The 232,530-nt window shown below is 42.9% G+C and overlaps 1 protein-coding gene across 5 annotated transcripts; it reads left to right on the top strand.

Moving 5' to 3' along the window:
• Positions 1–129,727: 129,727 nt before the first annotated feature.
• On the top strand, positions 129,728–231,619 carry CNKSR3 (CNKSR family member 3). 5 transcript variants are annotated; one of them, XM_048844185.2, is made up of 15 exons: positions 129,728–129,956; positions 131,759–132,002; positions 181,968–182,131; positions 195,162–195,364; positions 196,733–196,820; positions 204,034–204,075; positions 206,169–206,288; positions 208,011–208,070; positions 214,633–214,686; positions 215,031–215,099; positions 215,893–216,039; positions 224,801–224,925; positions 227,374–227,582; positions 228,050–228,139; positions 230,037–231,619. In XM_048844185.2, the coding sequence occupies exons 2-15, from the start codon at positions 131,984–131,986 to the stop codon at positions 230,333–230,335; spliced, it is 1,689 nt and encodes a 562-aa protein (XP_048700142.1). In that variant the 5' UTR covers positions 129,728–129,956; positions 131,759–131,983; the 3' UTR covers positions 230,336–231,619. The 5 variants fall into 5 exon arrangements, with proteins under 5 accessions (XP_048700142.1, XP_048700141.1, XP_048700144.1 ...); XM_048844184.2 differs by lacking the exon at positions 131,759–132,002; XM_048844183.2 differs by lacking the exons at positions 129,728–129,956; positions 131,759–132,002 and adding an exon at positions 169,336–169,399.
• The last annotated feature ends 911 nt before the right edge of the window (positions 231,620–232,530 follow it).

Raw genomic sequence — 232,530 nt, 5'->3', positions numbered from 1 at the left:
GAAAAAGTCCAGTGCCTTTCCACAATGTTTTCACCACCACCACCACTTTTTGGCTTTCGCGATTAGAGGCTACTACTGCGAGTCATTTAGAGCCTCTGTTATACCACATCAAATTAGATTTATGTGTATTAGTGAATGATACAAGAGGGCATTTCATTCTGTACTTAAGGACTGAAATGTGGTCAGTGGGGAAGGAGGGAGAAAAATGTTTTATAAAACTGCAGAGGAGAATTGTTAAAGATCAAGATGAACTTTGAGGCAGAAGCTGAGCTAAAATGATTGTAAAGTGAAATTGAGTTGCTAGTGCAACAATTATGTCATGAATGCATTTAAAAAGAGATAGTATCCTTTTCAGACAGCCCTTCCTTGAAACAATGCTAGTAGTCGCTAAAAAGAAACATGAAAAAATCATTGAAGGATGAACAAAGTTGCAGTGTAGAGTGTCTGGGTACAGCATTTTAGTAGAACAGGACCCTTTTCCAATACAAAATAATAAAGTAAACCTTTTTAAAAAAAAAAAAAAGCCCTGGCTAGGTCTGAGTCACTGTTCCCTCTAAGCTGTGCACATATGTGTGTACACAGATCCTAAACCCCATGCACACGGTGAAATTATAACCCTAAAAGTTTTACACTGTTAATGAATGATATTAAAATGTCAATTTTTTATTTAATATACAACTTGGTAACTGAGGAGGCTGAGGTCACTTGTAGGTCTTATTGAGCTACTTTTTAAAACTGATTAGTATTTTAATTTGAGCTAGCAGCAGAAGGAAGATGACTAATCCTAGTACTTTAACTTCAAGTTTCTTCCTTGCATCAAGTAGATAAAGCTTTACATATGTGGAAGGATTGCAGAAAAAGAATACTGACTAGAATTCTAGTCAATTTCCTCTCCCTTCCTTCCATGTGTAAAGCACTACTACTTGATGACCCTACAGAAACCTATTATAAAGAGGGCGACACTCACTAAGGCGAAACAAAAAGAAAAGAAAAACTAGTAAGAACAGAAAAAATATTTAGCATTTACCAACAGACATCACTTTTTGTGTTCAAAATACTCTAAAAGCTAAATTAAAATATAAAAAGGAGACATGAAAGTGCAGAGAAGGCAGCCAGTGAGCATGCAGAGAGATGAGGGATGGGGGAAATAGACTCCCAAAGGGTATTCAGGAGTGAATAGTTTGTGTAGGGTTAACAGAGGAGATGGAAGGAGACAGGCAGCTAAAAAAAATGTTAAGAGCCAAAGTGGAGATATAATTGTATAATGTTTGTAAAGTAAGTAAAATCTAACATTAAGTAAAATACCTACAGTAGCAAGTTTTACATATATGAAAAAATGTTTTCAAATGTCAAACAAACAATAACTTGGGATGTACAGTTTGTTTTTAAATACATACACAAGACTGATAACATACTACATTTACAATAATCCTCACATGGACATTATTCCCTGCACTCACATTACTACATAATACTAAGTTTCTGTACCGAAAAGAGTTCAGTTGATACTAGCTTAGTTATATCAGTTAACTCCAGCTTCACAAAATACTATACTTCTTTCTGGTTCTGCTTTTGCTAGCCAAAGCATAACTCAAGAAATTTTCATGGCCACTGAAAATAAGCATGCCAAGCCCATGGGTTTCTGCTTTATCATATAGGAGCCCCAGCTTCAGTATCCACTGAAGCCCAGAGGCTTATTCCCTGAACCACATGGGGTAAGGTGAGGCCTATTTAAATCAAAGGGATTTCTGAGAGCTCAACACCATTAAGGAAAAAGTCCTTAGATTTGTCAATTGCTGTAATTCAGAGTGCCATTATACTCCAGAAAAGTGACTGCAAAAATAGTAGCCCTTTCCACAGCATATTTGCTTCAAGTATCAGAGGGGTAGCCATGTTAGTCTGGATCTGTAAAAGCAGCAAAGAGTCCTGTGGCACCTTATAGACTAACAGATGTATTGGAGCATGAGCTTTCGTGGGTGAATACCCACTTCGTCAGATGCATGTAGTGGAAATTTCCGGAGGCAGGTATAAATATGCAAGCAAGAATCAGGCTAGGGATAACAAGGTTAGTTCAATCAGGGAGGATGAGGCCCTCTTCTAGCAGTTGAGGTGTGAACACTAAGGTAGGAGAAACTGCTTTTGTAGTTGGCTAGCCATTCACAGTCTTTGTTTAATCCTGAGCTGATGGTGTCAACTTTGCAAATGAACTGAAGCTCAGCAGTTTCTCTTTGAAGTCTGGTCCTGAAGTTTTTTTGCTGCAGGATGGCTACTTTTAAATCTGCTATTGTGTATCCAGGGAGATTGAAGTGTTCTCCTACAGGTTTTTGTATATTGCCATTCCTAATATCTGATTTGTGTCCATTTATCCTTTTACGTAGGGACTGTCCAGTTTGGCTGAGGTACATAGCAGAGGCACATAATTGCGTATATTACATTGGTGGACATGCAGATGAATGAACCGGTGATGGTGTGGCTGATCTGGTTAGGTCCTGTGATGGTGTCGCTGGTGTAGATATGTGGGCAGAGTTGGCATCGAGGTTTGTTGCATGGGTTGCTTCCTGAGTTAGAGTTACTATGGTGCAGTGTGTCATTGCTGGTGAGAATATGCTTCAGGTTGGTGGGTTGTCTGTGGGCTAGGACTGGCCTGCCTCCCAAGGCCTATGAAAGCAAGGGATCGTTGTCCAGGATGGGTTGTAGATCACTGATGATGCGTTGGAGAGGTTTTAGCTGTGGACTGTATGTGATGGCCAGTGGAGTTCTGTTGGTTTCTTTCTTGCGCTTGTCTCGCGGCAGTAGGCTTCTTGGTAAACGTCGGCTCTGTTTCCTTATTTCCTCATGCAGGTATCCTAGTTTTGAGAATGCTTGGTGAAGATCTAGTAAGTGTTGGTCTCTGTCTGAGGGGTTGGAGCAAATGCGGTTGTACCTCAGCGCTTGGCTGTAGACAATGGATCGTGTGGTGTGTCCGGGATGGTAGCTGGAGGCATGAAGGTAGGCATAGCGGTCAGTGGATTTTTGGTATAGGATGGTGTTAACGTGACCGTCACTTACTTGCACCATGGTGTCTAGGAAGTGGACCTCCCGGGTAGATTGGTCCAGGCTGAGGTTGATGGTGGGGTGGAAGCTGTTGAAATCATGGTGGAATTCTTCCAGGGTTTCCTTCCCATGGGTCCAGATGATGAAGATGTCATCAATGTAGCGTAGGTAGAAAAGGGGCGTGAGTGGACGAGAGCTGAGGAAGCGTTGTTCCAGGTCAGCCATAAAAATGTTGGCATATTGTGGGGCCATGTGGGTGCTCATAGCAGTGCCACTGGTCTGGAGGTATATATGGTCACCAAATTTGAAATAATTGTGCATGAGGATAAAGTTACAGAGCTCAGCAACCAGTTGTGCTGTGGCATCATCAGGGATACTGTTCCTGACAACTTGTATTCCATCTGTGTGTGAGATGTTTGTGTAGAGAGCCTCTAGGTCCATGGTGGCTAGGATGGTGTTTTCTGGAAGATCACCAATGCATTGTAGTTTTCTCAGGAAATCAGTGGTGTCACAGAGATAGCTGGGAGTGCTGGTGGCGTAGGGTCTGAGTAGAGAGTCCACATATCCGGACAGTCCTTTAGTGAGAGTGCCAATGCCCGAGATGATGGGGCGTCCAGGATTTCCGGGTTTGTGGATCTTGGGTAGTAGATAGAATAGCCCTGGTCGGGGCTGTAAGGGTATGTTGATTTGTTCCTGTGTTATTGTAGGGAGTGTCCTGAGTAGATGGTGCAGTTTCTTAGTGTATTCCTCAGTGGGATCTGAGGAAAGTGGCCTGTAGAATTTGGTATTGGAAAGTTGTCTGACAGCCTCCTTTTGGTAGTCAGATCTGTTCATGATGACAACAGCACCTCCTTTATCAGCCTCTTTGATTATAATGTCAGGGTTGTTTCTGAGGCTGTGGATGGCATTGCGTTCTGCACGACTTGAAGATTTAACTGCAGGTCCAGACCATGGGCAACAGGTGAAACCCCCCTCCCCCTCACTTCGGGGAGGCTAACCCTCCAACCCTGCCTGTTCCACCCCAAGCCCTACCCCCTGCTACCAGAGGAGCCCCGAGACCAACCCACCCCTTGCGACCAGAGGAGCCCTGGCCTACCAGCCCCAGCCATGTCGACTGGCCCCCTGCCATCGCTGGGCCAGGCCATTGGCCCGACCCTCACCCTTGCCAGCTTGAGCACTACTGTTGGCTGCCAACAGGCCTGAGCTCCAGGTTGCTGGCTGAAGCTGAGCCCCCACTGGTTTCTGGGTAAAGGGGGAGGGAGGGCAGGGCTCCCGCGGGAACATGAGTGGGCCATGGCCTAGGTCAGGGGAGGCTTAGCCTGCCCTGGCCGTTAATACCCACTGCCCATTGTCCAGACTCTGTTCTGAGGCACACCCACTTAAACTTTGCTCGCATCTTTGGATTGCCCTCAGACCTGTACAACAGTTCAGCATAGAGAATCTTTATTACGGATTATATGAGCCAGACGGAACTCTGTTTGACTTTCATATTCCAATTTAAGGCTGCAGGGCTGACAGAAAAAAAAGTTATTTTAATCGTAAACCAAGTAAGTGTCAGATAAAACTAGTAGCTTCTAAACCAGGGCTGGGTGTGGCAGCTGAGCCAAGTAATCCACCATCTGTGCAATCTCCCTGATACAACCATTAAATTGTTGCATGCAGATTCACTGTTGAATAAGGGTAGTGATTTATTGACTTTCCTGTGATACCACAATAGTCTAGGACTCTTGGCGTGGCATAAATACATTAAACATGCTTTACTGTAGCTGTACGCTGCACAGTTGTAATTTGTAAAGTCAAAATAGCTGACAAATTAAAACTTGGACAGTAACAACCCCCAAATCCCAGTGATGATTAAATCTGGTGATATTCTGAACAAAAAGAACCCTCAACCATGCTTGTAGCTGTTTCCATCACTTCATACTGACTCAGACATTTTAGGCTTCAGAGTGACAATCGTAGAATATTATATACATTCTTAAGACAAACATGAAATCTTGCAATGCCATTTTTACAGATCCAGAGTGAAACCACACTTCTAAGAGCCTCATTATAGAAACATACTGAAGTATTTCTAAAGGCAGGTTCACTTGAAGTAAAATATATATAAGGATTTTCTATAGTGTCCAACAGTGGACTAAGTGCCAATTCTTCTCTTCTGGTCATGTGCTGGCATCCGATGACAGAATTTGATCTCTTCTCCAAACGTAGTTCTCACATATGAAGGCAACTTACTATGCTGTTCAGGACAGTACCATTGCTTCTGTTTTGTTCTCTCTTTTCCTATGAAAATCTGATAGTTTTAACAAGAGATCAATTTGAATTGCTATTGAGACTTTACATTGGATTAGTTATATCAGTCATAGCTAATAAAATTATTAGTTTATTTCATTAATAAGTATACCAATTTGGAAAACATTCTAAAACTAATATTGAAGTAATTCTAAACATATTACTGTTATAGGATACTAGTTTGTTTTTTAAACAAAGGTAGGCTGGAATTCTGAGCTTTTGCCCACAAAATTGGTGGAATACCACACGACAAAAGCAGCATAGTTTTGCAATTGCATTGAATCTGGCCTTGAAGTAACCACAAAACTCCCACATAGCTGCCTTTGCAGAATCCTTATGAGCAGTTCCAGCACAGGTGAGTGCACATTGGCTAAAAGGGGAGCAGAGGAACAGGCAAAAACCCACTTCAAGACACATGGACCATGCCCCCGACCCTACTGGATGACGTTCTCTCTAATACATTTAGACAGACAATTTTAATTTGCGATCTACAAAGATACTTAGGTGCCTAAAGCCCAGACTTAGGCACCTAAGTCCCAGTTTTGGCTCCACTACAATCCACAAAACTGCAGCCAAACCCTGTAGGTGCCTAAACTCACTCAGCACCTAAACTTCACAGTAGAAGTTCCCTCGGTGCCTAAGTTTCTACCTCGGAGTATATGCTCTGCTGCCTCTCTCTCTCCCCCCTGAGCGAATCATGAACAGGGCAAAGATAGGCATTTGACCACCTCTCTCACATGCAGGGGCCAATCCAATAGGCGGCCTCTAAACATGCCTACTGGATCAGGTGGTCCCATTCAAAATCTGGCCAGCAGAGAAGGAGATGTTGGTGATGCTACCTTATAACTTTTAGCCCAGTGGTTAGAGCACTTGCCTGGCATAGAGAGACCCAGGTTCAATTCCCCCATCTCTGCAGAGGATAAGAAAGGATTCAACTGGGGATGTCCCACCTCTTAGGAGAGTTCTCTAACCGCTGGGCTATGGGATATTCTGATGCAGGGGCTCTCTGTCTCTCTCCTGTTGAAGCTGTTCTACTGTGGGTAAAGAGTGCTTGGAGCAGAGGAACTGGATCCAGGATCTCCTAGGTGGGTGCCCTGACCACTTGGCTACAGACTCATTCCCACTCTCTCTCTCTAACCTAATGACCATTTAATGATTTATCCACATTGGAACACTCATCGGGCAAGAGAGAGGGAGAGAAATAGGACTGTAGTCCAGTGGCTAAGGGCAGCTTTTTCTTGGCTTTTTGCAGACATCCCAATTCTTCTCTGGAGGAAATTGGGTAATATTTACATATGCCTTTCTGTAAGAAAGCTTCCCTTAACGTACCAGGAGGCACAGAAATGTGGTGTTTGCCCTTCTAGAGAGGGAAGGGATAAATAAGACTATCTTTCTTTTGTACTTGTGACCACAGTCATCCATGCTAGACTAATGGGCATTAGTATCTTGAGAGCCGCTAGCAAAGTTAGTCTTCACGTCCCACCCTCTCAAACCTCATCCAATCTTAACATCTTGATGTTGCAGCAATGTGTGATGCTGTCATCCCACAGGCTTCCTGTCATGACATGGCTGAAGTCACACTGTGATGACTTTGATCCCCCCCAAATACATTCAAAACTTGAAACATCCTTAACTTAGAGGCCAAATTCTGCCCTCAGATGCGTACACATGGGATTCCCATGAATTCAAAGGGAATTGCATGTTTATGTCACAGGGAATTAGAAAGTGTTTTCAGCACCACTTCATTTCAACTTGCTCCCAGAAGGTTTAGAAAACATGATGCTGGCAACTGTTCTGGCAGTCTAACCATACCCACACTAAAGTTCCCAACGTTGCTTCCATTAGTTCAGTGTTTCTAAAACTGTCTTAGTTTAGACAGAGCCCCAGTCTCAAAGTTTTTTATCTCTGTACTGCTTTTAAGCTTTAGTAGCCAGGTAAGTAAACACTGTTTGTTACTGTTTCATATGCCACATTTGCTTCTACTCCTCTCTATCAAGAAAGCTCTCTAAACTGCAGGTCAGAAGGCAGGTTTGCTATAGCAATCATCTGTTTGGTTGCAACAAGATAGAGGCATTATGAAAGCTCTAACTGAAAGTACCCTCATGATCTCAGCATGCAAATAAAATAAAGATGGGAGAACCTGCATCCAGACAGATTCTAAGTAATTCTAGATATATTTGTCAATATTCATAGGATTCTGGGTGGTAGCGTGTGGAAACATTTTTTCTGTAGAAGTGCTCAAACTGCAATAAGAACTAAATGTAACTATATTAATATATGTATAGTGAAGAAACACTTATGAAAGTAAAAGAGGGATTAATCACTCAATTCCATTTATTAAAATAAACCTTTTTTAAGTGGGTTCAAGTGTTAAAAACATTTCAGTGAGGGGGGACTTTTATGGAGAATTGGTGGAGAATTCAGTGGTACTTTCTGCTATAACTCCCACATTTTAAAGAAACACCTATTCAGGACTGTGTTTATTATAAAACAGCAGGCAAACAAACAGTAGTAAAGCCTTAAATAAGAATGCTGGAGATACCTTGGACTGAAAATGCAGCTTATTACTTTATTTTTTTTGTTGTTGTTGGTTTTTTAAACAGACTGGTTGGCAGCCAGGCATGCCAGTTCTTTACAATTGATGATTTGGCTCTCCTGGTCTTCCGCTTACCTCCACCTCTTCTCTCTTGCCTGCCAGGACAAAGCTCCAACTCTCTTGTATATCTCAGATGTTTAGCATGGAATAACAAACTTGATATCAGAGGCTGCAAAAACAGGAGTCCATTTGCCAATCCTATCAGACAAACAGATATGACACTACTGACTTCAGAGTCATTCAAGCCTCAAAAGGTGAACGGAAAAGATGAAAGCCTCATTTGATCCATTGTTCTCTTCATTGTCTCAGATAAATAAGAAGGGTAGTAGATGAAATCCTTTCCCATTGTTTTATTCAAGTATTTTTTATTCCTTTAAAGTAAACAAATGAGCCCTAGGAGAACATACATCCATTGTAGGTTTTTTAAACAAATATACAACGATGAAATCAATGCCAGATGGGGCTCTAGATAACCCTTTGTATCAAAGCTCAGAGCACAACATCCCACACTAAACTGAGTAAAATGAATTAAGTATATGTATCCCATGGATTAGTCTTACCTCCGGTGAACATAAAAATGAACAAAATCTCTTGCAGCATCATTGGTCCAGCACCAGGTTTAATGTAGCTCCACCATGAGAGCTATCTTTACAAAAGTGCAGAAGACAAAGAATAAGGGAATGGCTGAGGTTTGTTTTGTTCAACAAATACAGTTTAAAACTCACCTATCACAGTTGGCATGATACAAAAGTCAGAGTGCTCATTAACTGCAGAACATTCCCTTCACAATGTTTGTATTTACAAATTAACTGTTTATCGATGCTCTGTATTTTGGTAAATGCAAACAGAATGCAGCTGTTACACCTGCCATCCCCTTTATTTTGTTAGAATATATGCTGCACACCAGTTGCTGCCAAGAGCTAAAATCACTCCAGGATTTTGTCGGCCCCCCCAAGCCAATTCTAGCTAAGCCAGGATTCTGTCCAAATTTCATTAGAATTAGCCAGGTAGCTTTTCCCATTTCCTATCTCCCAAAAGTCATCAGGTTACCCTATCCTTGCCCCTTGCTGATCCCAGGTCCACATACAATGCAATCTGATGTCTTCCTACCATTCACTTCCTCCGTGAAGTGGGTCATGTCCCACACTAGATTACAAGGTATGGTTCGGGTGCCCCATTGTATACTTTATGGTAGAGAGAGAAATTCTCTGAAATAGGAGGGGGAATAAACATTTGCACAGGCATGCTCAGGCCTCCACAGCAACTGGGAACAGACAGAAGGGCCTAGTGGTCGCAGTACTTGATAAAGCAACAACACCATGGCTCAGAGGCAGCTGGACATCAGGGCATTTAAGATAATGACAGAGAGAAGGTACAATATATAAGAAAGATTAGATAATGTATATAAGAAAGATATATATATATATATGAAAAATTAGACTGTTACTATAGAAAATGTTAAGAAGTGACTCTGTTACTGTGTAACATTCAGCAGTTAGATATGGTTTGGGATTTATAAGTACAGAAACTGCTTAATTCTGCTTAATATCTGCTTAATTCTATGGGAAACAATATATAATTTCTTTCAGAGTGGTAGCTGTGTTAGTCTGTATCAGCAAAACGAACGAGGAGTACTTATGGCACCTTAGAGACTAACAAATTTATTTGAGCATAAGCTAAAACCTACTTCATTGGAAGATTATATATATATATATATATATATATATATATATATATATATATATATATATATATATATATATACACACACATACACATACACACACACACACAGAAAAACATGAAAAAATGGGTGTTGCCATACCCACTATAATGAGACTAATCAATTAAGGTGAGCTATTATCAGCAGGAGAAAAAAAACCTTTTGTAGTGATAATCAGGATGGCCCATTTCCAACAGTTGACAAGAAGGTATGAGTAACTGTAGGGGGAAAAATTAGCATGGGGAAATAGTTTTACTTTGTGTAATGACCCATCCACTCCCAGTCTTTATTTAAGCCTAATTCAATGGTGTCCAGTTTGCAAATTAATTCCAATTCAGCAGTTTCTCGCTGGAGTCTGTTTTTGAAGGTTTTTTGTTGAAGTATTGCCACTTTTAGGTCTGTAATTGAGTGACCAGAGAGATTGACGTGTTCTCCAACTGGTTTTTGAATGTTATAATTCTTGACGTCTGATTTGTGTCCATTTATTCTTTTATGTAGAGACTGTCCAGTTTGGCCAATGTACATGGCAGAGGGGCATTGCTGGCACATGATGGCATATATCACATTGGTAGATGTGCAGGTGAACGAGCCCCTGATAATGTGGTTGATGTGATTAGGCCCTATGATGGTGACCCCTGAATAGATATGTGGTCACAGTTGGCAACGGACTTTGTTGCAAGGATAGGTTCCTGGGTTAGTGATTCTGTTGTGTGGTTGCTGGTGAGGCATCAAAAGGCAGAATCCTCCTGCATTTTGGAGAACGTCAGAAAACCAGAAGGGGGAAATGGGGAACACAGAGCCCCTGGGATCTGATCAGCAGCTCATCAGCTTCAACCAGGTCAAGTTATCTGTAGATCAAAGAATCTGTTGATGACAGCCATTAACATCTTCATGCATAACAATATCCCCTCAGCTTTACCCATCATCCCAATAGAGTTTACAATGTTTTGACAATCTGAAATTGTCATAATCCTTGTATGAGTGTCCCCTCATGAAACACCAAAGGTTAATGAGGGTGAAGGGGTAAAGCACTTACTGAAGATCAATGACCATAAAAATATTACAAGGTATTTTTATTTGTAGACTATTGTAGATACTTGATAAAATGAATGAGATCTGATTTTGAAAAAGAACAGCAGCATCTTCCTGCTGCAGTCTTAGCACACACTTTATAATGTCTACTTTAACTTTGTTTGCTGGTGGTACCTCAATTTTTTTTTAAAGGAATACTAGAATAAGGAACAGTCTACCATAGCCGGGGTTGTTTCAGAGTACTAACATTTCTTTTAAGATCTGTAACCAAATCAAAAAAATTAGAGTGACGTTTTGAAACATGCACTGTCCATTGAGTTCCTGGTGAATTTCCCCTAGTTTACAACCCAAGTACTCTTGAGTCACAGTCATGGATAGTAGCAGGAAGTCTTGCCTGCAGGAAGCAGGGGTCTTGCCTACACTAATGTCACTTTATCAAAAAGTTCTCCCCCGCCTGTCAACCTAAAAACAACTTCCTAGGTTACAAAAGGTCTGGCAGGTGGCAAGCATGGAGAACCAAACACACAGAGCCTAGTTTCCATTTACTGAGTGATTCCATGAGTAGCACTACTCAGTCACAACTGAAAAACTAGTTTAGCTCCAGCCTGGTCCTCCCGACACACAGTTTTTGTACCAATTTAACTTTCAGTTAGGGGTTTGTTTGTTTTTAAACCCAAAATAGAGAGCATCTCATACTGTTGGCACAGTTATATTGCTATCCAGATACATTATACTGGGATAGCTTATTCCTCTTCATTTTGGGGAGTAAGCTATGTCAACATAAGTAGCTTTATACCAGTGTAACTGCAGGCACATCATGGAGTTGTACCCAGTGGTGAGCTGGAACCGGTTGTTAAATTTTGAAGCAGTTTTAGAACCGGTTGTTAACCCGCTTCCCTGCAGGGGGCGCTGAGGCTTTGATGGGCTCCGGCCGGGAAGTGATGTAATTCCTCCTCCGGCCACCGGGGGCGCTGCGCTGCGGGAGCCATGTGGGCTGCAGCCTGGCCCTGGGCACGAGCCCTGTTGCTGCTGCTGCTGCTGCTGCTCCCCTGGCCCTGGGGCTCCCGCTGCTGCCTGGTGGGTCCCCGGCTGCTCTGCTGGGCCTGGGCTGCGTCCTGCTGCTCGGGCTGCTCCGAGCCGCTCTCCCCGTGAGCACCCACCACCCTGCCCGCAGCCAGCCCCTGCCTCCAGCCCCCCCCCCCCCGCACCCTCTGCCCGCAGCCAGCCCCTGCCTCCAGCCACCCCCGCACCCCCTGCCCGCAGCCAGCCCCCCCGCGTCCCCGCCCGCAGCCAGCCTCCGTCTCCAGCCACCCCCGCACTGCCTTCAGCCACCCCCGCCTGCAGCAGCCCCTGCTGCACCCCTTGCCCTGCCCGCAGCCAGCCCCTTCCTTCAGCACCCCTTGCCTGCAGCCAGCCCCCGTCTCCAGCCACCCCCTGCCCTGCCTCCAGCCACCCCCACACCCCCTGCCTGCAGCCAGCCCCTGCCCTGCCTCCAGACACCCCTGCACCCCCTGCCCGCAGCAGCCCCTGCCGCACCCCCTGCCTGCAGCAAGCCCGTCTCCAGCCACCCCTGCACTCCCTGCCTGCAGCCAGCCCCTGCTGCACGCACCCCCTGCCCTGTCTCCAGCCAGCCCTGCACCCCCTGCCTGCAGCCAGCCCCTGCCTCACCTCCTGCCCTGTATCCAGCCAACCCCTGCCACATGCACCCCCTGCCCTGCCCGCAGCCAGCCCATCTCCAGCCAGCCCTGCACCCCCTCTGCCCTGCCTGTAGCCAGCCCCTACCTCCAGTTAGCCCCTGCTGTACCCCCTGCCTGCAGCCAGCCCCTGCCCCCAGCCCCCGCACACCCCCTGCCCTGCCCGCAGCCAGCCCCTGCCACATGCAACCCCTGCCCTGCTTGCAGCCAGCCCCTGCCGCACGATTCCCTGCCCTGTCTCCAGCCCGCCCTGTACCCCCTGCCTGCAGCCAGCCCCTGCCGCACCCCCTGCCCTGTATCTAGCCAACCCCTGCCGCACGCACCCCCTGCCCTGCCCGCAGCCTTCCCCTGTCTCCAGCCAGCCCCACACCCCCTTGCCTCCAGACAACCCCGCACCCTCCTGTCTCCAGCCGGCTCTGCAACCCCTGCCCTGCCTGCAACCAGCCCTGCACCCCCTGCCTCCAGCTAGCCCTGCCCCACGCCCCTGTCTGCAGCTGGCCCCACGTCCACTGGTGCCCTGCAGTTCCCAGGGCAGTAACCCTGCACACCTACTTCAATGGGGGGAAGGGCAGGGAGCAGCTGGGACCCACACATGTGCACACCCTAGGGTGACCAGACAGCAAGTGTGAAAAATCAGGACAGGGGTTGGGAGGTAATAGAAGCCTATATAAGAAAAAGAACCCAAAATCAGGACTGTCCTCTACTTTATGCATCCAATGAAGTGAACTGTAGCTCACGAAAGCTTATGCTCAAATAAATTGGTTAGTCTCTAAGTGCCACAAGTACTCCTTTGCTTTTTGCGAATACAGACTAACACAGCTGCTACTCTGAAACCTATAAAATTTGGACATCTGGTCACCCTAGCACACCCCCAGGGAGTGGCGGAGACCCACACATGTGAAATGGAGCTCATTTCTAGTTCAGGCCCATCTTTTTAAAAAGAACTTTAGGCAGGGTTAACATACATCCATATTTTCCCGGACAGGTCAGGCTTTTTGGTTCTTAAATCACCGTCTGGGAAAATACGGACGTATGGTAACCCTGTTGGTACAAAAAATACATACTGGGGCACATCCCTTAAATCAGAACTTTTTATAGGGAACCGGTTGTTAAGATTTTGGCAGCTCATCACTCGTTGTACCCCTTTGACCACACTAGTTTTAAACTGATATAATTAAAATGGTATAAGAACGGTGTTTGGACAAGCTCCTTGGATTGCACACAGAGTGTAAATCTGGGCAGAACTGGCCTCTATGCTCCTTTGAGTTTTAATTAAGACTATGTTAGAAAATAGTTGCAATAACATATTGGCTGCCTATAGAGGAAATAGTAATAACTAAATATATTGCTTGGAATAAGACAACATAATGTCTCTATTATTAAATGCTGGCATCCACTTTATTGCATAATCCTAAACCCTCTATTTGTTTACCTTTGATGTAGGAATTTATGATATACCTAACCCTGCTAAGTAAATCGATTCTGCTAGTGAAGTATGCCTGTTTATGTTTGCTGTACCATTATGTACAGCACCTCCATTTCCAAAATGCTGTTGAGGCCCTTAAATGTAAGTTTCATTTTTTAAATGTGAAAAGGTTTTTACAAACCAGAAACAGTTTTACATTCACTGAAGACTTCTTTTTGGAAACTAGATATTGCAGCTTTATACTGTTGGTCCCGTATGTATTATCAATCCAATACATATATTTACTTTGTAAGGCACACAGGTACTATGTTGATATAATAGAAGGTAAATGAAGGGCAAAAAGTAAACATGTAATATAAATGGTAAATAAGCAAACTAGATTTATACAAATTTTCCAGCTCAAATAGTCCAAGTTACTCCTAAAACACACGTTATTTATTTTAACTTGGTTTTGTTCTTTACACATTTTATAATCTGTTATACAAAAGATTAAATGCAAGTGTTGAGAACTTTATTGCCGCTGTTTCCCTGAGTATTAAGAGATACTGAGGTATAGTTATTTATTATACAAGTTTTCCGGAGCAACTGTTTTATTAACACCTTAATTTCTTCTCACCCACATGAGAAACTGAAGTTGATAAATAAGTTAGAGTTGCTACATATTTAAAATCACTTTAGTAGTATGTTCTACAGGTCAGTGGATCATTTTAGCAAATGGAAGGCTGCTTTTTTGGCTAAAATGACTCCCATCCCATCCTCCTCCTCCTCTATGCAGAAATGTGGATTAGTGCATTGCTCCCAAAGCAGTGTATCATCCCCACACAAATGAGCACAACATCATATACTAGGAGAAATAGACTACAAAACCCTAGACAACATAATATGCACCTATACCACTAAGAAATTGAAACATCTCTTACCCACAAATCCACAGCCAGAACTGCTCTAAGTAGTCTTAGGAACTCCAAGTAAATGTGTTAGCCTGAGTGATTAGAAACAACCTGCAAGCCATGAATATTAACTTTCTGAAGGAGAGATTGATGATGGATTCAAACAGATAATCCTGTTGCCTTTGAGGCAGTCCTGTTTCACTGAACACAGTAGGAATCAAACAGGAAGCAATTTATCTCCACAGTTCCAAGCCTCTTTCCAGCCTTGGCTCTTGGCTTTCTCAGGGACACCTTACCAGTGATTCCCTTGCCGTGTCTTTGGTATTCCTGCTGCCTTCTCTGGCTCACAGATCCAAAGCTTCACTTAACAATACCCAGCTCCTGCGTTTGCATGCATTCCCCAAAGAAAATGCCATGATTCAGCTCCTACACCAGCACTGCATGCTGGTCTGTGATTTGAGTAATAGCTTCTGTTGTTTCAGCTAATACTAAACAAAGGAATATTTAACTGTTCCCTCATTTATTCTGAATGAAAGGTGGTTAACATGCCCCAAAGCTTCAATGAGGTTTGACTAGCCACCCAACCTCCAGACTAACACACGAGGAACAAGTAGAGGGACACAGCAATGGCTCCTGTGGCACAGATATAAAATGCTAGAGATCAGTATCTTGAAGGAATTACTCTAAGGAATATAGTCCTGACAACCACTGGAATGGTTGAGTCCTAGGTCTTCCTTCCTAGCATTATGCATGCCTTCATCAGCACAATGAATGATTTAGAGCAGCCTATGAGTAAATATGAAGTTACTCCCCCTTCCCCCATATAATGTGAGGTATATCTTTTATTGGATCAACTTCTGTTGGTGAGAGAGCTCTTCTTCATCTCTGTGTAAGCTCAAAAGCTTGTCTCTCTCACCAACAGAATTTGATCCAATAAAGATATTACCTCACCCACCTTATCTTGCCAATATCCTGGGACCAACACAGCTACAACAAGACTGCATATAAGGAGAAAAACAGTAGCTAAGGATATATATGAGTGGTTAGGCTGTTTATCATGGGAAGGACAACAGTGACATCTAGTGAATAATTCTATATTGAACAGAAGAGAGTTCTTGTGTCATTTGAATTTATAAAACCTTTCAGAGTAACAGCCGTGTTAGTCTGTATTCGCAAAAAGAAAAGGAGTACTTGTGGCACCTTAGAGACTAACCAATTTATTTGAGCATAAGCTTTCGTGAGCTACAGCTCACTTCATCAGATGCATACTGTGGAAAGTATAGAAGATCTTTTTATACACACAAAGCATGAAAAAATGGGTGTTTACCACTACAAAAGGTTCTCTCCCCCCACCCCACTCTCCTGCTGGTAATACCTTATCTAAAGTGATCACTCTCCTTACAATGTGTATGATAATCAAGGTGGGCCATTTCCAGCACAAATCCAGGGTTTAACAAGAACGTCGGGTGCGGGGGGGAGCAGGAGGTAGGAAAAAACAAGGGGAAATAGGTTACCTTGCATAATGACTTAGGCTTGAACAGAGACTGGGAGTGGCTAAGTTAATTGTATCCAATTTGCAAATGAATTCCAATTCAACAGTCTCTCGCTGGAGACTGATTTTGAAGTTTTTTTGTTGTAATATCGCAACTTTCATGTCTGTAATCGCGTGACCAGAGAGATTAAAGTGTTCTCCGACTGGTTTATGAATGTTATAATTCTTGACATCTGATTTGTGTCCATTTATTCTTTTACGTAGAGACTGTCCAGTTTGACCAATGTACATGACAGAGGGGCATTGCTGGCACATGATGGCATATATCACATTGGTGGATGTGCAGGTGAACGAGCCTCTGATAGTGTGGTTGATGTTATTAGGCCCTGTGATGGTGTCCCCTGAATAGATATGTGGGCACAGTTGGCAACGGGCTTTGTTGCAAGGATAGGTTCCTGGGTTAGTGGTTCTGTTGTGTGGTACGTGGTTGCCGCTATTCCTACCTACATGCCTCCAGCTTTCACCCTGACCACACCACACGATCCATCGTCTACAGCCAAGCTCTGCGATATAACCGCATTTGCTCCAACCCCTCAGCCAGAGACAAACACCTACAAGATCTCTATCAAGCATTCTTAGAACTACAATACCCACCTGCGGAAGTGAAGAAACAGATTGATAGAGCCAGAAGAGTTCCCAGAAGAACACCTGTTGTTCTGTTATTTTCTTTGTTAGGCCTGTCCTGTAGTAGGTGACTTCTGGGAACTCTTCTGGCTCTATCAATCTGTTTCTTCACTTCCGCAGGTGGGTATTGTAGTTCTAAGAATGCTTGATAGAGATCTTGTAGGTGTTTGTCTCTGGCTGAGGGGTTGGAGCAAATGCGGTTATATCGCAGAGCTTGGCTGTAGACGATGGATCGTGTGGTGTGGTCAGGGTGAAAGCTGGAGGCATGTAGGTAGGAATAGCGGCAACCACGTACCACACAACAGAACCACTAACCCAGGAACCTATCCTTGCAACAAAGCCCGTTGCCAACTGTGCCCACATATCTATTCAGGGGACACCATCACAGGGCCTAATAACATCAACCACACTATCAGAGGCTCGTTCACCTGCACATCCACCAATGTGATATATGCCATCATGTGCCAGCAATGCCCCTCTGCCATGTACATTGGTCAAACTGGACAGTCTCTACGTAAAAGAATAAATGGACACAAATCAGATGTCAAGAATTATAACATTCATAAACCAGTCGGAGAACACTTTAATCTCTCTGGTCACGCGATTACAGACATGAAAGTTGCGATATTACAACAAAAAAACTTCAAATCCAGACTCCAGCGAGAGACTGCTGAATTGGAATTCATTTGCAAATTGGATACAATTAACTTAGGCTTGAATAGAGATTGGGAGTGGCTATGCAAGATAACCTATTTCCCCTTGTTTTTTCCTACCCCCTCCCCCAGACATTCTTGTTAAACCCTGGATTTGTGCTGGAAATGGCCCACCTTGATTATCATGCACATTGTAAGGAGAGTGATCACTTTAGATAAGGTATTACCAGCAGGAGAGTGGGGTAGGGGGAGAGAAAACCTTTTGTAGTGGTAAACACCCATTTTTTCATGCTTTGTGTGTATAAAAAGATCTTCTATACTTTCCACAGTATGCATCCGATGAAGTGAGCTATAGCTCATGAAAGCTTATGCTCAAATAAATTGGTTAGTCTCTAAGGTGCCACAAGTACTCCTTTTCTTTTTATAAAACCTTTGAATACCACTTATGTCAGTTTACTGACTAGGACAGAACAGAAGGAAAGGCTGTTTAGTTGTTACCAGAATTTAGGTCTCCTTTCTTGAGAGACAGAATCCAGTAATGACAGAATTCAAGATTCTAACCCCCAACTTACAATTAGCTATGTACTGATGTAGACTTTAGACATATTGCAGACCAAATGTTGCCTTCTGGTAGCTGCATGAGGCTCTCACTTATTTTACTGGGAGTTGCAGATGCCTAGACAGAATTTCATCATAAGCCTACTAGTGTTTCAATTATGGAAGTTTTCTTTATACAAAACATAAAAATAGAGAAGTAATGTAAGCTTAATTTCTCCTTTTACTTTCATTTAAATTGCAGACATTGTTAACACCAGAAATAATTAATGTTTAATGACAGTACATGGGCAAGCTACAAGACCCACAAGAAAAATAATGGATATTCTTAGAAAGTATTGAAACAGTATTCATGTAAAATGGACACATGGGATCAGATCTTGTTCCTATTCAGAGGCAGCCACAAAGGGGCCATGAAAATTCTATGTAGGTCCCCTCCTGGAGGTTCTTCACATTTTTTCCACTGGAGGGGAGGGTTGCACCACTATTTTTGTACACAGGGAAAGCCAGAGATGCAGCCTACAGACCCTGTGAGATCCAGACAGATCTTAGGGGCTGCGGAGATCTGCCAGGACCACCTGCAAAAAGGTGCTGTGCCTCTACATGGGCTTTGGGCCTTCCCACAGGTCTTCCCTCCCCCTGGCAGCAGGGCAGGGAGCCGGACGAAGCCGCTTCTGCCCGAGAGAGCCTGGCTGGGAGGCAGCGATGGCCTGCTCCCTTCTGGGTCTCAGCTGCCAGGGACAGGGGCCGAGCATGCCGAGGAGGGGCTCCAGCTCTCTTGGTCCCTGTCCCCAGGAGCAGGGCCCAGGCAGGGGGTGGCCCGCTGCCACTGCAGCTGCTGGGGACAGGAGCCAAGAGAACTGGAAACATGGCAGGGAGCAGAGGAGGCTCCGGGCTTGTAAGGCCTCTGTCCCCGGAAGCTGAACCCAGGCAGGGAGTGGGCCGCCACTGCCTCCCAGCCACGCTCTCTCAGGCAGAAGCGGATCCATCCCGCTCCCACCCGGCTGCCAGGGAAAGCAGCGTACATGCCAGATGGGAGGCTCAGGAGGAGAAGGACAGAGCCCCCTTCCTCCTCTCCCCCCTCCCCCGGCCACAGGTAATGTGGGGCAGGGAGAGCATGGCGGCACAGGGTGTGGGGGGTGTCACCGGGCAGAGGAGACACATGGGGCAGTCACATGTCCTCCCCTTTAGATTGTGCCCCCCCCCCAGAAGGGGAGGCCTGAGTTGTCTAATAAGAAACATCCCCTACCCCAGAGAACTTACAGTAGGGCTCCGATCTCAACTGAGGCCTCTGGGGGTTACTACAGTCATAATAATGAAACTGACTTAGTGGTGAATCTTGAGGCTTCACTTTACATCACTGAACCTTTTGAGGTGTGCTCATCTCTACTCTGTGCTCAACCTAATGCCACATGGCTGAGTTTCTACATGGATAGAGTACACAATAACCAAGCATAAGATCTGTCAGTTCTAGCTACAGCATTTGCTGGTAAGGCCTGCTTGGGGGGGGAATCTTTCATCTGACAGTTTGCTGGCACCAGCTTTAATTAAAGGACCCCAGACACTAATCATTACTACTGAAGCTATCTCAAAGTAAATGATATACTGAATACAGCCAAAGAGAATGGAACTCACATAACACATACTGAATATTGAAAAAAAAATAAAATAAAAAAATCAAGCCTGAGTTAAAAAGCTAGAAGACTACGTATATTAATGTAAGAAACAGGATAATAAACAATAATATGAAAAAACAATGAGCAAATACTGTAAAAGAATAGTGTAACACACAGATGTTTCACAGTAGCAAGTTTCCTTAGTAGTAAAAAAGACAAAAAAGGTAGCCAAATCTGACATGTGTAGCATGAGACCTATACATGAGTTAATTAGTAAGAGGCCAGTTTCAGAAACTTGTGAAGTTGATCTAAGCTCTTAGGGCAAGTGTACTCTGAATAACTCACCTCAGAACTCTTACTTTCTTTTGTTTCAGAGTCACATCATTCAGGAAACTGAAATAAACCTTTTTCTTTGAAAAAAATCAGTCATACTATGATTTTCAGAGTGAAGCTTGCTGTTTACATTTGTTTTTCAAAAGGCAAGTAGCTCAGTAGGATTAAGGCTTTTCCTTGTGTATTTAAGTTATTTTACAATCATTATGGTAGTTTTTCCAGGTCTAGTGTCAAATTACTGTATTAGGATTTTTGCTAAACTTTTGGTATAGAGAAGCATCTGAAGAAAAATTACTGAATGTATTGAGGGTTTATACCACATTCATCGCCATCATATCTGGGGGCCTGATTCTACAAATACTAACACATTTGCTTGGCTTTACTCCAGTCAGTCATGTCAATGAGGCTTCATGTAAGCACAAACAGCCATCTACCTTTGTAGATCCAACTGCAGGATCAGGCCCTAGGTGGCTACAGTGATACTGATATTTCATTATTCCCCACCACTTAGCCTCAAACTTGGTTATACAGAAGGCCTATTGAACATGGATCAGGTACACAAGAAAAACAGTCAATTTTTGCCACTTAAGGACAAAGCTAAACTACATATTTTTTTTGTTGCTGAACATAAAACAAATGAATTCTGTTCATCCAGCAAGGAAGATACAAGTCAAATAGAGACTGTTGTGTACTTTATTGCAAATTAAATGCAGTGCTCAAACGCCTGGCAAGTTGCCAATGCAGCCCTTGTGCTGCAAAGTTTATCCACCAAAAGAGATGAGACTGGCATCCTAATCACCTGTGTGTGTGTGTGTGTAAACATCACATGTTAGATACTCCTCATACTATAAAATCTTAAGGAGAAAAGAGAATGCAACTATAGAGTGCTCATTACACAACTGGTTGCTTGCTCCTGTTCCTTTCAGCCTTACACTATAAAAAGTGGAGGTCTGGGTACTCTTATCTTAGGGAACAATATTTTCCTCTTGGAACCAGGTGAAACTAGCTGCATTTGATTGTAATGCTGGATTCCATTTTAGGTCATATGAGTGCTACTGTTCTACCCTCACACAGCCCTTTCTGGTGGTGGTAGGCTGACCAGACAGCAAGTGTGAAAAATCGGGACTGGGGGTGGGGGCTAATAGGAGCCTATTTAAGAAAAAGACCCAAAAATCAGGACTGTCCCTATAAAATCGGGACATCTGGTTACCCTAGGTGGTGGGAATGCAACACCATTAGCTGGTGGAAAAGTGGAGAGGATTCATTGGCTGAATCAAAATAGCAGAGCAACCATGTGACTATAAAGTTAGTTCCCAGCATCTGTGGAGCATAGTCCAAAGAAGAACAACTTAATCTCAAATGGGCTATTAAACTGTAAAACTGGGCCTTAAGGCGATATGAGAAGGTAAAGCTTTGACCAGAATTGTAGTTACTTTATTGGGATTTAAATTAAAGTATCCTATTTTTGATACCTGCACTGGATTCCCTTTCTTTTCGCTTTCTCCCATTCTATTCTCTCATTCTGTGATGTAAGATCCCTCTTTGATCATTCTAGTTATTTAGTTTTGGGGTTTTTTTTAAAGTTACTGAGCCATAATTCTCCCTTATACAGCCATATTATTACTGAGCCATAATTCTCCCTTATACAGCTCTCTATAAAAGAATGAGATTTAGCAAATAACTTTAAAAAATAAGCTCACAGCTTCCTAGAGCAATTCTTTACTTGCACCTTTGCTGATGTATGCCCACTTTTTCACCATTTTCTGTCCCACAGGTGAGAAATCTTTTATATCCCCTGATGAATATAATAAGGTCCAACCAGATGGTGAAGGTAGGGGAAGTGGTGGGGTGAATCATAACTCTCCTTCCTCTGCTAAAGCAGAGGGGGAACTCCCGCTCCTCCTATCTTGTTTTGTGATAATTCCTTCTCTTTTCAAGTCTACTTTCATTACTGGGCCCAGTTTCTCCAGAAAGAAGTATAGCTGCCCTCTCTTACTCCCAACAGGGCTCTCTCTCCCCACCTCTCCTGTTGTCCTGTGCCTGATTGTCTCCTTTCCAGTCCCAAACCCAGCTCTGGAGCCAGGGGAAGTAATGCCATTAGATACTTTTGCAGCAGTACTGCCCAGTGTGGAGAAAAGAAGCACCAGCACCTATAGTCAGTCCCTCATGCAGCAGCTCACACCAGACACCCATTTGATTTTTCACTGATCCAAATCTGATGGCTTTGGTAGAACACAGACATAAAAACGGTTAGAACCACTGGCATAGGAGACGGTATGAGGGGGATATATGGTTTATGGTCTCAATGTAGAAGTTCTGCAGTGTGTAGATGTAAGGCTATGTTGGTAATTTGGGCAAGGAAACAGAGGCAGAGCTAAGTTTGTTTCAGGTAACTTAATTCTGTATTTCCCTGTGGTAATTTGAAATGGTTGGGTTTGTTAAAGTATAACTTTAACCTGCAGTTTCCTTCTCTCAAGTTTTTAGTGACTTTTGTTCTTATTAGGATTTTTTTCTGGTGTTATAGATGCAAAGGCACAATCTTATTTCAGCATGAAAAAATTGCCTTGAAATTTCATTAGCATGTTTTTATGTTTAGTAACACAATATACATTTTTGGTCTAAAATCCAATTACATTTTCATCTACAGCCTACCCCCAAATTCTACCATTTGAAGCCCTATACTTTTAGTCTGTTCCTGGGCATATTTTATGTACCTGTAGAGGAGTCACTCACCAGCCAGCATGTCCACTTGTGGCTGGTCATAGCATGCAGGCTTTCTTCCAGGGGCACTCTCTGATAATAGCCACTCTGGCCCTGCTGCTGGTCCACTTGTCTCTGTGATTCAACCCTCCAGCCAGGTCACACACAGCTTCACCCCTTGCAGGGTACTAATATCCAACACAATACTAGTCATTCATACAGTCTTCCACCCCTTTTGAGCTATTCCTTAATCCCCCTCTTCTTTCAGAGGGGCAAGTTCCTGGGTTTCTCCCCAGCAGGACTCAACCCCCATCCCTAAACAAAACCTAAGCTACTACTGCCCAGCCTGGGCTTGTGATTTTAGTCCATCTGGGTTCTCCCCGATTCTCTGCTCCTCTTCTTGAACACTGACACACAAGGCTATCTTCTTGGAACCTTGTCCCTTTTCAGATCCCACCATAGGGCTAGCTCCTTTTCCAGCAAGAGGGAACCCTACACCCTATCTCTCCTGGGTATCCATCCTCCTAGGTCTCTTCGCTTAGTCTGAATCCTCAACTCCAGTCTATTCCCAAGGCTACCTGCCTGTGGAGCAGACATCTCTGAAGCCCACTTGCAATGTTTCCTTCAGCCATACTACCTTTTCCTATCAGGGTCACTCCCAAAGCATTAACTCCCTCTTCAAGCTTCTTTCCCCATCCTAACTGAGCTCTCAGCCTTTTGTGCAAACTCTCTCTAAGTTAGGTCCAATCATTATCCAAGGCCCCCTGATCCCCAGCCAATTAGGATCCAGCCAAGAGGGTAGCTGATCCTCACAGGCAAGGCTAAGCCTGATTTCCCTTAAAGGGCCAACCGGCTTGTGGCAAAACCCTACCTATTAGGGTAGAAAATCGAAAGTATTTAGCTGTGCCTTTAGATATGTTAAGTTTTGTCACCTGTGGGTTATGGAAACCTGGAGTTCATGAAGCTTTGAGGGGAAGAATGTATTGACTTCAAAATTAATGCCAAATCTTACAAAAATCATCAAACACCATGTTTCTCATTGAAGAAAACCACTATTGAAGTCTACATTTCTATGCAAAACGGTCTTTGACCTGATAGCATGAACCCAGAACCTCAGGGCAGCATAGCATAGCCACAGACTTTATTTGATCTTGGGCAAGCCACTTAACCCCTCTGGGCTTCCATATGCCTATCTGTGAAATGGCGATAATACTTCTCTACTTCATGTTGTGGGGCTTAATTAATTAAAATTCCTAAAGCTCTTTGAAAATCATGGAAGGTACTATTAGTTTGAATTCAGAGTCATAAAGTATAAGGCCAGAAGAGACCACCAGATCATGTAGTCTGACCTCCAGTATTTCACAGGCCACCAACACCACTCAGCACCCGCACACTAATCACAACAACCGAAATTAGACCAAAGTATTACAGACCACAGGCGACTAGACTATTACATGCCATAGGGAGAGAAGGAGGGACTGAGGTGCATCAATGCCCAAGGCCCCTGCAATGGCAGGAAACTAAGTGAGATATACCCAGATAATCCTAGCAAGTGACCCTGCACCCACATGCTGCAGAGGAAGGCAATTCTCTTCCCCCAGGTAACTTCCAATCTGACCTGTGGGAAAATTCCTTTCCGATCCCACATACTGTGATCAGTTAGACCCTGATCATGTGAGCAAGAATCAGCCTGCCAGCTACCTGAGAGAGAATGCTTGGTGACACCTCAGAGCACCGGCCTGCCCCACCCAGTATCCCATCTTCAGCTATAGCCATCTCTGATGGTTTAGAGGAAGGACACCAAAACAACAACATGGAAAAAAAACAACAACCTACCAACCAAACAACAGAATACATAGGGTTGGTGGAAAACCCTTCCTGACCTGTGCAGGTGACTGGCTGAAGCCCTGAAGCATGAGCTTTTAGGAACATAAGACATAAACTGGAAGTGAGCCCCAGCACTGCTGAGCCCTGGTCCCTACCATCACAAGCAACCCCATCATACAATCATACTCATAGATTTATCCAGCTCTCTTAAAACTGCTTGCATTGTTTGCTCCCACTACTCCTACTGGGAGGCTGTTCCAGAACCTCACTCCTCCGAAGACTGGAAAGCATCTTCTAATTTCTACCCCACACTCCAAGGTCTCTCTCGTCCTTTGTTGCTCCAGCAGAAGAGGTGGCGAGCTGGGGGGGGGGCAGCAGGGACTGCAGGTAGAAGGGGTGGGGAGGGGCCCACACTTTGGCCCAGGGACCCCACAAAACCCTAATCTTCCCCTGTATATTAGATATACTGCACTTCCCTTATCAAAAAATCAGTTATTTTCTTAAAGAAGGAAACCAGGTTAGTTAGTCTGGCATGATCTACCTTTAGTAAACCCATGTTGCATTACATTCCCTTTACCGTTTATCTCCATGAATTTAATTATTCTTTTCTTCACAGTTTGTTCTAAAGCCTTTCATACTACTGAGGTCAGATAACAGGTCTATAATTGTCTGGATCACTTTTTTTTCCTTTCTTAAATATAGGTACAGTGTTAGCTATTCTCCAGTCATACAGTACTACTTCTGGATAGAATTATTAAGAATCCTTGCTACTGGACTAGCAATCTCATTTGCCAGTTCTTTCAGTAGTCTGGGATAGAAATTATCCAGGCCCCCTGATTTGAGCACATTACGCTCTTTAAATTTCTCTTCCACCTCAGGTTTCAGAGGAACAGCCGTGTTAGTCTGTATTCGCAAAAAGAAAAGGAGTACTTGTGGCACCTTAGAGACTTCCACCTCAGATATGGTAATTTCCATTTCTAGTCCCTCATTTCCAACAGCCATCTTACCTTCATGCCCATGTTCCATATTATCATCTGTACTAAAATCTGAGGCAAAGTATTCATTGAGTTTTTGTGCCATGCCCAGATTATCTTTAGTCTCCTTCCCATCCATACTGCATAGGGGCCCAACCTCATCTTTCCTTATTCACTTTTTATTTAATAAAAACCCTCTTATTATTTTAATTGCTTTCAGAAGAGCTAATTCAGCTTGACTTTTAGCAATTCTCACTTTATTACTACATTTTCTAAACTCCATGATTTCTTTGCTGATCAACCCCCTTTTTCCACAACCTATAGGATCTTTACTTACTTCTAAGAACCTTTTTGTGGTGGTTATTCATCCAGCTGGGTCTGGAGCCTTTGCCTACAAATTTCAGAGGAACAGCCGTGTTAGTCTGTATTCGCAAAAAGAAAAGGAGTACTTGTGGCACCTTAGAGACTAACCAATTTATTTGAGCATGAGCTTTCGTGAGCTACAGCTCACTTCATCAGATGTATACCGTGGAAACTGCAGCAGACTTTATATATACACAGAGAATATGAAACAATACCTCCTCCCACCCCACTGTCCTGCTGGTAATAGCTTATCTAAAGTGATCATCAGGTGGGCCATTTCCAGCACAAATCCAGGTTTTCTCACCCTCCACCCCCCCACACACAAATTCACTCTCCTGCTGGTGCTAGCAAATTGGATACTATTAATTTAGGCTTAAATAGAGACTGGGAGTGGCTAAGTCATTATGCAAGGTAGCCTGTTTCCTCTTGTTTTTTCCTACCCCCCCCTCCCAGATGTTCTGGTTTAACTTGGATTTAAACTTGGAGAGTGGTCAGTTTAGATGAGCTATTACCAGCAGGAGAGTGAGTTTGTGTGTGTATGGGGGTGGGGAGGATGTGAGAAAACCTGGATTGGTGCAGGAAATAGCCCGACTTGATTATGTAAAGAGTTGTCACTTTGGATGGGCTAGCACCAGCAGGAGAGTGAATTTGTGTGGGGGGGTGGAGGGTGAGAAAACCTGGATTTGTGCTGGAAATGGCCCACCTGATGATCACTTTAGATAAGCTATTACCAGCAGGACAGTGGGGTGGGAGGAGGTATTGTTTCATATTCTCTGTGTATATATAAAGTCTGCTGCAGTTTCCACGGTATACATCTGATGAAGTGAGCTGTAGCTCACGAAAGCTCATGCTCAAATAAATTGGTTAGTCTCTAAGGTGCCACAAGTACTCCTTTTCTTTTTGCCTACAAATTGTTTCTCTTGCTTGGGATGCAAATTTTGGATAGTTTGTGTATAGATGATTTGAAGAAATTCCAAGCATTCTCCATATTTAGGTCCTTGAGCTCTTCAGTCCAGCTGACTTTTTTTAACTAAGTCCCTTAATTTCCCAAAGTCTGCCCTTTTGAAATAAAAAAACATAACTGATGATCTGGTTTTGATTATCCTTCCATTTAATTTAATCTGAAGCAATTCACGATCACTTGATCCAATGATTGTATGATCAGCTCTTCTACAACGTGCTCAGTACTTAACAAAACCAACCCTAAAATTGCATCACGTCTTGTTGGTTCAGGGGCACTTTGATGAAAAAAACTGTCTATCACACCCAGGAACAATTGTGATCTACCAGTATTAGTACCGTTTATTCTCTAGTCTATATCTGGGGTATTAAAGTCTCTCACTATGACAGAAATAGTATTTAGTTCTCTAATAATATTAAGGAGAGTATTTATTAATATTTCTCCAAAAATTCTTTAGCATAGGAACACACATGAAAAATTTCTGTTAGATTAATTTTGTTTAAACAAAACCAAATGACTCGGTTAAAACTGAGTTTTAAAAAAAACCAAGCCACAAGTTAATCAAGCTAACAAGTTGTCACAAGTTAATGACAACTTGATGACTGCAGAGGAAAAAGCACCATTTATTTTTGGTGTTAATGAAATTCTTATTAAATATGACCACAGTTATAATCTTAGTCTGCCTGTGTACAAAACCCTCATTAAATGTGAATTTTATGGCACACATTTCCAAAAACCTACTTCCTTTTTATTGAAGATTTTATAAACAATATCCTCTTTAACCATGAAATGTTATCAGTGTCTTACCCTTTACAATTACTTAGCTTTTCTGTACAGGGGAATTCAGCCTTCATACACCAGCTGATGAAAGCCTAGCAGGAGAAAATAAAGCTAGAGCAGGGGCACCAGAACATCGGGGGTGAAGGGCAGGCTCCCTGGCCCTGCCCTGGCTTCTGGCTTGGCTGGGGGAAGGGCCTCAGGGGGAAGGAGTGGGAAGCCCTGGCTCCTCCACTTTTGGGAAGGCTTCACCACCCCTGAGCTAGAGTAAAAACTTTTTTTTTTCCATGGGACTCTCCAACTGAAAGCACAACTTTTGTTCTAGGACACAAAACTGGAAATAATATGCATATTTTTAACAGTGAGGATAGTTAAGCATTGGAGCAGCTTACTGAGGGATGCAACAAATTCAACATCACATGGAGGCTTTAACACTATATATCTTTCTGAAAGATAGGCTCTTGTTCAACTACAAGTGTGGCTAGAAGTAGAAGTCATTGGGTGATGTTTGATGGCCTGTGTTATGCAGGAAGTCAGACTTCATGATTATAATAGTCCCTTTTGGCCTTAAAAATCTATGCATATATTTCAAAACTGCTTAGAGGGTTCAAGGCTCTTGCAGTACGTCTCTCACAATAATGTGTACCACCGATGGCTATATACAAACATTAGAAATTTGGATGGTTAGGCAGCATTTTGGCATTCAGCACCATGTGACATGATGAACAATTGCCACCATTTGTAATAATAACTAGTGGCCAGATTTTCAAAATTATTTAGGCACTTAAAGATGCCTAGTGGGATTTTGAAAAGCACGTAAGCAGGTTAGCCACCTAGCACATACAAACACGTACACACACACATCTATCTGCTTGTATTACAAATTCACATCTATATTTTTGAACTGTGCTTAGATTCATGTATTTCAAGGCCAGAAGGGACTACTGTGAGGCCATAGGACTTCCCTGAATTAATTCCTGTTTGAACTAGAGCATATCTTTTAGAAAAACAACCAATCTTGATTTTAAAATTGCCAGTGATGGAGAATCAACCAGAGCCTTTGGTAAAATGTTTCAATGGTTAATTACCTTACTTCCTGTCTGAATTTGTCTAGCTTCAGCTTCCAGCCATGAAGAGAGATTAAGAATGATATATTTAAAAACTCTGTATCTTAGTTCTTCAGAGAGAAATATGGAGCACAGACCTTGATCCTGCACCACTGAAGTCAGTAGCAACGTTCCCCTGGATTTAAATAATTGCAGCACTGAACTCCTAGTGAGACATTAAAGTGCTTTGAACAATGCTTTTGGACACTTCTGCAGTATCTCTGTAAACATACCAAATAAATGTTACAATAGGTCATCATGTCAGTCACTGATATGAAGGCAAAACTGATATTTTTCACTGACCCACCTTGTCTTTTATGAGTTTATACATTGAGCCTGAAAGGTTTCCCAGAGGAAATCCTGTTATGTCCTTATTTCCATCTCAATTTTTCCTCATTAGAAAATACATCTTTTACGTCCAAATACCTCCCTGTACCATGTAAACGTGGGTGTAGATCTCTATCTTTCATGAAGTAACTGTTTTAAAAGATAGGCATAACTCCTGCTGATTTCAATCTTTAGCATAATTATTGTGGTCAGCAGGAGAGCATTAAACTTCACTGTTCATAATTTGATTTTCCACTTAATAACATAAGTACATAAGAACTGCCATACTGAGTCAGACCAATCTAATCCAGTACCTTGTCTCCAACAATGGCCAGTAGCAGAGCTTCAAGGGGAGTTTTGGACAGAACCACTCCTTTCTTCCCCTCCCAGTTTCTGGCAGTTAGAGGTTTAGGGTCTCTCTGAGCATGGGATTATATCCCTGACCATCTTGGTTAATGGTCATTGATAGACGTATCCTTTAGGAAATTATCTATTCTTTTTTTAATCCAGTTACACTTTTGGCCACCAAATATCCCATGGCAATGAGTTCTACAGGTTAAATTGTGAATTGTGTGAAAAAAGTATTTCCTCTTGTTTGTATTAAACCAGCTGCCTATAAGTTTTATCAAGTGACCCCTGGCTTTTGTATTGTGGGAAGGGGTAAATAACACTTCTCTATTCCTTTATCTATTTGGATTGTAAATCTGAATTTCCTAAAATGCTCACCCAAATACCCTGAGAGAATACAGAAATAAAACTTCCTCCAGCTGCACACCCCTAATTGTCATCTAACATCCCACACTGAAACGCATACTTGATGGGGACCCCGTCCTGAAAGAAATCTTTCCTGAACCCCCTCTTCTGGCTTTAAAACAATCCTCCAGCCTCTCCAAGTTCACCGTCAGAAGCAAGCTGCCTACAGACCAGGACATACCATCTCAAAGTGTCACCCCGGTGGCTGACAGCTGGAGCCCTGCTGCCTGGGTATGACAGCTGGAGCCACACCATCCAGGGCTCACAGCTGGAACCCCACCAGGCTGATACTCAGAGCCCCACTGCCCAGGGCTGACAGCTGGAATCGGGCATCAGGGCTCTGGCGGCGGGGCTCCAGCTGTCAGTGCCATACAATACCACAGACGGACAGTTAAATTGGTACAAACACTCATGATGAGGACGTGCACCACCAACAGAAGGAACTAGTGTGGACATAAAAAAACAGTTTAATTATGTCAGTGGCTGTACATTGATGTAACTTAAGTCGACTTAATTGTGTAATGTAGACTTGCCCTGAGTAAGTTTTCCAGACCTGAAGAAGAGCTCTGTGTGGCTTGAAAGCTTCTCTCTCTCACCAACAAAAGTTGATCCAATAAAAGATATTACTTCACCTACCTTGTCTCTCTAAGTATTGTCTTGGCATTCAGCCCCAATACAATAAAACATCAGAAAGGCATACACCTCAACAGGATAAGAAAATTTTAAAAAAAAACCCTCCTGTGTGCATCCAAGTCAGGGAAGCAGAAGGTGGACCAGAATTGCAGGTGCTGAATGCTGGTGTCAGGAAAAGGCTGAAACATGCTTGTGTGTTCAAGAGAAATAGGGTGGTTGCTAACAGGAGTATTCTCCCTTTGTTGGTGGGTCCATGCTGTCTTCACCTCTCAGGTTTTGTATTGTTCTGGCCTCTTTAACTCCTTCAATATCCTCCTCCCTATCTATCCTAGGCATCAGGAGAGAGAAATGCCTCTTCCTCAAAGAGCTTCAGTGCCCAGATTGCAGCTCTGTACTGTGTTTTTAACGTACTGGTCAGCATGTTACAGGTCCCACTCGGTGCCTGATCCACACAAGATATGAATCTCTTACAGACCCAGTTACAAAGCTTTAGGTCAAACGATAACATCTCATTGGGGTTTTAGCACTGGAGTTCCCCATTTCAAACACAGTGTGTCAGACAAGATGGCAGCAGTCACATAAGAGAGGACTCGTCCAGGATTCGAGCTGCTGTTGCCTCACACATCCCAATTCTTAGAGGGCTACTCCCCCTTATTTGAGGACATGGGGAACTGCTTTGTGAAATCAGTGGAAAACTTCCTTACCATCTAACTATGCCTCAGGTAGACTGCTATCTTGATGGAGAAGCTAAGCACCATCCACGGACATAGAAATGTTAAGATATTTACAGGGGGTTACTTAATAACAATTATATTTGATACCAATTATTTGAGTTGGTTTGGAAAATTTTGACAGACTAAATTTTTGAAAGCAAATGAAGATGTGTGTAGAATTTTTTTCCTTGTTTTTCTGACCAGCACTATATATAATCCACTGCTTCCATTGACTGGTCACATTCTATCTAATTAACTCTTACATTGGACCTCCAGGGTTTCTACACCACTGAAGTCAACACTGGTGACTGAGCCCTTCTACCACTCCTAACTCTGGGTGAAATCCACCTTAATGCAGAGGGCCAACATAATGCCCTCCACATCACTTACGAATCTCTATAGACCTACAGGCAAAGCAGCCACACAGAAAGGATGCTTTCCCCCTGTGGAGGGATCCACACCACCAGCACAGAATAGGCCAGTATGAAAGAGTCTGTTGGACCTTAACTACATGGATCCAGTCACCCAATTGCTCCACAGAGGGGACAGCTTTGACCTGCCCATAAACTGAAAAGTGAATTCATCCCAAATTTCCTCCCTAAGGAGTTTCCTAGATGGACTCCAACTACTCAGGCCTTCTGAGGGAAGGGATAAATCTCACCCTCTATGCCTATATAAAAAGTCTGTTGAATAACACTCACTTATCTGATAGAAAAGGGGAAGAACAGGACTCAATCTTGATATGCTGGAAAATCTATAACAGATGTAGAGATTGGGTGTGCACTAGTTTCTTTCATCTCCCCACCCCCCATCCCAGCCCCTACCTTCAAAACTGGATATGCTTTATTCTGCCACAGTGTTGCTGTGTTATATCAAAGATATAAAAAGGTCCTCTGACATCACATGGCTAATCATGGCTTCCTGGTGAATAGGACCTGGCCTTTACGCCCTACCCTGAATGTTCTATTGACTTGCTGATAGGAAGTCCTGTTGCCATAACATAGGAATGAATGATTCAGCAGTCACAGGAAAGGGATCCACAGGTGCCAATCCATCCATTTCTATACAGCCCGAGCTGCCTTCACATTAGGGTGGGATCCAGCTTTGTTCTGTATTTAAATCTTTCCCTTTTTTCAAATGTCATACATTTTCCACGCAGTCAGTATTTACAATAACCCAATCCAACTGCACAATGGGAAGTCTAAAAGAATTAACTGCCTCTCAGCTGTGATAGCCACTAAATACACAAAGACAAAGTGCTGTATTTGGAATGTCAAGATAATTTATAAAATTAGTCTTAGAAAGTTTGTGGGCTTCAGTTACTGTCATTTTGGCCTGCTGCAGAACTATCACAGCCTCTAGGATGATCTAAACACGGTTCTACATAAGCACAAAACAAAATCCTTAATTTATTTTATTTAGATAAGTTTTTTTAAAAAGAAGCTTTCTTTAGATTTATCAGAAGGGACACCTATCCAAGGCTCTCTGTGGTCCTGCTGTAAATTATGGAAACAAAGTTAAAAAGCCAGCAGAACACAGGAATATAATTTTGTCAACGAGATTCCATTCCATTTGCTAACAAATGGTTTCTGAATGAGTGCAGCACACTGTAAAATGCTTAACATGGCTATGCAAATATTTTTGCTATATTTGGGCAATACACAATTAGCACGGGGTTTTTTTTTTTCACCCTTATCTGAATTAAGCAGAAAGAAACGGAATGCTCTGCTCCTGACTTGAGAACCCATTCAAAATTAAAGTGTATGCTATACAATTAGCTGCTAAATGATAGTATATGGCAGGCTGAGCACCTGTCCATTTTAGAATATAAGCTCTGTAAACTAGCAACTGGTTTAAAAATAACTATTGGTAGAAAAGTGTGATTGCTGCAAAACCCAGACTTGGCCTAAGTGTGTTATAAAATAAATAGTTTATGACCGAGGAACATATGAATTGCCATACTGGATCAGACCAGTTGTCTGCCTAGTGTTTGCCAGTGGCCAGTATCTCCCTGCACCTATCACACATAAAACTACATTCACTAATGTATTCAGTTTTTAAAAAACCCCACACATTGAAAAGTTCCTAAAATTGGGTTCAAAGTAGCCTATTTTTGCTAATTAAATCAATGAATAGCTCCTTTCCATGTCTGTTCACAGAAAGGATTGCCCTCTTGATGAAGAAGCTCCATCTTTCTATTAACTTTTTTTGGGCTGCTTTCCCATTTTTTGAAGAGCTTGAATAATCTCTTGTATCTGGTAATTTAACCATACTGTCTTTTTTCTTGACTTCTAACTTCCTTTGCTGTTCAGGGGCATATATGCTTTCTGTGACTCTGTTATGTTATACTTAAATAGACTCCACGCTGAATCAAATGATTTTAACTTATTCACTTTTTAATTTAGGGTCCTTTGACTAACTTCCTTATCTTTTTATAAAAGGGGAGGTAGGATTGAGGATACTGCAGAGGTGATAGAACCCTACATAAAGATGCAGAATAATTTCCACTGGCTTATACGAGCAAGGGGATGTGGCAGATTGAAGTCTCTGAGGTACAAGGAACTAGAGTCTGGCAGAGACCGAGGAGCTCATGCAGGGGAAAATCTAGGAACAGCCATACTTGGGGAGAAAGCATAGGATGATTATATTTTGTTATTTATAATAACAATGAAAGCAAATCACAAGTTCTGGGACCAGATTCTGACCACAAATAGCAACAGAGAATTCCCTGGTGGAAGGCTACTCTTTGCTGTGTAAAGCTGGTAGAGGTGGCTCTTAGGCCAGCTACCCCAGTGTAGGGAGTAAGCCAAGGTAGGAAGAGAGCATTTCGACATGCGGTGTGGCAGTGCAAAGCTCTGCTCCACCATCCACCTCTTCACTGATAAAAGTTACAGCAACCCGTGGGCTGCTCTAACTCATGTTGGGCTGGGGCTGAATCAGAGTGCCATTACCCCTTCCTTGCCCCCTGTGCTGAGCAGAGTGCAGCCACAGGAAAGAATTTGACTCGTCTATCCAAAGAAGTCTGAATTTCCAACAGTATGACCTCCAGGAAAGATATGACCAGCTTCAGAAAGCATCATTTAGTTTGGGCTTTCTGTCATGATCTCCACAGGGACTGTGCCTGGGGTCATTCATATAGTCTCACATCCCATCATAGACCTGCTTCTCCCCTGCCCTGTGCTTTGGATAGTCATTTACACCTAATGCAAAATGGATGTAAATGTTAGCAGATTAGAATAGAAATGATTTTGCACTCACTCTGGACTGGTGTAAATGATTACTCAAGGTGCGAGGCAGTGAACAATCAGACCCTGTGGCTCTGAGGCTGCTTTTTTGTACGTTTACACTTCTTTTGGGAAGCTCTTTCCATTTTTCTCTTGCTGGACACTTTATCTGCTTTTGACATGGTCTTGAACATATCTTCTATGTTTAGACTTTAGTTAGGGGGTCAGTCTTTGCATTTGTTAAAGTCAACCAGTCTTTAGTGAATTCAGTTTTTTCATTGAACAAGAATTAAAAATTCATACCCCGGAGTGGCGTAGTTAAGCCGACCTAAGTCCCCATGGAGTTAGCACTAGGTTGACCGAAAATTTTTTCCATTGACGTAGCTACCACCTCTCCAGGACATGGATTACCTACTCGGATGGGAGAACCTCTCCTGTTAGCATAGGTAGTGTCTATACTGAAGTGCTACAGCAGTGCAACTGCAGCGTTCCAAGTGTAGACAAGTCATGAGAGACTGTTACAGAAGTCTTGTTTCTTGTAGTTCAGACTCCTTGATAGCATTTTTGGCTCACAGGAATACCCCATCACAGGGGTGCCAAAACAGTCCAATGCAGGGACTGGTGGGACAAAGGACCAAAACTCCTGCTAGCAATGAGAAGAGATGTGTTGCAGCCAGCAAGATGGAGATGCCTCCAAGAGGAGTTGTCCAACAATCAGAGAAAGCAGCCAGCAGAGTGTGATAGGTCACCCAAGCATCTACTGGTCCTGGAGACAGGCACTCCTGTGAGAATCCCACCATTAGAGAGACACCAGAAGGACTAAAGGAGTCATGAGGGGTGTAGTGGCACCCAGTGCATATGAAATGACCTCACGGGAGGGACAAGTGATCTGAAGGAACCGGAGACATTTATGAGCCAGCAGCCAAAACCCACAGAGAAAGCCTACAGAGATCATCACAGAATGGAGAGAGGGAGAACCATCCAGAGGCCAACCCGACGGGGGGGAGGAGACTCCACAGAGAGATAGTTTGTTAGACTCAGAGAGGTAACAGGGAGACAGAGATAAGTCATGCCCAGTGTGGTAGACTGTTGAAGATACCAAAGTATCTCAAAACCTACATAGCCAGCTGAGCCCATGGTCAAGATAAGATTTCAACTTGGATATAGGCTAGCAACCTCTAGCTGAAGGGGCACAAGGTGGGCATCAACTATTTGTTCTTAATGTTTATATTAAAATATTTGTATCCTGATCAGTGGAACTGGAGCCAAAAGGCCTGTGTTCACTGAAGGAAAACCAGTGGAACATGGACATGGTGGGAAATAAGGTTGGAAGCAACTCAGCCACATGGACAGAGCACTGTGCAGGATTTAATGAAGTTCTACTTGTTCAACTTAACCTGCATTCAGCATCATTCTTTGTGAGTGAAACAAGAAGGAATTGTTTAGAATGTTTAGAACATATTTGATCTATTCAATATACAATAAATCCAACACAGGTTCTTAAATAAACTAGTGGTTGAAGCAGGGGTCATGCCTAGGGGTTAGAACAACAACCAGGGCCCAGGGTCAGAGCTGGAGTCAGAGGCCAGATACCAGAACCAAGTCACAGCCAGAGCCAGGAGTTGGAGCACAGGTCAGAACTGGAGATCAGAGATCAGAGCCAAGGGTTAGAGCCAGAGTCAGAAATCAGAACTGAGGGTCAGAGCCAAGATACCTGGAGTGAGGGAAGGTAGAAGAGGTCTGGGGGCAAGGTAGGTGCTATCACAGTCATGGGTAAGTGCTTTGAGCAGCCACTGAAGTGCTGCTGTTGCTGTTGGGTTTAAAAGTCAGGCGTTCCAATCAGTCAGGCAGCCTGCTGCAGGCCAGCTGTGCTCATTAGGTTGTCTGCAGAGTGGCTCTACTGCAAGCCCTGATTCCTGACACTGTGACTAGGATACATTGCACACGCAGCTGCCTATGCATCTCACAGTGTCTCATCTCTGCTGTTTCACTAGCACAGGAGACACAAATCTCTGAGTCTTTCTGGTCCAGCTATCTCCGAGGTGGATGGTCCCACAGCTAGGGTGTGTTCTTGAGACTTCGGGACCCTATGTACAGAACTGTAGGTGCCATAAAGCCCACACTTATCTGCTGCTGTTGAATAAAGCTTTTGATCCTAGGCTATCATATTTTCCTTTGAACATACAGGTCAGAGAGAGAATGCCTTGCTTTTTAGACTCCCGCAAGGCTCTCTTTTACAGAAACACAGAATGCCCACTTCATACCCTTGATCACAGTCTTCCTGGAAGAGACTTTTTTCTTTTCTTTTCTTTTCTTTTCTTTTCTTTAAAGGTCTTCTGATCTAAACTTGTCCTACTGGGGAATGGCAGGGGTTTGTTTTGAGAGGGTAACTGATCACTACTTAAATCTATATCTCCTTTTTTCACGATGTAGCTATAGAGAGTTGCTCTGAGACTTCCAGCCCATCCCCCATTCTTTCCCATGTTACCCCCCAAAAGCTACTCATTGCAATAAGCCTCACTACATCTGAAGGGTGGATGCCATTCTACATCCCTTATATCCACGTTAACAAAGCACATCTGCCACAATGGGCGCACCTACACTAGGAAACTTTTTGTACCTGTTTCCCAGAAATGATGGGACTGCCCCGCATCTGAGCAGACTTGGCAGATTTTCATAGCATTGTAGTAAAAAGAGATAGAAGCAGAATTAGACAGCATGATAGAAGAAGTGCTGGCAGCGGGTCTGCACAACAACTCCAGTCATTGTCAGTTGTCCTATAGCTATACTTGAACTAGAGCAGGTCTTCAGTCTTTTCTGTATCTCAATCACTTTTTCCAGATTAGGACCCTCCTTCCATCTAGCCAGGATCTTGTCTGGATTCCCTCTGACTCCTTGACACCTGTCTGTGACCCTAAAGTTGAGAGTGCATATACGAAAGCATTGGTGGGGGAATTTCAGAAGCCCCTCACTGTACACACAGCCTCATTATGCTTGACTGTAGCTAGTGAGAGGAACAACCTGGATTATCAGGGGGATATACATATGCTTCTGGCAGTGAAGGTGGCAAACAATTACCAGGAAGGAAAGCATGAAAAAGATTTACAGCGTGAATGATGTGATATAGAGAAGTGTTTCCTCTTTGAGGGAATCTCAAGTGTCCTATAACCGTGTCCGAGTGGAATTGATGGGACTGCTCAGAAGGTTCAAATCCCATAACTAAATTGGAAACCTGTTCAAAAGACAGAGATGGTGCAGACATTACAGACATGGCTGCAAGAAGGATTCTGGGCCTAGGCAGAAAACAGTTTAAAATCCTTGTATCTCTAAATCTGCCATACTTTTCCAACCCCCATTTTCCCCTCCCCAGTCCAACTTCCCTCCAATTGAAAGCAATCTGAAACAGTTCTAAGGGGAGCTCTCTGTGTGAACGGAAAGTTTAACAGAATTCTCTGATTTTCATAGACAATTGAGGTGGATTCTATTAAGAGCTTAGATCATTATGGGTAATAATCAGGGGGTTCCGAGAAGTTGCCCTAGTGCTGACTAAGAAGCTTTTCTCTGCTGGTTTCCATTGCAGCAAGGGTCACTTAGAATGTAATATAGTGAGCTGAAATCAAAAGGGAAGCAGCTCGGAGTGGAGTGACTCCTCCAGCAGAGCATGGAATGGCCTCTCAACAGTGAAGCCAGGAAGTGTGCCAGCTTCTTTCCCACAGCTTTGTCAATGAACTTCAGTCATGGTCTGCAACATCCCTCCTGTTCCCAGCCCTTTTCTGTGGATAAGTGGTCCACCATGCTGAGTAGGTGGATGGGTATCTAGTGCCTTATATAACAAGACTAATGTACATGGTACCACACAGTACCAGAAAATCAAAGATAGAAAAGGTTTTCTTTATTTTATTGTTTTTTATTTCTGACAGGGATTTTCATGAACAGTGAAAGCTGTAGGCACCAAAGAAAATAAGCCAACTGAAACACAGCTTCTTGTCTCTGTAGAAGGCTGTGGCATAATTAATGTCACCGTTGTACAATCTCAGAAAGTCTGAAACTGTAGCTCTCTGTGGTTACATGTTTGGGCACAAGGAACTAGCAAGAAGTAACTATTTTAAACTTAAAGGAACCTAAGAAAACAGGGACATTTTCCTGGGAGACAAGTCAACAGCAGAATTGCCCCTGTAAATGGCCCTTGTTCCAAGTGGCCCTGAGATCACCATATTTATCCTATTATTATGACTTATCTGGATTTGAACAGGAGTCTCCATACATGAAAGAGGAATGCATTAATCCTCTATATTAACTAGCTTCTGGTTTTGCAATCTTTAATCCAGTCATTTTTGATGTCCTGTATTGGTGAAGGAGTGGTGGAGAAATGTTTTGGAGTGGATGGTCAGGAGATTGATGTCCTGAAAAAAAAACCCTTTATATTCCTTACCAGAACTCTGAAATACCTGACCAAAAATGCAGCCCCAGTGAAATAATAACAATAATCATAATAAGTAATTAAAATTACTAGCTAGTGAGTGGCCTTTTCTGAAATTGGATCCCCATTGTGCTAGGTATTGTAAACATACAATAGAGACAGTCTCTGCCCTGAACAGTTTACAGTCTAAGAAGATGAGACAGACAATCGGTGAGATGGGGAAAAAGAGGCACAGAGTTGAAGTGACTTGCTCAAGGTCACACAGGAGGTCAGTAACCAAGCCAGGAAATCTATCTGGGGCCTTATTCAGGCCCTTAGAAGTATATATAAGTAGGCACCTGATCTCACAAAGGCAGTTTCCCAAAGGACTTCTAGATAAATAAAGCATTATAAAGGAATATATTTATATGTGCCTTATTCTAATGAAGGCCGACAGTTTTGAGAGACTGGACTTGCTTTATTTATGAAGGTGAAAGGTGATTATGAAACATGCTTACCACATAAAATTTGGTGGAATTAGTCTAGTCAATGATCTCTACAGCTGTCAAGGTTCCTCCCCCACTCTGAACTCTAGGGTACAGATGTGGGGACCTGCATGAAAAAACCTCCTAAGCTTATCTTTACCAGCTTAGGTCAAAACTTCCCCAAGGTACAAAATATTCCACCCGTTGTCCTTGGACTGGCCGCTACCACCACCAAACTAATACTGGTTACTGGGGAAGAGCTGTTTGGACCCGTCCTTCCCCCCAAAATACTTCCCAAAACCTTGCACCCCACTTCCTGGACAAGGTTTGGTAAAAAGCCTCACCAATTTGCCTAGGTGACTACAGACCCAGACCCTTGGATCTTAAGAACAATGAACAATCCTCCCAACACTTGCACCCCCCTTTTCCTGGGAAATGTTGGATAAAAAGCCTCACCAATTTGCATAGGTGACCACAGACCCAAACCCTTGGATCTGAGAACAATGAAAAAGCATTCAGTTTTTACAAGAAGACTTTTAATAAAAAATAGAAGTAAATAGAAATAAAGAAATCCACCCTGTAAAATCAGGATGGTAGATATCTTACAGGGTAATTAGATTCAAAAACATAGAGAACCCCTCTAGGCAAAACCTTAAGTTACAAAAAAGATACACAGACAGAAATAGTTATTCTATTCAGCACAATTCTTTTCTCAGCCATTTAAAGAAATCATAATCTAACACATACCTAGCTAGATTACTTACTAAAAGTTCTAAGACTCCATTCCTGGTCTATCCCCGGTAAAGACCAGCATATAGACAGACACAGACCCTTTGTTTCTCTCCCTCCTCCCAGCTTTTGAAAGTATCTTGTCTCCTCATTGGTCATTTTGGTCAGGTGCCAACGAGGTTACCTTTAGCTTCTTAACCCTTTACAGGTGAGAGGAGCTTTCCCCTGGCCAGGAGGGATTTCAAAGGGGTTTACCCTTCCCTTTATATTTATGACAACAGCATTCAGAATGAGATCACAACATATAATATGTAGAAATAGAGTAGATGTGGAAAACTAAAATTGCTGGGTCCTGATTTGGTTCCGCTGGCACTGTGGGCCCTTTATACTGGTTCTTCCAGTGCAAAGGAGCCATAAAGCTGGCTGAACCAGTCACCTGGGAATTCCCCTGCAGGGGGGTATTCCCCGGGTAGTGTCGAGCTGGCGTAGCTAGGCCTATGTCACCATCCTGGCAGCTTCTGGAATTGGGGTTGTTGGAGGCATGACTGGGAAAGAAGGGGCATGGCCACAGCAACTGTGTTCTTCAGCTATTCTTAGCTGTCACAACAGCCCCATGGGTACCACTGCAGTTTATATCAGGGATTCCCTCACCAGCATCCAAATTCTGGGGACTGCAAAGGAGGCACTCAATCACATTCCTCCTGAGCTGTTGCAAACAGCTTGGAAAAGGTGGGCTGATGTTTCCATTTGCATAGAGGCCACTGAGCTATTTGATTAAAGTTTATACAATGGTGAATATTTTTGCATATATATATATTTTTTTTTGACTAGGGGATATTTTTATCTTATCAATATAAAAAAGCCATAGGCTCCTATTAATATTTAATTAACGGGAGGAGGTCTCGGGTCCAAAGCCCTCCCCTTCCACATACCTGCAACAACACAGTGAAGCTTTATTTTAGCAGTTTCTGCAAACCAAACAGTTGAGTCTTTGTTTATTTGTTTTTCAGTTAGGCTTGGAATAGTTGCTAACTGGGGAAGCTAATTTACAGTAGTTCTGTGAGCTCCTTTGCTCATCCTCCCCCAAGCTGAGGACTTTACAATCTTGAAGTAGCTTTCTTGAGTATTTTCTCAATAATTACTTGTTAAATCAGTGCAGATACATGGATTATGGAGTTTAATAAAGTGTCTCTGGGATATTTTTGTCTATGAGCAGTTTTGACAAGAACGATATTTGAGTTTGAGGGAAGGCAAGTATTTGAGGTCTTCATAAAGAGGTATTTTTATACCAAGGATGTAATTTATTAGTAATGGCCGAATCTCAAAAAGTTTAGGTAGCAAAGCATCCCAAAGGTTTAATGCTTATCCATGGTTTCTCCCATCTGAACCTCTTGTATCTCAATTTTGGCCTTTATGTTTTTGAAAAACAGGCCTTCTCCTAAGATTCCTGGGGCTTCCTCAGTCTGACTATATTAGGAGAGCAACTTATCTGATGATATTACAACACTTCTGTTTCCAGGGCTAAAGTCCTGATCGTGCTACACTAAAGTCAATAGCAGAGCTCTTACTGTCTTTAGTGGGGCAGGATCAGGCTCTTGTAAGGCAGAGGGACATAAAATTAAAAGTAATTGGGTGGCGCGGATGGAAAGTTAGCAGAACTTTTTTGAACCTCATTAAAGAAGGTTTGAGAGGGCGATGGGCTTTTTCCTTTTGCCAAATTAGTTTCTCCTTCCCTAGTTTTAACTGGGTATAGCACTAAAATACACTAGTGTTTTATTAGGTGGAGTAGAAGAGGAATTGTTGTAATGTCCTTCCTCCTGGTATCATGCCAACTCTATGACAAGTTGGAAGGAACAACATGAAAATATACAGGAATCTTTCTCTGACCTTGCTTCAGTATGCTCAGGATTATAGACTGTGAATTTAATGGCTATGACTCAAGATTCCAGATGTTGACACTTTCATGGTAAGAGGACCCCTCATGACTTTTGAAAATACCCCTGCATCACAGCAGCCTGAATTACAGCCAGCATCTGAGGAGTTTTGTGGGCACAATGCCTACAATGGTGTCATTCCCATGATTAAATTAAAACTTAGTGTTACTGAAGGCAATTTCTCAGAGGGACCTCTGCATCGGAAAAGGGGATGGTAGTATGAAATGGGCTTCCAGTGAATAGATTAAATTTTTAAAATGACATTATTAGTCTATTATATTAAAGAAATAGTATTCTAGAATATGACAACATATTATTATGTGAGCTCCAAAAGAACTTTGTAATGGTTCAAGCTGGGAAGCATGGAATTTTCTGCAGCATTGTTTTCTTGCCTTTTTTTACGATTAATTTCCTATTCAGTGACAGGTTTCAGAGTAACAGAGTACATCTGATGAAGTGAGCTGTAGCTCACGAAAGCTCATGCTCAAATAAATTGGTTAGTCTCTAAGGTGCCACAAGTACTCCTTTTCTTTTTTCCTATTCAGTGTCACCTACAGGTATGTACTTTGCCATTCTTGTCTGTTATTATATTTGTTTCTTTGTTAAATGCCAATTTTGTACTCGTACTATATCATACGACAACCATCATTGACTCACATGTCCAGTTTTGAAATAATAGCAGAATCTTCACCATAATCTCCCTTCATAAAAAAACCCAAACATAAAGAGCTAAGTGTGTCTTCCAGACAATGGTTTCTGTATTATGTAAATACATCAAAGGTCATAAAATGTACAGTGGTAACTTTAGCTTCTGCATTTCAGCCTCTACTAACCACATCTGACCCAATGTACACATGAAAATGGTGAATCATCGTCATTGGCTTTGACAGTGAGGAAAGCACTAATGTTTTGATCATCTCTGTACAAAGCGAGATCTGTTCCCAGTTAGTTGTTGTTTTTTTACATTTCTCTTTGTTTTGTCAGTGCTGCAAACATTCGTAGTTTTCTGTTGAGCGCTTTGTTTATAAGGTTGAAGTACTCTTTAATTACATGTGATTGGACGGTTTTACCCTTCTGCTTTTAAAACAGAGCTTACATGCTGTATGTAGTCAAAAACTCTTCCCTTCCTGGTGCTTGACTTAAGCAGTAAAGAAATTAACAATAGAAAAACATAGGGTCTGATTCTAATGTACATTAAAGTCACTTTACACCACTCTGGCATATAAATGTATACTGAGTTTAAATGTAATTTTTGCTCCCTTTAACGCCCCTTTAAATTGATACACTAAGGTCCCTTTAAAACTGTGTAAATTGTCCTTAGTGTGAATTAGAATCAGGCCATAAAATTCAGCACCTGCGACTTCTCCTCAGGTATGGCTGCTACTAGGGTTCTGACCTCAACACTAATCAGTCTACATCCTCTCTCCTGCACTCTGCTTGTACGTGATGAAGCACCTGCCTCAGTGAATCAGCAGAATCCACTTAAACCTTTCCCAGCAGAATAAACATCTGCTAACAGAGTGCTGTGGTTCTGGTAAACACAGCCAGCCTGTTCTATTACCAATGTCCATACTCTCTAAAAATGTCAAAGAAACATACAATGTGACTTTTTTAAAAAGCATGTGGATTAAACAGGTGGAGGAGGAGAAAGGTAAGCAGTGTGAAAAGCTAACAAATTTCCAAATTATAAAATGATTTTAGAACATTTCCAAACTCTTCTAGTTTTCCCTTAAAATGTTATGAACTTTAAAAGAAAAACATTGTTTTCAGAACTTCTGAATGAAATAAAGTAATAATAAAATCTGACATTTTATACTCCCAAACTCTAAAATAATTTTAAAAAATAAAAATTCTGGGGCTCCTGGAGTGGCCCAGTTCTGCAGCTCTTATTCACCTGACTTAAACAGGATTACTTATCTAAGGACTATTCATGGGAGTAAGGGTTACAGAAGCACACACCTAAAGAGGTTCCTGCTCTTACTTAAGTTCTGATTTTTAGGCTGGAGGTTCTTGTCTGATCTAAACCAAGCCTCTCTGTGTTTATCAGACCTCATTTATTTGCCTCTTCTCTTTAGGGCCTGATCCTACCCCACTGCTGTCAGTGGGAACAGGATAAGTCCCATGCAGCCAGTTTCTCAAAAGTGGCCATTAATTTGAGGTACATCAATTTTTGGGTGCCCAACCTGAGATACCTAAAACATGATTTTTTAGGGGTGCTGAGCACCTACAACTCCAACTGATGATAATGGGAACTGTGGGGCATCTCTGAAAATCCAGACAAAGATGTTTCATATTGAGTACCCAGAAGCAGAGGAACTCAAAATCAGTAGCTACATTTGTAAGTGTTGGCTGTAGCATCTTTCTTTAGGGGATATGTGTTCTCTTCTGTGTTCAGGTGTAGATTCCCAGTTTTGTTTAGAGGAATGTTTTTCTTCTATCACATTTAACCCAACTCTTATAAGAGTCAGTGGCAAAACTCTATTTATTTCAGTGGGAATAGGATTGGGCTCCAAATAGTCTGTTGATTTCTTACCATATGGATCATTCACACATTACAATATGTTACTTTGCTTTTTCTGCATATTTATTTTCCCAAGGGAAGACACAATGTGCTCTAATTAAGAATTTTAAAGTTTAGTTTTTTTCTAAAAACAACAACAAAAAACACCAAAACTTGAGCCGGTTTAGTGACGGGATAGGTTGCTATTTGTGCTGCTGAGAGCCTAAAAGTACAGAATGTAAGTTTATTAGCCTAATTGCATGTGTAACGCACACACCTCCTAGGTCTGGTGCTCTATCCCATTTAGTGGCACTGAGACCACTAAGGCCTGGTCTACACTAGAGGGCGGGATCGACCTAAGATACGCAACTTCAGCTATGAGAATAGCGTAGCTGAAGTTGACATATCTTAGATCGACTTAGAATCACTTACTTCATGTCCTCGTGGCGCGGGATCGACGGCCGCTGCTCCCACGTCGACTCCGCTTCTGCCTCTCACTGTGGTGGAGTTCTGGAATCGACGGCAGAGCGATCAGGGATAGATTTATCACGTCTACATTAGACACGCTAAATCGATCCCTGATAGATGGATCACTACCCACCGATCCAGCGGGTAGTGTAGATGTACCCTTAGATTAATGATTCTACTATGGCCTTAGCTAAAGGCCATGTGGCTTTTGGCTCATGCATTTAGCTCCAGAGGTTCCAGGTTCAATCCCACCCGCCGACGACCAGGGTCTGTCAGTGTTACACATGCTATGTCCGTTTAACGGGTTCTAAAATAAGGACCACTAGCATGCACTATTAGGAAGGACAAAATAAGGGAAACACTTTTGGAATTATTTTAAAATCTACTTTTTCTCCCCTTTACTATTAAAAGACTATATTGGGGTATGAGATTGCTGCCTCAGTGGGGCTAAAGAGGTGGGGGGAGTTAGCTCAAATGGACACACTTTCTTTTAGTATTGGTAAAACACCCAATAGTCCTCCAAGATATGTTACACATGTACTGTAACTTGGGCTGGTCTATGCTGGGAACTTGCATCAGCAGAGCTGTGTCTCGGGTTGTGGATTTTTCATACCCCTGAGAGAGACATAGCTATGCTGACAGAACCACCAGGAATTCTTCTGTTGACATAGCTACCGCCTCTTGGGCAGGTGGATTAATTACAGTGACCCCTCCTGTCGCTGTAGAGTTTACAAAGAAGTGCTACAGTGGCACAGCTGCAGCTGTGCCGCTGTTGCATTTTAAGTGTAGACATACACAAAGGGGTGCTAACTGTGATGTTTCAGTGCTAACTACTACACCTTTATGGAGATGGAAAAGGAACACAGCTAAGGGTAGGATGCTGCCCTAAACCACCCTTCTGCAGCAACAGTTCTATGGGGTGAGATGGTAACTTTCCAGTCTGCCCTGGTCCAGGGGAAGCGAGGCAAGTGGAAGGCTCAAGCTCCGCCTCGCTTCCCCTGGCCCAGCCCTCCATGGCATCATCTGGGGTCTGGTTAGCAGGGGTCGTGTTAGGGGGTAAAGGCGATGGCTCAGGGACTTGGGGGGGGGAACGGTGGGGCAGCATAAGGGAGGGAGGATTCTCCCTGGGGCAGGCTCTCTCCCATGCCTGGTGGTATCTCTGCCACACCCTCCTCCATAGGCCCCGCTAGACTGTCAGCAGCGAGGGCGGGGCTCTCCCGCTCGTCTGGGCATTGTAGGGGAGGTGCCCCTTGGGCCTGAGCGGGAGTAGCGGTGGTCCGAAGAGGAGGGGGGGGCGGGTTCGGGTACCGGGCGGCAAGGGGCATCGGCAATGATGGGGCCAATGTCCTGCCGGGTCTTGGGGATCCCAGGTGCCCCTCCTTGTCGGGCTAAGGGGCAGTCCCTCTAGACATGCCCCGACGCCCGGCAGAGGTAGCACCGGGCTTCCCCCATGGAAAAGTACACCCAGTAACAGGCCCCCTGGTGGGGGACTAGGAAGGACCCTTCGAGCACCACTCCATCACACGCCGCCGATGGCAGTAAAAGTTGCACTTGCTGGCGGAAGGAAAAAATGTGACGGAGGGTGGGGTCCTTGCAGCCCAATGGGAGAGGGCTGATAACAGAAACAGGTTTCCCCATGGTGGAAAGGGTGGGTAGCAGGGCAGCACTGAGGAGAAAAGGAGGGACAGAGGTCAGGACCAGGTGGACGCCCAGGTCCTCTAGCGGCTCTAGGGAGACAAACACTCCCCCCCCCCCCCCCACCAGGCCCCTCTCCACTGCTTCCTGGGCGGCAGCCTCCGATGCTAAGAAGAAAACGACCTTCCTGTACATTTTGGAGGCTGCCACAATTGCCGAGGGCCCCACCACCCTCGCCAACGCCCGCACGTAGGTCTCCACGTGGGGTGAGGCGGGCACCAGGAGGCATCGGACACCGTGCTTCCTTGTCATGGTGGGAAAGGGGCCCTGGCCGCTATTGATAGTGGTGGAGGTGGTGGGCAGGAGAGATGATGAGGCGGCAGGCGGGGAGGCTGCCACTGCCCGGGCATACGTCCTGGGGGCTGAGGGAGGGATATCCGCAGAGCTGGTGGAGGGGGCAGCAGGGGAGGACACCGTGGTCGGTGGCGGGGCTGCAGCAGTGGGGGTGGCCCCTGCCATGGAGGGCCCAGTGGTTTTAGTGGGGCCCTTCCCCTTCTTCTTGCCCAGGCCTTTCCCGCCGGCTGGGGGGGCTTCCCTAGAGTCTGGGGAGGCGATGGGCATGGCAGCGGCGGAGGTCACCCCGGTGCCCTCCATTGCCAATGCCCCAGTGGGGGCGGTGGCAGGTGATTAACAGGAGTTGGGGTCAGGTAGAAAGGGACAAGCTGTGGGGTGGACAATTCGGAGGGGGGGGGCACATGAACCACCGTAAGCTTGTCCAGAGAGTCCTGTTTGGTTGGCTGGTGCTTCTGGCCCACGCGGTGGAATCAGGGTGAGCAGCTAAGTCCAGAGGTAGATGTTAAACAGCCAGCAATGACAATGGAGTGGAGGGGGTGAAGATGGTAGTGTGGGGGTTGGAAGGACACAGATGGATCGGGGGGCAGCTCCGTGCCACACCCCCGTCTCCCTACAAACACAGTCAAGACACAGTCAAGGCCTCCCCCCCACACGATAGCACAGTTCGAAAGTTACTCAGTCTTAGGCCCCCTCCACGGCAATTTGTAAATTTCCTGGGCGGTGTTCCTCCAGTAGACAGCTGTTTCTCTTTTTCTCTGTTCCGGGCTTTCTCCACAGTTGCAACATTCCAGAAATGCCAGAGCAAGTGATAAGAGTCCCTCTCGACCGGAGACGGGTCCGCAGACAAACAGCAAGTGGCTGGGTCTAGGGGCTGGGTCCTTCCACCCCCCCGTCCGGGGAAGTGGGCCGCCAGGCCCCCCCTCTCTTGGGGGGGGTTTCAGCAGGAGTAGCAGTGGTGGGCGGGGGGGGTTAACAGCCGGCCAGTGGGCGGCCAGCACTCTAGCAACAGCAGAGAAAATAAAAACAAAAAGAACAAAAAGAAAAGAAAGGGGGGAAGCATCTGGCCAGGTCGGGGGGAGGGGGGGGGGGGAAGCTGAAAGCAGGGGCAAAAAGCAAGGAAAGCCCAGGCCAGAGGGTAGCAGCAGGAGAGCAGGCTAAGTAGGTCCCTTTTCCCTCGGTAAGGTAACAGGGAAGGCTCCAGAACAATCAGGAACCTTCTGGAGACAATTAAGACAGGCTGATTAGAACACCTGCGGCCAATCAAGAAGCTGCTAGAATCAACTAAGGCAGGCTAATCAGGGTACCTGGGTTTTAAAAAGGAGCTCACTTCAGTTTGTGGTGTGCGTGTGAGGAGTTGGGAGCAAGAGGCACTAGGAACTGAGAGTGAGAACGCGGATTGTTGGAGGATTGAGGTGTACAAGCATTATCAGACACCAGGAGGAAGGTCCTATAGTGAGGATAAAGAAGGTGTTGGGAGGAGGCCACAGGGAAGTAGCTGTCACACAGCTGTTGCAGGAAGCACTCTAGACATCTGCATTCCACAGGGCCCTGGGCTGGAACTTGGAGTAGAGGGCGGGCCTGGGTTCCCCCCAAATCCTTCCAACTCCTGGTCAGGCACAGGAGGAGTCGATCTGGACTGTGAATTCAGAAAAAGAGCCAAGCTGAGGGCTGCCATGAAGCTCCAAGGTGAACAAATCCGCCAATAAGTGCAAGACCCACCAAGGTAGAGCAGGAACTTTGTCACATACTGATGTGCTTTTTAGATGCAGAAATGCATGAACTCTCTGTCTTGGAATTGTTGAAAAGACTCATCTGTGTGCTAAGGGGAAACCCGCAAGGTTCAGACATGGCTATCATGGAAACTAAACTGCATCCATGTTTTGGGAGGACTATTGCTTTGGCGGTGGGAAAGTTTAATATACAGGGAAAGCAGCACATTTCCCCTTATTTGTTATTTATTTATCTATACACACCCAAGACGATAAGCACGCCAACCTTTTAACAGAAACTGTATCTTTGTCTAAAGAGAAACTTTCTCCCTAATTCCTAAAATGTGGTAAAGGCTGATCCAGCCCTTTGTCTTGTATGTAAATAACCACTCCATGGTTCCCACACAGGAAACTCAATTATGTGTGCGCATGGTCTTATACTTCAGTGCAGTTACCAATAAATATCACCACGGATTTCTTCTCCATTTGCTCCTACATATATTCCCATAAAGTAAAAGAAACTTTCTAATGTAACATCATATTTTTTTATTTAAAATGTACAAAGTTTCCCAGAGAAACTACATTCCTCTCACAACATAGAATATCAGGGTTGGAAAGGACTTCAGGAGGTCATCTAGTCCAACCCCCTGCTCAAAGCAGGACCAATCCCCAATTTTTGCCCCAGATCTCTAAATGGCCCCCCTCAAGGATTGAACTCGCAACCCTAGGTTTAGCAGGCCAACGTGCAAACCCCTGAGCTATCCCTCCCCCTTTAATACTGACACCATTTGAGTGGCAGGGTAGATCAGTGTCCAACCAAATTCATTTTTGATCTGTATTAAGCTATCCAACAGGTGTGCCAATTGGTGCCTATTGTGATATGGACACCTGTCTTCTGTGGTCTGAACTGAGACCCACCATCTCATTTCACCTGAGGCATTAGGCAATCATTACCTGGTAACAAATTTTGGTCTCTAACGACTAAGGTGAGATTGGAAACAGTGATATAGTGGAGGATAAATGACACCTGATTTTTATCTTTCCTCTGGACAGCCACCAAAGCTCTAGGGCAACTTTGGTTTAACATTGTATACAAAGGGTAGTGCTCCTGACACTGCAGCATCTCTCTGATACTGTGTTGAAGTGTCAGTGTTGAGTATGATTATGGACATGTCAGGGGAGGGACACAACTAAACCAATGGAAAGTAGCTCAAACTGAAACCCAGACTTTTCTAGCTCCTAATCTTTTGAGCTAATCACTAAATCCTGTGGGGCTCTGTGAGCCTTAGGGAGGAGGGTTGTGCAAATGTTGCTATTTCAAAATGTTGCATGAAAATTCTGAGGACAACACATGTCTTCTTCTCAAAACTCCACTGAAGCAAAATTCAATGTTCTTATATTTATGTCTGTGTTAAGGTGACTGGCAGGGCTATGTTATGTGTCTGTCTGCACAGTACTGGGGGAATTGCCCCCCTCCTGAGGAAACCCTTGGGGGAGAGACTGGATGGAAGAGTTAGGGAGAAGGAGAGAGGTGTGCCTTTTGGAGATTTCCTCATGCTGTTCCATTAGGGATGGGGACAGGGTTCTACCTGGTGGAATGAAGGGGAATTTTAACCTGCAGATCCACCTTGAACCACTGGAGGCCACATGGAGTCTTTGGTGTCCACTATTCCCATCCCCTTGATGTCTTAGCAGTGTGATGCTACACAGCTTAGGTGTTCCCCATCCACAGCTGCCCCAGGACACCCATCTCAAGAGGAACTCCCCACTCTGCAAATAAGTTCATACAGCCTTTTAGTGGTGTTCCATATACCCAGTGTGTCCCTCTGGAATGCGTCAGTTCCAATGAAACATGCGGCCTTATTGAGCTATACTTGATGCTGTTAACAAAAGCTTAACTTGGCTAATAAAGAAACAAGCATTGCTTTCTCTCAAATATCAAAATTCCTTGGGGAACATCAGGAAGAATAATAAGAGGGTTTATTTCTTACATAAATAAAGTTTTGTTCCTGCAGTTGTGAAAAGATCCTGATCCATCTCTTTGATCATTGAATATCATTGTGATAAGTCGTGAGCCAAGTAATGAAGCAATGAAATGGATCAGAGTGTCTACCACTGTAATTCCATGTTCAGGTTATCCATTATTTTTTCAGCAGTGTAGCACACATTTCTGCATTAGGAATCAACTATTTTTTAAAGAGGATCTTCAGAATTACTTTGTTAATGATTGCAACTAGAGGTTTATACAGTCAAAGAAGAAAAATTAAGCACGTGATTTACGAATGAAGCTTAATTTCTTTAACTGGCAATTTTTTTTGCCATGTACTTAACAAAAAGACACTTTGATTTTGAGGCCAGATTCTTAGCATTCAGCCTGCCAGTTTCCAGTTGGCCATTATTATCCTGAGCAAAGAGCAGAATCAGCAATTTGGTAGAATAAGATTTAATAATACAGTCTCTCAAATTAAATGTAAAAGCATAGTCCTGACCCTTTGTGGTCATTTAAAGTCACATGGCACTTTTCATAAAAATAAAGGTGTTAGTCCTAGGGTTCTGGACAAATTCTAATTTGGGTATCTGCATTTGGCCTGCCTAAAATCTTTCTTTTAGTGTCAATTGATAAGGTTCTCTTCAGTTTCTGCACTTCACTGAAGTAACACCCTTCACTTTGCTTTGTGTAATATTGCCATAAGGCATTAAACAAATAACAGGTGTAGCTCAGAGTTGGCTATATTTAAGTGGAGGATGAAGCAATTCATATAAGATGTTACGATCATTTATTATACACGAAATTTCTTATATATCAAAATTTTAAGCAATGCAATATAAATAACTTACAGTTAAAATAAAGGGATAATAGATCTGGGTCTAAGTTAACTATATTTGACAGGTGTGGCTAGAGATGAGACTGACTATAGGTGTGGATCTATGAACATAAAAAGGTAGAGAGTTCCTAGGGTGGAACTGGAAAGTGTAGTATGAAACAACTTTCCTTCTAGATGTGCCTTCAAAAGTGACCTGCAAAACTAATACAAAACTTAAGACCAGATATATATATAGTGTATGTTGCTTCTAACTAGATGCATTCAGCAGAGAAAATCAGTTTAAATTCCCTTTTTAAAAGTTCCTTTTCCATGTCTATGAAATCCACCTCTGGCATATTCTGGTTTGCTAAATCCTCCCAGAATGTATCTTTATGTGACAGCACTTATGCCAAAAATGCCATACACTCTATGGTAGCATTGATGTCCTAGAAAGATAAATTTGGGGATGTGTCGCAATCTAGGACATGCCAGAGGATTTCACAAGTGAGGATAAAGAACTTTGTACAATGTAGCTCTGCTGAATATCCCTGACAGCTTGGATTGAGGCAGCATTTAGCACACATTTCTGAGTTCACTCCATTTTTCATTCCAGCTTTGTAGCCTTCTTGTAATATAGAGATCCTAAGTGTGAACCGGCTAGAACCTGGTAATCTTATCCAGCAGCCTCAAGAAGGCAGACTGAGGGGGAAAACTGGCTTGCATCTCCTCTAAACAGCATTGTGAGCTGAAAAGAAGGAAGAAAGATGCTCTGTCTGGCTTCAGGCAGAACTGGAATAAAAGGCAAAAAATGTGCCGCATGACTTCTTGTATTTTCTGAGATCTTCATGAATTTCCCCTCATCCTGACCCCCTCCCCCCCCGTTACCTATTGTATAAAAAATGGGTATGTATTTCATTATGAGGGGCAGTGGAAAATCTGTAGACATTTTGGGCTAAAAAACCAAAACAGATGAAGTCAGTGGGTGGTCTGTGTTCATTGTGACATCTCACCCAATGACTGAACGCTGAATTTTTTGAAATCGCTCACTTTTTAATATAGAAACTGGGGCAGGGGGAGGAGAGGAAAGAAACGAATGTTATGTACCAAGACAATGTGTTCTCATTCACCCTGATAAAACAGAAGAATGTAAAAAGGTCTTTTGGGAAGGGAAACACATAGATGCGTATTGTCAAGAGTCAGACTGTTTATATTTTTGTGTCACAACCCACTCGCAATACTTCAGTGTCAGATCTCTTCATCTTGTTGCTAATGCCCTCTTGCCTTGTTTTATTAAAAGATGCTTTAAATCAAATGCTTGTCGTCCATTAAAGAAATGCCGATCAGTCATAGGTCTTATCCCAATGGAAATTTCATCTCTGTTTCCTACATTCAGCCGACTTCCCTTGGCTTTCATTGTTTAAGGAAATGTCTTGATTGCTGTACTCTTGCCAAACCTATGAGGCACAGTGGCCCTTTTCACTGGAGGGGGTCAATATGTGTGTGACTACTATGCTGTTAGACAAACGTGTTAATGTTGCTTTTCAGATGTGTGGAAATCTCTATATCAATCAGTTTCCTTCACTTAAAAAGAAACCCCAAACCAGCAAAGCACTCCTTGACAGCTCTGTTGATGTCTTCATTCAGGGCTGCCTTGGCTTCAATAGTTAGTAAATAAAGCACTTGGGCCAAATATGGGCCCTCTGCTGCTCTGGGACTCCCTTGTACAGTAACTGCACGTTCGTTGAGAAGGTATTTAGGAATTCTCTCTATTCTTTTGTGTGGATACGCTTCCTGCAATTTTCTCTACCGAGATTTTAAGAAACGTCCCTATCTCCAATTTTATTTGATTTTTCAGCACCTGGGACAGGTAGCGCATCAGGGCCAGTTCTGTTATGCAAACTCGCTAGTGTATATGTATAACTGTGGTGCAGGCGTTTTCCATTTTCATATACCTATTGCACTATGTCATGGATGTCAATTAGGAACTGTCTACGAGCAGGGACGGGCTTTGCTACATGTTTGCACAGCACAACAAAGCCCCAGTCCTTGATTAGGGCATCTAGATGCTACTCTCATATAAGTAGTTTTCATTTTCTGTCCTAAATCAATGTTTAGTGTTACTACGTACTGCCATCTAAACATTGATGTTACTATCTCTCTTCACTGTTAAATCTGCGAGCTGTGCACAAATCATACATAGTGTAGAGTTCTTCATATACTGTAATCTAGGTTCCTGTTTCCTCCACAGTGGCAGACAGAAATCTTTGTGTGTTTGTCCTCTTTCCTCTGTTATTTTTCTTTTGTTTTATTGAAGGAAGGCTGAAGTAAAGTAGTGACTTTTACCCTCCATTCCAAAGAAAGTAAGGTTTGTGGCAACTCTAGCCTCCTGCAGAAATGAATTCCTCTGTTGGGCTGGCTGTCAAGAATGCTCTATTTCCAGCTGCTAAACAGCTGTTGCATTCCATCCCTCCCCAGAGCGGGCTGCATTTCAGGTGAAATAATTCATCTTCCTGTCACATGTGCACACACATACATGTGTGTGAAATGCTTTGGGATCCATCTAGATGAAAGGTAACAACTAACAGGAAAGGCATGTTTATTATTAACATTGCAACGATAATCCTTCCCATGTTTAAATAAAATAGCTGGAAAAAAAAGTACCAGCTACTTAATCTAAAGAGGAAAAAAACCTACTTTTAATAAACAGCCACATTTACCTCTTACAAAGTTTTCAAAGCTCAGATGTGTTTATAGTTATTGCATGTTACCTATAGTGCACACTATATGACAGTAAGGTGATTTAATACAATTATCTAATTCAATATGTATATCACACTTTCTTAGAACTATAATAAATTAAGGTAGACTAACCTTGTTTGTATATAGAGAGAGGAAAAATTTTTATCATCTGACCTATAATATTTTGGATTAGATTCTCAGCTGGTGTAAACTGGTGATTCATACCAACTGGGGATCTGACCCTTGGTATTTGTATTATTGAGTACAACTTTCTTTTTAAATATTTTGGGCCTGATGCTCGTTTATACTAAGTTTCCCTTTATGTTGCTCTGGCAGCATAAATTAAATTTAACTCACTTTAAGACGCTTTATGTTGCCAGAGTGGTGTAAAGGGGCCTCAGTATAAATGAGGTTCAGGCCCATTATTCTGATAGTCGGGTATGCCTGTATAGAGCAGATGTCAAATAGGACGTAGAGACACTTTTTGCAGCACTGTACAGATTTCTTGTTATCTGTAGTTTATATTAAACACAAGCAGAGCTCAAATTCCAATTACATATTAACTCCAGGGCTGAAATCCAGGCCCCATGTAAGTCAATGGCAAAACTCTGACTATCAGTGGAGCCAGGATTTCAGCCCAGGGTTTTTTCCCAGTAGTTTATGTAATATAACATACGTAATTTTAAGAGGGAAGGACTTTCCCTTGCATTGTTTTGGGCCCCTTTATTGCATTTGGCAGCAGCTCAAACAGCTTTGTGACATCCATCCTATTCAGAATTTTGGATCCTTCAGCAGAGAACTTCCCAAAGAATACAGCTGGAAGTTGTTTCTGCTGTTACAGTGGATTAATAATGACACGGCTACTTTTCTGGATGTGGGGATTTATTTATTTATTTACATATTGCTTTATCCTTTGTCCAGTAAACCTGAGTTCTCCTTGACTGAACTAGCCCTTACAAGCAGCAATATTACTGAAGCTGAGGCTGGCTATGTTTTATGGAGACAAGATAATGTCCAGCATGCACAATTCCCATTGACTTCAGTGGGAATTTTGCATACCAAACCTCTACAGGTTCAGGGCCCAAGTCAGCAGAAGCCATTGGTGTTAATGCTTCTAGCAATGCAGCTGCATACACTGCAGAATAGCAGGAGAGAGAGGCTGTGCATCAGCTGATACTGCTGATGGGGTGATGGATTAATGGAATGAGAAGAATTTGTTTTGTTCTGAAAACTGGAGGATTAACTGCTGCCCCTGTTGACTCTGGTGGTGGGAGGAGAAGGAGATGATAGGGAATTTACCACAACACCCCTTGCTGTACTGGTCTTTTGCTTCACCTACATCCATCGCTGCTGTCAGCATCTTTCTCTGCCAGTTGCTGTGATCTTTACCCTTCTTTTTGCAATGAAAGGAATATTTTTGTGGGGCTTTGCTGGTAGCAGAAAAGGAGCACTTATATTTCCATGCTTGTCCCACTCTGTCCTTGGTTGCTTTTGCTTTTTAACTCTCTTTGGTGGTGGTTTTTGTTAGTCACATTCACAGACCCCCAGTTTTTTACACTGTGTTGCTCTGAACTTCCTTCGAAACCAAAAAAGAATTAGAGATGGGTCTGAACTGCAAAGCTGGGTTCCAGCCTGAACTTCCCTTGCACTAAGGCGTATATGGATTTGAGGTTTTGGTTCAGGCCTGTCTCTAGGGGAAAAAATAGTAAAGCAAATCATGTGTTAATTTCATTTCCTTCCAAGGAAACAAAAGCAGGCTGCTCTGTGAAGGTGAGGCTTTTGGATGCAATGCAGCAAATATTGATTGCAGTACTTCGTGTCTCAAAGGTTCAGCTTTCTTGTTTCTGACACAATTCAGCAAGGTACCTATGGAGGAGCCTAACATTGAGCCTGGGCGTAATCCCATTGTAGTTAATGGGGCTGCATACTGGATTATAAAATAAGGCGAATACTTGAGTACCTTGCTGAACTAGAGCCTCTGCCTCACCAACTTCCAATGCCAGTTAGTCGAATACATATTACTCGAAAAAACAAATGTATAATATCCAGACAGCTTTAATCCCAACACAGACCCAAATCCAGCAATTGGATCTACACAGGCAGAGCCCCACTGATTGATCCCTCTGCCACATGAGGCACAGGGATCAATCAATGCCTATCTGAGTGCAGGGCTGGGGCCTTTACTTATAGTTGACAACCAGGATATACATTATATAAACCATAAAGCGCTATAGAATCTGAGCAAATAGTGGGCAGAGGCATGATCGAGTACTCTGAGCACATGCAGGACTGGGAGCCACTAACTCATTGGGTCTAATCATCCAACCAGTTGCATGTGCAACTCCCACTGAAGTCAATAATTCTCTGTGATCTAGAACAGGTCACTGAACCTCTCTCCCCCAGTTTCTGGACTGCAAAATGGGGTTTTGTACCTATCACACAGGGGTTTGGTGAAGCATTGTTAATGTCTGTGAAGTGCTTTCACAATTAAGAGTGCTATACAAGGGCTAATTATAGTTATCATTCTAGCAAGCAATAATAGAATTGTAGAATAGGGTATAGTGCAGTAAGAAGTATCCTTTTGCACCAATTTCTGTTGTTCATCCTGCAATATGCGTTTTCCTTGGACTAGAACAAACCTGAACTGTAAAAACCAAGGGCAAGAGTTTTAAACATGGGTGCCTGAAATTAGGCACTCGAATCGCTATTTAGATACCCCAGATAAGTGGCCTGGTTTTCAAAGATGCTGGTGCTACAAGAACTCAATGCCTCTGAAAAAATTGGGCCACTTATTTAAGTGCCTATTGCAGGCACTCCAATTTGAACTTTTTTTTACCCTCAAATTCTGGGACACCCATGTAAGATCATTACTTTTGTTTAAAACTGTAATCAAACAAACCAAAAGGAAAGCTGTTTTATATGTACAAGTCTTTTGTTTTAAAGTAAGTGTAAAGATTGACAAACGGGATGTTTAAATGAAGTAGATCATTCTCCCTGCCCTATGGCAGGCCAGCCCATTAATAAGGTGTAGGTGAGTTCAGCCAACCATATACATTGTGTACAGTGAGTGAGAAACAGTTGAAGATGAAATATTCCCTTTCACCTGTTTCATTCATGATATGCTGTCTTGCTTCTCCTCACATAGTAATCTAAAGTGCTCTCAGTCACCACAGGGAGTGGAAGGGAGACTGTGTGCAACCCGGAGCAAAACTTGTAAGAAATGCTCAGAAGAATTTGCTGAGTGAGACTATTTTTATTATTCTGTTTTGAAAAATGTATTTCAAGTTACTTGGTGTTGCTGGGTGAGGGAGAAGCTGGGGAGGACTTGATCGGGGCCAGCTTTTAGATTTTCTTGTTTTGCGGTGAGAGAAATCCTCTTTAAAAAAAAAAAAAGTCAGAGAAATGGAAGGGCGGGGTGATCGATTTGAGAAAACCACCAAATTAATCAGTTTTATCCTTCTGTTTGATCCTTCACATTGTTCTTAGACTATAGGAAATCATTTCTCCTCTTCCCCATCCTGAAGAATTCTAGTTACGTGAGTTCATTGGAGTGGCACCTGGTCGCAACTGTAATTGTTGACGTTGGAGCAGTGAAGTGCCGCTGCCAAGAGGTTGAAGAGGGGCTTCTGCAAAAATTTTATCCTCATAGCCTGAGGTAAATCCTGTGAACTGGGCACGGTTAGACATGCTCAGACTTGTAAAGAGAAATGGATTCCCAATGTCTTTTTTCGTCTTCTCATTTTCAGTAAAAATGTTTTCTCACAACCACAGCCAAAGAAGGAGGCAAGACCACTTTGCAAACAAATGTTACTAAGCTGCATCTGTTGAAATGTTTATATTGTCTTCCTGAAAACTACACTCATTAGACTGAAAGTAGTGTGCGTTGTTCAGCTTGGACAGTTAGAAGTGGGTGTGGGCATAAAGTCCATGTCGGGAGTCTGGGGTTTCTTTCCCCAGGAAATTTTCGAAAAAATACCTTGCATTTAGTGTAACAGCTGTGTGCATGAGGCAAAGTATTTGTCCTTCCGAAGTATTTTTATGAGCCCTGAAGATAAACCATCCCTGGCAGGGATAACTACACTGTATTCAGAAAGGAGTGAGCCCCATTAGAGGCAGGGAAAACACCCAAACATCCCTACTACTGGGTGGTGACTCAATGAGCCACCACAAGCCTTCTGCAGCACATCACTGTGTACTGTAATTGTTTCCATTTTAATTCCTGATTTGATAATCTGCATGTTCTTTAATTCAACTGCAAGGGAAGTGCAAATGGATTTTGATTAACCTGACTGTGCTGTAGTAAATTCCTGTGATAACAGGACTCTACTGTTCTCCTGCTTACTCTGTCCAAGACAAGATTTATAGTCCTGGGGAAGGTCACCCTCTTTATAGTGCCCAGCTCACATACAGAAGGACTTGGATATGTGTGGCTCATTGAGATACTTCTATGATGCACACAGAGTTCAGGTTATGAGCCTCATTAAGACTTTTTATCTTTCTGTTCACCAATATGATGAAAAGAATCCATTTTAAAAAGAACAAATGATGCAGTTCCCTCTAGGGAGAATGGATGTGGCTGATGTACGAAGACCCTGGAGTTACATCTAGAATCTTTAGTAAATCCTGATGTATGTATTTTTCTGAGTAGCAGCTTAGCTCTCATTGGAAAAGAGAACATGAAGAGAGGTTTTCTGGCTTTTGATCAGTAATTTGAGTTGTTTGGTAGATAAAAGCTATCCAACAGAAGTCTTTCCAAGGATTTGCTGTGGGATCTCAGATTCCTTGCTCTATCTCAGTTCAAGCTGTTTTATAAAGTATCACTGTAAAAAATGATGGTTTAAATGAGTTCAGAGTGAAACAGAAGGTTGATTTAACCCTTTTGTGTGTCTCTTCCAACATCAAATGTTTGTTTTCTTCTCCTCACAATGATAAAAGAACAAATAAAAAATCTTTTAAAAACATAGACTGCCTCTTATTATGCATGCGTATGGTGCCTAGCATAATGGGGTCCTGAGTTTAGCGGGGCCTCAAGGGGCTGATGTAATACAAATCATTATTAAGAAATAAATGGGTGTTAATTACCAAAACCAAAATCACACTTCTCTTCCTAGATGACAGCTGCTGGAGCTGGCAGTGTACCCACTCTGCCAATGTGTGTCCACCTTGGCACACATGACAGAGCCTGCACTAGTTCAGGCTACCCCAGTTCTTACCTGTATAAAATTTTGAGTAAGTTACAAAGACTGTTGCTTCCCCAGCAATTAATGGAAATGCTCTTGTGCATGAGCCAAAGGTGCTTTTCAACTGATTGATGTAACTTCTCTAGTGTATGAGCCCTTATTGTGCTTTACATATTGGATCATTTTACTCCTGTTCCAGGGACTAGGCCGTACCCCAGCTAGCTATCATGCCCCAGCTGTGCTGGTGGATGTACCAGCTATGCCTTAAGTTTCTATTGATCTCAGTGGAAAGTTGGGAACATAGGAGGTGCTGCCCTGGACTAGCAAGGGTTAATTTACTTTTAGATTGTCTGCTTTCCTGTCAGTTTGAGGGCTTTGAGATTTTTTTGGCATAGCCTGTGAAATATCTGCTGCATGAACTCCAAAAACTAGCCTGAGGCTTATTTTAAAGTCCTGATATGGACACTTTTAAAACATGTTTAACACTTTTGCTTCCCAGTAGGGCCATATCCAACACTGATGACCTCTTGAAGAATTCAAACAGTGTACAATCAGTGCTGCTACTATTCTGTGTTGCTACCTCTCATGTCTTTCCCTATCTCAGACAGTTCCTCATGCGCTTCATCACAAATAATAATAATAATAGAGCTGGGGGCGGAGGGCCAGAAATTCAAAAGTCCTTTGTTCCAAGTCAGTGAAGGACTTTTGAAAACCCCACCCTAAATGTAACAAGGGCCAAACAGACTTGTACAAAAAGCACTCCGTTTAAAGAAATATAAAGCTTTGTGGGATCTATCAACTACCACATCATATTGGCCTGAATATTTTTGGAGACAGAGTGTGTTTTTTTTTTAACAAGGATTTGGAATGTGCAGAAATGTAAGACCCTGGGCCTCTGATGATAATGTGTTGCATCCATCTATTTTAGTTGCTGTTGATAGCAGCTTCACTGGAACAAGAAGCCCGCAAGTCTGAATGGGGCATGTCTTGAAACAGAAAAACAAAAAAACTGGATTGTGCTACCCTGCCAATGCTAACCCCTTCTAAGGAACTACTGCCAATGTAATCGGTGCCCTTGGCTATTGTTTTGTATACAAACCCTTCCAGGTAGCTGTGATCTGTATAGATCCTGACCATGCAAACAATTTTCTGACCCACACGTTTGCCAGCAAGAGTTCTTGTGCTCTGTTTGTACACATTGCCCTTGTGTTACAGAGTTCAGAGTGAGGGTTTTGTGCATGGGGAAGATTCTTTATACTGATAACTTGAAAAGAAAGTTGCCTATAGAAAATTTGTCATACTGAAGCCAAAGGCATTGTGCACGTGCTCAAGTTAAGCATGTGCTCTCAGGGGCTTTGTTACATTGGGGCATGCAAATAGATTCCCCTCCTCCCAACCACCACTCCATTTTTAGGTGTGTGTTAAGCCCACTTGAAATGGAGGCCTTGTTTTAAAAAACCCAAATAAATCCTATGTTCTGATGTAGCATGTCCTTCACTGGAATTTCTGTTCTTCTGCTCTAAGAGTAAGGAAAGTAATCCATCTTGGGTATTGTTGTTGTTAGAAGAATAGGGATCTCTGATACAGCTGAACTGGCAGAAGCTAAAGTGAAACAACAACACAATTGTAGAACACCCAGATACTACAGGAAAAGGGGCTCAAGTAATACACTTAATTTATCAAAATATGGACAGTTGTCATTTTTGAGTTGGCAAAAGAATATTAAATATAATAGTTGTCTGTACCTAAAGCATTATAATGAACTTTAAAAAACAAAACAAAACCCTGTGCAGTTGAGTTAGCTTTTGCCATCACTAGTACTATTTAAGACTACTGGCCTTAGGTTGTTCTCCACCTTTGGAACCAACAACATGTTTAAATATTGACCTTCTTGAAAGAAAGTCTTGTTCAAACTCTATTCTGAATCTAAGGATGGTGGCTAGCTCTAGTCAGCAATGCTACTGCAAGAATCTGGCTCAGATTCAGGTATGCAGGAACTTAAGGCTTCATTTATCCAAAAGCTTGAATTGTCTTCCCATACATCTGAGTAGTCTTAGCTGGCAATCAGTCAGAAAAACAGAATTCTTTACCAGCAGAATGCAAGAGGTGAAGATGTGGGTTACAGGCGTGGAGGATGTAAGATGTCATGGAAGGCCGAAGAGGAGAGGAAATTATGCTTTTTCCAAGATAAAGGAATACAAACAGCTGCATCAGTTCAACAGCCCTGAAAATAATGGCATAGTTTTGAACCTCTGCAGTCCCTGAAAATTCTGAAGTCACACACCTGGAAGTTTTTCTTGTTTCACTGATAGCCTGAGCTTTTGGGGAGTCATTTGTTCTTACTAACTCTTTTGTATGCCAGCACCACTATTGACAAACACTCAGATCCGCAAAGATATTTAGCTGCCTAACTCCCATTGATTTCAGAGAAAGCTAGGTGCCCATATACCATTTGTGGATCTGGGCTCAAATCCTTAAATTCCAGATCAAACTCTTATTGACTTTGATGGGCTAATGTCTAGGAAAGAGTTCAGTAAAAACCTTTGGATGTAGATGTAGATATTGATTCTTAAGATCTGCCAGAAGCAAAGGCACTCTGATGTATAAAGATTCTGAAATTGAAAGGCACTATGCTCTAATATGTGGTTCTTAACCTGGGGATTATGATCCACAAAGGTGTTATGAACATGTGTCAAGAGGCATCGGCACGGGAACTACGGGTCCCGGGCATGCTACAGCACCCCTGGGCTCCTGGCTGCCGGCCCTGGGCACTCAGCTTTGGGGCGGGGGGGGGGGGGGGGAGTTGATAGGGGTAAGGGGGCTGGCTTTCAACATCCCCACAATTAAAAATGTTCCAGTGCCACTGTCAAGAGGTTGCTACCATCCTGGTCCTCTCATATTGCTAAATGAGAGATGGGGCCCTGCAGTAGTCATGGTGTGGAGGAAGACTGTGGTATGGAAAAGGCTGAGAATCACTGGTCTAATGGATTTATGGGACTGAGAGACCAGCATTAGACTTCTAATCCTGGCCCAGCCACTGCCTTGCTGTGTGGCCTTGGACTAAACAATTTACAGATTTTGGAAGGGAAAAGAGGGAACTGACACAGAACTGTTCCAAGGATTAACTGATGTTTATACAGTGCTTTGAAGAGACTTTGAAAATGTTTTGTGCTTTGAAAATGATGCAAGTACAAAGTATTATTAATGCCAGTCCAGTCTCTGCTCCAGCATAAAGTGTTCCTCCGCTGAATCTGCTGCTTTACAAAACAATTCACATATGCATAAAGGAGACACGATACCCAATACAAGTTCTAACCAGTTACAGAAGTCTTGTTATCAACATCTCTGCACCTTGGGAATGCAATAGTGAGAAAAGGAATCTTAACTTTATAAAAGAGAAAGTAGGAGATAGCTGGTCAGACCAGCTCTTTGTCAATATGACACTTATTAACAGTACAGTTCAGATTATATTTATTTCATTGGTGAATTCATTTTTGTATGTGACGGAAAACACTTTGTCTATTTTAATATATACGTTTTCTGGCACTAATTCGTATCTCCCAGACTATCTTCTGTAGCTGGCCCTGACCTCCCTGGAACTGGTGTTTCAGTACCACACGAAGCAATATTGGAGGAGCAGCTGAAAGGAACTGCTAATAGATTGTGTGAGAGGGAGATTATTGGGGGTTGAGAGGAGGTTCGTTTTACACGAACATATAGCAGCTAACTGTTTAATATTGTAATGACATTTAAAATTTATCACTGCTTGTACCTTTGTTTTTTGGTATGACCCCGGTAATGACTTTGTACAGTACATCCTGGTTATAGGTCAGCCATCATTCTGCTAGTGAACATGTTCAAAGTTCCATTGATCTGCCACCTTAGGGTAATAGCCTGTAAAGAGCAGCAATTGGCTGAAGATGAAGGACAAGAGAGAACGGTCCGAGAGTGAGTGAAGTAGTGTCAGTCATTTATATTAAACAAAACTGGTACAAAAGAAGGAAGGCTGGAAAGATACAGAAATAGGAACGCACAGTTACAAACTCTGTACCCACACAGAAAAATCAGTCTATAATAAAGAACAACCTTGAAGCACACTTACAGAATCACGCAAGATGTTTGTGAACAGTTGTGTATCCTGGAGATTATTACTACAGGGTTGATCCACTGCATGTCTAGAAGTGGTCCATGTGCAAAAACTGTTAAATGGTTCTGTGCTTACCCTATTTCCTTTATTAGCACATGGACACAGGTACACCAGGGGTTCGGAATCACTGGCAGTCAGCGTGGGCCAATCCCCTCCAACTCTGTGAGTGGGGCTTAGCAACTAAATGATGATCTACATTTTGGATTACTTTGTGTGGCTGTCTTCCCTCTGTTAAGCTGCCTAGGGTGGCTAATGACTGTGATTGCTGTGGCTCGTCTACACATACAGCACTGCTCCTACTGAAGATGCTACCTATGCCGACAGGAGAGCTTCTCCCATCAGCGCAGGTACTCCACCTCCCCAAGAGGCGGGAGCTATGTTGATGGAGAAGCCCTCCCATTGACACAGTGTGGTCTCCACCAGCAGTTTGGTTGGTATAATTGCATCATGCAGGGGTATGGATTTTCCACATCCCTGGGCAATGTAGTTATACTGACACAAGTTCGTAATGTAGACCAAGGCCCAGCCTCAGGGCAGACTGTCAAAAAGCAGGGCACAAACCCCAAACTGGTTGTGTGTTCTATATTTAGATTTTACCAACCAAGCAATAAGTGAATTCCTCAAGTGCTATAACTGCCTTAAAGTGGAGTCACAGACAGTCCCCTGGGGTATCCTGGTCTATCTTGTCACCCAGGCAAGCTTGCCTTTGTGATCGATGGTCCCTTACACCAAAAATCACAGAAATATTTGGTTTACTCCCAGTCCCAAAGGATAAGTCACTTACCTTAGTCAAGAGCACCCTCAGTTCTCTCACCAAGACAACACTTGTAGCCGATTCTGTAATAAACTTACTAAAGATTTATTAACTAGCAAAAAGGAATCAGAGAGTTATTTACAAGGTAAACATACACACACAAATGTGTTATGGTCTTAGCTTCCAAAAGGCAATAGAAGCTGCTGCAATATGCAAGCTTTCTCTGTCCTTTAGAGCTAACCCAGGCCACGCAGCTCGGGGATCCCCTGCTTATACTTAGAAATATTACCCTCTCCAAATTCCACGCAGCATAGTGATAAAGTTCTTTCAGGTCAGTGATTTTTATTCCTTTCTTCCTAGAGCTCAAGCTCATGGGATGAGTTCATGTGCAGGTGGTCTCTTCTTGGAGGGGTGCGGGGGGGGGGGGGGGGAGGGAGGAATGCAGTTAACAAAGTCTTTGTTCTTTCATGTTTCACAATGGCTTATTTCAATGGGCCTTGTTGGTGGGCAGGACCAGCTTTTTACATTAATCAATGCTTCTTTTCTGTTTGGTGAATTGCACTGTTAGGGGTTTACAATGCAAACACTCAATATAACTTTATACCATGGGATACAGATGTTATAAGTGAGATCAATACATGCAGCATCCTACAAGGATTTCATTAAGTCTAAACACTAAACACATTCTTATAAATTTAATGTCTAATTTAACAATACTAACATACAGGTGAGCCAGACTGGTTTTCAGTTATGCATTTGTCAGTGTTCAGTGAGGCCTAGGAGCCTTGGCATCAGCTGGCACCTGGTCTGCCAGCATCATACCCTCATTTGGACATTTCTAAGAATGCTTCTTATAGGATTGCTCTGGATATCAGGGCCAGATTAATCTTTTGTGGGCCCCGGCACCTGGACCATGGCCCCGCCCCCTGCTCTGCCTGCACTCCACCCTGAGGCCCCACCTCTGCTCAGCCTCTTCCCCCGGAGGTCCTGCCTGCCACTTGCATGGGGGAGGATGGGGTGGAGAGGAGCGAGCGGCGGGCAGGAATTTGTGGGGGGAAAAGGCCAAGCAGGGGTGGGGCCTTAGTGCAGAGTGTGGGCAAAGTGGTGGGGGGAGTGCGGGTGGAAGGGAGGTGGGACCATGGTCTGGGCACCAGGGCCCCTTCTGAGTGTGGGCACGGTGCCACGGCGCCATTGTAAACTCGGTACTTCTGGATATCCAAACACCCTACTGGCATGACTGTGGGTGACTGAAGCCCTTTGTAACTTTCCGGAATCTTCAGTTGCTTGCGACTCCTAAAATGCAGTTCTGCCTTTAATCAGCAGGTGGAGTGAGCTAGCAATGCCAAAGAATGCAGGAACCTGCAGAAGGGAAATGTGTAGCTCCTGCACTTTTGATGGCAGTTTCCTACTCTTGTGCTTTTCAGAATATCAGTGTCTTCCGATCTGAGTGCCAAAAGTTAGGCACCTAGCTAAGTAGCCTGAGCACCACACACATCCCATTGACATCAGTGAGAGTTGTGTGGTGTGCAGCATCTCTGAAAATCAGGCCATGTTTACACAGGGGCCTAACTTCAGGCACCTAAGTTTGAAGACATTGGCCTACCTGCCTAGAAAATAGTATCACTTCGTAACTGGCACTTGGCTGGTTTGAACTGAAATCCCTAGTGCTGAAGACCCTTTGGAATGCAGCTGTTTTCACTGCAGCATTCGTGCATAAGCCATTCGCAGGGACTAGACAGTTCTCTCTTAAATGTATCTCTTTATCCAGTTTGTCTTGTCTGAGGTACTTCTGTTGTGTCTTTCTCCTCAGTATCTAGGTCCCAAGATGCTGAAATTTGTTCCTGAAATTGCTAGAAACAGCTTAGATTACCGATGTGTCCTCTATGTTGGAGGTATGGACTCTTTCTCAGAAGCCTCATAGTTCTTAAGTACCCATGAAACTAAGTGGGCTCAGCTTTTGGCATCTGGATTTTGACCGCTTGTACTTGTATTTATGAGTTTCATTCAATCCTCGTATCTGTGAGTGTTGTAGGATCCCAACTCATAGTTTCTGAAGTTATAAGAACATAAGAATGGTCCTACTGGGTCAGACCAAAGGTCCATCTAGCTCAGTATCCTGTCTTCTGACAGTGGGCAGTGCCAGGTGCCCCAGAGGGAATGAACAGAACAGGTAATCATCAAGTGAGCCATCCCCTGTCACTCATTCCCAGCTTCTGGCAAACAGAGGCTAGGGACACCATTCCTACCCATCCTGGCTAATAGCCATTGATGGACCTATCCTCCATGAATTTATCTAGTTCTTTTTTGAACCCTGTTATAGCCTTGGTCTTCACAACATCCTATGGCAAGGAGTTCCACAGGTTGACTGTACGTTGTGTGACTTCCTTTTATTTGTTTTAAACCTGCTGCCTATTAATTTCATTTGGTGACCCCTAGGTCTTGTGTTATGAGACGTAGTAAACGTCACTTCCTTACCTACTTTCTTTACACCAGTCATGATTTTATAGACCTCAATCATATCTCCCCTTAGCCATCTCTTTTCCAAGCTGAAAAGTCCCAGTCTTATTAATCTCTCCTCATACGGGAGCCGTTCCATTCCCCTAATAATTTTTGTTGCCCTTTTCTGAACCTTTTCAAATTCCAATATGTCTTTTTTGAGATGAGGCAACCACATCTCCACACAGTATTCAAGCAGTAGGCATACCATGGATTTATATAGAGGCAACATGATATTTCTGTCCTATTATCTATCCCTTTCTTAATTATTCCCAGCATTCTGTTCACTTTTTTGACTGCCACTGCACATTGAGTGGATGTTTTCAGAGAACTATCCACAATGACTCCAAGATCTTTCTTGAGTGGTAACAGCTAATTTAGACCCTATCGTTTAATATGTAAAGTTGGGATTATGCTTGCCAGTGTGAATTACTTTGCATTTATCAACATTAAATTTCATCTGCCATTTTGTTGCCCAGTCACCGAGTTTTGAGAGATCCTTTTGTAGCTCTTCGCAGTCTGCCTGGGTTTTAACTATCTTTAGTAATTTTGTATGATCTGCAAATTTTGCCAACTCACTGTTTACCCCTTTTTCCAGATCATTTATGAATATGTTGAATAGGGCTGGTCCCAGAACAGACCCCTGGGGGTCACCACTGTTTACCTCTCTCCATTCTGAAAACTGACCTCCCATACCCTTTGTTTCCTATCTTTTAACCAGTTACCAGTCCATGCGACTTGTCTTTTGGTGTCTCACTCCTGTCCCCAAAGCACCAGGTAAATAATCATGTTACTTGAGGTCTGTTCCAGGATAAGAGACTGTAACTGAGCAGAGCACTTCCTGCAAGTATTTACTACTGGATTTTTCCAAGTTTCTTTGAGCTGTAGTTGGAGGGTCTTTTTGCTTGTGCTGCTGTTCAAAAGGCTCTGATGAAAACAAAAAGTCCTCTGTGATAAGCCCAGCCAGTGAGCATTCACCTGGTGGTAGTCCCTTTTTGGTACCCATGCAGTCTTTACATGCTGTCATAGCTATTCCATCTCTACGTAAGGATTAACCACTAAAAGGAAAATGTAAATACCCCGAGCCCATTTTAACACATGCCAGCTTCGTTCTAGGTGTATCATTTAAAGACTGGAAGTAATTTGCGGGATAGTGAAGGTGAGTCTCTAGATGAACTAGAGTTGTGATAAAGTCTGAAAGCTAGAGCTGCTGGTGAGCATTCATTCTCCCTTTCACACAATGATTGGTTCTGCTTCTGCCCTTGCTGACCTGTCAAGCATCTTGGGACCTGGAACCAGTTACATTAGGCTCCCCAGCAAACTGTAAGGATTCAAGTCAGCAGGCCCTGGTGTGCAACCACAACTGGTGCTGGACTTGGATAATCTTCTGCAACAGATGCAGCACTGGTAGTTTAGTCAGGCATCAGCCCTAACCGCTAACATGCTTGCACATTAGATGTAATGGGTGTCACTACATTAGCAATATGCTATATAACTATTCTGCGCTGCTATGTAACCAGTAATATCAGTTGCTCTAATTTCTGCGTTTGATGATTCCACAAGAATTTAAACCAAGCTGGGGCTGCTTGGGTTTGGTTTAGCATGCGAGCACTTTGCAGAGGTATTTGCCTTCTTGTTACCTTTCTTTTTAGTAGTGGCTAAGTGGCTCGAAAGTCTCTAGACTGACAAGCCATTTGTAGTGTAAATAGGCTTATAGGTGAAAGAGTCCTCCTCATCTTAGAAACAACGGCAAAGCCTTTTGGTCTGAGCAGGCAAAGCTCTTAGGAGGAGTTTTAGGGTCTAATGCTGTGAGGTGCTGAGGACCTTCAACTCCTATTGACTTCAAGAACAGTGGAAGTGCCGAGCACCTGTCCGGTTAGGACAATTAATAAAGAAGAAAAAATTATTTTATTAGTATCAAGAAAACAAATGCTGCAACAAATGCTTGCCTACCTTATATTCCACTAAAGAGCTAATATTATCTGAATAGCACAGAATACAGTTGCTGACTGGGCCATGATGCTTCAAACAAACTGCTACTTTCCTCTGACTGTCCTCTTCCCCCTGAGCTAAAACTGAACACTGCAACAGGAGTGCTCTTTTTGTTTTTTAATGAGTGGACTATATCTTAATAGACTGTTTCATAGATCCCTCCTTTCATATTTGTGATGTGTACCATCCACCCTCCCATACCCAATCATGTAACCTCCTTATGGCAGCTACAGCAATTGCTTACCTGGTAGAGTAACATTAGAAAAGTATTTGATATTTAACGGTCTTTTTTCACATGACTTATCAGATAGAAATTAGGAGAGCCAGCACCATGTTACCAGCTTTCAGACCATCACCAAGTGCTCCATGGACCATCAGTGGTCTACAGACTACAGCATGAGAACCAGGGTTAGCATAGGGTCAGTGTACAAAGAGGTGATTTGGACTCTTGTTGTGTCTCACCAGAAATGGTATCAGGTACAACTGTTCTAATGGTACTTTCAGCCAAATGCACCAGGAAGCTGGCTTAGTCCATTGCAGCAGAGAGTCCATCCAAAGGATGTCTGGAATTCTGCAATGGGGTCATCACCTCTCTTCCTCGGGGGCTCCAACAACTAGCCAGTGACACCACAGAAATAGGTGATGGTGACTGGGAAAGGCCAGGGTTAGAACAACTCCTCATCAGACTTCACTGGTGGGTCTTTTACAGAACCCAGATAGTACCGCAAGAGCGCCTTTAAACTCCCTCACCTGCCATTTCTCTTGTAACTTTCCACCCTGAGGTGCATTGAGCTAGGCTCACAAAGGAAGGTGCAATCTGGACCTCCCTGTGCTAGTTAGAATGAACCTCGCCCTATGGAAGTAGTTCATAACCCAATTTTCTGACTTGACTCCGACTGCTGGAGAATTGGTGAGGTAAATGTCCTAGGGCTTACCTGCTCCCTTTTCATTCAGCACTATCACTGCAATTGGCTTCAGCAATTGGCTTCTGCCTTATTTATGCCTAATTTATAGCTTGTTAACCTCAAATTTGTTGATATATAGCAACTAGGTTTATGACTTGTTAACATTTCATTTGTAGTTTGTTTTCACCTAGGCTACAGCATGTTAACAGTCTTATAATTTGCAATCTTATAATTTGCAATCTTATAATTAGATGAATGTTTACACCTACTTTATTTTCAGTTTACAAAATCTGACAGGGAGACATTTTATGATTTAGCACAGGTCCTGATGAAACAGAACAGGAGCTTCATTCAAGTTCAGGAGTGCATGTATTTCTGGGTTTTGTTTGGCTGAGCTTCTGAATAACCTGCAGTGTTAGTGTACTGGAGAAGCAAACCATATATTTTAAGAAGTGGAGAAAGTGAATAATTCCATATTAAGGGTCAAATTGTCCAGTCAAGAAAAGCCCACTTGGGGGAGTGGGGTAAGTTGTTGTTTGTATTGTGAGGCTCCAGTTGCAATCAGACTCTCATTGTTCAGGTTGCTGTAGAAATACAAAGTAACAGTCCCTGCCCCGAAGAACTTATGTACTAAGTTAAGACCAAACACAATTAGCAAACACAAATATTTGCAGAAGAAGGGAGCTGGAGGATGAGGGTAAACAGTGACTGGAAAAATATGGTTACATTTGCTAGTTATGTGACAATTAGGAAGAGTATATATAAGAAATGTGTTTGGCAGATAAAGAGTTTAACTCTACCTACGTATAGGGAAATTGGCTCCATGGGATCATCAGGCTGTTCAGCCAAAACAGGCACCATTTGCACTAAGGCAAAGTTTTATGGGTTAAGTGGAATTGCCAAGTCACATGATGTTACCTGGAGTCTCATGATATTTGTTTATTCTTAAATAAACAGGTCCTGGAGTCAGGTGGTTATGTGAAACTTTCAGCTCTCATTTAAAAAGAAAAATTAGTTTCTAACCTTCATGGTAGTGGAGATAAGCTTGAAAATGTGATACCTAGTAGCTCAGAAGCAAGAACACAAAATGTGATCGTTTAAACACTTCTGGGATTTTTGGAGCCATTTTTTTTTTTAATTTTTGGAGGGGTCTGTCTCCTTATAGGGGTTGGCAATAATGCTTAAAAATGCTTTCCACTGAATGCATCCGATGAAGTGAGCTGTAGCTCACGAAAGCTCATGCTCAAATAAATTGGTTAGTCTCTAAGGTGCCACAAGTCCTCCTGTTCTTTTTGCGGATACAGACTCACACGGCTGCTACGCTGAAACCTTTGAAATATCAGTATGTGGCTGGGATTACATGCGGAAGGTGAGGGGAAAAGACAGGTAGAATCTTGAGAAGAGAGGAGTGCCACTAAAAGCAACTTAAAAAAAAGCTCTCAAACTAATTGTAACAAGTTTAGAACAGAGGACCCCAAAATCTGCAGTGGCCGTTTCATGCCACCCCAGCAGTGTAAAGGGGCACTCACAGAATTCTGGAGGCACAAAGGTGGCTTTCTCCTCCTTCATTCCTGTGCCCAGCACATAAATGGGGAAACAGAGAAATAGGGCCTAGGAGTGTAATCTTGAGAGGTGTTGAGCATCCATACATTTCTTTTACCTCAATAGGAACGGCACATGCTCAACACCTCTTGGGGCGTAGGTCAGAAGAAATAGATTTTCAGGATAAGTTTAAGGAGGAAGCTCTATCCTGATGGCCCAGTCATCCCCTGCCAGTAACAATGACTCTTCTCCTGAAGCTACCCAGGAAAACACGTGTACACACACTTCCTGTCAGGATAACAAATCATGTCTGAAACAAATGTACATGTGAAAACATCAGAAATGCCTTCTTTGTGCCCCAGGAAACAGCGAGTTGCCCCTGTGGGATAACTGGAACTGTGGCCAGAACCTTACTGATATAAATTGGTTGAGCTTCACTGGTTCGTTGTCTCTCTGCTTTCTCTTTAAAAGGGCAAATCCAAACACTAAACCATATCATAGAATCATAGAATCATAGAATATCAGGGTTGGAAGGGACCTCAGGAGGTCATCTAGTCCAACCCCCTGCTCAAAGCAGGACCAATCCCCAATTAAATCATCCCAGCCAGGGCTTTGTCAAGCCTGACCTTAAAAACTTCTAAGGAAGGAGATTCTACCACCTCCCTAGGCAACGCATTCCAATGTTTCACCACCCTCCTAGTGAAAAAGTTTTTCCTAATATCCAACCTAAACCTCCCCCACTGCAACTTGAGACCATTACTCCTTGTCCTGTCCTCTTCTACCACTGAGAATAGTCTAGAACCATCCTCTCTGGAACCACCTCTCAGGTAGTTGAAAGCAGCTATCAAATCCCCCCTCATTCTTCTCTTCTGCAGACTAAACAGTCCCAATTCCCTCAGCCTCTCCTCATAAGTCATGTGTTCCAGACCCCTAATCATTTTTGTTGCCCTTCGCTGGACTCTCTCCAATTTATCCACATCCTTCTTGTAGTGTGGGGCCCAAAACTGTACACAGTACTCCAGATGAGGCCTCACCAATGTCGAATAGAGGGGGACGATCACGTCCCTCGATCTGCTCGCTATGCCCCTACTTATACATCCCAAAATGCCATTGGCCTTCTTGGCAACAAGGGCACACTGCTGACTCATATCCAGCTTCTCGTCCACTGTCACCCCTAGCTCCTTTTCCGCAGAACTGCTGCCTAGCCATTCGGTCCCTAGTCTGTAGCTGTGCATTGGGTTCTTCCGTCCTAAGTGCAGGACCCTGCACTTATCCTTATTGAACCTCATCAGATTTCTTTTGGCCCAATCCTCCAATTTGTCTAGGTCCCTCTGTATCCTATCCCTGCCCTCCAGCGTATCTACCACTCCTCCCAGTTTAGTATCATCTGCAAATTTGCTGAGAGTGCAATCCACACCATCCTCCAGATCATTTATGAAGATATTGAACAAAACCGGCCCCAGAACCGACCCCTGGGGCACTCCACTTGATACCGGCTGCCAACTCGACATGGAGCCATTGATCACTACCCGTTGAGCCCGACAATCTAGCCAACTTTCTACCCACCTTATAGTGCATTCATCCAGCCCATACTTCTTTAACTTGCTGACAAGAATACTGTGGGAGACCGTGTCAAAAGCTTTGCTAAAGTCAAGAAACAATACATCCACTGCTTTCCCTTCATCCACAGAACCAGTAATCTCATCACAGAAGGCGATTAGATTAGTCAGGCATGACCTTCCCTTGGTGAATCCATGCTGACTGTTCCTGATCACTTTCCTCTCATGTAAGTGCTTCAGGATTGATTCTTTGAGGACCTGCTCCATGATTTTTCTGGGGACTGAGGTGAGGCTGACTGGCCTGTAGTTCCCAGGATCCTCCTTCTTCCCTTTTTTAAAGATTGGCACTACATTAGCCTTTTTTCAGTCATCTGGGACTTCCCCCGTTCGCCACGAGTTTTCAAAGATAATGGCCAATGGCTCTGCAATCACAGCTGCCAATTCCTTTAGCACTCTCGGATGCAACTCATCTGGCCCCATGGACTTGTGCACGTCCAGCTTTTCTAAATAGTCTAAATATTTAAAAGTACGATAGAGATGAACCAAACCGGGGGCTTGATTGCCATTTTTGCGTCTGATCCTGTTGGTGAACAAAATGTATGTTGATGCTTTGTTGTGCCTCTTGCATCTCCCTGTACTTCTCCACTGAGAAGGTGATTAGAGACAATGGTGGTCCGTGCTGATCTTCCTGCTCCTGAATCCTATGTTGGATGGGCACTCCCCTCTAGTTGTCTTGTCCCCTGATGGAAGAAAGAAGCATTTCCTTTTTCTTCTGCTCCCTAACCTTTAGGAAAAGGTAACATCTTTTTCTACTCACTTGCTCCCCTGCCTGATGGGGTGGGAAAGGAACTTCTCTCTTCTTTCCCCTATGATAGAGGAGATGATGATGGAGACTGAGGGGGGGTGGGCTGGCTGGGGGAAGGGACTTATTCTCTTTCTCCTTCCTTCTCTGTGTGTGTGGAGGGAGCATATCTTGTCTAGTGTGAAAAGTGCCATGACAGCAGACACAACTTTGGGCCTGATTCACTGTTCACACCACTGTGAACTCTGCTGGGCCCAATTTTCCACTGCCTTACACTTTGCGTAATCACTTAGATCTGTGAAAGGTGGGTGTAAGGGAAAAATGCTTCCAATGGGGTGAGTGAGTGGAAAAGTCTGATTTGGCAGCATTTTTCACTACTTTGTATAGCTGTGACAACACAAGGTGCGGGGCAGCAGAGAATCAGGCCCACTGACTAATATGGACTTATTTATGGGTGGAAGTGAGAAGAGAATTAGGTCCTTTGTTTTTAAGGTTCTCCCTGCAAGAGGTAAGTGTTTGTGATGGCCTAGACCTAAATTCTTGGTATTTGGGTCCCAGGGTTTTGTGTTGGGCCCAGCTCTAGTAAGCATGGGAACAGGAAAGAAATATCTGCACTTTGACTGAAAGATAGGAAGCTGTCCGCAACCACAGCAGAAATAAAAGCAATTACAGTACAAAATATGCAGTCATTAAAGGAAAACATTCCACTGCCTGCATGGTGTCTCCTCCACATGAAGAAACGAAGTTTGACAACTGACGTAGGTATTCCTAATCCTGCTTTGATGACTCCAACTTCCACACAGTAAGGGCTGACAGGTCACAGGGTGTGATTAAAATAAACAGATCCAAGTTGAAGAAGCGGGTGCGGGGGTTGAATTATGTTTTTGATAGACTTACATGAAACCTGTGAACTTGAAGTTTTGGGATAGAGGTCTGAAAAAACAGATATTAGGAACAGTCTTGAGTTTTATAAAAGGAAACCGAGAAAGTCATAATTTCTGGCCTCCTTCATTTGTTATGATACACTAGCATGCTGGCTAAAGGAAATAATGAGATATGTAATGACTAAAAGGAGTTCACTTAGATCACTGACAGAGAGACCAATACTGCATGCACTTAAAATAGTAACTGGTGATATTAAATTCGGGTTCCCAAGTTTAGTTTCAAATTGATAAGATGATTATTTGCATGTTGCTAAAGGAATAGTGAATTGTGAAAGGCTGTTTTCCTCTCCTCTCTTCGTGTGTTTTTCTATGGGAAAGGAGGTCTGGTTCCACATGTTTTTGGTGAGAGAAATGCTTTGCCTGTGTTACAAGTCCCACCTTCAGTTATTAAAAAGTAAGAAATATTATATTGATTTTACTTTTAGTAGATATACATGATAGATGCAATGGATTAAAACATGTTATGCCTATGGCCTATCAGCTAAACAATGTACTTTTGTACAGACCGTAACACCTTTAAAAGGTTTCTTTCCCTTTGTCAAGAAATACAGCTGTCCAACCCTTATAAAGCTTGAATCATTTCTCATACAAAGTCTCAACAAAGCTTTACAAATATGTTGGTGATCTGAATACTTGACATGGGCTGATATTGGGGAGGAAATGCAAGACTTTAAAACCTTGATCTTCTGGATGAAACTTGTCTGTTTTTTTTCCAGTGGACATTTCAGTTGAAAGTACCTTCAAGTTCTGTTTCTTTCAGATGAAGGCTGGGCCAGAATAGCAACGATCATTTCAATTACTTTTTATTTCATTTTTTTCTGTTCTTTCTTTTTCCATAGGAAAGAACCTCTTTAAATCTGTGTTTGGATTTACGGTAAGCAAATAGTTTTATATTTTTTTTCTTATGACTGTAAAAGGAAACCAAATATAATTTTAGCTCTTTAGGAATTCCTTATTTTATGTCTGAAAGTTGCCAGACAACTGAATAAGTCAACAGGTGTTTTCTTGGTGACTTACAATGCAATGAATGATGGTTCTGAGAAGTTTTATAAAGGAACATTATTTTTCTAACACAAATAAACTAAAATTCATTCCCAGCCTGAGGCTGTCTCTATATTAGCCTCTTTTTTTTTTTTTTTTTTAATTTCCCACCATGACCATAGCTAGTGTAGCTCTCTTGCTGATGACAACATTGGAAACACTAGTATAGACAAAACTCTTGATGGCTACTAGTACTTTAACCACTGTATTATCTAATCCCGCTCAGAAGTCTGCCCAACACAAAGACTAAACCACCGTTAGCTGCCAGCAGTTTGTCAACATGAGTATATCTTCACTTGAAAGATTTGTTGTGTTTTGACACACATTTAATAACACTGTAATGTAGATGGGACACAAGCGTTTGTTCCAGGATTTTGTTTGTTCTAAGGATGTTTTGTTTTGAGGCTGTAACATATGTCCTGCTGTCCATACCAGATTTTACAGTCCAGTTAGTTAACACCTCTTAATTGACACATGTTAAAACAACTGAAGAAGAGCTCTCTGTAAATTTGAAAGCTTGTCTCTCTCACCAACAGTATTTGGTCCAATAAAATATTTTATCTCACCCACCTTGTCTCTCTAATGTTAAAACATGACAGTTCACTTTTAGCCTTCTCCTCCCCTACCCCCCTGCAACATCCCCACTAGAGGTCTCCTCCTTCCTACCAGTGGTTGAGCTGCACTACGGTTACCAGTGGTGGAAAACTTCAGAAGAAGACTACTATGGATAATGCCTGGGAAGGCTGAAGTACTGGAGTCCCCGCTGAGCTGTAAATTTGGGATGACGTTCTCTTTAGCCCATCTAGATTAGCTTGATCTACACTACCACTTTGTGTCAATACAACAACATCGCTCAGTGGTGTGGAAAATCTGGGCTTTTCCCATTGACATAGCTACTGCCTCTCAGGGAAGTGGAGTATCTATGCTGAGGAGAGAAGCTCTCCTGTTGGAGTAGGTAGCATTTTCACTAAGCCCTACAGCGGTGACGTTGAACTGGGGCAGCTGCTGCACTGTAACTGTAGACAAATGATGGCAAGCTGACCTGTTGCAGAAAACGTTTTTTGACTGGTCTACATTAGCACTTTCCAGTGTTTTCCCCAGGAATTGAAATCTATGGGGGTGTTCAAATTTTTGGGGGTGAGGGGGTCATGGCCGATGAGGGGTGAGACCGTGAGGGTGAAGGTGGGATGTATGGCACTATAGTAAAAACTGAAAAATGTTTCATGACCATTTTATTAGATTTAACTCATATTTTAAAATCATCACACAAATTAAAGTTGGCTACTCAAGCCTTCTATAAAGCACTACATCTACATCCTTCTTGGTTTGTTGTTATAATTTTGCACAACTCTGTTAATGAACTTCTTGAATGCAATGCATTCATCTTTGGTGGCTTCTTGTGTGTCTGGTACTTCCATTCCTTCAGTTGATATGCTCATTAGTTCATTCACATGATCAGGCAGAAAGTGACTTCTTTCAGAACACAAAATTCTATTCAATGGTGGAAAAGAGTGCTCAGTTGTAGCTGTTGTGACTGGGAGAAGCAAGAGATGAATTCCTACTTCTTTCAGCCCAGGAAACAGAGCACAAAGATCAGGTCGAGCCACTAGTGATGATAAAAGAGAAGTTGAACTCAAATCTTCATTCATTCATCGTATGATATTCCACTCTGTGTCCAAATTCTCTATTCTGTCCTGAGCACATGGCAGCCCCATTGCTGGTAGTGCCTCACTCCACTCAACTGTTGGTGTTTTACAGGATAGGCTTCTGTAAAAGCTATGTGGAGGTTGAGTAGAATCTAGAAGTCACTGTTGTAGATTTTTAAGAATCAAGTCTGTGTACTTTTTCAGTTGTCTTAACAAACACTTCTTGATCCAAATGTAGCTTCTGTTGCTGGACAAAGATCTACTACTGTTGTAGCCTGGATGTCATTGTTTAATGACCCAAGTGGTTTCAACAGTAGACTTACAAAAGAGAGAATGGCAATAGTCTTCTCTGAACTTAGTAGCAAAAGTAATCCACCAGCCTCACTACTTAGATCCATCCCATCTCGGTAGATGCTTTCCAAAGCCAATAATAATGGATGGAGTAATTTTAAGACAACAGCCAAGGATCGCTCATGAGAAAGCCAGAGGGTTTTCCCAGGTTGGACTAATTTGAACTTCAGTCCCAGTGTATATTCTATATTTTTCAAGATATTCAGTCTTTTTGGACTCTTGCTGAAAAAAGAATATAATGAAGACATTAAATTTATAGCTTTTTTAATGTCTTTTGAAGAGTCTGCAGCTTCTACTAGCACTCATTGGAGTAGCTGGCCTCTGCAGTGTGTATAGGAAGATTAGGGTTACACTTTTTTCTGAGCAAAGCTTGTCTTCCAGAGAAGTTTGCAGCTCCATCAAATGCACAAGCAGCCATCTGTTTGGGGTCAAATTGACAAGCATTTAACTCTTCTAAGATGTAGATTGTCACAGATGCAGCCGATGTGTCTTCTATAACTTGAACACCTAGAAATGAATCTACTGGCCTACCACGGACATCAAGATAACGCATGCAATGACTTAATACTTGATGCCCATTTGAGTCGGTCCATTCATCAGCCATGTATGCAAATTTTTTGAATGTGGTGAGAGGGTTCTTCACTTTTTCAGCTGTTGAGTCTTTCACTATTGTACCACATGCTTCTAACCAGTCAGTTGAGTTTCTTGCAGAAAGATAGTGAGCATTGGCTGGTCTTGTTCGGAACTAGTGTTCAACTTCAGGATGAACAAGTGACAATCCACTTAACATTAGCCTCCAGTTCTTAGTGTGTGATATCTCTTGCTTAAATAGAAAGTATGATGCCACAGCCATGTTTGTTCTCATGAACTGTGTTGTGTCTCCAGCATTCTTAACAGCCTCATTAACACTCACTGGTGTTGTCCTTCGTCAGTGGAGACTCAGAGTTCAGAGGTGCTTTCACATGAGTTCACCTACCAGGTGGGGGTCAAGAAGGCACCTTGCTCGTTCCTCCTGCAGCTCACTGTTCACTCTGGCCACTGTTTTTCATTGTGCCACCATTCACTCCATCACTCTGTTGCCAATGGCTTTGCGCCATCACCTTCTGCTGCCACTGTGACCTCTGTGAGTTGCTCTCTTAAGGTTCCACCCAGCTCTCAGTGATTTCAGCTGCGCTCTCAGTGGGTGAACCTCACTGCTAGTGCTGTCTGAGCCGTCTCTTCCACAGAAACACTGTCCCCCAGCAGGTCTAAGCACTTAGATCTGATTCTCAGTGATTTCAGCTGTAGTGGTCACTTAACACAACAAAAGACTATCTGTGGAGCCTAATCAGCTCTGTCTTTAAACAGTGGAGAGGGGCAGGTCAAATCGTACTTGTGACTCAGGGAGACCATCAAGCAAAACACCTGTCCCTACCCTCTCTCTTGATGTCCTCAATCAGCACAGGCTAAGTACAGTTCTACTGCCCTTTACTCATACAATAAGCATAACAACATTTCATCCCCTCTACCCCACATTCAAGTGATTGTAACCCAACCCCAGCCAAAATCTATCACTTGAGCAACACGGCTCTGTTTGCTGGATACCTAGGTAGATGAGGTGTGAATGTAAATACAACCTGGTCCTGAAGCCTTTCCCCCCAGCCGCCAGCTCATCACTAGCTGTCAGGGAAATCTCATTTAGACTTTGCTTACAAATCATAATTTTAAATTATTAGGTTGGCCAGCATCACCGAAATGAATGCACTGACATTGTCATAAAAAACAACAGCTGTATAAGGAAGCTCGTCTATGTTTATACTTTTCAAATCTATTATACTTTTTCAGATACATGTATTTTATCATACACTTTATATGCTTTTAAAGTGTGTATTAATGTTTCAGTTTCAATTCAAATGTTCAAACAATCACGAAATTGGCAACACTGCATGTAACTAGTTCACAAAACTGGGGGGTAGGGGGTGTTGGGGGAAATTCAGGGGGGGGTGAAGGGAAATCCCTGGCACTTCCTAAATTTTTACTGAAATTAATGTGAGATCAGTTGCTGAAAACAACTTTCCATAAAGGGTTTTCTGTAGTATATGGATACCTGTTTGCATTTAACAGCTCTACTTCAGACATAGGGAGAGATTAATGTATATGGAATGGATCAGCTGGTGCCCTGCATGCTGAACTGCCCCCCCCCTCCCCCGGCTACAACTTTTTCAGTTGCCCCTATTTCCAGCTTATAGGTTTTGTATTCACATCTTAGGGAAAGATGAAACAATTACGACTGCAAAAGTGCAATATGGGCTATGGGGAGCATTAATCCAATGCCAGGAGATACCAGAGGGACCATCCAGACAGCAGTGCCCTGGAAAATCCCCAAGGCAGATGCACTTCCTGTTTCAGTAAAGTATGGAGGACTTATGCTGTATCTGTAGGACTTAACCCCTTTGTTACACTCACTGCTGTCTGGCAGATGCCAGACCCACAGCTCTCAGGAGTATTTTAGACACTTGCGGGAGATATTACTTTTTGTGGGAGCAAGACATTGAAGGGAAAATGTGTCATGTTGTCTGCCTAACACTTATTATTAACGTCTAACATGGCAGCAGCAAACATATCGGAAGTAGGTCGGGCATATCAAATACTCAGTATATCCCCAGGTCTTCCAACATGTCTGTTATTATGTGCCTGCCTTGAGCAAGCTAGGATTAAAGAGAGGGTGGAGTTGGTGCACACACAAAAAAATTGTTTACCCTATGTCTGTGTTCACACACACAAAAAATAGCAAATTGATACATTTCCAAAAAAGACAGGTGTGCAAATTCTTCCTTCTGAGAGGAGGTGTGATGCTGTTTAAACTGCTGCTTTTAAGCAGGGTTCATTTAATCACTTTTCAGAATGTAAATATTATGTTTTTAATGAAAGCAGCTGCAGGACATCTGAGAACAAGAGTGTTATCATCAGATCAGAATCTCGCAGCCCAGGCTGCAGTAACCCCATAAATCAGACAACATTCACCACTTGATGCATTTATTTTTGAATGTATATTTAACTGCACAGTTTACAAAAACAAACCAAAAAATATGAGCCTGCACATTTGTGACCATTGTACCTCTGCTTTTTGTCAATGTAATAGAGATGTGAACACACGATGAATAATGCAGTTCTAGCTGCCAAATTTATTGGGCAAAGCCTGATTTATTAGTCTTACTCCATGTTCATTCTATATGGGCAGATACTGGGGAGTCTGTGGGAAAAGGGAAGGCAACAGGGAGTGGGGTGCTGACTGTGATCAGTATATAAAATAAATTAACCGTTCATGGATGGTGAAATGTGGGAAGAAACAACTTCAGCTTCTGTTTCCAGAAAGAGTATGTTCATAGCAAATGCTACAGGCAGTATTGTATTTATAAATGGACAAATAAAAGACACAGTGAATTATGTAGGGCAGACTGATAAATTGTATATCTACAGGTATGCACTTAATTGCACTCATTTTTGATGGTATAATTTTAAAATGTTAACATAAAACAAATGATTGCATAAAGATATTAGAGAAGTTAATGTGAAGAAGCATTTCATAGCTCTTATCACAGTGATTTCTTTACAAATTGCAATTTAATTCTATCACACTGCACATGGCAATTTAAAAAACTGGCATCCAATGTACTTGTTGGCACTGGGCTATTACTCTGATGGGCACGTTTTAAATATGTGATGTGAATAATGAAATTATCTAGCAAAAGGTGTCCCAGTTAAACATTGTGAAAACCTACAGGTTAAATACATTACATAAAATCAGTTCCTAACCCCATGTCCCAATTAAGCAAATGTCCCTATTAGCCAGACCCTGAGTAAATGGAATCAACTGTAGTATTTTTTTAATGCTTTTACCTACAGTAGTACTGCCAAATATGTAAATCCATGAAGATACAATATAATCTCAATATAGTATCTGAGAGGATGTGAAAGCTTTTAAAAATAGACAGCCACAATTGAGATGTCTTCATCAGCCTGATAGTGACCAAATAGAGAAGAAAAGGGTAAGAGAACAAGTAAAGAATGCTTGATCTAAGCCTTTGGATCAGAAGCTGATTGTCTGTGGAGGTCAGGGAAGGATCCACCGGCACAAATGCAAAACAAGGCATAACTGACATTAGGGAGAGGTGGGGAGGGTTTATTTTCTTTTAAAATAGAAGGTAGAGGCAAAGGCAAGTTATTGTGTAAGAACCACCAGTGTTCTGATTCAGTATGGCATTTCCTATGCTCATACTTAGTGTTCCATACCCACGTAGGAGAGAATAGTACCCAGGTTGTTAATGGTATTAGTTAAAAAACAAATCTAGACGAAATTAAATTTGTTTTTCTCTACCGCTAGAAAAGTTGAGTGGAGTTAACTCCTGGCAGTCTATTCTGATGTCAGAGTGTCATCGCTGTTATGCTCTACTGTGATGTCTGAAATCAATAATGAAAAGAAATAATGAAGTTTCATATATCCTTTCGATATTAATATTAACAAATAGATTTTAGATTGTAAGCTCTGTATATTACTGTCTTATAAAAGGCAGATGTGAACTGGTTTGGATTTTAAAGTCTCAGGATTATGTTAGAACTTTCGAATCTAGTAAGAATTTTTTGTTTTAAACTTCCATGAATCAGCGGCTATTCAAAAATTTTTCTACATGACAAGGTACGAATATGTGCAATCACAACTAGTGATGGGCAAATATTTGTCTGTATGGTTTGAATGCGTATTTAAAAATCTCAATCTGCTTTGATCTAGAGAGAAATCCAGCAAGGAATTGGGAAGAGGCTTTCTCACCAGACTTTTGGTAAGAGAATCAGTCCAGCTGGGTCAGCAGTCTCTCAAGAATAGCGTCTCAAAGTATTCCAGTAGTTCACCACTGGGCCCAGTGAGAACCAGGAAGTGAGAAAAAGGGGTGTGTTGGGAGGGGAGAACAAGGAAGGCTATTCTATCTGCTCCCTTAAATTTACTTTCCACCTTTGTCATGATGATTCACAAATCTACCCTGACCTCTCCCATGTCTTTCATGTCACCTAGGCTTTCCTTGGTGTCATCTTCACATTTTTTCTAGTTTTCTTCCTCCACCACTCCTTGCAGGATCTTGCCAAATCATGCAGCTTCATACTATCTCCGAAATCTGTTCTCACAGCTAATCTCCTGATTCAGGCTATGACTGTTTCTTGCCTCAACTCCTGCAACTTCTTCCTTTCTACATATGACCAGACAGACTTGAATAGTAGGTCTTAAAGTCTGCACTTATACAAGGACTTGCAGTATCCTGCTATTTGGAGAGACCTTCATTTATTTCAGAGGAACAAGAGTGATGAAATTGACAGAGTACATCCTTTGCAACCTTCTGAGAGTTCACTGAACCTGAATGGCTCTGTGCTCTTTCCAAACGGGTGGGAGGTGAGGGGGGGAGGGAGTAAAGGAGACTAAGGTGATGTCAACCCTTTTCACAGTACAGGCTGAGTTTTGGGTGCCTCCACCTTGCTGCACAACCATATAGCACCAGGTCTGTCTCTGAGCTATAGTGAATGGGGGATATAAATGATATCATATCATCTGTGAGAACTGTGCACAAGTGACAGAGCTCAGCATTACTACTCTTGACACTGCACCTTCACAAGCACATGTCTTGAGTCTGACTATACTGCAGGATCCCTGCAGTTATTGCTGACCTCCCAGAAAAGGAAAGCAAAAGCTGGTCAATCAATGTCCTCCTCATTAAGTTCCCAGTAGAGGATTTTTGTTGCGGGAGAGTTTTCCATTCTGACCTTCCTTCTGTTTCTGCTAATGTAACAACTATCAAGGCCTTCAAATAGGGATTAGGGGTAATTCCTATTAAAGGATTTATTATTTATATTACAGTAGTTCCTAAAGACCCCAAACAAGATCACACTTTGTTGTGCTAAGCACTGTACATATATATAATAAAACAGTCCCGGCCCCCAAAGAACTTACAATCTAAACAGATGGGAAGCAGAAGGACCAGAGAGTTAGAGTCTCGCCAAAGGTCACAGAGTAGGTTGTTAGAAGAGCTTGGAATACAATCCAGGTCTCCCGAGTGCCACTCCAGGGCCCTATCTACTCATTACCTGAAGGCATGGCTTGTGGCCTGGGCTGGGATCATCCCCTCAAGCCTCCCAAAAAGTGAGAAATTACATGTAGAACAGGCTTACAAAAGTGCCTTCCTTTAGGCATCCTCCTTACTGCCCTTAAAAAAAGCACCAGATTTTAACAAAAATAAAATTAGATAATTTTCAAAGGAACAAGCCCTGGAGCTAGTAGTCAGTCTCAGCATCCAAGCTACATGCTGGGGATCTCTGGAGGAGCCAAGGAAATGGAATTTGATTCCTGAGCCACAAAGAGGAAGCCTCAGGGCTGCAGTACATTCTGCTGTTATAGGCCTAACTGCCTGTATTTGCCCCGCAGCAGAGAATGGTAGTTGTCGGTCTACTCATTCCAAGTTTCCCATCTCCAATAAACTTGTAGCTGGAGTGCAGGAAGTACCAAGAAGAGCTCTGTGGGGCACGGGATTTGTGGACCCTTGCATGGGGTTCCCAAACCTTGCCTAGTGCCCTGTTTGGTAGAGGTATCTCTTTGGTTCTAATGGATAAGGCCCACTGCAGCCACAAAACAAGGGAACAAGGTTTGGCTCGAAGATAATAAAAGACTTTCATGTATGGGACTTGGCTCAGACTACAGTAGTATTATGAGAGGAATGCATGAACTTGTCATCATGGAGAGCCATGTTGCTACATATGTTCTAGAAGCATAATAAAGTTGGCAAACTGTTTCCTTAGTTCATTAGTAGTCAAGGCTCTCCTACACCAGTTCCTCCCATGGTGGGCTATATACTCCAGTCAGTGCTGCAGAGTTGGAAGAGAAGAGTAAGTCACAAACAATTATTGTATTTTTAAGTTCAGTTATTCAAGTCCTCTTCTCGGAGCTTGGACTGACCAATCAGTACAGGATAATAAAAAGGCAATCTTATACATCAGAAATTTAGGGACCCAACTGACTGCTCTCCTGTTGGACTTGTTTATCATAGTACTTTCATAGACAGCCACTCCCCTCCTTGACTCATTCATTAAGTCAAGTTGTTACTCGAATCATAATTGAAAAGGGCAAGGACCAGATGAGATGACTTGTTTGCCTAATCCTCTCTCACCCCTCCTTGTAGCCTGTAAACATCTGGAGCCATTTTTGGCATAAGTTTGGGTCAGCTGATGTTTTGTCTGTCCACTGATTAGACAGGTTCTGTTAAGGAGCACAACTCTGTTGCTATAACGATACAGTACTATGCACTTCCTTAGAGCCTTGTCTGTGAGAATCAGCATTCCACAGAACCTCTGTAACGTAGGTCGCTGGTGGTGGTCCATTTTACAGAGGAGGAAACTGGCACATAAATCAAGTGAGTTACCCCAGGTCATGTGACAGTGCCAGGTATAGCTCACAACTCTCCTGACTCCCTGTGCTATAAATATGTCAAATGTGAAGGCTTCTCAGTTTGCTTTGCTAACAAAACAGTCGGGTACTCGGATGAGGAAGGTCAACGGCAATTTAATTCATGGTAAATGAATTAATGGTCAAATGTCTGTGGCTGTGCGGTGGACACTGTATGGAAAAATCCCTAAGAAGTCACAGCATGTAGTAGCGGATGAAGTGCCATTTGTCAGCAGAGGCACTGAGACATGAAATTTTTGTTTATGCTTAGTGGGCATATTCCTAGCAAGTCAGTGCATGTTTGGCAAATTACTGTACTTATTTCTGCATCGTGGTCCCGCTTGAGGTAGATCCTCAGTTTCCTTAAAAAAGTTTTGAAGATTTCTCTCCCCACCATTTTTCAAAGTTTAGACACTCATCTACTTAGAATATCAGCTCTTCGGGGGCAAGGACTGCTTTTTGTTCTCTGTGTGTACAACACTAAGCACAAATGGGGTCCTGGTCTATGACTGGGGCTCCTAGGTACGACTGCAATACATATAATTAACAAATTAACAATTTAACAATTAAAAATTGGCTGTCACCCAAATTTCCCATGTGACAGCCACTATACATTCCCTTCCCTCCTGCAAAAGGACCAGGGGAGGATGAAACTACTGAGAGTAAGATTCTGGAGGAATTAGGCCATAGTGGTTTAAACTTGCAATGTATTTCTTCTGAAGATTCAGAAGTTAGTTGTCTGAACCTGGACTCTTCTAGTGTCATGAAGCAATTTGCTGTTGATTCAGATCAGTTCCACAGCCTATTAGTAGGGACATTGAATACGAATATATTCCTTGAGGATATGACACAGAATTAAAATATGATTTAATTAGATGTAGTGGGTCTGCATTTCTTTTTCTGCACAAGCTTCTCTACCTAGGGTTGCCACCTGTCCAGGTTTTGGCTTTTGTGTCTGGGTGCCATTTAGGGTTGCCAGGTGCCCAGTTTTTGGCCGGAAAGTCCAGTTGAAAAGGGGACCAGGCAGCGTCTGTTCAGATGTACTGACTGGGACACCAAAAATCTGGTTACTGCGGGGCGGGGGAGGCACTGGGTCATTAACCCATGCCAGCCCCTGCTCAGTCAGGGCTACCTCCAACCTGCAGGCAGGCTCCTTGTCAGGCTGCAGCAGCTCCCAGCCTAGCCCAGGAGCAGAGGGAGCCCAGCTGGTGGGGGGAGGGAGGTGGAGACAATCCAGCAAGCAATGGGGAAAGAGGTGGAGAGGAGCGAGTAATGGGGCGGAGTCTTGTGGGGGAAGAGGTGGAACAGGGATGGGGCTTTGGGTAAGAGGCCGAGCAGGGGGCGTGGCCTTGGGATCTGGTTACCAGTCATTAGAAAGGTGGAAACCCTAGCTCTATCAGCCAATGTTTGTGAATAAATGTCTGTTAGAGGTGGACCCTAAAACAATGGTTTGACTTCCATTTTGGAAATGTGTTTTTTTTTCCTTTTGAGTTAATGAATGAGAAATGCTATCACAGTGGAAATTGTTATTGATTCTTCTTGGCAAGTGACTGACTTCTGAATGAATTCAGGGTGCTTACCTGTTTGATCTGTTCCATTTTAAAAATGTTTGAATTATAATGCTGTTAATTCACATTCTGGTACTGAGATATTGTGGGAACCATCTTATTTATGTGCCATCTCTTACTAGAGAGACAAGGTGGGTGAGGTAATATCTGGACCAACTTCTGTTGGTGAAAGAGACAAGCTTTTGAGCTCTTCTTCAGGTCTGAGAAAGGTACTCAGAATGTCACAGCTAAATAACAAAAGTTAACAAAAGTTGCAAGAGACCATTCAAGGTGAAGTGGGTAGTTAATACCTCTTCAGTCACAGGATAAAGGAGGGGTAGTGGTTTATAGATTGTTGCAATGAGTCATAAATCCAGTGTCTTTACTGAGTTCATGATTTTTGCTGTCTAGGAAAGTTATGAAATTAAGCCCCCAGGCTTATCTTTTGAAGGAGCTGTGCAGGTTTCCTTTGAGGATGAAGACTAAGAGGTCAGATATGGAGTGATTGTTTTGTGAAAAGTGTTTGCCTATGGATGTTAGGGTGTTTTTATCTTTTATTATTTTTCTGTGTGAGTTCATCTGAGAGCCTGTTGAGTGTCTGTTTTCACCCACATAGTGGTTATTGGGGGATTTCATGCACTGGATGACGTACCCCACTTGTTCTGATAGGCATGTGTAGGAGCCCTGGATCTTGAAATGTGTATTGTTGTCAAGTGTACCTCATATCTCAATGCTTGTAGCCAATCCTATAATACTAACAGAAGGTTTATTAGCTATGAAAAAGAAATAATCGAGTTATTTACAAGGTTAAAGCAGGTAAACATACACACAAACGAGATACAATCTTAGGTTCCAAAAGGTGATAGTAGCTGCTATAATAAACCGAAAGCCAAGCAGCTTGGGGATCCCTTGCTTATGCCTAGAAATATTGCCCTCTCCGAATTCTAAGCAGAATAGTGATGGGACCAGGGCTTGGCAACTATCCTCTTCATGGGTGTGGGGGAAACAATCAACAAAGTCTTTTGTTCAGGGAAGTTCCACAATGGCTTGTCTGGTGTCTACAGGCCTTCTTTTGTTGGGGAGAAAATGACACCCCTTGAAGTAAATTAGAATTTCACCCTTGGTAATACTTCTCCAGTGGCTGTGGGGTTTGACAGTTTTAGCAAACACTTTTATAATTACAAAGCAAACACTTAAATATAACTGTATAACATGGGACACAGATATTATAAATAGGATTAATTCATGCAGCATCCTACAAGCATGTCATAAAGTTTAAACACATTCTTATAACTCTAATATTTACTTTAACAATACTAACACACAAGTATGCCAGACTGGTTTCCAGCTATGCATTTGTCAGTGTTCAGTGAGGGCTAGGCACCTTGGCATGAGCTGGCATCTCGTCTGTCAGCAGCACAGATACCCTATATGGGTTCCAGTATGGGATAGTAGGGGACAATTAGAGGTGTGTGGTCAGAGGGTTGTTTTTTTCCTGTATTGAAGAAGGTTCTCTAGGGTATTTGGGTGGGCTGTTCCATGATGCGATCTATTTCTCTGGTGGAGTGTCCTTGTTTCATGAAGGTGGTTTTAAGTATGTTAAGGCATAGGTGCCGACTCAGGTGGTGCTGTGGAGCTGGAGCACCCATGGGGAAAAAGTGGTGGGTGCTGAGCAATCACCAGCAGCCCCCCATCAGCTCCCCTCCACCACCTGCAGTGCCTCCCGCAGACCAGCACCTCCCCCTCCCTCCCAGTGCCTCCCACTTGTCCCAGTCAGCTGTTTCATGGTGTTCAGGAGGCTCTGGGGGGAAGGGGAGGAGTGAGGATGTGGCGTGCTTGGGGGAGAGGGCAGAACTGGGCAGGAAGAGGCAGGGTGGGGTGGGGCTTTGGGGAAGGGATGGAGTGGGGGTGGGGTCCAGGGCAGAGCAGGGGGTCGAGCACTCCCCTGGCACTTTGGAAAGTCGGCACCTGTGTGTTAAGGTGTGTATCCCAGACTTTCTTCTTGGAGCATATTTTGTGGTATCTGAGTGCCTGGTTGTAGATAACAGATTTCTTGATGTATTTGGGTGGTTACTGGATCTGCAAAGGTAAGAGTGGTGATCCGTTTCTTGTGTACGGTTGTCTGTAGGATTCCATTGTTGAACCTGATCATGGTGTCCAGGAAGTTGAGGCTAGTGTGGGAATGTTCTAGATAGAGTTTGATGGATGGATGATAGTGGTTGAAGTTGTGGTGGAAGTGTATGAGGCAGTTTAGGTCATCTGTCCATAGACTCATAGAAATAGAAATGGAAGGGACCTCAGGAAATCAAGGCAGGATCAATGGCAAGAGGATGAAAACATCATTGATGTACCTCAGGTATATCATTTTTTGGTGGTGCATTTGTCTAAAAATTCTTCAAGAAATCAGTTCTCTGTAAAGATGTTATGACCCTGGCAAACCAGGTGCCAGCTTATGCCAAGGTCTCCATGCCTCATACTGACAAATGCACAGCTGGAATCAGTCTGGTTCACCTGAGTGTTACCATTGTTAAAATAGGTATTAGAATTATAAAAAGTGGTCAGTGTTTAGACTTTATTAAACGCTTGTGTCAAGGTTCCTTCCCCACTCTGAACTCTAGGGTACAGATGTGGGGACCTGCATGAAAAACCCCTAAGCTTATTTTTACCAGCTTAGGTTAAAACTTCCCCAAGGTACAAACTATTTTACCTTTTGCCCCTGGACTTTATTGCTGCCACCACCAAGTATCTAACAGATATATAACAGGGAAAGAGCCCTCTTGGAAACATCTTTCCCCCCCAAACCCTACATCCCCTTTCCTGGGGAAGGCTTGATAAAAATCCTCACCAACTTGCATAGGTGAACACAGACCCAAACCCTTATAAGCCTCTGTGACTGTGTCAATCACCAGATAGGAAAGAGACATTATCAGTGGAATTACCTGATTTGCACCTGATGAAGGATGTGTACCATTGGTGCTGAGCAACCAATATCCACAGTAATAGAGCCCAGTGAAGGATCAGGGCTGTAATTTATTTTCTGTTGACAGAGAAATGTAGGCCCATCAGGGCAGGGACTTTCTCTTACTATGTGTGTGTATAGTGCCCAGCACAAGGGGGCTAGAGCTTGGCTGGGCCTCTTGATGTTACCCTAATACAAATAATAATATAATAGGCTTTATTTTTAAAAATTCTGTAACAGGGATATAATTCTCTTTTTTTTTTCCATAAGGATTGGTTCCAGGTATCGTGCTTCCTAGAATTATAGTATTCATAGAACCATAGAATTTAAGGCCAGAAGGAATCATCTTGTCTGACCTCTGAAACTCACAGGACATTAAATTTTACCCAGTTACCCCTGTATTGAACCAAATAGTTTGTGTTTGGCTAAGGCATATCTTCTACAAAGGCATCCAGTCTGGATTTGAAGACATCAAGAGATGGAGAATCCACCACTTTCCTCAGTAGTTTGTTCCAGTGGTTGATCATCCTCGCTGTTAAAAATATGTGCCTTCTTTTCTATTCGAATTTGTCTGGCTTCAGCTTCCAGCCATCGTTTTTTGTTATGTCTTTCTCTGCTATATTAAAGAGCCCTTAAGTGTCTGGTATTTTCTCTCCATGAAGGTACTCATATACCATAATTGCATCACTTCTCAATCTTCTTTGCACTGGGAGCTTATGTTCAGTTGCTTGTCCACGATGACCGGTACTTTCCAGGATAGCCATTCTGTAGGTAGGGCCTGCGTTCCTTGTACCAAGATGAATGATTTTGCATTTGGCTGCATTAAAACACATTTTGTTTGAATGGGCCCAGCTTACCAAATGGTCCCGATCACTCTGTATGACTGCCCTGTCTTCATTATTATCTATCACTCCACCAATCTTTATATCATCTCTAGTTTCATGACTTTCATATTTACTTCCAGATCACTGATAAAAATATTGACTAATGCTGGGGTTGGTACCAATATCTACAGAACCCCTGTAGGAACACTCCCATGGGATTATGATTCCCAATTTTTGAGATCTGTCAGGTAGCCAGTTCTTAATCCACTTAATGTGCTCTATTAGTGTTGTGCAGAGCTAATTTTTTAATCAGAATGTCTTGCAGTATGATGATAATAAGGCCAATTTCTACTGACCAGGGCAGGCAGGACAAGGCTCAGTCTGGTGAGATACTGAGTGCCCTCAACTCTGCCTGACTTCAGAAGGAGTCACAGGATCTCACAGGAGTGTTCAGCACCTTTCAGGATTGAGCCCTGCTTTGTAGCAGGGCTGTTGCCTGCAGAAAATAGAGTGGCAGGTCTCAACACTGAGTACAGCTATCAAACGGGGGGTTCTGCTAATGGGTTAAATCTAATGTCAGTGTCTGGATAGCAGTTGGCAGATAACTAGTTGGCTAATAACTGTCCTGTGTGTGGAGGAGGCACCGAAAGATTAGAATTTCTCTTTATTCATTTTTACCAAGTTTTGCAGCCACTTGCATGTAAGCCCTAGAAACAGCTGTCCTTAAAGTTTGTGTTTTGGCTGCTTTTGGAGTGTCTGATATAAGCCCTCTCTGACTTGGGAACACAGAGTTTAATTGTCCTTATTCAGCATGACTGACACAGTATTGTCAACAAACAAGCTTCCACTGAACAGTACATTACAGAAGGAAAATGTAAACGTTATATAAATGATGTGCAAATGGTCTGGTTATATTATTAATAGCCTTTATTGTTGTGGGCCAAGAAATGCTTAGGTCTGTGAAGTGTTTAGGTAATGTGATGCATAAAACCAATCCTTAGAGCTGGTTTCAGCTTTAAAAAACACCACCTTGTACATCCATGATGGCATTTTATGAAGCATAGGTGATTTGGTTAGAGCAGTGGAAAACCTTGGATGAAAGGTGCCCTACAAATACAAAGCATTATAGTTCAGCAATTACTGAACTAAATGTTCCCGTGTCTTCCTGTACATCCACATGTTGGCCTTTTATCAGTGACATGGATTTTCCACATGACTTTATTTTGGTTTGTAAAATGTCTGTGTATAGAACTGCTATAAAGTAACCTATTTACCTCCAGAAGCATTAAACTGTACAGTAAACTGCTTGCCATAGTGAAAACCTGCAGACAGATGTTTCCTAATGAACAGTGAGTGTTGTTGCCAGTTCCATGTGAACAGCGTAAATAAGAACTTTTCAGAACAATAACCATTTTGTGGATGGCTTCCCCAAAATAGCAAATGTCTCCACCAAAAGCAGAGAGCTTTCTGGCAGAATGTGGGGATGTGACAGCTGTTGGAGCAAATGTTCCCATTACTTAAATGTGTCTTTATGCACCCACAATAAGGTTTTTTTAAAAGCCCACCCAAATACACTGGGATTTCAAAAGGCAAAAGAGGGAAAGGAAGTGTCTGAGGAGGATCCTTTATATACTGTTGCTGAGAGATCCTTCTTGTGGTAATTCAGTAAAAATGTTGCAAAAGTAAAAATGTCTCTTCTACTGTATTTCTATAATTATTGCTCTGGAAGCTGAATGAGACGATAGTTGCCTTGGGGTGAAGCACAGCTGCAGACTGGAAAAGTTGATTCTGTAGCTCTGTCGACCCTTGGTAGAATGGGCCTGACTTTTAGAGGTACTGCATACCTCCAGGTTCCATTGACTTCAGATGGTGGCGTGGGTGCCCAAGCAGCGGTTCAGGAAAGCGGACCCCAAATTTTTTTTCAAGGAACACCATCATCTTAAAATGCATATGGTGTAAACACATGTCTTTAGGGTGTTATTGCTGTATAATAATAGGTATATTATTACTACAGAACAAAATTCAAAAATCGAAATTACTTGTCATGATCTGTGCCTTTTGTTTAGTTTATGTATTTATCTCATCTTGGCTTCAGAAAATCAATGAAGTCAACTTGTATATAGTAATTCCCCCAGCAACGAGGTGGGAGGGTCCCAGAGCTTGGGCTGCAGCCCGAGCCTGAATGTCACAACTGCAGTTAAGCAGCCCCTTAGCCTGAGCCCTGTGAGCCCAAGTTAGCTGGCATGGGCCAGCCGCAGGTGTCTAATTGCAGTGTAGACTGACCCTTTGCCTCTCAGTGCCTCAGACCACCCTCTGTAAAGAGCAATGCTAATACTTCCCTACCTTGCAGGGGTGTTGTGAGGAAAACTACATTAAAGATTGTGAAGCGCTTTGAAATCTACTGATGAAAAGCGCTATATAAGAGAGAGGTGGTATTATTATTATTATACATACTATCTTCACATAGTGTCTAGTAATGTGAAACATAGACCCAATGATTAGAGCTGGATAGAACATTTTTAACTAAATGAAAATATGCTGTTTCATCAAAGCAAAATGTTTCATGGAGATGTCTCGATTTTGCAAAAGTTTTCATCTAGAAGGTGAAGTCCAGGGCTCTCTGGTCACTTTTGATGAGAGAGAGAGAGAGAGAGACTCGAATTGAAGTCCTGGGCTTTTGGATCTGAAAATACCCATTTTGATATCATTCCCTTTTGTGAAACATTCAGAAGGTTTTGGTTTTGTTCCAGTGCAGAATGAAAATCTTAGACGCTGTTTTAAAACAGAATTGTCATCCTCCCACAAGACCTACCAGTGATGTGCACTCACTCCATTTTCTGTACACAGAAAGATGCAGCCTTACACTGGAAATTTGCCTGTATTCATTGAATTCTGAATTTCTTGCCTCTTATTGTGTATCTCATCTCAACACAAAAGACACAATGGGCCAGATTCTGATTTCACAGTTGTAAAAGTCCAGAGTAACTCTCATGACTTCAAAAACATTATTCCTGATTTACACTGGTGTAACTGAGATAAGAACTTGGCTCATAATCACATTCATTTTATGATGGGTTAAAACATGCGCCCCTTGCCACTGTCAAATCCTTATTACTACACAGCCATGGTGTGTAGTTAGAATGGGAACTATTTCAAATTGTCTTTTTTTGTATCCACTGCTATTTTGGGTATGTTCCCCTTTGACGTACATCCCTGGTAACAATTAGAGCTGCTCAGCTTTGAGTAAAATTAAGGCTGATAGCTAAGGATTTTAGTTATTGATTGGAATCTTTCAATGTTCATTTTCATGCAAGAAATACAAATGTAGGGCTTGATTCTCCTCTCATGTGGGTGTAAATCAGGAATGATGATGTGTATGATGAAGTAAGGGCAAATTTTCCTTTTCTAAGTCAAAGGATTTATTTTTACCTGAATGGCAATAAGATTAAGTGATATAGCTATAGGGACGGATTTTGCCCTAGTGAAACGTAAGTGGTAGTGTCCAGCTGTGGGAATTCTGCCTGGCCACCCACACCCTTTCTCCCACGGAAGGGGCCAACAGCACAACCTACAAATGCCATTGTGACAACTGTTGTAGAGAAACCTAGAGAACTAATAAGAATAACCTTGATTTGTGGGGGGAGGGTCATCTGGGAGGGCTCTTGTGGACCAGCAGATAGGATTTAAAACTGCTCTCCTTCAATGTACATCCACTCTGACGCAGCTGTACCTGTAAGTGCAGGTGGGTGCAGTGCATAGGTGCTGGAACTAGGGGAGCTAGCTGGAATTAGCCGCACCCCCTGACTTGAAGTGGTTTCGATTATATATGGGGTTTACAGTTTGGTTCAATGGCTCTCAGCACCCCCACTATACAAATTGTTCCAGCACCCTTGGTGCAGTGTGCATCCCTTGTATCTGCAGCAGGTGAATCTGCAAGTGAAAAAGGGATTGGGTAGGGAGGATATAGACTTTTAAATGTCCATCAGAAAGTCTCAGGTTAATTTACAGGGCCAACACATCTGTCTTAATGTCAGGGGACTCAATTGTACAAGTTGCTGAGTCCTCTGAACTGCAATGGACTTCAACTAGCAACTTCTGGGAGGTGCTCAACCCCTTTCTGGGTCAGGCCAGGGATTCTGAGGTCTCCTCTCCCCATCTGACCGGAAGTGGCCAGTACAATTGGCTGAGATGATCTCACAGTCACTCCCTGGGTTTAAACTACTGGGGGTGGTGGCAGGAGGTTCTCAGTGGAAAGTCCTTAAATCAATAGTTCATTTTTTTTCACAGTCCATCAGACATCCCTTGACTCTCCGAATATTTCTATAATTTAACATTCCCTGGTTTGGGCAGGTAGCCAGGAGGAAGGGAATTTATTTTATCAGTGGGTGGGACTGGCAGACCGTGGGATTGGTTTGGCTATTTCCCAGTAGCTGGCAACATCAGTTTGTTTGTTTTTCTCTAACTGTGTCCTTGCATGGTATCATGACATAACGGAAGCAATAGGATTTTTACAAATACTGCTCAGTAATAGCTGAAGATATTGGTTTCCTAGAAAAACTCCATTATTATGGAGTGGTTGTTAAACTCTCAGCTTACAGATCAAATCAGTCCTGTGCGTTAATTTCAGATATCCCACTAGCCTGAAATGTATGCAGTTGAAAGCATTCTTGTTAAGGAAAGCATTTATTCATACGCAATGGAGTCAATGGGACTTAAGCACACACTTAACTTGTTTCCCTAATCAGGATCTCGGGGAGCTGTTTCACCCAGTCCTTTCCAGCCACAGCCTTCACATTTTAGTTTTTTCCATAGGAGGAAACAAATGTGGTGGGCAAGGGTGACCCTTTCCTTATATAATTAAACTCCTGAATATAGAGTTATGGTAGCTCCCAAGTAAGTTGTAGTTGCATCTTGAAAATGCAGGAAGCTGTTGCTGGCCACAATGGAAAGAAAAATTGACCCATTTCCAGAGCATTGACTGAAATAAATGCCACTTCTAAAAATATAGTCACCAATGAACGAAAGGCTTGCTGTTCTTTCAAGCTGTGCATTGCTTGTCATACTGCTTGCCTTAACAGCTAAAGCATTATACTGTACATCAAGGAATGAACTGGTTTTATACATGGTACGATGTGCGAGAGAAAGTATTAGGTGGCATGAATACAGATGGCAGAATCAGGCCCTAACACTGAGTGGCACATATCATCAGATGTTTACTGAAAGTTGTATCTTAGCATACTTTATGTTTGAAATACTTGAAATCCAATGCTTGGATACTTACAACACTCTGGCACGCAAATTTATGTATAAAGTAATTTTTAAGATCCCTCATTGTCCAAAATCTGTGGCACTGAGATTTGCCATGGCAATTTCCCAGGAGGCAGAGGTCTGCACCTAGCTCGCGTGAAAATTCTATCAAAGTTTTTGTCAGGAATAAATACCACTGTCCTCAGGTGTGCTGGTATTTGCATGTTTCTGGTTAGGTGAATAAATCTACATCTCCTGTCATGCATCTTACAATCATGTGACTCCCATGATGCACCAGGCTGGTCAGTCAGAACAAAGACTGCATTGCTTCATAGGAGAAATAGTCCTGCCAGAGAGCCATGGGCCCCAATAGGACAGAATGGGGGCCTGAATTCCAACTCCCAATGCACCACAACAGGGAAAAGCAGTTTAATGTGGAACTGACCCGAAATGAAATACTTCAGGTGTCAGTTCAACAATCTGAAATATTCTGATGCAAGTTGAACCCACCTGAAATGAAATACTTCCTTTTGTTTTTTTCTGCAGCATATTGAAACATTTCACAAAACATTTGATTTTTCAGAAACTGCATTTTCCATTGAAAAATTATCCCTACAAAATGTTCCCAACCAGCTCTAAGCTTAAACTCTTTACATGCAAATGTCTCATTTGACCTCTAAGCATTATGAGCTTGATTCAGCAGTGGCTACATAGTCAGCTGCTTCAGATAAACAGGGCTGAACTATACTCTCCTTTTTCTCTCCTCAGTGTTTCTGTGGTATACCCTTTTCCTCTTCTACACTTCCACAAAAACCAGTGGCACTGAATACTGACTAGACCACATATGGTTCAACCTTACCACCTAGTCATTTTCAGGTAATTATGTTCCAACACCCAACCAATTTTCATATAATTGGGAGGGCAGGTAATGTCTCCTTATGGGTAATTTCTTTTTCACCCTCGAGTTCAGGCAGGTGCTAGTTTGTTTGGTTATTTATTTTTTCCTGGTTCTTATTTTTATTATCACTCACTGCAAGTTGTTTCCTTAACTGCTATTAACTAACTTCAAAACCAGCCCTTCTAAATAGCAGTTGACTCCCGTATGTGCATCAATTGATTTAGTTTCAACTTCCATAAAACACTCAAAAAGCGGGGTTGGCCTTGTTCCTCCCCACCCCCCACCCCCCATCAGAGCTCAAACAGATAAGATCCATGCCCTGAATAAGAGTGCCAGACCTTTCTTTCCCACAAAAAGAAATACAGCTCATCTCATGGCAACAGCTGTCAGGTAAAACCCTGGCCTAACCCTATTAGGGATGCATGTACTTCATGGTGAGCTCGTGAAGAATCCCTGCAGCCCAGCACAAAAGCTCAGCTAAGGCAAGCCACTCTGGGGAGATCCAGCTGTTTCAGAAGAATGCTAAACATGTCTGAGGGGAATAGCCCCCCCACAGATGCAAAGCCTCAACTTGCACAAGGGAAAAAATAAAAAAGATTCAAATATGGTAAAATGATGGGTTGGAATCTCCCCCCTGCCCTGCCTGTCTCCTTTCCATTCCTCTCTCCAACATAGACCCAGTGTGGCTTGTCTTCTGAATGGGTGGTGTGACTTGGTGACTATATTAATTCATGTAACTCTTTCAACATCCCATAGCAACAGTAGGCAACTCTTGCTCCTAATTTCTCCTAAGTATCCAAGGAATTGTATAGTGCTGGAGGGAAAGCAGGGTGTGTTGATAGGTGTTATGAAGCATGTTCAGAAAATCTAAGCTTACTGGATAGAAATGTAAGGTTTCAAAAATCAAATCACATGACACAATGTATCTGAATGGATTATAATGCTGTAGCTTGTGTCTGGTATGGTTGCCTCCCGGTGAACATTCTCTCCAGACATATTCAAATGATGCTGAAAACTGAAATTACTTTAATCTGTCTGCAACTCTGAATTAATTTTATACTGGTTATATCCAAAGCACTTTTAGAAAAATACAAAACTTGATACTAGTTCTTTAAAAATCTTGGGGTGGAGGGAAGGCATCAAGTTAAAATGCTTTGGGTTTTTTATTGTGACTAATAAAAAAAATAAAGACTGGAGATGGGATGGCTGAAGGAATTGATAATGGGGTAAGAGGCCTTTCACCCTGGTGCCCAGCAATTTGAATCTGGCCCAGACCAATAGCAACCCAAAATCATTAGCATTTCATACCTTTTCAGGGGTCTGTGTGAAATAAGTTGGAGGTGTCAGTTCTGTCCCTAGTGGACAAATATCCACTGGAAAATCAAAAAAATCTCCATCATAATTGTTATTAGTAACATCTTTGTTGGCACCCTGGTGGAAATTCCATTGCTCTGTATTGGTTTCTGTTGTTCTTTGTTGGTTTTAACTGAATTCTGACCAACTGACCAATAGACAAACTGACCAGTAGAAACATTGGTAGGTTCCAAAACCCAGGTGTGCACTGGAACCAGATGAAAATTTTCAATTAGTATTTCCACAAGAGCTTTCTCAGAAGAGAAGCCAACCACCGAATGTGGGCATAGAGTCTTAACATTTATCCCTACGGGTGGTTTTGAGTGGGAGCAAGAATAGACACACCTGATAACCATGGAGGAGTCTGTTCTTAAGTTATTTCCACCTCTGTTTAAAACCAGTTGGGATTTCCATGCCATGAAATTTGGATCAATGCTAGAATTAGTGTGTGCTTAACTGTGCCTAAATTCACTTCCCAAATGTTTGAGTCTTGTGATGACACTTGTGATGACACATGGGAAGTGAACCTGGAAGAATAAACTCGTTTATGTAATTCAATCAGCTCCACTCCATAGCCAGGCATTTGCATGGCTAAACACAGTCAGCAAGTCATTCAGGGCTTGGAGTGGTTATTTTTTCCACTGGAAACAAAGTATCTAAATGCAAGTATTTCTTCCTTCCCAGAAACAAAAATCACATGGACATGATTTGACTTGACAGTAGAAACAGAGCTGACCTGACCTGTGGCATCAGGGTCTAATGGACTAATGCTTTAATCCACTAAACTACCATGTCAACTCAGCTCTCCCTTTCTATCCATTGTTATGCAGAGAGCTGTTCTCTGCATTTCTTATGCCAGGCTGGTGTAGGTACCTTTTGTGTAAATGTTGTGGGCTTCAAGATAAATCACTACATATTTTTACTGTCCATCTTTGCATTAGTTTATTCATGGATCTTTTTACTCTTTCTCCTTTTCTGTGTGTGCACATGTTGTAATGTGTGTTTGTGCTTGTGTGTGTTGAGTGGCATGTTGTGTGCTATTTGTGCTGTGGGAGGGGTAAAAGTCTCTGGTGGGTGAGTACAGTATCTGTTTAAGTGGGGTAGTTTGATATGCACACACTGTTTTTAGTGACCCTATAGAAAAGTAGCCACTTGGATCCATGTGTGGCTTGAGCGTGAGCTATTCTTTTTTATAGACCCCTGAAAATAATTAAGATTGAATTAGTTGTGAAATCTATTGAAGGGATCTTTTCCTTCCCCCACCTCCCCATGGTTTCCAAATCTGTGGCTAGAGTAAAAGCATCCTTGGCTCAGTGATGTTCTTTATCTTAACTAATTTCTAAATCTTTTGTTTCCTTGAAATTTTGTTTCCAAAGGAGTTAAAAATCTGGAACAAATCTGCTGACTGAATATTTTTGTAATTATCTGAGCCAGGAAGGAATCTTTGTTGATGAAAGACAGTGGAAAACTGATCCTTTCAGCTAAGTATGTACTAAGATAACAGTCTCCTATGACATGCAAAACCTCTCTTTGTCTTTATAAAATGACCTTGCCTTCTTTAATAGGCAGTCTCTAGGAGAACGTGGCAAAATGGTGAAAAGAATGTATATTTTATTAATGACTACAATTCAGTGATTTAGGGCCAGAGCAACAGATAGCTGCCTGAATTCACTCCAGATGCTGGTTATGTTATCCTGATTTCTGGCAGATGTTTTAAAATGCAGTATAGGCAAAGACAGCAAAGAACTTTTGTAAATGACATAAATTTACTACTCTAGTGCAAAAACCTATTGTAGAAGAAGTGAAGAACATTGGAGATCCTGTATCACTGGACAATTCTACAAGTAAATCCACTTAAGTTCCAGACTCCAACGAGAGACTGCTGAATTGGAATTAATTTGCAAACTGGATACAATTAACTTAGGCTTGAATAAAGACTGGGAGTGGATGTGTCATTACACAAAGTAAAACTATTTCCCCTTGTTTATTCCCCCCCACCCGCCACTGTTCCTCACACGTTCTTGTCAACTGCTGGAAATGGCCCACTTTGATTGTCACTAAAAAAGGTTCCCTCCCCTCCCTCCCCCCCGCTCTCCTGCTGGTAATAGCTCACCTTACCTGATCACTCTTGTTACAGTAAAAAGAAAAGGAGTACTTTTCTTAGAGACTAACAAATGTATTTGAGCATAAGCTTTCGTGAGCTACAGCTCACTTCATCGGATGCATCTCACAGCTCATGAAAGCTTATGCTCAAATAATTTGTTAGTCTCTAAGGTGCCACAAGTCCTCCTTTTCTTTTTGCGGATACAGACTAACATGGCTGCTACTCTGAACCTCTTGTTACAGTGTGTATGGTAACACCCATTGTTTCATGTTCTCTGTGTATATAAATCTTCCCACTGTATTTTCCACTGAATGCATCCGATGAGGTGAGCTGTAGCTCATGAAAGCTTTTGCTCAAATACATTTGTCAGTCTCTAAGGTGCCACAAGTACTCCCTTTCTTTTTGTTTTTTAAATGAATTGTTACATTATATACATCATTGTTAAAACCCTCTTTTAGTAAAAAAATAGAGCAGCAGTAGTTACTTTAGAGTGTTGCATTCAAGACAGCAAGTCTCGGAACATTTTGTTTAAAATATGAAACGATATCTGCTCTGATTTACTCTATAGCTTTTTTTAAAATGGTGTTATACCTGCAGAGTACACTATGGCCTGGAGTCTGGCCCTCCTGGGCGTGACAACAGTCAGCACTTCTGAGGTGTCATACATTTCACTCAATCTGTTGGTGTGTGGGATGATTTTCTCTGGCTCGTGATCTAATGTTTTCAAAAGCGAATTTTGTGTTTGTAGTAGGCAGGCCCAGAGGTTGAAGTTCTTTGCTTACCCACTGAACAGATACGGAAGTCAGCTGTAGTGCTTCCCTGTGCTACCAGACCATACTTTCAGGTTGAGTCTCCACATTCAGGCCCCCACTTAGGCATATGCGTAACTTTAAGTGTCTGTGTAGTCTCAGTGAGTCAGTCACACTGAGTAGTCAGTGTGGTCTCTGTGTATATAATGTCTTCTGCAGTTTCCACGGTATGCATCCGATGAAGTGAGCTGTAGCTCACAAAAGCTTATGCTCAAATAAATTGGTTAGTCTCTAAGGTGCCACAAGTACTCCTTTTCTTTTTGTGAATACAGACTAACACAGCTGCTACTCTGAAACCTGTCAGTGAACTCAGTGGGACTACTTGAGTGCTTAGATGCTTTGCTGAATCAGGGCCTCAGCTGCGGTTGAGTGGGTTGAACATAGGAGTTGGAGTCAGGAGACCTCAGCTCTGTTCCTTACTCTACTTCTGTCTGACTGTGGACAAGTCAGTTACTGTTTATGACCACACCTGTCTCACTTGAGTTTTAATTAATTAAAGCCTGGGATGAAAGATGCTATGTCATGACATGAGACAGTGAAAAGGAAATGCCCTTTGTGCTTTGCTTGATAATTTGTTTCTGTATCTTACATTGTTTGCTTTATAGTTTCAGAGTAGCAGCCATGTTAGTCTGTATTCGCAAAAAGAAAAGGAGGACTTGTGGCACCTTGTCTCTAAGGTGCCACAAGTTCTCCTTTTCTTTTTGCTTTATAGCTTTTTTTTATGACGTAATTAGTTTTGCAGTTATGCAGAAGTTCTGATTTCGGTTATGATTTCCTCACATCTAATTGAAAGTAATTAGAAATGTACTATAACTTTGCCAGTGAACATATATTTTCACAATGTAAACTCCACCTATTTTCAACATTATAGCAATGCAGTTGCTTTAGCCATATGAATTATATATGTGGTACATGGTATACTCTCAACTTGATGTGTAGTGCTTTAGCTGTTCAGTTTCCATTGGTGTAAAAAGCTCCGGGCATCAATTTTTAAAATATTACCCTTGACCTGTATCTGCACTGCTGCAGAAGCACTTGAGAAGAAAATTAATACTGTACTATAACTGATAAAAATCAGTACTTTTTAAATTTTAATCTTGGAGCAAACCCAGAACTAAACCTAAGGACAATCTATGTCACATGGCCACTAGGAATCCTGACGAACAAGGTGAAACATGAAACAGCATGGAGTTTAGAGATGGTGCAGAGAAGTCACCAAAACATTAAAATGGGAAAAGTTTTCATTCTTAAAGATGGCTGAACTATTATTCTACTTTTTAGTGTAAATGAGAATCATGCCTGCCTTGGTGTGGACACAGACTTCCACAAATATACTTTTAGATGAATATACAGTAGTTATTGAACTCCTTACAACCAGGGATGTGTCCATTGAGGAGGCATAGTGCAAGAGTTCCAGCTATCCACCAGCAGGCACGCACTGCATGTAGCAGAATAACTGTCCCACTATCTTATATTACTGTACCTGCATTTATCAATTGTCCTTTCTGTACCTGCATTATATAAAAGCTGTTTTTCCTCACCTTTAAGCCTTGGACAACTCTGCCCTGGCCCCTGATATACATCTCCAATCTTATTTCCTACTATGATCCTTCACTCCTCCACCACACCATGCCTCACTGGCCCCTTTATATGCTTCCCCTACTCTATTCTCCATTCCTTCTTTCACACTGTCCCTTGTTCCTGGAATATCTTCTCCAACCTAGTATAGTAAGCTGCATCCTTTTTCTTTCAGTTCCCTCTTTAAAACACACTGGTTCTGCAAGACCCAAGATCTTTACTGGTTGAAATCTACAGTTCACCAAAACTAAATAAAACTTCCCTCCCCTCTTTCCCCAACAAAAAGTGACTACTGCATCACTGTCCAGCTCAAGTAAGTGCTTTGTGTTTCGTATCTATTGCTGTCTTAGACTGTATGCTCCTTGAGGCACAGTTCATGTCTTACCCTATATTGTGTACCAGGCCAAGCACACTGTCAGTATGTAAGAAATAATAAGGATGGGCACAAAAGTCAGGAATTCTTAAGATAAGATCTCTTCAAGGTACATATTTTCAAAATCAATGCTCAAGTTCAGGAATTGTGAGTCATATTGAAACAACATAAAGAAATCATATGAAAGCTTTATTAATATTTATTTAGAAAAGTGTTTTTTTAAATAATCACCTAATTTCTCGTAGCAGAATACAGACAAAATTTATGCTGTTAGTGCCCTCTGATTAGCTTGAATGGTTAGGCCTCCTTCCTCCCCCACCCAAAGTATGCAAATAACCAGATAACTGGATAAATAAAAATAGAACAATGCTTTTAAAGCATCTGGATATAATTCTGAACATAATGGAATTGTACAAAGAATTATCTGTCCACAGAAAACTTCAGAAATGCTGTTTCCTATCTGAACCTCCATAAAGAAGAACTGCCAAGTTTCAAATACAGCCTAGTAGGGAGATTTGGAGGAGATTGTCAGTTCTTCCTGTTCTGCAGGAAATAAAAAGTGAATGTATAATGCAAGTAAAAATACGATGGCAATACAAGCGTGTTGAAACAAAAACAGAAAACTTAACAGACTCCGAAGATTTTAATATCAAACCTGAGTAGACTAAGGACTAGATTTGTAAAGATTGTTAGGTTCCTAGTGGGATTTTCCAAAGCTTCTGGGTGGCTAACACCCAATGCTTTTGCAAAATACCACTAGATGCCTAAATACCTTTAAAAATCTGGTCCTAAGTGATTACAAAGGAATGGACAACATGAATGGATGGGCAATGCAGGACCATAATTAACTGATGACAGATGATGGAAGTTTTCCAAAAGAATCAGATTTTTGGCTCTGTTCAGATAAACTCTTAAAAACTTGGATGATTATCTATATCTCTTGTGTAGGATATTAAAAAACTGGGTCTAATTTTTCTCCCATTGCAGTCAATGGCAAAATTTCTGTTGACTTCAGTGGGAGCAGAGTTATGCCAGCATTAAGTGCTGTTGAAAATGCCACCCCTTCTATCTAAAAAATGGAGCAGTATGGCAAATGCCACAATAGGGGTTCGTTGGTTTGGTTTGAATCCACTTTGGTAAAGACAAGACCCAGAACAGAAGTTCTTTATGTTGCATATTGGTTATTGGGGTGGTCACGAATACATAGGTATAGAGCATATCATGTTAATACTGTATTATACCCAGCATGTGGGCAGATATGTTAACCAAATTATATTGTGTTTTTCCCATAATTCTATCCACTTTGCCAGGGCCGTCCTTACCCATACGCAAAGTACACAGGTTCTCTGCATAGCTGCATGCTGCTCCAGCCCCTGCTCCGCCTCTTCCCAATGGCCCCCATCCCTGCTCTGCCCCAGCCCCACCTCTTCCCGCCCCTGCTCTGCCCCAGCCCCGTCTCTTTCTGTCCCTGCTCTGTCCCAGCCCCACCCCCACTCCCTTGAGGACTGCAGCAGGGCTGGGCCTGCACTCACCAGTGGCAGGAAGAGCAGCGGCCTGGCCCTAGCCACACGGCTGGTGACTGCTGGGGGGTGGTTCCCCCCTGTCCTCCAAGCCAGACCCCCTTCCCCATGGAGGCCTGCGGGGGCAGGGGGCTGCATAGGGCCCCAGAATAGCTAGGGACAGCCCTGCACTTTCCTCACTTATTCCAAGAGAGAGATATCCCACAAGATTCCGCAATGCTAAATATAGCTTTTGGCATTAGCAGATCTAAAGCCTGTCACAGGCAAAATACATTTATTGTGTACAGGCACTTTCATGGCAACCAGTTTAAAATGTAGTATCCAAAACAAAGACAAGGAAAGGTACCAAACAACATGTTAAGGAACTGGTACAAACTGGTGAGTTGGATCTTCGGTGCTGTACAAAGTGCTTTATAACTTGTAAGCTACTGTCATATAAATATAAGTGGTTTTGAGGGTGCATTTTGAAGCACACCTACTGTGTAAGGTGAACATGCTGTGAGATAAGAATTGCTTCCCAAAAGATGAGGTGTCTGTCTCCCTTTCACATTGTACTATTTTGTCTTAGACAAAGACTAAATTTTGTTATTCAGTCTCTTGAACATTTTTCATAACAAAGCCCAAGTGTAGTCAGTCAATTGGCTATATTGTTAGCAACAGAGGTTTCAGAAGGGTTTGCAGGGGTTGAACAAAGAAGAACATACCACATCACCAAGTATCAGAAGCTTCATGAACCACAATTAAACCATGACTTTCAGTTTTCAGTGATAGCAAATAATTTTGCTTTGAATTTCAGCAAAGGGCCACATGCCAAGAACAGGTTTACACAATACCCAGTGGGTTTCAGGTATATGTATGAACTCCACATGTTTTGCAGTCCAGTGTGAAAAGTTCACAACGCTCCAATAATGAATGCATATAGGCAATAGTCCACTTGTTAGATTCAAATACATTAATCATTTTGGGCATGATCTTATTCCCATTCACTTCATGGGGAGCAGAACTGGGCCCTTTTAATGATTTATTGAAAATACCCTGTAATGGGATAGGCTTTCCCTTATGGGTAGTGGTGCCTAGGGGTTAGCTCACCTCCCTCATGTGGTGTGGCCCTTTAAGATTTTGAAATGGGCTGATGTATATACAAGGACCTAGGAGATACTGATAGAGAGGAAGCTGTCCAAGGAATAAATAGTGTTTGGGAGGAAATCCTGTCACTGATTCTTTAAGGGCCTGGGAAAATTCCCAAACTTGAGGGGAAAACGTTATGGGCCAGGAAGGCCAGTACTAAAACCCCCACGGAAGGAAGGGCCATTAACACCCCGGAATTTAAAAGGGAGCTGTATTGAGGAAGGTGTAGGAACTAAATATATTAGACCCCGAAGAAGGGGAAGATTGTTTAAAGACCCTGGAGCAACATTTCTCAAATGTGACCACCGTGGCCGCATGCGGCCACCAGGGGCGTTTCGTGCAGCCATAACAGCCTCCTAGGCTGCTCCTGGATCTCCTGAACCACCTCTGGAGAGAGGTGGGGCACAACACTGCAGGAGCAAGGTGAGTTCTTGACCCACCTTTAGGGGGAGGGGGTTGTGGCGGCAGGCTCCAGCAGCGGGACTTCAGGATCCTGGCCGTGTGGCCCCAGGCTCCAACTGCAGGGCAGTGGGTATTGACCCCCCCCCCCCCCCGGCTATGGCCACATGGCCGTGGCTTCCAGCTGCAGGGCTTCAGCCTCCAGCCTCTGGTTCCAGCAGCATGGCAGCAGGCGCTGCCCCCCGGCTTCAGTCTCAGGCTCCAGCCACTGGCGCTGACCCCCAGCTGCAGCCACACGGCAGCAGGCTCCAAGCACAGGGCTTTGGGGGCCACCCCTGGCTCTGGCCGCAGGGCAGCAGGCGCTGACCCCGGCTGTGCCGCGGAGTTTCAGTCGGCCTCTGGCCCCCAGTTCTAGCCGTGTGGTGGCAGACGCTGGCCCCCAGCTCCATGTGCTGATCCCCTGCATGGCAACAGGCGCCAACCCACACTCTGTTCCCAGGCTCCGGCACTAGCCTTGGGCGCTGAGCTCCGGCAGTGAGCTCCGATCCCTGGTTCCAGCCACACCATTCCTGTCCCTAGCTGTGGGCTCTGGCCGTGGGCACTGAGCCGACCCTGGCCACATGGCAGAAGACACCATGCCCTGGCTCTGGACATGGAACAGTGGTACTCATCATTCACCTCCATCGCATCCTTGGCCCCCGTGGCCCCGTATCCATGCCCCTCCCCCTCCAGGCCCTGCTGCCTTCCTGGCCTCGCATCCACTCCACCCCATTACCCCGGACCCCCCTGCTGCCTCCTCCGGCCTGCATCCATTCCTCCATTGCCTCTGGCCCCTGCTGCCTCCCTCTTTCCCCCCGCCCCCTATCCAGGGCTTAACGGGTCCTGGGGCTTGCTGATATTAACAAACAAGCAAGCAGAGTATCACTTTTCACATCAGACTTACTCGCTATCTGTGAAAAGCGATATTTGTATGTTTGTTAATATCACTTATCACTTTTCATAGCCTCCCAAGTGACTATGAAGTGTGCTCTGATATTAACAAAGATACAAAGATCACTTTTCACAGCAAGCCCCATGGACCCACCCAGCCCTGGATGGAGGGGGGCCGAAGAGGGAGGCAGCATTATTTTTGTTATTGAGTCTGTAAGGAAACCCTACAAATACACATTACAAGGATTTGGATGTGAATCTGTGCATATTTAATTGTTTTTCCTAAAGTTAATTAAGTATTTTAGGAAAAAAGTGTCAGTGAGGCCACCAAACAATGTGTTGCAAGAACCCCTGCCTGAGGCAAGTGAGGGGCGTGTGCCTGCAGAGACTTGCTCGGTCAGTGGAGGGCACTACAGGGTGGGCATGTCCTATGGCATACCTCAAAAGTGTTACTCCTTATTATGGATAAATGGCCTGAAAAATTATAGTGTTAAATGGTAAAATCATTTTAAAGATTCCCAAGTGCCAGAGAGAATATACATCTTTAATTAAAAATGCTAAGTGGGTGTGTTTTGCTTTTTTAAAAATACCTAAATACAGTTCTAATTTTTCATGGCCAATTTCTAACCTCATAAAAGTAACAGTTTGTATTTCAAAAATCTGACAGTCGCTGCACTGTAGTGATACAAGCAGGCATTGCTACAGATATAGGGCCACACAGACGGTTAGTGCAATTCAATAAATTCAGTAGATTACACCAAAGATTAATTTGCCCCGCTGATTATGTGTGGGGTGGATACTCCTCCCTTTGAATTCAATGGTAGGACTCTTGTCGACTTCAATGGGAGCAAGATCACGTTGTATATCTTTAAGACAGACTACAGCCATAAGAGGCTTTGGTTTATTTGGCAAAGGAAGACAGGCATTACTCAAACATATCTCTTATTTTTGTGTTCATCTATATTTTTGGTGTATGTCTCTGTGTTTGTGTGTGTATATATATTGTCATTGGAAAAGCTAGCTATTGTATATGAATATATATGATCAATAAGACTTGAGAATGCATTTTTTCTATTTTTAATTTAGTTTTTTTCCACACAGAAAGGAGAAAATATATATATTACATGGCAATAGCTCTGTTTGTGAAAACTGTACTTTCTCCTATATGAAAATTACTAAAATATGAAAGGAAAATGCATTTTCAGGTCTGTCTGATTGTGTAATGATTCTCAAATACTGCTATAGTAACTGTTTACATAAACCATACCAACTGTTCACCGGTTAAAGACGTTACCTTTCTTCACACAGAAACAGCAGGGAAGCAGACATGTAGGAGAGGAGCTTGGTATTCCAAACAACATAACTGATCATTTAAAGGACCATCTGGAAAACTTGCCTTCAGATAAACTGCTGATGACGGCTATAGGATGTTTAACACTTAACCACAATGCTACGCCATTGTCACACGACTTGCAGGGAAATGGGCACACTAGCACCAGCAGTTATTGGTTCACCTTTTAGTATTGCTTAACACCATGGGCTTAAATGTTCAGATTTGGTTTTCACTTTGCCTGGCTAAATGGATTGTTATACTGTATTTTGCATTAAGAACCTAACAAAAGGTCTCTCATGCCACTGGTATCAGTGCTTTATGGGATTATGTTCTCTTACATCATTTAATATTATATTATGGAGGTTCATTCTTGCAGATTTACAGCACACAGTGAATTGAAAGCAGCTCACCTTAGGTTTTTAACAAAAGCAACTATTTAATGACTCAGTGGATAAGCTATTACCAGCAGGAGAGTGGGGTGGGAGGAGGTATTGTTTCATGGTCTCTGTGTATATAATGTCTTCTGCAGTTTCCACAGTATGCATCCGATGAAGTGAGCTGTAGCTCACGAAAGCTCATGCTCAAATAAATTGGTTAGTCTCTAAGGTGCCACAAGTACTCCTTTTCTTTTTGCGAATACAGACTAACACGGCTGTTACTCTGAAACCTGGAAATGTATGATTACTTTCCCCTAAATAAGATATTCCAGTTGAGAGCAATTCCTCAAAATTAAGGTTTGGTTCAGCAAGGTATTCAAGCACATGTGTAACTTTAAACATAGGAGTAGTTCCGTTTCATGGGGACTGCTCATGGGCTGAAATACCTTGCTGTATCAGCACCTGCTTGAACAAAATCCCCAAACTTTCTTATGCTGTGTCTACACTAGTGTGTTTACAGTTGCACAGCTATACCGCTGCAGCTGCGCTGCTGTAAGATCTTGCGTGTAGCCACTCTATGCCGACAGGGGAGAGCTCTCCTGTTGACATAATAAAACCACCTCAAAGAGTGGCCATAGCTATGCTGGTGTTTTTTTCACACCCCTGAGCTACATGAATTTTGCCAACATAAGTGGTAGTGTAGACATGGCCTTAATCGACAGCATGGCTGGTTGCTTTACATTTTTGAATGTACATTTGTTCAAAATAAAGTCAATAAGAAAAAGAACAGGTGACTGTGATGAGAATTGTAAAATAAGGCATGATGGGGTCCTCATTGTTAGAAAGTAATTATTTTAGAAGACACAAAGATTTGATGTGCCAAACCATCTCATGCTTCACCAAGCAAGTAATGCATTTTTAAACTTGTTTTGTTCAAATACTATACTGGCAGCCTTAACTATGGCCTTCTCTACCACGCACATGCTATCACAAAGAAAGGTGGAAAAAAAATTACATTGAGCACCATAAAGCTAAAACGTTATCAAAAGACAGGAAAATATTACTATAGAAAAGATTTTCCAGTACAATAACACTGAATGAAACAGGGACTTGTGAAGCCTTCGGGATATGTATTTTTTTCTATTGAGTTTTTCTCCTTTCAGAAAATAAACAAAGGACTAACAATATTGTCTGGGTAGCCCTCTGCTTTTTCAAGGCAAAAGGTACTGAAATCGTTGGCCATCATTTTAATTTGAACTATTTGACCAATGCTCTCAATGAGAAGAGGTTTATGTTTTGACACAAAAATGCCGGCAGAATTGCCAGGAGTGAAGATGAGTTAGGGCTTGATCCAAAGCCCACTGAAGTCAATGTCGACTCCCATTGACTTCAATGGGCTTTGGGGCAGGCCTTTTGAGGCCAACAGTGAAATCCTGACCACCCTGACTTTCACTGACTTCAATAGTGCTAGGATGTCACCCCCAGAAATCTGCACGTGCAAGGGGTCTTGTGTTTACATAGTTTTCTTACATCTGACATTAAAACCTTGAGGCATGGTTTGCAGAGTTCCTGAGCACCCACAGCTCTAATTCAAGTCATGGCACCTTTTGAAAATTGGACTCTTGTTTATGTACTATTGATATGTCTTTTGGGAGCAAGCTCCAGAAAAGATCTTAATGAAACATAGAAAAACTAAAGAAAACCAACTTAGACTTCCTGTAAAGTTATGTGGAAAACACTTAAGGAGCCTCAGCAGAGCTGTTGCATTTCTTAGCCATTTCTCATGTAATATCCGCATTAGAAAGCAAAACAGTCAATGCCACCTTCAGGGGATGATGTTCAAAAGCCCCTAAAGAATTTAGGAGCTCAAGTCATGCTGATGTTCAATAGAACTGATGCTCTGCACTCACTTATTGAAAATCTCACTCTAGAGCTGTCCCAGTCTTAAAAGTGTGTGTGTGTGTGCCCATGCGCACGTGTGTAAGATATATAATTAAATAATGTAGTGAATTAGGTATTAATGAAAGAGAAGACATATAATAGCTGCACACGATACCCATTCCCCAATAGCTCTGCTAATGTAACATCTTTTACAAAAGACAAGTGTCTCTCCAAAGCAGAGAGAAAATTGTGCTGATTTGTTCTCATAGAGTTGTGCTGTGGATAAATGTCCATCAGGAATCCTCCGGCTGAGCTGGCTGATCTCCTGAAACTGCCACAGATGGAATGAATGCAAAGACGAATACAAAATACCCTCTCTGTTTTACGGTGCTCTCTACATTAGGGAACACTATACTCTCACAAATAGGTGGTCCCGCCAGAATATGGTTGAGGCACATTGGCAATGAAGCACGGGAAAAACTTTGGGGCCTGTTCCAAAGCCCATTGCAGTTGACTTCACCTCCATGCTGTACCCGTTTTGTGGATATAAAGAGGCTTTTAAGTCTTGAACTCTGTCCATTTTCTGAACATGAAATTCACTTTTTTTAAAAGTGACATAATACATCACACATGCAAAAATAGCCCCCAACTAATAAATGTCTGTGTGCTTCTATTAATGTGGAAGAGCCAGAAACTCATGTGTTGAACCGCAACTTTGACTCATGCCTAATGCTGACCACGGCAGTACTTGTGTAAGGAGTGATACACTAGAGATGCCAGACATCCAATGTTTTAAATATTAAAACAATTCTGCCAATCTCTGGTGACTTTTGGAAAGAATAAATGTCTGTTGTCTGGCTTGTGCTGCGATAATACATACTACAGACATATTACACACACAAGAAGCCAAGGACTTCAAACAACTTGGTCTCCTTATGGCCTCAGGCATAAACAATGCACACACAGCTAATGTTGATACTGAAATTTCTGCCCATTGGATCTCCCATCATTAAGCTGTTTTTGGTGTTCACGTCCTGCGAGTTTTCCTTTACATCTTTCTTGTATGCAGTTTGGTTCTGAGGATTCTGTTACTGAGAGGGAGGTCACTGCTGTGGTTTTTACACAAAGGAAGAGAAAAGCTCCTGGCATGAACTCGATTCCTGCACAAGTGTATAATTCTTTCCTTGTCTGGTGGACTCCTTGCCTGTTCAACTTTTTAATTATATTATCATATTTGAAACAATTCCTCTAAGCTGGAAAGGAAATATAATTATCGCTGTATAGGAGACAGGGAAGACTTGTAGACATATATATTTACTGGAAGTAGTTTCCAAAGTTTTTTTTTGCCAGATTTCTGTTATGAAAATTACTGTCCTGAGGGGAGACAGTAAACCTATTTTTGAAGAGTACATAGATTTCAAGAGGGACTATTGTACTTCAGATAATTGCTTTACCCTTTCTTATATGATTAATAAGGACTCCCAAAGAATGAACCAACAATTGTTTGTGACTTGTACTGCCCTCAAGGTAGTCATTGATTCAACTGACAGTCTTATTCTTTGGTCCAAATCCATAGAGCTGTGCAAGCCAGTTCCAGTTCACAGATAGATTGTGAGACCTTTTTTTCCTGTCTGTCTGCATGGAGTTCCTCAGCCAGAGTTTCACTTTGAGTTTTAGGTTTGAAATAAGGAAAGAATTGGCTCTTATGCAAAAGCAAGAAAAATCTGGAAAAATCTGTGTAAAACATACAGTAAAATTACTGTATTTCACTATTGCCCTTCTGATTATTTTATTTAAACAAAAGAGAAGTTTAAACATCTCAATGATAAGTAAAAAAGAACTAATATATAAAAGTCAAAACAAACACATGAGTTTAATTTAAAATTCCTATTTGAAGCAAAAGACAAATGTGTTATGGTAGTGATACTTTCACAGCACAAACAGCATTCCTGGTGAAGACTAGTATGCAAGCCTCATGACTAGGGAGTGCAGCTCCAGGGTTTGCTAAAGACTTCATATGGGACCTGAACAAGTCATTTAACCTCTAAGTTTTGCAAGTTTTCTCTCATCTGTAAAATGAGGACAATATTTTCCTATATGTCTACATACTTGTAGGGCCCCATTGCTGTAGTATCAGAGCGCCTCACAAGCGTGATCAGATTTAAACTTGCAACCCGCTGGTGATATCCCTTCATTATAGATGAGGAACTGCATAGAGAGATTAAGGCCTCTTTACTCTGGAAACTCTTAGGGCAAGTCTTCATGACAGCGCTACATCGGTGCAGCTGTGCCAATAAGTACTCCACCTTGGTGAGAAGTGGTGTGGACAGTGCAAAACTTGCATCGCTTGGAGTGGGGGATTCTTCACACCCCTGAGACATAAGTTATATTGACTTAGGCTGTAGTGTAGACCTGCCCTTAGGGTATGTCTACACTGAAATTAAAAACCTGCAGCTGGTCTGTGCCAGCTGACTTAGGCTGGAAGGGCTCCGGCCAAGGGGCTGTTCCATTGCAATCTAGATGTTTTGGCTTCGGTGCTGTAAGACCCTACGAGGTGGGAGGGTCCCAGAGAGAATATCTATGCCTCAAATAAACTGCCCCTTAGCCTGAGCCCTTTAGCTTGAGTCAGCTGGCATGGGTCAGGCATGGGTGTCTAATTGCAATGTAGACATACCCTTGGACACATGCTTCCCATTGAAATTAATGGACTTACTGTCAGACATAAAGTTAAGTAGGTGTGGAAGTTGGTTTAGAATCAGGCTCTTAGCAACATGCCCAGTGACTTGGAGGATAACTGACAGGGCAAGGAACTGAGTCCCAGTTCAATGTCTTACCCACACAGGGCCACATGTAATTAGTGAGACAATTCATTAATGTTTGCAACATGGTTCGAGAGACGCTGTAGAAGTACAAAGTATTATTATAAGAGCTGTGGATTTGCCTTTCATTGTAGTGTGTTTACTGATGTCTAGATAAACTGTTTATAAACTAGTGGGGGCTTCTATTCTTGGTGATACTGCATTGTTTGGCTGCAGTAATCAGTTTGTAATATGTGTGTCTTGCGATCTTGATTACACTTAAAACACGCATTAAACGGTGTGAGTCAGTGCAGGAAAACATCAAAACATCTGCTCAGATTATTTGGGGTTTGTTTTAAATAGGCAATAGAAATATTTCCTGTCTTTCCCTTATGTTTGAATCCCCACATCCTCATAACTAACTTTTATATTTCCATGTAAAGCCCCAGTGGAAATAATTAAGAGTTTCCTCACAACTATCTTGTATTCCAAGAGACTAGAGTCTGGAAACAAATGTATAATAGTAAGAATGACAGGCATCTGAAGTAAAATGTTTGCGTGCCTAGCTTGTTTATCCCCTCCAGAAGAAGAGGAAAAAGAAATATATATACTCGGAGGAGTGTGGGGGAAGAAGGGGTGAAGAGAAAAATTCTGCAGTATTTTTGAAAATGATCTCCTATATAACTTTAAAAATCTATCTATTTCTAGTGCTGCCATCACCAGACCATCTAGGCACAAATACCAGAATTAAAGAACTGTCAGCACTCTCTCGGTTAGATTGTCTTCTCTGCTCTCCCATTAGTGAGACCTATTCCTGAGGTCTTCCTCTGAGTGAAGAAAGAAAACAGACCAGCCAGAGATGGCAGAAGGCATTTCTGGCCACTGCTGTAATATGTGGGAGCCCTGGTGTTCATCAGTAAGGGTCAGGATGTAGCACGTGCTGCTGTTGCCATTCTGGCTTGTGTGGCATGCTACAGGCAACAACAAGAGATGGCTTGAGTAGCCCCCCGAGCTGCCTAAATTACGCTGGAGGCTGTTTCAGCCCCTGAAATAGCCGATAGGTGCAAAGTGGCCTAAAGATATTCCTCCCTCTCCGCCCGCAGTGTTGTGCCATCTCTGCTTCACCTCCTGGAGGCACTGGGTCTAAGCTGAGGACAGAGTTGAGTGTGAGTCGATGTTTCTGCACCACTCTGATAAATGACCGCTGGACAGACATCCCTGACAGATGGGAGTAGGCATGGCTTCTCCTATGTTCTCAAGGTGTTTCTCCCTTTCTACCAGCATAACCATCACTTCACTTGTGTTTTAAGTCTCTGCCAGCTCTTTTTCATCCAGGGGCATAATTCTTCTGGAGCTGAGGAAACTGGCCATGATGGGAGTGTCTGCTCTAGGTGTCTCTCTTCTTACGTGTGGTCCAAGAGCTAGGTCAAGCCACTGAGGGTGAAGACTTCAGGGTGAAATCCTGGCTCCACTCAAATCAACGGCAACACTCTCACTAACTTCCGTACGGCCAGGATTTCACCCTAGGCTTCTATTTAAGGCTGATACTGACAGGCTGGCAAATTCTGTACTGCCACTTACGCAGCTGTAAAATTATACTTTGTATTTAACCACCCCTGGGTGATGCTGGGAGGCTTAGTTAGTTGTAAACAATGTTGAGATCCTTGCATGAACAATGCTATGTAAGTACAAAACTTATGAAAGAACATGTTTTCTGCTCAGTGATTTGAGACTGACTTTCTAAAATAACTCAAGGAGTTAAGCAATGTAAATAGATTATAAGGCAGAGCCCATTTCTGCACTTTTACTGAGGCAATTTGCCATTAGAGTCAAGGGGATTTCACCTTGAGTAAGAACTGCAGGAGGAGCCCCTCCATATTTTTTAGCTGTGTTTTGCAAAGTATCAGCAGTCAATGTACCTACAAATAGGCACAGCAGCAAGCAAGTCCCAAAATTCACAACTGGGAGATTTAGTTGTGAACCTGCTGACTGAAACCTCTATTAAAGAAAACTAGGAAGATCCAGGTATAAGACCTACCTGATCCAGACTGCAATGAAATCTATAGGAAACAAGTAGCATGAAACAGGCTGATGAAAAACAATCCTTTCACTGAAGAGCCTGGTAGTTCCATCAAGAGCTTTTGATAACCATCACACTAGATTGCTGTGGTTATTGTTGGCACACTCATAATTACTTTCCTCTTGATGGTAATAAATATAGTTTTATGATCAACTGTAAACCCATAGAAAATGAAACTAATTTAACAAAGGCAAGAAAAAGTCTGGCCCGTTTCTACTTTAAAATCATAACAACACTTAGCACCTAGTCCTCTTCAGAGCATTTTACAAACATCAACTAATTAATTTCACATCAAGCAGGTTAGCTGAGGTCAGTATTATTAACCCCATTTCAGACATAGGGAAATTGAAGTGCACAGGGTAAGTGATTTATACCAGTCTGTCAATGGAATCAATGTCAAAATTGGGATTAGAGCTCAAGAGATCCTGATGCTTCCAGCCAAAGGGTCAGTTTAATAGATTCCCCTCCTTTCTCTTCATTGCATTCAATATTTTGCTTATGGAAAAACCCTTTATATTAACATTCTGATTTAACATGTATATTTTGGTCTTACAGAGAGAAATTTCATAGCTTTATAACTAAATAATTTTAGATTCAGGACTTAAAGTGAAATGACTGCATACATTTTGGTCAATTTCATTTCACTGTTAACATCCCACCCATAACACCATGAGTTGATATCCTCAGTTGTGGCCATGTAGTAGAAATTGCATCATGGGAAGAAAGGACACAAAGGTGACTTTTGCACTCCCCAATGCGGGGCTGGCTGTGGGATGAGCCAGTCCCCCAGTACAGTTTAGATTAACAACCCTCAAATTGCTCTAAATTATGCCTGCTCCCAACAGCCCCAAAGGGCTGAAATGGTAGGTTGGGATCTCTGGGGCATAGGGAAAACATTGCCATACTCCCTTTACTGAAGCCCATGGTACAGCACAAACCAGCCACAGAGCAGTCCAGGATATTCTTCTGAACCTCTCAAAAGGAAAATCATTCCAATGGAATACTCCATATTCAAAGTGCAGACAAAACAGATGCATTGTATATAGTGTAGAACATTAACATCTTCATGTTGTAACACATATACAAAACTCTTCACATATACAGAGCATGTGACAATTTCAGATATCAAGGTAGGGAGTGGGATATAAATGCCCATGCAATCTTGATTTGTCCCCCTTGTGTGCATGTATTATGATTCAGTCATTAATGACATGATCACATGCTAGTTTTTCCATAAGGACCAATCCCAATTCTGAGGCTGATTCATTGTGAGTCACTTAATCTCTCTCTCTCAGTTTTCCCAATCAGTAAAGTGAGGTTTCAAATACTTACCTACCTCAAAGAGTCTTTGTGAATGCTAGTTAATTAGGGTTAAATCCTTTTCTTATTCTGTGAGTGGTCCCATGATTTCACTGGGATTATCTGAATGAGTATGGCAATGCTTGAAAAGCTCTCTATAAATGCTAAACTGTTGTTTTGTTGCTGTTGTTATGGGGAGGAGGAGTAATAAATGACATGCTACAGTATGAATGGCACATGGTCAGGAAAATCATTCCCTGATGATAATCACTGATGACAAGGGGAGGCACAGGATTTCTATTTTTCTACTATTCGAAGTTTGCCACTATTTCTGGTACACTGCGAATCCCACATTAATAAATACGTAAACCCTTTAGACACACACAGTAAAATACAATGAAGCTCTCTAAGCCAAAGATTTGCTGAAGGAACAAACAGGATAAAGTCAAACAACTCCTACGTGCAAAGATATACATTGTAATATGCTGACCTTTAAAAAAAAAATGTCCAGTAAGAATAACTTTCCTGTGCCCTGAACTGAAACCATTTACGCTTTTTTAATTTGGTGTGTGATGCTTAGCTCGTCACTTAACCCTTAAGGTTAAGTGTGTCTACACTGCAATAAAACAGTTTCCCACACCTCTAAATAGGGATAATAATGCTTACCTACCTTTGAAAAAGGATTTTGAGATCTAAGCCCTGATCCTGCAACTGGATCTGTGCAGACAAAATCTTACGCCCATGTAGAACCTCACTGATTTTGTTTCAGAGTAACAGCCGTGTTAGTCTGTATTCGCAAAAAGAAAAGGAGTACTTGTGGCACCTTAGAGACTAACCAATTTATTTGAGCATAAGCTTTCGTGAGCTACAGCTCACTTCATCGGATGCATACTGTGGAAACTGCAGAAGACATTATATACACAGAGACCATGAAACAATACCTCCTCCCACCCGACTATCCTGCTGGTAATAGCTTATCTAAAGTGATCACTCTCCTTACAATGTGTATGATAATCAAGTTGGGCCATTTCCAGCACAAATCCAGGTTTTCTCACCCTCCGCCCCCCCCACCCCCCACAAACTCACTCTCCTGCTGGTAATAGCCCATCCAAAGTGACCACTCTCTTTACAATGTGTATGATAATCAAGGTGGGCCATTTCCAGCACAAATCCAGGTTTTCTCACCCCCCCCCCCCTTTTCAAAAACCACACACACAAACTCACTCTCCTGCTGGTAAATGGCCCACCTTGATTATCATACACATTGTAAAGAGAGTGGTCACTTTGGATGGGCTATTACCAGCAGGAGAGTGAGTTTGTGGGGGGGGCGGAGGGTGAGAAAACCTGGATTTGTGCTGGAAATGGCCCAACTTGATTATCATACACATTGTAAGGAGAGTGATCACTTTAGATAAGCTATTACCAGCAGGAGAGTGGGGTGGGAGGAGGTATTGTTTCATGGTCTCTGTGTATATAATGTCTTCTGCAGTTTCCACAGTATGCATCCGATGAAGTGAGCTGTAGCTCACGAAAGCTTATGCTCAAATAAATTGGTTAGTCTCTAAGGTGCCACAAGTACTCCTTTTCTTTTTACTGATTTTGTTGGGATCCACCTGCAGGGATCTGATTTCCAGCATCAGGGATTTGCAGATTAGGACTAGATTCAGTCTCAGCCCTGGGTATAGGGCAGACATAGCTGTATCACCTCCAGAACAGCACTGTGAAGGATCGTGATACAGACATTCACACAATTCCTCCCCTGCTCCTCCCTCACTGTGACTGGGGGTGTATGACATTATTTCACCCCATTTCAGGGTGCACTTGATCAGTTTGCTGGCTGTGTGGAGGAGGGAATGGAGCCATGGCTCTGTACTCCCGAGACCCTTCCTGCACACGTGTTTGTGGGTGGGAGTGTTAGGCATTCGATGACTGGGACTCAAGATTCCAGACCCATTCATGGTAAGGGGACCCCTCAGGACTTGTGAGACTGTTGTGCATCACAGCAGCCTGAGTTACAGCAGGCATTCAAAAACTCTGTGGGCACACAGTCTACAATGGTGTCACTCCCATTTGACTCCCTCCTATACCCGGAGCTCCAGTCCAGAATCCATAATGCAGCTGCATGGCTATAAGGAAGTACTTATTCCCTCATACTCACCTTAGGGCTAGAGTCAGTCTAGCCCTAAAAGTGCTATAAATACTAATGATTATAATTAAGCAAATAATGTACCTGTTGAGAGAATACAGTTAAAATTAAACCTTACTGGACTGAGATTAAACATAACTTTTAAATTAATTATATAAACAAGGAGGGCACATTTTCAAAAAATTGTAAATTGTAAATGGTGTAAATTTGCAAGTGTGATTAACTGCATGTTCAAAATCCCCATATTTTCACGCACAATAGCAGAGCATACAAATTGGGTAATTAGTTCTCAATGGTTATCTGATCTGTACCCACACTTATACATGCAAATTCTTGCAAGACCAAATTTTCAAATATAGTCACTGGGTTGATGCCCCTGGGAAACGTGGCCTTCAAATACTCATCTGTCATTGTGGAAAAACTTTTACGAATGAGGACTGGAGGGAGACAGCAAACTATTGATCGTCATGTTTGTCTGAATGAAATCAGTCCGATGCATTTTGAGTGAAATTCATATAATTGGACGGCCCTTGTTCTGGCTATCAGCAGAGGATTGAACTCCATCCTCCATGAATACACCAGATGTAAGCAAAAAAAGAGCACTACCATGTTTACTGACACCACAGTCATGTCAGACAACATATTGGCATTAAAGATGTCCAGTAAAATATGCAGGATCTGAAGTCATGCCAAGGGGCAATGCTGTTTTTCAAGTAGGCATTGATGGAAATGAAGAAAGCTGGTAAAACTGATTTTTCCCTTCTCCTGTTGCAGCAAGTATTTTAAACAGAGCCATGATTAAACAAACAGCAGTTCATCTAATCATGCCAGCTAATTACATCATGACAGTCACTTACAGTGAACCTTGTTTTAAGGGGAGAAGAGAGTGAGATGATGCAGCTGGAGAAAAAGCAGTTCAATACACAGTTCCTGTCTGGGTTTAAACTGAAGAAACACAGGTAAGCAACTCAGAAATGGATCCATTGACTCTCTGCCTCTGCCCCAAATGAGATCCTAAAGACCTCCTTCAGTAACCTGAGGGTAAGTGGGTACAGTACGTCATACAGACAGAGTCAACACAATCCCATCTTGTCTAAGAACGCTAAATCAGCCATTTAAAAAAACTGTCAGATATACCAGTGAGGAATAATTAAGAACCACATGGGAATGTACCACCTTGCTAGTCTGCTGACAAAGGACCTGATTTGTATGCCTTAAACCGGGGAGGGGAATTATCCAAGTGGGATTGGGCCCAACATTGATGACAAAGGAGATGCTGCTCACCAGATGAATGCTCTAAAGCCAACAGGGAGAATCATTTGCTTTTCTTCTTACAATCTGGGGAGCTCAGCACCTGTGTAGACAATACAAAATCATTGTTACGTTAACCATTGTTAAACTGCTAAATGGGCACTGCAAGCCCCATCTGTTTATTCAGTCATTTGCCTGAGGTGGGCTGGTTAGGAGGGAGTTGCTTTTTTGTTGTTGTTTAAATTTGAATGACATAGGTACTATGGGGAATCTGTAAACTTCTGGCTTTTGTACCAGTTAAATGTGTACAATGTGGATTTTAACTAATTTCATTGTAGTCTTTCCAAAGTGTTTGGAGACTTAATTGACAGACACATGGTTCACAAACTGAATAGCAAATAAATGAACCAAAACCTAACCAAAAAACTGAGCAAAATGATGGTTCTCCGATAAGTGAAAAATAATTAATATTGAGAGGGTTTTTGTGTGTGTGTTTGTGTATGTGTCTGTGTGTGTATATATATATATATATTTTCTTCCTCTCACTCAAAAGTCTTAACTTCATGTTGTTTCTGTTTTTTAAAACTATATTTCTAAAATGCTTTATCCAGCTATAAGCCTGAACAGACTCTGCCTCAGGGTGTATGTATATGTATCTGTTCACTTGCGTGCTGTTGCAGTCGTGTCTGAAAGCCCCAGTCATGGACCACAACCCTATATACTAGGTGCTACACAAACACAGAACAAAGAGACAGTCCCTGTCCCAAACAGCTTACAGTGTAAGTATCTGACAAGAGACAACAGATGGATACAGTAAGAGAGATGTGGGGGAGGGGGGAGCACAAGGAAACAACGAGACATTATTGGACAGCATGATAGACAGTGGGCCCAGCATGTCAGCTGCCTAACCATTGTGAAGACAAAGTGGGTGAGGTAATATCTTTTACTGGACCAACTTCTTGAGATTGACAAGCTTTTGAGACACATAGAGCTCTTCTTCGGGTCTGGGAAACTTAGGCCTGTTCTATATTACAGAGTTAGGTCGACGCAAGGCACCTTATGTTGACCTAACTATGTAAGTGTCTACACTAAAATTTCGCTCCCACCTATGTAATTCATCCACTACACCAACTTAACTCCACCTCCATGAGAGATGTAGAGTCAACAGTGAGGTAGTTAAGTCAATGCTGTCTCAGTGTAGACACTGTGTTGCCTACGTCGACTGTTCAATTGGTGCAAGCGCTCCTGATGAGGACGTGCACCGCTGACAAAAGGAGCAAAGTGTAGACACGTACAAGCGATGTAATTACTGCAGTGTCTGTATACCGACATAAATTTTGTTGACTTAATTTTGTGGTGTAGACATGCCCTTACCCAGAGTGTCACAAGGTGGAACAGATTGTTCAGCATAAGTAGTTAACAAATATTTCAAGGGACCATTCAAGGTGAAGTGGCCCGTTAACATCCCTCCTATCATAGGGAGGAAATAAAGGGGGTGAGTGGGTGGGAAAGCAGCTGCGGGAGAGGGGTTGTAGATTGTTGTAATAGGCCATAAATCCAGTGTCTCTATTCAGTCCATGATTTTTAGCGTCTAGCAAAGTTATAAATTTAAGCTCCTAAGCTTGTCTTTTGCAAGTGTTTTGCAGGTTTCCTTTGAGGATCAGGTCTGATAGGTTAGATACAGAGTGATTGCTTTGTTAAAAGCGTTCACCCACAGGTGATCAGTCCTCATCCTCAAAGGAAACTTGCACAACACTTTCGAAAGATGAGCTTGGGAGCTTAAATTTATAATTTTGCCAGACACTAAAAATCATGGACTGAACAGAGACATTGGATTTATGGCCTATTACAACAATCTATACACTACAGTCCCCCCATCTGCTTTCCCACCCCCCTTCTTTCATCCTTATGACAGGTGAGTTCACGGGCCACTTCACTTTGAATGGTTCCTTGAAATATCTGTTAACTACTTATGCTAAGCAATCTGCTCCACCTTGCAAGTAGCTCTGACACTCAGGGCATGGCTACACTGGAAACTTCAAAGCGCTGTCGCGGGAGCACTCCCATGGGAGCTCTCCCAGTGCTCCTGGTAATCCACCTCCACGAGGAGACTAGCTCCAAGCGCTGGGAGCGCGGCTGTTTACACTAGCGCTTTAAAGCGCTCTGACTCGCTGCACATGGGGTGATTTTTCACCCCCCTGAGCCAGCAAGTTAGAGCGCTATAAAATGTAAGTGTAGCCAAGCCTTCAGAGTAGGGGAAGTCTACACTACAGCTGTGCCACTGTAGCACTATAATGGAGATGCTCTGTCTAAGCTAAGGCATAGTTAATCCACTTCTCCGACAGGAGGTAGGTATGTTGGTGGGAGAAGCTCTCTCGCCAACATAGCGCTGTCTACATGGGGGGTATAGCTATATTGCTTTGGGGTGTGGATTTTTCACACCCCTGAGTGACATAGTTATACCGATATAGGTCTGTATTGTAGACCAGACCTTTGTTTCCCAGACCTGAAGAAGAGCTCAGTGTAAGCTCAAAAGCTTGTCTCTCTCACTAATCAAAGATATCACCACACTCACCTGTCTTTCTAATATCCTGGGACCAACACGGCTATACCACCACTGCATATACCCATTGTACAGTTTAATAATGTTGAACAAAAAGTTTCATGCACACATGCTCACCCATCACATTAGAGTTCACCATTCTGCTTGAATGGGAAGAGGAGCAGTGCACTTGACAAATGGGCCTCAGGTACGGAGAGCAAGAAGCTGTCGCTGAGCAAGATCCCTCTGGATGAACATTGTATAAACACCTAGATAGTTTCCCCCATGCTACTCTAATGTTGGTGAATGGAAAAGTGATTCTGAGATGAGTGACATACTTGGTAACAGTTGAAGAAAGTGGGCTGTGCACTAGTTCATACAGACCTTAGAACCTCCAAGTATATTCTGTCAGTCACTAGGGGTTTGCTCTGACCACATTGAGTTGCCTTGGACAAATTATAAACATTTCCTCAGAAGACAGTGAGCCTGAAAACACTGAAAAACTTAACATAGCTCCCACAAGGAGGGTAATAGTGAGAGAAACAATTTACTGAGATGTATTTCCAAAACCAGGAACACCCAGAACTGAATGGTTTAGAGTAGGAATATCAACTAGCATGCTAGGGTGCTAACATGGGAAGGGAGTGGTCCTGGGGAACCTGCAATTGCTGCTGCTATCTTTGAGAGCACTTCCACTTCAGGCAACCAAAGATTCCTGCTCCCTTCCCTGCTCTCAGCACAGCATCTGTCAGCATTTTGGGGGGAGGCAATGTCTTTTGTTCTGTGTTTGTACAGCTCCTAGCATAATGGGGTCTTGGTCCATGACTGGGGCACCTAGGCACTATGATAATCTTCTACTACTCAGCCTGCCTTGTCCGAGGCCCTCTTCCTCCCTGTTTTGGTGTTACCATCCCCATGCATTTGAAAATCACATCAGGTCCCCCTGAGGTTTTTTTTAAAAAAATAGGGTTCTTTTAATTTGCCTTCTGGGTTTTGAGCGTTTTAGGGTTCAGGTTTTCAAGCTTTTCTCTGCAACTATGAGGGCCAAAAATGTACCTTGTTTTTATGAAATCTGAGATTTCATGTAATCACATGACTCCAAGAGCCAGGACTTTAAGAAAAACACCATAAGAGTTGTGATAAAATCTTATGAGTTGGCAACACTGCGGAGTGTTTCTTGCTCCAATCCTGGTCTTTGTGGTGCTCCTCCATGCAGTCAGTGGCTCCCACTCAGTAGTAGGACTCTGGCCACCCAAAACCAGAATTAAAGTGAGAATGGAGAGGGAAAGCATTTCTCTAAGGCCTGGTGTACGCTGGGCGTGGGGAGGGTGGGAGTGGGGGGGTGTCAATCTAAGTTACGCAACTTCAGCTATGTGAATAACGTAGCTGAAGTCAACGTACTTAGATCTACTTACCATGGTGTCTTCACTGTGGTAAGTCGACAGCTGGTGCTCTTCTGTCGACTCCACCTTTGCCTCTCGCCCTGGTGGAACACCAGAGTTGATGGGAGAGCTCTCGGTGGTCGATTTACCGTTGGATCAATTGCTGCCCGTCGATCCAGCGGGTAATGTAGACAAGCCCTAACACATAGACAATATCCTAGTATGGTCTCAGGCTTGGTCTACACGAGAGAGTTAGGTCGACATAAGGCAGTGTATGTTGACCTGACCTATGTCAATATGGCATAGTGTCTATGCTACAGCCTTGTTCCCGCTGAAGTAAGTGCTCCTACTACACCGACATAATAACTCCTTCTCCGTGAGACGCGTAGGGCTTATGTCGGTATAGTTAGGGTGGCGCAGTGTCTGTGTAGATACTGTCTTCCCTACATTGGCTGCTGGCTGTCTTGTCAATTTCATGGCTCTGCTGGATCCGTGAAATTGACAAGAAAGCCAGCTCTGGGCTCCCCAGGGGGTTGCTACCTGGTCTCTGCTCCAAGCAGGGCTGCCGTCTGGGTTCCCCACTGGGAGCCCTACTGTCCCCCTCCTGCCCCCCAGGTCCCGGCTCCTCGCCGGGAGCACAGCAGCCGGCTGGACTCCAGGTGTGGATCTCCCTGCTGGAGGCAAGATGCCCTGGGCAGCTTCCCCCCATTCCCAGCTGAGAGTGGGGGGAGCAAGAAGCCTGGGGTGCAGCTGGGCTCCGGGCAGAGAGCTGTATGGAGCTTAGAGCCCTGGCCCCCACTGAGAGATCCCCACACTGCTCCTGCTCAGGACGCACACCACCAACAGAAGGAGGGTAGCGTGGACATCAGCCACCACAGTAATTGCCTTGCATGACTGGGCCCAACCAGGTTGTGGCTTAGGCACTACTGCAATATAAATGTTAGTTAAATAATAAATAATAATAATTAATTAATAACACTGCCAGGTGGTTAGGGATGCTTTTCCCCACATACCATCAATGTCCCCAATTTCTGCCATCAACCAAGAAGTACAGGTAGGGATAGAGAGAGACAGCAAACATAAAAAGAAATCATTTTTTCCAAAAATGAAGAATAATCTTCCCCCAATTGCTAACCTGTGTGAGTTCCCCAGTTACAGCGTGGGTGCAGTGTATGGCATTCCTTAAAATGTTTACTGCAACTGCAACTACTGATCTCGCATGGCTTGGAATTAAATTCCTCCATTTCCTCAAATTATGCCCCTGTAAAAATCCCTATGGTGTAGCAAATCCTTGCTTGATGATATATGTTGTACCCATTTTGGAGGCCCTGTGCAAGAAATTTCAGTTTAAAACACAATATCCAAATACTTTGTAGATGGAAAAGGAATCAACCATTTCCATCTCTAGTCCCATTCTATGTTCTCTGATCCCATTGCATCAGAGGATTGCTATTCCACTTAATGTAAAAGGATTAAATTTTAAAGATTAACTGTTTTGCTGGAATATTCTCAGTCTAAAGCATTTAAAGGAACTACCTGACAGAACATGTTAGATTATAATAGTTTTTTGCATCTCTATAATTCCTTCCATACAAGGATTCAAAATGCTTTAAAACGTGAATGAATTAAACCACACAATGCCCCAGTAAAGCTGTTTTGATGTTATCATTGATGGGAGAACTGAAGCAAAGATGATGAAGTAACTCACGCAACATCAGGAACTAAGTTAGTCTATGACAGGACCAGAAGCAGAATTTAGATCTCCAGCTTTAACCACTAGACCATACTCCCTCTTATTGATATAGTCAACCATTTATTTTTCTTTTAGGAATGGGCCGTAATTTCCTATGCCAAGGGTTCATTTCCCAAATTATTGAGTGGGTTCCTAAAAGTTTTTATGGTTTAATACTGGGTGACCTTTTTTCTAATATGAGCGTTCTGCAGCAGTCAGACTTTTCCTGTATTGCAGCCCCACCCCATAATCAGCTTCTGAGGGTATGTCTACACTACCCGCCAGATTGGTGGGCAGAGATCGATCCAGCAGGGGTCTAGACGCAATAAATCGACCCCCGAGCGCTCGCCTGTCGACTCCTGTACTCCACCGCCGCGAGAGGTGCAGGCGGAGTCGACGGGGGAGCGGCAGCAGTTGACTCACCGCGGTAAAGATACCATGGTAAATTGATCTAAGTACGTGGACTTCAGCTACGATATTCACATAGCTGAAATTGCGTAACTTAGATCGGTGTGTGTGTCTCTTCCCCACCCCCAGTGTAGACCAGGGCTGGGAGAGTGCAAAAGTGTGCTGCAGCTGCACTCTCTCTCGATCCTAAAATCATTACCTGTACATTTTCTCCTTGCTGGAGAAACTGACTGTTTAGATTTGTCCAGGTCTCCAGGTTCTGTGGCAGTACACAATGTAGAGCTGGTTGGGGCAATCTTCTGTTAGAATTATTTTCCAAAGGAAAAATCACTTTCTGACTAATCAAAATTTTCCACAAAAAAATTTCAATTTTGCTAGACAATTTAGATTTTCCATTGGAAAATCATTCTCACCTCTGAGGCCATCTGGCTCTGGGCAGCCTGTCAGGCGTTTTAGGTCTTTCAGGGTCCTGGCTCCTTGGCAGCCTAAAAACCTTAGCTCCCAAGCTGTCTGGCTTCCCAATAAAGCAGGATCCTGGAACTCTGAGCAGCTTGGGGAACCTCAGAAGTGTTTAGAGAAATACAAAATGAAATGCCCTTTTGATTTTTTTCTAAAAAAAATATTTGGAATTCCTGTTCCTGGGAAAATTTAATTTTTCATTCCATTTTGGAATGGAAGTTTTTTGAAATTTCAGAATTTCCATGGAATGGGAATTCCAGTTTCTGACCAGCTGTACTACAGTAGAACCTCAGAGTTATGAACACCTAGGGAATAGAGGTTGTTCGTAACTCTGAAATGTTCTTAACTCTGAACAAAACATTATGGTTGTTCTTTCAAAAATTTACAGCTGAACATTGACTTAATACAGCTTTGACACTTTGCTATGCAGAAGAAAAATTCTACTTTTAACCATTGTAATTTAAATGAAACAAGCACAGAAACAGTTTCCTTACCTTGTGAAATATTTTTTTTAAACTTTCCCTTTATTTTGTAGAAGCTTACATTTAACACAGTACTGTACTGTATTTGCTTTTCTTTTTCTTTTTTGGTCTCTGCTGCTGCCTGATTGTGTACTTCCAGTTCCAAATGAGGTGTCTGGTTGACTGGTCAGTTCGTAATTCTGGTGTTTGTCGTTCTGAGGTTCTACTGTATAATTCTTATTCAATGGGCCATAAAATAGGGCTCTTCCTTCTGTAAATGCTAACCTTCAGAAAAAGGGAGACTTTTTATGCTATCTTTTTATGCTAGCATAACTATGTTACTCAGGGTTATGGAACATCCACACCCCTGAACGATGTAGTTTTACTGACTTAACCCCTGGCATAGTCAGCGCTATGTTGAAGGTAGGGCTTCTCCTATCAACATAGCTACCACATCTTGTGGAGGTAGAGTAGACCTAGGGGGGGAAAATAGGGGGGTGACAGAAGGAGGTTTGAAATCTGTGAAAAACCCATAGAATTATTTTTCCTCCTTTTTGTTGTTGTTGAAACTGTGACTGATTGGAAAATGTTCCAAACAGCTCTACTCTGTTCAAGTTGAGCATGTGCGTAAGTGTTTCCAGAATCAAGACTGGTTTCAGAGTAGCAGCCGTGTTAGTCTACAGCCAAGCTCTACGATACGACCGCATTTGCTCCAACCCCTCAGACAAAGACAAACACCTACAAGATCTCTATCAAGCATTCTTACAACTACAATACCCACCTGCTGAAGTGAAGAAACAGACTGACAGAGCCAGAAGAGTATCCAGAAGTCACCTACTACAGGACAGGCCCAACAAAGAAAATAACAGAATGCCACTAGCTATCACCTTCAGCCCCCAACTAAAACCTCTCCAACGCATTATCAAGGATCTACAACCTATCCTGAAGGACAACCCATCACTCTCACAGATCTTGGGAGACAGGCCAGTCCTTGCCTACAGACAGCCCCCCAACCAGAAGCAAATACTCACCAGCAGCCACACACCACACAACAGAACCACTAACCCAGGAACCTATCCTTGCAACAAAGCCCGTTGCCAACTGTGTCCACATATCTATTCAGGGGACACCATCATAGGGCCTAATCACATCAGCCACACTATCAGAGGCTCGTTCACCTGCACATCTACCAATGTGATGTATGCCATCATGTGCCAGCAATGCCCCTCTGCCATGTACATTGGTCAAACTGGACAGTCTCTACGTAAAAGAATAAATGGACACAAATCAGATGTCAAGAATTATAACATTCATAAACCAGTCAGAGAACACTTCAATCTCTCTGGTCACTCGATTTCTGACCTAAAAGTGACTGTTCTTCAACAAAAAAACTTCAGAAACAGTCTCCAACGAGAGACTGCTGAATTGGAATGAATTTGCAAATTGGATACAATTAACTTAGGCTTGAATAGAGACTGGGAGTGGTTGAGTCATTATGCAAAGTAAAACTATTTCCCCTTGTCTATTCCTCCCCCCCACAACTGTTCCTCAGACGTTCTTGTTAACTCCTGGAAATGTGCTGGAAATGGCCCACCTTGATTATCACTTCAAAAGGTTTTCTCTCCCCCCACCCCACTCTCCTGCTGGTAATAGCTCATCTTAAGTTATCATACACATTGTAAGGAGAGTGATCAACACTCATTTTTTCATGGTCTGTGTGTATATAAATCTCCTCACTGTATTTTCCACTTTATGCAGCCGACGAAGTGAGCTGTAGCTCACGAAAGCTTATACTCAGATAAATTGGTTAGTCTCTAAGGTGCCACAAGTACTCCTTTTCTTTTTGAGAATCAAGACCATAAATCTTACTTTACTAAAGAGTCTCTTCTCCCCTGGGAAGCACATCTGAGCGTATTTGTGACAGAGATGTGCATTCTAGGGCCCTGCTTTGGCAAAGACTTAATGTGCTTCACTTTGGGCAGTCCCACTTTGATAGTGCTACTCCCAATGCATACAGTTAGGCACATGGGTTAGGTCTTTGCCTGTTTGGGGCCTAGGTGGCACTTAAATTCTCACAGATTATTTCCTAGAACTTGGGACTTTTGCCCCACAAGGCATGCTGGGGCTCCTATGGGTTTGAAAATATTTACTGGAACTCTGCTCCAGATAGCTCTGACTGAATTTAAGCCCTGGCTCTCGGGTTGGGTATTTGAGTTCCATGTGGGGGTCCTCCCCCAACTCCTTGCAGGATCCTGGCCAGTGCTTAATTTGTAATGGAAGAGGTGCTCAAGCAATTGTTTTATTTTCATAACTGAGGCGATAAGCCCTGAGGTTGCTGGGGCCAACCCTAGAAGTGCCAGCAGGGCTCAGCCACCCAACCCTGCCAAACAATTAAGCCCCACTCAGGCCCTCTAAGGGAAAATGAGACCCAAAAAAGGAAAGGAAAACCCCAGGGGAGAAGGGTTAAAGAAGAAAATGTCCACGCTGGCATAGGCGCTGGAACTAGGAGTGCTGCAGGGTTCACAGCTGGCTCTCAGCGCCGCCACTGTACAAACGGAACGAAGCCATTCCCGGGGACGGGTCCATGCCACAGCCCCTGCGCCCGCTCCCCGGGGGAGGCTATAACCCCCGCTCTGAAAACCCATCCGGGCAGAGGCCCAAAGCGGCTGCGGAGTGCGCGTGGGCGCCGGCGGGCGGGGAGCAGACAGCGCCGGCCCGGCCCGGCCCAGCAGTTTCGCTTCAGCCCCCGCTTGGGCTGGAAACAGCTGCACACGCAACCTGAGCCGCCGAGCCGCTCCCGGCCCGCCTCCACTGGGCGCAGCCTGCGAAGCCGGGAGAGGAGAAGGGGCAGAGCCGAGCACCGGGGGATGGTGCGCGGCCAGGCAGAGGGCGGGGCCGGGACGCGCGGCAGAGACGGGGGAAGCACGTGGGGGAGGAGCCCGCAGGAGGCGGGCGGAGCTGCTGCAGCGGGGGCAGCCCGCCCAGCCGGGGAGCGGGGATGGGCGCTTGAAAGGGGAGTCTGTGGGCGAAGGAGGGAGAGCGGGACAAGTGGCTGGGTTGAGCGTGCCCCGCTGGCGCAGGCTTCCCGGCAGGGACCTTTGGGGCGCGGCTCAGCCCGGCGGGAGAGCGCCCAGCATGGAGCCGGTTACCAAGTGGAGCCCAAAGCAAGTCGTGGACTGGACCAAAGGTAAGAGGGCGACTCAGCCGGGCTCGTCCCGCTCAGGGGAGCCGCCGGGGCTCGCAGCCAGGGGTCCCCCGCGCGCCCCCTGTGGTGGGCACAAACTTTCTGGGTCAGGGAACAGCTGCCTGGAGGGGACTCGCCGTGTCCCGCCACCCCCCTGTTTCTGCCGGGGACGTGGGGCGCTGCCGAACAAGCTCCCACTCTTCCCCTTCCACGCGCTTTGCGAAGCTCGGCCGCCTGCTGACTCCCCAGCTCTGTGCCGTCCCCTTCCCGGGACTCGCCGCAAGCGAACACCGCGCCTCCGGACATGTTGTTTTGCGGCTTGCGGGGGGAGCCGCGGCTGTGGAGTTAATGTTAGTAGTTCTCGCCGCCTCCTGCTTTTGTATATACAAGTGCTCGTGCTGCACAGCTCCGGCCTCCTGCTGGTCTCTGTGCAACGCGCCCGTTGTTGGTGCTTGGCCATCAGGGGCGTACCGTGACTCTCGTGTGATCCTTTTGAAGATCCCTGAAATGCTCATTAAATAACACACTCTGGAATCGTAGGGCTCCTGAATGCCTGGCTAAATAGCAGCAGTCCTGCTTTGAGCCATTCAACTCCCCAAGGGAGGAGAGGAGCTGATAAAATGTCCCAACGTTCCAACTTGAAGGATGTATTTGATGTTGATTCCAAGTCAGTCAGTCTCCTGGGCAGGAAAAGTTATTTTCCATGAGCGCGTGTAAGCTTGGCATTACTTGTTTAGGATTTCCAGAATCCTGCTGGAAACCTGGCAGTTTGCCGGGAGATTTCCCATCCACTTAGGTGACTTTGGTCTCCTAGCTCCATAGTTCAGAAACCAGCAAAGTTATAGTATTACCTTTTGGAGAGGAGTACATTTTTGACCTGGATAACTTTGCTTTGGGTTGGGATTGAGAGCTCCATGGTACTTCGTGTGGGTTCTTCTTTAATTGAATTCTGTCCAGTGCTCAGTCCCTTTGTCCATTTCACTTGTGGTCATATTGCCCAGTCTATTTGCATAATCAGTAATGCAGTTATTTTCAAAGAATATTACAGGTATTATGTTACTCATTCTGCAAAGTTCTAAACAAAGCCAATTACTCTCAAAAAAGGCATGCCATTTGTATAACTTTGCTGGAAAACTGCAACCAGCTCTAGTAAGCAAGAATTATTAACCCCATTTTACAGATGGAGAAACTAACGGAGTTAGTGTTAGAGCTGGGATTGGAATGCTGAGCTCCAGATTCTGTGACTATAGCACCCATCTCTCATTTATCCACCAAAGTTTCCCACCCCATTTTGAGGCTTCCACAGCGTGTTGACATAGCTGTGGGAAGCTTCAGTGTAGCTGTTGCATTTGAAAAGAGTGCAGAGCATCTTCAAAGCTGAACAAATGGGCAAGTTTTTTTTTTCTGGAGGATGGGGAAGCAGGCACCTGGAGAGGTCAGGGCTGTTCGGTTGCATTATGTGTTTGCAGATGCAAGATGCCATAACTTTGTGATCACTCTGGATTTTTATGTGTGATCGTCTCTAACCTCCTGGCAACACTGTTTTGGAAAGGCAGCTTTAGAGTATTAATATCTGTGTTTTTTTTTTTTTTTAGTAGTCGAATCCTGGCAGCTCTAGTTTGACTTACTTTATGATCCATTTATTAAAGACAGAAATTTTGTCACACCATAGAGTATTTTACGAGCTGCTGTTGTACATTGCAATATGCTACACAGAGAGGAAAATGATTAAGAATTGGGTGAGAGCTTCATTTCCTGCATCCTATCATTTGCATCTTTTTGAGAGTTTATACATTTTATTACAGGGTTCACTTGGATATAGTAAGATGGATCAAAATGTTCTGTTGGCATCACGCTGACTTGAAGCTATGATTACTGTCCCTGTGAAGAGAAAGTTTCCCATTGATCAGAAGCCCTCACTTAAGCATCTTAATGCTGATTGAGCTGCATAGCTGTGGTCAGTTCTTGGCAACTTTGTCTGAAGAGCAAGCAGATTTGGAAGCCATGCTACTGTTTTGTTATTGGATGACATGGGTAATTTCAGCATTTGTAAGTCTGAACTCATGTAAGAATGCTACAGCACTTACGATGACAGGGCATGCAAGCAGCCTCTATGAAAGAGAATGCTGTAGAAATGTGATGTAATGCATAACTTCACAACACAAATAACTTCCATAGAAAGATCTGTTTCTTTCAGTGGTGTTGATTTAAAAGGAAATATATCTTGCTTTGTCACATGGAATATTTACCTAACACATTCTTTCCTCTTACTAGTCTGTCTCTCCTGCATTTTATCTTAGCATTCAAATTTATTGCCTTACTTGATAAAGGGATAAATCTGCTAATCATTTGAAAAGGTTTTATTGTATGCCTTTCGTAAACTTGGTTTGTTTTCTTGCATAATTTATTTTAGCTTGTCTATTCCTTTTAACAGGTCACTCTTTACTTGGGCTCTCAATTAGTATGACACAGAATAATCAAGGCCTGGTTGCAGTTCAATCATCTGATTGACACTAAGACACGTGTGCTTTGAAACGAAGAGGCTCATAGGAGTGAATAAATTAAAGACTCTGTCGTTGATTTCCAGTTTCACAGTGTGAATTTGACCTCTTAGCTTCACAACAGAAATCTCCTTCTGGTACCACTCCATGCATGACAATTTTGTAATAAGGAAATAGGCAGGGAAAAAGTGTTTCTTTATGGGTACACGTTAACTTCTGTCATTGCATCTGAATGTCAGAATTGTAACTTAAAAGCCTGTAAATAACTGGGTAATAGCCATGTTGGCACAATGTTTCATGTTTAATTTTTAATCCAGAATAAGTCTGCCTTTCAGCCCACCACTGTCAGATTTTATTTCTGACCAAAGATCAATATTTTAAGTTTTATCCTGTGACTACTATAGCTAAAAAAGCCTAGTTTTCTAGGACTGTTTTCTAATTACAGCATGCACACAAAAGAACCCTCCAAGCCTATAACTAGGTTTGGAAGGATTAGATTTTTATCAGTAAATGTCAGTAAACATCAACTTCACTGTACGCTCAAACTGATGAAAAATATTTCTGTCAATCAAAATGTATAGATAAGCAACATTTTTCTTACTTTGCCTGAGAACTTATTAGCATTTGATTTAAGTATACTTTATATATTTTGACATGTGATGTTGACAGTTTGTGTGTTAATGGTTATAAAGGTTAAACATTTTGAATCACCGTGTCTGTTCTCATTAAATAATTGTCTGACTTGCCAAAACTTTCACAGTTGTGGGAAATTAAAATTAATAAAAATAAAAGATGCTTACAAACAAACAGCAATGATACCCGTCGAATCTATAAACGGAATACCCTGTAGCATTTGTTTGAGTATATGTGTGCCCTGAGCAATAGCTAAGATAATCTTCAGCATAGCTGAACAGACCATGCTTTTTGAGGGAAAAACTTCCTGTGTGTTGGTGCTCTGTTCTACCTGTACTCAGAACTGTGATGGCATTGAGATGAATCCTGACAAAATGGTATAAATAGATGCAATGGGGGATGACAGTTCTGAGTGGAGGATTCAGGTTTGCAGATACTGGTGCATTCCTGTTAGACACTTTTTAGAAAATGTGGGGAATAACCATTTGGATCTGGCTAACCCATTTGGAAGCTCAACAGGAGGTTGTAAAAGAGGTTTTCTTTACTACTAAAGCCTCATCAGCTTCTAATTCTTCTAGAGCAGAACTTCTGGAGTTCCTTTCTCCTTTTAAAAGAAATTCAACAAAACAACCAAACAAAGCTTTTAGTAGAAGTATCAGTAGAGGCACTTAGTTTAAGCAAATTTGACTTTCTTTTTTTGGGGGGGCAAGAAGTGTGGCTAGCGTATGTTTTCTGGCTTTTGTACTTGGATTTATTGACAAGCTAACTGTTGGCCTAAGAGATAATCATATAGAAGCTTATATTACAGGGTTTAAATTTAATTTGAATATGGGCTTTAGGCATACACAGTTTTTGTGTAGGGCCTTGTTGTTGGTCATCAAAGTCTAACAACTGATATAGACTAGTTACTGTCACTTGCTGCTGCTTGTTGATTCAGACTAGTACTCCATGATTTTCCTGGACAAGTGTATTAATATAAATACGTTTTTGTGATTAAAGTGGGCTGAATTGACATTACTGGACAGTAAAAGCAGAACCATGCTAGCTAGCTAAACTTGTTTGGAAATAACGTTTGATACATGTCTTTGTCATGGCTTCATTGTTCAATGTGCACAGAATTTTTCTCTGAGCTGTGCTCCAGACTACCGTCTGACAAGTCTATAGTGATGTTTCTGAGTATTTGTAACGAGAGGTGAAAACCATGTTACTTTTGTGTTTTCTTATAGTGTCTGAAAACTGTTTGGAGCATGCTTACTGGCCCCAGTGAGAACAGTGCTTCGGACTGCTCTCCTCTGCTTACAGGAAAAAGTCCAGAGTGGCTGGCAAGCTTTTCTGCACTGACCCACAAATTTACCTCAACCCCATTCTGGGGCCCACCTTTAGCAGTGAGAGCGTACTTCATTGTCTATAGTGATTCAAAAGGCCTAGTGACCTAGAGACCGCTAGGAAGAGTCATGCCAGTTGTCGTGTGGTCACCTGTTTACTGGAAACTGACTGACTGTACTGAGGTCAACAACCTATCTTACATATGATGTTTGACCAGCTATTAGACAAGAGTGAATTCTGGTTCCACTGAAGTTGATGGGAGTTTAACCATTGACTTCAAGGGAACTGAGGATTTCACTCTCAGGGCTTCACTGCAGAATCCATTTCATGCTCTTAGGTATTGTCCTTAACCTGAGTCCTGTTGGTAAACACATCCTCTCACCCAAGTGTGTTGTTGTTTTTATACCAAGGGTAGTTGGTCTGTCATAGGCTATTCAAAGTACTGCTTATGCTCCAACTGTAACCTGCCCACTTTGCAATGTGGGCACAGGCTGAACCACTCAAGTGCCGATTGTCCTCCAATGCCTTCCCGCAATTTCCCCGTGTGCTCAGAAGGACGGCCAAGTTCTACCACTATTCACTGTGAAAGAATCCTAGCGTGATTCAATTGCAGCCCTAAAAACTGTGGGAAATGATGCGAGGAGTCCTAGCGCCCTCAGGTGAGTGAGTGCAGCACCTGCGTGGAAGCACATGGCTATAGCTTTGCAGTGTGGTTGCTGTCACTCAAGGTAGGTCAACCTGGGTACTGATGACTGAGAGAGCTGTGCAGTGAAGGCATACCCTTAGTCTCTGCCAGTCTGGGATAGATTCCACCTAGTTACCAGGAGAGTTCACTGGCATAATCATACCACTATAGTTACACTAGAATGGCGCTTGTGTGGACACTTATTCTGGAATAAGACTGTTCATGTGGGGAGTTATACGGTACAACTATAACAGTGTGATTTTATTCTAGTAAATTTCCCTCTGTAGACAAGTTCCCGGAGGCCTCTGATCCGACCTTAGCCATTTTGTGTTCATTCTTCAGAAAAAATGTTGATAGGGAAGAATGTAGCTTTGTTCTTTTCTGACTTTTTTTTTTAATGGTATGATTCTCTTTTGTGTAAAAGCAGCATAGTTGCCATTACTTCTTCCTGAAACAGAAAGGAATTTCATCTATATTTCTTTTGTTCTCTACAGCCATGTTCTTGTCTAGCTGTTGACATGTCTATATTAGTTGTGACTTCAAACCAAACTGCATACAGCAAAGATAGTGTGAAATTATACTGGAGTGTAGACCTTTTCATTGTGTATCTCTGTTATATTACAAAATGGATTCTATGTTACAATTCTGGACTCAGGTAGCCCTGAACCAAGATGACATCTCATTCTTTTACTGCCGCTTCAGGTTTAGTTACTCTGTGCATCTACTCATGGGTATCATTGGCTTCTGCCCTCTGGTATGTCATAAACTACTCTGATTTTTGTTAATGGTGCCTGTAAATACATTTGTGCTAAATGTCTTAATGCATTTCCCCATTTTTTTTTCTATTTTCTTACTAGTTAGCAGCAATTCATCTTGAGAGGCTCTTCTTGACTATTTAAAGCTCTTTCTGTTTTATGTTGCTTAACTTATACAACTTGGAAAAGGTCAATTGTATCACAATTGTTTATGCTATTCAGTTGAAAACCATAGCTGGAACAAGTATGAATGGCACATGGGCACCCAACTGCTCTAAGTCCTCACTTTTTGTAATGCTCTTTTGGGAAAACTGAATAATGTTGTAAGGCACCAAATAACTTTAAGCACAATATTGTGGGGATTATAGATAAGTACTTGCATCTCCATTCTTCTGACTTGAAAGTTACCTCTAATTGGGCTGCAGAAGAATTTTTGTTTTTCATGTTTACAATTATTTCTAAAGATGTTTTGCGTAATAGACCAGGAAATGGCTTTGAATGGATGCTTTTTCTGTCTATTGAAATTATGAATAGAGCCAGCCAGTAAATGCTCTGTTAGCGACAGTTGAAAATATTTAACAGATCACTGTCAAGGTTCCTTCCCCACTCTGAACTCTAGGGTACAGAAAGACCTCTAGTGCATGAAAGACCCCCCTAAGCTAATTCTTACCAGCATAGGTTAAAAACTTCCCCAAGGTACAAGCTTTGTCTTGTCCTTGAACAATATGCTGCCACCACTAAGCATTTTAAACAAAGAATAGGGAAAGAGCCCACTTGGAGATGTCTTCCCCCCAAAATATCCCCCCCGCCCCACACCCTCTTTCCTGGGGAAGGCTTGATGATAATCCTCACCAATTGGTACAGGTGAACACAGACCCAAACCCTTGGATCTTAAGAACAATGAAAAAGCAATCAGGTTCTTAAAAAAAGAATTTTAATTAAAGAAAAGGTAAAAGAATCACCTCTGTAAAATCAGGATGGTAAATACCTTACAGGGTAATCAGATTCAAAACCTAGAGAATCCCTCTAGGCAAAACCTTAAGTTACAGAAAGACACAAAAACAGGAATACACATTCCCTCCAGCACAGTTTATTTTACGAGCCATTAAACAAAACAAAAGCTAATGCATTTTCTAGCTAGATTACTTTTATTAACTTTACAGGAGCTGTAAGGCTTGCGTTCCTGATCTGTTCCCAGCAAAAGCATCACACAGACCAAACCCTTTGTTCCTCCCCCTCCAGATTTGAAAGAATCTTGTCCCCTCATTGGCCATTTTGGGTCAGGTGCCAGCGGGGTTACCTTAGCTTCTTAACCCTTTACAGGTGAAAGGATTTTGCCTCTGGCCAGGAGGGATTTTATAGCACTGTACAGAGAGAGGTGGTTTCCCTTTCCTTTATATTTATGACAATCACTTATCTGGATTGAAACTGACAATTTTTTTTTTTAAAGTTGCACAACCAGTTTCTATTACTGTTTTTTTTAAAGTTTTATTCATTTACATCCACCGAGATCAGTGAATGTGTACCAAAAAACAACTGAAGTATGAAGTAAACGTTCGTATGTTTAGCTCATATTTTCAGATTTTGCTGTGTTGCAATTTCTTGAACAGCTCAGGAGTTCCATGAATGAGTGTTTTTTTTTTTTGTTTTTTTTTTAATGTGAGTGTACACAGTCAGTTCTGTCTGATTACTTTTACGTTACATGGCTGATCAAACTATTTCAACCAAGGATCAGAAGCCTACAGACAATATTCCATCAGGTTACTTAAAAAAACCTGTTAAACTTTAAAGCAAGAGTGACTTATTAGAAAGTTGATTATAAACTTTTTTAAAAAGAAACAATGTAAATACTACTTGTGGGTGGAAATATGTGGAGTGATGACAGTGTGTTTAAGTGTTTTGGGATTCAAAGATGTGTGCTCAATTTTAGCTTACTGGAGATGTCAAGTGTCTTAGTTGAGAGAGACCCCTGTAAATTGCCCAAAAGCAGAGATAAGTAAATAAACCCAAGTCATAGCTTTTCCCTCTGAAAAGCTTTTCAGTGACAGGAAATCTTCTGTATCTATTATTTTATCTGGAGTTGACGTAGGGGAAGCCTTGTTCCTGTTTTAAAAACGGGTGCTTGCTAGTTAGTGATGGGCTCTTGCTTTACGTTTTTACTTGATGTTTTTTCCAGAGTAGAAGAAAGCTGGTCACTTTTAGAATGTAAATCTTTCTAGGGCAAGGACCATACTTCCTTATGCTTGTACAGTGCCTGGCACATTGCATGGGCTACTGAAAACCCATAGTGTGTACTGGACAACATGCTGTCAATGTTGTCACAATCTTGGCTGAAAACAAGAGTTTCTACTTTTACCTCTTTTACTGCAAAAGATGACACCCTTTTGAACTGCATTTATGGGAGGGGTGTATGTACATGTATATAGAGAATTCCTACAGTTTTGTAATCATGTTTTAAGGTTTTTTTTTAAATATCACAGTCCCTGGGCCCGTCTGGAGTGAGCTGTTTACTTGCAGGTGTGCTGCCCCCAGGAAACAAAAACAGATGACTACTAGTAACCAATAATCCTAAACTTCAGGGAAGTTCAAAAGAAGTGACTTGACCTCAATTCCTCTCCCAAAATATCAGGCAGCCACTCAGTTTTCTTTGTCTGTTGCATTTTCTTGTTGCAATAGAACTTGCATAGATAAGGAAACATCACAGGTTACAAGTATTAATGAATTAATCCAAATAATGGCCCTGTTCATTGACTTAATGAATCAATAATTATTGTATTTAATATTCATAATGGTGTTACCTGACCTGATTTGAAGGCCTGTCCTCCAGGCCACCCCTCACTGTTTCCCACATCTTAGATGTTCTGCTTTCCTGGGCTGTAGGCAAGCAGGAGAATATGGGTTGCAGGTCAGCTTGCTCACCACTAAGGGTACTATTCTTCTTGCTGAGAAATCAGCTTCTCCGTCTCCTTCTCTGACTGTTCTCCCCCTGCTGATCCCAGCTACATGGAGCAGTGGGGTGGCAAGGAGTTGGCTTAAGCAGGAGAAATGGGAAGCAGTTATGGGACCAAGAGCTAAAATAGGCTGCCTTGAAGCAACCCATTATCCATCTAAAGTACTTACATGGCCCCAATTGTCATAGTATCTGAGCTCCTTATGATTTCTTTTTCTTTTTTAAACTGTTTGTTTAGGAAGTACTGAAATTCACAAATCCTTGGTATGTAAATATCAGAAACAAAACAGTAATTACAACTGAGCTTTTGTTTAGAGCCATTATATAGTAACTCATCAGATCTTTCCATAGAACAGGCATTACCCTGTTACAGAGTGTGCATCCTTTCAACACCTGTGATGTCATCTCTAGTGATTTTTATCACGGGCAGAGATTGTGAGGCTTATGCAGGGGCATCGCCCCCTCCCCCAAATGGATACGACGCATGGGGGTGGAGGCAGATTTCTCCCTTCTATTTGGCCCTGTTTTCTCCCTGCAGAAGAATATTCAGGGGGTGGGTTGTGAGCAGTGATGTTGCCAGGTGCTCTGTGTGTCCAGGTCAGTTTCCCCACCTGGGTTGCTAAGGGGAGGGCAGGAGAGCAGCACCTGATGCTTACAGCAGAGCTCCAGCTTGGGGCCGTTTCAGTTTTACTAGCCTATAAAGTAAGAGACTTGCCCCAGAAACACAGGCATCTAGACATTCTAATCAGCACCGGTAACATTGTAAGAAAGTGAACACAGCTCTGAGCTGCTCCCAAGCATCTGAATAGTGTACAGCATTGACTGCATCAAGTCCAGGAGAGTGACAGAGTGAACAGATTTCAGAGTAGCAGCCATGTTAGTCTGTATCCGCAAAAAGAAAAGGAGTACTTGTGGCACCTTAGAGACTAACCGTGACAGAGAAGGTTAAATGTGAATGCAGTGTGCTTAGGCAGATGGGCAAAGGGGACAGACTTTAGCGATGGATTTGTTTGTGTGCATTGCATGTTCATGTATCTCTAAAACCAGGGAGACATTATTCATAGTTACATGAAAGTGCTCGGTTCCGTTTATTCAAGAATTTGTTTTTATGCTAATGTTGATTTTTAAGTGGCAGCTGGTAGACATGGCAAATAATTAAGTTTAAAACAAAAAAAGGGTGATTAAATAATGAACGTAAACTGTATTTGTGATTTCAAGTACACTGTAATTTAAGTACCGCTAACAATCAGTAAATCCAGAAGTTAGACCTATGCCTATTATTAATAGTATTAAGCCCCTTGCCTTCCCAAATATAGAAGTCAAACTATGCCTATGATTTTTATTAAATTGAGTGAAATCTCTGATAGATCTTTTAACATACTAGTCAAAATAATGGGACAGCATGCTGGTGCTGGTGTGTGTGGTGTTTTTTTTTTTTTTTTTTTCAGGTGAATGTACCTTGAGTATTGAATAAAAGGTAACCAAGTATCTATTTGTTCTGTTTGTTTTGCTGGGTATGTAATTGGTGGGTTCCATTTTTCCATAGCCACCACCTCCCATACTTTTTGAACCATTCCTCTGCAGTTGGGCTATGTGATTTTTCTAATGTAGTTATTCTCATCATCCCTGTGAAGTAGGGCAATGGTGTTATCCCCATTTTACAAATGGGGAATTGAGGCTCATAGAGACTAAGGCCATGTGTACACTAGAGAGTTTATAGTGTGGCACAGCTGTACTGATGCAACTGTAGCCGCTTTATGCTGATGAGAAAGCTCTCCCATCAACATAATTATACCACCCCCAATGAGTGACGAGCGATCTCAGTGAGAGAGTGTCTTCCACAGACATAGCACTATTCACACCAGTGCTTCTTTCTGTGTAACTTACATTGCTCAGGAGTGTGTTTTGTTTTTTTTTCTTCTTCACACCCCTTAGTGACATAAGTTATACTAACAAAAGAGATAGTGTAGACATAGCCTAAGTAACCTGCCTGAGGTGACAGAGGAAGTCTTTGAAAAAGCAAAAAGAAAAGGAGTACTTGTGGCACCTTAGAGACTAACCAATTTATTTGAGCATGAGCTTTTGTGAGCTACAGCTCACTTCATCAGATGTATACCGTGGAAACTGCAGCAGACTTTATATACACACAGAGAATATGAAACAATACCTCCTCCCACCCCACTGTCCTGCTGGTAATAGCTTATCTAAAGTGATCAACAGGTGGGCCATTTCCAGCACAAATCCAGGTTTTCTCACCCTCCACCCCCCACACACAAATTCACTCTCCTGCTGGTGCTAGCCCATCCAAAGTGACAACTCTTTACATAATCAAGTCGGGCTATTTCCTGCACCAATCCAGGTTTTCTCACATCCTCCCCACCCCCATACACACACAAACTCACTCTCCTGCTGGTAATAGCTCATCTAAACTGACCACTCTCCAAGTTTAAATCCAAGTTAAACCAGAACATCTGGGGGGGGGGGGGGTAGGAAAAAACAAGAGGAAACAGGCTACCTTGCATAATGACTTAGCCACTCCCAGTCTCTATTTAAGCCTAAATTAATAGTATCCAATTTGCAAATGAATTCCAATTCAGCAGTTTCTCGCTGGAGTCTGGATTTGAAGTTTTTTTGTTTTAAGATAGCGACCTTCATGTCTGTGATTGCGTGACCAGAGAGATTGAAGTGTTCTCCGACTGGTTTATGAATGTTATAATTCTTGACATCTGATTTGTGTCCATTTATTCTTTTACGTAGAGACTGTCCAGTTTGACCAATGTACATGGCAGAGGGGCATTGCTGGCACATGATGGCATATATCACATTGGTGGATGTGCAGGTGAACGAGCCTCTGATAGTGTGGCTGATGTGATTAGGCCCTATGATGGTGTCCCCTGAATAGATATGTGGGCACAATTGGCAACGGGCTTTGTTGCAAGGATAAGTTCCTGGGTTAGTGGTTCTGTTGTGTGGTATGTGGTTGTTGGTGAGTATTTGCTTCAGGTTGCGGGGCTGTCTGTAGGCAAGGACTGGCCTGTCTCCCAAGACTTGTGAGAGTGTTGGGTCATCCTTTAGGATAGGTTGTAGATCCTTAATAATGCGTTGGAGGGGTTTTAGTTGGGGGCTGAAGGTGACCGCTAGTGGCTTTCTGTTATTTTCTTTGTTAGGCCTGTCCTATAGTAGGTAACTTCTGGGAACTCTTCTGGCTCTATCAATTTGTTTCTTTACTTCTGCAGGTGGGTATTGTAGTTGTAAGAAAGCTTGACAGAGATCTTGTAGGTGTTTGCCTCTGTCTGAGGGGTTGGAGCAAATGCGGTTGTATCGCAGAGCTTGGCTGTAGACGATGGATCGTGTGGTGTGGTCAGGGTGAAAGCTGGAGGCATGCAGGTAGGAATAGCGGTCAGTAGGTTTCCGGTATAGGGTGGTGTTTATGTGGCCATTGTTTATTAGCACTGTAGTGTCCAGGAAGTGGATCTCTTGTGTGGACTGGACCAGGCTGAGGTTGGTGGTGGGATGGAAATTGTTGAAATCATGGTGGAATTCCTCAAGAGGTTCTTTTCCATGGGTCCAGATGATGAAGATGTCATCAATATAGCGCAAGTAGAGTAGGGGCTTTAGGGGACGAGAGCTGAGGAAGCGTTGTTCTAAATCAGCCATAAAAATGTTGGCATACTGTGGGGCCATGCGGGTACCCATAGCAGTGCCGCTGATCTGAAGGTATACATTGTCCCCAAATGTGAAATAGTTATGGGTAAGGACAAAGTCACAAAGTTCAGCCACCAGGTTAGCCGTGACATTATCAGGGATAGTGTTCTTGACGGCTTGTAGTCCATCTTTGTGTGGAATGTTGGTGTAGAGGGCTTCTACATCCATAGTAGCCAGGATGGTGTTATCAGGAAGATCACCGATGGATTGAAGTTTCCTCAGGAAGTCAGTGGTGTCTCGAAGGTAGCTGGGAGTGCTGGTAGCGTAGGGCCTGAGGAGGGAGTCTACATAGCCAGACAATCCTGCTGTCAGGGTGCCAATGCCTGAGATGATGGGGCGCCCAGGATTTCCAGGTTTATGGATCTTGGGTAGTAGATAGAATATCCCAGGTCGGGGTTCCAGGGGTGTGTCTGTGCGGATTTGATCTTGTGCTTTTTCAGGAAGTTTCTTGAGCAAATGCTGTAGTTGCTTTTGGTAACTCTCAGTGGGATCATAGGGTAATGGCTTGTAGAAAGTGGTGTTGGAGAGCTGCCGAGCAGCCTCTTGTTTATATTCTGACCTATTCATAATGACAACAGCACCTCCTTTGTCAGCCTTTTTGATTATGATGTCAGAGTTGTTTCTGAGGCTGTGGATGGCATTGCGTTCCGCATGGCTGAGGTTATGGGGCAAGTGATGCTGCTTTTCCACAATTTCAGCCCGTGCACGTCGGCGGAAGCACTCTATGTAGAAGTCCAGTCTGCTGTTTCGACCTTCAGGAGGAGTCCATCTAGAATCCCTCTTTCTGTAGTGTTGGCAGGGAGACCTCTGTGGATTAGTATGTTGTTCAGAGGTATTTTGGAAATATTCCTTGAGACGGAGACGTCGAAAATAGGATTCTAGGTCACCACAGAACTGTATCATGTTCGTGGGGGTGGAGGGGCAGAAGGAGAAGCCCCGAGATAGAACAGCTGCTTCTGCTGGGCTGAGAGTATAGTTGTGAATTGAATGAGTCTCCTGATTCCCAGGTTAGCACTCTTAATGCTGGGTCATGCTTCCCTCCCACCCAGCAACTGTTCCCCGTCCAATCCTCTGATTAGCTGAGGCTTCCCATAGACCTTCCCCTGCCCATCTCTTAAGTGGGGTGCCCACATGTGCTCCCTGCCCAGGTGGAGGAGCGTTGCAAGGGAAATCTGGTGTCATCTTGACTCCTTGCCCTGGCACTAAATCAACAATGTTTTCAAGACTGATGTGTATGATTATAGGCAAGCTATCTGCACACACGTAAATGAGCTAACTTGCGTTAAATGTCACGCACAATTCTGGACAAAACTTGGAAGCTATGAGTTAGTGATTTGACAATGGCTAAAACTACACTTGTATGGTTCACTTAGCTGTGTACTGAATCAGGCTGTGGAGTAATGTGTCCTATCCTACTGCACCAAACAGCAGGGTATGTGTCAGTGTAATTACTCATAAATCCCTTTACATGAAGATGGTTTTCTCCCATTGGCACATTCTTAGTGCTTTGTTTATACCTGCAGTTAGCTGGACCTAAACTGGTGCCTGAAAGCACAGTTGCTGTTAGTGCATCTTCAAAGGGAAAGGACACTCCAGACTTTCATACAGATGTGCTGTATGAAAAGGGAAACTGAGGCACACTGCCATATTGCTTCTATGGCTAACTGCCAAGATTCCTATACTATGGACAACATTAATATCTACATTGACTTGATGTTAGTTAGGTTCCACACATTTGCCAGAGCTTGTACGAATAAAGTATCTAAGTTCTTTAGCTCTCGGCAAGATCACATGAGACATACAGGAACTATGCTGCGAAAGCAGATCCAATCCACTATTGTTCTAATCAAGTTTTACCTTGAGTTTGTAAAGAGATTCACTCATGTTATTGAACATAACTTTGATAAACCATTTCTGTTATACACTGATACGGCTTCTAATCCAATACTAGCTGTAGTAAGACAGAAACAAGGATGGGGAGCTCTTGGGATGCAGTCAGTGATGTTTGTGTCATCCCTTCCTACATCAGTTTTGTGTTGGGAGTGTGACGTTATTGACATAATTTGGGACCTATAGATCATTGTTGCAACCAAGGTCCTGTAGTGGCAACAAATCTTATATAAAGGGGATCAAATGAGGTGTCTGAGACAACGTTATGGTTTGCTGATTATGATTATGCTATATGTGTGTATCATTTTTGTAGTTGAAGTTATGAATATTGGCGCTCTACTGCCTGTATTTCAAACTTATGCTGTGCTTCTGGGTGACACCCCAGACAAGTTGATGTCAGCTCTCAGCTTGATGGCCCATTAAGGACCATCAGCTATAGAATTGACCCATTGAGAGAAGGCGGACACGCCTTGTGACTCAGCAAGGTATGCAGGGACATGCCTATGGACAGAACTCTTGAGGTTTTTCCATGCCATGTGATGGACAGCTTGTCTTTGGATCAAAGAAAGCAGAGACCACATGGCAAGAGACTATTAAAAAGCTGCTGCGGCTCCTCCATCTTGTCTTCAATCCTGATTCATACCTCTGGAGGAACTTTGCTACACTGAAGCTTTGAACCAAGGACTGAAGGACCCATCCCAGCTGTGGATGTACTCCAGAAGCTTAATTTGAACCTGCAGTTTATTCTGTCACTGCTGCAAGCCTGAGCCAAGAATTTTGCCATTACTGTATGTAATTGATTCCATTTAACCAATTCTAGCTCTCATCTATATCTTTTTCCTTTTATGACTAAACCTTTAGATTCTAAAGGATTGGCAACAGCGTGATTTGTGGGTAAGATCTAACTTGTATATTGATCTGGGTCTGGGGTTTGGTCCTTTGGGATCAAGAGAGCCATTTTTTCTTTTACTGGGGTATTGGTTTTCACAACCATTTGTCCCCATAACGAGTGGCACTGGTGGTGATACTGGGAAACTGGAGTGTCTAAGGGAATTGCTTGTGTGACTTGTGGTTAGCCAGTGGGGTAAAACCAAAGTCTTCTCTGTTTGGCTGGTTTGGTTTGCCTTGGTGTGCATAGAAACCCCAGCCTTGGGCTGTAACTGCCCTGCTTTAAGGAATTTGTCCTGAATTGGCCCCCTCAGTTGGGTCCCACCAGAACGAGCATTGTTACAGTTGCTGCTTGATCAACGGAAAGAATCCCATTAAAAACTCTTAATTTGGTGTACATCAAGGGTACAAGGCAGATCCTCCCATTGAATTAGATTGCAGAACATGCACCCATGCTAGCGTGATCCTGATTCCTCTGTCTCTTTCATGCACAAAATGGGTAACGACTGGGTTGCCATACCACTAATATTAATGGATAGGATTTTGTTCCTGTATTCTCCTCCTGCTGTGCCACCCAGAAAACCCACCTCCATGCTACAGGAGTGAAATTTCCTTCACTTCAATCAGCCTTTTATGTAACAGCTCCACAATGCATCCCCTCCCCTTCTTGCATGAGGGTAAATCTTGCCCTGCGAGGACAGAAGCTTGTGCTTGTTTAAAGGACATGTCAGCTCCGCTTTCCCAGCCAGCTTGGGACTGCAGGGGCAGGCCTAAGAGTGTGGCTGTCCCCCCATCCCATCCCTACTGTCTTGTGACAACAGTAGGCCAGTGAGGCGGCTCCCTCAAGAGAGGGCTCTCATTAGATGATTGAAGTTGCATTAGCAGTCTGGGTTTGTTAGTTGGGGCACAGGGCAGTTGGTTATGGAGCCCAAAAGGGTCTCTACCCTCCACTGCTAAACACTGGTCCAAGATACTCCTGTTGCTGCCGTTGTTGTTCAGAGTGTGCATATGTTGTGACTCACAGACATGACATTTTACTCCCATTTTAAACTTATCAGATTATCATTCTCTCTCCTCGTTTGCTCATCACCGCTCTCGAATGGCTGGTGTGGGCCTTTTGTTAAATTAGTCGGTTTCTGGAGAGAGGTAGTATTGCAGCTTCAGCCAGCATCTTGGAAAGTTAGTTTGAAAGTTGGCTACTGCCACGTTGCCCAAAAAGAGGTACTGTGTTGGAGTGCGTATCTGAATGGATAACTTGACACTGTCTGCTCAATAATATCCTCATTTAAAGTATTTACTTTGGCACATGGAACGATAAGATTTCTGTGTAGGACTCCCCACCCGAGGAACTCTAGAAGGCAAGAAGGAACAAGTTCAGACATGCCTTAAGAATGTGGGAACAATACAGGGAGACCCCTTTTGGAAGATGAGATGGTGCTTGGCTGAGGCAGCTTATGAACTGGGGAGAGCAAGCGAGAGCGCAGTGAAAAGCACAAATCTGAATTCTGGTGTGAGATTGTTACCAAAAATATTCAGGAGAAAAAGGAGTTATGCTTTCCCCAAACCATTACCTTAACTATAAAATGTTAAGATATAAAATTTGAAAGAATTGTTGTCTGCCCCAAACTAACAATATAAAGATCAAAAAACTGCATTGCTAATACATTTACCAACAATATGAAACACATGAAAGATGGAATTTTCAGAGGTGATTTAAGAGCTCACCAGTGCTACTGACCCATTAGTTTGCTCACCTGATAACTTTTTTCAGAATGATTTTAAGGAACTGTATCTGTTGATTGCTTAATTTCCTTCTTTCCCCTCCCAAACCCCCAGTACAAAATTCCTGTTGCTCAATCGCTAGATAGTAGTAGTTAAAAGTCAATTTTAAAGTGATAATAACAAACCACAAACAGAACTTTTAAAAATTCCTAAAGAAAATAAGAGAGGGACTTTGGAGGAAAGAAGAAATAAGACATGATGTACTGTTGTAGTCTGTGTGTGTATACACACGCATATATTCTCTCTCTCTCTCTCCCCCTCAGATGCATACTTTCACCTGTGATGAATGCTCAGCTAGATGTAAAAAGACTGACTTAAAATATTTGTGTTTAATAGCAATTGCGTATCTTTTAATGAGATCTAAGTATATGTAAATATATATAAAAAATTAACAAACTCCATATATAATCAAAATATAATAATTTTGAAAACCAAGTCCACAGATTAACCTTTGGAAGGCATTTTGTGTGACTCACTGAAGTGCAGCTTCCCTCGGTGGTACCTACACATGAATAAAGCTAAAACAATATTTTTAATTTCCCCCCTCTCCTTTCTGGCACTGATTAATGATCAACTGTAATCTGACTGTATTTAAGAGCGCATATGATGTCATTCTGTCCTGGGTGATGAGGCTCATCCATTGTTGCGGGTGGGGGAAGCAAATAAGTGCGGGGGGGGGGGGGCGGGAGAGGAGGGCCACAGTAATGCCAAGTACATAAGGCCCCTGCCCTGAATATGGCACAGATAATCGCCTGGCAAGGAGAGGGGGGTGGTGGGTGGCGCCTGTGGTGGCATAGCATATGCCCTTTGACCTTAAGGCCACTAAGATGTGAGGACCTGTTAGTCATATTTGAGAGAGGTTTTCATACTTGTTACTGTCTTTTCAGTGTCTTTACCACTTTCCCAGACATCAGTGGTAACCCACCAGAGCATATGCATGTGCGTGATCTGTCTGTGAATGGTGAGATGCTGGCATATGAGGCATATTGTTTAGTGTGTGTGTGTGTAAACCCACCAAAAAGTAGGTAACGATTTTAAAAGACTCTGCAAACAAACTCGTTGGGGGCAGGACCAGTGTCTGTCATCTATGTGTTTGCACAGTGCCCAGATCCTATTGTAGGTATCTATATGGTCCCCCATTACCGTAGCATGTGAGCACCTCACAATCTTTAATGTATTTATCCTGACAATATCCCTGTGAGTTGGGGAAAGACTATTGCCCTAATTTTAGAGCTAGGGAACTGAGGGACAGAAACTAAGCAACTTGCTCTAGGCACAGGCGCCAACTTTTCCAGGCACCAGTGGGTGTTTGCCCCTGCCCCCCATCCTGACCCCTTCCCCCAAATTCCTGCCATGGCCCCGCCTCTTCCCGGTGCGCTGCGTTCCCCTTCCTCCCCACTCCCTCCCAGCGCTTGCTGCTGCAAAACAGTTGTTTCGCGCAGCAAGTGCTGGGAGCTAGGGGGAGAAGCGGAGCTGCAAGTGCTCAGGGGAAGAGGAGAAGTGGAGGTGAGCTTGGGCGGGGCAGGGAGCTGCCGGTGGGTGCAGAGCACCCACCAATTTTTCCCCATGGGTGCTCCTGCCCTGGAGCACCCACGGAGTTGGTGCCTATAGCAGCTTTGGCAAAGGAGGAAGTGGAACCTGGCTCTCCTAAGTCTCTGGCTACCATCCTAACCACTGGACCCTCCTTCTTCTTTGTGTTAGACCTCTAGGTGCTGCCATAATACTGTATATAAGGAGTGACATTGTGTCCAAGCCAACCAGGTAATGTTGAGTGGAAAGAACTTAGCCTGACTGCACGTAGGACTGATGAAATATTACTAATTGATAGACCTCAAGTTGGCCTGTGTAAAGGCAGGAAAGCAGCTGCTGAATAGATTCAAGGGTGACCTACTCTACAGAGATGATGTCAGGTATCTTGTGCTATCAAGTTTCTGTTAATTCTAAAATGTATTGGTATACTTTCTGAATGCTTTCCATTTCACCTTGATGGTATTCTTTGGACCCCCTTCAGAGTTTAATTTTAATCCCTGATATATCTAAAATCATGCCTGTTCTACAGAATTGGCCATAGAAGTGGAACTAGTTGCAACATGGCTATCCCTGGACATGATAAAAACATATAGTCAGTGAAATACCTTCAGTTGTATGCTTTAAAAAGTAGTTTTAAAATGTATCCTGTTAGAGAACACTCTTATATTCTTAATCCACCTGTTTTAAAAGTGATGCAAATCTTGTATTTCTAATTTCTAAGGCTCTTCTCAACTTGGTATGTAAGCATCAGATAGTGATTGTAGTAACATTGGCCACTCTTTTTTAAATGGCAGAGGTTTTAGCTCAGTAAGAATTGTACTGACACAAATCCCAAGGCAGTCTAATTGGAGAGGAATTCCAGCTCTCGGTAGACAAGTCACATGCCTGACATGCTCGGGGCCTTTTGTTCAGTAGTCATTCACATATAAATATTTACTTTCCAGATCCTGAACTTTTCTGATAACTTAGTTATACTTCAGTTAATAGAACTTGGTTACTGCAGGAAATGCTGGATGATGAATGGACTGTCCATGTGTCTCAGACCTATCTGTATATGTTATACATTCAACTAAATTCTTATTGGTCAGTATCATTGTCAGGTTTCCAAGGATTAAATGTGTTGAAATTACGGCATATTAACAGTTGGTAAATTCTGCTAAACACCTGCTGCAGCTTTACCAAAATTAATTCTGCTTTTCAGTATAAATTGCTTAAAACCGCTGTGCTCTCATACAAAATTGCTAACTTCTGAAACCTCCACTTACCTTGAGAGCATTCCCAAGAGGTGCTCAGCATCTTGCAGGATTGACCCTTTTGAGATTGCCTTGTTTGTGTTTGAGTGACTATTTTCTGCAAACTTTGGCCTCCCACTGACTCTAGAACACACACCACTAAAGAAAAATACTCCTATGATAAATGTTGCCAAAATAACATGTTTAAGCATGAAGTGGTGCTACAGAATGTTTGAGTACAATAGTAAGTACAGATCACATAAGTAAAATTGACCAGGCTTCCAAATATTTGATATGAATTGGTGTTTTAAACATATAAAAGTCACAATGCTACCAGTCAACTTTCTTACAGTTAACAGCATTGCACATGTGCTTGTATGCAGGCAAGTTCTTTGGCCATATTGGGAAGTAACAATCAGTGTGCGCCTCACCTTGGCTTTATGACATGGAATAATTAAAGGATAGGTAGGTAATTCTTTAAAGCAATTATAAAAATATGGGAATGAGGAAAGATTTGTACAGATCTTGTTTGGTCTCAGAATCAAACACGGTATTCTAGTAAATCAAATTTCTAATGCTGTAGATGCTAAATCGTACTGTGAGGGGTTGTCCCCCTTTAAGGTGCCTCCTGATGTACTGGGATACCATTGAGCTCACCGGTTCTGCCATCCTGGGCCACTTTTACCCTATGTTGATGAGCCAGGCTCTTAAGCCTTCTCTAGCACACACACAGGGAGGGCTACACCCAGCTGCAGAAAGACACAGACACTGAGATCAGCTCTGGAAGACTCCACTTAAGGGACTTGCTCCAGCACTCAGGTGCCCACCTCCCTTGGAGTGCAGACCCAAAGGTATATTGTATTGCGCTGTTTAGAAAGATCTGCACAGCGCAAACTCATAAAAATTCTCCCTCTCTCTCGATGTGAAGAGAGAGATGCACAGCTTCTTGTCCGCCCCCCCCCCCCGCTGTCCGATATGGATTACACAAACTGGGTTATGTTATAAACAAGAAATAAATTTGTTTAACTACAAAAGACAGATTTTAAGTGATTATAAGGGATAGCAAACAGAGCAAAGCAGATTACCAAGCAAATAAAACAAACACGCAAACTAAGCTTGATTCACCAAAGAAACAGGTTACAAAATGTATTTTCTCACCCTAAATATTATTTTAGGTAAGTTTCAGAGTTTCAGTAGCTTAATATTCCAGTTATTTCTTCAAACAGACTGGACCCCTGTCTCAGTCTGGACTCACCCCTACCTTTCCTTTCAGGTGCTTTCATCAGTACTCCTTCTTGGATAGGCAATGGATAAGAGTCCAGATCAGCCCCCTCCCCAGCCCTTAAAAAGGAAAAGGCAGAAATCCTTTGTTTGATCCCCATCCCCCGTAGAGTGGGAAAATACCAGCAGAATCCAAGGGGGTATTTTTCATCAGGTGACGCTATCACCTGACCTTGTAGTGTCAATGCAGCATTCCAGGAAGCACCTTGAGAAGGTGGGAGATTAGTATCTTCAGAGTTCTATTGTCCTACTGTCTGATGGGTGTTTCTGCAAGTACACACACAGTTGTAGTTGTTACATAGTCAATATTCCTAACTTTTTAGATACAGAAATGATACGTGCATATGAATTGGATAATCACATTCAGTAAATCATAACCTTTCCAGTGATACCTTACGTGAGCCATCTTGCATAAAGTATATCTTAGTTATGTCGTATTCATATCATAACCATATTTCTATTAAGAAATGGGGTGTAACACCACATACTACATGTTTTAGCATCTCAAACTTATCAATATAGTGTATTGCACCATTCCATTTTGCTTTTGTCGACATAAACTATTGCAGTGTTGTGGTGTGGTTTAATATGCTTTTCCAGCATGGTAAAATGTAAATAGACCGGTAACAGCATGGCAGGTTCTAGAACCTTGCATATTGATGGAGGGCTTGGAGTCAGCTACAGAGCAATTTTTGTTGACCCAGTGGCAGGTGGCTCTTGTTAAATCTCATATTTGGCTGAAGTCTGTCTCTGCTGCAGAGGATTTAGGGAGCTTGACGGAGGGGTCCTGCAGGGAGAAATCCTAGGAACAAGCCTGACTCAGGAGGAAATTTAGGCTCATGATTGTTTTGTTGTTCAAGTTAACACTAAAGGCAACCCCCAGAAAAGAAATGAACTTGGAATAATAACCTGTTTGGTGTTGAGGGCAGAGTGGGGGCTCTGCTTCACAGGGCCCCTAAGGAAGGAGTTGCTTGTGGCTATAATTTATTTATGATTTGTAAAGGTCCAGTTCTATAGCTATTCCATGCATTGAGCATCTACATAATCTGTCCCAAAGGGAAGTTTGTGAAGAAATAGCTTTGGAGTGCAGACCTGGATTCTACAGAGGGATGGTAATTATCAAAACTCCACAGTACAGAGACTCATGGCTTCCCTTTGACATTATTTCTTTTTAAGTATAGTTTTTAAAAATAAGCTAAAATGCTTAAAATAAAAGTACACTTCAATATCCATAATCATATTGTGTCTCTGTAGACTTAAAACTGCAAATACACTTCAAAGCAAAATACTCAAACACTTCACCCACAAAAGCTTATGCTCCAATATGTCTGTTAGTCTATAAGGTGCCACAGGACTCTTTGTCACTTTTACAGATCCAGACTAACACGGCTACCCCTCTGATACTCAAACACTTCAGTTCCTCTTACTTCCCTGCTGAGATTTAAGTTTCTAGCATGATCTGGGAACACAGTTTGGTTCAATATGTGCCACAAGACTAAACTGAAAACTGTGAACCATGTTTTAACCAGGTTTTGCAAAACGAGAGAGTCTGTAGTAGTGGGATGACTGAAGACTGGTTTCCTGTGTTAATTAGGATAGGGTTTGTGATATCACCTGTACAGGAAAAACGTGCTTTGCTGCAAAGATCATTTTCCTAGCCCATCGCTTTGACCATGTCACCCCTTTCGTGCATCCCTGGCTCCCCTTCTCTATCACATCAAACAGGAGCTACTTCTCCACTTTTCAAGGCCCTTTACAGCCTATTCCCTCCCTCCTTATCTATCTTTCATTATTGAGATGTTGACTCCTTTGTCTGATCAGCCAATGATGCCAGCCACTGTTGCTCGCGTGTGTAAAAAAAAAAAAAAAAATTTAAGAAGTCCTTGGTGCTTTCTGCCGTGTGCTGCCCCTCATACTTAGGAGAAGTGCCTCATAAATAGCTGCAAAACTAACTCGTTCTCCAAAAATCTCCTTAAAACTCTCCTGTTGTGATGCCTACAAATAACTTGATAATGGTTAGGCTGCTGGTGTGTTGAGACCACTGCCTTTGTTGCTGACCAATGTTGCCTTTGTTTCCTTGTACTCCTCAGTCTATCTCCACCTGTTGTCTCATGTCTTCTGCTTTGGTCTTGTCTATGCTTATATTTTATAGCGCTCTAACTTTCTGGCTCAGGGGTGTGAAATATCACCCCACTGAGCGCAGCAATTTTGGGCGCTTTAAAGCGCTAGTGTGGACAGGCTCCAAGCGCCTTAGATAGTAACCTCTTTGGGACAGCAGGTACCATCTTCTTGTTCTGTGTCTGTACAGCACCTTGCACAATGGGCTTGGTCCATGACTGGGATTCCTAGACATTACGGTAATGCAAATAATAACCCTCCACTGGAGTCAGAATGCTGGTCTTAGTAAGTGAAAACCTTTGTCCCTTTGTCGTAAGGAATGTATCCACAATTTGTTTTTAATTTGGGAGTTCAAACAGTATTTTAATTTTGTTTTCATAAGTCTTGCTCCACCATATTTAAGTGATTAGCAACTATTGATAGCTAGTTATCCTTATAGGAGTGGCATAAACAAAACATCTGGTGACAACTAGATTCTAGGCTTGCTATTCATAAATGTTTCATGACGTTTTGTAGTAATCTCCTAGATTACTGTCTCAAAGGCTGGTTATCTGTGAACTTTAGCGGCTTTTGGCTTACTGCATATTATTCTTTGACTAGCTCATGGATGTAACAATAGCTGTGGCGGATTCCCACATATGTACTTTATTCATCTGTGCATACACAAAGTAATAGACCTTGTTGCATCAACTAGATCAGTTCCACATGGTAGCATGAGAGGAGATTGCCCCATTTCTTCTTGGGAACCAAGAGTAAATGTTGCAAAACTGCCTCCTGCTTCCACTGTGGGAACAGGACATCAGAGCCTTAATTACTGGAGTTCGGAAAAGGAGCTGTTGTGACTAATGAACTACTCCTTAAACCACAAAAATCCATACTCTTTTGAACAGAGTGAGCTCTTAATTGCATGTTTTAGGTGAAGGCCTTAGAGCAGGGTTTGCTGCACCGCAGTAACTACATTAAGTTACCGAGCACACAAACCTGATGTATGAGAAATACAAACAAGTAACGCACAGTATACTAACACAGTTTTAAAACAAAATAAATTTGGGCTTGACCTGTATAAACTTACTATTTATTTATTTATTTTTTTAAAGGTCATCAAGGTCCCTAGCTACGTTTGCCAATGTGTATCAATAAACATGTCTCTTTCTGGAAGAAAGGTGTTGACCTAATTTCTCTGGGCCTTGTGTAGCTGGAGCCTAAAATATTAAAGTATTAGTTGACCAGCCATGAAGGTAAATCCCTCAGAAGCGTGCTTCAAAGGGAACTTTTGTTTGTTTCAATAACCCATATTTTTTATACCAAAGAGTACTGACAATGTAAGCGACTGAATTACACACTTCATCTTTTTTTTTTCTTTCTTTCTTAAAGGAAATTAATGACTCTGTCTTGAGTAAAAGTTCTCCTATTAGCAGTGGTAAGAAAGGACAACTAGATGGCTAGAGGTTGTGTAAATAGGATGCATAATCTATGACTAGAAGCTGTCACAGACGTCTTTCTGACTGACCTAAGTGGAATTGGTTGGTTGGTTTCAGTCCATTTGTCCGTGACCGGGCATTCATATCACAAAAGCCATTGCCATAGTTGGCATTAATTGCTCACTTGTTGGGCATCTCAGCAAAGTGGTTACTCCTGGGGGAATCACTGTTGGTGCGCAAAATTCATGTCCCCTGCAGATTTTTTTGCTTCCCCACAGAAAAATGACTTTTGACAGAGAAGCAAAGGAAAGCTACAAGAGCGGTCATGCGCCCCTCCCTGGCAGTGCAGGCATGTTGGTTTGAGCACCTGGAGTAGCTGGTAGAGCTGTAAATCACCGCTGGGGTGGGGAGGGCTGGGCAGTTGTGTGTGTGAGAGACAGACACTCTGTCCCTCTCGCTTGCTATGGCAGCATGCTTGGTGTGAAGGGGCAGGGCTTCAGGGTGTTTCTGAGGAGTTAGGTGGGGGGCAGGCTCTGTCCCCTCAGGTAGAGCAGAATGTAGCAGCCTGCCTGCTTAGTGAATTATTCCCATTATCTTTGTGAATTCCCCAAGGAGTATAAAACAGGTGTAAAAGAAAATATGGGCTTATAAATGTTTATAGTGCTTTAGTGATTTAGAACTGGTCTAGATTTTTGGACTGAAAAAATTTCCCCTTAAAATGTACTCTCTGAACTGTTTGCTACTGACCTTTCTGGAGATGGTTAGTAGCCAGTATAAATTGTGAGTTTGATCCCCCAGCCCTCATTTGCTCTTCAGTTGCCTATATTGTAACACTGAGCATAGGGCTGCATATATTTGTTGACTAATAACTAGAAATAAAGGGTCAAACCTAGCTACATTACCGTTAGGCCAGGGGTTTGATCCCCACTCCCTTTCTCCATCCATTGTATTGTAGTTTAAATAAATTACCGAAATACTTGAAACCAGAGTGATTATATTGTGTTGTTTTGTCAAATAAAATATTCAGGATTTTAAAATACTGTGCACAGAATTTTTAATTTTTTGATACAGAATTCCCCCAGGAGTAAGCAGTGAAGGATTTGAATGGGTTGGAAGCTGACCTATCTTCTCCATCCTAGAATCAGTCCCTTCGGGTTAGAGTATAGTGAAGCGTGCACTGCCATCACTGTATGTGAGTAAATGGAAGACTTTGGTTTGCTTGGGCTGTCAGTCCAGTGTCTTTTACAAGCACTAAATTCACACATGCAAAGAAGGTGCAGGATAGAAGTTGAGAGGAAAAATGGTAATTGGAGAGATTTAATTCCTGCATACTCACAAGTACTGGTTGATTCTAATGCCATTAAACTTAGAATTATAAAATTCTGGGATGGGGGGAAAATTTCATGCTTGTTTGATGTGGGAGAGGTAGGATTTCCATTGAGGGAGAAAATAGTGAGTTAAAAGGATTGTACATGGATAGAGTGATCTGGCAATATGATATACAAATTTTCATTTTGTCTTGTGGGCAGCTTCTTTTTCCATTCCTGATCATGCTATGTCTGGCAATCAAATCAATTGCTAATGAGGAAAAATAAGATGAGGGAAGTAATGCATTTTATCAAACTTCAATGCAATATGATTTTTGAAAGTCTTACACAGCATACTTTTCCTCTTAATGTCGTTTCACTTTGTTCCTGCATACATCTGTCTACTAATCCTCTTTTTTTCTCACGTGCTTTCCTTTTGTCCTTATCCTCACCCTCTTCCCCATGCTTCCGTCTAGATATCTAGCTTTCATCTTTTCCCCCTGTTCTGTTGAATAAACTGCCCAGTTATCTTATTTCCTTGTCTACTGGCATTCCTGTCATTGAAACAGTAGTTCCTGTTCCCTCTCTTCTTTGCTCTTACATAGTTAGGAGCCAGCTTGGCTGTATCCTGGTTGTTTTCAAAGCTCTTCGCAGTGAAGAACCCAGACAGTGTAGAAAGAACAAGGGAGGATGAATGCCACGTGGCCAGCAAGTGCTCTGTGGAGCAGCAGTGGTTCATGGAGTGAACCTGGTTTGGGAACTCCTGGTATGGACTGAGTTTTTCATCATCCCCCAGTCGGGAGTGGCCAAATTCATTATGTGTAGCTGTTATGATGACAACTATTAAACCAGTTAGTACTATGTCACCTTTCTAATGAATGGGATCCACTTTGCAGAAACCAGCATCGCAACCGATACCCTTACTGAAGCTGCCAGAAGGAAGCCAAGAGAGGCCAAGTGGGAGTGGCGACTGAATGATGCTCCTAGTGGCACTCTCTCTAGCTTGGGGATGCATATGTTACTGCTGCTTTGTTGCTGTTCTGTGGGTAGAGGCTTCATTTTCCAGAGCTGTCGGTTTGGCATCTCGCAAAAATATTCCTGTCTTTTTAAAACTGCCACTAAAAATCCCTAGAAATCCTGACCTCTCACAAATAAAGGTAAAGATTAGCTTGATATAAAGAAGGCCACTATAGGGCATGTAAGTGCATGGGAGAACAAAGCTGTTCAGTGATCAGTGTCTAGAAATCATTACATAAAAATCAATAATCTTGTAATTCATGTGCTAAATATGAGGTAACAGAGTCTTGAAACCTGTTAAATGTCAAAGTGACTTTAGTCCTCTAACCTTGAAGTTCTATTTGGTTTTAAATTCTCCTCTCCTAAAATAACATGTATGCTTGCACTAAAGTACTTCTTTGAGTTTATATTGGTACATGCTCGCCATTTGGCATGATGAGCAATTTTGCATGATTTGGAACACTGAAAATGTGAACATAGGCTGGAAATTTTAATAGATCACACCTACGTACAGGTGACCATCCAAAAATAAATCTTAGATTTTAGTTATGTTGGGTTCTTCATCTTTTTGGGTAGATTGAAAATATAAGGCCCTCCAATGCTTAGCTTAGACAAATGGGTAATGAGGAAACCGTCCAGTCTGTGAGTTTGTTGTCAAAATTAAATCTTTCCATATTGTTTGAATTCACAAAGCTCACAACATTTTCTGGATCCAACTTAATATCTTTTGATTAGCGGATACATCAGTCACCATAAGTTTCCATGCCTTTTAGTTTTATACAGACCTTATCCAGAACAGATGCAACCTTTTAAAAAGTGATGTGTAGTTTGCAAGGTTAAAACCCCCCAAAACCAACACTCTAATTTTGCTAGGGATTTTTTTATAGCCTTTTACTTGTTTTGAGTTAGTAGCACTGATAAAACCACTCTGTGATAGATGTGAATATTACTCCTATAAAAGATTGGGGGAAGGAGAGAGCTTAATATATCATTCTAGCAACATGGTTTTCAACCTAGAAAATGTGTTAGAGGTACAATACTGTTTTGTTAGGGAGAGTTAAAGGCAGCTAGGCTTGTTACAAAAAAGAGAACTAACAAAGCTATGAGTGTTTTAGAATAGTAAACATGCAACATAGTTCTCCTTTTCCCACCTGTCTACCTTCCATTCTCCCTGTGTCTTGCTATTTTTGATCCAGGATCACTCTGCATTGGATTTCTTATGGAATTGTGCATCTTTTTTTATATAAAAGAACGTTGTTATACAACCTGCAGTAGTTCTTACATTGTGCTGGGGTACTGCTCCCCTCAAGTCACACTTCTGCTTAGGACTGCACATGCAACTCAGTATTTTGGAATACCTCTTAATGGACAATGTAGGACCTCTGAGCACCAATAGAAGGCTAAATCAAATAGAAAATTATGAATGACACTAAAAACCCCTAATCATTAAACAACTAGAAGAACAATTTTATAAGAAACCGAAAGACAAACAAGTTTTTTCTTTCAAGTGACTCTAGAAATAGGTAGAGGATGGAGGATTGGATAGAAAACTAGGCCAAGTACCAGACCCCTTGCTTGTTTTCGGTGCTGATTGGCCTATGCTAGCTCTGTCTCGTTCTTACCTTTGGGATGAACTACTTCTGTGCAGTGCAGTGCTGCCCCTCCTCCTCACTCTTTCTCTAACATTATAGCGCTAAGATATGAAAATGTAGAATTCTGTTAATGTTATTAACAGATGTGTAAACATGACTATGTAAAAACTTCTGTGTGCTTAAGCCATATTCTGATTGGTAGTTATCCATGTCCTCAAAGTTAAATAGCTGGAGGGGCTTCCAGCAATAATTGGTCCTTAAAAGATGGTTCTGTATTAAATTACAAGTCAAGCAGACTGAGGAGAACAGTTAAATTTGAGAAAAGCAACGAAAACGCTGCCTGTTGCTGCAGTGATTAAGTTAATAGAAAGCTTCTCTTCCACCCACAGAAGTTGGTCCAATAAAAGATACTACCTCACCCACCTTGTCTCTGTTAAGTTAATAGATGATCTTTTGGTGACTGCTGCAATATTAGAATAAGCAGAACAACTATTATTATTTGTACTTAATGTTGCGGTTGCAGTAGTGGCAAGTGGCTACAGTCAGGATCAGGGCCCCATTGTACTTGGTATTGTATACCACAAAAATACACAATGCCTGCCGTGCCCTCCACCCCCGGGATTGTCCTAGCAACCATTTATAGGATACTGTATCCCCTCGAACATGTGTGTAATTGAGAATTCTGTGTTTGCACAAAATCTTAGAGACTCTGCCAATTAAAATGTTAAAATCACTATACAAAAAATTCCAGTTTCTAAAAAAGTACCCCTTTAAAGTAAAGATTAAAAAAATCCTGTTTGCATAAAGGTCTCTTCAGCAGATGAAAAACAGAGTGACTGTACAGAGAGACAAAGGAACTGACTAGACACCAACTCTGTGTGTGTGTATGTGTGAGAGAGATAATATGCATGCATTGATTGAAAACTGTGGCAAGCCTTCCCTTGCATTAATAGTATGGTGATGACTCAAACTAGGTGTTACAAGGTTGTTTTAAAAGGTAGTATTAAAACTTACATTGTTACAACTGTGTGTTTTGATGAGAACATACCATTAAGCTGTATAGGAAGATTCACCCCTCTCCTGCTCCTAGTGTTTCAGTCTGTGGCTGTATTTGTAGGGCATGGCTACACTTGCAGATATAGAGTGCTTTGAGTTAAACCAGCCTTTGTAGAGCGCAGTAGGGAAAGCGCTGCAGTCTGTCCACACTGACAGCTACAAGCGCACTGGTGTGGCCACATCTGTGGCACTTGCAGCGGCATTGGGAGCGGTGCATTGTGGGCAGCTATCCCAGCATGCAAGTGGCTGCAACTTGGTTTTCAAATGCGGGGGATGGGTGGAGTGTGGCAGGGAGTGTGTGTGTATGTGGGGAGAGAGGGAGTGGGTTTTTGGGGGGCTGAGAGCATGTCACCATGCTGTGTTGTAAGTTCAGACATCAGGAGACTCCCGCCCCTCTCTCTCACAGCATTCCACACTAATGACTTGCTTTGTCTTGGAGCAGATAAGCATGCCAGTTGTCAGAAATGGAGCTTTCAAAGGGCATATCCACATTCTTGCAGCAATTCCAAAACAATGACAAGAGTGGCCACTTGACTTAAGGGGATTATGGGATGTTTCCGGAGATCAGAGGGCAGTAATGCAACACCTCGTTCACACTGGCGCCGCGGCACTCCAGCAGGGCCGCAGCAAACGTTATCCCACTCCCTGAGGTGGAGTACCAGCAGCGCTGTAGCCATGGAGTCAGAGTGCTCTCCGTGCCTTGCCAGTGTGGACGGGTAGTGAGCTAATGCGCCCGGGGCTCCTTTATTGCACTGTAACTTGCAAGTGTAGCCAAGCCCATAGTGATTTACTCAAGAGCTTTACTTTCACAATAAGATGAGCTAGGAGAATTAAAATAGGGCAGGGTGGTGCTAAATGTGTTTTCATTGCCTCTCCTAGCAGGTTTTGTTTAAAATGTCACTTGGTCTTTTTGCCTTTTCAGTGTAAAATCAGAGCACCTGGAGCAAGGAGAGAGATGGGCTCTTTTGAAGAACTTCTCTCTGATGATGAGGCATAAAAATGATGATCCATCTCTCTTTAGTGCAAGCTAAAGGCAGGCTGAATGCCACTTCAGTGTCCTGACTGACCTATTCTCCCAGTAACTTGGGAATCTAAGGTGTGAGGCTGCATGATTGTATATAGTGCATAACATGCATCTGATATCTAACCAATTGTTTTATATTATCTTGAAGAATGTGACACTGTTGTATGACTTAGCATTCACCTCAGGTGATGGCGACAATGGTGTAGTCCACAGTGTAGACTTGAATTAGGCACTACTCTGTCAACAGCACTTATGGTGGTGGTAACACAGAGATTAAAAAGGCCTGAGCTCTGTGTGCAGTTTCCACCACTTGAATTACAGGGCCTACCGTTCTTCCTGTGGATAAGGCTTCAATGTGATAGTCACTACAGGAAACCAAAGCCTATTGTTTGTTTTGTAAAAATCTGTTTTCCATTTAAAAAAAAATGCTCTGGTTTTCATAACCATGGGAGTAATTTTCTAAGTAGGAACAAACCTGCTTACTGTATTTTTCACTCCATGCATCTGATGAAGTGGGTTCTAGCCCACGAAAGCTTATGCCCAAATAAATCTGTTAATCTCTAGTGTGCTGCAAGTACTCGTCGTTGTTTTTGCTGATACAGACTAACACGGCTACCCCTCTGAAACCTTTCTAAGTAGGGACAGTGTTTTGAGCTCATTTTTGAAAGTGAAATGATGAAATACTTAAAGACCACTCTTGAGGGGGGGAGAGTTCTCTTTTGAGCCTTGTGCATATGATAAAACTGAGTGGTGTGAAAAGGTTGAATTCAGTATGGTTGTGAGCTGGCAAAATTTGAGGAAAACTGAATTCTGTGTGTTTTAGTTTAGCCAAAACTTCTGTATCTGGTAGTTGCAGTGACATCTTCTTACAGATTTCTTTGTGACATAGTGACTGCTGGTGGCTGAGGGAATGTCTTCCAGTGTTGTTGGATCTTGCTTGCTTGGCACTGGTGGCTGCTATGGTCCCCAGTTGTTGTGGATCCACTGCTTAGAATTCTGGGAAATGTTCACTCGGTGACAAGGTGCTAGGCTTCATATTCTACAACGTGGGCTATGTATAATGGACTCTGACATATAGGGATATATATGGGATGGACTTGAAATTTGGTTATAGAGTTCAGAAAATTGTGAATGTTACTGCACTAACTATTTGTCCATGGAGCTCTAAGCTGATGTCGGGGTAGTCAGCACCACTGAATAGCCTAGGAAAATTCCTCGTAAATTTCCTGGAACCTTCAGCAGCCCAGGAGATCCAAAAACCCTGGTTCAGATGAGGGAAGCCGGATGAGCTGCTCATATGTGCTTAGAAGGTCTTGGGTGAGTTGACTGACCAGAATGCTCAACCTGAAGTTGGAAGCAACAACTTGTTCTGACCTCATGTTGCTGCCACCTACCTGCAAAAGAAATGAATGATTTTCCCACTGGTGTTCTCTGCCTCAGCTAATTGTTACTAGATATTATACACAGAAGAACGCTTGTGGTTAAGCATGTTATGCACTCTCCACAAAGTCCTAAATAGTATGAAAAGGGAAACAAAGGCCTTGTGTATACCAGGGGCTATCCCCAGTTACAGCCATCAATGGCCAGCCTCCACTATAGTAGCGCCTGTACAAAGCCCTAGTATAGCTAGGCAGAGCTGCCATTTGCACTATTGGAAATTACCCCTGTTTCACGGGGAAGAGTCTAGGGTTGCCTATGACCAATTAACACTTTTTAAACACTGCTCACCCTTTTTACACTGCACTCAAATGCCAGCCCTCCCTAACTTTACATCATCCTCCCAATTTTTACGTGTAATTATGATATGACTAGTTAAGGCTTAAATCTACAAATTTTGCAAGCATGCACACATTTTTATATGTATAAAAATGGGTGTCGCTCACTACTGCTTGTGTCCGATGAATATAGCAAGCAGCGCCACAGCCGGGGGGGGGGGGGGGGGGGGGCATTCTTTCCCCACTGCCCTTGTTGCACATGCGCAGACTGTGTGCAGTGAGGAGATGTAAGAGGCAAGCTGTGGTAATTATGAATGGGTTGAGGTGCTCCTGGATTCACCAGCCCAGCCTACTTGGACTATGTTAATGCGCTATAGGTACTTAGCCCTGGAATCCACTAGGACTTTAGGTCGAATTTAGCAGCATTAAATCGATGTAAACCTGCACCCGTCCACACGATGAAGCCCTTTATTTTGACTTAAAGGGTTCTTAAAATCGATTTCCCTACTCCACCCCTGACAAGTGGATTAGCGCTTAAATCACCTTGCCGGCTTGAATTTGGGGTACTGTGGACACAATTCGACGGTATTGGCCTCCGGGAGCTATCCCAGAGTGCTCCATTGTGACTGCTCTGGACAGCACTCTCAACTCAGATGCACTGGCCAGGTAGACAGGAAAAGAACCGTGAACTTTTGAATCTCATTTCCTGTTTGGCCAGCGTGGCAAGCTGCAGGTGACCATGATGGAGTCCCAGAATCGCAAAAGAGCTCCAGTATGGACCGAACGGGAGGTACAGGATCTGATCGCTGTATGGGGAGAGGAATCCGTGCTATCAGAACTCCGTTCCAGTTTTCAAAATGCCAAAACCTTTGTCAAAATTTCCCAGGGCATGAAGGACAGAGGCCATAACAGGGACCTGAAGCAGTGCCGCGTGAAACTGAAGGAGCTGAGGCAAGCCTACCAGAAAACCAGAGAGGCGAACGGCCGCTCCGGGTCAGAGCCCCAAACATGCTGCTTCTATGATGAGCTGCATGCCATTTTAGGGGGTTCAGCCACCATTACCCCAGCCGTGTTGTTTGACTCCTTCAATGGAGATGGAGGCAATACGGAAGCAGGTTTTGGGGACGAAGATAGCTCACAGCAAGCAAGCGGAGAAACCGGTTTTCCCGACAGCCAGGAACTGTTTCTCACCCTGGACCTGGAGCCAGTACCCCCCGAACCCACCCAAGGCTGCCTCCTAGACCCAGCAGGCGGAGAAGGGACCTCCGGTGAGTGTACCTTTTTAAAATACTATACATGGTTTAAAAGCAAGCATGTGAAAGGATTACTTTGCCCTGGCATTCGCGGCTCTCCTGGATGTACTCCCAAAGCCTTTGCAAAAGGTTTCTGGGGAGGGCAGCCTTATTGCGTCCTTCATGGTAGGACACTTTACCACTCCAGGCCAATAACACGTACTCGGGAATCATTGTACAACAAAGCATTGCAGTGTATGTTTGCTGGCGTTCAAACAACATCCGTTCTTTATCTCTCTGTGTTATCCTCAGGAGAGTGAGATATAATTCATGGTCACCTGGTTGAAATAGGGTGCTTTTCTTCAGGGGACACTCAGAGGAGCCCATTCCTGCTGGGCTGTTTGCCTGTGGCGAAACAGAAATGTTCCCCGCTGTTAGCCACGGGGAGGAGGGAGGGTTGAGGGGGTAGCCACGCGGTGGGGGGAGGCAAAATGCGACCTTGTAACGAAAGCACATGTGCTATGTATGTAATGTTAACAGCAAGGTTTACCCTGAAAGAGTGTAGCCACTGTTTTATAAAATGTGTCTTTTTAAATACCACTGTCCCTTTTTTTTTTTCTCCACCAGCTGCATGTGTTTCAATGATCACAGGATCTTCTCCTTCCCAGAGGCTAGTGAAGCTTAGAAAGAAAAAAAAAAACGCATTCGAGATGAAATGTTCTCCGAGCTCATGCTGTCCTCCCACACTGACAGAGCACAGACAAATGCGTGGAGGCAAATAATGTCAGAGTGCAGGAAAGCACAAAATGACCGGGAGGAGAGGTGGCGGGCTGAAGACAGGGCTGAAGCTCAAATGTGGCGGCAGCGTGATGAGAGGAGGCAGGATTCAATGCTGAGGCTGCTGGAGGACCAAACCAGTATGCTCCAGTGTATGGTTGAGCTGCAGCAAAGGCAGCTGGAGCACAGACTGCCACTACAGCCCCTGTGTAACCAACCGCCCTCCTCCCCAAGTTCCATAGCCTCCACACCCAGACGCCCAAGAACGTGGTAGGGGGGCCACCGACCAACCAGCCATTCTGCCACAGAGGATTGCCCAAACAAAAGAAGGCTGGCATTCAATAAATTTTAAAGTTGTAAACTTTTAAAGTGCTGTGTGGCATTTTCCTTCCCTCCTCCACCACCCCTCCTGGGCTACCTTGGTAGTCATCCCCCTATTTGTGTGATGAATGAATAAAGAATGTATGAATGTGAAGCAACAATGACTTTATTGCCTCTGCAAGCGGTGATCGAAGGGAGGAGAGGAGGGTGGTTAGCTTACAGGGAAGTAGAGTGAACCAAGGGGCGGGGGGGTTTCATCAAGGAGAAACAAAGAGAACTTTCACACCATAGCCTGGCCAGTCATGAAACTGATTTTCAAAGCTTCTCTGATGCGTACCATGCCCTCCTGTGCTCTTCTAACCGCCCTGGTGTCTGGCTGCGCGTAACCAGCAGCCAGGCGATTTGCCTCAACCTCCCACCCCGCCATCTCCCCGTCTCCCCCTTACCCTCACAGATATTGTGGAGCACACAGCAAGCAGTAATAACAGTGGGAATATTGGTTTTGCTGAGGTCTAAGCGAGTCAGTAAACTGCGCCAGCGCACCTTTAAAGTCCAAATGCACATTCTACCACCATTCTGCACTTGCTCAGCCTGTAGTTGAAGAGCTCCTGACTACTGTCCAGGCTGCCTGTGTATGGCTTCATGAGCCATGGCATTAAGAGGCAGGCTGGGTCCCCAAGGATACATATAGGCATTTCAACATCCCCAACAGTTATTTTCTGGTCTGGGAATAAAGTCCCTTCCTGCAGCTTTTGAAACAGACCAGAGTTCCTGAAGATGCGAACATCATGTACCTTTCCCGGCCATCCCACGTTGATGTTGGTGAAACGTCCCTTGTGATCCACCAGAGCTTGCAGCACTATCGAAAAGTACCCCTTGCGGTTTATGTACTCGGCGGCTTGGTGCTCCGGTGCCAAGATAGGGATATGGGTTCCGTCTGTGGCCCCACCACAGTTAGGGAATCCCATTGCAGCAAAGCCATCCACTATGATCTGCACATTTCCCAGGGTCACTACCCTTGATAACAGCAGATCTTTGATTGCATGGGCTACTTGCATCACAGCAGCCCTAACAGTAGATTTGCCCACTCCAAATTGATTCCCAACTGACCGGTAGCTGTCTGGCGTTGCAAGCTTCCACAGGGCTATCGCCACTCGCTTCTCAACTGTGACGGCTGCTCTCATCTTGGTATTCGTGCACCTCAGGGCAGGGGAAAGCAAGTCACAAAGTTCCATGGAAGTGCCCTTACGCATGCGAAAGTTTCGCAGCCACTGGGAATCGTCCCAGACCCGCAACACTATGCGGTCCCACCAGTCTGTGCTTGTTTCCCGAGCCCAGAATCGGCGTTCCACAGCATGAACCTGCCCCATTAGCACCATGATGCATGCATTGGCAGGGCCCATGCTTTCAGAGAAATCTGTGTCCATGTCCTGATCACTCACGTGACCGCGCTGATGTCGCCTCCTCGCCTGGTATCGCTTTGCCAGGTTCTGGTGCCGCATATACTGCTGGATAATGCGTGTGGTGTTTAATGTGCTCCTAATTGCTAAAGTGAGCTGAGCGGCCTCCATGCTTGCCTTGGTATAGCATCCGCACAGAAAAAAGGCGCGGAATGATTGTCTGCTGTTGCTCTGACGGAGGGAGGGGCGACTGACGACATGGCTTACAGGGTTGGCTTCAGGGAGCTAAAATCAACAAAGGGGGTGGCTTTATATCAATGAGTATTTCAGGCAGGACTTCACGGAGGGTTCCAATAAGAAATGGTGCACCTAAGTTATTGTTCTTATTGGAACAAGGAGGTTAGCCTGGCCTCTGATTGATTCATGGCTAGATTTACCTCGCTGCACCTTCTCTGTGAGTGACTGCAGTGTGACCTAGAGGAATGAGTCCCCTAGACGGGGGAGGAGGCAAATGAATACAAAACAAATCTGGTCTATTTCTTGTTTTGATCCACTCCATCTATCTTTTACATCTTTGGCTGGCAGGAGACGGTGCAGAAGGACTGCATGCCATCCACATCTCATGGCTGCTCAGCAGAAGATGGTGCAGTAGGACTGCTCGCCATCCTCATCTCTTGCCTGCCCGGCAGAAGATGATGCAATAGGATTGCTAGCAATCCGTATCGCCTGCCTGCTCACCATAAGACAGTTCAATAGGACTGACTGCAGGACTAAAGAGAATGACCTGGTCAAGTCACTCCAAATTTAATCCCTGCGCGCATGTCTGCCCAGGCGCTCCCAGCCGATGTGGCCAGGAGCACCTCGGACATGACGAGGACGGCTACCAGTCGTACTGTACCGTCTGCTGCCACAAGGCAATGGGTTGCTGCTACTGTGTAGCAATACCGTACCGCGTCTGCCAGCACCCGGGAGACATATGGTGACGGTTACCTGAGCGGGCTCCATGCTTGCCGTGGTATGGCGTCTGCACAGGTAACTCAGGAAAAAAGGCGTGAAACGATTGTCTGCCCTTGCTTTCACGGAGGGAGGGAAGGGGGGCCTGACGATATGTACCCAGAACCACCCGCAACAATGTTTTAGCCTCATCAGGCATTGGGATCTCAACCCAGAATTCCAATGGGCAGCGGAGACTGCAGGAACTGTGGGATAGCTATCCACAGTGCAACGCTCCGGAAGTCGACTCTAGCCTCAGTACTGTGGAAGCACTCCACCGAGTTAATGCACTTAGAGCATTTTCTGTGGGGACACACACACTCGAATATATAAAACCGATTTCTAAAAAACCGACTTCTATAAATTTGACCTTATTCCGTAGTGTAGACATACCCTTAGAGTGCACCAGCAGGGTCCACATGGGCACTCAGAGCAAGCCTGTGGCTTGCCTCCTCTCAGATAGTCACTCTACAGTCAGGAGTGGGCGGGGTCAATTTCCAAGCAACCTCCCTAATTCCTCCCTATTTTTTTCATAAACTTCCTTAAAATTCTCAGATTGAGACTGTCATCTCTGTAGACTAGGGGTAATTGTCAGTTTAAAACTTAGTTAAAATGTGTTAACTAACACGTCTTAAAATGCAAGCTATTTTTCTCGTCTAGACTCAGCTTCAACTCAGAAGTGATGCTCATGCCACTCTATTCCTGTGCATAAGCTTCTGTTTTTTGCATCCAGCTGCTAGGGGAGGATCCAGTAGCTCTTTGACCCCACTCAGTTGGGGAAAACTTCTCTTCTTCCTGGATAACTGAGTTTTCAAGCCCTCTGTGGAGCAGAGTTCTTCCTGGCAGTTTCCAAAATAAAAACAACTTGGAGAATAGGGTTGCAGTCCTTTTATAGGAGGAGATCTACGAAAAGGGATCTCTGTTACTGAATGGTTCATTGAGTAAAAAAGCTAAAACTCAAATGTAGTTAATCAAGATCATGCATTATGTTGCTGAAGCCAGTAGAGAAGCTCATGCTGATGTTCAGCCATGTTGAAAGTAGTGCACTGGGACTTGTAGCCTTGTTGACTGTGCCTTGTATTTAAGGTAAACTGGAAGGGTCCTTTGAGGTTAAAATCAGTCTATATACCACATTAAACTGAGGAGGTATGTGGGTTTGGAGAGAACTCCTGTGTGGTTTAGTCTAAATGCACAAGTTGCACTGAGTTAACTAAAATAATTTTCTTTAGTTAAACTTGTATAATTTTTCTGTGTAGACAAGGCCATAGTTAAATCAATGCAACTTTTCTTAAGAGATCTGTTACCAGTGTTGAAGCAGGATTTTGGTAATTGTTCTGACTGGGTGTTGCTGGTCATGGCACAATCTGTAAGGTCTTGTTAGATATATCATTAAGATTGTTATCTATATTACTTCTGGCATATCTTTTAATAGAAGATTTCTGTTTTGCCTCCCCTTTAAAACACACATGCATAAAATTGCTTTTGATGATTGTTCTGTCACCATGTTAAAAGCGATTTATTTACGGACAGTTTCCCAGCCATGTGTTTTCGTTCAGCCAGATGATTTCACTAATAGGCTGTAATAAACAGTAGGCTACATCACAACAATTACTTCAGATGATTACTGTTGGAAGAGCTTGGCTGAAACTGTTAACAAGTTCTTGTCCTAAACTTGGTATTCAGCGTACAGAAAATTTTGTAGGGTGTAATGAATGTGTGTATGGATAGTTCTTGTTTTTGTTTTTCTGGGGAAATGAGTGGATTGTTATTAAATACAGTGATAATGAACTGGGGAAAGATACAGAATGTAACCAGATCTGGGTCACATTTTTGACTTGATGGCAGTATATCCATGTCAGTGGCACTGGTTATGATGACTTATTTAAACACTACATTTAATTATGTTTAAAAAAAAATGGAAAGGGATGTTTCTTTCTTTAGAAGATATAGTCTCCCCTTTCCCTTGAGCTCTGCCTCCCCCCACCGTCCCCCTTTTCTGTGGAGAAATGTTTGGGTATTACCAACGGTGCTGCAGCTGGGTTTACATCACCCACGGCTATCTAAACAGTATTGTATGTCAGTTAAATAAAAAGTCTGGAAATGCGTTATTAGGGCTAGGATATGTGCCCATTCATTTGATTTGTCTCGTTCACTCTGTACACTAGTTAGGGATGCAGGTGAATTGTATCTTGCCACAAATACGGTTTTGTTTTTTATTTTTGTTTTTTAATCTACAGAGTCATGTATAATGCTGTCAGCAATGCCGCTTTGTGGTGTTGGTTGTGAGGCAAGCCCAGGCAGTCTATGCAGTGCAGGTATACTTTATTTTAATGTATATTGAATGCATTTGGTGAAAGTTGGCTTTTGTAAGTGGTTTTTGTTGAAAATAAAAATGCCAGGTGTCTGCTGTGAACATGTGGACACACTTTGCTTTCATCTGATTTATTAAGTTTGCTAAACTAAACTTGTTAATGTGTGGAAAGGTTAAGATTTAGCCATATGCAGCAGATTAGATGAATGCCAGAGCTGGCTGTTAGGTGACTCAGCCCAAGAATGTATATTTATAAAGCCGCCTCCTCGTCCAGTGAAATTTAAATCTTGATGCAAACACTTGCATTTTGTTTCCTCATGTCATGTGCACGTGTTTGTGTACGTGTGTGTTACTACATGCTTAGATATTGCTTCTGACTCTATCTAGTCCAGTGGTCCCCAAACTGGGGGGGAGGGGAGGCGGGTGGTGGGGCTGGGTTTGTGGGAAGGAAGTGCCATGTAGTCCAGCTCCACCTTTTAACCCCAGCTCCTCCCCCATCCCCAGTTCAGTTCCTAGCTCCGCCATCAGCCCAAGCTCCCCTGCTGTGCAATAATGGAGGGTGGAGTTGGGTGGAGTGGAGGGGTGCGACAGGAAAAGTTTGGGCACCACTGCTCTAGTCAGTTACCCCGGTTTTGGTGGAGGTTGGAATTAGTGAGGAGTTAGCATTGAAGAGCTGCCAGCAGCAAATCCTGCTGCCAGCAGTTTGAGACCTGGATGTGGGCCTTGTTTGTAATTCCTGTGCTTCTGCCTGTTACAAGTTGAGTATTCAGTATCTCAGGGAAGAGTCTGGATACTAAAGTTTGAGTGGTAAATCCTTAAAGAGGGGTGTGCTCATCTTTTCTACCTCATTGAGCCAGTTTCGACCATGGTGCCTAAAGCTATTGAAGTGACCTGCTATTCAAAGGTGAAGTCAGTGGTTTTGTCTTGACTAGGAAAAGTTGCTAACTTTAAGTCAATTAATATGTGCTAGCTAATCCTGACCTAAACTTTCCTACAACTGCACTAGGAAAAAGGTTGAAGTTAGGTCAGCTTTAGTTAGCATGTATTAACTAAGCCCAGCCTAATGCATCCACTTTTCCCGAGACAAAGGCTATGGGTGGGTGACCAGATGCTTTGAAAATCAGGCCACATAATAGGTACCTAAAGTATGGTGCATTCAGGTGCTTAATATTGTTCAACTAACCTTGACAATTTTGTCTGTACTTGTGTTAAACTAATTACTGGAATGAGGGAAATCATGCATATCCCCAAGATTATGCTATCCTTGCTAGCTGCCTTTAAACCTCAAAAGGAGGGAGGGAGAGAGAGAGGTGGGAAGGAACTAAGCAACTTGTAGAGTTTTCTTTGCTTCTCTTCCTGCATAATGCACAAGTGTGATGCTCTTGATGTTCCTACCGCAATGATATGTAGTGCCGCTTTGTTTGCTTTTATGTGACTAAGTTGCATTGTGAACAAATGACCTGTCTCATGAAAAATGACCATTTAATGTAGGTAACTCTGGCCATCTTTCAGTGTCACTGTGTACAACTTGTAAACAGGTAAATATAAATGTGTGTAATACAGATTAATAGATTTTTAAGGCCAGAAGGGTTCATTATTATAATCTAGTCTGATCTTCTGCATAATACAGGCCATTTCACCCAATAATTCCTGGATCAAGTCCAAATGTTACCCACAGTACGTGTTAAACTGATTGGGCTGAGGAATAAGATGAATAGCATAGCATTGCTTTTAGAAGTCCTTGCTTTCTCATACTGGGAAGCATGTATGTCTCTCTCTGTGTATGCACATGTTAAATAAAACCAAAACAAGCCAGCATGTGCAGATATAATGATTGGGGATGATCTTTATGCAGGATGCGTACAATTGACAGGTTTTTTGGCTTCTGAAGCCCTTGAGATATATGGGTGTGTACTACAATGAATCTCTCTTCGCTAGCAATGTCTATATTTTCAGTGTATAGCCAATGGTTTCTTGCAAACGTACACAGCTGCACTTTAGATCTCGTACTATTACATTTGTGGAGGTGTTATAACCTATTTTTCAGTGTCGGGTATGACGAAGGTTCATGGTTGGCTCTTAATCCATATCTTCGTGCCAAATGTTTTTATTAAGTCATTCTGGTTAAAGCCAAATTAAGTTACATCATTACCTTTTTTTTTTTAACACTGATGTGACAGTACAGTTCATTTTTCTATTTATATAGCTTTCCAGGTTTTGCTGTTTTTTCTATTTTGCTTGTAATTCTAAATCTTAAACCTAGGCCATAAATAACAGAAAAATACCCATGGAAAATAATGGCAATGACTTATAACTCTAGCTGAAGATAACATTATTGGAGCCCTGGATCTTTCTTTTGTTATGTCTAAGATTTCTCTGAAAGTGAGCAATTTTAAAAATGAATTTGGTTGAGCTTTAGCCAAGATTTCTCTGGGAATGGGCTGCAGGTCTTTAAATCATCATTTCTCCCATGGGATGTCTTTCACTCAGTACGATGTTGTGCTCTGATACTGTCTGCCTCTATTGGTTACATGTTTGTCTTGCTGGTGAAAACTCTGCAGTTAGAAATCCTGCTTCAATCTAGACCTATAAATCCCAGAGTGCATTGCTGCTTGCTGTCTATATCGCAACCTGGATTAAAACCTACATGAACAGCTGTGCAGTTCACCCCTGTCTGTTTTTCGTAGCATTATTTACAGGGCCTGATGTTCGCTAGCCTTTTTCACTGGAGTGTGAAACTGTGGCTGTATTTTTCTCATTTAAATTGTCATGCTGCAGTTCAATATTAAACCTTTAGCCCTTTTCATTTTTTAATAAATTATTTGAGATTATGGAAGGATCTTATGCCTCTGTGGTGGTAAATATTCATGTATTTAGTTCTTTTAAATAACAAAGCTATGAAAAGGGTAAATAGTTTCTTTTTTACAACGACAAAAAAGTTGATATTTGCCTAAGGCTCTGCATCATCAGCCCTATAGGCCCTACAGCATGGGACATAGGAATGGCAGTTTCCCTCTATTGCCCTGCTAATGCATACTATCCAGAAAGTCTGCCTCTAACTGTTTCACTACCACAGATGCTGCCTCACCAGTTGTAGCAGTGGTTGGAGCACCAGTGTAGACAGGGCCCATGCATTCTTGCTACTGTGGTGGCTAAACCTGCTTGGTATAGATGCAGTCTAAGGGGTGAGAGGTACTTCAGTCTGGATAGCCATTCAATTAATTCAAAATGACAAGTATGCCAGTGCTGGTCAAGGTGGTAAGTTTTATCAGGGGTGGTCAAACTGCAAGCTGCTTGCAGCTCTTTTACAGTTAAAGTGGGGCTTGCGGAGCCCCACATACTGTGTTGCCCCTCCCCCCCCCCAATTCTTCGCTTACCAGACTGCGGGAAGGGGGAGACTCAGAGCTTCTACCCTGCAGCAGGGTGGTGGGGCTAGGGGCTTCTGCCAGAGATGACTGTGCCTGCTGAGTATGTGTGGTGGGGGTGGGGGGCACAATTTAAAGGCTCACCCCCCCCCCCAACAGCTTGAGCCCCTCCCCCACCCTCAGTGGCCCCTCCCTGCAGCTCCCAGGTGTTAGCTCTGTGTGGAGAGACAGTGGCAAACAGCTGGCAGCTGTAAGGAGAGCTCCATGGGGAGAGGCAGCAGCAAAAGCAGTTCCTCTCCCTACTGCCGCAGCTCCCAGCTTGCCGGCTGCAGCACCTGCCATGCAAGGAGGGGGCCCGGTGGCATCCTTTAACTAAGCGGGGCCAGCAAACCCTGACAAAAATCTGGGGGAGGCATGTGACCCCCTGCTCACCCCTCCCCCCACCAACGTCGCTTCTGGCTTTTGCCAGTGGGGATGGGGGCTGTCTCGGGGCTCCAGCTGCAATGGGGCTGGACCCCCGGCAGGCGTGCTCTGGCTCTTGAATTTCTGAAGATTGCTGCATGCGGTTCAGAGGGTCCGTAAATTTGGCCACCCTGTTATATTCAAAGCTTTTGGTTTTATCTTGTAATAGAGTTATGGGTGAATGTGAACTATATGGATTTAATTTCTGGGCAAACTTTAATAAATAGTATACCAGACCCTCGCTAGAACACGCGTCTATACAGCGCAAATTCGCAAATAATGCAGCAATGGCCATGGATCCCAAATTTAATTACTTTAATTGCAATTCATTTTAACGCGGTCCCTGCTATAATGCGGTACCGTGCATGGATCCCAAATCCTGAGTTCTAGCGAGGGTCTGGTGTATTTTCAGGTCAAATATTTTTATGTACAATACAATATCCATCATATACAAGGAAAACGATTGTTGCACAAGGTGTGCACTGGGATCTAGTGGGACAGTAGGTGTCCATTAGCAAAGCTGAAGATTGGATACCTCTCCTATCCCTGTTTTGATCTGCTTGAGGAAATGAGAAGGGAGGCATTCTCCTAGGTGTGGCCAAGCTGGCAGGTAAACACTGGCAATCCTTCCAATCCCATCTCTGAATGACAAGGAGAGAGAAGAAAGAACCCATACACCAGGTCATGCTGTTCTCTGCAATGTCAGCAGCCAGTAAACCCAGACTTAATCATACAGCACCAGACCTTTGTTTGCTTCACCAAGACCTACTTAAATGATTTGACAAAAATTTGGAGGAGCTAATATGCCCATAAGTAAACTTGACCATGTAAGGTGTAGGAGTTTTATAAAAGTTATTTTTATGCAGCAGAGTGTCTATTATGGATTCTTTTTTTCCTGGCTTTTTTGTAATGTGATACTTAGGATGAGATAATGACTGTGCCATGACTGACAGTGGGGCAATTTACATGTACGGCCAAAAGCACACATTGAAAGAGGTTTGTTTATTCTGCCTGATATGCTAGAACAAGGGTCGGCAACCTTCAGCTTGTGGCCCATCAGGGTAATCCGCTGGCGGGCCGTGAGACATTTTGTTTATGTTGACCTTCTACAGGCATAGCCCGTTGCAGCTCCCAGTGGCTGCAATTCACCGTTCACAGCCAATGGGAGCTGCAAGAAGCGGCGCGGGCTGCAGGGCTGTGCTGGTCGCTGCTTCCCACAGCCTCCATTAACAGTGAACCGCGGCTACTGGGAGCTGTAGGGGGGCTGTGCCTGCGGACGGACAATGTAAACAAAATGTGTCGCGGCCCGCCAGTGGATTTCCCTGAGCGGCCACATGCCGAAGGTTGCTGACCCCTGTGCTAGAAATTTTTTCAAAGATCTCCTGGAAGCTTGTAGCTTCTTTTAGCAAATCCAAGAAGCCCTCTAAGAAATGGTGTAATCTGATGATACTCAAAGTGAGAGAGAATATTTTAGATAATTCAAGATGAATGGAAAATCAAACATAACAATTAAGAAATACCCAGGAGCAGGTGCTGAATACCTATTGCTAACTGTGATTTGCGGGTGGGGTGGGGAGGGAACATGAATTAACACTGAAATTAGTTTTAATTTGCTCCTTTAAAAACAAAACCTGTCAAAGGAACTTTTTGGTTTGCTGAAGACCTCTGTGGCTGCATCATTCCCTGACATTCCATGGGTTGCATGGGGCTAATGGTGTCAGTGATATCACTCCATAACTAGGGTCCTACCAAATTCATGACCATGAAAAATGCGTCATGGACCATGAAATCTGGTCTTTTTTGTGCTTTTACCCTATACTATACAGATTTCACAGGGAAGACCAGCATTTCTCACATTGGGAGTCCTGACCCAAAAAGGAGTAGCGGGGGGGGGCGGTTCACAGTATTGCCACCCTTACTTCTTCACTGACTTCAGAGCTGACTGGCCAGAGAGCAGCGGTTAGTGGCCAGGCACCCGGCTCTGAAGGCAGTGCATTGCCTGCACCAGAACAGAAGTAAGTGTGGCAACACCATACCCTGCCATCCCTTCTTCTGTGCTGCTGCTGGTGGCAGCACCACCTTCAGAGCTGGGCTTCCGGCCAGCAGCCGCCGCTCTCCAGCTGCTCATCTCTGAAGGCAGCCCTGCCACCAACAGCAAGGCAGAAGTAAGGGTAGCAGTATCGCATCCCCCACCCCCCCCACCGCCAATAACCTTGAGGGACGCCCCCCCTCCCCCACAACTCCCTTTTGGGTCAGGACCACTACAATTACAACACTGTGAAATTTCAGATGTAAATAGTTGAAATCCATGAAATTTATGTTTTTTAAAATCCTACGGCCATGAAATTGACTAAAATCCAACCATGAATTCTGTAACAGCACTTCCCCTGTGCTGCAGCCTGCCTCTGTTAGAGCCAGCTGACTCTCTCTTCTGAGCTGGCTCTGTCGTACCTCCCTCTAATATATCTCTTCAACCCTATGGCACTCAGCTACTTCAGTCTGAGCTGCTTCTGTAGCTTCACAGAGCTGGCTTGCAGCTTTTCTAGGTCCAGTTCCCTTTTCCATCTACCTGCTATGGTGCCCCTAAGCCTACTTGCTGCTTCCCTACTCTGTCACTCTGTCTATCTTAATGATGCCACATGGTCCCTATAACCTCTACAACTTCCATTCCTTTCAGTCCTGGAGTTGTTAAAATGAATTAATGGGGTTAAATGATGATAATTAATGAAAACATAATATCAAATATAAGAAACCAACACTACGGTATCACCAAAACATGGGATAAGTGAGGCTCTTAGCCAAGGAGTGACCTTTAAAACCAGTAGAGGATTGGATCGAGAGAGATTCTTCCCCCTCCAGGGGTGGTTTCCCAATGGTAGGTGTCAGTGCTGCAGTAAATGCTGAAGTAATGGAGCAGAGTAAGACTGTAATATCCTCAGTTATGAAGGTCAGATTTTTACAACCTCAGAATGTTTACTTGAAAGTGACAAGGAAACAGATAAGGCTTTGGCAGTCAACATGAGACCTAAAATGCTATTCAAAGTGTTAGGTGTCCGCTTAATTGGTTTCTCCAGTTAGCACTAGAGTTCAGCTATTCTTTTACAGCCAGATGCTATATTAGTGTTAACAGCTTTAGCATACCAGATAATTCGTTTTACAGAAGGGAAACTAGGTACAAGTTTCTAAGTTTTCAGCTCATTTCCATGCTATGTCCTAATTAAATTGTCTGATATCGGCCCAGCATACAGATTAAGCAAAACAAATCACTGTTGCATATATATGTGTTTATGTTGTGTTGACAAACCTTTTTGTCCTCCAATATTCCTAGAATCAAATTTATCATTTCATTGCTGAGTGTCTGGTCTTTTAAATAGTGGACATTTTTAATTCCCTGTGCACAGTGAACTGTTGGCTAAGGCTGGGACCCAACTTTATATTTTCCTTTTAATAGTTCTCTAGGTTTCTTTTTATGATTCAGAATAATCTCCTTAATCATGAGAAATTGAGACTGGAAACTAGCTATAATCGTCTAATGACTGGTATCAGTATGAATCCGTAGACTCAAATATTGTCCTAATTTTCTTGCATGGATACAGAATATCAAGTAACTCCTGGGATGTTTTGAGTGGTGATGAAGGGCTATTGTAGACAAGAGAGTCTAGACTGTTCTGAGCATCTGTTGCACATCCCCACACGTCCCAAAAGTAAGGGGAAAGATTTGTACATTTTAAATAGATACTTTAGGATTCCTTGGAGGGTTTTCAGGATATTAGTAACATGAACCTGACTAGGATTTTTTTTTTAAATAACTGGAAAAGAGGTTAGCTCTTATGCGTAGCCTCTTTGGTTTTTAGTACACATTATAAAGCTATATCCCATATAATCATTATCTAGTATAATCCCTTTTTCCATATCCCATACCTCGCTGAGTGCTGCTTGAGGTTCTAGAGCAGTGGTGCCCATACTTTTCCTGTCTCATCCCCCCCCCCCCCCCCCGCCCAAGACTGGAAGCTGTCTGCCCCTCTCCATTCATGCACAGCTGGCTCAGCAGAGCTTGGGCTGAAGGTAGAGCTGGGGGCTGAACTGGGGATGACGACAGAACTGGCCAGCTGTTGGAGCAGTGGGTAGAGTGGAACTGTAGCTGGAGGTGGAGCTGTGCCCTGGCCCAGAGTTGGGCTGGGGCTAACCTGGGCCCTGTTGCATGCGCCCCACTTCCTATGGAGGCTGACACAAACCCCATCACATGCCCCCTTGTCCCCCATGGTAGCTGAACCAGACCCTACTGCGTGCCCCCTGAATGTTTCTCCATTTGCCCGCCCCCCTTAGTGGTGCGCCCCACAGTTTAGGGACCACTGTTCTAGAGACATATTTGAAGTGGGTTTATAACATTGAATATAGACTCTTTCCAACTTCATATTCTGAATTGCATTTTATGAGACGCAAGAGGAGTTCTAGTTATACTGAAGAAAACTAGCTTGCTTTTCCAAATGGGCTACATTTTTTCTAAATTACAGGGGTATACATTGAGAGTAACTCCATTGAAATCAATGGAGTTAACTATTTAGTGTGACTGAGATCAGAATCTGGCCCTGGATGTGATACTGAATGATTCATTAATTTGCCATAAGCTAGTCTAACTTTTTTTTTTTTATAAAGTTGCCTTGCCACATACCGTACAGGTAATATTTTGCCCTTCCTACCACGTGTATTCTGTGTAGCTTTGATGCTACTGTCCATTGTGTAAATCTGCTGAAACTGAACTGGAAAGCAGGAGATAGAATATTGTATTCCTTTTGAAGTGCCCTGTATCTAAAAAGTATCTGAAGAACTAAGCTTTCTGAAAAATCCAAGTTCTCTGAAACATCCAGGTTCTGCAGATGGAGAAAACTGAAGTGTATAAGAGAATCTCTGCATTGCACAAACTAATATATAAAGCTGATAGAATCAGGAACATTTCAGATGGTTGGAGGAGATGGAATGTTGCTGATATAGCAAGATTCCCATCACATGATGTATTTGAATGCTGTTTTTGAAGATGTTTTCCAAATTCTTTTGTTAACCAGATTTACATGAGTTTGTCTGAAATTTCTTTTGCCCTATTATGGGAACATGAGCTCTTTTGGCTTACATACCATACATAAATATTTCATTCACACTGTGGAAAATTAAACAATAGACTATAAATCTGCTTGCAATCTCAATTAAAATATAAAAAATCTCTCACATGTTCCTTAGTGCAAAAAAGAAAAAAAATCAGTGTGAATACTTGCTATAAAAGTGTTTGGGTTTCAAGGTCTTCGTTTTCTGATTTTTTTTCATAAAAATTATTACCTTTTCATGACTTTGGTCTTAAGCGTGTTTCCCTCTATGAACAATCCTTGTGCCTTGGGGTTGACTGTTTTGGATTAATAGCCATATAATTTGGTAGCATTATTTCAGTTTACAAATATTCTCGTGTAGTGACCATGAAAGTATTGTTCTTAAGGGTTATTGTGAAAAGCACAGGATCTTTCTTTTAAATACATATTTTCAGAAATAGATGTTGAGTGATGATATATATTCAAGAGGAGGAAAATGTGAATAGGGAAAAGCCCCAAGGAAACTGAAAGGCACAATTCTATTTCTCATGGGGATGTGCACATTAATGTGTCTGGTGTCTCTTTGTGTAGAGTTCATTTATATATATATAAATTGCATTGCATATATATATAAAGCCAAAGAATCCGTCAAGAAAACTGGGTCAGCACCCAGGACAGATACTAGGAACACGAATATTGTATCCAAGAAATTTTGAAGAAAATTTTTTAGCAGTCCAAGTAAAATTTAGTTGCTTGAGGTGTCTGTACAATTTGTAATGGAAACTATGGACTTCCAATGGGAAGTGATGATGGGAAACAGTGGTCTACAGGACAAGCATTAAAAATGGGGAATGCCAAGTATGTGTACTGTATATTAGCCTCGGTTTAGATTTGTTTAAATCTAGATTTGAATATTTTAAACAATGAAAGCCAGATTTTCTGGGAAAATAGTTTGCATACCCCAAAGGGGAATTTGGCACACACAGGAGAAAGCAAACACTGGACTCAATTTTCAGAACCCTCAAGAACTTGCCAAAATAGACTGCAATTTTAATAGGAGACAGAGCACTGGGAAATTTGTGCTCAGCCAACTTGCATCTGGGCACTAATGCAGGTGTTGGCAGCACAAAACAGCTTGATTTTTTTTTTTAAGCACATGTATGTCAATAGTCGTGTGTGAGTACATCCACTCAGGGTTTGACATATCACAACAACTAAGCATGCACAGTTCTTGGAAGGGGAGAGACTGCCTAATCCCAGTGGTGCCCATTGCTGCTGTTCATTGCTGGTAGGGTGCCACCAGAGCAGGTTGAGTGCATTAAACAAGTTTCAGCCCACAAGAGCTTGCAATCTGCAAGGATCCTGTGGCTAGAAATTGTACGGCAGTAGTCACTTTATACTTTGCTGCTGTTGTATGAACACATTGCATTTGACTTGCAAAGTCATCTTTAATTTTCTCACAGATATGGGTGTGGCAAGTCAATGTGTCTGGAACACTTGGTTTTTTGTCACCTGTCGCAAGTTGATGAGTGTACTCCGTACTCTCATCTTTCCTCGTTCCTTTTAGTTCAGGATATTATTACTGTTTCCATTGGTGATGTGTGGAACCCCCAGGCCAATCTCCATGAAAAAGGAAAAATAAATATTAACACTAAACTCTTGAAAACATATTGATACATTCTTGTCAACAGTTACAGTATATGTTATACAATTGTCATATACATGGGCTATATTTCAAATATGTAGTTCTCATGTGTCTAGCCGTGTATTTCGTCAGTCACACCGATGCATCTATGTAAAGCTGACTGAATCAGGGTGATTTGTTTTCCTTTATTCTGTTTAATTATGTCTACAAATTGGAGAAGGACATTAAGAGGACCCCATCAACTTTAAAAACACTTCTGTTCGAATATTTTTTTTACCTTTGTCATAAATATAAAGGGAAGGGTAAACCCCTTTAAAGAGGAAAAATCCTCTCACCTGTAAAGGGTTAAGAAGCTAAAGGTAACCTCGCTGGCACCTGACCAAAATGACCAATGAGAAGACAAGATACTTTCAAAAGCTGGGAGGAGGGAGAGAAACAAAGGGTCTGTGTCTGTCGGTACGCTGCTTTTGCCGGGATGGAGTCTTAGAACTTTTAGAAAGTAATCTAGCTAGGTATGTGTTAGATTATGATTTCTTTAAATGGCTGGGAAAAGAACTGTGCTGAATAGAATGACTATTTCTGTCTGTGTGTCTTTTTTGTAACTTAAGGTTTTGCCTAGAGGGATTCTCTATGTTTTGAATCTAATTACCCTGTAAGGTATCTACCATCCTGATTTTACAGAGGTGATTCCTTTACTTCTATTTCTATTAAAAGTCTTCTTGTAAGAAAACTGAATGCTTTTTCATTGTTCTCAGATCCAAGGGTTTGGGTCTGTGGTCACCTATGCAAATTGGTGAGGATTTTTACCAAACCTTTCCCAGGAAGTGGGGTGCAAGGGCTGGGAGGATTTTGGGGGGAAAGACGTATCCAAACTACGTTTCCCAGTAAACCCAGTTAGAGTTTGGTGATGGCAGTGGTTATTCCAAGGGCAAAGGATAAAATTAATTTGTACCTTGGGGAAGTTTTAACCTAAGCTGGTAAAAGTAAGCTTAGGAGGTTTTCATGCAGGTCCCCACATCTGTACCCTAGAGTTCAGAGTGGGGGAGGAACCTTGACAACCTTCTATTCTTACAACTAGCATCTAAGATTGTTATAATTGTAAGGCATTAGAGAAGAGATTTTTTTTCTTCATTTGATTCCATGATGTATAGTTGATTTTCATGAGTTCCTTGTCATAGTCAGTTTCCTCTGTTTTTAAAGATCTTGCATGTAGCAACAAGAGATGGAATTTATTTATTTTTGTAAAACTAGGAAAATTATAATTGTAAAAATCAACAAGGGAACTCAGATAGCAGGTGTTGTACCTGGTACTACTTTTAAATATTTTCTTTTTAAATATAAAAACAAAGCTAACTAGATTTCATGTTGACTTTGGGCTTCAACTTTTGCAATGGGGAATGGATGATTCAGGGAATGATAGTATATGCAATTTGTCTCCTATAAATCATGGAAATATTGAGACATGTCAAACATCTTGATTACTTTGACTTTATATTGCTTCCCTTCCTTTCAGCGTGGTGTTTTTCTGTTTTTTAGACTGAACTTTTTTCAAAGTATGACGGGCCTTGATTTTTCTTGCTTCCTATAAAGCACATCACTTATCTTGGCTGCTAAATAGTATAGATTGTTACTTGCTGTGTTCTTCTGTAAGGGTCTTGGGTCAATCCTAATAACCGATTCAGGGTGGACAGAACACCAGTTGCAGCAGGCCTTGTTCCCCAGTTGAAAATATCCCACTAAGGAGTGCAGTCCTCCACTAATCTGAAGTGAAGGGGAGTATATCTACTTGGGCACACTCCTGGAGCGTGCACTCAATTGAGAGTATGTTCCAAGTTAGACATGTGTCTGTTTTGCAGACCAGACTGTTTGGTGCACCTGTTCCCTTTTTTGCCAATATGCAACCTGATGTAAGGTGGTGTTTGCTTGATAATCTAATGCTACATATATTGGTGACAGCATTTCTTTGTGGTGTTTACAATAAAACAAAAATTCTAATTGGCTTGTCTTTCACGCTCTTGGTAGGCTTGGATGATTGCCTGCAGCAGTATGTCCCCAAATTTGAACGGGAGAAGATAAATGGTGAACAGCTGTTACAGATTTCACATCAAGATCTTGAAGAGTTGGGTATCTCACGAATTGGACACCAGGAACTGGTTCTGGAGGCGGTGGATCTTCTCTGTGCACTGGTCAGTTATTCAGTGAACATACAGGTGGTTTAAGAAACTTACTGTGTTGAAAATGAAATAGTAGCAGATTGTTTAATTCAAATCAGTGCCATCTCAGAAGTGTTTGCATATTTTTCCCGCCTGTTAACATACTAAATCCTTGGTTCTCAAACTTTTTTACTGGTAATCCCTTTCACACGGCAAGCCTGAGTGTGACCCCCATTATAAACTTTTTTTTTTTTTTTTACATATTTAACACCGTTATAAATGCTGGATGCAAAGTGAGGTTTGGGGTGGAGGCTGACAGCTCGCGACTTCCCCCATGTAATAACTTCACGACCCGCTAAGGGGTCCCAACCCCCAGTTTGAGAACCCCTGTACTAAATTATGGGTTACATTTGAAGAATGAAGTTATTTGAGTGGCACTAAGGTAAAATCACATGGTTCCTGTCACTGTACACATTACCGAGAAAATAACTTTCAAGTATAGTGCATTGATCATAAAAAATGACATTGTGGAAATGGCAGTTGTTAATAATTGTTGATATAAACTGGATTAGGCTAGCCACATCTCTTCTCCATAAACTAGCAAAACTATAGAACTCTGTACTCTTATAGATAATTTATAAAAAGACCTTTTAAAAATGATTTAAGGAATATTTTGATGGTAGGACTATTAAAAAAAAAAAATCATTGTATCTGAAATTTCAGCTGTTTCCCTCCTTCCCTTTGTATAATTGTATGTATGGGTTTTAAATGTAGACCTGCTCTGGAATGAATGCATAAATTGCTGTCTGTATTGGTGGTACAGTATTACAGATACAGTTTATTTAAAAGCCATGATTTGGACACACTTTGAGTACGTGTTTGATGTAATGCTATGAGCTAGAGCCAGAAATATATACAATTACATCACTGAGAATGGTGGGAAAGAATGCTCAGCAATTCTTTTGCCATTACTGGCCTACATTCCATTCATTATGTAACGTTTGCTGCACTGAGTGTATTCTTCTTAAAATGGACAGAGCTTTTACTCCATGTGAAATGTGCTATTCTTGTTTCAGAAAGATGGTACAGAGATCATTTGTACTCGATTAAACCAACGACAAACGGGATATCCTATAACAAAGCAACTGTGTTTCATCAACAGAATTTATAAATATTTTGTTCAAATACTTCAGCCAAAACATTTGTACAATAGCAAAGGCTTTTTTCCTAAATATTTTTGTATATCAATATTTTTTAACGTTAATCTTCACTTAACGGAAGAACTGAAACATAACTCATGCTGTGGGGATGGGGTATAGTGTGTCAGGCAAGGGAGAGAGTCTGGTGAATTCACAAATGTACTGTATATTGGCCTGAGTGAAATAATGGATGTGGCAGCCACCCTAAGGCATTTTTTCCTTACTATTATAATATGAGAATAAAACAAAGCTGGATGACTGCCAGAACCTAAAGCTGTTTTATCTCCTACAATTTCCTCCTAATTTCCTTTGTAGACAAAAGTTTTGACCTCAGGCCCATTTCTGGAAATACTTTTGTGTAGTACAGTTCAAGTTAATGCATTAGACAGAGTTCATATGCTGTAACTAAAATGTCCTTGTTCTTTTTTTGGGTAGAGGGAATTTTGGGGGGAGGTGTTCCTGTGTTTTAGCTTTGTCTTTTGTCGTCACCTTAATTTCTTTTTTGAGTTTTAGGAAAGGCATTATTGTATCAAATCAGCCTTAATTTTGTGCTCCAGTGTTTCTGCTTCATGTTTGGATGTAAGTCAGCTTTTCATGGCTTTGCTAGCGCTTTCACTTTTCATATGAAGGAGAAGGTCTCCTCCTCCTCCTCCTCCTCCACCTCCTCCCTCCCCCTTCCCCCCCTTACCATCCCAAGGTCCTTCAGATACAGTTTTATGCATTAATGCATTCTGGTATTTTGTGCTGAAGTGACTTTTTCCCCCTAACCCCCGAATTAAAAAGCCAAAAAACAATCCATAATTACTGTTAGAAGCATACTTTTATGAAGACTTCTTCCACCTCCCACAATCTACTCCTACGTGACCTGGCACATAGTAAATGCAACTGGGCTTATACCCCACAACGTGGCCTTCTCAGGAACTTGGTGCTTTATTCCCACTCTGAGCCTTTATAAAAGATTGCTCTTTTCCCCCAGTCCTGCCTAGCATGTTTTTTTTCTTGACCTCTTTCAAGAGTGTCCTCTGGTTCCACTGCATACCACAAGAACTCCTGTGACCCCGAAAGAAAGAAAGAAAGGAAAGTTGCCTTTGAAGCATCTTTCTCCTTAAATGGTCGCCAGATTGTCAACCTCTGAGATTTTTCTAGGCCCATCCAGCCACTGAATACAGGAGAGTCTGAGGCTAAGATGTCACTGTGGAAAGGACATCAAAGAAAATCTAAAGGAGGACCACATTGAAGGATGAGAGCTAATGATATTAAAAGGACACTGTCAACTTGAAAATAACTTCCATCTGTAAATGTTGTCTGTTGCTGTAGTAAACCACCCCTAAGATAGTATAAGTGAAAATTAGAGTAGATCTATTTTTTCTGTTTGTTTATGTTGTTCATTTGACAGTTCATTGTGCAAAATCAGTTTTGTGTTTTGATTGTATATCCTCCCCCTAGCCTTTTCAGAAGGGTGTTTATCAAGAACACCTGCAGCAGTACTGTAACTGAAGAGACAACAGGCAAGTGTGTGCTCTGAGGAAAAGGGCGAGGGGCTCCCCTCTGAGCATGTATGTTTGTTGCTCTTGAGCCTGCCTAAAATACCCTTCTCAACAGGTAGATGGGGCAGAAAAAACTTTTTTTTTTTTCTTTAAACCTTGGATTAAAAGGGTGTTCTGTCAGAAAATGAACTTTAAAAAAAAAATCAAATTGAGTATCTCTGGCTTTCCATACATTAAAGTGGGGAGCAGACACTTTAGTTGACTGAAATTTTAAAGGGACATACACTTGCTTTTTAAACTCCAGTTAAACCACAGAAATGGTGGCACAAATTTAAAAGTGAAGATGTCACCATGAAGCAGAATTGTGCAAAAATCACGTGGAAAGGTGGTAAACTTGTGGAACATTTTGCCGAGGATATGACTAGACTTTGGCATAGGTTCAGTGAATGAAGAACAGTGCAGGCATTAATGGGAAATAATAGCTTCATCTTTAGTTTGCTCTTGGGATTAGGGTCCCAAATTCTCCTGTAGCTTATAATACTCCTATATATGTTAAAGCGCAGACTAGATCTTCAACCATGGTAGAAAGATGCAGATGTTTTTTGTTTTTTTTTTCTCTACCTTAGAGTTGAGGGATCTTGGTGTGGTGGATCTGCCTTTGTTAGTTTTGCCTGATAGGGCAAACTCCTCCCTCATGCTGTAGCAATGCTTGTGATGTTGTATCAGTGTGGTGCAGTACAATGTAATTATATTTGGCGTGTCGTCGTCTTCAGCATCATGTGACATGCATGATCTGATCAGTTTTTCACAAGACCACCAAATCAAGTTGTATGATGATGGCATTTTAGAGGATTCCAGTGCAAAGTGACAACATATAAGTAGTTCTTGCAGAATTGACCTGAAAAATTAAAGATGAAGGTCAGGCTTGACAAAGCCCTGGCTGGGATGATTTAGTTGGGGATTGGTCCTGCTTTGAGCAGGGGGTTGGACTAGATGACCTCCTGAGGTCCCTTCCAACCCTGATATTCTATGAACCAAAAATACCAGGATGGATAGCAATCTTTGTTTTAGGTTAAGTGTATGCTGCTGTGCTTGTGCTGTAACTGTCTATGTATATAAATTTATAACTTAAGTTTGTGGAGGTTTCGAGCCCACAACTTACCCCAGCACTATATTCACTTTAACATTTTGATGCTGAAGGAAATTGGAATCAATGTATATTCAGAATTTACACTTTTTTGGATCTTTTGCCCTCTTCCACCCCCACCCCCCCCACACTTTATTAAGAAGTCTCCAGTTGAAAATTATTTTTTTAAATGTCATCTACCTCTATGTCAGTTACCTTAACTCAACTAGTTGTCAGATCAGTGTAGTGTTTAGCAGACTGTTGTCTCTGTAAACTATAACGTGGTTTGGTGGCGGAGTGGGGGAAGTAGACGCACTTTGAGGTGTCTTATTTAAACTGTACCCTTACATGTGTCTTCCCAAATTAATGAATAATCAGATAGGAATTTTTGACATAATGTGCTCCCAAGGGCCCACTTCTTTGTGTGTGTTGATGAAAAATAAAGTTTGTTGATGTATTGAACTAGAAAACAGTTTGCATATACATAAGCAACACAACTTTTTTCTTGAAATAATAAACAGTTAAAACATTAATGTCGGGTTGTATTAAACTTTTTTTTTTTTTTAAAGCAAAAAGCTAAATTTTTGGGGCTTCAGCTACTTGCCAAACATCAGCGACTGATACTTGGTATAAATAGGGAGGGGTAGCATAACTGGAGCATGGGACTGGGAACCAGCAATTCCTGGATTCTAATCCTGACTCTAACTCCTTTGGTGGCCTCTGGTGAGTCACTTAATCGGTTCTTAAAGATGGAGAAACTAAAATGAAGTGGATTATATTTAGCCAGCTCCTGGCGGTGTTGAAGATTGACTGACTGATATTTGTAAAACGTTTTGAAGATTAAAAACATTAATTCACATGAAAGAAGTTCTGATTAAATCAAAGAAGTAATTGGAGGGAGATCAAGCATCAGAATAACGTAGGTGTTCAGATCCCATGGTATTAGGTGCAGAATGGGAACTCAGATAGCGTGGAACGGAATTAAATCCAATTTGGAAACCCTCATTTTCCCATAAAACCTGTATGAGAGGGTGATTTTCTTTCAAACAGTTGTGCAGTAGCTGGTGGTTCTTCGAGTTGAGTCTCTATGGGTGCTGCACTGTAGGTATGGCTGTGTGCCTGCGCTGCTGATCAGAGAACTTCGGTAGCAGTGTCCGTTGGGCTCACACGTGCTCTGTCGTTGTCCTCAGTTGCTTTTCAAGCTAGCTCCACCCCTAGCTAGAGATGGAGCCGTTGCTGTATGTTTGCGGATCGTTAACATTCTTATTTTGCTAAAATTTAGCTTCCCTTGAAGCCTCTTTTTTTTCTTTCCTTGTTCCATTTTATTTGGCCATGCCTTTTAAAAAACAACAAACCAAACTGAAAAGAAGAAAGGACTCTGTTCTTTTGTCAACCTCTGTTGCAGGGGGGAGGGGGGAAGACATTTCCCACACAAGGGTATGCCTGGCTCTCTGGACTTCGAGAAGTGCTGCACTTGCAACAAGGCAATCCCAGTCATGGACAAGCAATCCCAGTGCATCTACTGCCTCGGCGAGGGCCTCATCCAGCAGAAGTGTTCCCTCTGCCATCAGCTCCACCTGAGATCCCACTTGGACAGAGAGCACCTCCAAAAATCATCTTTATGGAAGCAGCTCTCTGATGAGCATGAGTCTTCCCCTCAGTCTTAGACTTTGAAGGATAGGGGGTCTAAGAAATGGTCCAGGGACTCCCCACTTTTTTTTAAACCTCTGAGAGGAGTTCCCTCAGCGAGAACCGGGATAGCTGAAAGTTATTGCCATCTCACTTGGTATCCTCGGCACTGCCAACACCGAGACTACAATTCAGCACCCATGCCTCACAGTGACCATCGGTATCTGGTACTGCTGTAGGTCCATGGACCCTTTGGGCATGGAAACCGAATCTTCGATACTGAGAAATAAGGGCAAATGCCCTAAAATGCTCCTGGTATGTGTGCTGACATTGGTAATGCCAGCGATAATAGCCTACCAGGCACTGGAGAGACCAGTACAGGCAAGGTCTCCATCTCGCCCAATACCGGGACACTCGGTACCACTAGAATTCCATCAAGCTGGTGATCTAGGCATGATGGAGGCACCCAACTCTCTGCCCCTCGATACTGAGTTCATGGCACCAAGCCATTGCTGGGCACGGGTATGTCCCTTCAATCATGCCATGCCCTCCCCCACTATCAAGTGAGGGATTGGATAGTGAACCGGACGGCGTATTGCAGTACTCCTCTCGAGTGCCATATGGACCTACTATCAGTAGGGTCTGGGAATGTACCAGCAGATGGCACCACCACCATCTTGGTACAGCCACCAGTGGGCAAGCCCATCAGGCCCTATGGCACCACAGTGGCCATACTGGGACTGCTGGGTGGCACACTGACAGCCTGCCTCATGAGCTTCAAGCATCACCTACAACCCTCCAAGCACGCTCCCTCAGCCACAGCATTGAAGGTTTCAGAGCCTCAAGAGACAGAGGAGCAAGAAGGGGATATGGAGGAGGAGGAGATAACACCTAAAGCCATATCTTCCTCTTTGCTGGATGAAGTGGTCATGCCTGCATCACCATCTGTGGCAGATGACTTCCACCTGTCTCAGGAGCAGGGGAAAAGAGTAGCAGATACCCTCCACATACCATTGGAGGAGATCAGACACGCACCACCAGCTCATTGTCATCCTCCACTTTTTGTCCTTTTAAAAAATCAGCCTCCCAATCAATAAAGCGATCTTAGAACTGGCTAAAACGGCGTGCCAAACCCTGGCACCGATAGCCTCAATGTGCAAGTGGGTAGACAAGAAATATTATGTCCCCACAAAGGAATCAGTTTTTTCTCCTACCCACCACCCAGTTCCATCGTGGTGGATGCTGTGACAACAACAACATCGTGCTAGGGGAGCACCCTATGGCAGAGACTGGAAGTGCCTCGATGTCCTTGATAGGAAATGGTATTCCTAGGCCACCTTAAACCTTCTCTTCAATGTTTGTCCAACCACCTGCCCTAAACACCACTTTTGACAGGCGGGTCGAGGCATCACAAGACCACTCCCTACTACTGTCTGTGACCATGCACCAATTTGACTACTGTTTGGCAGCGTTCCACAGTAAATAATGTGGGACAGATAGGTCCTAGAGATTATCAGTTCCAGGTACTCCATCCAGTTCACCTTTCTACACCCCCACAACACCCTTCCCCTGCCTCTTCAGGAACCCTTTTCATAAGAGTCTACTATGTCAGGAGGTAGGTCAACTCCTACAGTTAGGAGCTATAGAACAGGTACCTCAGCATCTACGAGGCAAGGAGTTCTGCTGTCTTTACTTCCCAATGCACAAAAGGAAGGGAGGTTGGAGACCTATCCTGGGCATCAGAGCTCTCAACAAGTTTTTTGAGGATCAGAAGTTCAAGATGGTCAGTTTATCAATGATTAGTCCATCGTTGGAACAGGGAGACTGGTTTTCAGCCTGCAGGACGCCTACTTTCATATTTCAATATTACTGGCTTACAGACGGTTTCTCAGATTTATTTTGGAACATGACCATTACTAATACAGAGTCCTCCCCCTTCAGACTTTGATTAGCCCTGAGAGTATATTTTCCCAGTTCTCTCAGTGGTAGCCACTCATCTACACTTACAAGAAATAATGATCTACACTTATCTGGATGATTGTCTCCTCAGAGCCTAGTTGCTCCAGGAGGCTTGTCAAGCCACCGACTTCATGATATGCTTGTTCACAGGTCTGGGCCTTCAGCTCAACACCAAAGCCTTCCTACCTCAAGACAGGTTCCTATCCCTGGTGTTACTCATAGATCCAGCTCAGTACAGACCTCAAATACCAGCCAGACTCTGCCTCCAACTCCAGGGGCATATGGTGCGAGCACAGCTGTGATACCGGATGCCCGAGTCCACATGCGATGCCTACAGCTATGGTTCAGTTCAGTTTACAGGCTGAATAGAGACAGTGTGAACAAACCCTGTCACTACCTACCAGGATCAAAAACTGCCTGGCCTGGTGGAAGAACCCAGCCAATGCATGCAAAGGGATTCCCTTCTTACAGGTGTCACCATCGTCGCTCCTTATCACCGACGTATTGCGCAGAGGATGGAGCGCGGATCTGAACAGCCATGCAATGCAAAGCAAATGGTCACCTGTGGAGATATTCTTACATATCAATCTCCTTGAATTGAGAGTTGTCAGGAATGCCTGCGCCCATTTCCTCCCACTGAGAGCAGGATCACATACGAAGATCCTAATGGACAACATAGCCTGCATGTACTACGTGAACCGCCAGGAAGGGGCAAGGTCACCCGCTCTATGCACGGACGCGATTAGGCTATGGACCTGGTATAGCTCTCACGTCACCTTGTCCGCAGCTTACCTCCCGGGCTCGCAGAACTCGATAGTGGACAAGCTCACTGGCAAATTTCTGCATGATCACAAATTACAGATGCATCTGTCAGTTCTTCGCGACTTGTTCTCACAGTGGGGAACACAGTTCAGACCTGTTTGCCACTTACCAGAACAAGAAGTATCCAAGATACTACCCCAGGGTGGAGATTGGACAGCACTCTCTGTGAGATCCTCTCCTTCTCCCCTGGGACAAGGACCTTCTTTACGCTTTCCTTCCATTTCCCCTTCTGCTGAAGATCCTGCTAAAGGTAGTGGGATGGAGCTCACATAATCCTGATTTGCTCCTACTTGGCCAAGACAGACCCGGTACCCTTACCTGATGCAGCTCGTGATGTGCTTGCTGATCTCCCTTCTGAGCTCTCTGCACCTCCTCTCACAGGACAAAGCATACATCCCAACTTGGGGATACTCTGCCTCAAAGCATGGCTCCTACATGGTTCCAGCACCTAGAAAGGTCATGCTGAAGGGAAGTGCAAGAAGTTCTGTAACACAGTAGAAAGTCCTTCAGGCAAAGCAGTTACCTGCAGAGGTGGTTTCAGATTTGGTGCATGTCTTAACAAATCTTTCCAGTGTCAGCAGCTCTTCCACATATTCTGGAATATGCTCTGACCCTTAAAAATTGGGGTTTTCCCTGAGCTCTCTCAGGGTCCACTTAGCAGCCATCACAATGTTTCTCCGACCCATAGAGGGATACTCAGTACTATCGCATCCAATGACCAAAAGGTTCCTTAAGGGTATAACTAACCTCTTCCCTCAACTTTGATTTTCTACCCCTCATGGAACCTAGACCTGGTACTGAAAAGGCTGACCAGACCCCCCTTTGAGCCTATGGCTACCTGTTCACTGACATACCTATCGGTGAAAACGGCCTTTCTGATAGCAATCACCTCGGCTAGAAGAATAGGGGAGATAGCAGCTTTGATGGTGCATCGCCCTTACACAGTATTCTTCCCAGGCAAGGTTACACTCAGGTCGCATCCAAAGTTCATTCCTAAGATAACATCGTCATTTCATATGAATCAGTCTATCCACCTTTCCATCTTCTACTCCAAGCCTCACCGAGACAACAGGGAAGCCATACTGCATACCTTAGATGTTAGGAGAGCCCTTGCATCCTACCTCAATAGGACACAAAGCTTCAGGAAGTCCCCTAAACTATTCCTCTCCATGGTGGAAAGATCAAAGGGTTCAGCAATATCAGCCCAAAGACACTCTAAGTGGGTCTCGAATTGCATCAGACAGTGCTACCAAATTTGTAACATGACCCCCTCCAGACTCTATCCATACACATTCCACAAGATTGATCTCCTCATCTGTCACCTTCTTTAAGGATGTCCCTATTGCAGATATCTGCAGAGTGGTGATGTGGGTGTCTGCTCACATCTTCACAGGTCACTGGGGACTCCACCTCTAATGCCATCTTTGGCTTCACAGTACTGTCATCTGTGACTGACTCAACTCCGAAGTCCCAACCCTCCAAAAAGGTTGCAGCTTGGTAGTCACCTACAATGGTGCATCCATCGAGGAGTGTCCCTAAGAAGTTATTACTCATCATCATCCGATGAAGTGAGCTGTAGCTCACGAAAGCTCATGCTCAAATAAATTGGTTAGTCTCTAAGGTGCCACAAGTACTCCTTTTCTTTTTGCGAATACAGACTAACACGGCTGTTACTCTGAAACCTGTCATTACTCACCTTGTTCAGTAATGATGGTGGTTCGAGATGTGTGTCCCTGTGAGTGTTCCACAACCCGCCCTCCTCCCCTCTACTTTGGAGTACTTCTTTGACTGTGGTAGAGAAGGAAGTGAGGACAGTTAGCCCACACGCACTGACTAGTCTCATGGCGCAGCATAGGCCCAACAGACACTGATACCAAAGTTCTCCGATAAGCAGCGCAGGGAAGCAGACACACCTACAATGGGGCACTCGTAGGGTTGCACATCTCGAAGAACCATTGTTGCTGCACAAAGTGAGTGACTTCTTCGCGTGCAATGGTGATAATTGCTTGCACTAATTAGGCATGCAGTTGCATTCTCGTTTTTATGCATCTGAGTGCATGCCTGAGTGCTTGAAACTCAGGCCTTGGGAATTCTGCAGTTGTCCCTCACCCTGCCTCATCTGAAAGGATCACAGCTCTTTATCGAGTGGTTCTAACCATCTAATAACTTGTTTGAGTAAGTTGCTCTCCTTATGGGTTAAAAGGGCCTATAATGTTTTCAGTCCCGAGTGAAGGGATATTCTGTTTGCCCTCTTCCCTTGCCAGAGTAATTAGGCTTTTATACTCTTCTAGGACGCTGCTATTTTCACGTTCTTGTGGCTGCAGGAACTGGCTTGGCACTCAGAGCTGGTGGTGAGGAAGCAGCACACCAAAAACAAACAATATTGCAGCATCGTGTAAGAGGATGAAAAAACTTGGCTGCAAGAAACTCATCAAAATGATCGTCTCTTGTTTTTGTTTTACTTTAACATGAATGTACATGTTACAGAATGTAATGCTCAGACTTTTATTATTAAAGCCAGAAATTTTCCTGCTCTGGGATGACGGAAAACTTAAGGATATCCTCTGCTGTTGGAAGGGTGTTGTTTCTTAGACCACATCCTCTCTCATCTCAGCAACACCTCTCTAGCTGTACTCTAGATACCATGTGCTCCCTTGTCAAGTGCTCTAGTAGACTTTTGCAGTGTATACCCGCTGGACTGTGGCCAGAACTGGGAGGTAGTTTTAAAGGCAATTTGGTGGCTGAAAAATGCCAGTATGTTTTAGCTTTGTGGATTCCTGAGGGGAGTTCTATAGGCTTTTTTTGTGGGTGGGGTGTTTTCTTTTAAAATAAAATAAATAAATAAAAAGTTCCCTGTCACTTGTGCTACAGCTTTTTCAGTCCATGGTATCCCAGACTTCATTATGCACATTTGACCAGGAAAGCCAGGGAGTACATGAAACTTGAGTAGAGTGGAGCACAACAATCTGCATAAGAGATCCTAGATCAGGAATATTGCCAGTAAAGCTGGATCACGGATCATGTAAGCTTAATGGAGTGGGAAGAGGTGTTTTTGAAGGCCATAAGGGGGCTTCTGGGAGAAATGCTGTGATTGAGGGGAGGGGAGGAAGTGGTAGCGGCATGAGATTTGTACGGGGACAAGTGGTTTGTTGTCTCTCATCTCTTACAAATCAGTATAGATACAAAGTGCAGTTGAAAATCATCAGAAGGCTTTCCCCATTCCTAGCACGTGTTCTAGCCCATCATGTCTCTGTAATAACTTCTTGAGTTGCAGTGTAGTTTTTTTTTTTTGTTTTGTTTTTCTTTCTAAATAATCTTTGTGCTAGAGTGGTGCCCTTGAGCTGTGTCTAAACAGAGGTTTTTGTAAATTCCAGTGTTGCCCTGGCATTAGTGTAGCTCCAACTCCGAGCATAGCTAGTCTGTGCTAGGGCTTCTGCCATTGCTAGGGATGGTGGAAATTCATCTGGGCAATAGCAGTGATGGGAGAATTTCACAAAGATCTCAAGTACAGATAAGACCCTAAAGACTAGGGTCAAGCTTTTTCAAACATGACTAGTGATTTTGGGTACCCCTGTTTTTCGGTGCTCAACCTGAAAAAGGGACTTTATTTTTCAGAAAGTGCTGAGGGACCTATTTGCCCTCTGAAAATCAAGCTTCTTTAAGATGTCTCCAGTGAGGCATCCCAAATTATTAATCACATTTGAAAATGTTGGCCTTAACCTCTGTCTACAGAACAGATACAGCATGGGTTTTGTAACTGACATTTGGACTGAGACAAACTGATTTTGCGTAAGCCAACTGGATTCTAATTTTTGTTACTAGTGACTTGGGTGCATTTGAACTCGCGACCTAGATGTTACAGGTTCTCTCTGTATTATCACTCTCCTGAGTGATCTAGTATTCCATAGGTTTTACCTTTTGGGATGGGGGGAAGGGACTTGAAAGGCAATTTTCACTCTTTCATGCATAGTGTTGATGCTGTCCATACACTTGCAAATAAATGCCCTTTCCTAGTAGGGGAACACTTACCTCAGAAGTGTTATAATTTCACAGTCAAAACCCTAGTGTAAATATTTAATCCTATCTGTTGCCTGGTAGTTCAGCTTTTGTCCCTCAGCAGGTTTAAACTTCCCCCTCTTTTTTGTTGTGAGTGGAACATAGCTATGCTGCTTCTGGTTTTCCACCATAGTACTGGGAGCAGCCAGACTTCCATTACCTTTAAAGGGAGAAAAGTGAAATCAACGCTGCTGTGTTCCATTAAGAATCAAGTGATGTGATGGGATTTTGGGCCCTAATATTCTGAGATTGAGTTCCCTCAACTCCCAGTGACTTCAGTGGAAATTGATGAGGTTTGTCGCATAGTAAAGTCAGGCCTTCAGTCAGGTAGCTTTTGTCTCCGTGGCATTCTGCAGCTGGAAATGGAACCCTGCTGCATCTGAACGTTCAGAAATCTATGGACTGCTTTTCAAATCTTTGCATCTGGGACAGCACCTACACCTGCTTTCCAAACCAGTTACCTACACACCCACAACAGGATTTGGGGACTTCCTGCATTGTCTAGGAGTTAAGAGCACTGAGGATAACTGGGATTAATAGCATACTTTCAAATGCCTAATATAGATTAGAGACTGCATTTCACAGAGCAGGTTGTCCAATGGTGTCTGGTTCAATCAAGTTGCTTTTTTCCCAAACAATTTTTCTTTTGTCAAGAGAGTAATTATAAGCAGTACTCTGGATCTTCCATCCCAAATAGCTAATTGCACCACAAAACAGACTTAGATGGGATCTCTATATTGACTTACAAAACTATTTAAAAAAAATCTTTTTTTTTTTTTTTGCAGAATTATGGCCTTGAAACAGACAATATGAAGAACTTGGTTCTCAAATTGCGAGCTTCTTCCAACAACCTGCAGAATTGCATCAGCAGCCGGAGGAAAAATTCGAATTATGATGGAAAAACCTCACACAAACCCCCCAATGAATTCCTCACCTCAGTGGTGGAGCTCATTGGTGCTGCTAAGGCCTTGCTAGCATGGTTGGACAGGTATGAGATTGGTACTCTCATTTAAAAAAAAAAAAAAATCCATATGGTCACTTGTGTTAGTGAAATGAATGTTTTCGGCTTCCAAAGGCAGCTTCTAGAGTGATGTCTGGATGTAAATGTCTCTGTTCCCACCCAGACCACCACTTTATTTAAATCTTAGGATGTCGGTAATTAGCAAGTTGAATTGCCAGGCCGTTGGTGGCTGCAGGGCATAGGGTGATGATACTTCTAAAATCAATGGATTTTGACCAGTGTTTACAGTGATTGGAAACTCTCTCTCCTCCTCCACACCCCCCACCCCAAAATTTCCCTAGTTCAGACAGGGCTTTAAAGAAAATTCCCCATTCTCCCCGCCCCCTTATACAGATGCAACTTTCTGCTCCACCCCCTCACACAAAATGATTGTCTAAAAAACAGTCATTTGTTAACGTGGCTTTAATTTTTGACTGAATTTGCTCCTTTCCCAAATGTGTGCTTCAGTGGCCTGGAAAAAGACAGGCAGCAAGAAAGACTCCTTTGCTTTTCCTTACACGGGCTAGGGTTGCTCTGTGACAGCTGCTGCGGAAACAGACAGGCAGCTGAGCAGATAGTGTCCAAGCAGTGATGCTGGGACAGGATAAGAGAGGATTGTAAATTCTCTCGCATGTTGCCAGCTTTCCTAGGGACCCAGCTTGTGGGGAGGGAAGTCAGAAGGAGATCATGGGGAGGAAGAGCTGTTATCCCATGAATGGCCCTCCTGTCACTGTCAGGTGGTGTTCCCTGGCAGTAGCTTGCTCTTCTCACTTGGTCCTTTCCTGCGGTCACTGCCAGCCCCCACCAACTTTCCTGTCTGCTAGCCCCAGCAGCAAGATGGCTGACTTATCCAACTTTGAGCCCAGTCAGTGTTTTGGAACTCTTTCCCTTCTCTCCCTGCCCCTCATAAAGTAGCAGGTGGGGCTGAGGTGCCCCCTCAACAGCTCTCTAAAGCGGTCTCCTTTAAGGGAGGGTATAATCACTGAGCTAGAATTGAGTCCTTTGTAAACAGTGCTGAAAGGTTAGCAGCTGTTCAGATTTACCTCTTAGAGGAAAGCAAGCCATTACAGAGGCTGATCTTGGCTGAGATATTTTTCATGATAAAGAATACACTTGTTATAAGGGTAGTTTGTTGCTCACCATATTGGTGCACTTGTGTTAAAAGGCACTTTAGTCTATTTACTGCAGCTACGGTTATTCCGATTACATTTTTACTGTGTTAACGGGATAGTTCCAGCATGTCTCAGGTTTGCTATCTGACCTGCAACTGTGTAAATCTATGTGCTGTGCCCATTAACAGCCAGAGTTGGAAGCCGAGAGGGCTTTTCATTCTAAGGGGATTTTGTCTTGTTACAGGGCCCCATTTACAGGGATTGCTGACTTCTCAGCGACAAAGAACAGAATCATTCAGCTCTGCTTGGATCTCACTACCACAGTTCAGAAGGTCAGTTGACTTTTTCCCTCCTCCCCGCTTTTCTTCTCACCTCTCCAAAAAAAGGAAGGAAGGTGGGTGGCTGGGGAAATAACTGTGTGCTAGTTATGTGCAACTTGTTAATGAGGAAAACATATGCTGGAGTACCATACACGTGATAATGAGCAAGTGCATGCTGGCTGCTACCAACTTTGGTCACTCTGTTCTCCTGCAGTTGAGATTTTTGTTTAGTTAATTTCAAAACTTCTCAGCAATGTTGAGCTAGGTGTCTCCCATTTTAAAGTCCATTAGTGTTTTCATTAACTTTAAGAGTTGGGTTTGGCCCTGGAATAGCTGCTTTGAATTTGAAAACCTGAAAGCTGTTTTTTTAACTCCAGTTAGAATCAACGTTAGTAACTTGTTTTAATAAATACAATAGCAATTCAAATTATACCCTGGAAGAGAGCAGTAGCCGCTGGGTGTGGACTGCAACAGGTGACTGGAAGAGCTGCCTTTTCCTCACGTTTCTGTTTCCACCAGGCTGACTTCCACAATGTTTTATTAAAAATTAACTATTAGCTGTGATTGGCCAAAATCGTAATGGCTAGAGGGTCATTTGGCATGTAAGTGACTTTCAGCAGACCAACTCATTTCATGCTTTGGGTATAGCTGGGGTCAGAGTGGCTGGCTCCCACTCTCCTTCGATGCCTCAGTACGTACCATACTGTGATATGCAGCTCCCACTGATGCCTGCTGGAGAATGGAACTCCCTTGTAGAAGATGGTCAGGTAAGTGGTGTGTGTTGGGGATTTTATTGTGGGGGTTTTTTTGTAGGTGGGATGAAATCTGTGGCATGGACTTGTGCACTTAGTGTGTGAGGAAAAAGCTATGTCATTTTCAAAAACTTCTCAAAACCATACATACAGTATATTGAAAGAAAATGAGTTAATTGCTTCTCCCCTTTTGGGGTAACTCCATGCTCTTGCAGGTGACCTCAAATAATTCGTGCTGGAGTGTCCTATTAAAAGCAGGAAACAGGGACCCAAACAGGGTTTATTGCTTAATTGCTCCACGCCCTTCTTACCCTTGCTGTGGGGCATTCTGCACATAACCCTGTAGCTAGCTAACTTTTAATAGTGCATTTGCAGATGACCATTCAAGGCTTCTCAATCTACCTCTGCTTCCTTCCCTCCCCTCCCCCCTGCAATCTGCTCCCCGACATGTTCACAAGCCTCCCTTTTTAACCAGTGTATGGAAATGAATGCGTTGCTGCTACTTTTAGAATTGTTTCTAACCATGGGAGCAATCAGTGTTGGATCATGTGTACTAAGCAGGCCAACTCAACTTGAAATAATTGGGAATTGGAATTGTGGTTGTGTTTGGTGGGGGAGGAAGGGATGGAGACATGGGTCCATCTGCCCTATCAAATCTGCAGTTTGAGGGTCATGTTTAGAACATGAATTTTAGTAACATGGTTAAAGCAAGATTAGTCACTGACAAGACTTAATTCCTACACAGCTTGCATGGTTCACAGGGACTCACTAATTAGTTATTATGTTTTTCAAATACCCAAAGGAAATTCTTATTAAAAAAACAAGCAACTTTATACTGGAGTCAAAGTTGTATATTTCTATCAATTACTTAAGAGACAGCCCTTCGGAGCACCTGGTAGTTTTCTCGAAAAACCTGTCACAACTAAGTTTTTCCAAACTTTCTACTTAAGTTGCACTTAAAACAAAACCAAATAAGGAAGGGCTTAGTTAGGCCTGGTCTACATTAGAAAGTTAGGTTGACACAAGACAGTTTACATCAACCTAGTTGTGCATGTGTCTTCACTTTAAATTGGTTTCCCACTTACATAAGCACCCTGTTATGCCAACGTAGTAACACCACCTCCCTGGGTGACACAGAGCAAGTGTAGACACTGAATTACGTTGAGCCTAAGTGTCCTCCAGCAGCTGTCCTACAATGCCCCACGCTGGCCTCTCGGGTCACCATTATGAACTCTACTTTGCAGGCATCACAGAGACCGAGACTGGAAGCCCCCTTCCCTTTAAAGCCCAGTGCATTTTTGAAATTCCTTTTCTCGATTGTCCAGCTTGATGAGCACACCTAGCAGCTCTCCACTGTTGAGTGCAGCTGCCCGTGCTGGCTACGTGCTCCAGAAGCACTCTGGCTTGGAGTAGACAGGAGATACCGGATATCTTGGGCCCATGGGAAGAAGAGGCTGTGCAGGCACAGCTCTGAACCAGCCTAGAAATGTTGACGTCTATGAGCAGATGGCTCAGGGGATGCAGAAGAACCGGTACGATGGGGACCAGCAGCCATGCAGTGTGAAAGTCCAGGAACTGCAGCAGGTGTACCAGAAGACCAGGGAGGCCAACAATCGATCTGGTGCTGATCTGCAGATGTGCCACTTTTACAAAGCTGCAAGCCATACTCGGTGGAGGACCCCCAGCTCCCCACAGCACTGTGGATACCTCTGAGGAGCCCACCAAGTCATAGGCCCCTGCTGTGAACAGCAAGGAGGTGGATGAGGGGGAGGAGTATGGGGTCAGACAACCTGGGATCCAGCTGCGCAGCAAGTCAGACCTCTTTTTGGTGATGCCACAGTCTCACCAGTGGATCACCGGCGAGCGCAGTGCAGGGAAAGGAACCTCAGATAAGTGTTTAGATAAATTTTCAATTACAGGGATGGCAGGACACATCTTTTGACTTTTTTCATTAATTTACTCATGCTAGAAGAGGTAGTGGTACAACCATGAGACGTAGAGTTGCTATTTGCTTTTCATTCCTCTCTGGAGTTAGGCAGGGGCCACACAGAGTAGTTTGTTTATGTATACAGGGGTGTCCCTTGAATCCTCCTGAGAGATCTCCATGAAACTTTCATTGAGGTACTCGGCAATCCCCTCCTGAAGGTTTTTAGGGTTGGCAGCCTTATTTCGTCCTCTGTGGTAGGGCACTTTTCTATGATGCTGAGCGATAATTTCAGTAGGCACCATTGCAATAGCAGCACAGGCTAGCAGCTTATGGGCTCGGGCAGCTTTAGGACACCGCAGCAACTGTGGGGTCTCTGCCTTTTGTAACCCTCAGAAGTGAGATGTCAGCTAAAATCACCACTGCCTATGGAAAATGGTGCGAATATTCAGTGCCATTGCTCTACATGACTGGAATCATGCAACCAAGCAATTTGCTCCATTTCCCGCAACCCCCGGCGGGCCATATTCACCATGGCTAGTGCTGTGACTAGCGCCGTGCACAAACTATCCCAAGCAGAAGTGAGAATGTTGTGTTTACAACTGCAAGGGAGCAAGTTTCCCTTTCTGTTGTGAATATGCTGATAAAGGTACCTCAGTGTTTTTATCTTCAGCTGTTGCCATTCTGGCCTTCACACCGCCTTCCACACGTGCAGAATGCCTGAGCCAGATAAAGCGGAGAAAGAAGAGGACTCAGGATGACATGTTCAGTGAGATCCTGCAAGCCACTGCCACATCAGACTGCGAGCACAAGGCCTGGAGGATGAATATTGTGGCCAGCCTGGAGAAGGAAAGAGTGGAGAAGAGAGCTCCAGCGGGAAAAGGAGAGGGAGATGCACAAAGACATAATGAGGCTTCTCAGGCAGCAAACACAGAGGCTGCAGACTGTGGTGGACCTGCAGGTTCAACAGTCCTGGGCTCACCTCCCTCTGCAGACCACTGAGAACGCAATATCCGGACCTCCCTATATCCTTCCCATTCCCCCAACATTCTGTGTGGCATCAGGGGCCACTGCACTACCCCTGCCATGCCACCCAAGGGACATTAAAGACAATCATAGCTAAACATTCCTTTGACAGCCACGGTTGGTGTATGTGTAGCTGAAATGGGCATCAGTGTTCTTTCCCCTTCATACATTCTGTTTATTAAATTTTAAGTTTTTTAATGTATTGTTTTAAAATTGTGGGGGTTTTTTTTGCACTGATTGTGATTTTTTTTAACACAATTCATCTTTATTAGTTCACAACATATGCTGCCAAGTGATCAGCAGTTCTGAAAGCAACCAGTTACCTATTATTGCTAAGTGCCACATAACTCATGAGATGATTCAAAAACAAAATTAATAGGTGCATTGACAATGTTGTATTCCTACATGTACAGTGATCACCACACGACTCCTGCAGAGCCAGGTAGAACACACTATAACAACACACCCTGTTCTTGCTCAGTGTTAAAATGGTCTTTCAAAGCCTCCCAGAGCAATATAGCTCTGCACTGAGCTCTTCTAATAGCCCTTGTGTCTGACTGTTCAAATTCAGATGACAGCTCCTCCACCTCTGCCCTGCAGCCTGATGGAAACTTCCCCCCTTTGCTTCACGTATATTATGCAGCACACAGCAGGCAGCTATAATCATTGAGATGTTTTTCTCACTGAGGTCTAATCTTGTAAGTAAATAATGCCAGCTACCCTTAAAACCACCAAAAGTTAATTCAACTGTCATTCTGCATCTGCTGAGCCAGTAGTTGAATTGTTCCTTGGTGCTGTCAAGGTGGACGTATATGCCTTCATGAGCCAGGGGAGCAAAGGGTAGGCTGGGTCCCCCAGGATCATTTTTTGGCATTTCAACATTTCCAATGGTAAACTGCTGATCAGGAAAGAAAGTCTTGTAGCTTTCACAACAGTCCTGTGTTCTTAAAGATGTGAGTGTCATGCATCTTCCCTGACGAGCTCACACTGATGTCAGTGAAGCGTCCCCGGTGATTCACCTGTGCTTGCATAACCACAGAAAAGTAGCCCTTCCTGTTTGGTGTACTGAATGGCAAGGTGGTCTGATGCCAAAACAGAGAGATGCAAGCCATCTATCGCACTGCAATTCAGGAGCAGCACTGCTGCAAATCTATCTGCTATGTCCTGCACGTTGCTGAGAGTCGTCACAGTCCTGCGTACTGGCCCTGCATACTTGCCTCACAACAGCCCTCATGGTGAATTTCCTTACTCCAAATTGATTGCTGACTGACCGGTAGCAATCTGGCATTGCAAGTTTCCACAGTGCAATTGCCACTCACTTCTGCACTGTCTGTGCAGCTCTCATTTTGGTATCCCTGTGCAGGAGGGCTGGATAAAGATCACTGCACAGATCCAGGAAGGTGGCCTTGCTCATCTGAAAGTTCCGCATTATGATGCCATTCCAAAAGTCAGTGTTTGTTTCTCGGGCCCAGAAGCAACACTCCACCATCTGCAGGTGGTCCCTGAATGCTACTAACAACCTTGAATTGATTCTTACTATGTCCCACAGCAGTCTGTCCTGTAAGGAATTGTCGTGTTTCCCCACTTTCTTTGGTGGTTCTTTTAGCTCTGGAAATGTTTCAGGATCGTGCAAGCTGTACTTGCAATGCTTGTGATAATAGTGCAGGCTTTATGCTTCTTTCAGGAATGGTGGACAGAGGAGGCCGTGTGTGTTCGTGGGATTTTTTTTTTTTTTAAAAAAGCATGAACATTATGGGATACAGATAACATCATGGGATGGAGACAGTTGCAAAATGGGACATTCACCCCATGCTTCCAGTCACCCCTGCGTGACTCATTTCAGCCCCATCATGCATTGCCAAAACTTCCCAAAAGATAGTGTGCTGGATGGTGGCGAGTTGCGCAGTGAGATACCTACCCGTGGTGCACCGCATTCTGCATCAATACAAGCGCTCCTGGTGAGCACGTAAACTGCTGACACAAGGAGCCAAGTATGCATGGGCACAAATGATGTACCAACCGTGCCATCTGTATGCTAACATAACTTGAGTCAACATAAGTTTTGTAGTGTAGACATGGCTTTAGTCACCACACTATTCTGTCCTTGTATGGCTGTCCAGAGAACAACAAAAAGACAATCCTACGTGGAAACGTTGTCATTACTTCAGTGACTGAAAATTGAGAAGTGATCTAAAAGGTCTTCTAGTACCTTACTCTTGTTGATATATTATTTTCTATTGGAGCACTTAAAGCAAAGTACATCTCTCTTTACATTAGTATAGCAAGCTACTCTTCTTTTTTTCCTCATACGACTACACTGTCACCAGAAAGTGAGGTTACTGTCTGTTCGCTAAAAGTGACTGCCTTTGGAGCAATTTTCAGGACAAGTCTCAAAAGCATATGGAGCATCAAATGTGAAAGTGTGGTCAGACTTGGTATAGATACATATGCAGTGGCTCTAACCCCCTTAAGAACCAGGCCAAAAATAAACTTAATGCTAAGGACTCAGGATATTGAGCTCACGCTTCCATAACATGTACGTTTATGTAAAAACCCAAGTTGTGTGCTAAGTTCTTTGGCAAACTATATAAAGTAAGTAGACTTAAAGATTTATGCAGACTGTGAATACTTAGTCTTCAGCAAATCCTTCTTCATGAAATCTCTTCGTTAAAATGTCTCAATCTTTTACGATGAGGTGTGACAGTTGTGCAGCTTGGAACTCTGGTGCGATATGGGTCAGAGTTAAGATTGTTAAAGTGATCTTTGTGATGTTTGGGTTTTTTCCCCCAAATATAACCTTAACTTTGTATTTTCTAACGTTTTGTTATTTTTGAGAAAAGTGTTAGTGGGGGTTTCTTAAGTAATTAATAAATTATTTACAACCGTACCTGTGGTTTACCCTCCCTTCCCCACCTCCTTCTTCTTTTTACCTGGGAATGTATTGGTGTGTTCCAGTTTTGCTGTTTTTTTTCAGGGAACAATGGTCTCTTCTGTAATCTACTAAATGAACTCTTTTCAGTTCAAAGTCTTTTGTACCTGAGCTGTGTAAATAATGCTTTGTGTGCCATTCCCTTGCCTTTGTGAATGCCATCAATAGCATATTTTAAAAGCACTTCTGAAGCTATTTTTAACCCGTGGTTTTTTTATCCATTTTGAAATGATGAATACAGTAATAGCTGGCTCAGAATTTGTAGTATCTAAAACAAGCTTATATGGTTTACCTTAACAAAGTCCATCTTTATTTGTGCATAACTCATTTTTCCTGGAAAATTCTTCTGCAGTGACTGAAGGCTTGTATTCTTTTAACATTTTGAAGGTCTGTATTGCCTCTTAGATCAGGTGTCAGAAAATTGTTGTTCAATGGTACATTTCATGCCTAGAAGGCGAAGCAGATGTCTGATTAATCCCTGCTCCAAAGATACTACCCTTTTTGCCTGAGGTCAGGGGTAGCTATATTTCAGTATTTTGCAACCTAGTCTGTTTACGCAGTTCTGTTAATTTAGTGCTTGTTTTCTCTTTTTAGGATTGCACTGTGGCTGAAATGGAAGACAAAGTTCTACATGTAGTAAGTATGCATTTCAGTTACGACCTAGTTATTTGTATTCCCATTTATTTCAATGACTTCTTGATTACTCAGACTGACAAAGTTGAAATATACCATGTAAGCACAACTCCATTGCAGGCTGTTTTTATCATTCATTATTCTTTCAGAAGGGATAATGGTGAATTTTTAATGATGTATAAGTCAGCACTGCTATATACAGTAGATGATCCTTAAGGTTTTATTCCATAGGTATTTCTTCAAGTCCAATGTCTGGCTCAGTTTTTAGGGGAGGGGAAGGAATGTAAAAGGGTGTTCCACCAAGTAAAGCAAAATGTCCATGATCCGCAGCGTGGGATATAGCACTTTATTTAATAGATAATGTACTTTGCTGTGGCCCTGTAAAGACACTGTCCTGCCTATGGAAGTAGAAAGATCTATGTCTAATTATTCTTCATTCTGAAAGCTCTAAGTTTTCAAAATCATTTTGAAGCAACCTTGTGACCAACAGTGGGATGTAATGAAATACTTTTAATATTTTGTAACAGTTAATCATCGCTTCCTGCTTTTGACATGAGCCAGGCTGTGTTCTTTGATAAGGCCTTCCGTTTGCTGATAGATGCTTAGGCATTCAGTAGCACAATAGCTAAAAATAATTGTGTCCATAAATAAGGAAACCAAGCAAATAGGAGTTTTCAGTTTCTCATTTTTCCACACCCCATTCCATATATGTACTGTTGTTTGGAATTCCCTTGTTTTAGCAGTTCCTCGTATTCATGCTTGGGCATTGTTTCGATTTATTTAAATTACATTACTTCAGTTCTATAAATCTGGTTTAGAATAAAAAACCTTGAGAATAATTTACCGTGTGCCCACGGTAAATTAGATAGAGGTATCTTTATACAAGGCTTCATTTTGTGCGGCCCCTTAATTACATATGTCTCCACTGAGTGAGAAGTCCCAAGGGCACTTGGAGATATTTACTTTCTCAGGTGAGCTACCTTCCAGTTTCACAGCCAATTACAAATAAATGCTATCCTGAAGATTTTAGGGCCTTTTTTTTTTTTTAACTGTTGAAAACAACTTTAAGTTAAATACATTGTATTTTGTGTCTTGATATGTATTTAAACAATGAGGTGTATAATGAAAAGGAGTACTTGTGGCACCTTAGAGACTAACCAATTTATTTGAGTATAAGCTTTTGTGAGCTACAGCTCACTTCCTCTCACGAAAGCTTATGCTCAAATAAATTGGTTAGTCTCTAAGGTGCCACAAGTACTCCTTTTCTTTTTGCGAATACAGACTAACACGGCTGTTACTCTGAGGTGTATAATGTAAATTTTGAGTGTGTGGGAAGAAAATAAATGTTTTGACCATTATATTTTCTCTTTTTAAACAGTCATTTTGCCTGTTTGAAACTTTTAGAATGTAAAAGACAAATTACTCCCTTCTGATACATAAGCCTGACTTTCACTGGCTTCGTTAGTCCGAGTTATATGTGTTTAAGGTCAGAATGTGTCCTTAGAAATGGTATTGGGTTGGGATTGGATATATTTTGGTAACAAGGAAATATAAGTTTGTAAGGATTCCAGCAACTGGCACAAAGGAGATAACTGCTAAAATACTTAATTGTTAAATGCCTACCTACTCAAAAGCTTGGTGTAGAGTACTCACCAGTTGCCATTGGCTTCTTTAGCACCATCCTGCCTAACCTTTCTTAAAGCAGATCTAAATAACTGTTGGCAGCTTTTGGCACTAAAGGTAGTCAAATGTTTGGGATTTAAAAATAAAAATTCCAAAAAAATATAGACTAAATTTTTGCAAGAGTGTGGTGGTGTCGTTTTTGCCTTTTTTTCCAGGCAACTGTAGTGGCACCTTTTCCCAACATGCCTTGTCACTGGTGGTAGCAGAAGTGGCAGATTTTTACCCCAAAAGCCTAGGGTAGACAAGGCCATAAAGGAGAATTGTCTGAATGGTCTTGTATTCTGCTACCAGTTCTATCAAGCTTTCTTAGTGGGCCAGATTTTATAATTAAATAACTTCTGCTTTATTGAGAAATTAGTGTGGGGAGGAATTCTAGAATGTGGCTTTCCTAATGAATTTTTGTTCATTTTCAGTCCAAGATTTTAAATGGAATTTGTGATAAGATGATCAGATCAACTACAGATCCGTTGATGAGCCAGAGTGCATGTCTGGAGGAGGTTCATTTAACCAACATTAAACCTGGGGAAGGCCTGGTAAGAACTCAGCTGTGTCTGCTTCTGTGGTTACTATGTCTGCATTGTTAGTGCCTGGCCCTGCAAGCCGTTACGCCTGTGTGCATTGTTTACTCCCATTAAAATCGGTAAGGATTCAGCGTGGGACTAACTAGACTCATGGGCAAAACTGTCTGCAGGATCAGTCCCTTGCCTGTGTTTAAGGCATTTTTGAGGTGGTAGTATGCTGAGTACACCTGGCTATTGGTGGGATTCATCGATGGAGGTGAACAAAGGGGTCCCTTACCTTCGCTGGTCACCTAAATCAACTGTACATAGAGACTTTCTGAAGGATTTTTTTTATCTATACTGTTTTGTGAGATTTTTTTTTTTTTTTTTATCTGTAGTTTTGGTTGGATGTGGAGCGTATTTGGCGTTTGTTTTTAGCAGGGGTCTGTGGTAAACCTTTGACCATGTGCTGAATATGGTTGGTCGGGTTGGATGTTCCATTGAATGGTGTTTACAAAAAATTGGAGATGGGACCTTTCTGGCTGGAGTGGAGGTGGTTCACATTTAAATGCCTTAAAGGAAACTGAAATATTTATCTGAAATTATTTAACTTACTCTTAAAACTATGAAGAAGTGAGAAATATCTTTTGTTGAACAGTTTTTAAAAAACATGGGTGCTGTTATGGAGAACCTACAGTGTTTTGAGCTACATTATTGCAGGGCTAACGGAAGGGACACAAATGAACTAACCATGTTCCAGAACTATGGCAACTTCTTCAGTGCGGTTTGGGTATCAAATAAGGGTATTCGCTGAATAGCAGCATGATAGCTTGTGCTCTGCAAGAAATGGGGGGACAGCGAAGGAGGAGGAGGAGGGCAGGGAGCATAAATCTTTGCAAATGGAGAAGAAAATCAAGAAAGAAAAATGTTTTGTGTTCACGCTTCTAAGTGGTGGATAGTAATTCCTGGCACATAAATTGCACTTAGCACTTGAATGGCACTGCATAGCTAAAAAGCACAGCATGGTAAGTAATCTTCAAAACAGCTTATCAGGAAGGAAAACGACCTATGTTATCTATATGGAAATTGATACAGAAGTCTACTATGTGTAATTAAAATGTGAATGTTAGCCCATTTGTAGATGGTATGTTAAGAATCCACATGCTCAGACCTATTTCATTAGCATTTATTCTTGCAGCCACACCCAGTAGTATAGTAAAGTGGTGCTAGCGTATGGTTTGCCTGTGCTCCTGGTTTACGCCAACACTGTAATGTTACAAGATGGCGAGCATTAAGAACAGGGATTATTTGAACTTGCTTGTCTGTAGAATATTTGTAGCAAACTTGTGAGGAGGTGCTTGGCATGCAAGGAACTCTAAATGACTTATCTAAAATTCTCCAGGATAGTCAAGGCTATAAAGAAGTTAAGTTACATGATTTAAAAATAAATATTTTAAGGATCATCTGCAAAGGGTCAAGTATAAAATTCCGATCTCTAATTTATATGTACTGAGTGCCCAAGAATTCAGGAAAAGAGGAACATTTAGTACTTTGATACTAGATCACACTACTTACAAATGTGAGTCCATGAATTTTCATATATTTAATGTTTTTTACACAGAATGAGTTTTAAGTTTGTTGTAAGATGTTGCTTAACCTGTTACATAATTAGTATGCAAGTTTTTATTCTTGGCACTGCCTTTCTTAAATTTGACTATTTTCAATTTCTTCTCCCCTTCCCTCCCCCCACATTAGGGAATGTATATCAAATCAACTTATGATGGATTGCATGTAATTACTGGAACTACAGAAAATGTGAGTACGTCTAATTGAATTTGAAGTAGATGTATTTTTAATTTAAACTATTCTGGATGAAAGTATGTTTAGGCAGATTCCTGAGGCTTTTTGTTTCTGCCATGTATGGATCGCAAAATCCTATTGCGAGCAACTTTGTGTGATACACCATTGGTTTATCCTGGATTTATAAAGATTATGCATATATGTATGTTTTAATAGAATAACACAAGGGTATCCTGTTGATATAATAGCTTGGTCAAATAATCACATTTTGTAGGAGACAGCCTTCTACATTGTGGTGGCATACATCTAGGTATGATCCTATGTTTCTCTTTCGGTGATGGTCCTAAGAAGGGCCATTTCACTGGATTGTCACTTGAGTTGCTTTTTAGACTGTGAGGCCATGGACTGCTGTTCGGTTGCCATGTTGATAGTGTTGGTTATGCCAAAGCACTTAACAAGAGAGAGACTTATTGTATAATGAAAGAGCATCAAAATATGTAACATTACAGAATAACATTTAGTGGAGAGCCAACACACGAACTAGCAAAACAAAACACGAACTAACAACATTTGTGAGACAGGCTCTGGAAAATTTGCTGCATGGTCTTGAACTCTTCACCATATGTCGTCACAACGAGAGTCGGTGAGTTTGCGATCCCCAACATCTATAAGCCACCAAATGTCTCCTGTACCACGCAGGTTTTACTGAACCACCACCACTCTTTAATATGGGTTGGAGACCTCAAGAGCCATCATAAATCCTGGGGTTACGAGACAATGATACTTAAGATGAACAACTTTTTGAATGGGCTTCGAATCAAGACAGGCATCTACTGTTCAATTCCAAGTAGCAAGAAACCTTCTGTTTTGCTGGACGGAGGCAAGTCTACTTGCTGGACATGTGGTTTGTGTTCTGTGGCCAGAACACGTGGCCTCTAGTTGTGGAATGAACTGTCCTTGACAATTTTATGCATAGCGAGCACCCTCCTGTTGTCATAGACATTGCTGTCCAAGTCCCCCTAATCACATTGCTACCAAGGCTGTGTTGGAACTTGAGGAAGGCCTATGGGAACAGCTCCTCAGAAACCACAGGAAAAGTGGTTCACAGGATACCTGCAAACATCAGGTTCATCAGCCTTCTTAAAGAGGGCACAAAATGGAATATCACACCCCCCTCGCCCCCCCAGCTACAGGAAAGCCACAGTTCTTGTTGGTTGACAGACAGTGAGGCATTCCTAAAGGAGTACTGGATAACAGGTGACCCTCCTGCTTCAACTCCTGGAATAACTGAACTCCACATAGCTTTTGCCCATCACTCTCATCTAGCAGAACCTAGATTCCACTCGCTCAAGCAGGAAAGCCAGAAGCTGGGAATGGGCGACAGGGGATGGATCACTTGATGATTACCTGTTCTATTCATTCCCTCTGGGGCACATGGCATTGGCCACTGTCGGAAAACAGGAGTTGACGTCGATGTTCAAAATACCATTGGCTTTAGAATATTTGCCTTACGGAATTACTAGAAATTATTGTTCAGTTACAAAGTTTTTATGGTGTCTTGAGTAAACAAATGCTTGCTGAGCAAATATGCTCTTTACATGCTTTGCTCTTATTAGGACAACTTCTCTTTACCAAAGGAGATCAGGGAGGGTAGTTTAGACCAGGAATAAACTATGTGCTTCTCAGTGGCAAAGTAACAGCAGCTAAGATCACAAAAAGTGTTTTTTTTTTGTTTTTTTTTTTCCCCCTCTTGGGTTTAGGATGTTGCCGTCTAGATACTAGTCCTCTGGTGTGCTGAGACTGTTGCCTATTTATTGTATGCTTGTACAGTGCCTAACACAATAGGGTTTTGGTCAATGACTGTGGCTCCTAGGTGCTACTATAATCCAAATAGATAATAATAGTAGGACTATATCTATGTGGATGGTGTGGTTGCTGAAAGGAAGAACCTGTGAAGTGCAGCTTGTGTGATCTTTTCTAGTTAGAAAAAGGACTGGTGATTCCTTCTGAACCCTTGCTAAGTTATAGTGATTAGGGAGGAGTGGGTGGAAATCTGTACTTACCATTTATCATGAAAACTATAATCTTTTATATCTGCCAACTCTTAATCTTACTGGGTTATTTGGCATAACTTGTTCACCATAGGCTGAAAGACTGAGTCTACTGTGCAGCAATGTCAACATTTGATAGATTGTAAAAGATTGTAACTTTGGTCACCATTAAGTTGTATAGGTAGTTGAAACACAGGCTGAAAGCTCTGAGTGAGACTCTGCTGCAACCATAAACCAAAACTCTGAACCCAGGTGAATCTGTAAGTATCAGTTCTTCTTCTAGGAAACCGCATTCTCCTTGGAGAAATAACATCAACTAGGAGATGAAAGTGAGAGATCTACTAGCAATAATTAGACTCTTTCCCCCCTTTCTGATGACAAAAGATCTAGTTTATATTTGGCTACAAACTACCTTTCTGACCAAAGTAGTATCTGCATTTTATTTAGCTCTCAAAAAATTACTTTTAACATATGTGAATGAAACCTTTGCCAGGTGGCTGTTATCAGAACTCTAGTACTGCACCAACCACACTGAATGGTTCCAGGAAATCAATACACTGTCTAATTTCAGTCAGTTGACAGGATTTCCAAGATCTTCCTGCCTGTTCGTGATTTCCTGTGTTGCATGAGAACACACTGGCCAAAACAAAACTTTCCACTTTCTTCCATGCTCTCCATAGGCGTGGAATAGCTGCCTTGTGAGCTGAAACTGGCTATATATGTACTATCTGAGATCTCTCAAGCAGACTGTTGATCATCCTGTAGGATATTCTGAATTCAGTGCTCACTGCTTAATGAATCAGGAATCACAGAAATATAGGGCTGGAAGGGACTTTGAGAGGTCATCAAGTCCAGCCCCCTGCACTGAGGCAGAACCAAGCAAAAACCTAGACCATACCTGACACCTCTTTTGTCTAACCTGTTCTTAAAAATCTCCAATGATGGGGATTCCACAACCTCCCTTGGAAGTCTGTTCCAGAGCTTAATTTCCCTTACAGTTAGATTAGCTATTAGAAAAAAAATGAAATCTTCCTGGCTGCAGGTTAAGCCCATACTTGTCCTACCTGCAGTGGATTTGGAGAACAATTGGTCCCCATCCTTTTTATAACAGCCCGTAACATATTGGAGACTGTTATCCGGTCCCCCATCAGTATTCTTTTCTCAAGACTAAGCAGGCATAGTTCTTTAACCTTTCCTTACTGGTCAGGTTTTCTAAATCTTATTTTTGTTGCTCTTGTCTGGACTCCCTCCCTTTTATCCACATCTTTTCTGAAGTGTGGCACCCAGAACTGGACACAGTACTCCAGCTGAGGCCTCTCCAGTGCTGAGTAGAGTGAGATAATTACCGCCTGACTCTTACATGTGATGCTCCTGTTAGGCTAATATTCTGAGATGTTCTTTTTCCCTACTGCATCTCATTATTGACACTCATTCCATTTGTGATCCACTATAACCTCCGGATCCTTTTCAGCAGTACTGCACCTAGCCAGTTATTCCCCATTTTGTAGGTGTTCATTTGATTTCTTTCCTTCCTAAATATAGTACTTTGCAATTTTTTTTGAATTTTATCTAATTGAATTCAGTGTCAGACCAATTCTCTAATTTGTCAAGGTAGTTTTGAAATATAATCCTGTTTTCCAAAGTGCTTGCAACCCCTTAATATCTTCCACAGGTTTTGTAAGTCTGCTCTCCACTCCATTATCCAAGTCATGAATGAAGATATTGAATAGTGTCAGACCCAGAACTGACCTGTGTGGGACCCCCCCTAGAATGTTTTCTGCAAGCATAATCACAGCCCAAAAGATGCTGTTAGCCTTGGTTTGGACAGTATTCACCCCTCCAAACAGGCATTTCCTTGATGAAGAAGCAAGAGGATAGCAAAAAAATGTGTCAGAGTAGCAGCCGTGTTAGTCTGTATTCGCAAAAAGAAAAGGAGTATGTGTGGCACCTTAAGGTGCCAGAAGTACTCCTTTTCTTTTTGCAAAGAAATGTGGTTACTCATAGTAGTTGGAGCCTCTGTCACATGTACAGCATCTTCCTCATTGCACAATTTACTCCTATAGTGTCCCACTATTACAAGATATTACTTGAGTTTTGAAGGTCTGGTGGTGATGAGAGAGAAACTTCCATCCAGGCTTTCAGTTCTTCAGTAGCTCAGGGATATTGTCCTCCTATCCATATTGTTGTTTGTGGGGAGAGAGTGAGGCTTTTGCTATGGTGAGTAGCCCTCCCTGTGTGAATTGCACTGTGGACACGTCTGTTAGTGTATCTCTGTTCTGCCAGTGTTGCCACGGCTTCATCAGAGTTGATATGTTGTTATGGTAGCAAGAATATTTTTTAAATAACTGTAGCAGTAACCTGTGCATGGCACCAGCTTTAGATAACTCAGAGTAAATATTTACATGTTTAACAGCTGCTTGTTAATGTCTAGCTGAGCATGTTGTCTGTTTTGGGAGGAAATTAATTTTTAAATGTTGTTGGTTTTTTAACACCTATATCTCTCAGTACACATCATGCGCACACATAATGTTGTCCTGTTACTTAAATATAATTTTCTTATTTTCTTGATGCAGACATTTGGATTAAATGACTAAATTAGGGACTTAAATGAAAACTTGCAGCTTTCATTTAGATTAGTAAGCAGTGAGGGGAAAAATGAAATGGCCCCAGCTGCACTCGTTACTTTTCTGTCATATATCTTCAGTATTTGAGACTTAAGGCTTTTAGTGAACACGCTAAATGAAACCACGTTATTGTGTTTAGATTCAGTTATAACAAGTAGCAACATAAATAACTAACAGTGCCCATATTGTTTCTTAATAGGATATGTTTAATCTTTTATTATCCACTTCAAAGCTGTTTTCTCCTCTAAAACCTTTTATTCAGTGTAGTTTGTGTAGACATTTTGTTTTTAAACCAAATTTAAAATAGCACAAAGTTAAAAACTCTTTGCAATGCAGCTGACTATTCCATCCCTGTAGAACCAAACAATTTGTGATGGTCATCTTAGCTCCTGTTCCTGGATTTTCTTAGCACTTATTAATTGCCACTTTTTCTTTACTTAGGTTTATGTTGCTATTGATGATAACTATCTGACCTGCTGTTAGCTAACACAGACTCTAGAACATCCAAATTGAAGTGTCTGAGATGACTGGTGTGTCTTGGGGGTGTTCTGGGTGTGAGGCTAGGATAAGGAACCGGCACAGATGGGTGTATATTAACTGAAGCTTGGTGTTTTCCTGTCTCGTGAAAAATTTAGAGGTTTCAGATGTGTTCCTGATCCACATTGGGACCAAACTGAGATCTTTTTTTCAAGGATTTTCCCAAAAAGAGAGAGCGTGTCTGTGTGCTTCTCCTTGAATAGCCCACTGGTTAGGGCACTCACTTGGAACATGGGACAAACAAATTCAAGTCCCTGCTCTGCCCAGTTTAGACCTGACACTTGAATGTCAGTCTCCCATATCCCAGCTGAGTGCCCTAACCCATGGGCTATTCTGGAGTCCGGGAGGTGGGGAGGGTGAATGTCTCAATTGCTAAATTGTGAAAGCTGAGTATTTATTTATACAAAGCTGAACAGATCCAACAGGAGAGATTGAGATCACAGAACAGCCATATGCTGAGATGTGGGAGACTGATTTACTTCAAGTGTCTGGTCCGAATCAGGCAGAGCAGGGACTTGAAGTTCTGATTTAGACCAGGAATTACATCCTAGACCTGAGAAACTGTTCCCGGTGACAGTTCTGTCAAAACTGATAAAGTCCTGCAAAAAAGTTCTGTTTTGATTAATTGATATTTTCCAATGAAAAACCATTTTGTCAGAAAATTCCCTCCAGGCTGCAGACAGGATTCTGGCCGGCTGGGGCCAGCGGCAGACGGGACCCCGGCCGGCCGGGGCTCAGTTCCCTGCTGGTCTGGGGTTCTGTCTGCTGCCCGCGCTGCCAGTCTGGGGTCCCGCTGCCAGCCTGGATGGAGGGAACCCTCGGCCGGCAGCAGGCTGAGCGGGGCTGGTGGACAGAACCCCAGACTGGCAGTACAGGTGGCAGATGGAACCCCAGACCGGCAGTGTGCTGATCCATTCAGCCCGCTGCTAGTCTGGGGTTCCCTCCTCCGGCCCCTGCCAACCAGAGTGCCGGCTGCCATCACCACTCAACCTGCTGCCAGCCCGGGGTTCTGTCCATCCAGGCCAGCAGCGGGCTGAGCAGGGCTGGCGGCCAGGACCCTGGCTGGCAGCAGAGTGCCACTAAAAATCAGCTTGCATGCCGCCGGTTGCTGACCCCTGATCTAGCCAGCTTTCTATCCACCTTATAGTCCATTCATCCAGCCCATACTTCTTTAACTTGCTAGCAAGAATACTGTGGGAGACTGTATCAAAAGCTTTGCTAAAGTCAAGGAATAATACATCCACTGCTTTCCCTTCATGCACAAAGCCAGTTATCTCATCATAGAAGGCAATTAGGTTAGTCAGGCATGACTTGCCCTTGGTGAATCCATGCTGACTGTTCCTGATCACTTTCCTCTCCTCTAAGTGCTTCAGAATTGATTCCTTGAGGACCTGCTCCATGATTTTTCCAAGGACTGAGGTGAGGCTGACTGGTCTGTAGTTCCCCAGATCCTCCTCGTTTCCTTTTTTAAAGATGGGCACTACATTAGCCTTTTCCCTGTCTTCCGGGACCTCCCCTGATCGCTATGAGTTTTCAAACCACGTGGGTACTGGGGACATAATACACACTTTACAGTTCTGTGTATAAATATAGTTTATATATACACATATTAGCTCTGCTGCTGCTTTAAATATTACTTTCACAATCTGAGTTTTGGCATAAAAGAGCAGGGTTGTGTTTGGTTTTCTGTGTTTTTTTTTTTTTTCTTTTTAGAAAAAGGGAAAGCCTATTGAAACGCATGCCTCTTATTTATTTCTCTGTAGTCCCCCGCTGATCGATCTCAAAAGATTCATGCTGGTGATGAGGTGATCCAGGTTAATCATCAGACTGTAGTAAGTAATCAAAAACCCTATCAACCTTTTCCTAAGCCTTGCTTGTTCTGCAAGACTTTTCCCTCCAAGATGATAATTGGGTAACAAGCTTTGTATTTAGGGGGTTTTTTTGTGTGTGTCCTTATTGCAATATGTGTAAAAATGGTTTCACTTTAATGTAGAAGTCATTTCTTCTACTGAAAATACTTGAAAGATTTGATTTTTATCACACATTGTTTTTCAATAAATCCTTGCAATATTTTTGGATAAAATGATTTCTGACTTAGGGCCTATGTTTAAAGTGAAATGTTGAATTTGTATATGTTTTATTAATAAAAAGTTGGTATTTTTTAAAGAAATTTTTTTGGCAAATACCTTTTTGCCCTTCGGAGAGTTGAGGGATTCTCCCTCTCCCCCCTCATTTTAGTTCCCTGTCCCATAAACAGTCACATTTGCATTTAACTTCACACACAAGAGCAGACCCATAGAACTCAGTGGCATTAAATATCAGGTATAATTATATTGGAGTAATTCAGTGTGACTACTCGTGTTCAAAGTTGAGCAAATGCATAAGCCCATGCTGAACTCTGGAGCCTGACCTATCACAAAATGGATGTGCACTTGAAATAATTGTGATACATTTTTGAGAGACCTACTAAAAAAGAAAAAAAATTAGTGTTTCAAGTTTTGTACCCTTTACAGCTGCTTCAGTGGGTTTCTTCTATTGTTTGTGTTGTTTGAGAGAAACAGTCTGACCTAGTTATATTCCATTCATTCTGAATGCATGCAAGAGGTACCTTTTCTTCTTTTTAAGGTGGGATGGCAACTAAAAAACCTTGTGGGAAAGTTGCGAGAGAATCCTGCTGGAGTTAAACTGCTACTTAAGAAACGTCCTACAGGCTCTTTTAATTTTACTCCGGCCCCACTGAAGAACCTACGCTGGAAACCACCACTTGTACAGGTGATACACTGATGGAAGAGTTGTGTTCATACGTTAATAGTTGGATATGAATTACTTTGCAATCCCCCCCAAGATAATTTATTCTTTTAATATCTGACATCAACAGCCAATGTGACCATATATCTATGGAGTTTTGGGGGTGTTCGTTGTGCAGTGGCTGTCCCTTTTGGATCAGAATTAAAATGGGAAAGGATCCTTTCTTTAGCCAAATCTCATCTAACATTCCAAAAGAATAAGAGTATTTAATGTTGACTTTCATAATCCAAGTTTTCAAGGCACTGATTTTAGAAAAAAGTCATTTGAGGCTGAAAGGCTGATAATCTGCACTGATGAATTTTGTAAATAAACAATAAATACCAAGATTAGTTTATTCAGCAAAGATAATCTCGTATAAGTTCTCCAAACCAATGTTATCCAATGTATACTTCCGTTTTAGTCTGGAGAGGGAAAAGTAGTTCAAGCACTGAAAGAAAAGGGTGTGAGCTTCTTGTTTTGTGTACGTGGTCAAATGACGTATGTAAGCATAATTTGGACGTTGGGAAAACCAGAGGCGGGGTAACGGGTAGGGGAGGAACAGGGGTTCTAATAACTTCAAAGACTAGTTTTGGAATACAGCATGTTATAGCAGAAAGCAATTTGTTTAACAGCTACAGGAAGATACAATTAATTACATTCTAATCTAATAAATTGCCTATGACTACAGGTACCATTTTTTCCTTTGTTCCAGCCTCTGTTCTGGCACAAGATGTCTATAGCTATGGGGGTACTTTTTTCTCAGCAAAGTGTATAGATGGCTATCTGGAGTGCTTGAGGGGTGTGTGTATGTGCATGCATGCTCCAGAAAGCTGTAAATCTGAATTCCTTGCTACTTATGAATGAGACTATCATCTTACACCTGTGCTCTTTGAGCATCGTTATTTTACATGGTTTACAATGTGGACACTATTTATAGTACAGAGTCATTTAAAATGTGACCATCTAAAGATCTGGGTGCATATATAAAATACTAATAAATCTATCCAATATAAAAACTCTGCCCCAGTGTCCAAAACTAACCCTCCTGCATCCACACATATCATTTTCTCTTGGACACACCCTCCATTCCAGGAACTTGAGTGCTATGATGACAGGTTTTAAGAAGATAGTCTTCCTCCTCATTCTCCCTCTCCCCTGCAAGAGAAAAAAGAGAATTTGAAGCTTCCCCTGAAGGACATCAAATCCAGGGTCTGGCAGACCACAGGGAGAGAAGTTTTCTTCAAAGCTTAGGAGATTCTGAGACTGTCTGGCCCCTCCCAGGGCCTGTTAGCTTGAGTGCGTCAGCTGATCACAGTTCTTCTTGTATAGATGCAGACGTTTATTCCATTTAGGTGTGTCTGTGCCCAGCACGCTGGAGCTGGAGACTTTTGCCTAGAAGTACCTGTAGAGGGGTGGTGGTCATGTCTGTGGTCCCTCCCCGACTATATGAGGTGCTGCCCCTCTGACCTCCTCCCCTCCCCGCTCAGTTCCTTCTCATTGCCATTGGCTGGAGTCAGAGCTCTGTGTGGTTGTAGACTCTCAACCTCACATTAAGTCTTAGCCTAGTTTATTTTAGTTAGTCAGTAGATAGTGTTAATTGCTCGATTGTGTCCCTGGTGAAGCCCTTACTATCCTTTGTGTGGAGGGGTGATCCCCAGCAATGCCCCCTACATGAAGCGCTTTGCTTTGTCTCGGCAAAAGAGCATTGTGCAATCTCATTCAAGAAGTGGACTCAAGTGGCGTGGGACTTTCACATCAAGCAGCACCTCCACGAACAGGCCATGTAACCTGTTCCGGTACTGAGGCCCTCCTCGGGCTGAAGATCATTCTTGGGCGTGGAAAGCACTGCCACCTCTTGTTACAGGGCAAGTGCCTCTCCGAAGAGGCGGAGGAGCCTTTCTCCATCATCAGTGCCAACGAAGAGATCTCATAAGACCAACTGGGACAGCTCTAGGTTGCGGGGCGACTCTTCTGCCTCCCCCAGAAAAGAGCAGTCTGGCCCGGCATCATTTCTGGCATCTGGGATGGCATTGGTGCCTCTGACCCTTCTCTGGTACCAAGAGGGAAGGGCAGAAACCCTGTACCATCTGGTCTGGTTCCGGCCTCTGGGTGTCCATTGAGGCCAGTACTGATGAGGGAGTGCTGGTACCCACAGTGTCCATTTCGTAGGCATACCAGGCAGCTGTGGTCCTACTCTGCCTTTTGGTCCAGGACCTCCCAGGGCTGCATCACCTATATCCCCTCTGAATCCTCATGTCTGTCAGAACCACATCCAGACCCTCCCCTCCCCATGATGGGGAGAGAGCCGGTGCTGGAACTAGTGTGCTGCCACACACCCCGGCTTGAAGGTTTCCATTATTTTGAGAGTTTGCAGTTTGGTTCAATGGCTCTCAGCACTTTCATTACGCAAATTGTTCCAGCACCCCGATCAGAATCGGTATGGGGGACCGTGGCACTGGGACCATCTTCGGCCCTGCTACATTCAACACTGCAGATGCTCCCATAGTGGCTCTCATCACCCTCGACATTGACATGCTTGGGTGCTCCGGTACCAGTGTTTGCACCGGGACCAACGCTGCCTGCAGCACCAACATGCTCGGCCTTCATCGGGGGCACGAATTCCATCTCGTTCTGGGTGACGGATGAATCGGACTGCCTGTTGGCTCCCTTGAGCATCGCTTCTCCCATGTCTCTGAGATCTTGGGGCTTTTCTGATTCTGAGGGAGCGTCGTCATCTTCTTGTTCTGCTTCACATGATGAGCTCCGAGGTCCGCCAGTGGACCAGTATGGTTCTCAGAGTTGGCATGTTCCCAGGCTGGGAAGAATTTCCCTGTCCGTGCTCCTACTGGCCACCAATGCCCTATCCATATCAGTGACCTCCTTGGACTCAGCGGGATGCTCCTCATTCCCAGTGATCCCATTCCTTGTCTTGTTCAAAGCCGAAATCCCATGCCAGGTCAACAATGGTGACGGCGGATCAGCTGCAAGCCTAGGCATTGGCAGTCTTCCTCCCAGTAGAATCTCCAAAGTCCTCCCTCTTGGGTATGCTTTCCTGGGAGTAAGAGCCGGTTTGCACTCAGCCAAGACCCTCATCCTCATTGCTGGACTATGCTGTGCTGTTTGGTTCTGGAGGACTTTAATGTGCATCGGGACCTTTTATGCTGTGTAGCCAAATCCCTTGACATACAAGCAGAGTTTCTCAAAGAGAACACACCCAAACTAGTAGATATTCTATAGCCCAATGTCCCTGTGAGAGTGGCCCTCCCAATTAATGATGCACTCCTCGAGCCAGCGACCTCTGGAGTACACCGGCCTTGGTACTGCTGGTGGCTTAGTATATGGAAAAGTGCTATTTTGTTCCCATGATTTGAGGGGTTCTATTTCTGCCTGGCCCTGAATTCCCTGATCATAATGGCAGTAAACAACTGGGCCTGGCAGGGTAGGTTTAAGTCTACACTGTGACAGGGTCAGGCCAGATGGCTATAGGAGAGTAATAGAAGGCAAATATATTAGCCCCAGGCTAAGTAGGTCCCTTTTCCCTGGGTATGGTAACAGGGAAAGTTCCAGAACAAACAGGAACCTTCTGGAGACGATTAAGCCAGGCTGATTAGAACACCTGCAGCCAATCAAGAAGCTGCTAGACTCAATTAAGGCAGGCTAATCAGGGCACCTGGGTTTTAAAAAGGAGCTCACTTCAGTTTGTGATGTGAGTGTGAGGAGCTGGGAGCAAGAGGCACTAGGAGCTGAGAGTGAGAACGCGGACTGTTGGAGGACTGAGGTGTACAAGCATTATCAGACACCAGGAGGAAGGTCCTATGGTGAGGATAAAGAAGGTGTTGGGAGGAGGCTATGGGGAAGTAGCCCAGGGAGTTGTAGCAGTCACACAGCTGTTCCAGGAGGCACTCTAGACAGCTGCATTCCACAGGGCCCTGGGCTGGAACCCAGAGTAGAGGGCGGGCCCAGGTTCCCCCCAAACCTCCCAACTCCTGGTCAGACATAGGAGGACTTGACCTGGACTGTGGGTTCAGAAAAACGGCCAAGCTGAGGGCTGCTGTGAAGCTCCAAGGCGAGCAAATCTGCCAGTGAACGCAAGACCCACCAAGGTAGAGCAGGAACTTTGTCACAACACTCAATGACAGAGACTCGGAGCGGTTGGATCTTTTGGGCAGTAAGATCTATACCTCCTCATCCCTACAGATGAGGATTGCTAATCAACAAGCTTTGCTGTCCAAGTATGATTGCTCAGTTGAACAGCCATATCTAAAGTCAAAGACCAGTTGCCCAATGTCTTGCATGAGGAAGTTCGTGCGTTTGTTGTGGAAGGCTGCTTGGTGGCCAAAATGTCTTTGCAGTCTGCCTTTGACATTATGGACACCTGGTCATGGCCTCGGCAGTAACTATGAGATGGGCTTCCTGGTTGCAGAACTCTGGGATTGGTTTGGAAGTCCAGCAGTCCATCGAGGACTTGCTTTTTGACAGCCAAGTCTTGTTTTGTTCTTGGATAAGACAATGACACTCTACACTCCTTTAAGGTTTCCAGGGCTACCTTGCGGTTCTTAGGAGTTTACATGCTGTTTGCACAAAAACACCACTGTAGGGTGCAGCAGCAACAACATTATCGCCTGCAGCAATCCTTTTTGCAACCTTTCCCTCTGAAACAGTGGGACGCAGAGGAAGCAGTTGGTCTCAGGCTTTGGACAATCCACACACACTCCCTTGGTGCTGGCTAAGCACCTATTTTGACTCCTTAGTCCAGAGCAATGGCCCAGTCATTACTCTGCCCTCTCTTGGGACTCAATTACCTCCGACAGCAGGGTCCTAGACACGGTCAGATCGGGCTACAATCCTGTTCCTCTCCTTGCTCTCTTTCCACCCCCACCTTCATCCCCAAACCCTCCATCCCTCTTCAGGGACCCCTCTCACAAGACATTGCTCATCAAGTAGGTCAGCTCTCTGTTGACATTAGGAGCAATAGAGGAAGTTCTGCAGGAACACTGGGCCACAGCTCTTTCTCCCAGTATTTCCTGATGCTGAAACTGAAGAGCAGGATGAGAGACCTATTTTTGACCTTCGCGGCCTCAACAAATTAATCAAGTACATGAGATTCCACAATGGCCATTCTATTGGCTATCCTTCCCGTGCTGTCTCAGAACAACTGGTACGCTGCTTTGGATCTTCAGGATGCTTATGTTCATGTGGTAATTCTATGGAGCCACAGGAGGTTTCTCTGTTTTGTGGTAGGAGAATGTTACTTTCTGTATATGGTTTTCCCGTTTGGGGTCTCTTCTTCCCCTCGAGTCTTCACCAAATGCATGGTGGTGATCATGGCATATTTCAGGAGAAAGGGAATCTTCAATTTCCTGTACCTCGATGACTGGTTACTGATGGGTGGCTCCAGAGAGGAGGTTCTAGCCCACATCGACACCACATAGTGTTTGCTTGACCGTCTGGGACTCATTTTAAACACCACAAAGTCAACCTTGGTTCTACTCAAGAAATCAAGTTAGATTTTATGAGGTCGAGGGTGTTCCTGCCAGCCAACTGCTTCCAAGCATTTCAATGGCTCTGACTCAGTCTAAAGCCTCAGCCCTCCATGACAGTCCGCTTGTGTCTGAGCCTGTTGGGTCACGTGTCCGCTTGCATGCAAGTGGTCCAGTTTGTCAGGCTGTGCCTTCGCCCTCTTCAGATGTGGCTCAGGATGGTTTATTGTCCTGCTTTGCATAGCCTGGATAGGTTGGTTCGCTGTCTTTCAGTAGTCCTAGATTCCTTGTGCTGGTGGGAGTCCCCACACCATGTGTGCTAAGGAGTCTCCTTCACTCGGCCATTGCCAACCAAGTCAGTGGTTCCCTTCTGGATGTGGGGAGGAAGGGATGGACATCTGGACTCATTGAGGGTGCAGGGTCTGTGGTCAGGATAGGAAGCCTCACTCCATAACATGTTGGAACTTTTGGGCCATCTACAATACATGTTGTGACTTCCAGGACCACATCAGAAACTCAGTGGTTCACATACTCACCGACGAAACCATCGCGATGTAATATGTGAACAAACAAGGGGAAGTGCATTCCGTGTTACTCTTCCTCTAGGGATCAACTTGTGACAATTTTGTATTGAAGACATCACTACGGTAGCAGTCCACTTGTTGGGGGTGCAAAGTTGTTGTCTTGTGGACCACCTCAGCAGGGTTTTTTCCCTAAGTCATGAGTGGTCTCTGAAGGAGAGTGTCTTCCAGGTCATCTTTGCAACATGGGGCATCCCCGCGATCTACCTGTTTGTGAGAAGGGAAAACAGAAAGTGACTAGTATTCTGCTCTTGACGGGGCCTCAGCAGAGGCACTCTCACAAATATCTTCCACTGCAGCTGGTGGTCAACTCTTCTGTACACCATTACACCTATTCTGATCATTCCTCAGGTCCATCCTCCAGCTTAAGGTGGACTGGGCCAAGTTCATCCTTATTGCTCCAGCACAGCTGAGACAGTGCTGGTTCTCAGATCTCCTTGCTCTGTTATTCAACTTCCACACTGTCTCCATCCTCACCCTTGTCACTCAGAACCACAGCTGGACCCTGCATCCTGTGATCAGCTTCCTGCATATTGTGCAATGGCTGTGGCATGGATGAATGAAGAGGAAGAGCAGTGTTCGGAGGCTGTCCAACAAATCTACTCAAAAGTAGGAGGAAGTCCTGCACTCGGACGGCCTACTTAGTGAAATGGAAGAGGTTCTTGGTGTGGTCCTTGGCCCATAGAACTCAAACAATAGGGGCTTTCATCCAGGACTTCTTAGAGTACCCTGTGCTCAGTTCACTGAGAATGCATTTGGCAGCAATATCAGTGTTTCATCCCCCCTATTCAAGGGAATTTTTTTTTCTTCTAATGCCATGGTAATGAGATTTCTGAAGGGCTTCTCCACTTGCGTCCTTTGGTTCAAGAGCCAATTCCCTTGTTGGACCTAAACATGGTTCATTCGGCGCTGATGGGCTCTCCATTTGAGCCCCTTGCACCCTACCCACTTCCCCTCCTGTCTCAGAAAACTGTGTTCCCGTTAGCCTTTGCTTCGGCAAGAAGGATGTGAGAGTCGCAGGCCCTAATAGCGGAGTTGCCTTATGCTCAGTTCTTGAAGGGCAAGGTAACGTTGTGACCACACCCAAAGTTTTTTTATCTAAGATGGTCTCTTTCATCTAAATCAGCCGACGGTATTTACCTGTGTTTTTTCCCTAAACTGCACTCTTCCCCCGAGGAACAGCGCCTCCATAGTCTGGACATCAGGTGATGTCTAGCCTTTTATCTAGACAGGACTAAACCATTTTATGTCATATGCGCACCTCATGAAGGGGAAAATAGTTCTGCACAGACCATCTCTAGATTGATAATATCCTGTATCAAGACGGTCTGAGATGGCATCGGCTTTGCTTCGTCAGCAGATACGGGCTCTCTCCACGAGTGACATCGATAGCCTTCCTCAGTGACCATTTTCCAGACTGGACACTTGTAGGGCAGCCTAGTGGTCACTCATAGGTAGGTATGTTTACAGACCATTATGCTATTGTCACATCTTCCGGAGCAGATGCACACCTCAGAAGGGCAGTCCTGCGATCCCTATTTCAGTAGACTTCGAGCCCGCCTCCAGATTGGGGTACTGCTTGTGAGCCGCCTATGTAGATTACATGTTGGCATCTACTCGAAGAAGAAGAAGAAACGGTTACTTATGGTAACTGATTTTTCATGATGCAGATATATATTCCACAATCCTCCCTCTGTCCAATCTGCACCTGCATCTCCTCATGGGCTTTCAGTATGAAGGAACTGAGGGGGGTTGGGGTGGTGCTGCCTCACAGAGCCAGGCTTGGGGCCACAGTCATGAGGCTCAAGTCCCACCCCTTTATGGGTACTGCTAGGCAAGAGTGTCTGTCTCCAGCATGCTGGGTGCGCACTCACCTACATGGAATAGATGTTTGCATCACATCTCAAAAACTCAGTTACAGTAAGTAACCTTTTCTTGCTGTGGTATCACGAAGAAGGAGAGGTGATCTCTGTGGTAGTCAGAGATCAAACCATTTGTTGGCTTTCTAGATCAATCTGAAACTTCAGAGAAATCAACTGGTGCAGCTTTTATATTTATCCCTTTGGGAAATACAACCTGATAAATGAGCAAGCGCTTGGTGCACGAGCAACTTCCAAATGGGTTTCAAGGTGTAGCTTTATGTAAACTGGATACTAGTGATCTACCCACAAGGTGACAAAATAATGGACAGCTGTGGAAAGATCTTCATCGAAAATAAAGGATACAATCTCCTTGCTAGGGAAAGATTAAAACACTCCTTATAACCTCTGCTGCACTAGGAGGTTGTGAAACTGAGTAAGAGGTGGCAGGGCAAACCTTCCAAATAGTGGGGCAAAAATATTCCATGCTTTTCTTCCTCTACCCTAACAGTGTTACCTACATTGTCTGATATCTTGTACTCATCCATGCCCTTTAGACATAAAGTAAATTGTTCAACCATGCCAATGGGTTGAATGAAATTATATTTCTTCAGCATACTGAAGACATCCATCACTGTCCCTACATCAGCAATAACTTCTGTAGTCTCATATACACATTGAATAGTCTATTTCGACAGTGAGTTCCACAGTGTAAAATATGGTAACTCTCTGATTATAGGGTTGGCTTCTTCTGGTGGGTGGTAGGAGATGCTGGAGAAGATAATTTCAAAAATATCTTACAGGTATTATATTGCTTTAATTTCAGACCAGTCCTCCACCAACTACAACTCAGTCACCAGAAAGCACCATGGATACCTCGATGAAGAAAGAGAAGCCAGCCATCCTGGACCTCTATATACCTCCACCACCAGCTGTTCCATATTCTCCTCGGTATGCAGATAAGCATGCACTACTGAACAAAAAGTTCCTTTTTATCAGACTTCTCTATGCTGGCTTGCCTGCAAAACTCAGTGCAAATTATCTTGAGGAAATTGCAGATCTTGCAGATTTTCTCTGGGCTTAGTAAATGCATAAGCCACTAAGTACTTCTTATTGTTGGAGAAAACAATTGTGTACAGTTTTAGAAAATCACTGTGTGCTACATAGAGCAGAGTTGCCCAAAAAACTTTAATGGGTGTTATTCTGGCATGTGAAAAACCACTGAGTAGCAAAAATAGCCATACTTAATCCTTTTCATGACATACTTTTTTCCGATGTTCTGTTCTGATCAGCTTCAATAACTACTTGGAAGAATTTTATGATTGAACACAACCGGTTTTAAATTTGTTAGACCCAAAGAACCCTAAAACTCAGGAGTACTCTAGGCAGAGTAAAAGAATCAGTTGGCAGGCTGTATTTTTGTCTTTGAGGATCTCAATCCATAATAAAATTCAGACTTAGTCACATGAGGGGAGATAGAGAGAGAGAGAGATATCAGGTGGTTGAGATCATGCTAGCTTTAGGCTGTTCCCAAATCATTGGTGATCTGACCTACCTAGTCTCCCCTCCCATGGTAATACTCCTGAAAAGGTGCTGGGTGCTCAGCACTTCTGAAAGTCAGGTGACTTGTCCATAAATACGAAACATAAGTGTAAATAAATATGTATTTAGCAACCTAACTGAGATACTCAGGTTTTTAAAACATTGGTCTTCAGTGCTAAAATTTGTCAGACTAGATATGCTTTGACTAGCATTTTTAAACAGTTTTTACTATGAGGCTCTGCAGTGCTTTTAAAAAGCCCTTTTAAGGTTTTTTAGGACCAGAATAGCAAATCTAAGCCCAACTGTGTGCATCTTGAATAAGTGTGTGTAGGGATAGAGTTGGAATTAGGGGGTGGGGGTTTATAAAACTTGGACACCCCTCCTGGACGGGGCAGGGAAAGGCAGTAGATAGTTGTATGTTGGTTTTGTTCCCTTAAGGAAGTAAACGTGGGAAGCTTTTGGCATCTGGAAGCAGGAGAGAGGGTGCCCACTTCCTTTTATATTTTGTATCCTGTTGTCATTTCTCTCCTCCCACCCTTAGTGTGAAGAGAACCATGGGCATTTGCCCAGCCTGTCTCAGTTGCCTCTTGCATATGGTGGTGACATAGCTGAGCTCTCTGTAGGCTAGACACTCGCTTCAGTTCTGTGTGGCTCTGATCTGAATTCCCATAGATATGACTGTACATGTGTCTCTTGGGCCCCGTAGAGGCCTGGATAGGCCTGGAATTATATGAGTGAGGATGGGGGGGGCCCTAAGGTGCATATATACTCAGAGCCTGCTGTCCGTCTCATGCTGGTTGCCAGCTCCTTCAAATAATCATATTATAGTGGGTGTAAAAAGTGGGTCAGATCACGGTTGTGGGGTGGTGTGTGTGTGTTTTTTTTAGAATTAAACAGATGCTTCTGGTTTTCATGAACATATGGTCACTCTAGGAAGGGAAGTTCATACAGAAACCACCCTCGAACATGTGAAAATCTAATTGGAGTATTTTTTTTTTTTTTTATAATTAAAAACTCTAAGAGAATCATACTTTGGTAAATGGGCAGGAAAGGTGATATACTCCCATTGGCTAATATCATTTGTAATGACTGAAATGCCAAACCTCCCAAATAGGGATATGCACCCAAAACTGAAAAAAAAATTAAGAACATCATTATTTTAACCAGCACTTTTCCCTTCAAAGAATTTTTAATGCATTCACTAGAGAACCACAGTATCCAAAGTACTTTGCAACCCCGAGGGCCGCATCGGGGTTGCAAAACTATATGGAGGGCCAGGTAGGGAAGGCTGTGCTTCCCCAAACAGCCTGGCCCCCACCCCCTATCTGCCCCATCCCACGCCCTGACTGCCCCCCTCAGAATCCCTGACCCATCCAAGTCCCCGCTCCTTGTCCCCTGACTGCCCCCTCCTGGGACCCTCGCCCCCTAACTGCCCCCCGGGACCCCAACCTCTTTCCAACCCCCCCCCTTCTCCCTGTCCCCTGACTGCCCCAACCCCTATCCACACCCCTGAGAGGCCCCCTGGGACTCCTATGCCTATCCAACCCCGCCGCTCCCTGGCTCCTGACTGCTGCCCTGGGACTCCCCGCCCCCTTACCATGCCGGAGCCAGCCACACTGCTGTGCTGGCGGCGTGGCGCAGCACGCTCAGGCTGCGGGGGAGGGGGGACACTGGCGGAGGGGCCGGGGACTAGCCTCCCCGGCCAGGAGCTCAGGGGATGGGCAGGATGGTCCCTCGGGCCTGATGTGGCACGCGGGCCGTAGTTTGCCCACCTCTGAGCTAGAATGCTCATTCTGGGCTCATGACTGCAGTATAAAATACCTTTCACATTGCTAATTGAGGCAAATGTCCTTTCAGGGATGAGAAGGAGTGTCTCGTTTATGGAGGAGGTAATAAACCTAAGCAGCCATTACCTGGCTCCAAGGGCGCAGAGTCTCCTAATTCTTTCCTCGATCAGGAAAGCCGAAGGCGAAGGTTTACTATTGCGGATTCTGATCAGTTGCCTGGATATCCCATGGAAGCAAATATACTGCCAACAAAGATGAGAGAAAAAACACAGTCTTATGGTGAGTTCATGCCTCTTTTTATTGTTGCTATTCAAGATTTAAATGCTTGGGTGGGTGTGGATTTTTTGTGAGAGAATGAGAACTGCTCGCTGAATTTTAAAGGTAATCTGAGGAAAACATAAACAACAGAATTCTAAGTTTGAATCCACTTATTCATTTCACTAAAAATTAAACCCTGTTGTTCATTACTTTAATGACTGGCATCAAAGCCCAGCTGGATGAGATCAGATTTTGGTTTACCGTTTGTGCATCGGTTGTAACTTTTGGTGGTCAGTTATAGTAGAGTTGGAGATAAGCATTTTGTGTGGCTGTCAGATCTCCTCATAATGCTTCCTTGTTTTAAAAGCAAAAATTATCTTGAAATAATTTGTTCCCACAACACTGTGATGAGATAAATGGAGATGAGATAATGTTCTCCTAAACTTAACAGTACATTCCTCTTATAACCTTCTCCATGTTGCCCTTAGGAAAACCTCGTCCTCTGTCAATGCCTGCAGATGGGAGCTGGCTGGGAGCTGCAGATCCTTTCTTGAGGCCCCGAGCACAAGGAAGAAAAGGCAAGACTATTAAAACAAACAAAAACTTCCTTCAATCAGGAGATGAATTGGGAGGAATAAAATCTTAAATTTAGGAATAAAGGATTGCTGTTTGCAGATCAGATGTTCAGCGCCGATGTCACTGTTTTATGCTTTAAGTATTAATAACACGAGGCAGTGGTTGGACAACTCAGGCTTAGTTTGCATTGAGACCAAAACCTTTGTTGTTCTGTCTTGCAGTTGACTTAAGCATCTGAGATGGGTTGGACTGATTAGGGCAGATCTGTACTTGTATATGATTCTGCTTTCTACTAATGGCTGTTCCATTTCCCACATACCCTTCGCGTCCCTCCCACATCTGTCCCGTGAATGTTGAGGACTAAGCTGTTTCTTGATCAGAGCTTTTATGTTTGTTCAATCTGTAGTAGGGGCTGGTTTTGAAGCAAGCTAGAAGCAGAGCTTTCCAGGAATTATCCCCACTACAACTATTGCTAGTGTCCAGCACTAGAAGCTTGACGTTCTTAGAAAGTGGTTGGGATGAGAGGCACGATTTAGCCAAGTGATTGCAGGGAGAGGAGACCAGGCGAAAGGAAAAGGAGAGAAAACCAGGAATGCTATAGACAATGCTTATCTCACGAGAGACAGTGCATCATTGTCAGACAGACAAGAAGCACTTCCTCCAGAAGTGCCAATTCAAGCTTCAGCAAACGTCAAGGTAAGAAATCCAAAACAAAATTGGGTCATCAGGACTCTTCTAAAATTTTGGACCCAGGTTTTTTGTTGCTAATGGGACATGGTCCCATTTGAACAATTTTTTTTTTTTTAAATGAAGCCAGGAGAAAATCAAATTTCTTTTAACATGTACTCATGCTGGCAAAACTGATTTGCGATTATGCATGAGCACTTGACCTGCTTGGCAATTGGGAGGTCAATTAGGAGGTGAGGGATCCTAAAGCAGCATGCACAGAATGGCAGAGAAACTTAGTATGATGGTGTTGGATACTAGCTTTCTGGTTCATATTGTTTCTCTGAAGTTCAGGTACTGTAGTGATGGGGTTGTATAAGAACCTGTGCAGAATAGGAAAGCAGACAGGATGACTATTGTTACGTGTTCTTGAAGTCAGTTACAGAAGACTATGTGCATTTCCAAGAAAGGTCATTGCAATATAGAGAAGCTCCTTTGAGGTTTGCAAAATGCTGAAAACTGACTAATTAGCCAATCCAACAGAATGATCAGCAGGTGGCAGGGCTGCTTTTTGTTTAGATTTTAGGAGGTTTTTAAATGTACCTGAACTGTTAGTACAATATAAATGTGCAATCAGAAATAAAGAGCTTAAATTTATATTTTCAAAAGACTTGATTTCCAGTGTCCAGACAGAATATTGTGGCTTTAAGAGGGTTACAGCGAGTCAGGAGTAGGTGTATGTTCAACTTGTCGTTCAACAGTATGAAAACAATGTTTTCAGTCACCGAACATGCATCATCATGGTTTTCACTCACGTGAAATGTTGCTTTACAGCAGGTTTGCCGTGTTTGAGTCTTCCAATTAACCTCCAAACACTGTTCCGTGCTTATGAATTTTATTTTGTTTTGGGTATTGAATAACCTTGCCACACTTTTATTGGCTAAGTGTGCGCAGATAGGGCAGGTGGTTGGATGCCAGCACTCCTAGGTTCTGTCACTGACTTCATGGTCTAAACATGGGAAAGTCACTTGAAACCTCCATGGACTGCAATTTACCCATCTGTAAAATGCAAATAATAATTATTCACCTCATAAGCACGCTTTTTGTGCCTTAATTGGTATTTGTATCATGCCTTGAGATCCTCTCAATAGGTATAAAAAAGCAAGATGGTTACTTAATAATGAATTGTAGAGGCAAAAACTACAAAGATTTCCACCTTCTGTTTTACTGCAGGTGAAGATGTCCTCTGCAGGTACTTCAGTAATGAGAGGATACCCCCAATCATTGAAGAAAGTTCCTCCTCGCAGCAGCATTTTGCAAGGCCAGTGGCTGACAGGCAGTTAGTGAGGGGCGCAGACTACATTAGAGGCAGCAGGTGCTTTGTGAATACAGATCTTCATAACAGTGCAACCATCCCTTTCCAGGAGGAAGGAGCTAAAAAACTCTCTGTTACATCACCCACAAAATCTTCCTCCACAGAGCCCTCACTACTGGTCAGTTGGATCACAAGACTTAAACTGTTGACTCACTGATTGTTTAATGGAATGTGTTCTCATCTTCTGTTACCAAGTGCCTTTGTTTCTCAGTCAGACTTCTTGCTTTTCAGCTACAGTATTACATAGTGACTGATATGTTGATCTATTCCTGGAGAGTTGTACACACCTCCCCTTTTTTGAGTGTGATTTTTGATGGCTCTAATGTACTGGAACAGAGAGGATTGGATAACGTGAGATGGAAGTGGGATAAAGGTCTAGTTTCTTTTTCCTGCCCCAAAGTTGAGGGAATTCATTCCTCTGGAAACAAGTAAGGCTCCAGTGAATCAGAGGTCACATCTGATCTGAAATCCGTATGACCTGTGCAGAAGCAATCGTTGCATTACAATGAGGTCCAGTGGCACTTCATTTGCTAAAATGCTCTGATGCTGCGCAACCTACTGGGTTGCCGAAAACGTAGGGCTCAGCGAAAATCCAGAGCTATTCTCCTGACCAGAAAGGCAAGAGGGGAAACATCTATTTTGTATAATAATGTGGGGTTGTGGCAAGTACTGCTGCAGCTTTAACTTTGTAAGGAATAAAGGTAGCTTCTTCTCTGTGATAACCAGAGAACTGTGTTAGGAATATATTAAACCTGGTTTATAATCCAGTTATTGAGATCTCAGTACAGGCAAACTAGTGTTCTCTGACTTGCTGCAGTGCTCATCCATAAAGATGTGGATTGCTACAACATGACAAGGAAGTGCATCTCTAGAGGTGGTAAAAGAAATGATTTTTTTCCTTCATTGTTTAAGAATGATTTGCTGTTAACCAAAGTATCCATATAAAAACAAACCCTGCTGGTTTTATGGAACCTCTACAGTGGTTCAGTTTTTGAATGGATAGATCTGTGTTTTCAGAAAGAAAAATATGCTGTGATACATTACAGTAGTAAGACACCTGGCTATTTTTAAATGTAGCTCCAGTTTTTCACCTTTAAAAGTCTCAAGCAGCATCTGGTTTTTGGGAAGGGGGAAAAAGCTTGTAAAATTATGGTTATTAAAGAATCTTTGTTTAAAACTGAATGTACAAGAGGTTGTTAGTATGCAAAAAAGTGTTTAATTTAAGTGTTAAATATAGCTGTATATTTTTTTTATTCTTAACCAGATGTAGTTTGTACATTCCTATCTACAGCACTGTGCACTAATTAACCAGTGCCAAAAAACAAATACTGTCATGTTCTCCATTCCATCAACTGCCAAATGCTGCACTGGGTGATCTTGCAGTAATGACAGTCTCCTGTGTTCCATCTACATTAAAGAAAAGAAAAACACTTTAACAGTTTTTAAAGTCTTTGTCTGTACTGTGGATTTTAGCATGTTGGGGCACTGCCCTGACTATGTTATGACATAGCACGGTTTTGCCTATGTGACCAAGCTGGTGTTACGAAAATGTTATGGAACTCTGTTATGGCCCTCTGGAGACCAGGTGGTTAAATTCAGCTCTCTGGTAAGCTAGTAAGTCAGAGTGATTTGTGACTTCAATGGTGACTTGTACCAGGGTGGAATTTGTCCCTAGAGCTGTAACCCCATTCTGTAACACGGTTATAACACAGTTTGGCCCCATCTTCATAGACATGACCGTACCACATTATAATAGTGAGGGCACTACGGCACTACTCTCCTCCAGCATGACAGAATTGGTAGTGCAGACAAGGCCAACTGAGTTCCATCTGCGTGGATGGGGCGGAGCCGAGTGCAGAAACTGCTCTGGTATAAATAGGTCTAGGCAATGTACGCTGTGTGTCAGAAGCCACTTACAACATAGTCCAGCCCTGTGCACACAGGCTAGGCTGGCTGCTGTTGAACTGTGGTCCAATTCAACAACTGCTGTTAAATTCAGTGTAATTCATAGTATACAAGTTCTGCTTGCCTTTGATAGGCTTAAAGGTGTCTGTAGAAGCACACATTTGCGAACAGGGTTGTACATGTGTTCAGATGGGTGGAATCAGAGATATGTACTGCTTTTTGCCTCCCGAGAACACTTGACCCCTCCTGCGTCTAGTAGTGGTAGCTCATCCAGTCTGATTCTCTGGAAGCCACACTCAGTCTAACAAGAATAGTGAGAAAAGCTTGCTCTAATTTAGTCAAAGTAGTTTAAAACTTCGGTAGTCATTACAGCTTAATCTACACTGGCTTTAAATTGTGCTTGAGAATGGTTCTTAACCCTAGTTTGGATCTTAAGTTTAGTTTACT

Source organism: Caretta caretta, chromosome 3, assembly GCF_965140235.1.
Source record: "Caretta caretta isolate rCarCar2 chromosome 3, rCarCar1.hap1, whole genome shotgun sequence".
Lineage (NCBI taxonomy): Eukaryota > Metazoa > Chordata > Testudines > Cheloniidae > Caretta > Caretta caretta.
This window is presented reverse-complemented; position numbering and strand designations above follow the sequence as displayed.

What these genes read in the sequence shown, in the direction of transcription:
- CNKSR3 (XM_048844183.2), top strand. Translation starts at nt 169,345, where the DNA reads ATGCCGCTTTGTGGTGTTGGTTGTGAGGCAAGCCCAGGCAGTCTATGC. An exon ending in AAGACAAAGTTCTACATGTA is followed by an intron (nt 204,076 to 206,168) that starts GTAAGTATGCAT and finishes GTTCATTTTCAG; the next exon opens with TCCAAGATTTTAAATGGAAT. An exon ending in TTAAACCTGGGGAAGGCCTG is followed by an intron (nt 206,289 to 208,010) that starts GTAAGAACTCAG and finishes CCCCCACATTAG; the next exon opens with GGAATGTATATCAAATCAAC.